This window comes from Columba livia, chromosome 5, assembly GCF_036013475.1.
Source record: "Columba livia isolate bColLiv1 breed racing homer chromosome 5, bColLiv1.pat.W.v2, whole genome shotgun sequence".
In the NCBI taxonomy this organism is placed as follows: domain Eukaryota; kingdom Metazoa; phylum Chordata; class Aves; order Columbiformes; family Columbidae; genus Columba; species Columba livia.
Window position 1 is genome coordinate 58,030,348 of NC_088606.1, and position 288,358 is coordinate 58,318,705.

At 37.8% G+C, this 288,358-nt stretch overlaps 4 protein-coding genes and 1 non-coding gene across 24 annotated transcripts; 1 reads left to right on the forward strand and 4 right to left on the reverse strand.

The window, feature by feature from the left end:
• Positions 1-1,330: 1,330 nt before the first annotated feature.
• Positions 1,331-13,248, reverse strand: LYVE1 (lymphatic vessel endothelial hyaluronan receptor 1). 3 transcript variants are annotated; one of them, XM_021300718.2, is made up of 8 exons: positions 13,022-13,085; positions 11,218-11,250; positions 10,140-10,270; positions 6,898-7,035; positions 6,652-6,791; positions 3,851-4,150; positions 3,013-3,091; positions 1,331-2,274 (listed from the first exon to the last, which is right to left on the reverse strand). In XM_021300718.2, exons 2-8 carry the CDS (start codon positions 11,224-11,226, stop codon positions 2,088-2,090), a joined length of 984 nt encoding a protein of 327 aa, XP_021156393.2. In that variant the 5' UTR covers positions 11,227-11,250; positions 13,022-13,085; the 3' UTR covers positions 1,331-2,087. The 3 variants fall into 3 exon arrangements, with proteins under 3 accessions (XP_021156393.2, XP_013225400.1, XP_005499351.1); XM_013369946.3 differs by lacking the exon at positions 11,218-11,250 and having other exon boundaries at positions 6,898-7,057; positions 10,140-10,265; positions 13,022-13,248; XM_005499294.3 differs by lacking the exon at positions 11,218-11,250 and having other exon boundaries at positions 6,898-7,057; positions 13,022-13,248.
• Positions 13,249-13,395: 147 nt separating this feature from the next.
• Positions 13,396-125,946, reverse strand: IRAG1 (inositol 1,4,5-triphosphate receptor associated 1). 18 transcript variants are annotated; one of them, XM_021300630.2, is made up of 24 exons: positions 125,739-125,928; positions 122,626-122,743; positions 75,980-76,100; positions 60,955-61,048; positions 55,678-55,861; positions 49,035-49,135; positions 46,175-46,245; positions 41,340-41,513; positions 40,260-40,337; positions 39,795-39,844; positions 39,351-39,392; positions 37,619-38,212; positions 35,251-35,329; positions 32,692-32,812; positions 29,918-29,948; positions 28,694-28,834; positions 26,279-26,410; positions 25,409-25,550; positions 24,704-24,753; positions 22,741-22,848; positions 21,591-21,658; positions 18,582-18,701; positions 17,557-17,688; positions 13,396-16,431 (listed from the first exon to the last, which is right to left on the reverse strand). In XM_021300630.2, exons 5-24 carry the CDS (start codon positions 55,741-55,743, stop codon positions 16,191-16,193), a joined length of 2,541 nt encoding a protein of 846 aa, XP_021156305.2. In that variant the 5' UTR covers positions 55,744-55,861; positions 60,955-61,048; positions 75,980-76,100; positions 122,626-122,743; positions 125,739-125,928; the 3' UTR covers positions 13,396-16,190. The 18 variants fall into 18 exon arrangements, with proteins under 18 accessions (XP_021156305.2, XP_064922256.1, XP_021156323.2 ...); XM_065066184.1 differs by lacking the exon at positions 75,980-76,100 and having other exon boundaries at positions 40,260-40,334; positions 125,739-125,946; XM_021300648.2 differs by lacking the exon at positions 75,980-76,100.
• A 137-nt stretch (positions 125,947-126,083) lies between these two features.
• CTR9 (CTR9 homolog, Paf1/RNA polymerase II complex component) lies at positions 126,084-147,375 on the forward strand. The gene is made up of 25 exons (XM_065066171.1): positions 126,084-126,267; positions 128,346-128,444; positions 129,029-129,268; positions 129,761-129,878; positions 130,621-130,710; positions 131,977-132,125; positions 134,356-134,463; positions 134,904-135,011; positions 135,128-135,364; positions 136,141-136,230; positions 136,335-136,463; positions 136,558-136,741; positions 137,751-137,839; positions 138,103-138,288; positions 138,448-138,535; positions 138,785-138,933; positions 140,948-141,064; positions 141,241-141,386; positions 142,728-142,799; positions 144,004-144,139; positions 144,657-144,803; positions 145,232-145,389; positions 145,686-145,782; positions 146,132-146,244; positions 146,481-147,375. The coding sequence occupies exons 1-25, from the start codon at positions 126,223-126,225 to the stop codon at positions 146,887-146,889; spliced, it is 3,504 nt and encodes a 1,167-aa protein (XP_064922243.1). The 5' UTR covers positions 126,084-126,222; the 3' UTR covers positions 146,890-147,375.
• A 17,934-nt stretch (positions 147,376-165,309) lies between these two features.
• Positions 165,310-176,301, reverse strand: EIF4G2 (eukaryotic translation initiation factor 4 gamma 2). The gene is made up of 22 exons (XM_065066505.1): positions 176,155-176,301; positions 175,612-175,667; positions 173,972-174,082; positions 173,750-173,815; positions 173,248-173,373; positions 172,579-172,681; positions 171,929-172,060; positions 171,777-171,843; positions 171,540-171,691; positions 170,992-171,102; positions 170,447-170,530; positions 170,265-170,363; positions 169,879-170,020; positions 169,629-169,789; positions 169,083-169,196; positions 168,172-168,297; positions 167,829-167,933; positions 167,530-167,745; positions 167,006-167,264; positions 166,587-166,791; positions 165,907-166,147; positions 165,310-165,375 (listed from the first exon to the last, which is right to left on the reverse strand). Exons 1-22 carry the CDS (start codon positions 176,299-176,301, stop codon positions 165,310-165,312), a joined length of 2,889 nt encoding a protein of 962 aa, XP_064922577.1.
• On the reverse strand, positions 168,881-169,041 carry LOC135579714 (small nucleolar RNA SNORD97). Its single transcript, XR_010473314.1, has one exon. It is a non-coding gene; the product is annotated as a small nucleolar RNA SNORD97 (small nucleolar RNA).
• Positions 176,302-288,358: the final 112,057 nt, after the last annotated feature.

Here is a 288,358-nt window from a genome sequence, read left to right on the forward strand (position 1 = left end):
TGTAACAGGTTCCTTTTAGCCTTTGTAGTGCTGGTATAAATTCTATAATGAAAAGGAGGGGCAGATAAAACTATGTCCATTGGCCAGGTGTCAGTGTGAAGGTCAGGATGAAAGTTATCTGAGGTTTTAAGGTACATAATAAACCAAGGCATTTATGGGTTAAGGCGATATCTTATATAGTATAGATTTTTTAGAAAGTAAACACTTCAGGGGAAAAAAATGCCCTTATTTAGATCTAAACCAGAAGCAACAAACGATCTGAATTTGTTTGGGTGTGAATGAGACAATCTGAGAGAAAAAGAAGTTGATAAGTGTAGAATAGAGGTAATATTAGTAGGAGAGTAAGAGAAGTGATAAATAATTCTCTCTTGGTGGTAGGGAAAAGAATAGAGAAAGCGGTGATTTCTAATCTCTAAAACATGGAAAAGAGAGGTGGAAGGGAAATGGTAATATGTCACAAAAAAGTCCCAAATTACCTGGTATCCATTAGCGTTGCCCACATCCTTAAGCCTGTTTATTATTCTGACACCATCATGACAGCTGTTGGCTGTGGCCTTTCCTGGTGGCCTTACTTCTGCTGTCTACTTGCACTGCTCACAGGGCACAGCGTGCTCTCAGTCAGGTTGCCAGGAGAGATACACGGCATTACTGCAGTATTTTGCAAGGAGAGGAATTATTTAACTGAGTGAGAAGGCTGTTTCTAGTGCTTTCCTCTGCTGCACGTTTTTCTGCTGAAATTCTGTTGATGGACATCTGAAATCAGCAGTTTCTAGAGCTTACCGAATCACAGTCTTTCAGCAGTAGTGTAGCTTTCATGGCAGTGGTGGACTGCATGTCAACACAGTCCAGGCGCTTGGAGCCGTGAAGTATTTCTGAGCTATCAAACAAACAAACACCCCACAACCAAACAACAACACAGGGGATCTTCAAGCACGCTATTAGAAGTACACTCTAACTCACTATCTGGTGGAATAAATAACCACAAGGCGACTTTAAAATTTCCGTGAATCAAAAACCTAAAAGGTCATAACCCAGTGTTCTACTCTGTCGAAAACACAATCTAGGTGAGCAGTTTAGTGCTATTCTGTTTAAGACTATGTTTTTCAAGCTGCTTGATTTAAAAAGAAATTTCCTTTGCCATAATAACCTTCTTCACATATAAAATAAGTTATCCAAAACATTATTCTTGAAAATATTTGATAAATTGCTGGTGTTGTTCTTTTATAACAACTAATTATTCCTCAAACATTAAGGTTATGTGAGCTCTTTTTACTGTGAATCAGCTTTCATGAGAATAAATTGCCCAGACAAACATATCTACCACACTTCATTTCTTTATGAAGTACTGTAAATGTCCCATACCACGAGATCTTTATTATGAAAGCCACATCTAAATATACACAAAAGATCTTAAATATAACTGCTGAGATATAATTCAAAGGTTTTTTTTCCCTGTCAAATATCTGATGCAGAAGAATGACACAAGTTTTAATAAATAAAACAGTGAATTATTCCATGATGAAGATATCTAAGAAAGTTATTAATTGCTGTGTATATATATTTAAACATCAACATCTTTGTACCCTTCCTTGTGTATTTGAATAACAGTGGGTTGGATTATTTGATTTTTTTATTCATGTGTAAACAGGTTTGTTTCTACTGTTTGTAAACAGACTTTTTAAAAACAGTATGTGACTACTTAATGGAAAGAAGCTAATCTACATGAGGAAGAGCTACAGTTTTATCATTTTATTTTAGACATTAAGCTAGCAGACATTCTCCAGCCAGATGAGAAAAACCTTTTCATTATATATTGATCTGAATTCTGTGCAAACAGGTAACACACTGCATGTCATTAATATTGATTAAAGAGGAAAAATGAGCTGTAATTTCAAGTAAATAAGACAGTATGTTCTTCTGCAAGAGCATTTATGAATAAAGATGCAGTTATTAAAAAAACATGTTTTCATGTGTTAAGAAAGATAAAATATTCATTCATGAGTATTTACAGTCACCCATGTTTAAAAGCATTGCTAAGTTCTGTGTGCTTCATTTAATATTTCTACCAAAAGTGCATGTTCTTCCCCTTAAACTTCTGCTTCTAGACATTTTACTGTGGCCTCAGGCTTCGTTGGAGACTCTTCTACCTTTTTTCCATTGTTCGTTGTTTCTTTCTCAGGTGTTTTGTCATTTGACGTGGCCTCCTTGAGAGCAGTAGTTTCAACCATTTCTTTTTGCTGATTCTTGTTTGAAAATGGGAAAGTTTTCTTGTACCTTTAAATAGGAAAAAAAATAGTAAAGCAGAAACATGGATGTTGTTTGGCCAAGAAATAAGGTGAAAAATATCTAGAATTAACTTTCTTTGCCATACTCCAACGAAATTCTCATAGAGAATAGTTGCATGCTGGATCATTGTGCTTTTTCAAAAAGTGTGCTTTTTAAAGAAGTATTTTGTTATTGTTTTAAAGACCAGACAATGTATATTCAGGATTCATGGTACTTCATGCTAAAGCTATCTGGGCTAGGATGTTAGAAATGCACATAACTTTTTGACATGATTTAATGTTGTGCTGTGTTGAAGATCTTTACACGTGGCAAATGAGCTCAGCAATTATTTTTTTCTGAACACAATCCTAGTCCAAGAATAAAAACTTTTACCTTTAGTCTGACACAGAGAGAAACAGGAGTAAAACTGCATAAACAGGGTTATATACAAACACTTCAGTGTTGCTCCTTTGGCACACATGGAAATGTTTCACGTGAGGCATGACTGACTAATCAAAAATAGGCAGTCTTTGTCTTTGGTTCCTTTTCTAAAACAGGGAATGGCAACAGCAACAACAAACTTTATCTGCATAATTACAGGGTTTAAGATTCTTTTTCTTTGTGCTATGCTGTTAGGTCATTATAATTACTTCTCTTGCTCTTTAGCTACATATTTAAAATATTCACTGGTTGTACTCCAGGAGTTTACTCAGTCCAAGAGAGAAAAAAAAATAAGAAGAAACTTACTTTTTGATATAGCAGACTGCTAGAACAACTGAAATAATGAAGAAGAAGACTGCCAGTACAAGAAGTGCAGTGGGGATACCTAGAGATAAAAGTGAGGTAAGCACAGAGCTTTTGTATGCACTTAATTCTGACTTTCTAAAGGCTAATCAGCATAAATTCAGATTCTTCTAAAAACAGCCTAGTGTAAGAAGTTCATACACATCAACTCAAGAATAGAGGTATTAGGAGTCTCAAAAAGGTTAGTACTCCTAATTTTTTCAAGAGAGACTAGAAGAGGTATTTAAGCAGCCCCTGACAGATGCATGTCTAATCTGCTCATTGGAGGATATTTACAGCCTGCCTAGAGAACATATTTTTGTGACTAACTATTCTTACAGTTAGAATGTGTTTCCTCATACTTAGTCTACCTCTTGGTTGCTGTGTATTAGGATTACTTATTCACACCTCATACCTAGAGAACACCTCCATATTTGGAAAACAATTCTCCTTAATTTTTTCTTGACTTCTTTTGTTTTCCATTACTCTGAACACATGGTGTTTGCTCAGACTTTATCAGAAATGTATTTGCCCCAAATCACATTAATCAGAATGAACTTCCACCATTTTATGTTAAAATACAATCAAAAAGTGTAAAATAAAATCTTCTACTTTAAAATTATATAAAATTCCTCTGCCTTATAAGCTTTGCTTTTGCAAAACCATAACCCTCCTGCCTCCGGGTTCAGGTATATCAAAATGGATCCTGGAGTAGCAAACAAACTTAGCAGTGAACACTTTTACTACTGACATCTACATAACTCACTCATCTGACTAAATAGCTGCCCTGTATGGCCTTTACCTCCAAAGACAACGGCATCGTTCTTAAAGGCAGCACGGGAGGTGTAGTTGGGAGAGTCAATCGGTGAGTATTCCTCTGGCATTTCTGTAGTAGTTCCCTCTGTTGGTAATATAGTTTCGGTTATACATATTACGCGAAATTTTCTATTTTTCAGGGATTGTTCTGACTCGGTCACATTGGGCGCTGCTGTGACATTCTCAGTCAATTCAGAGCCTGAATATGCACTTAAGTCTGTTGATGCACTTGATGAAGGTAGCATGGTTGTAGTTGGGTCTGGTTTACATGAATTAATCTGAACATCTGCAGCAGGGAAAGGAAATACATAAAAGTTGTGTTGGATGTTAGTTTTGTTCTTATTGTACAGACATATTTATAGAAATTGTTCCTCAGTCACTCTCTTCTGGAAATCATTATTTGTCTATTCACAAAAGCCTTACTCAAAGCAGGCACGCCTATTTCAAATATATGGCTACAATCCAGATTATGCACCTTTTATCATTGCTCACATAAATAAACACTTTTATGAGCAAGTTGTGATACTCATTTTTTAATTTCATACCAGTTACAAAATTCTTCCTGAAAAGTACTTAGAATAATAATGCATATAAAAACAGTAATGTGACCTCCTACAGAGCAGGACACTTAACTGTGGATCCAAGATTAAAATATTTCTGTTATTTATATGTTCAAAACATATGCATGCACTGTTGATACTTGGAACACCACTTTGATCTCCTGGAAACAGAAGTAGCTCCATAGAACCTTCAGCTAAATCAGACACCAGTGTGAGATGAAAAAGTGACAGGATTCTAATGGGGGCTACAAAGAAACAAACTTCAGGCACACTCAGAAATTAAGTAATTTAAATTATGTGGGAGTTGTCTATATAAAAACATAGTTGCAAGTGGACTTCTACATGTAAATGCAAAAGCTGAGTTCTGAACCAAGCTTATGTGAAAGTGTGAAAATTCTTCTAGTGAATTCTATAAAGCTATAAAAATTTCACTAAAGTAACAAGCAGATTACAATATAAATAACAGGGAAATGACATATGTACTCCAAATGAATCCCTGTGGGAAGTCTAATGACGCAGTTCCATTCACAGAATAAAAAGCTAAATGCTAGGGGCTTTTTACTTTTTCCACTGCAGTTTTCAAGTGATTTTGGCATTTCTTTGGCACAAATAAAATTGACAGATTGAGCTTCTGCCAAATATTTTGGGTAATAGCAGGCAACAGTTTGGTAATTAAGATAAAAAAATGCAGAATCATACCAATGTTAAATATACATTACTTTAAGTTATTTTCTAACCATTCAGCAAAGTTAACTTTCTTCACATACCATAACAGTATCACTTTTTTGAATTAAAGCTAAACAAACCTCCTTAGCATTACCCTACCTAGCCAACATTTCTGATGCAGAACGACACATATTTCATGCACTGAAACAGCATGTTGCATAGGAACAGAATAAATAACAGTACCAACAGGAGCAGCCTCTTTTAGAGCATATTGCCTGAGTTCTAATTCACCTACGCATTCATCAATAAAAGCTACAGAGTGTAGAGCAAAAACTAAGCTGGCCCAATCATGTAGTTTTATCTTTACAGGTTAGGTGGTAAGTCGATTTTTAATGGTGCTTTCTTATCAGCAGATACTTTGTAAGCCAACTACTTCCATCATCTACCCTACTTCACTAAAATGGCCCAGGATCACGAGCAAAGGCCCAGTGGTGAAGGCACAGTCTTCTCCCTCACAGCTTTGTCCTCAGTCTCTGTGTAAACTCCAATGTGCACAGTCACCAGACATGGTCTTAGGTCTTCATAGAATATCCTTGCATGGGCATATCTTATGCATCCATCTTTCTCCTGCTCTTTTCAACCGTTATTCACCTAGCTTTCCTGAAAAAATTCAGGATTTTGTACACAATCTCTTGCTCTTGTTATCTAAAACGCATTGGCAAGGCCAAAGGACTGATTAGAAATAATTTATTGATCCTGTATATGGTCTAATTATTGGGATAGTTGTTACATAATAACCATAAGATCTGAGACACTAGCAAGAACACAATGCATCTAGTTAACTATTTATTTTTAGTTAATGCCACAGAAGTTGTAAATAAACAATACTGATCTGTTGTGCTGAGAAGATCTAACTTTTATCAAGGCCCACGTTCCACTGATATATCTTCTATTTGGGAATGGACAGTCAAGAATGAGGAGAAGAACAGGTCTTTTCACACACAGAAGAATGCACATTAAGGGAAGCTGTTTGATTTTACTGATAATAGATCAGGAATCTAATTAATTTTATGGTGTCTCAGCTGTTCTAGCTTATATTTCAATTTAGTTTAATGGATCCATTATATATATGTATTTTTAAATATCATTTTTTTCTGAAGTACCCCATCCTTGGTCTTTTTGCAAGAAAATACACACCATGCACAGCCACCCTGGTTAAAAATTCAATTCACTGTCCTTCAAATTCATCTGTCGATATAATCAAAACATATTAACAGCCTTGTGTTGACATTACAGAATAGTAAAAACAAGTCTTTTTCAAGAGCTTTTGTGGCAGCACCAAATTACTTATTCAGATTAACTGAATTGATCTTTTGTATTTCTTGGAAGCTTTTTTCCCCCACAGAGCTAAGTACAACTTGACAACATTTAAGACTGGGGGGAAAAGGGCCAACAAATTGTAAGAACTCATGCAATTGTAATGTTTTTTTCATGCAGATATTAAAAAGAAAAAACAACAAAACATCAAAGCACAAAAAATGTAGCTGTCATGGTTACATACCTGAGGAATTGAAGCAGTAAACCTTAAATGTTTTAAAGTGCTCAGCATTCCACGGCACTAGTCCAGTGTTGCCCTTACCACATTTCTTGTTGGATGTTATCCGAGGAATGACAACAAATCCATCTTTCACCCATCCATAGCTACAATAAAAAGCATCAGTCCTTTTAATATTAGATTTACCACCAGTCTCAAATGTGTGTAAAGGATTTCACTAAAGGTAATGAGACACTAACTGAAGTCATATACCTGCATGTTTCAAAGCCGTGTTTCAAAGCCTTTTCAACTTGGTCTTTACTTGCCAATTGTAGATTCAGTTGGTTACATGCATTACTTGCTTCTGAGAAATTCACTTTCTCCTCAAGATAAATTCCTACACCTGTGATCCTGCAAGGTGAAAGAATGGAACCTGTAATTTAGATATAAATATTCAAGGTTAGTATTTGAATATTAACATTTGTTCTTTCTGAAGAATTTAACACCAGATTCAACTGAACTGAATGTTGAAGTTTCTAGTTTGAGGATAGCAGAAAACTAATATTTAGCAAAAAGACAAAAAATAGAACAGATTTTCATAACACAACAGTCTATAATTTCAAGAGGTTTGGTGGTTATTAGCCTAAATGCATGTACAGTTGGCATTTGAGTCATTACCTGGAGTCACTTTTTTACTAAGGGCATTCTTCTTTGTCATACTTATGCAAAATGGGAAGAGTAATCAGACAGGTTCCTCCTCCCCCCTGCTTTTTTTTGTTTGTTTGTTTTTAAATTTAAAATGCTGAAACAGTTGCACTGAGCCACTGATTCTGTCAGTATACCACACTTACAATACGGGTTCTATCTAAGGCATTATACATAATTTTTCATGGAATTAATATAACAATAAGAAAACATGCCTATAAAGATTCTATCATTTCTTATATTCCTTACTCCTCCTAAACTTAACTTTTAATTTTTTATTTTATTTTATTATTTTATTTTTTAACCTAGCTTGGCATGATGCTTCCAGCACTGTCAGGTGTACAATTTACTGAGTACTTGGCAGGCCAAGGACAGAGGGGACAGGCCGGGTGAATTTCTGATGCTTTTCCTCATTCCTCTTCCATAGGCCATTCATCCAGCTTTTTCAGATAGCCACAGCTGGCACACTGTCCATGACACCTGCCCCAGGAAAGGCATAAGCTTAGGTCTGATTACACCTGCTCTACTTTCTTAGCCTGTGTTTGGGACATAGGGCAGAATTTAGGATTTCACACAGACAAGGAGAAAGGATATTATTCTTTTGCCTCCATATTTCACAGGAAGCATATGTAATTGCCATATTAAATGAAATATTTAAACATTTAATTGCAAACATTTCAGATAACCAACAGCCACAGGTGTTACTTCCTTATTCAATATTCTCTTCAGACTGTGAGCCAGCTAGGTATGTACACTAATTAATACATCATAAAAATTGTGCATCAGAATACAGGCAATACACAAATTCTCAAGGCAGGATGAAGTGGTGCTTGCAGATCCACCACATGATGTCTTGGCAACAGAGGTTAAGTTGAATTTTATGAATGAATGAAGTGACAGAGTCACAGCCAAGCCACTCCCATGATAAGAAGAGGATGCAAAGATGACTGAACTTGTGTGGAGTGCTAAATAAAGGCAGGCTTTTCACTCCTGCCCCGCTGGCTGTGATGGAGTTGGAAACAATTTCTGGTAAAAGATGCATCTCTTTTGTCCTTACATGTTTTAGTTTAATTGGACTTAAATGTTTGTTAGAGCAATCATGGATATTGTAGATTTATCCCAGCAGTGATGGAGGCTGTGGCCTTCCATTAACACTTCTTGGCATGGTGTAGACACAGTTGCGGGGCAGGTGAGCCACTGAACACTTGAGCAGTCCCTACAGCCAAATTGTGGCTGCATCCAGCCCTGACTTGAACGTAAGACCAACCCAAACACATTGCATGAGGTTGTAGAGAAGCCCTGTTGCTCAGGGAAGATGTATGTCTAGGTATCAAGGACTTCAAGTCCATCCAAGTAGTCCCGGTGTGAAGATGATTCACACTGTCAAATTTCTGCCTTTCAGCCAGCCTGTCTTCATCAGCGTCCTCTTGTATGTCTTCATTTTGGCCAAAGTACTTTTGTGTCAAAGGAGCGTTCAGTGTTAAGTTGTCTTGATTCCCTCTTGCTAGCAGGCAACTCTCCCAGTCCTCTAGAGAATCTTTTTTGGTTTCCTGGATAACTCCTCATCTCAGCTGCTGCAGCACATCCCACAATTCCTCTTTCTTAGTTTTCAAGACCCCATTCCTCCCCTAGGGTTATTCCTAATTCCTTTCTCTCCTTACTGCCTTTTGCGCTCAAACTTCACTCTTATTGCTTGCTTAGTCAATTATTTTTGCATCTTTAGCTGTGAGCTAATACAACTTCTAAAAACTGAGAATGAAAGTTTCTCTCTGACCAACGTTACAAATTTCAACTAAAGCTCAGCAGCTGACTGAATGGAATTTCTTGAAAACTTAGAAAGTTGCCTAGATACTTGTAAACCCTTAGTCTTTAATAATTCAATTACAGGACAAATACTTTTACATGAGAATTGCATGACAGATATGTAGTGTAATATAAAAATTCAGTATGAGAAAATTAAGTCTTAAGTGATAAGAAAAGTGACTGTAGGACTTAAATCAAAGTTGTACCTTAGAATTCACTAAGCCTTTTAAATCAAAGTGACGAAGTAAAATAAATATTTTGGAAAAGTTATCAGCTTCAATCTAAATTCCAGATGGTTTTACAGTGTGAGGAAAAAATGCAGAATGAGAACAGTAGCTTTTTCAAGTCTTCTCATCACTTCTTAAATCACCTCTGAACTCTGTTCTAAAGATGACTGATTTTGTACAGGAGACAGATCAATCCTTTAGAAGCATGTTATCCTTTTTGGTGTGCAAGCTGCACATGGCTGTACTTTAAGGTTTGCTCAAGTAAACCTGCTAATAACTGGACATTCTTTTCAGTATCTGGGTCTTGTGTGAAAAATCTGTTTTACTGAGGAAGATGGGAAGAGCTAGATAGAAGAATCTCACAACAAGACAAAGTTGTCATTGAACAGGAAGAAAAATGTTCAATTTTTGTAAGCTATGGGTATTGGCTTCGTTGTGCATTAATTCTCTTGCCTTTTGTAGAAAACTGTTTGCGGTGGTATTTTAAATAATACAAAATGAAATCACATTACAATAGCTCTGAACTTAATCCTAAATGCAATACCAAATCTTTAAAATTTCTGTAGCATTTAGACAAAAAACAGACTAACAATGAAAAGGTTCCCCTATACGCTAGAGTAGCCTTCATAGCACTGTATTCTCAAAACGCTGTGGTTTCCTGCATCAGAAACATATTTACACACAGTCCCTTTCCCTCACTTTTGTTTGCAAATCTAGTTACCTTTTTAAAAGTACTTTACTGTTTAACCAGGAGACTTTAAAAAGTGGAACTTTACATACCCGTTATAATGTAATTTTGAGCCATGAATGTCGTAACCCAGATGAAAAACACTGCTGAGGTCACTCCAGAATAAGTTGCCATTGTCACCAACTTGGACAAGTGAAAAATTCAAGATGATTTGTCTCCTGTGCTGAGGAAAGTTAAGGGATTGGATACTGTCAGACCACCTCTGAAAAGCCTTCTCGATAGCAACTTCAGCTGTTACTGCGCTGCTTCATAGAATGACTGTCAGAGCAAAAGTGTTGACTGTCCCACTCAAAGGTGAGGTCACTGACTGGAAATCCCTAATCACCCTCTACACTTTCTTTCATGTAGGGCTTGCTGGAAAATTTAACTACTGCTGACTCAGAAAACACAGCTGAGGAAGGGAGATAAGACTGTTAGACTGCTCAGTCAGTAAATACTTTGAAAGAAGTTTTTCTTTTGCTGTTTTTTCCTGTTTTACTGATTAACAGCTCATTATTCATGTTGTCTATTCATCTGGTAAATAAAGTGAAATCTCTATTGTATCACGGAATGCCAGGCAGGATTTTTCTTTTGGAATTGCAAGGGCATCCATTCCCCATTAAACTATTTGTCTCAAAGCAGAACTTGTACCTTTTTTTGCCTTACAGTTCCAATGAAAAATTGGGTACCAGAGATAACATGATACCTAGTTTTGAATGTATCTGGAGATACTCTACTGTAAATGGGATTCCTTGTGAGACAGCAGGAACAGAGGTGGGAGCCAGTCCCTTCACTGCTGCCTTTTGTGAGGTTCCAACAAATAGTGACTCAAAACACAGATGATCCTCACGGCTGTACTTAGAAAACCTTCAGGAAATCTTCATAAAGAAATGATTCTTTTTTTCTCAGAGATTCCAACAAACATAGAGCAGGAATGGAGTTCAAGAGATCAGCCCGTTCTCTTTACTGCCAGTAGAATCAGCTGTATTTGTGTTATTCCTGACAGATGTTTGTCTAACCTGTTCTTAAAGACTTCCAGTGACAAATTCCTAACATTTCCTCAAATGATCTATTCCAGTCTTTCACTGTCCCTTACTGTTAAAAGGTATTCCCTAGTCTAAACTGACTTACCCATACCATGGTGTAAACTTATCAGTTCTTTTCCTGTTGGAAACAGACATGGAAAATAGTTAATTCCCTTACATTTTGCAACAATCTTGTATATTTAGAGAGTTCTGCCTCTGCTCCCACTTTTCTTTCAGCTAAGAAATCCCAGCTTGCTCATTCTTTCCCTCTAGCTGAGGCCTTGCCAATGCTTGCATTTACTTTACAAATTACCTGCTTATACAGTTCAGAATGGTATGAACCTTTTTTTTTTCTATTCTGTCTCTCTCTCAACAGGATGATTTTGTTACATCACATTCAGTTTGTGATTCAGGAAACTTTTACATGTGCTACATCCCCAGGCTGTTTTCAAGGTCCTGTAAAAACAAGTGTAACAGTAGATACCTCTTTAAATTGCCATTTGCATTGTAGAAAATTCCCATTTAACATATTAAGATAGTATTAAGTTTTATCTGGGCACAAGCCCAGTCTCTTACAGCAGCATGTAATATGGTTATGGGTATACTATAACACAGACAGGGCCACAGAGATTGCTGTGATGTCTCCATCAGCAATAAAGCAATGAAAACTGGGTTTTGTTTGGGCTGTGGTTTGTAACTGAATGTTGATAAAACTCTTTGAGATCTTAAGACAATTTTCTTACTCCGATTTCTATTCACTCCTTTGTTGTGTTATACTTACCTGCCTCTACAAAGTGATGGCAATCTGAAATACTGTAATCAAACGTACTCTCACTGAAGCAAGTTCTAAGTGGATTCACTTACATTTACAAGGTAGGAGTAGAAACTAGTAGTTATTCTGTAGCTCTCATGGACTAGCAGATTGTGGCTGTAAACTACCAAGAACATAAAACAAAATCTTACCATTTCCATGCTTACCTTGACTGCTAAGTATTTCCTGCCATGAAAACTAATAAGAAGCTGGATTTCTGACGTTTTAAAATTGCACGCTAATTGTACTTCCAAGTTTTAATACTTCATGCCTATTATCCTCACTGGGGCAAAACTCCTTTAGTCACACTCTGTCCATGCTATTGATGTTTAGTAGGATTTTTAGTTGGAGAAAAGGAGATAAAAACTTTCGTAACACCAAACAAAAACACAAGCTCCTTCACATGGTTTTGTAAGAGCAAATTATAGGTTAGGAGAGAGAGAAAATAATTTTAGAATGATGAAATGAGACTGAAATAACTTTTTTTTTTTTTTTTCACACCAGGTTCTTCATTTTTATATTTCAGCTGTTCTAAAACTGTGTGGCAGGTCACTTACCTGGACTGTAACAGTACAAAAGGTCTTTAATCTGTTTGTGGGTCTTCATCTTAAATTGTGTGGTGAAAAAAACCCAGCCTTATACTGAATCCTGAATTAGCATTTAACCTAAATACTCACAGTATCGTATAAGGGAAATTCCCAGCATCTCATGACAACGTGTTTTAAAATGCTGCTGAAGCTTGCTAAACAGCAACTTTCTGATATGGGAGAACAGATTTAACTGTTTTCTACAATCATTTCTAATGGAACCTTGAAGCCTGAACAACAGGAGAGGAAACAAGTTTAAAAAGATGTTCATGTGGAAAACACAAATATCAGGGTCTTATCCTGGTGCCAGTCCTTCTTTTCAAGGTTGTTGCTGTCCCAGAGTTTTTCTCCCTGACAGAGAGCATCAGAGATTCAGAAGTGACATTGCTGTTCTTTGTGGAAACTGAGCATTGTCTCCTCCCCGCTGGTCTGGCAGTTCAGCTCTCCACAAAGCCCAGGCTTCCCAGGCCTCCCAAGCCAACAAGAACAGTAATGAAATCAAGAATCCTAACCTTTCACTCAGTCTCCTCGGGTTACAGATCTCCCCCGTTGCTCTCCATGTTCAACCTCCTCAGTGCCAGGAGCCTCCCTTGGAAGCAGGAGTTAAACTCCCTCCAGGATATTCCAGTTTCCTCTCTCATCTTGTTTCTGGGCTATGACAGGGATGACCCTGCTTACTAACACTTTCTGTACTGAAACAGGAGTTTGCTTGCTTCTTCTACAGCACTTCCCTGAAGAACTGAAAGACTAAGAACAAGATCTTTGGTATGTGTAACATGGCACTACATTACGCAGTATAGACAAGGCAGTATGTATTTCTTCAGAAAATAGCCATTAATATGCAGACGGAGCGCATGTAAAAACCAAACCTTTAAGGCAGCAACACTGACTTTGAAACCATACTTTTATTTCAAAACTCAAGTATGTGATACTATACAGTACAATACCAGCACACTTGTGCAAAATCTTACAATATTACAAATTTAAATATGATACACAAAAATAGTGCCCTTTTAAATTTCCTTTTACTAGAAACATCTGTGCTGTGCAGGAAAAATAATAAACGTGTCTTATCAAAGCAGAAAAATAAATATTGCACCTCAAGAAAACTACTTCAGTGTTAATAGCATAAATAATATATATATTTCTTGTTATGTGATCTTTGAACACAAACCAGGTTGTGTTCCCCCTGCCCCCAGATAAAGCAAACTAATATCCAACAGATAAAATTACATTTAGAATAGTTTTTGAGCTCCATCTAGTTTCCTATTAAAAAGGTGTCTTCATCAATTAACTGAAAAACAATCAAAACCATTTAATGTGCTGTTAGTCATTGTGGTTCATCATTTTTAGTGGACAGTTTGCTCAAAGTAGTTATAAAAAGAACAAGTTTTTTTTGTAAATAAACTTTCATAAATTTTCATTCTCGTGAAATATCTTGCCTCTTTCAGTCCATTGCGCACAACAATTAATAACTTTGTGGCTAAATTATACTTGCCTTAGACATGCAAGTAGTTCAGTTCAAATCAGTACAATTACTTACAGAAACTTGCCCTTGTGCACTATGTCCACCAAAAGCCAGTGTGCTGAATGGAGAGGATGGAAACCTCAAGCACACCCTGACCAAAAGAAACTTGGCACACACTTAACATTAAGCAGTTCAAGAGCCCGATTGATATCAATGACTTTCTACATGCACTTAAAATAAAATGTTGGACCCACATCAGTGCAGTTGTAAACAAGAGTGAAATAATTCAATTATAAGCATTGTTCATTATTTTTCCTTGGTGCAGCCCAACATTTCCACAATCACATTATCAAATATGTACCATAATTTTTGGCATTGAGTCCTGAATCTTCAGGACTATTTACCTTCTACTTTTATTGCCTTAAGGTATCAACACTATTTGCAAAGAATATTAAGTTAAAGAAGCTGATTTTAATAAAGAAGTATTCAAAGAGCAACTGGCAAGTTTCTTCAAATACTGAAGTGAAATGTCACAGTAGTTCTTCATAGTCAGATATTCTAACTGAACCAAACAGATACCAAGTAATTCGCAAGCAGCCTTCTTTTGTCTTATGCTTTACCAATTACGAATTTAGACCAAATGACACTTTCCCATTATCCTTTTTGAACCTCCTTAAGCACACCATTCCTCAACAATATATACTTTAAAACAACAACAACCCCTCCCAACTGCTTATAGACTTCCTCCTCAGTCCCACCCCCCACCAAAAAAAAAAAAAGTGGTATGGTTTGCTTTTTAAATTTTTTTCTTTTCTTTTTCAATATTAATGTCTTTTAAGAAACATGTGGCTAAAGATATAACAAAGAAAATTCACCAGCAGGATGTTTGTTACTAGTGCCAGATACATAAATTAACTTTATGACTTAGAGACCTGTTTTCTTTGATAGTTAGCTTGAGGTTCAGTGTTGACACCAAAAGGAAACAAGACAATACTAACTACATCTGAACTGAAATTACAGTACTTCATAACTTACTGACCCTTGAGTTGGTAAACAGACCTGTTAATCAGTCAGAAAATGCCAGAAGAATGCAAGATATGAGTGCAATCAAGTGTCACACTTATTTTGGTATTATGGTTAGATTCAAGCATATAGCTATGGCAAGATACACATAGTTCATCTTCAGTCAGAAGTGACGTTCAGCAGGTACCTACGGCATACCATAAGTGACATGCATTTGGCCTCACCCCTAGGTGGTGTGGTTTTTTTACAGATAATGGCTTTACCATTTTGAAATTGCTTGTCTTAAAATTACAGGCTTTCACATTCTTGTGTGAGAACTCACAACTTCCCAATATTCAGAACTGTTAAAAAAATCTGTGCAAAAGAATACCCTGTCATGACCTGATAGTTTAGCTTTGAAAGCATATCAGAACAGTCATATACTTGGCATCAGATTCTGAAAATGAACTACTGAAGACATGCAGCAACCTCTTAAAAATCCTCACTGCTTGCATGTCCTGATTCACCTGGGCACTGGTAGGGTTTTTGCCACCTAGACATTTTAGGTTTTGTTGTATATCCCAAAAAAAAAGTGGTGGTCCCATTCTTAAAGTATATAATAAAACACATTTATGCACGTACTTAGTATTCCATTTAAATAATCATACAGTTAATTAGTCTTATAAAATTACTTGATCAGCAAGGCATTTGGTCTGATAATCCATAGAAGAGCTTCTATTTCTACTCAATAATCACGAATAAGGAAATCAATTAGACTCTTTAAACCCAAAGGACTGAAATGCCATTAGTACTTCAACAATCACCAGTAAATTCAGAAAATAAAAGGAAAGCACTAACTGCAAATGCAAGTTTTATGATTTTCTTCAGAACCATAGCAGAAATAATATCCTGTGCAAATCATTATTTTAAATGTCTTGCTGGTTGCTGATTACTGCAAAACCTTATCATGATTCGATATTAATTTATTTTTATCAGGCATTTACAATAAGAGGACAGACGGGATTATTTATCAGGTTGTCATTTTAGCAAGGTATGTTCACAATGTATCCCCAAACCTGATGGTGTGGAGTAACTCACTTGTCTAACAGATCATATTTAACAACCATAAGGCTGACTAAGCACTACCTATAACAACTGTGTCCTAATACACATACTTGCTCAGGTACCACAAATACATGGTTGTTCCTCTATTATTCAGTGCGTTGCTCATGTTGAAATCCTGAGTTCCACCAGGAATTTTGATGGGCGGCAGAACAGCTGGCCTTCCCTTCAGGTCCCTCTGATTTTTCATCACAGGAGTTGTATGAATGGTAGATTCCCAACACCACGGCAAAAATGATTATCGCAGCCACTACAAGCCATACCACATTCCAGTGTTTACACAGTTTGGGGTACAATATATGTAAATAATTAATGATGACTTCAAGTCTGCTGTAAAATTAAAAGAAAACTGTTATATATTAATCATATGCAAATTTATTATATTAAGTTTTTCAATTTGAGAAGTTTCATATATGTATGGTGCACCATCTTTCTTCCAAATACAAACAGCTCATCAAAGAAGAATCAGACTGTTCTTTTAGGAAAAGCTGTGCACTCAGATATCGGTGATATTTGCAAGGCAGCTGAAGACCGTAAACTTGACTTCTATTTCTTCTACCTGTCAACTGGCAAATCTCAGAGCCTGATGTGATGTAAAATTCTGCACTGTTCATAGCTTGCTCAGCTAAACATAGAACATGCTGTAAACATTTCTTCCTAAGAGTTTCATGACTAGTGAGTTGGCTGCCCTTCTGAACATGGCTGAAATCTCAAATTAACAGATGTTTATAATCATAATGGTTATGAAATGGAATGGAAATTAATTCTTCTGGATCAGGTAAGGATCCCTACCTTAGCTTGGGACTGGACATATTACTTTGGCCAGCATTCAATTCCTCTCTAATGCAAAAGTCTCTGTGCTTCTAAAATTCAGCAAATTGCAGGTATATTGAATTGGGTGGTAGAACCACTAAGGAAACTCAATAATTCACTCTAAGAAAAGCTGAAAATTTCATAAAGTTTTCCAGTTAAGCATCAAATGCTTCAGGTCCAAATCAGAGCTAGTCCAACATAACTGGAGAGCTTGTCTTAATCTGCATTCATCTTGTAGATGTATGGAAAGATTCACCTGCGAAGACCCTTTGGGAATGACATATGGCACAGATATGGGCATCAGATTCCTCAATTACGATTTGTATGAGACAACCCGTGCCTTCTGGCATCTAAAGAACTTCTGTAGAATGTTTTTTACCTCAAATCAAAACCAAACCCCATCAAGATGAAACAAGTTGATGTCAACATACAATTTGAGTTGAAATATCAAAATAGAAAGTTTTGCATTTTGCAATTATGTTATCTTGTAATATGCCTTTCCGTGAAAATACTGTTGTTTCAAATATGTGTCCTTAGACTGGAAGAAATGATGTCAAGATAACAGTATTAAACACTTGGCTGGGTACCACAAATAGAAAAACGTGGCCACTCTTGTATGGACATATCACACCACTGTCTCACCTGCTTTTCAGGTTTTTTATCTCATCTTCATTTTCACTTTCTTCATGTTCATCATGACTTTCTTTTGGTGTCTCTTCATCTTCTTCCTTCAGTTCCTGAAGTTCTTTGGTTTTCTTCAAGCCTTCCTGATAGCTTTAACACACAAAACATTTTTCTTACTCTAGCATGCTGTATAAACCTGTTCCTATGTAACAAAAAATTAGCTTTGTGTTTTGTTATGTGCAATAAAACACAAATAGCAGTGTTGCAGCACATGGAAAAAAGTAAATCTAGCTAAATAACCTGAGTACAGCACACAGAGCCATGTTTCCTTAACAGAGAATTATATTAGCTCTGTTACCAAATGTATCATCTTAGAAAAGAAAGGTTATAGTCCTCAGCAGAGCACAACTTTTGTCTGTTGTAAAGGAGTTGGTAAGTATTTCTCTATTATTTTTCAACCATTATGAACACCCTCTCTATTTTTCTTTTCTGGAGAAAAAGTGCAAATCAATGCTCAAGAGAGATGGCCTGCTGGATTCTGCAGGAGAGGATCACAATTTTTGTCTCACTCTTCCCATCATACAAAGTTATTTGCTTGACATTCAGAAACAGATCCCAAAGCTGTTAATTTCCTCAAAACTTGCTGTGTAAAGCACTTTGTGATACAAATGACACAAGTTCACTGCAAAAGCTGATACCTACTCTTTACTCATTTTGATATACACTTTTCAGAATAAACATTTTATAAAGTGGTTTTGGATTATCCTATCACAAAGCTGAACACTGTTGACATAAGAACACCAACCTAACCCAGAGTCTCTGATATAGCTGCTCTCCCACAGCCTGGCTAATATTAATTAAGGGTGGAAGTGAACAGCTATGATGCAAATACGAGTGAAGCTCAGTCACATTGTTTCCCACGTTCCTAAAGGAGGTTGTTTTTATTATGTAACTCATTTTGCATTTAAAATTACATTATAAAACGTATGTCCTCATTTGGTAGCACGTATCTGCAGATTTAGTTCACATAAAAATATTCCCACCCTTTGTTATATGCTTCCTCTTCTATCTTGGCTTTAGTTTCAGGACTGATTTCTTCCAACCCACTCTGTGTCAGCACAGAAGTAGAGGTTTCACTGTCAGGCTCTCCATTAGTCTTACCACTGCCAATACAGAAGAAACAGACAAACAGAAAATAATACCACTGGAATGTGTTGTATTTGGATTATACTACTGAACAAGAACAATCACACGCAATTTTGTGACTCCTGATTTTTCTTCTTTAATGTATATCAGAGAAATAATATGTCCTCCAAAAGAAAAAAAATTAAACATTAAGCAAAATTTTATTTTCAAAATGTTGTAATTTAAGAACAGTAATTAATATGTTTCTAAGGTATTAAAACTTGCTTTTTGTTTCTTCTTCTTTAGAAAAGAGAAAAGAGCATTTGTCTCCTGGCTTATCCATGGCATCTATTTGCTATTCTTCTAAACATTTCCCTCAACTTTTAAAAAATCAGCTTAGAAATTGTAGCCTGCTATGTCAGAGGAAAATAATAGAAATAGTATAATTTCACAAATAATTTTTCTTATTTGCCTTTTAGGAACTCCCCTCTGCTGACTTTATAAGTTGAGCTGATGCACAGGTTAAAAAAGTATATACATAGCTTTTGTCATTAAAAACTTTCTTAAGCAAAAGCTTTGGACGTTTAGCCTAAGGATAAGCCATTATATATTGGTCTCTTTCTGCAGTGCTCACCTCTCCTTACTTATTTAAGTCTGGGACAAAGAGTTCAAGTAATTCAGACATGACTTAGCAAATCTATCAGTCAAGGTTTAACATGCTCAACAGTGGATCCCATTGCAACTTCTTGAATCTAACCCTTTTGTATGCATTATTTTTCTGGCACTAAAAACAAGGGCAGAACACTTCATCCAGATTGACACCATCTGTGGGCAATGGATTTTCTCGCAATAAGTCTTGTTAACCCTAGATATTATTTTCACTTGAACTTTAAACACATCATGAATATACGCTTGAAGTGCTCAAATATACAAAACTTGGCTGAACTATGTAATTTTACACTACATACTTATGCTTAAACTTGAATTTCAATTTCTACTTCTGTCATTTGACAACATGATTTGTTTTCTTAAGATGCAGTAAGAAATATTTCCCCCCGCCCCCCCCGAATTTCTGTACCATTTTGAAAGATGGTCTAAATCTTGTAGAGTTCTGTTGAGTTGTAACAACTAGTGCCATAGTTCAGTGGTTTTGTTTTCCCAATTGTTGCATGTTTTCATTCTCAGTAAAGCACAGAGATAAAACAAAGACATAAGATAAACTTTGTCCTGCCTCAGTGCTAATAATAAAATATGCAAGAATCATTATTCCGTACAGATGTGAGATCTGCATATTTTAAAGCTTTTAATTTTCATGTTTAAATCATCCTAACAAATTTTAACTTAAATTAATATTGTATTTTATTGTGACATTGCAAACCATAAAAATGACCATAGTAGTAGTAACAAAACCAACAACAAAAATCAATGTGATGTTTTAGTAAGTTTTCTTCTGAAACATCAGCAAGCAACTTCGTCAGAACGTACAATATCTCTTGAAAGAGACAAGTATTTGGAAATATTTCTGACAATTTTTTATTTTTGCTTTCTAAGCTGATTATACATATGAATAAAATATAGATACACATGGGTTTGCAAGTGCAACAGTCCCTGTGTCCATAATGGCAATTGTTTACAAAGACCTTGTAGAACAGCTTGACTTTGCTATCTGTTCTCAGCCCAGTCTCACATGTTTTCCTGTTGTCCATCTTTGTATTCTAGTGCTGCAGAGGCTTTACATTTCACAAACTTGTATAAAATTAAATTATATGTGCACATGAACTTCAACTGAAAGAACTAACTTAGAAGTTCTTTCCAAAAATGTGTAGATGCAAATGCTTTCCAGGAGAGTAGTTTTCTGCTTTCCTTGTCCATGTAACTATTACTTTGCTCTGAAAGTACTAATAGTACTATTTAAACCCATGGAATCTCTCATAGAACTATTATGGAAAGCAGCACACTTTAATCCATCCAGGACATTTACACTAATCCTAAGTAACATAGAGTCAGAAGGGCAAATGATTTAATGAAAAATATTGTTGTAATTTATATGTACTAGAAAAAAAATACAGATATTGAGGTATTTGCTTGTTACTATGCTAAAAAAAAAACAAACAAAACCCCCTTCTGCTTTGAATCTCTATTTTTTAATTTTAAAATGCAAACTTATCTAGCTGTTAGCTTCTTAGGTTGTTAAAACTAAAACCTCAAACCTAATGCTTTAATTTAGCTGAATGTTCAATTCATTTTATACTAAAAAGATCATTACTACACCATTTAATAATTCTTTTTACCTCTGTAAAATGTTCATTATCTACTATTATAATAAATTATACTTTTGAATTTTGTATATTTATGTTTATTCATGTAAGTTTAAAAACCTACATGATGCTGGATATCATAATATTTCAAAATACCATTCTTAACAGCTGATCACATGTTGAAAAGGCATGGGCAGGACACAATTTTTGCTGGGATAGTCAAGTTCAGGAATATTCATACCCAGGGTTGCTCGTGGCCAGCTTTACATACAGCATTCATTTGTTCCAGGAAATACTTATTTTTTTTAAAAGCCACATTAATTGTATGTAATAGTCTCAGTTTTGTCAAGTTCTGAAGGTAGGTCTATTCAAATGTTTAAATGTATAATGTTCTGCTTCATTTTTTACTTGATCAATTCTAATGATCACAGCAGGCTTGGTGTAGTTCTGAGACACTGCTTGTGAACTCTTTGAACATTAAAAGAACAATATGATGGTGATGCAGTTAAATACAGTTACCACACTATGAATCAACTTAAATCAATATTGTGTCACTGATTTCAATACTGTATGTCTTGGTACAACTTCTCTTAGGAAACATAGAAATGATATCATTTAAATTTAATAGGTGGATTTAATAGGTAATGAGATGACCTGGAGAAAACTCACTTTTCTAAAAGTGCTGGCAGAACGGGAGTAGATGTTAGATTGCTCCTTCCATTGCTAGGCGATTCAGACTGTAAGGGAAAAACAGCAAGAAATCTTACACTTGTGAATTAATATTAAATGAGTCTTTAGTAAAAAGACAATGTGCTATTTCATTTTTCTTCCCACACCCATGAGCAAGATATCTTTAATGTGGAGCTTCTGAATTACTCCTACCAATCGCAGTAAACAATGGACTTGCACAGTAAGAATTTTCTGGGATATTCCCTTCTACCTTGCTTATTTTTTTCCAAGAAAAGTGATCTTTATATATTGATCAGTGAAGAGTGAATTTACTCTGTTGCTCCTCTAGGAACATAAATTTGTTTTCAATTGAAAATTTTAAACAACAAAAAAATCATAATAATTCATGGTTAATTTACACACTTAATTCCTGAAACAATTGAGTCTATGACTAAATTGCACAAAAGATTGTTTCTGTAAAACTAAAATGGATTTATCTTCTCAGCAACACCCCTCATTTAAATAGCGGAAAACTGCATGATTTTCAGGTTATGTGCTACCTTAGCTATCTATGAACAGTTGGTATGCCTTGCAGTTTTCCTCCAAAGCATTTATATAGATTTATTAGGTTCAGATTAGATTCTCATTTAATTTATTAAAATTTTATGACCAAAAAGTCAAGGCAAAGGCTAATAGCTCCACTAATCCCAGATCATCACAGAACTTCTACATTTGTGCCACATACATTTCTGTAAATTCACTGCATGCTTTTCTCTTTAGTAGACTATTTGGCAACAAAGAGAAGCAGAACAATAATCTTCCATGGATTCTAGCTAAAACTTCTTTCCTACAGTGGAGAACTACTTTTACTACAGATGTTACTACAGGTTAAAAGGCAAATTGGCTCAACCAATTTCTAAAGCGTTCGGATCATCAGCTGATTCCAAAGTGATAATCTATGGGTGTAGATTCTGAAAGCATATGTCCCTTACACAGCAGGGATTACCTTAGTACAGCCTTTTCACTAGGATGGGGTCAAAACAAATTAAACCAATGAAAGGGCTTATGTTTTTTTAGTAACTATGGCTTGCCCCTATGCAAAGGTGGTTTAGACAAAAAGTAGTATCTTTCAGTTATGGGTTTTACTTACCAGGGATGGCATTGAAGGTATAGGTGAAGCTGTTGGTGACTGACCAGGAATGTTTAAGGAGTTAAATTTAGGGACAACAGCAACGCTGACTCTCCTCCGAGGCATATTCTGTGACAAATAACATTTTTTTTCTATCATACAACAAGGTAGGCTGAAGAACAATTCTAAAGGTTAATAGGTGTAGCAAAGATGTAGGTTAATATCCCCTAGGGGAAAGGAAAGTTGGGAGCAAAATTACAACAAGTGGCTGTTAGGGCTGTGGTTTTTCCCAAAACCTCCTCTAGCCATGTCTGGTATGGCAAATGCTTGGTGTGAAAAGAGGTGGTGCACAGAGATGCTACTTCTTCCCTCCACACTGAGAGCCCATTAGAGTAAGTCACACAATAGGTGTGTTCTGAGCTGTTACTGTCAGTTCTTATTAGAGGTGATTATCTTTGGTTAAACCAGATGTATAGCTGGGAAAAGTGCCAGTGTCACAATGGCTGGAAAATTATGAAGTTACACATTAAACTCCTCTCTTGCAATGTACCTGTTATGATAGCCTGTATCCACTATGATATATTAATTAATTCTAAACCTACAAATTATAACTTACAGAAACAATAACATCCATTCCCTCTGCAAAAGAACAGAGCCTCCTCCCAGACCCTTGAATTGACAGACATCTACCTAGCACCACACGACACTGCCTACATTGCCCAGAGACGATGGAAATTCTTTATATGATAAACACATGCCAGCTTTACATAATATACTATAGCTCAAGCATACATCATATTGTTGTCATTAGGTAAGCAGCCAAGTGCTTTATCTTGTGACATTTATCTAGTGAAATCTACACTTCCTACTGAGTAAAAAAAATCCAGACACATATAACATCTAACAGCTTCATCTTAGTGCACATCCAAATACTTGTAAGATTCTGCTCTAGATAACTTGACATGAAAGGAGTTAAACAGACTTACAAAATATATAGGAGTCACCTACTCCATGATTCTAGTTCTAGACAAAACCAACTATACTTACTCAGTAATGGCAGAGGTTTATCTAATGTGCTCCTGAAACACTATACTGAAGAGTTCGCAGCCGTTAGGCAGTCCACTCAAGTGTTGGTTTTTTGTTTGTTTGTTTTACCTTTATTATTTGGACTTGTACCTGTCCTTATTAAATTTTACCTTTTTTTAGAACCTCCATTTCAACTTCTCATTCTTATTTTGAAATTCAGTCTTGCCCTCAGCATGCTCTGAGCTCTAATTCTTTCTATTCAGTACTCGGAGGTGGCAGGAATAAACAAAACCTAAAGGAACTACAACCCAAACAAATAAAAATAGGAAAAGAAACAGTAGACACAATTTAATGCCTCTGACCACCAGTTTTCATAATGGTCACATTGGGACTTGGATCTCTCAAATCACTGGTTGTTTTAGGAAGTTTAAACAACTGGAGTTGTTTAAAGTTTTATAACGAACTGGATCTCCGACACCTGGAAGTTTTGCAGAAATGGAACACTGGCCATGTTAAAGTTATTAACTGGTCAAGCCAAAACAGTCTGAGAAAGTCTCTCACTCTGAATGCTTTGTCATACCTAACAAGATATTCAGATGCTAACTAAAAAAAAAAAATGAACCCTACTTAAAATAACTGTTTATATCGAAGTTACTCTGAGCATCACATAAATCTTAAGATAATGAAAATGACAGGATCATGGAATCTCTGATCACATACTAAGTTTTGATCCCATTTTCAGCATCCTCACTGAGGAACTAGAATAAAGCACAGGACCTAAGCCACTCCCTGGAACACAAGTATGTGGCCCAGAATACATTTATTCTTAAATAAATAGGTCCTTTTATTATTTATAGCTTCACAGCAAGCATTATCATTATTGCACAGTCATTCTTAATCACATATCCAAAATTATAAAGCATTTGTTCACTTGATTTTCTTTATACTGTAGAAATACCTTTCCAACAGTAAGAGACATGGATCTAGATGAACGAGGTACTCCATCTTCTGCAAAAGAACAGTAGACAAAGAACAGTCTTAGACTATATGAATTTCGATAAATAATATTACTAGAGCCCTTGCTTGTATTTCTAACTTAGAAATAGTATATTTCTATGAAGTCTGCAGTGACTATGTTTTTATCTGTCATTCAGTTCCAGTCTCAGTTACACCTGAAGAAGAAATTTGAAATAAGTGCAAAAAATTTAACCATTACTATCTTTACTGAGATCAGGCAAAAGCCCCCTATTTGCCTCCATATACAAGTTTTTGCAAAAGAAAATATGAGTATTTCAGTCTCCAGCAAACTAGGAATGCAAAGGTTACAAAAATAAAAACATCATTTTTAATAATGAAATTTTAATAATTAAATTAGTTGCATTAAAATGTGCAAGCTACACTTATGTGCAAGAGGTCAATGAATCTGTCTTAGTATCTTCTCAGACTTTGGTAAATGATAGTGATTTTAAATTACCAAGCTATAGCATTAAGCATGGATTGTATGAAATATTTTAGCTGCTATATCTCTAACTTTTTGAAATCTGCTCCTGTAGATCAGAACTTCATGAACAGCTTTCATAATACTTCACTTTTTATCATAAATAGCACCAACACCTCTCCGTATAGAGGCAAAACAAACCATTTTTTAATTTTATTTTTTTACCAGATGCACCATAGCTTCTGCTAGAATTCTGATTGGCAAGTTTCTTGAACTCCATTAGTTCAGCATGATCTTTTTCATACGTTCTTTTCAGGTTCTCCACATACTGCATCATTACTTCCGTTGCCTTTGACATCCGCTTCTCCTAAGGAAGAAATGAGGGGAATACTCAGGTCACCTCTACACTTCTCAAACAAATAATTCACCTCTGTTTATGCCATGCAATAGTTATTCTTAAAGAAATATTAGTACCTCCATGACTGAAAATTCTGAACCTAATTAGAACACAAATGCACATGCATTCATATATATCCACGAATACTATAATTTGGTTTATCATATATTTATACAGTCTGCCTGTGTGCCTATATTATTAGTTATGTGGTTTACGTATGCTTGTATTCAAACCCTCCAAGGTCTTATTCACTGGCATCAGTCTAGTTAAGTAGGCAGACTCAACAATTTTGAATCTAGGAGGGTATTGCTGTGTTCTCATTTATACTTGCCCTGTTCTTATACTCTTTATAGTTGTCTGACTAAGCTATTGCCAAAGGCAGGTGACTGAACTAGAGGAGCTTTTTGACCCAGAAAGGCTTTCTTATTCATGCTGCACTGATTTTAAATAGGCAGCTATAGGTCTGAATAATATATATGCTCCTATTGTAAAGATGTTAAATAGTTTCATGGGTAATCTGTTTAAGTTCTGTTTCTAGGCTGAAATGGTGCCTTATCTGACACTACAAAAAACATCTTTAATCTGTCAAAATGACAAATAAACTTCAAAGGGCTAATATAACCACCAGCTATGGCTGAAAAAGAGAAAGAGTGAACGTGCACTACCAGGACACATGTCAGACACCAGGATGTTCTTACCTGGCGAACAGCTCCAACCATCTCAGCACGACTAGACAGTCTAGCAGCTAAACGCCGCAGAACAGCGATATCCTCCAATAGCTTCTGGTAAGCTTCTCTGTGTTCATAGTGATGCCACAAGTGAGCTGAAGACTGAAGTGAAAATACATCAGTTTTATCATCATGGCCAGCCACTTCTAGTTCAGATGAAGAGGTGGGGTAGACATGTCCATGCAGAACTACGCATGGACACAGCAGCCCCAGAGGAATGCCATCCCTACCATCAGAGATTACCTAGAAAGTGCTGCTGCTCTGTTTCAGAATGGTGCTTCACTGCATTTGCAGGCACACCTTTCGAGGGGTTAAAAAGGGCTGGGCACACCTGCAATATTTTTCCTTTTGAAATTAACGATTAATTTTACAAATGCAAATCTTATTTGACCTAGTACTTACAAATGATTGCTAAAACACAAAGAACATTTTAATTCACTGGGCACAAGGTTTTAAGAAGGCCATTTATGTCATTTCAGTTCCATGATACTTCACTTATTCAGAAAAATAAGACATTATAGTCTCAAGAATTCCAAATGTAAAAGCGTAATGAAAACCAATATGGCCTGTAAATCAAACAGCAATTACAATTTCTTAACCTTTTTTTTTTTTTTTTCCAATCAATACACACATTTATGCTTTGGATTAGTATTGTCACTTTGATAGCTCCAATTAATACTGAAAAACACTGAAGCATTTAACTTCCTTGGAATTAGTTACCAAAAGCGAGAGTGAATTTACATGTCTTATTAGCCAAAGCCTTAGTGAACACCTCTTCACTGAGTGAGTTTTCTGTTCACAGAAAAGTTTGATACAAGAAAGCCCAATACAATTTAGTTCAGACCTACAGGCAGACTTCGTGATGCTGGATGATTCTTCTATTTTGAAAGTGCATCTTCAGGATGCACCACTTTTGGTATTGAGGTGTCTTGAGTAATTAATCACTGTGTTGCTGTTCACACAGTTCTGCCTCCAACCAGCTGCATTGTGCCCTAGTTCCCTGCAACCCCTCACCTGTAGTACTGCAAGAACAAGTCAAGGCATTGAAATGATCTGCGAGAAAAGAATAACCGCTCCTTCTCTTCTACTTCCTCCCTTCAAAAGAAGGGAGCGGTGTGCAGTAACTGAGTAGAGTCATTTGAGAAATTGCATTTGTAGTGCAAATCTTTGCTGAAGAAACACAGCCAAGATGCTGATGAATTTGGCACAATGGCAACAACTGCAACAATACATTCTTAAACTTATTTATCACTGAAGCTAGTGTGATAATAAATTCCACAAAAAATTTGACTGCAAGACCCAAGAAGGCATAAGGGAATCTGAGAAAAACATGCAAAGAACTTCAGATTTTCAAGTTTTTCTTAGCAACTGTAAATTGTTTATTTTCTCTAGCAAATCTGAAGTCCATATAAATCAGCTTTCTCTTGGAGTTGGGTTTTTGAATAAAACATCAATTATCACAAGATTGACAAAAAAAAATAATGGTAAAGACTGGTAAAACTGTCATTGAGCCATATGACGTGCCTGTCCTATAGAAAGATGTAAATATCACAACCTATTTTTATTGTATCCTTTTGTACATTCTTGATAAATTAAATGGCAGAATCACACGTTCTCCTATTCCTCAAATATATGGCAGCACCTCCTTGTAACACGCAAATTGGATTTATGGGTATTTCGTTTAGCAGCATGGTATCAAAGCATCCCTCCCTTTTTTGCACAGAAACGTGTGCAGCACATAAGTTGCGTGACACAGAGATATATTTGCCATTTCGATTAGAAAATCCAGAGAGAGCTGGCAAAAAGGACTGAAAACTATGGCTGTTACAAAAACATCAGGGACAGCTGGAATAACATTGTGTTCAGACCCATAACCTGATCCTGGGATTACATATATTGCTTAAGTCCTCACTGTTTCCTCTCCTATACCACCTTCTGTTACCTGCAGTTAAGAGGTCTTTCAAGCCACAAATCTCAGGACTCGGGTCATTTCAGTGTCTCACCTAACTGGACACCTCAAATCTACTGCTAGAGAAGGTCTTGCCCAAGAGAGCATGGATCAGTGCTCCAATTGCAGTTCTGAGGGCTCTTAGCTTTGTCACAGGCTTATTCCAAGAACTGAACAGCAAATTAACAATATTTATTCCCAAAGAATGGGGCAACATCCTCTGTTCATTTCTAGCAATGGTGGCCCATCCTAGCAGGAAGAGCCCTCTCTCGTACAGAGTGGCAGGCAGCCGACAGTAAGGAGCTTGTGCAGCAGAAAACGAAGTTTTGGGACCGCATTTAGTATAGGTATGAGCAAGCACAGCCACACATATTTCAAATCCATGTGCACTTTCATGTACACTATAGCTCACAAAAAGAATGATATTTTTTTCTTACCGTAATGGCTGCCTTAAAGTTTTCCAGTTCCTTCTCAGCATTCTCTTCAGTAAGATTTCTTTCTCTCTCTGCTTGGTTAATTCTAGACTCTAAGGTATAACTATCATTTCTAAAGGCCAAGGAAAGTTGTACAAATACATTCTGTTTGGATTAAAAAAAGGCATTTTAAAATAAGTGTCATAGCAATGTAATTTCCAATAACAACTTATGAATAAGGTAGTTTTGACAAACTTTGGTGCTTAAATGAGTATTGAAACAGAAAATCGAAAATATTTTTTACATTAGATTGTTTAAAAAAATCACTCCTCTTTGTTTCCTCTAAAATATGAATAAATGTGTTGCTGCCTCTTTTCCTGCCTGTTTTTCTGGAAGAGCAGTAGAGCAGAGACACAATGAAGGAAGCAGCCTACGAGAAGCATCAGAGTCACAATGGAGCTGTTTTCTAGCTGGACTTCCTCCAAGGGTCCCCAAGGTTTTTCAACAGATAGTGTGTGCAGAGGAAGTCCAGGGATGAGCTCACCATTCGCATTGTTTTACCTAAGGGATAAACACCTTCCACTGAAGCCAGCAAAAGTTTAAGTGCTAACATGTTTATTCCCTGGCACCCTGCTTTTAAAGATTCTTTTTTTCTTTACCAGGTGCATTATTTCTTAGGATTAAAATTTTGCAAAGCATAAGGCACCAGCAGTTCCTTTAGATTGAAGAAAAAAAACCCATATTTACATAGCTGAACTGGTATGTGACAAAAAAGGAGTAACAAAGGCAGCAAGCTAAATAGCAACCTACCAAAAATTATTGTCTTGAACCAAAAAAGTAAAAATTAGGTAAATAAACTGCAAGATATCAAAAACTGCCCCAAAGCTCCTATTGTCCAATACAGAAATGCAATTTAAATAATTTAGTTTCTAGTCTCATTTGATTTCAATTTTTTTACTACCATATTGCAATAACAGCCAAAATGAATGTGTATTTCATTATGAAAAATACACAAACAGCGTTTCACTTGCTCCTACTCTAGGTTTTTTACAGTTCATGCTGTCTGGGACAACTGCCCATAGTTCATAAAACTTATTTTTATTGAGCTCAATAGGTTTCTTTTCTGATAAATATTTTTTTGGAAAAAAAAAATCCAATTACCTGATTCTAATAACTACCCTTAGTCTTACAGTATCCACTTAGAATTGAGGCATATGTCTAAAATAACGAATTTAAGAACATACTCACCTCAACTTCTTTTTCAGTAAGTGGAGGAGAGCTAGAAATAAAAGCAGAAAATTCACATTTTAATTCGTTTTGTCTATAAAAACAAAGCCATTGTAATATTTAATAAAAAAGAACAACAAAAGACATCCTCCCTTTACATATTTTATAGTTTCTTTTGGTGAAACCAATATTTAATTAATTCAGTTGTACTTGTTATGGCTATACCTTTTTTTATTTTTAAAGCAACAGCACTGTATCACCTGAGTATTGGCAACAACATACCAAAGTTTCTGGCAACTGCAAATACTGCTGTCTGCACTACACTGTGATAAACTGCAAGTATAAGAGCAAAACAGAAGTTATCATTCTGGAGTTGTGGGTCACTTAATACACTATACTTCAAATTTTTATCTTTACCCATTTTCCATCTGTTAACAGTTGAAACCTCATAATGATAATCACAAATAAATACAGATGGGCAAAATTCAAACCCCACCTCACTGTATACTGAACTATCCTGTTTTGGCTACTAGCTTTGTTAGAAGTTAGCACACAATGATTCTGACCATGATACTGGCACTGACAAAATATATGTTTGACTTTTACGAGTTTTCCACCAAAAGAATGACTAATAACTACACAAAGCCTAGAAAAAGTTATCAAAATGGAGTTTCGTAGAATACTACAAGATAAAGAAGATAGACAGACAACATTATATTGCAAGATCTCACTTAACGGCAGTCATCCCCTGCGTTTGAATTTACAGGTTCTTATTTCCCATAATTGCTCCAAAACATCAGAGAGCTACTCAGCTTTATGCAAGGAAATACAGATAAAAAGCATCTGAAAGAAATGACACGAGCCATATATACAAATTGTAGTGGATGGCAGTGATAGGATTTGTGGTTGACACACCGATCATGCACTGTGCAGATGTGATACTTTCAGAAAATTAATATATTATTGTAATATTCATTGCACCACTAATCATAAAATACAGAAGTCAACACATCTGGCATAAATGGGCAGTAGATTTTTCGTACTGGGTGGAATAATACTGATACTAGCAGTAACTAGAAGAGGGAGGCCAGTATGTCCCTTGTGTTGGCAAACCATTCTGTGCCTGAAGTGTTAGTGTTCATATTACTTATTGTTATTCTAGGAGGAAGCCTACTAGAAGGAGTAGTGCTTCTAAAGGGAAGTTCAAGCATCTGTATGTGTTGTATAACACAGCAGAGAAATATAAAAATTGTGTTTTTCCTTTGGCTAGGAACGTTCTGAGAAATCGATAGTAGGAATTAAAAGTTATGTGTCTGTTCAATCGATCAAGCCAAGTGATAAAAGAATATTACCTGGAAAGAAGATAAAAGAATATTACCTGGAATATTACCTATACAGAAGATCTGTATATTAACTGATCCTCAAAGCCAGTTCAGCATTTACCTATTTTGTACTTAGCTATGAAATTACTTTTTTTTTCAGTGTTTGATTACGATCAAGCAGTTGTCTCTGAAATTCCTGACCTCATGCATTCATTTATATGAAATGTTGTATATAACAGTTCTTTCACAACAAATGTTAAATATGGATTGCGTCTGCACGGAGAACACGTACTGACTGCTTCAAATGATTGAAGGCCTCTCATATTTATAGTATTAAAATACATGGGTGACTTGAGGAATAGTTTTGGCCAAATGTTTGGAATTGTTTTTAAGTCTCATAAGCATTTTTTATGGTTTTATTTCTCTCAAAGAAAAGGCTTATGCAGAAATATGGAAGAAGCTCAGCTTCATTCTAATGCAATACAAACTAAAATATGCTGAGTCTCTAAAGTTATCAGCAGTGCAAGGTATGCAAGGTATGTGGTGATAAACGCTTAATTTGCGCTTTCTTCCCAAGATTTCTTGGGCTAGAGCAAAATATTTTCTGAAATTATGGACTTTTGTATCATTTTAAATACAAATCTCCCCCCAAAAAATAAAATTCCACTTAAATCCTGTCAAGAAAATGTTAAGTTTGGGTAGTAGTAAACTCAAATCAGACTGAAAATTGGTATTTCTAAAGGTCTCAACAAACACCTGGCAGGTATAGTCTATTATGACTCCACCTCAGAAGGGTATGGACCAGAGGATTCCCTTGCTATAGTTACATTGGACTATGCAACAATAGGTCTAGTTTAAAATGATCTTGTATGGTGCCACCCTACACATCCATAACTTGCAGACACATGGTTTCAGATTGTGTTAACAGGGAAAGGAGAAACTCCCAAGCCATAGCAGGTTGATAAGTGCCGAATTGCACAGGCCAAGACAGGGAATTCACAAGCAAGTCCTTCAAGTACATGTGCAAAATAAACTCCATTTCCATGAAAAGTCTTCACCTGCAGAAAAACTGCAGAATTCTTACATTCCCAAATTTTACCATTGGAAAGTAACATCTGGCCTGATCATTTTTCTAGGGGAAAGAAATACTAACATTTTCAACAAGAATTCATATCTGCAGCAGCAATCCTGAAAACCAGGAGTGGACAGCCCAGTGCAAGAATCTGTAAAAAAGTGTACTTGTAGCACACAAGTTAGGTTTCAGACTTTTAATATCAAACTTACAAACTAATTTTAAAAGCTGGTCAGTTACTGGAAGTCAGTGCTCTCCCTAAAATTTTTCAGAAAATCAGTGTTACACATTTTAAGATGCAGATATTTCTCTACTTCTATGGATCCCCATACAGGGAGTTCACTGGAAACCATTACTGTCTTCCCCCAGATGATGTCTTTCTACTTCTAATGAGCTTTTACCTTCCTGGAAGCGATTTGTGCACTCGTAGTTTTCGCAGCAATACATCAGGAATGCTGGGCATGACATCAGAGCTATTCTTCGTCTCTTCCTCTTCAGTGGGAGAGGGGAGAGGTGAAGGCCCTAAAGACATTTTTCAGATAAAAAAACGTTTTATGTTATTTGAAAAATCCTGCATTAACAGTCAGCATCAGAAAGACTGAAGTGGTAAGTGCCCTGATAGTCTCTAATGCACTGAAAAACAATTACTCTAGTAGTACTTTTCCTAGAATTCAAACCAAACTCACATTCATTACTAGAACATCTAACCTATCATTTATAATGTACTATACTACAGATTGTGTGCACCATTTATGGTGCTGAATCTACAACGTGTACTTGATTGCTCTGTATGTTGAAACAGGACATAAAGGTTATAATTGCACTCTCTACTTTTGTCACTTTCACAAGGACCAAGATATGGCTTAAACTTTTTTAAAAATTCATGTTAGTTAATTTTATTTTCATTTCATTAGATTTCACATATAAAAATTCCCTTATCTTCTCCTATCTTGCCAGAATTTAACGAAGGACACTCCTATAGGAATGTTAGGTTCCCCAGTCTGAACATTAGACATGGGAAGATACCTTTGTGCAGCTCTCCTGTTCACCTGGCACAACAGAAAGTTTCTTAGGCTTGCCAAACAAAAAGTGTGAAAAAGCTCAAATTTTGTAAATGTGGAGAGCACTAACATCCTGTCTTCTGAAAGACAGAACAGAATGGGAGATTCTTTCTAGCTACATTTCAGTTCTGTTCATTTTCTTTATATTTAAAAATCCCAGTATGCACTTAAGTACAGTCATGTGTGTCCTCATCAAATGCCAGCCTGACACCACATCTCCAGATCTAATAAATTCCACTTATCTAAACTACTGTAGATGCAAAGTTGTGTTTACTAAGATGATCACAATAACTTGGCATTGATAGCAAAACATGATGGAGCCAGTATATTTGATTCATTACAGTAAAAATGAAGTAGCTGGCTATTTCCTATTGTTTAAGCAAAATTACTACTCCAGTTAAAAAGCACGAGGTGGCTTTTCTGACAATGTAAGGAAGTAAGTCTCCCTAACAAATGAACTAAGGATTTGACCCTCACTTGTTTTGCCCACTGAGGATAAGGAGTTGACCCTTAATGTTCTGGCTATCATTTAGATAAGTTAATGGGCTCTAAAAAGCTTGTGATGCTCATGTGGTCTTGGCTGAAAAGCTACATCAAGTAATGCTTAGCTTTCCATAATGTTTTCCTCAGAAGTTTCAAATCTACCTACATTATGCGTCAGACTGGCAAAACAGCAACTATTTTACACTTTCAAACAGAGCCTGCTAAATAATTTCTGGGAAATGATATCTTAGCAGAGCGACAGGAATAATATTACCATATCTAAGAATCCAAAGATATAATCACTAAATACAGAAAGAGGACAAGTCGTCTCTTTTTAATCTTGTTCCATTCAGACTGAAGATAAGTCTGTTTCCAGAGATAACATGAAAAGTAATTTCTCAGCCATCTCCCCGTGTAACAGAAACTTTAAGGCCTTACGAAACAGTCCCAATGCAAATCTATGCATTAGCAAAATGAACAGTGTTAGAAAAAATGGAAATTGCCTTTGGATGAAATATTGGATAATTAGTTTCTGCTCCTTTTATATTAACTATCTCCATTTCAGCTAATGTGGCATTAAAAATACTCTGAGCAAGTTCTGACTTGACTACTTCCATACAAACGCACAGTTTTGATTTACATATTTTCAGTTGATTGTTCAGCACTAGTGCTATTTATGTCTTCCAGTTGGTGAACTGTTCTCAGGATTATATCTTTGCCCTTTGTTTCTATTCTGAATCTTTTTAGATGCAGTCTACAGGCATCATATCTCATTTGCCTGTGTTAGATTGGAAAAAAAAAATTAGTGCCAAATTTTAGTTTCCTCATTTACACAGTTTTAAGCCTTTTCATTATTAAAAGTCATGCTAATTGAGCTAAAAGAAAATGAACAAATCCACTTATTATAAGGCATATTTTTCCAATCCTTCAATCACATTTATGTCTCTTCTCTGGCTTTACTCTTATCTATCCACATTGACATAGAGCTGTGGACCAGAACTGAACATGCCATTCCAATATTTGCTACACATATACTAAAATAAAAAAAGCAGAAATAAAGCAATCAATTTCTCATTTATACTTTTAAGGATCAAATTCACCCTTATGGCCACAAAAGAAATTCACTGAAACTTGAGACAGTCCTCTATCTACGCAGTACAAGCTCAACTCTGTTCCAGGCATGCATTTTCTTTTGGTTGTAATTATACCTACAGTATCTTCTTGGCTCAGGTCATCAAGTAATTCAGATACTTCTATTATTGGTCTCTCTTATTTATTATTTGCTACCCTCGTCCATGACTGCTTCATTACAACTACTACTGCAATCGAAGAAAAATACTTTTTCCCTCTCCATATTAGTAAATTATAAAAATCAGTGTATAACAAACACTCCTTCCAGCTTTTATGATACTGCACCTTTTTCCTGTTCAGCTGCTTCACTAAGTTCAGGAAGTTTAAGTCCGACTAAATTTTGATTTCTCATCAAAATGTGCTCCTGTTAAGAAAAACAGTAACATTTCTAAGTAATTGAACTAGACATCTGAATCTAAATAATCCTGCCATGAAAACACCAAATATAACATTTGGTTTAGTTAATAAATAGTGGAGATATTTATATCAAGTTATAGTCAGATGCTATATTCCATGGATACATGTACATCCACACACACACTCTTAAATATTACCATATTTCAAATTTCATACATGCATTATTTAGAAAAATTCCTGGTCAGGCAGACATTTGCAACATGTGCCCCTTACTCAAGCAGAAAAATGGAGTTTTGGTAAAATAGAGTTTTAGTAATTGAGAGTGGGAAAAGCAGTTTTGAATATAGCCATAGTAGTAAGTATCCCACAAAGAAGAAAAATTTCAGAAAATTGGATATATGAGACCTTACCACTTTGACTTAATCAGTAGGATTTATTCACACCAAACCTTGGCATGCTACAGCTGCAAGTTCTTACTTCACTGTTACTGTACTCTGCCCCTTTTCCTTACAGGTAGGGATTAAACCTTGTTATTTTATTTCTCCTCATCTCCTCATTTTCTACTTTCACATTCTCAAATATGTTTAAAATGCACAAACACCCACTTTTGTCTGTAAGTAGACAATTCCTACTGGAGACAGAGTTCAAATCTCACCTAACCGAAATTACATATCATGCTGTATTAACTTTCTGATTGTAACTACTATTTGTGCTTAACAGCTTCTAGGACTTCCAAGATTATATGGCTCAACTGTCTCTACAATCAAAACTTCCAGTACATATATGCTAAGAATATGCATGTTACAGAAACAGGAAAAGATGAATAACTAAGAAGCCATTCCCAAGCAATACAACTTGAATGAAATAACCAAATGGCAGAATTTGAGTTCCTCACGTGGCAGTTCTGTGTGCATCATAAAATATTAACTACTGGAGGTCAAAGAAAATATTCTTACTAGTCTGTTAAGGAAAGTAACTACTTTCTTTGTTTCTTTCAAAGGTCTTTTTGGCTATACACATGTGGTAGTTTCCTTATTATGGTGGTTTATCATTTCATGACATTTCTACTTTTCCATACACTGGTTAATTCTTAGGGTTTAATCCTTAAATTTTACTAATCATTTAGACAATTACTTAACAATGGATTAATTTATAAATTTCATATTCCGAGTCTATCCTTCAAGAAGCTGACACATTTGCACCATGTTAGAATTAGGAACTTTATGTCTGGCTACCCCATATATGCCCCTGCTCCCAGGGACACCCGATTTTAAAATTCTAGACACGTTTTCTGAGAGCATTCAATAAACAAAAAAACCATACAAAACTGATTTCCTGTCCCCTAAGATCTTGCAAATGTAATGTTATTGCACAGGCTAGTAATATTGAATTACAGGACTGCTGCCCTTAGAAGAGAGAATACCAACCAACATGGGACCAAAAACCATTCAGCTAAACAATGTAAAAGTGATTTTTCAAACCAAAGAAAGTTCACAAATGGTATACAATACACAAAGGCTGGTCACCCCTTAAACAATGTGTAGTAACTGTCTCTGAACTTCAGTGAAAGTTTTCCATTTATATGCAGGTCTCAGCCCACTCATACAGAAATCCGTTAATTAGCCAATATATTGTGAGAGCCTGTGGATCTGAAGACAATTCTGAAGGGGTAGAAAAAGCAATGGAATGGAATGGAATGGAATGGAATGGAATGGAATGGAATGGAATGGAATGGGCATAAGTAACCCTTTAAAAGAGAATGTTGTTACATCCTGAGGAATGAAAGATTCTTGAGATTTAAAATTCTCTTTAGAAATCAAAATAGATAATTTTACTCCCGAGTATGTTTTACAAATGGTGTGACTGTTATCAAGTGCTTCCTGTTTATAGGTCACATAAACGATGCAAAAAATGAGATATATTGTGGTTTAGACTCACCTTTCTGTCACAATGAAAGCAATTAATACTTTCTTGACACCAGTATTACAATTTCTTTCTGGGGGCATGTGCCAGAGTATATGCACATCCATATGTGCATCTTGAAGAGACCACAGTGCAGTTGATGCATATTTGAAGAGAACTAAGAATAATCCCATAGAATTTAGTCACAGGATACAATTTTACTACAGTTGCAAATGAAAACCACAGTACAATATTGCATTGATTTTGCTGAAACTGTTTTCCATTATATTGCTGTATGTTTCTTGCAATGATAAAAAAAATGCTAAGCAAGTTGAAATTTTAGCAAGATATGAAAATAACTTCAGAATAAGATACAATTGATGGTAGGACTCACCTCTCTGAGCTTTGTCAATTTTTGCATTCGAACTGGCTGAACTTGGATTTGAAGGTCTTTGAATGATTTTAATTGATTGCTGGATTTATTACCAACAACAAGGCTTTTATCTTCCTCAGATGGTAATTTTAAATGTGTTTTATCTTTCTGTCCAGGCTCCAAGCTATCCCATGACACAGCCCGTAGTAAAGGAGGATGCAGTCCACACACTTTAAATTCTGGTTTACATGAAACTTTATGGTCCCTTATTTCTGGAACAGGAATTTTTAGCTTTGAGTCTATATTTCCTATTCCTGGTCCTGGTAGATGGGTCCTTAAAGGAACATCATTTTCTTTTGCTTTCTTGAGGAATGACTTTCCAAGTTCATTTTCACAAACATTCATGCAAGTGTTAAGAGACATTCTGCCACCATCACCACCTGAAGGGGAACATTTAGGTAAAGTATCCATATGTTTACGTGGATCGAAGTTTTCCTTTTGTTCTGAGAGCTTCTCTTTGGAATTTTCAAAACCAGCAGCGCGAGGAACCAACCTTCCCTGAGAAATCTTTCTTTGATCATTCTGCCTTCGATCAATTAATCCTTTTGCAGCATTCTGAAAGCAGAGGAACACACATAAAATAGAGAAGCAAGTGCAGATTTCTTTCTTTGCTCTGCCCAAGGACAAATTTTCACTGTAAAAAGCCATTTCCTTTTCAGTGACATTTGCTTTTAAATGTGCTGTTGACAAGAGAAATAATTTTTAAAAGGCACTTGAAATGACACTTAATTGGGAATCTCTTATCTGAACTTTTGAGATAACCGCCTCCTGTTCCAGAGTCCATTATAATAATCCACATATAGCAAAATTTCTCACCATCTTAACGTAAGGTTTCTCTGAGTACATACCTTTAACCCTGGATTTTATAGCACTATTATAATACTTTCATTTTATTGTTTTACATTAGTCCCTAGCCTCTCAAGGGAAACAAAAATCATAGGCTTGTACGCAATGTTAAAGCACATATTTTAACTTCTCTTTTCTTACTTTGTGTGCAGTACCATAGATTATAACTTGGCAGCAATCTCTACAGGAGAACTGGCTAAAGAATATGTGCCTATACCTTGGCTACTTCGCTGCAGAATCTGTATTTGTCTAAGGCCACTTGTGTCAGCAATTTAAGGCAACCAACATACAATCTAACTTTGAGCTCTGACTTAAATATGTTACTACTCCTCTCCTTCATATAATAGTTACTGCTCCCAAATTCTGCTGCCATACTGGTTTTTGTAAGTATTGCCTAATCCACTCACAGCAAAATCTCTTTAAAGGGCCATTTGGTATTACCTAAAACAAATTAGGAAGCATTCATATAAACTGCTGTGCCAGTAGTTGTGTGGGGCAGTAACATCCCATCAGGTGCACGGAACACAAGGTATAGGAACTAAAGGAGTCTGGAAGATAATGTCTGTTTAAAACACCAGCATACACCAAAGTAGCTCTAGCAGATATTTTTAATTACAAAGTTATTTAATATGTTGATTTTAAATGAGCTGGAACAGGGTGCATGATAGGATGCAAAGGCCAGCTGTACCTCTACTCCATCTGCAGGTGCTTCACAATTTCTTAGAGCAGTACCATTTTTCTTCTCACTCAGTGAACAGTTTCTTAGCTTTTTAGTCACACAAGTCTGTCACATGAGTGCTAAGACAAACAGGCAGGTTTTGTTCAACAGTTAATGTGAAACACTTACCTCTGCAGTTTGCCTGTCATCTTCTTTCACAGTTCTGTTATTCTAGGAAGAAAAGTTGATTTACAAGTTATCTTTCATATCTATGTTGCAAATGTTAGATACAGATACTAATCAATGAACTTGGAATCTCTTAATTTTTACACTGGTTGTCACATTTATTTATGAAGTAATTTTAGGGATTAGTTTTTTCCATAGATTAGGATTATATTGGCTCTTTTTCCATTTTATGCACTAATCAGATCTCTGTGATCCTTCTGCACTTGTTACCTCATGGATTTTTGTCTTCAGAGTTAACATTTATTAGTCCCTCACTCTGCAGAAAAAGATAGAAATAATCCAATCTTGGTATTCAAAACACCCCATTTTCCTTCAAGACTAATATGACAGCATAATGTAATATAGTGATGTAATAACCAGGTTATATGAAGACTGTTCAGTTCTTACCTGTCCTGGGGATACTGACTCACTGTTAGTGGTTGTGCATACATCAGACCCTAGAAAGACACATGTATAATTATGGCAAATCCTGATGTTTTGCATAATGTACAGCATTAGCAAGCACATATATGCACAGTTCCATGTAATATATTAAAGACAAAATAAAAATGTGGACGATACTATTGAAAAGAGGGAAAAAAATCTAGAATATAGCAAGTGAAAGATCATTAAAGTTCTCAAAATTCCATTATTGAAGAAAAAAATAGAACACGTAATCCAGCAGCACCACAGGAATAAAAATGTAATTAAAAAAACCCACAAAAATTTATTTTGTGGGCATTCATGAGCTTTGTAATATTTAAGAGGAGATGCCTGAATCTATAGATTTTGACTTCTCCTCAAGATATATTAAAAATGACATTTTTTGTTACCTTTATAAGTTAAAGTTTGAGCCTGTATAGATAATTTTACCTGCTGGAACTGGAAGAGTGAGAGAGTTGCTCCGAGATGCTACTGGTGAAACTTTAGGACTAAGTGTAGGGGAAACTGCTTCATTAAAACAAAGACAAAAACAAAAAATAGAGGTAATTTTACTTTCTGGCTTGTAGCTTATGAATTTAAAAAAATTCAGACAGGATTAAAACATGAATCTCATAGTCATCAGTTGCGTTTGTCTAAGACCTGACAAGTCATTTTAATTGTCACAATGTACTTGGCAATTAGGAACTTACAGCACCGTACAACTGCCATGAACTAATACAATTCTGTTGATACACAGAATCCTTATTCTCCTCAGTTTTCTGATACTTTAAGCGCTGCAGAGAAGTAGACACAAGACAAGGTTTCACAAGGAATTTAGAATTGTTTTTGTAAAAGACAATTTAATCTTTGTAATTTTTTTTTCCTCCGGAAAGTGTCAAGCCAATTTTAGGATAGAACTTAGTTTTGAATTGACATTTCAAAGCTAGATGAAAGTCCTATTTAATGATAAAATGGTATTTTGTCCTAGTTTTCAGACACTTCATACAAGGGTGGGAGGGAGGTGGGGGGGGAATCAATTGACATTCTAGAACAAAACATTGTCTTCTGCTGTTTTGATTTGATCCATTTAGCTTAGTTTATTACTATGTTCAGAATAAACGTCTGTGCCATTATCTCCATCAGGTTTGTTTTTTCAGCAGTATGAATCTTGCCATTAAAATTTCATTTTATGTACAACAGGCACTTTAAGAAGAAAATCTTCACAAACAGAAGTTTGTGACCATTTTTTTAGATTCCAATAGAAATACTTCATGAATTCCTGCTTCAGTGTCTGCAGACTGTCATTCAGGCACTTAAAAACATTACACCATCTTCCACTGTTACATCTGAATATAGAGATGGGTCATTTCTGTTTTATATGGAACTTTGAGGGGCAGAAGAATTCTGGCCTTCAAATTAACTAAGCGTATGTATACATTAGCAATGTACGTATTACAGTAGATGCTTACTTACGCCTTTGCAGATGTTTGAAGTAGAATATAAAATCTTGTTTTCAGAATCTGCACCTACCTGTTGGTGACTCCGGAAGGCTGCTTCTTGACTTTCTGCCTCTGCGCATCAGAAACCGCTCACTTACTTTCTTTGCCTCTTCTAGTAATTCAAGGTTTTTCTTTTTGTCTTCCTCTGATATTTTGACATCTGGTAGCTGATCATTTACCAGATCAATCACATGGCCACTGTTGTCTGGGTAAAAACCACCAGAATTAGAGCTGTACTTTGTATTTCTAGATAGGTTGTGGCATTTCAGAGTAAAAAGTACAAAACATATCTATAAATTTAGCTTTGAGCTTGCATTTAACAAAAACTCATGTCTGCTCATTTCTAATGTTGTTATATTCTCAAGTTTAGAGCAAGTTCTCAAAACCACAGATAACCCATTAAGATTAAGTCACTATGATCAAAGATGATCTGATATGTGAAACTGGCTTTTCTGGCTCTGCCTGAAATACGGTTTTTCTAATTTATCAGTAAAAGTGGCATTAGATCCATTTCAACTAGCAGTCACGGCATTTCTATTATAGACTTAGTTTTTCCGTGGATTCTCTATGTTCAGTTTTTCAAGGTTAAGGTCCCAGAAATTTACCTGGCAAAGATTTATGCACACTAGTTTTAACATATAGTTGATTCCACCAAATAATCTACGGAATAAAGCGCACATTTTGGAAGAAGAGCTTTTCCCACCAAGGCAGAAGCAACAGTAAAGCTGCGTCTGGTAAAGCTGCAGGCAGTAGCAAATCAAACTCTACCATGTGGTGGACCCAAAAGGATTTTCCAAAGGAATTGCAAATCCCATTAGAATATTCAATGGTTAGAGACTGCTTTTCCTCACGCCCACTTAACGTTGATATATTAGATATGGACCACAAACTGAAAGACATTGCCCTACACTTAGACCTTTAGATTAATATGTTGTTTTCTAAACTACATTTTATTAGTTGTAGAAACAATTAATTAATGTTTGGCTTCCAAATTGATCAAAACCACTAAATTTTAAGCACCAATTTTTACAGTTCTCCAGGCTATGACTAAGCAAAGAATGTAGCCTGTTGGCAGAAAGGCCCTTTTTCAGTGTGAGTTGGTGTGAATGGCTTCTACAAGCATCTAGGTTTGTGCGGAAAAACAGTTACCTGAAAACAACAAGCCAAAGAAAGGAAACATGTATGCTGACAAGGTAGTGTGTGCAAGTTTTTCATGGGCTGATAAACTCTACAGACCAGAGAGCCTGTTGGATCTGCAGGAACTGATAAACAGATCACCAAGTGACTGCTCCATTTGTACAAGGCCACTGGCACACACTAGCATCAACAATGGACTGCAAGGCAGACAGTTGTTCTCAGGTAACTATAAGAAAATCTGTGACTGCATGAGTTAATTAACTATATGAGTGAATAAGTGATTGTGTTGTGTGAAGAGTTATCTGGTGTTAATAACAACTTGATCACATTAACAACAGCTTAGTGAAAAAAAGGTGGTGTCTACCTCTCTCTCCAGCTTGATGCCTCTGTTAGGGAAGAGGGAATCTATAACATTGCTTTGCAATAAGAAAAACTTATTAAAGAACAGCTTGGGTGGGAGGGAGTGAAGTCATCAGGTAATAAGAGAAAAACATTTTAAATTCGACAAGAGCCATTACGGAAAAATCAGTCTTCAGAAAAGCTAAGGATACAAGCAAGCAGTGAAAACTCAAGGGGGTTTGTTTTGTGGGTGGGGTGGGTTTTTTTGTTTGTTTTTGTTTTTTAATTTCCATTAATTTAGTTCAGTTTCTAGACTGTCAAAAAGCATGTCCACAGACTGGATATTCTTACAGCAATCTATTTTTGATGAAATATCTGTTCCGTTTTACACTAAGATTTGTCTGTTGAAAGTTTGAGAGGACTCCCATGGCACTTCCCTTGGGCCAGCAAAAGAGGAGAACTGCAAGGCACAGTACATTCTATCCTCCTTGAACAGTTCTGTTTTCCTCACTATACTCAACATCTTTGCCTTGCCTTCTGCCTCTTCACCACTCCCATTTGCCTTCCTGTTTGCTGCCATTTTCTCTTTTCCCATAAATTCCCTTTTATTTTCTCCTGCTGTGTCCCATCTCAGCGCCTGCTTACAAGTGACAAATGTTCAAAGAATCACTTCATTATTTCAGGTATACAAGTTTATGATTTTGTACATGGTCATGAAGTTACATTTCTTTCAGCCCAGTCAGACCTCCAACAGTAACAGTTTTACTTAGAAATTGCCTAATTTGGAAAAGCAACATCTTAGAATCGTAGAGCAATTCAAGTTGGATAGGACTGTTGGAGGTCACCTTGTCCAACCTGTTCAAAGCAGAATAAGCGGTGAAAGATCAGATTGCTTGTCTTTCGAGATAATCTGGTCTTGAAAAACCTGTAAGGATGAAGAATTCAAAACCTCTCTGGGCAGATTGCTCTAATGCTTGACTTTACAGCGAGTGAAAAGTTCTTGGTAACCACTTAGAGCTTTCCTTGTTTCAAATTACATCCACTGCCTCTTGCCCTCCTGCTATAAGCCTAGCTCTGTTTTCTTAATCGTCTTCTCACTGCTATTGAAAGGCTGTATTAGGTTTCCCCTAAAGCTATCTCTTCTCCAGGCCACCTCCTTCAGCCTTCCTTCATCAGGCAAGAGTTTCAGCACCTGGTCCGACCTCATGGCCCACCTTTGGATTTGTTCCCATTTATCAACTCACTTTTTTTATTGGATGTCCTAAGACTGGATGCAATTTTCTAGATGCAGTCTAATGAGTGCTGAGTAAAGGGGAATGAGCACTTCCTTGATCTGCTGGGTAAGTTTCTGCTAGTCCAGTCCACGCCATCGTTAGCCCTCTTTGCTGCAAGGGCACACTGCTGGCTCATGTTCAACCTGCTGTCTACCAAGGCCTCCAGGCCTTTGTCAACAGAGCAGCTTTCCAGCCAGCCAAGCCCCAGCCTGTACCTACTGCAAGGGGTTACTCCTTCCCACATGTAGGAAGCTGAATTTGTCTTTGCTGAACTTCACCAAGTTCTTAGTGGCCCATTCCTCCAGCCTGTTTAGGTCTCTCTGAATTGTAGCATTGCCCTCAAGCACATATTAATCTCCCCAATTTGATTTCATTTGCTAATTTTGATCAAAAATTATTACTCTGAGTGCACTCCATAGTCCTCCAGGTCATTGATTAAGATGGAAAGCACAACTGATTTTCTTGAGTGGGTTCCAAGGCACAGCCAAGGGCTGACCAGAGCAGCTGGCACAGGAGCAGGCTGGAAGGAAAGGTCTGGCTTCAGCACAATGACATCTGGAAAAGTTTATTTCTTTCTGAGAACACTCTCCTTTCACTAAAGTCCAGGGAGCATATGATCAACCAACCAGTCACTACCTGCAGAGACAAACTATCCAACCATTATTTTACCTGTCCAGTTGTCCCCCCATCCAGACCATAAAGTCCTAATTTAGACACCACATTTGGGGGGGAGCTGGGGATGGGGGAGCAGATCTTGCTGCTGCCTCTTCAAGTATGGAGGGATAATCATTATTTTGTGTAAGTCTGATTTCTGTAAGTATGGTTCTGTAAATTTGTTTAGTTTCCACAAGTTTAGTTACCTCTAAAATCAACTTCTGGCAAGCAGGGTAGGTTTTTAAGCGTTCCAAGTACCCTTAAGTGGATTTGAGCTGATTTATGTGGATCTTATCTCCATCTTAGTTTTATAGGACGCATAAAGGAAGTTTTCCTTTGAATACAAGCAGCCAAAATCCACATTTTAGTCATTAATTTAAAGGACCAATCACAAAACTGGAGCAGATGCACAAGAAGTCACAACTCTTTGAAGCCTCCTAACAATCTTTCACCGGCCTTTCTCTCAACTACATTGTTATAGGCATACTGATGCAACTGAGTACCCAATTATGAAAGTGACAGAATCACAAGCTAGTAAGGATTAATTCTAGCTGTTACTGATACAAATAGTTAGCACCTTCTCTTTGCATGGCTGAGAAGGTAACTCTAGTACAACAGTGGAAATACTACTTACATAAAATATTTTATTATCTTATTAACAAAAAGGATGTTCTGCTGAATTTAAAAGTCTCCAATTGTGTGAAACTAGCCCAGGATCGCGGGTATATAAAAGTATTATTGCATTTTTGTCATGTCAGAAATCTCAAATTAATTCCAGCAAACTAATTGTCATAAATCCACACAAACAAAAATAAATGACATGTAATAATACGTTAAATTCTATCAGAAAGGGTGCTTGCCTCTCTACTTTGAGAAAGAAAATTAAAAACAGAAATAAAATCAAGTGAATACACTGCTAACAGCAGAGAGACTCTGGGCTACTTTCAGAGGTACTGATTTTATTTTTCTTCATGCAATAGCTCCTATACAAGAGAAAGTAGAAACATACCTATAATTCAGGGAAAGCAGACACTGGAACAGGCTGCCCAGGGGGGTTGTGGAGTCTCCTACTCTGGAGACATTCAAAACCTGCCTGGAAACCTTCCTGTGTAACCTCATCTGGGTGTTTCTGCTCCGGCAGGGGGATTGCACTGGATGATCTTTTGAGGTCCCTTCCAATTCCTAACATTCTGTGATTCTGTAATCTATCAGCTTTATGAAACTACCAATACACATATTTCCCTGGCTCGCTGTGCATGCAATCCACTGAAGATCATAAGTGATCACGAGGATCATGAGTGATCACAACTCAGCACACTGGCAGCAGTCCCTGTGTGTGCATTAGACAGCACACACAGGAAAAAAGCTGCAGTCAAGACAGCCAGACTCTATATTTAGGTCTCTATTGCATGTCACACTTTCTGAGAAAAGATCCTAGTGTAAGTGAATAATCGCTTCTTACCAACAGAAGTCAATGAGTTTGTTGGACTCCTAGTGGCACGGTTAGAATGTCTCCTATGAGGACTACGAGGCCTAGAGAGAAAAATGAACAAACAGAAATGTGGGGGGTATGCCACAAAGAAAAAGAAAAAAGTTCTACTTCTCTATAAAAAGTTGACATACAAAAAAAAAAAAAAAGTGTTTTCTTTGATTAAAAAAATAAAACCAAAAAGCTTTTACTGAAATTCCTCTCATCTCCAAACAACTGATAAATGGAGGAAGACTGTAGAAACAAGGAAAATCACAGAAATCGCTCTCATAAAGTAATTCTGACATTGGCTGATAACCTCATATACTGTGAACTTCTGATTTCTCAGAGAAAACACATTTCTTTAGTTCATTATCATGACTTAAAACTCATGTAAATATCTTACATTGCAGGGGGAAAAGAAAAAAAAAAAAAAAACAAAAATTAGTCTTTGTAAGTTATTAGTGCTTCCTAAACTAAGTTTTAAGATTGAAATAATTTCTTAGGCTCCTATATTGACACAGCAATATGGGAACTTTCTAGATTGAAAATCAGGTGAAAGTCTCAAATGACTGCAGGAAATTAAATTCTGACCCAGCAAATAATGCTGCTTTTAAAGGGCTGCATTATAATCCCGACTCTTAAATAATCTTGAAGTTTGGAGAAGTACACTTTAAAGATATAAGCAAATTATTGTCTACATCTACGATCAATACTTTCTGATCAGTTTTTTCTCACACTTCAAGTCTAATGGCAGGTCAATGCATTAAAAATCCCAGGTCAAGAAGTATGCTTTATTAGAAGACTGAAAATAACCTTATTTCGACTCAAAATTGAATTGAAGTTTTCAATTTACAACAGATTATTTCCATTCAACAGCTTACTTTTACATACACTGAACCTCACGGTGATATTGCCCTGTCTACCTGAACAGGTCCAAACATCTGCTTCAAAACTCACTGTACTATAGTATTCCAGCTAGACATTTAAGTGCTTCCAGCTATCTTAGAATCACTGTCTACTTGAATTTTCAACAGATTCCTATTTAATTTCAGAAGATGAGGAACGCGCTCCTATTGCAGATCCCAGGTGCTGCAGAACTTTGTTTTGCAGCTTCACCTGAACAGTAGGAGGAGTGAACAGATATGAGGGATGAAGGGTAAAGGAAAGAGCTGGAAAAGAAGCCTACACTTGTTGCATCTCTTCTTTAGGTAGAAAAAAAGTCCAGTAACTTTGTTTATAATCCTTTCAACTCAGGACTGTAAAAGAACTGAGCATATCTTAATTAGCTTTAAAAGAAAACGTTAAAGATGCTGACCAATAATATAATGATATTTTAATATCTCAGAATATTATAATATAAACCAGTTAGCCAGCAATGTGAGACTACCAACAATTTTTCTAAGGAAAGAAATGATATACAATAATAGTAGCTTCACTAGCAAAACCTTCAGTTACATAAAACAGTGTGTGTTTTAAGTCAACAGCAAGATAATATGCACAAGACTGGAAGGTAGATTTATTCTGAAAGATATAGGAAATATGGTAAACCTGTCAAAAGAAGTTAAGAAGCATTTTCAGCAGTTCATAAAACTGTCAATCGCTAAACATAAAAGAGAAATAAAATACTTGCAAAAGCTATTAGTAAAAATTGCAACATATTTTTATGATCATAAGTCTTCCTTGGAAATTTTCTGCCCTCACATATAAGCCTTATTATACAATTTGTCATACATGCCAAGTACTTCTTTTGCAAAAACCTTCCTTCATTAAAGCACACTTTAGTAATTTAAGGATCATGCAAACAGATTGTTTTTAAGAACAACATAGTTTGTTGTTGTGTTTTCCTTTCAATAGACAAAACAATTACAACAGATTGCAGATATTGCTACAATGCCTATTTTTCAGCATGATACTAAGGATATTGTAATAAGATGGTAATATAGCTAGTTCTTTAATTCAAGAAGGGAACAGACAACACAGGCTTTGTACATAAGATAAAACCATTCGCAAGAGCATACCTTGTGGAACTCACATCTTTAGTATTTCAAAAAGCAGTAATCTTTTTTTAAATCTTACAAGAATTAATTTCCTAACTCTACATCAGTCCACAAAGTTCTTACTGGTTCAGTGGAAATATTTATGGGAGTAAAGGCAGTACTAGTGGTGTACATATATAATTAGTACACCAGAATTAGGGATTTATCTACTAAAGTGAAAAATTTCCATAGGGGAAAATACTTCAGGAAACATAAAAATGCTTAATTGTCCCATTTTGGTTGCTCATTTACTGGGTCTAAGTAAAGTTCAAGATTTGGGCAGAAAGACAGTATTGCACGTTTCCATGCACAGAACATGAGGAATCCAACTGCAGTTACCCTTGTAGTAGGTGCAGGATTGCAGTGCACATACACACACCACTGTATGTCTACAAAAGGCTTTGACCAAGACATGTTTTCCTCACCAGGCCATATTTTATTTTCTAGGAAAAGGATGGACTACAAAAGTTACAGCTTTTAGCCCAAAGTACGCAAAACTTTACATGAACTTTCTCATATTTCAGAATAGCATAATTTGAAACTAAAAAATGTAAATTAAAGTATATTGAGTCAGGTTGGCAGGCTTAGTACAGCATATGAAACTCTTTTTAGTATCAATTATATACCTGTCCTCCCCCACTTCCCTCCATCCAAAGAATCATCATCAAAATGAAAAGACAATATGATCAAATTACAAATAGAGATACATCAATAATATTTTGTTACAATATACATTTCAATGCAATATTTTAGAAATGCAGCTCCTGGAATTACTGTACAATTTATGCATAGATTGGTAATGTATTATATAGTACCTGTTAACCAGATTTTTATCAATTTCTACATCTGGCGTAACAGCATTCTCTGGAAGAACAATAGAAGGTGTACTGCATGTTGTCCCTTCAACAGTTGTGTCCTGAATGGTTTGTGACAAATATAAAAATGTAGTTAAACAGAAATTCAAAACACTGAATATTGATGCTCTATGTGGAAAATAATGTGTATTGCTCAATTTAGCTAAAAGAGAGACTTATTGAACTAAGCGAGAATTAGCTCTTATTTGATAAAACAAATGTGAATTAGAAGCCTATACATAAATTGCTAAAAAGAGATGATGGAGACCTGGAATATCTGTTTTATTTACAAATTTTCAATGCACACAAGCTAAACCCAGTAAGCATGGAACTAATGAGAAAGCTTTAAAACAGTAGACAAACTGAGTTTTCACAGAGCAAACCATTCCTCTGCTAAAGTACATGTACAGCATTTAGTGAACTCGCAAGCTGAATGCAAGTGTGAAAAGCAGCAATGTATAACAGCGCTAAATTCTGCATATAAAACCTCCAAACAGTACTAGCGTGCAATGAAAGGTTGAATAAATGTAGTATCAAGAGTACACATGATATTAAGAAAAAAAGTTATAATATTATCTTGTCAGTGTTCTATTTCTTTTTCCCTCCCATTAATTGGATTTTTTTTAATATAACTGCAATATTTAATAAAATACAATACATTTTTTAAGCAACAAAAGAAAGTGGCACTGAATATCAAAGTATGCTTGCCTTCCTAAAAAAATATGAGAACTTGTCCTCAGAATTTAATCTCACACCTTCTACCACATTGACCCCAATCAGCTCACGAGAAGGAATCAGTTTTCTGTGAAATATCCCAAATGGAAATGAATCAAGTTGGAACAAAAAACGACAGTGGGTTTCTCATATGTGATAAAAAAATAATTACTTCTACCCCATGTACTACATTTGGATTAACAAAAACCAAAAGAAAAGACAAAACAACTCCTGTACTGTAGAAAGGCTAACTAAGCAATCTTGTGTTCACAGTCATACAAGAAGTTGAAAAAAGTGATTAACATAATATCATGCAGAAGAGGGAAAGTGAAGGCACCTGTTAGAAGTTGCAGTTTTTATTTCAAAGGACAATAATGAGACGAGTAGAGCATATCATAGCAGTGTGAGTATTTATAGCTGGAGGGAAAGCTTCACAAAAGTGGCAGGGAATTGCCATCAATCAGCTTGTAAAATGTAAATATTAATTTCTAAATTCTCAAATCCTAGGTGCTTCTGCTAGGTATTGTGTGTACAAATGTTTAGTTATTTGGAATTTTTTTTCCCCCTGAAACTACGTCCCAGATTTTCAGAAGACATTTTTACTTTATTTGGCATTGGACTAGATAACAGAATATAACTGAATAGTTTAACTTGGAAGGGACCTACAGCGATCATCTAGTCCAACTGCCTGACCACTTCAGGCCTGACCAAAAGTTAAAGCGTGTTCTTAAGGGCATTGTCTAAATGCCACTTAAACACCGACAGGCCTGGGGCATCAACCACCTCCCTAGGAAGCAACACTCCTGGATTTTCTAAAAGAGAATGCTATCCATGGCACAAAGCAAATTATACTCGACTATTATAAACATAATTTTCCTTTAAATGAAAAAGCATTTGTTGTCAATTTTGTTGACTCCTTTTAAGAATGCTTACCTACTAGACATTGACACAGGTGTAATGAATTCAAAGTACCATTTATTTTGGTAATATTCATTAAAAAGGCAGGTAATAAAAAGCTGTAATAAAAGCACTAATTGAGGCATTTACAGAATGAAGCATGTAATAGCTCACAGTTTAACAAGTCAACATTTTAGAACAGAGAAAATAAAGTATTTTCAACTATTTGAAACAAAGGCCATCATTAATAATCGTTTCGGTCATCTACCGTTATGTGGAGAAACTAGTGGTCATAACATTTGTTACCATAAACAAGCAGCCAAGAATATAAATTGAAATGCAATTATATACATCTGGAAAGCTAACAGTTACATGACTGCTAATATCCATCAGATCCAATAGAACTCCTTTCAGCATCTCCCCCAGTGCTGCATTTTACTCTTGTTGAAATGATGTTTTTTCTGATCAATTCAAAGGAATCTAGAAGCCTTTTGAAAATTGTGTAATATTAAAGGACATAGAATAATGCTTCTTCCTCTCAAAGGCAATAAAATATACTTTGGTTTGGACATCTGATCTAGGATTTGTGATTCTGTTGTAAATAGCATTTTTTTTTTAGACTAAAATAAATACGTTCCATGATATTCCACACTTCTATACTCATAATTCTCATTTGACGTTCCTTGGCAAGTTCACATTGTCTGTCACAGGATAGCAGGACAGGAAACATGCCAAGAAAATTATGCAAAGTTTACTAAAAGTTTACAAAAAATATCCTTGTAATGTAGGAAACCTTAGAATGCAAAAGCATGATCTATTATGTGATCCAAGTGCAAGGCTGACATTGTATGATAATAGTTTGAAAGCAATTTTTAGTAGTATGCTCCAAAATGTTACTGAGTAACAATGTATTTTGTGTAACAGTCATAAAAATTCAGGTGACTGCCCTTCTTCCAGGGCAAAGCAGCTGAGTACCCATGCACATTCCTTATACTCATCTCATGACTGCCAAACAGCAAAAGCTTTTGAATGACATTACATCAGTCCTAAAGTCACTCAAGTCCATTTTAGGACTTTAAAAAACCAGCTCATTAAAAAGAAAAAAGGAAAAGAAAAAGGCTGTAGGCAAGGCTAGTTCAGGTCAGGTAGAATATATTAAGTGTGGTCAGCTGCTATAGCAGTTTGACTTGTACCCAGGTGAAAACTCACGACTCTTGTTGTGGTGCATTTGTATAGGAGATGGCAGAGAGAACCTATAGAGCAGGAGTAACTACTTCCACATTTATATAATCCTAAAATTACGTTCGGCCCTTTGAAGCCAATCGCAAAGCTGATGCGGCCCTCAGTGAAAATGAGTTTGACATTCCTGCTATAGAGCATGAAGCTCCCAGAGGGCCAGCTGGCTTGAATCAAGAGAAATCTTTCTACTCTGCAGCGTGCTCGGGCTGCTACAGGCAGTTCTTGGAAGCGAAGCTTTAACAGGAGGTTTGTGCTGTCTCACAGTCAGCACAAAGATGAAACAGAAGTTCTCCCCTGCCCACCTATCAGTGCCCTCTCTGTGTGGGCTTCCAGACAACTCTGCTCTCCAGCTGTTCCCAGCAGCTGCCTCACCTCCCAGCACCAGTGACCTCCTGCTACCAAGTCCTTGTTTACGCTTTCTCCCAAGCTCTCCTCCTCTCACAAAAATATAGGGTAAAACTCACTGCACCTTTATGGCCAGGCTGGGAACTGATCCACCTGCTCTACAAGGATGATCAGGTGCCATCCAGTTTGGTCCGTAAGGGAAGATCCAAGAGGTTCAGGGATACTCAGGGTGGATGGGATCTACAGAGATTCTGGCTGTTAAGCTCTACCAAGCCCTCACTAAGCACACACAAAAAATGTGATTTTCAAAGTTTTATAATCTGGCCAAATTTGGATGGATTTGAAGGGGCCAGGGGAAATAAAAAGAGCTCCCCTGCCAAGACAGTCAGATGATAAAGCTGTACTGTATACCACCTGAATTCTTTAAAGCATTGGGGGGGGGAAAAAAAATCTGCCCTTACTCTTAGAAATTAAATAAAGGTCTGCACTGAATTTCAGAACAAATTTGGCCTGAAATAAACACTTATTTGAAAGGCCTCATGAAATTTACTCATCTCAGAGAGCGGTTTTGTGGGTGAGACAGGGTTTTAAACAGGCATAGTTTCAGTTTCAGATATTTAAGCGAAGCGCTGAGCTGAGAGTTTAGCAAGCAAGGTAATGAAATTCAGTTATAACTGCACTGAGTTGAAACAGATGGGAGATGAGACAAAATAAACATGGAACATGTCCTTCAGAACAGAACAGGTAACATGCAGTGATTTCATAACAGTGCAATACAAATTTAAATTGGAATAATAATAATAAGAAATGCAGAAGCTTGAATGATGGAATAATCAGTGTATGAGAAACATCATGAACATCTGAAACAGACTCTTTCTCAGCAGTTGGAAGAGCCAGTAATACAGTGTTTGGGATACAAAGAAAGGAGAAAGCTGGAAATAGAAATAAGGATTTTTAATTTAAAAAGAGAGAAAGATGGCAACTCACAACTGTCCCTGAAATTGTAGGGAGATTGATAGGCCACCATAAATCTTTTAACATAGCTGTTAAGGATCTAATTTTCTTGCTGCAGGTACGCATCACATGTATAGAAATTATATTTTAATACTAAAAACCTTAAATCAGTTTTTAAGTATATTGGTGAAAGCCTATTATTATATTACTCTACGTGAACTAAATCTAATTAAATTAAAATATAGAAATGGCTAAAAATGACACATAACTATGAAGTTCTATGATTTATGCTGGGAGAAATTATTCTGTATAAAACATTTCTAAAGTGTTCAATGCTTACTGTAACAAGACAGCACAAAAACTAAGAGTTTGACTATATACTCTTAATACAGACAACATTTCAAACAAGATGCTAAAGTTCTTTGGATTACGCTAACTGCCCTCATGCCAGAGTTAATGGGAATTTCACATCTACTCTCCCCAGGAACACAGAGCTAATGGATAATTTGATGAAAGTTTTTTAGAATGGTGAACACAAGCTGCTGTAAGAAATACTGAAATGGAAAATTGTATTTATTTTCTCAAAATGACTTTGAGAAACACAAGCCAGGTCTTCCCATCATGTAAAAGATACCTGAAGTAAGCAAGAAACTACACGTGATGTAAGGTTCATTTTCTTTTTCTCAGAACTGTTTTGTGAATGTGTGTGCATTTGTGCATGCAGGGAAAAGGTGAGGAAGCATCTCCTGAAATAGAATGAGGAAACTGTTAAGACACCAGACAGCACTCAAGATTCCAGACTTGCAAAGCTTTGTTAAATGGCAGAAAACAAGTCCACTAGTTGTTAATTCCTTCTGATGCCCTCTCCTTGCTTGCAAATCCTTCTCTCACAATGATAAGTTACTTATTACATAGTTGTGCTGTAGAATTGGACTGCAACAAGACCCAATAGTGGTAACAGGTATGAGAAAGATGGAATTCTCACAACAGGGGCTAGCTGCAATCCTTAAGTAGGCTCATGAGCAGTCTGTTGGCTAAAATCCTTCCACTGCTACTTTGTGCCTAAAAAATAACAATTTATCTACAACAAAGCGTTTTGCACAGTTAAATGATTCATGACGTATCACATTATCATAGTTTATTTATGACCGGTAGGTCATACAGGTCTAAAAGGCCTGTATAATGTAATCAAAACTATTATAATTTTTTTTTTGTTTAAGATTAGGTGACTGGAATTCTTCATTTCTCCCATTTGACAAGCACACTCAGGATTATCTTCATTGATGCCTGCTGGCTTTTAGTATTTTTTCTCTTTGGGTATATTTAACCAGCAAGCATTTTGTACTAAAATACTCTTCACATGGGTGAGTTAAAAAAAAAATTAAATCTTCTTGACCTAATATATGTTCTCAGTTAATGGTCTGATGAACTTGCATCCATCTGGGGTGTTTATCTTAAGCCAGGAAACCAGCACTCAGCACAAAGTGCAATTTAGATGGAATGCATGACAAATCAGTGCAGGGCTCACTGCTGACAGTATTTTCCAACAATGTTAAAGTAGCGGATGTTTTCACCTAAAGTGTAGAATACAGTGTTCTCAAATCCAGTGACAGTGATACATTTTTAATTGAGGATGTGCCAGATTATAAATCCTCTCTTTCTTTACACCAGGTTGCATAAAACAGGATGATCTGGATAACCTGTGATTTTGTAATCACAGTAAGATTATGTATTTCAGCTAAGCTAACAATTAGAAAAACCCAGCCACTTTATTAGAACATAAAATTGCTTTTTATCAGTGGCATAAATTATTCAAAAGGGAGAATTATCATCTCTTATTGATTAAAAAAAATTATCTGCAAATCAAACATACAAAACCAAATATGTGCCACACTGTTGAGCAACAAAATGATGAGTATGTCTGGGAAACACCCACCTGCTCTCTGTATAGTTCCAGTATAAGTTCAGCTACTACTGTGGCAAATAAAGCACTGAGAAAGACTACAAACCAAAAGGCAGATTTTCATCTTTCACACGCACATGAATTGCATAGCATCTCCCATATATGTAAAGGCAACATTAGCTGTTTCAAGACTAGTGTGAAGTACAAGCCTAAGGTATTTTCTCAAAGGTTAAAGTTAACTGTAAAAACAAAGGATATTTTTGGACAGCTTTGATATAAATGGTTCAGAACGGACAGACATATAAGCCTCCAGATAAAACTGATAAACAAGCACTCGAGCAACTTGAGTTCTCATTCCTTAGTCTAGAAAGTATTTGAAGAATTCTAAGAACATCAACTGAAACATCAATCATAGCTTCATCACTTAATCAAAACACACTAATACAAAGCAATGATTAGATCTTATTTTATAAATGCCTAAATATATACAAACTGGTTACAGGCTTCAGGTTTCTAACAAGTGTCAGAAAACTCCTTTGTAAGAGTGCTTACTTTGGTTGGAGAACTGCTGTGCTGTGCCTCTTTTGATTGTCCCTTGTCTTCAGGTAAGGTTGGCATGGTGGACAGTGTGAAGCCCGTGGAACTGCAATGTGGACTAACAGGACCATGCACCGCTGAGAAGCTGTTTCAAGTTAGCCTGAAGGCATAAGTGCTGAGAGGCCTTGTGATCCGTAGGCTGTGTTAGATGCCAAAAATACAAATCAAGTCAAGTTCATTTAAAACTCTGTGCTCTAACAACGAGATCACTTTACAACAACAAACAGTATTAAGGTTTAAAATTAAAAATGCTATCTCGTGTTTTATTAACTAAAGCTTTCAAGGTCAAGTATAACTTAGTACATGCACTCAAAATGGACAATGTTCTGTTCTTGTTGCTATTTCCATCTCATCCCTCCATTTTGCAGGTTTTTTTATTTTTTCATTACTATGACTGTTTTGGCTGTGACCAAACTACTGTTTCTAAAAATCCTATAAGAAGAAAACCACATCCTGGATATCTGCAATATGTCTTTCAGAAACTAACAAAGTCCTAATGCTACAAAGCATGATCTCAGATTTCAAAGAAAGGAGTAAAACTGGAAACCCAGATGGTGGCACTCTTCCTTTGAGCAAGAGCAAGGCCTGGGTGAATTGTGCAAAAGACTTGGTATGCATCTGCACAAGACAATGCTGTGCAGGACACTTCTGAAGCAAAACAGCAGTAATGCCCAAATGGGGGATAAAAATAAATCACTGCCTATTAGCTGAGAAAATTCTCGTTATTAGTATCAATGGGAGCTACTGCCTTCACAAGGGTATTATTAGTACTAAAACTTGTCCAGTAGTCTGAAGGTGAGAAACGTCAGGTACTAATCCTCATAGCTACAGTGTATGTATTACAAGACTTACTCTGACACCTACCGGATAGTTAAGGAATGGTCCTCATAAAGAAATTCGACTACTTGGTGGTGCCTACAGATGAGAGACAATCCAGTTGTCAGAGACAGCCTGGTACACAGCTTCTGCCTGGACTCAGTAAAAGCTATCTATATTCCCTTTACAGATAATTCACAGCTCTGTACAGAATGGAGCTGTGCCTTCAAGCAGTAATAGAACAACTTCAGTAGTGTGCCAAGGAGATAAATATACCCAATAAGCATAGATTCAACCTCCAAAACATGTTATCTTCTCCCCAGACAGAATCACTAATCTCATCTCTAGTCTTTTACTCTTCTGGAAATCAAGACAGGTGGAACAAAGAGGTTGAGGTGAGGCGATGACTTGAAGTTCAAGGAACTTAGCACTGTAAGATTAACCTACAGTTTTCCCTTCCATTACAGGGAAGGGCAAAAAAACGTATTCAGGAACATGTCAGTTCATTGTGGCTGAGAATTGAAATAGACAAAATAGTTGCACTGATTAAAAAACAAAACAAAACAAACATTCAGAGGAAATACTGGAGCAGCCTCAGTAGTGGCAAGTTCCTCACCTCAGCTTTCACAGAAAAAAATCTGTGTTTAAAGCCTATAGAATGTGTGAAATCCAAATTTGAACTATAGAAGCAGGTAAACTCTGTGCTTTTATTAGAAATTTAATTTTCTTTTGCTAGAAGAGGAAGACAAGGTGACCTCACATTAAATTTAATGCAGAACTAACAGATTGTAAAAATGATCTCCACACGAGTGTGTTCTGAAAAAAACACAACTATTTCATTTAAGTTCCTTGATAGAGACAGTAGAAAAGATGCAGCATATATGACAATTATGAAGACTAAGATAATGACTTTTTTTGAATAGTGAGTATAATTTTTCCAGAGCAGTATATGCTATAGGAATGGCATGTTTGAAGCTTTTGCAGACATTTTGAACCTGTTATGGGTGAATTTCTAGTTCTACTGCAATAAGTGGAAGCTCATGTTTTTATCATTATTTTAGCCACCTCTGACATTAAATAAAAGTAGAGGAAGCTTTCTATGAATAAGAGGAAGATTTAAAATGTTTAATAAGGCAAAATATGTCTAAAGTGCCTAATATGGTGGAAAACACACACATTTTAATAAACCCACAGAGATTAGGCACATAGCAATAGCATTAAACATCTCTGTGTTTCAACAGTTAAGTATTTTTGTATGAAAAAACAGTCAGCAACTATTAACAACACATGAAGATGAGATAGAAGCTAGCTAACTAAAAAAAAGTGATATGGACTTGCTTTTCATCTCTGTAACAAATTCCTGGCATCCTACACAATTTCTGAGTTTTCAAGAACTCAAATTCAAACAAAAACAAAAAGAGAAGATATAAATTTGGCTGTTTATCTAATCCCTCTTAGTGTTTGCCTTATGAATGGTTCTGATAGGCTCGACTCAACAGAATGCTGGGCCTGAAAAACCAGGAATGTTTCAAGTCATGGCCAAAGTGTATTTGCAGTCCTACATGGAGTTGTATAAGGTATTGCATCAAAGTGGTTTATTCTCAGTCCTAGCTGAGGTACATACTAAACTTTAAAAAGTAATGCAAGTCATATTGAAAAAGAAAGAACTATTCACATCAAGTTTCAGTTCATTTTTCAGATTTAAAAAGCAAAAAAACTTTGAAAGAAAAAAAATAAATCAGCAGACTTGTCTAAGAATAGAAAGGGACAAATCGCGAGCTGTGTTGTCTTAGAGATGCAGCACAGAAAGTACAGCCAAGGGAGAATGGAGGGGAGAAAGACGACTTGATGCCACCTTAACAACCCCCAGATTTGGAGTGGACTGAGTTCAGTCCATCTCTGACACAATTAGAACCTTACCCTGACTTCCTTACAGGGCTATCTCTGCAAATAGGAAAAAACTCCAAATCTTTGTGGTGCTTATCAGTAGGAAAATTTCTTCTTCTGACTTTCCATTTTTTCCTAACATCTCTCCAGAAAATGCCAGTGCTGAGGACTGTATTGGAGCTGTGTAAGCTTGTCTATGATTATTCATATTCTCAGGCCTCTTAAAACTAATGCAGTTTTTGCACATCTTGACTGCACTGCTACAGTCCTCTAAGGGCTACAATTTACCAGTATTTCAACAAAATATATAAGGACATAGTTCAATTCATAAGCTATATATATGATTTGGAACTCTTGAATGTTTGGGTTTTTATTTTTCAACCTAAACGCTTATTTTAAATCTGTACAGTGTTCTTAAAATCAGCAGTCCAGATCCTTTAAAGACTTTATGATGCTAAACCAGCACAAACATAACATCTTGTAAATCAAATCGATACAACCAATGGAGCCATCTTCTTGCTCCATGCTGTGCAATGAGTTCTGCCATTTTCTGTATAAATTACTGCCTTCTGATACTAGTAGGTTTAGAAGTGATGGAACCTTAAGATACTAAGTGAATAAATGTTCTTCTTCCATCACCGCTGAAGTGACCTTATGCCTATTGGATTGGGCAATGAAAATAGCCACAGTAAATGTCAATGAGAGTAAAAATATACAGAAAAAGGTTTTATGAGAACACTCTAACAAGAATTAGAGGGGCTTATCTTTATCTCATAAACGTAAATAAGAAAGGAAGGGAAGAAAGAAATGTCCTTGGAAAATGTATTTCCCTGGAAGATACATTTTTTTTCTTCAGTAGAGCCTTAGAACCCACAGAAATACTCACCTCTATCTACAAAGCCAGATTACAGCCTTACTGAACCCTAAGCCAAAGTACAGAATGCATGACTACCCTGGTTCTAAGCCTGGCTCATCTGCCAGCTGAACAGCCCTTGGAATCATGTTGCCGTTAGCTTTGCCAGCTTTCTCTCCTTTCTACAAGCACAAACATGTTTCAGTCAAAGAAGGAAATTATATGTTAACAATACATGCAATACAGCGAGATACCAACTGAAACAACTGTAAATATTGTCCCTGAAGATACTGAGAGGATAGATTAAAAAATACATTTACACCTTAAAAACAGTCAAGGTGCACAAATTCATAGAATCATAGAATCATTTTGGTTGGAAGAGACCCTCAGGATCATTGACTTCAACCATAACCTAACCTAACTCTAGCACTAAACCATGTCCCTAAGAACATCGTCTAAATGCTTTTTAAACACCTCCAGGGATGGTGACTCCACCACTTCCCTGGGCAGCCTGTTCCAATGCCTGACAACCCTTTCCATGAAGAATTTTTTCCTAATATCCAATCTGAACCTCCCCCGGTGCAATTTGAGGCCATTTCCTCTTGTCCTATCACTTGCTACTTGGGAGAAGAGACCAATACCCTCCATGCTACAACCTCCTTTCAGGTAGTTGCAGACAGCGATAAGATCTCCCCTCAGCCTCCTTTTCTCCAGGCTGAACAGCCCCAGTTCCCTCAGCTGCTCCTCATCACACTTGTGCTCCAGACCCCCTACCAGCTTTGTTCCCTTCTCTGAACTCTCTCTAGTATTTCAATGTCCTTCTTTTGATGAGAGGCCCACAACTGAACACAGGATTCAAGGTGAGGCCTCAGCAGTGCTGAGTACAGTGGCACAATCACTTCACTAGTCCTGATGGCAACACTATTCCTGATACAAGCCAGGATTCTGTTGGCCTTTTTGGCATCCTAGTCACTAAGACAATTTTGAGATTATTTTGTTAGGCATTGATCAAACTCTGCCTGGCTTACCTTTATCCTATCAAGGGAAGTCATGAGATTATTGTAGTGTTTTATCAGAGTAAAAGATCTATCCAAAAATTCCAGTCTTTTAGAAACTGCAAGAGCTTCAAAATTACTTTTTAAAATTAAATACTTGTAGAGATTAACTCACATGTCACAAGAAGAGTGGATGTGGGCAAATATGCTAGTCTGCATGAGCTTTTTGCACCTACAAAATGGGTGACAAAAAAAAACCCAAACAAAACAAAAAACCCACAACCAAAAACCAAACCAAATTACCTATCCTATTCACCAAATTCTGCTTATTCGCACATTGAAACGAAACAATATAAAAAAAAAAGTTAAGAAAAAGAAAGGAAGAAGAGAGGATGGAATGCTTTTTAGCATTTTGGCCTGTTATTGTAAACTTGCTGCTTAAAATAGTTAGGAAAAAAATGATCCTCTAAGCTCGAATTTGTAGTCAGATATAGATCAGTGAATGCAGAGAACTTTCTTTTACCACTGTGTAGGCTTAGAGTACAATCTCCAGGAAATGGTGATCTGGGAGCTCTATTCCATAAAAGGGAAAAGTATTTAGAGGCCCTTGGCTTTCAGTGTGTTCTCTGTGCAACTCATTTTACCATAGTAGAGAAAGCTAAGTATAATCAGTTCACTTACCCTCTCCAAGTCACGGCTGAGTGCTGTATTAGTGAAGGCTTAAAGGTGCTTTATTCCATCTCCACTGAGAGCTTGACAGTTGACCTCAAATGCTCTGTCACATCACAACAAGGATATATAAAAAAGAGTAGAAATAAACAGTTAAGCAAGCATTTTATTAATATTTCTTGACCTCATACTGCCTGCAGTCAAGTCAAGCAACTCTCATTTGTCAACAATGGGAGTTGCATACTGTTGAATGCAGCTGAACTGCACAATTCCGACCTGCTTTTTGTAACACTTTCTTTGTTGTCCTGCAAAGTGGTTGTAACACACTACCATATTAGAAAGGTATCTTTTTGCACTATTTTATATAGCTGTAAAAGTATACAGAATTCTTTTAGCATTTTCAATTGGGTTTTTCAGATTGAAGTACTTAAAACCGACTAAACTTATTTCATTCAAAACAAGCATGAGCAATACAGAGTGTTTTTCTTATGTCTGTACTACAGTATACATTTTCTAACATAAAGCATGGTTATAATAGTTAAGATACACAGAGTCCATTGGCATACATTCACTACCTCAAAAAAATCTAAAAAGCAACATAACAAAACACAAAGCCTATAAAACCATATCCAGAACATCTTAATAGGAAACCTTTAATATTCTCCACTAAAACTTCAAAAATTTTGTATAATAGAAATATTCACTGGAAAACATAAAAATCAAACCCACAACTAAAGCGGACTCATTTACATTCTTATCCTATGTGTCAAGACATACTACATGGAAATTGAAAGACACTTTATTTTCTGCCACACAGAAAAAATTGACTGTTTCCTACTGCATTTAATTTTTATGACAAGAGATACGTTTCTTACATTAAATACTTAAGCTTGCAAGATATTGAGATGCTGCTTCGGTCCATTTACCAAAACACATAGTCATTGCCCTGGGGACTAATATAAGGCATCTCTGTGATAACAGTAATGATCTGAGTTCTACCCACATTAATATCCATACAACTGTACAAGATAAAATCTGGAAGACAAAGTGGTGTATCTGTTCATAAGATACACAACAATACCACTGGGGCATGCGAAGCGTACACAACCACTACGTGAATTCAAAGCATTTGTTTTCATTCTGAGAAGTATTGAGATGAATTCTTGAGTGACTTAAATAATACTTCTTGACAATCAGAATACCTCCAGGTTGCAACTTCAGAGACAAGGGACAAATGTGGATAATGACAGGACTTGCTTTACAGAGCAGCATGGCAGGAAAGAATCCCCTCTTCTGCTTCCTGTTTTCCTCATAGCTCAGGAACACATAAAACTTTATGGTTTTCAATAATGTGCTTGAATGAAAGGAAAAGTTAGGTCAGGCAGAAAGTGAAATGTTCTTCTGGTGCATGTCCAGCCTGATCTGACTGGGTGCACTCAAGAGAATCTCTCTAGTAGTGGGTAGTTATGACACTTCACTGAGACCAAAAAACAAATCTTTGGGGGTTGAGCGGTGATGCTGGTCCATTACCAATAAGACCAACTCCTACAGCAAGGCATTTGGTTACGTACCTAAAATTTTCTATCAGAGTATTAAAAAAACTGATAACCAACCAATAATAACCAATGGATAATGTTTTTTTCAGAGTTATGTACTTAACTCCAGTAGGATCCACACTGGTCCCAGCTTTAGGCTTTTCCCTGATACACCAAGAGAAAAATCAATGTGACTTTATTTCACTCATAGATATTTTTATTAACATACTTAAATGGAAATTTAAGACTAACTAAAAGATCGCAACTGTATCTGAAAACAGCATTTTTTGCTGTGAAAAGCTATCAGCCAGCTTCATTTGTTTTCACAGTCCTTACAAGTTTTGTTTTGTTAGTGGTCAGAGTTTAGTGTTAATTCTCTTACAGCAAGCAATCAGAGGAGTGGATTACAATCTCTTTTTTGCAAGACTTCAAGGCTGAATTTTATGCTGCTTAGCAAGTAACTAAAAAATGTACATATTTTAGCAGCATTTCACCATGTTTTCAGACTACTAGACACAAATTTAAAAAAAAGGGGGAGGGAGGGGTTTAATATTTTAATTTAAGCAAAGTGTATTTTAGACAACCTGAAAGTTTCCTGACTCTACTATTTTTCAGGGCCAACCAGGAGTTAATATTACATTAATCAAACTTTTATAAATTACTCTGTTTTGGATGCAAAGTCTTTGTTTTCAGTTTTTGTTTTTATTTAGTGCTAAAAATAATTTAAGGAAATAAGGTTATAAGTAGCATTGCCTCCCTGTGAAAACAAATGATTTTAAGAATTCTATACAAGTTCACAAAAATATGTTCTGGTTCATTTTTAGTTTTTATTCATTCTGAGGTTTTCTTTGAACCAATCAGCTTAAGACAAAACTGCAGTGATGTATTTTTATGTGGTTAAGTATGTGCCCAAGACACTTTCTCCCCAGTCACACCACTGCAAGAACCTTCCCACATCCCGTGCTGGAGGTGACAGGACGGCTGTGGCAGGAGAACCAAAGGGAGGTGGCACTTTCTCAGTGATTCTGGACCTGAAAGCTTCAACCCATCTGTTCCCCCTCATTCAATGGCTTGCACCCTGCACAGACTACAGTTATATTAATTTAACTGGCAGCTGTTTCCAGGGTCACCTTTAAGACGTTCTCTCCAGAGAAGAGAACGAATATGGCCAAGGACTCCATAGCAAAAGAGAAAACAATGCATATATCTCTCTCCTTTCCTTTTTTTTTTTTTTTTTGTTTGCTATCTACACCCTGTTTTGTTCTTTTATTGCTCTCCAAGTACTCGTGTATTTCTTAGACCAAAGCAAGATGCTTTTTCAGAAAGTAAAAGAAATTGAAATGAATATGAAGCCATATGTTTATCTTTCAAAACATAATAGTGAAAGCCAGATATCTATCACACTGAGCTTACTAAAGGTTTATGCTCAAATCCTTATCCAGAGGAAGCTCAACAATGAATCAGTTAGAGATTTAAAATTTTTAATTATGGTAGATTCTTTGCCTCACAGGAAATTGTCTTCCAAAGTCACATAACAAACCTTCGCTACACACAAAGAACATGAAGAACAAAGCATGCTAGACTAGGTCATGAAATAGTCAAAGCTGCCTAACAGACCTTACCATCCAGAAGTTTTTAGATATGCCTCCTTCACTTTACATTTCAACTAATCACTTCTAAACAAATTTGCTGATATAATTTCAACAATTCTTTCCCTTGTTTTGTGGGGAGAAAAAGACATACAAAACCAACCAAACAAAAAACCCACAAAAACCACCACCCACCACACACATAAACCACCTCACGAATGAACAAAAAAAAAGCCCCACAATGCGAAAAACCTCTAACACTCCATAATTCATAGATAGCTGTTTCCAGAAGTTCTGTTAACTTGCAAACAAAATTTTTACCTCATCCTACTTCTTACTGACCTCAATTTTTCCATCAGTGGGCTTTCAGCTGGAATGACAAGAATAAGACAACATGCAGCAGAGCTTGGCCAGATACCCTCTAGGAAACCAGCTGGGCTAAACTTTGGGGCACTTTAAACTATATGTATATTTGGTTAAAAAGATAGTGCATGTCATATAAAGGAAAAAATAGGTCCTGATTTATCCAGTATTCTGCACAAGTTAAAGAATTCAGCCTGCACTAGAAAATCTGATGATAAGAAGACTGTCAGCTCTGAAGGCAAGGCTGATATGTTTCTTAACTTGCAGATTACTTTGGACAGACTTTAAGGAAATGCAGTTTAAAGGACGAATGTGAACATGGAGTGGGTGGATATTTGGCTTGGAGAACAAGGATTTCTAAGCATAAGGAACAGCATATAAGAAGGTGTGAAGTTAAGAGTGGGAGAACAGCACATTAAGTGTCATTCAGGAGGGTTGTTCAAAAGGAAACTAGAGCTAGGAAATATCTTGAGGAAAACCTATTGTCTTACAGCATAAAAGCAGTGACCTTAAAATACAAGAAAATGAAAAAAAAAATCAAAATGATATGTGAGAAAAAATGTTGCTCACTTCCTCCTCCATAAACAACTCATTATTTGAAAGAAACATGCACATTTGTTTAGGAAGCAGCATCAATCTTTGTTCCAGGGTCCTGAAAGACCCCTCATCTGGTGGAGGACCTATGCATTGATAAATTGCTCAACAGAAATTGCTAATGATGGTAGTATTAATAAAACTAACAGTTAATATTGCCATCAAACATGCTTTTGCCTAAATAAGCACCATGTACTCCATAACAGAGTCATTTGGGTTTGTTGGTTTTTTTTCTTCTGCTCCTTCTCACATATTTGGAGAAACCTAGATATCTTTCTACTGTCTGGACTGCATGTATTATACATCACATTCTAGTTACGCATTTATTTTTGACTATGATGTAGGCAGAGTTAGGAACCTGAGATAATATTTTCCTCAAGCGTGCCACTTGACTATATTCTTAGTCAATGTAAAAAAAGAACAAATTTTATTTTAGTGAGGGGAGACAGACAAGATCAGGAGAAAAACATAGCATTTTCTTGTCCTTTGATACAGATTCATTCTTGTTTAAGAAAAACCTTAAGGTTGTTAAATGAAGTAATATTTTCAAATGCAATTTTTACACATAAGCACTCTATAAACTATTCTGTTTTCTAGGATAGCTGGATATCAACTTTATATAATTTGGGAAAAAAAAAAAAGACTACCAGAGGACTAACTTAGAAATATAAATAAGTTGAAGGCAATTAGGGCAGAACACGATTGCTTAGTGACCCAGGAGTCTTGTTGTTAGTCAAGCAAAGAATTTTCCAGATTAAGAAATTAAACAAAATTCTTTCTTTCCCAATTACAAAGGGTAATCCCAGAGGGCACACTTTGTTGAACAAACTCACAATAAATAGCTTTCTTTGGGATCCTAAAACGCTGTTGTGGTCTTTCAAGCAGGGAGATTACACTCAGCTCTCCATCTTGCATAGACAAATGGCAAAGCAGCTAAATTAGTATTGTGTTCTCATTTTATTCTTCCTGGACAAAATCAGAATCACAGTTGCTTACTTCAGTGGCATAAGTATATGGGGTTTTTTTGCATTGTAAAAGTAAACACACCCAAATAGCATGAATGTGTCTCACTCCCTGTTTATGAGAAAATAATTATGAATCCAGCTCCACTGAGTTTTTTTGGTATTGCTGTACAGCAGGAAAAGAATAACTATAGTATTCAAGTAATCAGCCATTGTGGGGACTCTGCCGGCTGCTTATTTAACTACAGTTAACTTATGTTACTGGATAATAGCCAGACTGGAGGATCAATTCCCAGGACCAAGGAATTCTGCAGGTTGGAAGGTCATTTGGACCAATCTCCTCCCTGAAGCAGGGTCAGCACTGAAGTAACTAGACTAAGTTGCTTTGGACTTTGTCCAGTTGGAACTTGAAAACTCTCAAGGACAAAAATTGCAGAATTTCTGGCAGAACTGATCCAATGCTTAATTACTCCCCTCCCTGCCTTCACATCCAGTCAGAACATCCCTTGTTGTACTTTATGATCATATTGTCTCTCATTCTCCTGCCATGCACCTCTGTAAAGTGCCTGAGTTCATCTTTTTAGTAACATCTGAAGTACTGCAAGACTGCAACTCATTTCTTCGCCAGGCTCGGCAGCACCAGCGTGTTCCCTCAGCATCCCCTCACAGCGTGTGTGCCTCCTGACTGCCATAGCGGCTCTCCCTGGATTTGCTCAAGTTTATCAAAATCCTGGGGGCCCAAAACCAGATGTGGTAAGCCACATCTGACGAAAATGTATTCCTGCTCATCCTCCTCATCTAATAAATGGATAGACCCTCAAGGAACTTCACCAGGTGACATGTAATATCAGTAGTATGAACTAACTGCATTATTTGAATCTAATTTTTCAGCTGCTTTTTCCACTGATCTGGAAGTTCACTCATCTAGACTGTAATGTCCCAATTTGGATACGAGGAGGTTGTATATTAGATCACAAGGACTGTTGTTTTTGCTAGAACCAGTCCAATTTTATCCCTAGATTAGATATTGATTCTGCAGGCCTAGCTGTCTGTGAAGGAAAAAACCCAACATACAGACCTCTTCCCTCCTGCTAACATATGATCTAGAACTGTGAATAAGCAATAACATTTTGTAATGCCATCTTTTAAGCTGTTTTGCTGGAAATAGAAACAACATGAAAGCCAGTCAATACACCAGTTTCTCTTATCAATATCTTGCTTCAGAAACAGGTCATAACAATAATTCAAAAAAAAGATTAATCATACAAAGAACAAGTGTTCATTTCAGTATTATCCAAAGACAAGTGGGGAAAGAAGTTCTCAGTGTCATTCAGTCGTGATGTCAATGCAGAATCAGGGCCAAAAGCTCTGTTCTTGCTCAAAAGATCTATTAAAGCAATACAGGATTATGCAAACATAGTTTGCAGAAGGTCTTTTGCCTGCACTGCTGAGTTATCTGCTGTTTTCTGTGGGCTGCATTATTCTTTGCTACTGTAAGTATGCTTCTGGGACCATATTAAAAATACTCTGAAGAGTACTTTGCAGATGTAGTCACACAGAATTCTTTTCACATTATGAAGTTCTTACAGTAAGCACTTCCAAACTGATTTGTTTTTTTCATTTGAATTTAATTTTTAAAAGGTGTGATGGGAAGAGGCAGCCTATTTACTGGACAGTTCCATTTCTGTATTATAAAGTCAGACTTTCAGAGGCTTGTAGGAAGCTTCTTTTTAAAAAGTTTTTTCACTGAGATTTTAAAATAAAGACCCACAATATCTGAAGACAGAAAGACCAGCCTGTTACTGCAAAATTTAGCAAAGAAATTCACTTAGTATTTTGCTATCCAAGTTAGCAATGGACTGGATGACTCTCTAAAGAGATACATATATTAGCTGAAACAGCAACAAATTCCTCAAAGTTATGTTTCTTCTTTAACTAATTGTGCTAATTGAGACAGTTAGCAGTTTCAAGGTGAAACCAAAGAGTATTTGATTCAATAAGTTAAGCGCTGCATAGGTATTCTATCAGACAGAATGATGTAGTAATTAAGACTGAGGTAAAATACTGCAGACTCCACACATCATGCAGAAACAGCATGTTGGCACAGAAACTGCTCCATTAGGCGTGCTCATGACACAGCTGTTTGTATACAATAAAGTATTCACTTGCATTCTTTAGAAGGGTATTTCAAAATGCAGTCACAGCCCTGATTTAAACCTCAGTCATAAATAACATTTGGTGAGCTTTGTGAGATGAACCCTTTTGCAAGGAGCCCATATTATGACCTTCCATACTTCATTTCGATTTCCGATCTGAATTGGTGCATGTTCCAAACTCCCAATGAAAACAAGTCCTTGAAATAAAAAGATAAAGAGCAGCTGAGTTCTGACTGAAACTTTTAATAGAGCACTGCTTCATATTAGCATTACAACTAATTAACTACACACGTACTTCAACTGATTAATTAAAAGTAAGGTTCTGCCTACTGTCCCTAGTTTGAAAATCTCAGTATCCCAGGAGGAAGACTTAATCTCAGGTAGCACTTGCAAGTCTTTCTCAAGTAATGTCTGTGTTTCTGACCCAAGGAGTTAAGTGTCATGACTCTCTCCTGCTCTTAGATGCCAAACTCAGCTATTTGGCCTGAACTATATGTGGCCCAATCAAGGAACAGAAAGTCGATCAGAAGGAGATTTCCTAGCGGCTGCAGTCTAGCACTTACAGCCAAAATTACACGAGAAATAATTTACCCTTGTTTTATCCTCATTTGACATGCAGATGAGGTAGCGTCAGCAAAACCAAACCTGAGCTCTTTATCATAATGTGGGGAAAACGGAGAAAGTATACAGCTTATCATTTCAGAAAGATTTGCTGACTTGCAGAAAAGATGGTCAGAAAAATGACAGTAAACAGTTGTTCGTAAGAAAAGAAAAGAAAAGCCAGTTCCCATTTCCTGAGTTCTCAAAGCTCTGGCCTTAGGTAGACTTCATGGGAATGCAGAATGAGGGACAAGAGATTACCACTAGTACACACACACACACAAAGAGATTTTCCAGAGCTGCCTTTCCATTATGTTTATCATACAAAGTCTTTACCTACAGAATCACAGTAATGGGAAAAAATGGTAATGCAAAAAAAGTGAGAACTCAACATTTCATTTTGCAGGTGTCCTTAAAAGAGCAGAGCTCTCTTAGACCATCCACTCCAATAGCAGCTCAATCTTCTACACCGCTTGACCTTCAACATAGTAACAGAGGACCCAAAGAAGAATTTAACCACCTAACTGCTGGTTTCATCACTTTGAGGAAACACAGACATATACTGAACATGAACTACATTGAAGTCAGCATTTTCAAATGTGTAACATCAAAGCTAAACTCCTGAAAGCAGATTTAAGTGAATGAAGTATGTAATTTCTCTTAGTTTTAAATTCTTCTCAGCAGGATTTACAGGTATTCATATGGAAGAAAATGAGGCCCATTTTCGTTACTGGCTAGAGTTCTAGGAGCTTTACAGTTGCACTCTAATTTGGAAACAATCCTCATTGGTTTGCGTCTGCTAGAAAGCACAGTAAGAAAAACAATAACTTTTCATTTTGTTTAGAAAGCTAACTGATACAAAACTCTTAGTCTTTAAGAACAGATGGTTCGCTAATCTTATTTTTGTGGTTTTCAACTATTGTTCTCCAAAACCAAGAACTAGGAAAGTTAATAACAAAGATCAAAGCTATCAGAACAAGAAAAGAATTTTTATGGATTGACTGGCATGTACTGTACCAAAAAGCCACATTTTTCTGGGTAATTAGACAGTTCAGAACAAAGCTTTGAGGCAAACAACAGCTTTGCTCTTCTGGAATAGCACAAGCCAAATGTAGCAAAATGTTCCTTATGTTCAGTTTCTCAAAATCTTTCCCTGATAACATTATTTGGCCAACACCATTCCATCACTGATTATATCCAGGAGTTGATCCAAAAACAATGTACCAGCTTTATGCAGAACCTCATCTCATCAACATCTAAAAGAACCCTCACTCTTTCATTACGTTTTTATCAGTGTTGTGCACAGGGAGCCCCTCACCAAGAGTGAGCTTAAACCAGAGTTACTTCTGCAGGGAAAGAGAATTATAAGCGTTGGGGTTTACATTTCATATATAGGTTTTTAAATTTTGGCCTCAAAACCTGAAACAAAAATAGCAGAGGTGAGGAATGGGTAAAAGGAGCCAATTTATCTATGAAAGAGACTAAAACAAAAGCAGGACACATCACGGGTCAAGATTTGCAACAGAAATGGAAGATCTCAATCCAGTTGGTCTCTGCATCTCCTTCCATGGTGCACCATCCCTACAGTGAGAGGAAGTGAATACGGTACACGCTTGCCTTTCAGTCCTCTCAGTTTACAACCAGTAGGTTAGCAAAGCTGCTAATGACTGAGGTTGTATTACATGTCCTGTTCTGTTGCAGCTGCCAAACCTTTGGTAACTTCTGGCAGAGGAGCAAGGTGACAATCACATCTTGATACTCAACTAAATCAACTAGAAGTTGTCTTTCTAGGTTCTCATTTTAAAGCTTTATATATAAATCAGACAAAATGCTATTCTGTATTTGCCTACTCATAAACAGTTTGTATACAATAAGTATATAATCTTTATGCATAAAGATTTAATTTCTTACCATTTTTTAATTCTTTCCTTCTATTGAATAAAGTAAACAAAGTTTTATTAAAGTAATGGATTCTGGTTACTTTATTTTATATTTAAAACAGTTGTAGAAAGTTATGGAATGAAAAGGATTCAATTATTCTAATATATGATGAAATAAAAATACAAAACAAGTTAAAATATTTAGAAAATATGCTTTAAAAGAAGATACAGTAAGTCATTGTTATTTTAACAATAACTTTGTTAAAATAGAACTACACTGTTAAGACTAATCTAAAATAGAACACATGCTGAAGTACCAATGCTTCAAAAGATTCATTGTTAAACAAAGTTTTGGGGTTTAAAATGCCTCTGAACAACATTCTGGCAAATGCAGAGACAAAATGCTGCACATTACCTACCTGAAGTGGTGAAGGGCAAATAAAAAGAACACAAACTTCAAAGAGACTGAGATAAAGGTAAACATTATAAGCAATGAATAATGTTCATTCTTTCCAAACACCTCCCTCAATATTTTGATGTTGACATTGAAGTGCTTTGCTATTATGCCAAAACAAAACAAATCTGTTCTTTGAGGACTGATTGCTTTATAATTTTATTATCATTTAAGGCTTTCATCCAAGGTCCTAACTTCAGGACAATAACTGTCCTACATAACAAATAAATGTAATTTTTTTACTAAATAGATGCAGATAGGAGAATGATAAATTAACACAGGGCTGTACAGCATTCCAAACTTTGCTATTTCTTTAATTTTCTTTACATAAGTCAATAAGCACGTTAATGCAAGTAACACATATTTTCAAAGAGAGGTTTAGACACAGCTGTCTACCAAACCGCTTAAGGAAACACTGCTCTCACAGAGGGAAGGGCCTCTTGTAATTTAAGGAAGAAAACAAAGGGCAGGAGTTACAGATCTGCCTTTCTGCTGCAGTGGTTACTCAGTCATGAAGAATCTGGAAAAGAGGGTGTGTAGAGCTGATTAAAGCTGAGATGGGAAAATCAGATCTAAAGCCAGTCAAGGCGGTCTATGGGATACTAGGCACCTGAATGATAAAATGACAGGTGAAATACACTGCCAATGCACATAGGGAAAAATAATAATAAAGTATACTTAGCTAAATTGGAGCCCGTTATTATGTTATACCAGTCAGGAAAAAGATCTGTGTAATTTTAATTAGTCCTCCGAAAATAGCATCCAGCAGCACCCAAAAGGCAAAAATCTTAATAATTAGTATGAAATAATTAGAAACAACATAGATTAAGAGCATCTTATGTTCACATCATTTCTAGTCACATCTCAAAAAAAAAAAAAAAGGCAAACACAAAGGGTACTTAGAAGAAAGAATGGTCAGAAATTGTAAATGGTTTCCATGCAAAAAAGACTAGAGCACTTCAACACGAAGAAGGCATACTTCTGGATAGAAACAGGTTAGAAATTAAAAGAAGAAATCATGAACAGACTGGAGAGGGTGGCCTGTTATTTGCTCACAATTCCTCACAATACACAAAGATGAGGATGACAAAAGCAGTTGTTAGACAATAGTTTAAGTACAAAAGAAGCTCCTTCACACAGTATATAATTACTTAAGTGAATTTGTTATAACAAGAAGTAGAAAAATAATTGGAGCATATAACTGAGTTCAAAAGGGGATTAAATGCATTCAGAGGAGAGAGGTACAGCCTCTGGATCTGGAAAAGCCTAACCTGGAGATGGCTGAAAAGAGTGAGGTTAAAGAATGTTCCTGCTTTTGGTGTAATGTAAACATGATCATCATCTGGGGTTTGGTGAACAGTTTGCGTGACCTGGATATGCAGTTCTAATGTTCACTGGTAGAACTAGATTCAATTTATGAAAGAAAATTATGTCAAGAAAGTGAACAAAGGAAAATTGCCTTTATGACCATTATATGCAATTAGCAATGCTGAAGAAAGGAACAGACAGAACATCAGAGAGAAGAAAGTAATGGGAAAAAAAGACTTTTCTTACATTTTTCTAGTCGATACAGCCTCAGACCACAGCCAGGGCTAATATGCTGCTGCCATAGGATGGTACTGTGCAGGATTCCTAAGAAACCTTCTTGAAGAAGTAAACACATCTCAGACTGAAGAATGTCTGGCATCTCCCTGCTTTGTCACATTTTAGATTCTTGCATATGAACAAATTTGAGATGTGTTTAAGAGGCTATTTGGGTGGCAGGCCACTCAAAGTACTTTCAGTTCTTGAAGATTCATCATAGAAGTACTGGATTTCACAGGAACAAAGACAGTGAGCCAGCACTTTTCAGACTTTGCAGTCTTACATATACATACGCACTTTTGCTCGTACAGACACACACACACAATGACATTCCCAACTTTACAGCTGTATGAAGACACAGGTGAAAACCAGTATAGAATCTTCTTCCCTTCTTTGCCTGGAAGACTGAGAAACTGATTTACAAACCCCTTGATAACAAAGGATTATTGCCATTCTCCATCTTTTTTCCTTCTTTTTATCTTAGCCTACCAGTTTCTTCTTTTGCCACCCCTTTACCTATCACATCTATTCAGTTGCGCGGTGTGGCCTACACCCCTGCTCCCAGCACCTCACGTGTGGCTGAGTCAGAAAAAACAGGAAAATAATCTCTTCTCAAATCCGTGGTACAAACTGGGGGGATGTTTTAAGATGCTCTCGCAACTCCCACTGTTTTTCTCCCACAGGTTCTATACCAGTAGAGTGCAAAGGAATACATCAAACTTCCTGAGATAGAGGCTGAAAGTACCTTTTCTCTTTCTCTAATTAGTATTTCTTTCTAGTTCAGCCAGTATAAGAATTAGGTCTCAGTAGGCAAGAAAATACTGGGGAAAAAAAAGAAGTTTCAGATACAATGGATGGCCTTCCCACCTAGAGGCATCCAATTAAAACAAAAAACAAAACCAAAACACTAACAAACAAAAAACCACCAAAAATACTATATATCAGCCACACAATTTGGTTGGGTTTTTTGTTTGCTTTAAGTTAAGTTCCTGCTCTAAAATCAGGAACTTGATTTACTCTCTCCGAATTACACTCTGGAGGAACCTCTCTCTTCTCAGCTGCCTACAGGGAAAGCCCAGGTAAACAAATTTAATTAGGCTAAAATTAACCTTTATTAATATATGTCCCTTTACTTCAGATTTCCTTCCAAATAAACTGCTTGGGGCAGACAAAGGAATAGTGGGCTAAAGAGAGGTAGCTTCCATCCTTCTCTTAATTCTTAAATTTATTGGCTAAGAAATGAAATTCTTAAGAATTAAAATCTTAATTCTCTTTTACTATCCAAATCCCAGGCTGCAGTCATTAGGAAACCATCTGCCCAGTAGTTTTGCCTCACAAATTGAAAGAAATAAGAAAGCTAGAACTAGAGTTACTAGGTTTTCTAGAAATACTTAATGTATGTTCCACTAATCTTTTTTTCACATCCTTCCTTTATTTCATCTTTATAATATATAACAACTGACCACAAACAAATAACACTTGCCAAGTTAGCATAACAAACAAGATACAGAATGTCTAGATCAATTAAAAAAAAAATAAAATCTAATGATAAATCAATGCAATTATACTGTTCGATCTGTGTAAATAAGATGATGTCAAATTGTGTTAATGTGTTTCTAAGGCATGTAAAGATTTTTTCCAACACAAGCTTTTGTTATTGTTAATGTTTCTTAGTTAGAACAATGTTTATGTTAATTGCCATGGTGCTTAATGGCAACTCACAAATTCATTTTCTAAGCGCTCCCTCCAAGTGTTTTGTTTTTAACCCTCTTAAAGAAAAAAAAAAGTATATTTTTACGGAAGAAAGAGGATGAAGTTACTAACTGAACCTACCTTTTTTCTGGTTTTGTTAAAGGAAATACTTAAAGTCAGAGCTAGCTATGACTTTTTTTTTCCAAAATTCTCATTATCTAGTTAACTCAGAAATTATTTTCTGAAAGAATCAACAGAATCTAGAAGATAAACAGGGTAACTACAATACTTTCCATAACCAACCATTTGGCAACCTGAGTGAATGATACCCCACTTTTCTGTCACCCACGTGAAAGAAAAAACACCTCAATTCTAAGTGCACGTTAAGCTGAATTAAGTTGAAGCAAAAAGCGGGTTTTAATCACATAGCTTGTTTGAATTACAGCCAGTAGCTTAACTGAACATTGTGCTGCAGAGCTTCACAAATATTCAATGTCGGAGTAACCAATTACACAATATTCATGCTTTTGGTATTAAAAATTATGTTTTCTTCTTCTATTTTTGCAGCAGAGTTGACTAATGGGATTTTGCTTAGTTTACTCATCAGGTTCACACTCTGTCTTCATTTGTATTTCTGCAACTATATGAAGCCAAAAATCAGGCATGTGCAAGTCACATAACTTTTCAAGTCAATTTACTCTGCAAAAGCATGCAGAAGTTCTTTGCACAAAGCTGCACAGTTGTAACCCTTACTATGATGGTTATTGTTCCCTGACACATTTCAGTGAAACCGGCCACTGTATCCTACTTTGTCACCTGAACTGTTTGTCAGACATTGGTATTGCATAATACAACATCAGGATAGGTCCTAATTATTAAATTCACTATTGTAAACCTCGTAGTGCTATCAAATAGTAGCTGTCTGGTCTTCTGCCTTTCTGATCTAAATCTCACTTTTGTCATGTACCCAAACCACCCTGCACTTCCAGTTGACAAAAATGCAGTTACATCCTGAATTTTATGATGTAACTTCCATTCCTGCAAATCCATCTAGGTGGAGCATTGAACTCTGTGGGTATTACGTCTGATAGTTATGGACAAAAATATAGGTCTGGATATTAGTTAGGAAATCCAACAATCATTTTTATCTTCTCGTTCACTAACCTTATTTTCTGATCTGGACTGCGAATGATTAACATTTTCACAGACAGCAAGATGTCAGTGTTGGCCTCAGTAGAAGAATGTACAAACACAGAAATTGGTGTTATAGAAACATTTTCTTAGCATTCCATATCTTCTCATCTGTAACTGTTACACTATTTTTTAAATGAACAATTTAATTAAAATTGGTTTATGAAGCAGCACTTACTTAAAAAAAAAAACCAACTAGGAAATTGTAAACATACATGTTAATCAACCAAAAAACACGACCAAATTTTTTAAAAATACTTTAAATATTTTTAAAATATTTAAAACTGTCAGAATAACAAGTAGGTGACCTATATAACTCTTACATACACAAGATGCCTATTAACTTCACTGGATGAGACTTGCAAATGAGAAATTAGCACAAATGTTTCAAGTAACAGAAGTAAAATTTAAAATACAACCATAAAGCTAGAGATTACCTATCAAAGGAATTTAAGGTCTGGAACTGTCATGGTCAGCATAGTGCCATGTAGCATAGGTGAAGAAAGGACAGTGAAAATTCAGCAGGCTGATGGTTTGAATGCTGCAGGCAAGAGCTTCCTGTTTTAAACATAAAAGGAAAGAAATTTAATGTTATCTAGACAGAAAAGGGTTTTTTTTCATTTGTTTAAGCAAAACAAACAACTCCTTCCTAACAGATGATCAAGCAAAGAAAGAAAACAGGATGCTACCACAGGTTAATTTCTTTCAAATAATCACAGAATAACTAATCAGTGACAAACAGAAATAAAGTATCTACTCAGTTTGCTTAAGAACAAATGAGATGTTACTTTGCCATTTCTCACGTTACGTTTCTTACGCCTCTAGAAATTGCTAAAGTGAGCAGGAAGCCAAAGGGGAAGTTCTTCAATGGGATCACAAATGTCTCTTTGTTTTTGTGAGCACCTGTTTAGCGTGGTTTTCCCAATGTTTTTGAAAACCCATGAAATCAAGATGGGGGGTAGGGGAAATAAAGTACATATGATCTGATCCATAAAACTGGTATTTGCATACTCTGAGTAATTGTCAGAGAAAGAGTCCAGTATTTTGCTGTACATTTTCAAGAAAAACCTAACTCTAGGAGAGGTGATTAAAAGGGTACCTAAAGGAGCAGGTGCAAGTCAACAATGTCCATGATGTGGAACTCCTGGAGTTTCATCAACCTTAGAGCTTACACACTGACCTCATATATGCACAAATGAACACACATCATTAGTGGAGAAGCCACTTCAGATACCAGGACATTTTCAGAGAAGAGATTCTCGATCCTCAGCTGCCCTTCTTCAGATGACCAGAAAGCAGACGAGGGCTGCTGTCTCTGGATATTACTTTACTCTCCCTGGCTGAGCTTCAAAACATCTGTTATATAAGGGAAATCTAATTAGAATGGCTGCCTCTACCCAGCTGGCTGACATTTATTCACCATGGGAAGAACCTGTCCACTAACAACATTCCCATGAGCCTGACTGACACGCCTGAAGAGCAGACTGAGTAGAGTCTATAGCTTGTTTGCAATGAATTAGAAACATCAGATCTTTTCCCTTTAGGCATTGCAGCCTTGATGAAAATATCTGCAAAATAGATGAGTGTCTGTTTCACAATCCAACAGTGTTCTGTCAGGCCTTGGAAAGATGACAAACATATGGACCGCCACCAACTATTAGAACCTTGTGTGAAATCACAGGAGTTATCAGCATGTAGATTTCATGATCCATTTCACACACATTTGCAAAAAGTTTTCCAAAAGAGTTATCAGTGCACAGTTAGTTTTGTAGTATGTCTCTCTACATTAAGAAACAAGTTGTTTCTAAGTTGATGAGCAAAAAAATCCCTGTTCTTCAGGTATTTAATTTTAATGATTTTGCATCTTGTCTCTCTCGTCATAATAAACCTACTTGTCTCCTAGTCTCCTGCCAGTCTGGAGGGACAAGAGACACCATTTGCTGTGCCTGGTTTTGAGCTTCGCACATGCCAGCTTGTCAGCTGGCAGATCGAAGAGAATCAGTAACGATTTCAGCTCACAGTAGAGCCTTTCCCCCATAGCAGCACTAAGCTGGGTCCCTCCTCTCCTACCACACCACTGATTTTCACTTGGAGGAATTTAATACTTCTGAGATCCTCTCTTGCCAAGTTCAACAAGTTGGATAAGTTCAAAGGCTACTGGGAGGGAACGAGAGAGGGCAGGGAAAAAAGGAGAAGGATAGTTGGCTGACAATCAGAATAACAGCACAATCTTTATTCCAAGGAAAACAAAACCAAAAATAGATTTTGGAAAGAATAACCACATACCTAACACTTAAACAAGACTAGTGAACAATATATGAGAAGTGTCTCTCTAACCAATAGCCATATAATTTTTTTGCCCTCAAAAAAACCTTAAGCAGCCATGTTGTCTGTTCTACTCTCCCTCTTTGCCCCTGCACTGCAATAACTTTTTGCAGCTGGTGAACAGTTCCAGCCAAAGGGAATGGCAGCTATCAGGCAGTGTGCACTTGCATGGCAAATGCAAGTTCAGGTGTGTAGCATCCAAAACAGAGACTATACAGAATAGCTTTGAAATACAGAATAAACTGACATTGCAACAATCATGATGAGGGTGCTACACGCATAGGACATACTTCTAAGGAAAATCATGTTTCTGTATTTCAAGTATTTGACTGCTTCGTGAAACATAAAAACTACACAAAAAGTTTCACACATCTCCTATTGTCTTCTCCTTCCCAATTAGGTTATTTGTATAACCACATATCACCAACAGTAAAAGTTACACTATTGTAAATGAAACATAGATATGCTAATTTTACAGGCACACTATGTGTAACCACAGAAGCATCTCCCAAGCTTGACACAAAAGATAGTAACTGGAATTCTATGAAAAATGTAATAAGTATCAAATATTTATAGATCTAACATTTGGACTCTGCTGTGACAACTGTTAAAAACCAAAACAAAGCCACAACCAATGTTGACATTTTTGGGTAAGAATTAACCCATTTGGAAGGTGATTGTCTAGTGCCCCATGCAAAACAGTTGAGAAGGAAAGTAAACAAGCGACATAGAGGCTGAGAAAGACACACACTTCCATGTGTGTGGAAGTTTGTGCAGCTATAATGCTACACAATGTCAAATTTCTCAACAGTTAAAACCAAAATTGAAATATTAGAATTAAATTGTAATATGGTCAAAATTCATTACAGAAAAATACTATAATGTGGTTGCAAATACAAGCTATTCTGTCGTAGAAATATGAGAGGTGCTGCTATCTATGTAACATTGCAACTCTTATTTTGTGAAAAACTATACACCATGTACGGGGTAGCAGTTTATTCAGACTTTTTACAAAAACAAAGTAGCCCAAATGTACTTAGAAGCATTAAAGGATTTAGGTGTGCCTTCAAACCACAGAGTACCATAGTGCCTCAAAGAATCCCTTCACCAGCACAAGAGACCCTTGAACAAAAACATTAACCATCAGCTAACAGCTGAAACAAAAACTTAAACTATGTATTTCTACCACTGATATATTCTTGATATCAGACCTCTCAATTGCACTTCAAAGCATACATTAAGGAAAACACTTGAAATAATTATGTGACTGTTGTGGATTACTATATCCAAACTAAACAGCACACTCATATGCACTTCAAGCCAAGCCCATTGGAACCTTGACGTTTCTTCAAGCAGTTAGAAATAAAAGGAAAAGAACTGTCATAATGCTTTCAAACAAGGTTCCAACTTTTCCAAGTCTTCCCTAACTTGTTTCTCAGTAAAAGGGTAAACAAGGCACAGAAATGCCTAAAGTAGCAATTCAATTCCGTAACTGAGCTTACAGTTGCCAAAACAGCATGTCTTCCTTCACTTGCTATGTTTGATGAAGGAAGTTGAATTTCCTGCTCTGTTCAAGAAGCAACTGAATGTTCAAGGCTTTGAGCCCTCGAGAGATGCTAAGGATTCCATTAGCTACTATTTCATTTCTTTTCCTTTTGATAGCAGGGTTCCCATAGCTGCCTCAGGAACAAGGGCATTTCAGACCAACTATTGTAATGCTACAGGGAGGAAATCTACGCAGTCCAATGCACTCTGTATTTTGATTTTCACACTTGATATCATGGGACCAGAGGAATTTAGGGAAAGGTCAACATTTTCAGCAACTTCTCTGGCAAAGAAACGGGAACTTGCTCAAAGCATTGAACTCTGTGTCACACAAGTCATGAAGAAGCAACTGAATTAACCAGGGATCCAACTGTCGCTTTTCACACAGCTACTTGGGGATTTGTACAGTTAGGCGACACTTTGCTCACAGATTTGCTCACAGGGCACCTGAAACTATGTGGCAACTCCACCCTCTAATATATTGAGCATCTTTATCATGTTCTCAGTCCCACAATCTCCCTATTCCAGAAAGGGCTGGTAATGCACTATGGTAATTTGCACATCATTTTTGAGATTTTTATTGCTATGGCAACTGAGTGTTGGCATTTAAACATAGCAACAGACTTTTTATAGCACTTTCTTGGATGTCAAAATGGCATGCTGTTTTATTTTCTAAGCAGATGCTCAGAAGATAAGTACACAAGATGAATGTACAGTGCCCACCTTCAAAAGGAAGAAGAAACCTCCCAATTTCAGTCTCTGAATCATATAAACAGACAGATAAATGTAACACATATTGTGAGTTTAAAGGAGTTTGTTCTGAGAAAGTGTATCACTAACTACTACCTGAAAACAAGATTAGGTGAAAAACTGGATTTGTGCCCAATATTGTAAAAGATATGCAAGAAATTTTCAAAGTCCTACTTTGAAGGGAAATAACTTTTCATCAACTCTCATCTTTACCTGTGAAGCAACAGAAAAAGGGAAATTGTCTTTGTATTAAATGGAAGAGAATTTTTAGGAGTGATCAAAATCCACTGATACAAACCCTTAGTTCACGCGCATGGGCAACGCTCTGCACATTCCAAACACAACAACAGTGATTTACAATAAACGAGTTTGACCTGCTATGTTGTTTAAGAAAATACATTAAGAAATACATTCATCATTTTTGTAATATAGTACAGTATTTTTTTCTCAGTCCTTTGAGTTCTGTGTCATTTCTACAAGTGATCAGTGAAAAACACCACTTGGTGTTTAATGTAATTTCTGAGTACATTCCTAGACAAGGAAATACCAAGAAGCAACAGGACAGATTTCCTGGGGGATCTTTAGGTATTATTCACCTTTCTGTTATGGTTATATGTCAGCTTTGTATAGAGTAGGATGGTTGATGTTTGCCATTTTACCAAAAAAACCCATTTAAAATCTGTTAAACAGGAAATGTCAAAGATTTTTAAAAATTAATCCAACAGGAAATGTCAAGAGCTTCTTATAAGCGTACAAGGTTGTTAATATTCCAGTGAGTCTGTTCCATTAGCACACAATATATGACTTTTGGAAGGGACGTTTTAATGCTGTGTTTCATGCAGGAGAGATTTCAAACAGGTCCCAAAAGCTCAGCGCACAGATTAATTAAAAAAAAAAAAAAAAAAAGAGTTTTACATGCTGAAGTTTTAGAATATATCCCCAAAATTCTTTCTCCCTGTCCCTCACAGATATTTTTACTTAGTCCAGTGAATAAACACAGCTCAGTTTAAGTCTTCCAATCTTGCTTGAAGTATTGAAGGTACTTGAGAATGCTGATACAACTCAGTTTTCTACAGACTGCTCCCCTAGCTACTGCACTTACTAAAAACAGCTTTTAGAGTGATGCTGATAATTACACCTATAAAAAAATAGGAATGATAAGTTCATTAACTGCAAAAGCCTTCAGGGAAGTCAAGATGATAGGCACAACTATACTTGCATAGGGAACTAAGCACAATATTTAGGTTTGCTTACAAGACATTTCCAGTCTGAGATGATGTGCAGAACATCAACCTGACTTGGCACTTCCCCCTGGGACAAACTCCACCCTCTGTTGCAACTAGGCCCCTAATGATATTGTGCTATTTCCATGAGCCCAGAGCTCAGTCATGTTCATTCACTACTGGAAAATAAAAATATGAGAAATGCAGTGGCTGAAATAGTGGAGCGTGTGTGCATTTTTATACATTATTAGATTACCTCCCTTCCTCTCTACAAACCCTCCTTCAGCTTCTGGTTGAAGACTTTGTTTTTCATTTTTCTGTTTAGCAGTTAGGGCACAGTTCAACACAACTTCAGGAGTTTTAATGTGAAATATTAACCCACATTTCACATTTCAATATATTCTACTACCTGCACACGTACACCCCCTTCTAAAAAGGTCTTTGCAGAGGCACTTCAGGGAATCTGGTGGAACATTTGAAAATGAAATAGTGAGTTTTTCTTTTCCAATATTTCAGAAACAGGTTTCATCCTACAGATCCTACCATTTGTTAGTGCATCTCTCTAATTCCAAAATAAGATGGGCAAAAACAGACCTATTGCTCCTAGTCAAATTCTCCTAGATTTCAGGCTAATTTTCTGCTAACTAATGTAGCCTTTACCTTTGTGATATTCACTAACAGCCTCAACTGGCACCACTGAAGTCAATGGAAACTTTGCTGATGACTTCAATAGCAAAGGCTCAGAGCCAAATTCCCCATGTATAACTTCAGCGTTACAAAACACCCTGCAGAATTATATAAACAGCAATAATTTTAGTCTGAAGGCAAGCCCCTAGCCCAAAGCAATTGCTCTACTTGACGCAGCAGCACAGAATTTCTACCACGTATCCATTCCCAGGATGATAAACCTGGTGCGACTCCGACACAAAATGCTTCCCCCTTGTTGCCCCCTCCCCCATTTATTATATCAATTTTCAACTCCTTTGCTCTTCAGAAATTGCAGGAACTAGCCCAGCAGAGCCCATTACATAGCCGTGAGTCAGCAGTGTTGTTTGGACAATCACCAAGCTAAGTGTATTTGCATGTAAATTAGGGGACAGCACAGAGGTTCTAAAGTATAACTTTGTATCATGACAAAACACAACAGAATATGCTCTAGAATTAGCTGAGGAAAGAAACTTTCAGGTTTGCATACACACTTGACATACATTAGCTGTCAAGTTTGCGTGTTTCCCTTCTTGCCCCTCTCATCCCCTCCCCTCCAAGCAACGCATGCTTTAAAACCATAATCATATTCTACTGGCCTTACTTGTCCAAACCCACAGGTGATCATATCTACAATTTTACAGGTCCCTGATGACTTTTGATACCTAAAGACTTTGGGTTTTGTACATTTTAAGGGCAAGTAAGAGTTCTAGCGGGTGGTACGCTATTCTTGATTTCAGCTATTAGTTGAGGAGGGGTGGTGGTTGTTGTTGGTTTTGTTTTTTTTTCTTTCAGATACTTAATACATTTGGTAATTCCCAAGTAAAACCAAACTTCTCAAATTATTTTTCAGACTGTAAAATTAATGATAGACGCATTGAAATAAACAAAAGTAAAGAAAAATACAGAAAAAGGCCATTATGTCTACCTACTGAAGAGAATTCAAACCAGGGATGCTGTTAGAGCCCAAGCTCTCCAACAAAACCTGAGGCTACAAGTCCACTTGCTGTAAGTATCAAATCCCTCTCTCCTCTTCCCAGTTCCTAGGACCTACTTTCCAGGGAGGGAAACTGAGTTACTATTTCAAAGGGTTACCATAACAGTCACAGTCTTAGTCCTCCATAATGTAGCACTACCTAAGCAATAATTCATGTCTTAGTCACTGGTTTATAAGCTTACAAAGATCCACCACCCACTCAGATTTCCTTCCCGTCAGTGATACTGAGATCCAAAACATCTCTTTGACCCACTTTTCAAAAGAAGTACAAGTGAAGGACACATCACAAGGAAATTCTTCGGCTTAGTTTACAGGAGGCTGCAAGTTAGGACAGAAAAAAGATCCCTTTCTGCCCACAAATCCCTCAGATCTTTAAATAGCCCACAAACCTTGAGATAGCAAGGATTTTCCTTCCCCTTCCACTCACAAGCCATTTGATGCTTCCTTTTCCTGGATTTATACACTTCTTTAAGAACAACAAATAGATGAGGCAAGAGAATCTATGACATGTAAGGAACATACACATACGACTATTGAAATAAGAAGCTTTCACATCTGCCTCTTTTTGGTACCAACCCCCTATACCTCACTTGCATACTCCATCTTATCCAGCTTTTCAAAAAGTGATTTGACTCCGTACTGTCACTAAAAGCTGTCAGAACACAGACTGATCCAAAGGAGGATGGAAGAAGCTGGTACTAAAGACTGGATCTGGCTGGTATATTATTCTTCCACTGCTTGGGTCCCAGATAAATAGAACTATAATTATTAAAACTGACTCAAACATATAAAAACAAAGGAGGTAGGTAGGTATACAGATTTCATGTCTGCAGCCAATTTAGAGCTTAATCCAGGGCGATGTAAAGCAGATGAATTAATATAAGTCAAACACATTGGTAATCCTAGGTACTTTATCATAGTACCAATGTTAACATACAGTTTTCGCTACATACAAATAGCAACCCATACGTCTTGTATTAAATTACAATTGTTGTAATCTTTACATCTTTACTGAAGATGAATTTACACTTAAGTGCTACATTATATATTCTCAGTTACAAAATAAAAAGGATTGTATGGAATAAGAACAATAGTTTATGATATCTTGTAGCATTTCAGCTATTATAAATATATACTTAGTTCAGACATGGAGGAGTTAGACACAGATTAGATACTCCAGTCCATACACAAATTTAAAAACTACTTATTAAAACTTAAACACTTAAATATAAAGTTGCACATCCTTGCACAAGTTGAAGGGGAGCATGTAACATTACAAGTACAGTAACACACACAAGAGCAGCAAATCAGAACTAGGACCTTTGGAGGCTAGAAAATACAAGAATATTAAAAGAGCAAGGACTCCGTAGTATTCAGCATTTAACATATTAGAATATTAATTTCCACTATTAACTCTAATAAACTTAGATTTCTGTGGATTGTATCGTTAGATTAAGCTCCAAATTTGGCATAATTGTTGATTTGGGATGTGGTTGTTGATTTAAAAATAAAGGTCAGCTGGGAGATGAACCTAAAAGTACTAAACTGTTCACTAATGATAGTCCAGAGAAAAATAAAAGGAAAATTAATTACAAGTTTTGCAACCAGATCTGAAATGTTTTAACAAGGAATATTCATTTGTCACACTCTCTTGAAGCTGGATGAAGTGACCTTTTGTTAAAGTATACACAACGCCTACCATATCAAATATAAATGTAGTAACTGTTAGCACTTGCAGGAACACTGTCTATGCTCAGAACTCTGAATTCAGCCAATCTTTGCACAGCATAAGCTAAAAACTACTGTCTAATCACTCTGTAAAGATGGAAATCTGCTGCTAATTGCAGACAATTTTTCATGAGATGAAGCCATGCTATATACCATTTGAAAAGATCAACTCACTGAGACAAGTTGTTACTAATATGAGTTAGTAATAGAAACCTGAGTCTTCAATTTCAGCTATAATTTCCTAGTGCTGACCTCATTCTTTCATGTTGTTTACATACTGCTCTCTGAAAAAAAAGAGCTTAACATACACATTAGCAAGACAAAAAAAAAAGTGTTTTAATTTGCCAAGAAAATAAAATGCACTTCAATGCAGAGTACCTATGAAATACCGCAGATAAAACTGAAGACTGAAATATCTGGAAATGTAAATACTGTGATTTTTCCATACTGAAGCAAACATGCTTTAACACTTGAAGGTTTGCTGTTTGTTCGTGTGTTTTTTCTTCCTGTACAGCATTCCAGTTAGACACAACTTTATGGTATTAATTTACATCTAATAGGATTAAAACCAAACACATACTGTATAAATAAATGGTTCCAGAAATGCTTTTTTAAAAGATAGTTTCCAGGCACAAGTAGGTAATCCGTCAAAATTAACAACTCCGGCACTGTTAAAAGCAAGGATGAGGGAAGGAAAGTCACACAATTAAAAGAACAAAGAAAGATGATATCTCTCTATAACACATCTCACTGCTAACTAAGACTCTCTAATGGTTAGCACAATACAGATAACGGTATCTGTGAATCGGGCTGCCTTGAATTACTGACTACGTACCTTTATTAATCAAGTCTCAGTATAATTAACAAAGCTTTTTCTTTTTTTCATTCTTGCATATACCCAAACAGCACATAAGAACTAGGTTTCAACAACTACATCCACTTTTTAAGCAGCTAAAATCTGAAGATGAGGCAGAATTTGAAGGGGTTAGAGGGAAGAGGTGGAAAGAACCAACTACCCAGTATCACAACAACAAGGTACTGTACCTTTAAGGAGGAAATATGGTTCCGTTCTGCTTCACAGCTGAAAAAGAGCTTATATTCGGTTATAGAGATTACTTACCTAAAACTTCGGTTATTCCTCTTTTTCCCCTCAGGCCAGCCTCTCTTTCACTCTTGGGAGCTTTTACCATTTAAGGTCAATGTTACATCTGGCTCTAGTAACTAAAGCTGAAGCAATTTTTAACTCAGAGATCCAACAGGCTGTCTAACATTAGAATGAGAGTTTAAATATAAAGTAACTCTTCAGAAAGCCTCTTTCTTGCCTCAGAGAATTACAGAATTACAGGCTTTCCTATTCTGGCATAAGTACTCCGAGTACAACATGATGCAGACATCCCATTAGCATTCTTCAAGTTCACTGCATATAAGGCTCCTCTTACTCATTTCAGATTAAAATGGGCAAGTAGGAAGAACAGATGAAATAGTTTACATCGTGTTATGTTAACCCTTAGAATTTTTTACCGAAACAGCTGCTACTATTTTTCATTCCCTCCCCCCCACACTTTACTTGGTCAGAAGGAGTCTAAATTAGAAAGCCAATACAAGGCATGTGAACTTGTAAAGAACATTGGCTTCAGTCCAGTCATGGCTCTGCTCTCCACTTGCAGAGTATGAATAATTTCCATTGAAGTCCACAGAAGTTGCTTGTATCCCATGAGAGAATGTGGCTACAAACAGGACATGAAGAGAGAAAAGAAACACAAAACATTTACCACACTAGAGTCATGTACCTGGAGAAGAATCACATGCATGTGACTCAGAGCTGCCAGCTCTGAAACACAGATCTTACTCCAGTCCTTTAGCCAATTCAGATTATTTATAAGTAGTATAATTACATCCACAGATCCTAACTAAGAATTCTGCTTAGGTGTTGTAAAGTTATTACATATAAACAAGCCAAAACCCCGTTCAAAAAACCTTTCACAATTCAAGTAGAGATAAGAGAGCTGAGGGTGGGAAGCATCAAAAAATTGCACCAGAATGGATGTAAAATTACTAGGGAGTGAGTTAGGAGAGGACATATTAGGGCTGCTTTAAGAGAATGGAGCAAACAATGATACTAAATTAAATTCCTTTTGATAATGGCTAATAAGAGCAGCAAGGCAGGAATGGATCAGACAAATGAAAGCAAGGATTTGATTATTTGACTTGTCAAGCACACTCCATAGGGCAGTGATGCATGGAAACATGAAGATGCTTGTAGGAGAAGTGGGCAAAGATGAGTTGATTGCAACATAGCACAGTCCCTATGAAATATGGAAATAAGAGGCTGGGCACCTCATTTGTGCCATATCAGGCTTGAGCTGCCCTTAGGAAGTCTATTATTCTACATTTAAGATGTTCTTCATCCCCAAAATCAACATAGTACAAAAAGTTCTGGAAAGCTTCTCTAGCATCGGCATTTAACCTTGATCCCAAGATCATGGGAGTAGCTAGGTGTCTCAAAAAACATTTCAGGTCTTAATGTCTTGTCCACTTACAGTCCTTTGCACCATTACTGGCTCTCTGACAAGACATTTTAACATATCTCCTCTCATCTTCTTGAATTACTGTTTTATTACCCACAAACTCAATTTCAAAGTATTCTCTTGTGGCTCAGCATAGTTACAGTCTTTCCATCCAGTTATCTGCAACTACAGAAGTCTTACCATTTTTAAATTTTATTTTCTCAGAATTTCTAGGCCACAAGTGTCAAACATTTCATTTATATGTAATAGAAGTGTTTCTCTTAAATCTGTGTGCACCACTTGCATGGTAATGACTGCTTTGAACCCAATCTGGGACAGAACAATTTGCCCACTGCCTTTTAGCACTACCATCCTCTGGGAAATAAAACTTTTTGATTAAGTTGTTTGTTTATTACTCAAGCATTCCATAACAACTGTTGGCCAAATTTATCCAAAATTTGTTTAAGTAGTAGAGGTCTCAAAATATTCTCAAGTTCCTAGAAACTTCATGAAGTCAGTCGCTTGTAAAGAAGATTTAAGCTACTGCTCCTGCTGTGGGAGAAATCTATAGCGACAGTTTCAATTTCATGTTGTTTGGCCCATCCACTTGCTTCAAACAAACATGACCCCTGCTCTTTAGGCAGTATTTGGGGGACACAGAAGGACCCTGGAGGTACTCATAAGAAGTAGAAAATGATGCTTTCATCAGTCTTCAGCTCCTGAAACTGCTTGTATATTTTTGTATCCTATACCACGCTCAATGCTTTGGCAGATGCTTTGCCCAGGGATTTATTTAATATGAACAATCTCTGGCCAAACACAGGTGAAACCTGATAACTAAAAACCTAAGGTTTTCAATGAGGGAATCTCAGCATCTAAAAATCAATTATTTAACTAGATTGTTAAAACTGTATGAAAAAGGCATAGTAACACGTATCACATAAGAAATACTTTTCATAGGGCTTTTTGTTTGTTATGGTTTTGTTCTTCAGATCTGGTGATACCAGCTTCTTTTAAAACGTTCTAATACAGCTCACTGGCCACATACAGTAGAAGCTCATACCACCCTTCTACTTTTGCCTTTGAAGAGCTGAACACAAGCATTAGAAACCTGGTCATACTGAAATAATTGAGAGTTCTGCCTCAGGGCTGAAGTACAAATAAGATTTCATGCACAAACTTCATTTTTGGGGCACAACCATTTTCAAATGCAAGCTTGGAGCAACAGCAGACAAGTGATCTTGCTACACGCACTTTTTGTCTTTAATTGGGTGTTCTGGGAGATAAGAATTTGCACCCTAAAGGCTTATTGGGGTAGAAAGAGTTGTAGGTGTTTTCGTTTGAGCTTTTGATGGTCTCAAGATAAAGCTGTAAAACCTCCACCATATGTATAGAGCAATGTCTAGAAAAGAATTATATAAAAGAGAATTCCCATATTATTTTGAAGAATTTATGCTTCATGACTTTAAAATACATTGTATTAAAAAATGTTGCTTACTATCCTTTCTGCCCATACATAATTGCCATCCATGGGACAAAAAAGAAGCATGCCATAGCTGACAAAATGTAAATGGCAAGATACTATTATATGCTGTCTTCTTTATACAGTGACTAAAGTATAAAGATTATTCATCAGATAGGCTAAAATTTGCAGCAGAAATCATAATATCTGCACTTAAAACTGCAGTTCTATTACATGATTTTTCATATTTCATTTTAAAAACTTCCCAAAAGTATTTTTATCAGCTAAGACTTCTGTCCTACCACATCTAGAATTCATTTCTGTCAGTCTCAGGTCCACCTCACAAATGCCAACAAGCACTGTCAATTTTGTTCACTGAATCAATTGTATTAGCCACCCTCACCATCTAATTTCTCCTCAGCTGTATGGAAAAACTATTTAACTGATTTCAAGTTTATGCCCAAGATTTCCTGTGTGTCTTCATTTTCTTGCACGGAATTTTTTTGCTGATTTAAATATTTAATCTTGCATCAGATTTGTGTTTTCTGTGGGTTTTCTGGCTTGTATGTTGCTACTGCTACAGTGCAAGAAGTGCACAGGAGTGAAGTTGTCTTCTCGCACATGTTGGCATCCATCATGCAGATCTCATGCATCTCTAACACTGTGTGGTAATATTATCTGCCAGCTTCATCCGGACAGGAGAAACAAACAAACAATACCAAAACAAAACCAAAACCAAACAAGTACAGCTGTGATAAGTAAATACAAAAATTATACAAGCCAGGACATGCAATAAACTCTCCACATCTGGGACTCGCTCATCCTGCTGAATATTAAATCCCCATTGGAATCTAGAATACTTGAACTAAAACGGATGCTGGTTCAACAGGATGGAATTAGTCAACATTTACTCTGCTAGTCAGCTGAGCAGCTATGCTAGATTATTTATGCAAAATGTAAGAAAACTTTGTGGTACTTTTAATAATGTTTATGCAGCAACTTTTCTAGATGAGTCTTCTGAAAGGCTGGAGTTTTACTTCCAATTTCTACAGAAAAAGTGAAGCACTTCACATAAATCAGAAATGTCAAGTTAAAAGAATACGCAATTGCAGAACAAAAAAGGGCCTGCAGAACAAGTTAAGGGGATATATGCTAGAGCCCAGTCATCTTAAAGAAAAATTTATATTGACAATACAGATAATATTTGCTTTGACGTCATACAGATGATCCTGTAAAGTAGTTCATGTTATGTGGAAAGATTTGAGACTTTAGAAAGAAGTACTCAAAGTGCTTGCAAAAAAACCTACCAGTTAAGCCATAACAAGTCTTTTTATTTATAAAGCTAACATTTTTCTCAGTCTCAAAATAGTCAGCTAATAACCTCTATATGAGAAACAGACTCTAAGAAACAAAATGTCAACCTATTTACTAGCATTCATTGCCAGACAACCAATAAAATCATTCAAACTGACAAACAGTTTAAATGGCCAAGTCTTTCTGGATATGTTACATACAGCATTTACAGAAACCATTATATTTTCAGTTCCCATATTCATGTCTTTTTTTTTTCCTCCTCCCTTTAAGAAAGTGGTTTTTAAAAGTGAAGTTCCAATAAAAGCACTATATTAAGATGTTTATAATAGTTTAAAGGGTAAGCAAAACAGTATTGGAAATTTAAACCTTTGTGAGCAAAGAAGTTGTTCTGCTTCTATGCCCTTAAAATCTGCCCTGCCAAAAAGGTGAATGTATTGAATATGTTTTAGCATACACAGAGACTTCTGAGATTAGTGACACATTTAACTTAGTCTAATTAACTGTTTTCTGAGGTTCAGCTTTGATTTCTGCTAAGAGTAATCAAAACCTTAGCATGTATACAAGTAACGTGTTCAATACATTGTTAAAATGATTGTCCTGTGTTCTACGGAAAAACCTTTTGGGAAGATGATCTAAATGAAGAAAACTGCTCTCACACTATTGATATTTAAAACAAAAAAAGTTTTTCAGTCGAAGAAAATATTCCAGAAGACTTGACACAATCATGACCACAGGGTGAATAATTATCCACAGAGAACACCTCCCATCGGAGCCCATTTTCTGTTTTGATTTTGGGGGTGGGGAGGTGGGAGGTTGAGAAGGAATCTACAATAGAAAGATTCCAGGAGAAGAGGAGGGATTAAGTTTTACAATTAAGTTTCTGGGTATCTTTTTAGAAGCCTGAAGAGGTTAATACTCACTGTGACTAAGCTCCATCTTACCTCGTCTGTGAGAAGTCAGGCAGAAGAATTAGAAGAAAAAAATTCCAAAGGATGACAGGCTTCTCCTTCCATGTGGATGTACGTACATATAACACCCTACTACTGAACTCTCAAGTACAATTGAAGGAGACTAGCACTGCACACTAATGGAGGCCAAAATCGTAAAGTTATGCTTCTTCCTGAATTTATTATTCATATTGAAGTTTGGACTTCCTGTCACGGAATTATTTTGGTTGGAAGAGGCCCTCAGAATCACCAAATCCAACAGCTAACCTAACTCTGCCACTAAACCATGTCCCAAGAACCTCATCTACACGTCTTTTAAACCCCTCCACGGATGGTGACTCCACCACTTCCTGACAACCCTTTCTGTGAAGAGATTTTTCCTAATATCCAATCTAAACCTCCCCTGGTGCAACTTGAGGATGTTTTCTCTTGTCCTATCACTTGCTACTTGGGAGAAGAGATCAATACCCTCCATCATACAACCTCGTTTCAGGTAGTCGTAGGCAGTGATAAGGTCTCCCCTCAGCCTCCTTTTCTCCAGGCTAAACAGCCCCAGTTCCCTCAGCCGCTCCTCATCACACTTGTGCTCCAGACCCTTCACCAGCTCTGTTCCCTTCTCTGAACTCTCTCCAGCACCTCAATGTCTTTCCTGCAGTGAGGGGCCCAAAACTGAACACAGGATTCGAGGTGCAGCCTCACCAGTGCTGAGTACAGGGGGACAATCACTGCCCTCACCCCTGCTGGCCACACTATTCCCGATACAAGCCAGGATGCTGTTGGCCCTCTTGGCCACCTGGGCGCACTGCTGGCTCATGTTCAGCTGGCTATCAACCAACACCCCTAGACTCTTTTCTACCAGGCAGCTTTCCAGCCACTCTTCCCCAAGCCCGTAGTGTTCATGGGGTTGTTGTGACCCAAGGGCAGGACCTGGCACTTGGCCTTGTTGAACCTCATACAATTGGCCTCATCCCTCTATATGGCCTTCCTGCCCTCCAGCAGATCAACACTCCCATCTAACTTGGTGTCATCTGCAAACTTACTGTGGGTGCAACTGATTCCCTTGCCCAGATCACTGATAAATATATTAAACCTATTCCAGTCCGCATTCCCGTCTAAGAAAAAGGAAAGTAAAATATTGCAAGAAGATGCTTTAATCAATAGAAATAAAAGCATAACTTTTGAGTTTTCTTAGAAAAAGTAGATAAGACAGCCATTTTTTAAGCTTTAAGCTGAAATTTTCTTGCAGAATTAATCCTAAATAATAATTCTTAATCACACATGAAACTTCATATCAGCATATATCCTACTTATATTTATCCAAAATGCTTACAGACTCAATTAACAGCCTTAGGTTTTAAGAATTAGTTGCAGGGTGAAGAGTACATTTACCACATGGTAAAAATAAACTTATCAGGAAGTAATGTGGGAAGCTTTTATCAGGGACACAGTAAGTGATCTCCTTTCCTACAGCAGAAAGTAAAAATAAGCACAAACCATGAGCAGAGACTGAGTTTGGTTAATACGTGTGTTAAGGGCTGGAATTTTACTCTGTCGTTTATTCTAAAGTTGTCAAGCAGCACTTTGGCAGTTTCAGAATACAACATTAATTGGTTGTGCATAGTCAGTATCACCATCTACATGTACATAGCTAAATGTTTGCCTTAAAGAAGCACTGCAAGGAGAAAGCTGGGATTAACAGAATCATTTATTCTATTTTTTCCTAGCTTTATACAGAAGGAGCTGTTGGGCACAGGACTGGTGCCTCATGCTTTGCCAATATTTAAAAGGATGCATTTCCATTGAGAATTTCTGCCAGATCACCCTTAAAGCACATTGCATTTCCATCGTGCCTCTAGAACTGCCTGAGTGACAGTTTTATGACTTGTTGCAAAGATATACCAGTATCAACATGAGACTCTAAAGTATCTTTTTTATGCCTGTTTCTTTCCACATTCCCCTTTTCATCCTTCCACCTGATCTGTATCTTTTTCATCTCAAATCTAAACCATAATACCACCTCTCTACATTTCCTCCCGTACTTCATTCTGATAATAATTTCCTGCTGGGTGCTTCCTAATGAGCAACTAGGTGACCTGGTTTTCTGTACATTCTCTTCCTATGACTCTCTTCTGGGTGAATGTTCTAGTTTTAAAAGACAAGTGTTGTTGTTCAAAAACACTAACAGAATCAGCATGGGGGTTTTTGTTTTAGTTATGAGCAATATTTTCTGTTTTTCATAGACATACTCATCATACATAGAACTATAAAAAATAATGTTTATCTATTATTTTAAAAGAAATGTTAAACCTCTAACAGCAAGAAACCAAAAAACAAAAAATCTGATAAGTAGACACCCTAACCTATATTTAAATACATATATATAATAATCAATGATAGCTTATGATATACTGAACTTCCACAGAACAAGAGACTGACATGCTTTTACTAGGAAATGCACATTCAGAGTTGGATCATCTCAGACTGCAACAAGGCAATGAAACATTTCATCACTGTCAGGTTTTCGTCACCAGAGCAAGTGGTTCTGCTTTTTGAGGTAGCATTTGCTTTATTTGAAACATACCTTTCTTTTACCTACTATCCCCATAACAGAAAAACAAACAAACAAACAAATTCAATGCAAAACCAAAACAACTCTGATATTACTTAGAGGTACCTACCTGAAGAAAGGGAACAGACAAATAATAAGGGATAGTAAGAATCCAGTAACTTTGATAAGATATGGTGATCTAGAACTGAAAGAGTTTACCTAATATTAAGCATATTAATTAGCTTTGAGTCCAGCCATTTTATATTCTGATGCTGCAACTGTAGTAGAAGTTTAGTAAGCAAAAAATTTACCAGTGTGATATATAACTGTGCCAACAAGTGCACCCATGTATATAAATTGAAGACTGGTGTTGTATCTGAGAGTGCCAAAGTACCATGCTTTGAAGTGGATGTTGTAGCATAAGGTACCAATATTAAGAGATGCACAGTACTCCTGCAGGTCCCAGGCTGGTAACAAGCTCACATTACTTCCTTCTCCCTCCAGTAGGGTTGGAACAGATCAATAACAGAGATGAAACAGGCAGGCTGAAAGCCACTGCACTTTGTACCTCCTATCCCACAGATGTTCACAAGAACATCTGGGCTTTTACTAGAAGGACAAGAAAAGATGGCAGCAGCGTGGTGTATGATGATGGTGGTGTAGGCTTTGACAGATTAATGTTTTCTCTAGAACAAGCTGCATAGCTTTTACTAGGGGAGGAAAGAAAACTATCCAGTATTGCTCCATTATTTTCTCTTGACTGACAGCATTAGTTGCATTTGCAGAGGATTGCTTCTGTTAGGAAAAATAACTATCAGCATTCCTTTTCCCTGGAAATGCTCCCACTGTTTCCCAAGTTGAACAAAGAGCTTCACAGTGTTTTAGGTGCTGTCTTTATTTTCCAGAAAAGCCACACACCTGTCCTAGGTGCCTGTCTCATTCTGAAAAGCAGCTTGTCAGTCAAAGCTTACGGACTCAACTTTCTTCCTGTGAGCTGCAAAGCGTTTCTGTTTTCCCTTCCCTTGGAAGTCTGGCTGCTGTACAATACAATTCAATTACACGTTCTTTGTGGGAAGAGCTGGAGAATAAAAGGCAGCTGCAGGCAGAGAAATAAGCCAAGGAGGGGGATCAGTTGTAAAGTAGCTAATTCCACAGCAAAAGTGCTGAGTTGTATGACATTATGAGCAAGACAAATTACATAGCTAGAGAATTATAGCATTCCAAGCAGCCTGAGATTTAAATACAATTCACCCTTCTCCAAGCTATTGCTGCAGGCTATGGACATGTACTTACAATTTCACTTACTTGACATACCCTTTTTTTTCCCCCTCTCAATTCTAAGTTAAGATAACATTTGTTTTTTGAAACAATACAGCATTCTCCTCGAGGAGAAATACCCTCCTTGAGGAGAATACTCTTCTTGACAATTTTTATCCCTCTTTGTGCACTGAAACCCATATTTCTTTTTAACGGTTTTATTAATACTAGAAGGTTTTTAACTGTGTGGGATAAAGGAACTTGCTCAAGGCACCAAGGAAAATATTTTTTTCTTGGTTGATTCCTCAGTATAAATACAACAAAACAGATCTAATTCTTGTCCTCATCCTCAGAACCCACATGGAGGGCTTTCACACCACAATCAGTTATGCTACAAACTGAAAGTTTCTGCACTTCAGAATTTTTTTAATTGCTTTAACAGTATGATGACACTTTCTTGGTATTGCATTTTTTTTAATTAATGCCATTAAAATATTCACACAATACGACCTACATTTATGCAGCTGTATACTGCAATTTCCATATGATTACTTAGATGGACAACTATGTCTTTAAAAATGTACGTAAAGCACTTCTTTTACACTTAGTTACCAGCATGAAATACCACAGGCTGAAGTCACTTACCTAAAAATATGCTCTTCTATAAATGTCACTTTAAACAATTAAGTGCAGTGACCCATAAAGAAAGCATAGTATAACCTTTAATATTTTCAGACAGGTTGCTGAGAAAAGGTAGTAAATCAGAGGAGTGATACTAAACCATAAAGTTGAAAAATAAAAATAAAGAAACCCCCCCAAGCCCTTTATTTACCTGATTCACAAACATGAATCCTAACTTCTTATTGAAAAAAACAAAATAACTAACGCACAGAGGTATACCATGCAGTTGCAGTTCTGGTAGGAAGCAATTATCCTTTTAGAAGAATAAAGAGAGAATTAAATCAAGGCTATTATGAAGCACAAAAGTCTTCCCTCTTCCCACCTCCCAACCAAACAGGGCTTGGGTGAAAAAAGCACATGTTTTACCCATCTACTTTTTTGACTAGTCCTGAACTACTGATTTCTGCAAGGCACTGTTTAACCCAAAACAACAAAAACATGCTGAACAAGCACATTAAAATATTGGGCTTTAAAGTGCTGTTGTATTTGATCCTTCTTTGGAGAAATGCACAGTTGGCTAATACTTTCCAATAAGCTTTTAAAAACTAGCTTTCTGTCCTGCTTTGATGCCTCTTCAGAAAAAAACACACTGTGCTTGCTCTGTTTTATGCAAAGACTTACAGGTTTTTTACATTTACATTTCTTAGACTTATTTGACACTTTTCAGGTTTTAGTCTTGAGTGTCTGCCAGTCCTTGTATTCTTGAATCTACACTAGATTCTTGTATTTTCTTAAATTCTCAAACTCTGATCATGTCAAAATGTGTATTGTTATTTGCTTACAGAAGAAAAATAGGATGCTGTATCAGGCAAATATGTTTCTTCCAACTGATCAACTCTATTTCTGTTTTGACAAAATTGTATAGTCCACTATATATATATATATATATATGAAAATAATCTTTAAACTCAGATTTTCACATGCAGTTTCCTACAGCCTTACAGCCAACTGAAATAAAGCTCTGAAAACCCTTCATAAAAAGCAAACAATTGAGAAAGAACAGCATGGATGGGAGCAATTCAACTGATAGGACAGTGAAGTGCAGAAAAGTTATTTCAGTACAGAAGAGAATATGTAGAATTATTTGAGAACAGGCAATTATACATATAAAAAGTGAATATCTAAAATCTCATATAATCAGCTTTCCATCTTAAAAATAATAAGTGAAATCTTAAATGAGCATGTGCAAACACCATGCAACTTTAGAAGCTAGAGAAATCAGAATAACATGTAACTAAGTCAATGCTGTGCATAGCTCCATTCTTTTCCTTTGGTAAGGATACATTAGATAGAGCCAGATATAGCTAAATAAATAGAGTCTAAAACTACATTTGACTTCTGTAGAAGCTTCAGCAGAATTTGATCAGCTTAAATTTCATAGAGATTCATTCAAATCAGGAACAACAACAACTAAAAATCTTTTTTGTTCTGAAATGAAAACCAAAATACCCAGTTAAAACTCTGTTATACAGGTAACAGAACAAAATCGAAGGGGCTGGAATTCAGACCTTACCTGGGCTCTGCCCTTCTGCAGTTACACATAGTCATCCTAGATTTAGAAGTGAAGGGAAAAGCAACCACAACCAGCAATAACAACCAAAACTAACTAAAAACTCAAAACACACCTACCAGCTTTTCCCCCATCAAAACAATAAAATTTAAGTACAACAACTGAACAACAGGTTCTTATCTCTACACTCCAGAGAAAATGACTCTCAAATCCAAATTTGGCAGCCAGCAAAACTAAGAGTGACCATGACTAATAATCTATTCCAATTAAAATCCATTCTATCACTAGATGACCAAATTATCCCTCCCATACTTTTTATTTTAAGTGATGTATCCAAAGCCTGCAGGAACTTCCAGGGAGAAAAAAGCTCACCATCAAATAGAGACAACAAACAGCAGATGTTTACACAAGTAGTTTGGTGATTAATCTGTTAAACAACCTGGCATCAGGAAGGAGCAACAAGAAGTGTGCAAAAGTCACACACACACCCTTAGTGATTTGAATTTTACATATAAAATTCTATTATGAATCCTTTGATTTGTGGCGATAAGCCTTCTTACACATCACACTAATTGTGTTCCTATTGGTAACTGGAAAACAAGTAATAAATTAATCACAAGCAAGAAAGGCTGCTTAGAAAATCTTTTTAAGCTTTTCTGCTGATTTTTTTACCACAGATATATGCATATTAAGTGGAAGTCAATGGAATGTATATAATGATTTGGGGAACTGTTATATGTATCAATGAGGAATAAGAGATCATACAATATTATCACTATGAAAATTGCTTTATCCATAGAAAATGTTTATTTCTGCTAGTAGAATACCAAGCTAGGAACAACAGAAAAAGCTGAAATTTCTCCATTGCTCTGACTAAAGTAGTAGAATGTTAATGATTATTGGCTAGAGTTAGAGAGCTGCTACTTTTATCCTTCCCAGGGATGGGGTCTGAGAGCCAGCTGTGCTTAAACCAGGGAGAGAGAAAGAGGGAAAATAAAAAGGGAGTTGTCTCTTGGGAAGAAGTCATGCACTAAGTCCACAGCAATAAGGAGACTGGAATAATCTTCACAAAGCTACGAAAAGGAAAGAAAATGAGAAACCGGCATGTCTAGTAACAAAAACCTAGTCAGGATAAAATGTACTAAGTTGAATGAACTTAATGGTTTAGAAGATAATAATGATGATAGATCCTGGACATCCTTCATTCCCCAAACTGTTTCAGGCAGATGAGAGAAGACAAAAGCAACAGAAGATATATTTATTTTCATTGAAATTGGGTATTTTTCACACCATGAAGTAAAATGTCATGTTGTTTTAGGACTCCCTCAAAACTGTTGTGTCTTGTATTGCTTCTACCATTTTTGGAAAACTTGAACTATAACCCTTAGACAACATATCTGTAGAGTAATGTGAAGAATCTGTTAGTCAATTACTTGCCCTCAGAGACAAACAAGACAGAAAACCAAACATTCAGGATGTTTCCAAAACAGCTGAGATTTTGACTCCTACTACTGTGAAGCAGCAGCAGAGGAAAAATACCAGAGCCAAAGGAGGAAAACTTAGCAGTGCATAGCAAGATCCGTGAAAGCTCACAGCATGCAGGCCCTGGGGGCTCAATACAGAAGTCTAACAAATGCCTGAACAAGAACTGTATGACCACATTTGCAGCACAATTTGAGAGCAGATCGTATTTTTAAAGCCTTATAAGCAATAACTCATGAGGAACCTCATCCAACTATCTATTGTTTGCTAAAACATGCAGTGAATTCCAGTTTATTTCTCAGGTTTTACTAGAATAAAAATGACATAAGTTTCAGCACAATTAAGACCAAACTATGCTTGCACTAGAGAAAACCAAAATGATTCACTTATCAAAGCAGTGCCACGCAAACAGAAGAAAATTTCATAAAATAGAAGTGCTATTTGAAGAGTTCCAGCATTTCCTCAAATAATGCTTAGGATTATTTCCTTTCTAAGAGTGACTTAACAGTTACTTGCCATTTTACTATGCACTTTTTAAACACTTAGGTCAGAAGTCTAAAGATGCCTTTGGACAAAATATAATTCTTCTATGTCAGGTCTGGTGACCAGAGACCACCTCGTGTCCCTTTTTGGTATGGTAATATTGCCTTGCCTTTTGTATATACCTTGATTTGCTGATACAATTTGGTAACACATTATGAAAGGTAAATTTTGTTATGTAATTGGTGACTGGATCTTCACCCACCTGCAGAGAAAACAGTTGTAAGAACTTATACTTTTCATGTTCTGTCCCCCTACTCAGCTAGATCAACCTCCAATCCACTGGATTTCACGTGCTGTGCTCTTAAGAGGAAGTATTCTAACCTTTTTTCCATTGACACTGTTCTTATAAATTAACAAAGTTGTAGTACAGCAGGTACTTTTTAAAAAACATTTCTTTGCTAAACAGCTTCTTGAAAGTGGGTGCCTAAAACCTTCTTCAGCAAAACTTAATCAAAACCACTCAGAAAACTGGGAGCTGTCACCCCACGTTGTCTCTAGGGCAGGAGGTGGCTACAAGGACAGTGGCCATTTCTTCACTCCCCATACAGTAGAGTGGTCTTAATGAAAAGCCTCATCCCATCTTGCTGCAATCGGGAATGACAAAACGTATCTTTCAGCACATGGATGTCCCAGTGTTGTTGGAGAGAGGTCAGCATGAGATAGGAAAAAAACTACCCATTTACAAATTGCAGAGACAAATGTGAAATATTAACATACATCTGTACACAAGTACACAGGAGAAATTAACCTGCTTGTAGAGTGCTGTAGATGGGGTGAAAAAAGAAAGACAAGAAAGCACAAGATTGGAAGACTGAAATATATAAAGGATCTGAGCTGTCAAGCAGTAATTTCAGAGGATGCAAAGTTTGTGTGTGTTTGCAGCAGGAGAATGGCTGTCCCTTCATACAGCCAAGAGTAAAATGTCCATTTATTTTTGCATTTACATTTGATTTTTGAGTTTGAGTTTAAGTAAGCTTGAATAGGTTCTCCCCAAAGTCCAAAGTAACGTGGGGTTTTTTGGTTGGTTTGGTTTTGAGGTGGAGTTTTTGTGTTTGCTTTTGTTTCATGTTTTCAAAGTCAGTTCCCCTCCTCTTCCCCTTCTTTCTTTAATTGTTTTTTAAATTAATAAATTTAATTTTCTCTGCTACATTTAGTAACCTTCTGAATGAAAAACTTAGTCTGTCTTAACATGTCTTAAAACCCCCCACCCTGCTTCTCGACACTATCTCTGGTCCAGATTGCAAGACTCCTCTTCATTTTCATGCAACTTCAGACTTGGAACAGGACTTTTTGGTGTGCTAAAGACGTAGCAAACTATACAGTCCCCTGACATCACTCTGAAATCCCAGGCTTTCAATAGGAAGCTGCAAATCCCTCGCCAGTATACAGGCACATCAACAGAAAGCCTCCAAAAGAAAATCCCTCTGTTTTCTAGCTACTGCATGAGATAGTTTTTGGTGTTGCTAAAATACACACTTTAACTATAGAATCAGATATTTAACTTCATAATTTGTTAAAATATTATTCTAAACAAACAAACAAACACCAAAAAACCCACAAAAAACCCACAACCAATCAAACAAAAAACCCCCACCACTTCTTTTAACCTGACCATGAGAAAAGCCTTATGCTAATAAGATGTTACTTCTTAACCAATTCACAGGACATTTAGAACAATTATTCTTTTAGAAGAATTTAGCTCCTGCAAGGAACAGGAACAAAGAGTGGGGAAGAAGGGTTGTTTGCAGACGCATGGCAGAATTTAGATACAGTATTGCAAAGCAGCGAGGAAAGGACCTGAAGTTATCTGAATCAGCAGCCTGAATTATCCTGCTTCAATTTAGCCCTTGTATAATCCTGTTTTAGTCTATAAAACTCTGAGATTTGGTGGTGCAGTATGCTCAGTTAATGATCTGAACACATTGATTTATACAAGTATGAAACAAGAAATGAAATTAAAATATCTGTCTCAAATTTAATCTCTTACCTTGCTGAGGTCTCTCTTGTTTATTTCATCTTGGATGGATTCTTCACATACAGAGTAACTTCTCTGTTCACATTAAGAAGCAGAGACAACACAACACTTCAAGTATACAGGTATGACTACTAAACAGTATTTTTAAACTGCATGAAAAATGCTCAAATGGGAAAACTTGGCAAAAATGTTGTAATCCTTATTCTCTGTACAAGCAAGAATATAGCATCTGCATTTGTCTTCTATATAACTCAGGCAACAATATCCTGGCAACCACATTTCAATGGAACAAATCCAGGTAATTAAAATTACTAGATCTAGCATCCATCCCTTTTTACCATCCCACTTGATAGGCCAGATGTACTCATTTGGGAAGTGATGGTAGAAAATCTGCTGTATTCAGTTAAGTAAGATGTTATCTGTCTCTAAGCTAAAGGGCCTTTAATTTTGTTTACAGTTCCATCTAACTGTCTCTTTCATAGCACTATCTTTAAGACAACTACAGAAACTAACTTTACCGTTTCATACATGTTGTACCTTATAGCCATATGCTTAGTTTGGTGGATTTCATTAATACTTTACTAATAATCCTGTCAAGCTTTGTATTTTATGTATAAAGGCTAACACGATTAAATTCACTGCACCAATAAACCACTTGATGTGTTAACATTCTGCATCGCGTCTGCTCACTCAAACATTTTACTAGATTCCTGATACCATTAGTCAAAACTTTGGCTTCCACACCCCTGCAACTGCACAGCTAAATTCCACTTTGGAAGCCAAACTCCTACCAAATTAAACTGTGGAACATGAGTTCAATAAGAAAGAGCTTTTGGATTCATTGTATTTCAGTAGTTATGTGAGCAACTGCTATGGCCTGTGTGTTGACATCTGGAGATTTCAGCAGTCACATCATTCCTCTGAAAAGGAAAATGAGATGAGAAGCAACTCTGCAACAGAATACAAATAAATGACTGTTGATCAAAACAGACCTCAAACTAATAGTGCTGAACAAAGTAAAAAAGCAATCTTGCATTTGGGGGTTTGAATGCATAAATTTAACTGTAGGTATGTATTTTATCTGGATATCTACATTCAAACTTATTATACGCTGTGACCTCACTGCCCTGAAAGAAACACTAGAAGAGATGTTAAGAGAGTCGTTACAGTGACAACACCCTCATAAGCAGGCACAACAGAGCTGGTAACCTACATAAATACTTTTTGTTTCCTTGCACCGTATCACCACACGCTTACCTCCAATTCCTGTAGTCTAACCTGTTACAACTACCTCATTTCTCTCTACTTCATGAAAAAAAAAAAGGGGGTCTCAGAGAAAACACAAACCTTTGTAAACTGCTAGCAGTAGTTCCCACAGGATAAAACAGAGTCTTCTACTGCTAGAGCACTCTACCAAACCCTCACTTTGATGCGAGCTGCACATCTAAAACCACCAGCAACAACTAAACAGTGTACAGTTTAAATAGAGGCACATTTGTTTCCACGTGTGGTTCTGTACGAAGCACTTCCAAAAGCAAGCCTAAGAAAAGACCGAACATACAGCTGAGTCTTTAGGAGAGAAGTCACTGCTTTATCACCTCCTTGTAGTACTTGCATTTCTCACAGCAAGTCTGACATTCTTTTGAGACTATAAAAGGCAACAACAGATAAATTAATGCGATTTTCAGAACAGAGCAATAAAATGCTTTGAAGCAGCAAGCAACTAAAAAAGGAAATCAAACCGTCATTACATCAGATGAATTACAAAGCCATCTAAGAATGGGTTCAAAATTTAGCCTGCTACATTCTTATACAAGAACACCATTCAGATACACATTTAGTAAAAAGTTTTGATTCCGACATTTTAAACTTCTCCTAAAGCCTCAGTTCACAGGAGAAATTATTATACATGAGTTGTACTATACCTTAATGAATAATCGAATATAAGCTATACCTCACTGAGGTTTAAGCAAAGTCTTTTTACTTCACATGGTAGAAATTTGTTTTGATATTTGATTAGCTTCAGTTGAGCACATAGTTCATTACTTTTAGCAGCTGACATGTGACAACTGCTACGTGTTTGAACCTTGAGAGTTGCCCCCACATGCTTTTCAGTCTTCCTACCCACTCTTCAGACCTTTCTGACCATACAAGATGACTTCATGGATGACTTCATGTGTAGCCTAGTGGGTCAGGAGCCAGAAACAAAGAGTGTAAATCCTACAATACCAAATATCTCAACTTGCTGGCCTGGATTTTTAGGTTCCGTTATCCATACCACATCACATATTCCTGCAATAAAGACATATCTTCAAACCAGCAGTATATTAAAAACCCCTAAGGAAAGGGCCATCTACAATGTCACCGCACTAATTACTTCAGATTTCTTCAAAGACATACCTTTCTCCTCAACAAGAGCATATCACTCATAAATTTAGCTCAGAAAACCATTATTTGAAACTACAGCCTTCAATTGTTTATAGTATTACTTGCCATCCCCAAGAGTGCTCCATCTCCTGGTTTACATAACTCTTCGTTATTTCATCTATCTTTATTTCTCTTTCCTCATCTTCCTAACTATTTTCCTCAGATTAAATAACTTTTTTGCACCTTCCAGACAACAAGGTTTTCAACTTTTTATTAAATAGCTGTTTTTTCCAATTCAAAATCTAGAGCTTACTGTTAAACTCAGAACAGTGACTCAGTGACTTCTCTCAGAAAATGTGAAAATTTGTTTTGACACTTTGCAATCTATCCCTGGGGGGCTAAAATTTTGCTATAAGCAAAAGAAGTACTTACTGAAGTAAATGTGAACCAACAGAGCTTGCCTGTTTCTTACACAGTACTCTTCAATAGTCAAACCATTTAACATGTTAATATATAGGTTTCTCCCACAGATAGAAAGCCAGTGAGTGTACTGGGTATACAGTGTGTTTCAAAAAGACGGACCTAATTTCAAAGCAGGATATATTTCAAACTGGGTCTGTCTTTTTGAAACACCCTGTATTTACTATGAACGACACTATACACATGGAAGTGCCATAGTAAGATAGGGAGAAACTGAATACCTGAGTATAAGATTAAAAGATTACCTCACAAATATAAAGTGTTTGCTAAATTGCACTGTATTACTTTGCTTCACAAATTAAAACCACACTATATCGCTAAAATTGCTTTTGCAAGGCAGAGATTATAAAACTCACATTTGTTGCAAAAGGATTTACCTAAATGATATTTAGAAAAATAATGAGTCATACGAAATTTACTTCACACCACATTCATGCCTCCCTCAGCACAATCACTTAATACTAGATCTTTCAAAGTGAGCACAGTTTTACATTAGTGCTTCGAAAATTCTGCCTGAAATACGTAAGGCTAATAAACATGCTCTTTGCTTACAGCATGAAACCAAGAACTGGTCAGATTTAACTTTGTTTTACAGAATGCCTTTAAACTCAAGTAAAAGTCCTGGTAAAGAAAGTTTTATTTAGCAACCGCAAGCATAATTTCTGAAAATACGCCTATTGAGAATAGAATTATGAGACCTGTCTAGCAGTTTGGTGGTTTTTGTTTGTTTGTTTTCTCAAAAATCTCTCATCTTTTTACTGCATTCTGTTGATTTTATGTTCCAGGTTTAATCATGTTTGATAGTACAACAATCCCGATGTAATACAAGCAGTTCTTTAAATACTCAGGTTTTGTGCCAGATCCTCAAGTACGGATTTTCTTTTAAAAGTTGTGAAGGTCAGCTGTGTAAATCCTCTTCAGCTAAAAGCTGAAGGATGAGAAACATCAGGCTGAGATGTTTTGAAATACAAGATGTGATTAAGAGAGCTTCTCTTTTGGCATTATGCAAGAAAAACTATGCAAAACCAAAACCATAGATTCACATGTGATTATTCCATTTATTTCCTAGAAAACTTCAGAATTTGATTGTTTAGGAAGGTTCTCAAGGCCAGATAGGGCTGGGAAAGACTGGGAGCAGAACGGGGGTACAGGCCCAGAAACTGCCATAAGAGACAGTAACAAAGATTTTTGAAGATTTATAGAAGTTAAACACTCCTTCCTTTTACATAGTGATAATATTAACTACTCCAAAACCACTGAGAATAAATACCTGTTTGACAACAGGTGACAGTATGACACCAGAAGAATGTTTTCTAATTGTAATTGTTTACAAAATTCAGGGCACTGAAATAAACTATACAATCCATACATAAACACAAGTTTGTAACTGCACTAGTTAATGTCTGCTTAAGAGGCTTTAAGCACAAAAAGCCTTCTAAATATCACTTCCTAATGGAGGAGCTACTTTTACAGTCTTTGAATTCTTTAAAAATAGGTTTTGTTTGCAATATCTGTGAAGCCCCTTTTGCATGCTTTGAAGGAACTACCTCCAAAGGAAAAATCACTGTAGCATTTGTCACCTGAAAAATACAGGTTTCATAATAATTTAAGCCTCACATGTCATTATATAGTTAAGAAGTAATACTTTTTTCATGCTAAGACAGGAAAAAAAGTATTACCACTAACAGAATCTTTTCCTCTATTTGCAAAGTTTTATATAAAAGTCTTTCTACAGATTTCAAATTATTTAAGTTTGATGACTATTCTACTTGAAACTTCTGAGTACATTAGTAGATTTATTCATTAAGTTGTTTGCTTCCTTAAGATTTTATGGCTTAGATGAAATCAATTAAACATCTATTGCCCATTCCACTGGATGCATAAATTTAAATTATTATAGCTAAAGTCATACAAATTTATATTTTTATCAAGTAATGCTTTTGTGAAAGACTTATTGCTACCTTATTTCTACATTCTACCTGCTGAACACCTGTTCTCCTTCCTCATTATTTTGGAAAGGGTTTAGGCCTTTATTGGCTCTGGTGGAAACCTTTACATTTTCCACTGTCAGAAAGCCACACCTGAGCTGCTTGAACCATTTGCATCCTAGTCTACAATTTTGCTCCCACTGCTCTAAATACCTCTCCTACATGTTTCTACCTGGTATGATACAGATATGACACTTGATCTTCAACTTTGGCTTTAGTTTGAAAACTAAAGTTCACATGGCCTTGGCAGATACCAGAAATAAATTCTTCTTATCACAGTTTCAGCAATGTTTGGATTTTCTGTTTTTCTTCTACCTGGTTCTGACAACTCCTTTGTTCACTGGAATCTTCCAAGAGCAGAGGCTCTATTTTGAGATCTTTGCTGCTGCATAAGTAGAACAACATTATTTATAAATATTTACTTTCATTAAATATTCTTTAATAAAATATTTTTTTTCTCTTTAAAATATAAGGCAGAGCCCTCTGAGCACAGAAGCTTAGTTTCCATCTAGAATGCCATCTTTGCTAGTTTACAGGACTTTTACAATGGCTTATTTGGTACATTGTAGTTGATTAGACTTAACCCAATGATATTGTAGTCTTTACTTATATAAACTCTACGTATTTGTGCAATCTCCACTGAGTCTGTGCATGAGAGTCTGTTGGATTCTGAAGCAAGTAAGTGTCATCTATGTCCCCTTGATAACGGATCTTCATACTTTTAAATATTTAGAAGAGGTTTACTTGGCAGAGCTATCTGCTTGCTAAAATTATTTAAGTCAGTTTCTCTCAGCTTATTCTTATTGACTAAATATATCAAGAGGGAGCATGTTTAGACTGCAAGCTCTTCAGGACAGCGACAGTGTTATTTTTACAATGTCAGGAACAACAGCGCTCTACTGTTAATTAAATAAGGAACTCTGTTGAAGAAGATGGATGGGTAAGTATGATCAAAAGTTAGCACTCTGCCTGTTTCTCCTTCTCCCTTCATTATTTATTGAAGTTGTTTGGATTTGTTTTTAAAAAGCAATAACAAAAATGTTCTAAATATATATTTTTCCTGAAAATGACTGAAGAACAAGTTTGCGTAACTTGCCTTTACCTTAAATAGAACCAAAGCTGATGAGAACAAAAAGCCATTTCCATTAAAATTCAGACCACATAATTTATCATTTATGTATAGCTGTCCTAGCAACGGTCTTTAATCAAAAGTATATTTACGATTATCTTATATGCCAAAACAGTAAAGACAGAAAAGACTGAGTAAATAAGAATTTCGCTTTTGCTTCTGCCCTTTGAAAGTAAATACCAGTTTTCACTGCTAAACACTAACTTGCAATTTCTACAAAATCAAGGTAATAAGAAATTCATATTTAGAGAAATTCAAATTTTATAATATGTGCTTACACATTATGGTGGTAATCCTACATTTAAATAAAATGAATGCGAATTCATGCCAGGAATATAGAGAGATACATACGGATATACTGGCTGGATGAAGGCCTTTTGCATCTGAAGCAGCAGAAAAACAATAATGGTTCTTAGGACTTAAAAATTTCACAATTTTTGTTTCACACATAATACTACTCAGACTTTACAGGGAAACAGAAAGCAAGCACTACCCCTGGTTACAGAGAAAATCCATACATCTGAGGTCCCAGCCAGTCAGTGAAGTCAGCAAGAACTTTGCCATTGATTTTAGTGAGAGCTGGATAGAGTCTCAAGCGACTGACTGCATAAAAATTACTGTCCTGTTCGCAGCTTTATTCACAGTACACTGAAAAGAAGAGGACTTTCAATATACTTGTTATTAGAAGGAATGCTTGCATTCCATATTAAATATTTTGACACTTATTCTCACAAATTTACCAAGGAACGTTGCTATTAAATGTATTATTCTCAACAGCAAGATCCCAAGACCAGCATGGTACTTTCTGTAATTATTATTAACTATTGCGAGCAGCTTTTATTTATCTTATTCCTTCCCTGCTTTAGTTATGACTCATTTTCTCCCCTCATAAAAAAATAAAAAAAAACGTAGTTAAACAGTGGATCAAATTTCTCCCTTTTCTGCGTGAGATGGTTACTGTCTACCAAACAGCTTCCTTTAGAGATACATGCACATTACACAAGTGTAAAAGTGTGTTTTATCATCTTACAATCTACAAATAAACTGTCTGTAACACCAATTAGCATTGTCTACCCTGGGTTTTTTGTTACACTTGCTGTAACACAACTGTATTGCTATTAAAAAAAATAAAATTAAAAAAATTGCATGTTAGTTATGAACAGAAGAAGTATTATTCTGCTAAATAGCAAGAAGATACAGGTATCATTTCCTCCTGGGAAAACAACAAAAAATACCTATGAAACAACAAAACCCAAACCAAACAAAACCAAACTAAACAAAAAACCTTCTTTGCTATAAATGAACTATACCCTATTTCTAAAATCCTACTTAATTATAATTTCTGTCTTTCTCTACTAGTTTGATACACAGATAAATTCTTAACACTGCTGTTTTACCTTCAGTTACAAGAGGTCAAGTTTGAATGTGTTACAGATTTTGCAGTTCAGCCTCAGGCTAAAAAACAGACCAATAAAAAAGAAAAAAACCACCAACCACACAACCTCCCTCCCCCACAAACAACTTCTCAGAAAGGGACTGTCTTACGAAAAATGACTTCACTGTAGTGGGATTCCTTATACATCTGATGCAGCACTGTGCTATTAGCAGACTGTTGAACTCTTTTGGTTCTGGTTCATCTCTGGGTTACATCATTGAAACCCAGATGAAGCCAACAGAAGTGTGCCAAGGCAAAGCTTTTTTGGCTCATTTACTTGTATCCAGCTGAGTGGTAATGTCAGGAAGACTATGCAGAGCGGGGTGGCAGATGTGGCAGGGAAGGTAGCCAAGCATTAAATTATTAAAATATGCTTATTTATCCCATCATGATAGGCTCCATTTACAAAAGCATAGTTTACTGAAACTTAGTTACAACTCTGAACCACTGAATTTCATGTGAAAGCTTTAAAAACTGTCTGCACAAAAAGAGTAGGCAAAAAACTGGAATTTAATTTTATTGCAATATGTTTTCAAATTTTTCTATGTTCCATTTTGAGGTTTTTGCTTTGGCTTTTTTTTAAATACAAAAAATTGAGAATTAAACCACTCATGAATGCCCAGCAAAAGGAAGAGGGCAATCAATACAGCAATCAAACTTGCCTCTCAATTACGACTTTATAAGTGATGGCTTTTTAATTGAATATTACAGTGACTAGGTCATAGAAGGTAAAGAGATGGTCACAAAAGATTATAATTCAGTAAAGCCTTTGACACAGTCTCCCACAGCATCCTCACAGCTAAGTTGAGGAGGTGTGGTCTAGACAATAGACTAGTGAGGTGGGTTGCAAACTGGCTTAAGGAGAGAAGCCAGAGTGGTAGTCAATGGTGCGGAGTCTAGTTGGAGGCCAGTATCTAGTGGAGTGCCTCAGGGGTCAGTACTGGGGCCAATATTATTCAATATATTCATTAACGATTTAGATGAGGGAATAGAGTGTACTATCAGCAAGTTTGCTGATGACACTAAGCTGGGAGGAGTGGCTGACACGCCAGAAGGCTGTGCTGCCATCCAGCGGGACCTGGACAGGCTGGAGAGTTGGGCGGGGAATAACCTAGTGAAATTTAACAAGGGAAAGTGTAGAGTCCTGCATCTGGGCAGGAACAACCCCAGGTTCCAGTATAGGTTGGGAAATTACATATTAGAGAGCAGTGTATGGGAAAGGGACCTGGGGGTCCTGGTGGACAACAGGATGACCATGAGCCAGCACTTTGCCCTTGTGGCCAGGAAGGCCAATGGCATCCTGGGGTGTATTACAAGGGGAGTGGTTAGTAGATCGAGAGAGAGGTTCTCCTTCCCCTCTACTCTGCCCTGGTGAGACCACACCTGGAATATTGTGTCTAGTTCTGGGCCCCTCAGTTCCAGAAGGACAGGGAACCGCTGGAGAGGGTCCAGCGCAGGGCAACAAAGATGATTAAGGGAGTGGAGCCACCTCCCTTATGAAGAAAGGCTGAGGGAGCTGGGTCTCTTTAGTTTGGAGAAGAGGAGACTGAGGGGTGACCTTATTAATGTTTATAAATATATAAAGGGTGAGTGCCACGAGGATGGAGCCAGGCTCTTCTCGGTGGCAAACAATGATAGGACAAGGGGTAATGGGATCAAGCTGGAACACAAGAGGTTCCACTTAAATTTGAGAAAAAACTTCTTCTCAGTGAGGGTGACAGACACTGGAACAGGCTGCCCCGGAGGTTGTGGAGTCTCCTTCCCTGGAGACATTCAAAACCCACCTGGACATGTTCCTGTGCGACCTCACCTAGGTGTTCCTGCTCCAGCAGGGGGATTGGACTAGATGATCCCAAACACACTGTGATACTGTGATAATTGGATAGTCTGATGTCTCTTTCATTTGATACTCTGAAAGTAACAACTGTCATAAGTTCTTAGTTGTAGTTCTACTGTTCACTTCTCTACATATTTCACTTCATCATATAAGTTGCTATTGTCATAAATTGCTTGCCATCTGAGCACCTGCTTCTTCATCCACACCAAATGCCTGCAGATATTGTTATATTTATGCTGCAAGATATTTGACCATTCTGACTCGTCATCTTAAAATCGTCTGACAAATATCACTCCTGATGAGAAGTTTGAACTTTTTACCCTATAGAGAATACAGTCAGCTTTACTAGCCCTGCTTGTATTTCGCACTTGTAACTGCTTCAGTTACTAACTCAATTTCCTATATAGAAGATCTCTTATTACACTACCAGATAAGTTAGAAGAACACAGATAAGCCTTCAGGCATACAAGCACTTCTCTTGGTCTCTGAAAGCTTCTCTTTTTACATGTATCAGTGTTAATAAGAAATAATTGCTGTAAACTTTTTTATGAAGTTAGAATAAATTTGCCTGACCTTAAGCTTTTACAAACGCATTACCGTTTTTCACTGTGTTGTTGTCATAGCCTTTTGGTGTTAAAAGTCACACCCCAATATGTTTGAAAACAATTTCATTTATATGTAAACACCTTTAAAATGCCTTTCACTGTATATTATGAAACTGTGGTCAATATCTTTAAGCATTAAGTTATCCACAACTGATTTTGCCTTGCTTTTTCTTTTTCATAGGTGCTACCTAAGAAAGGATATAATTTACTACATTATCACTCTCCCTTCTTTCCCCATTTCCCATCCCTGTACCCTCAAATCCTCTATATACCTTCAAAGATCTTACTGATAATAGAATCCCTCCACAGCATCCCCACCAGGCCTAGTCCTCTTTCTCCTCTAGTCTCGGAGAAGAGGAGAATATACAAATGTACAGTTAAACAATGAGTGCTTCTGAAGCTTATCAGTATTTTTTCAGGTCTTTGATCCTAGAAGACAGCCTCCACAAAATTTATCTACTATGCATTCTGTTTGGTTAATGAAATTAAACAGCTCTGCAAACACTGCTTTCATACATATCTCTATAAATGTACATGTGCTACCTTCATGGCCTTAGGAGACTTCACTCTGTAGCCCAGAAGTGTCTACTTCTTGTTTCTCCATTCAGCCATCACCATTTAGTACTAAGTAGCCTACCCCAATATATTTAGAAAAAAATCAGTTTGCTTAAAAAGATTCTATAATGATTCATGCTCCTTTGTTATAAATTTAAAGTTACTAGATGTTTGCAACGACAATTAAAACCTACATTTTTAATTAAAAATATAAATGTCTTGTAGTCCTTCCAGGTGTGACCTTAGAGTTGTATCACATGTTATTTTTAGGCAACTATGCTTACGAATGAGAAGAATGCTGTACAAAAATAATGAAAATTTACAACACACAGCTTTGTTAGGCAGGACTAACATACAGAGTCTACAAGAACATAGTTCTGAAAATCTGTCTTTTAATATTAACTCTGTTATTTCATGTTCTTCGCAATCATTTAGAAATTCAAAATGCCAGCTCTCACCTGTTTTCTAGAACTGGAACTCACAGGCATGGCTACAGATGACAACTACAGATGACAAAATGAACACATAAAAAGGACAAACACAGATAAGACAAAAAATAGTGAGGAAAAAATGACACAAGTTTCTACAGACATCAGATGAGGAAGATCAGCTCCTTCAGAGGGAAGTTATGAGAGGAAGAAGGGATCAGAAATCCTAAAGGTGCTTGTTTACATTTCAGCTGGGATTCACAGGGCCCCAGAGGTGCCTCCAGTGTCCTGTGTGGCCTACAACAATTGCAAATTCACGATTCTATAGTGCAATACAAGTGTCTCTGCCAGCACTTAATTCATAACTGCTCCACCTTTCTACCTTTCCAGAATGCCAAAATCTGCAATAGCTGATAATTCTCTGGAGGACAACAGCTCAAAAACAAACCTGTTCAACATCCCAGCTCCTTCTGTATATTCAATATGACAAAAGGAGGAAAAATAAAGTTTAGAGGAGTTGGGAGAACATCAGATAGCAACCCTCAAAGCCACCTGCACACTTCCTCTCCTAAATTTGGGCAAGTATTATTGAATTTTCCATATTGTTAAGAACAATGCACTCACGTGAAGCAAATATCTGACCCATTGTATGTTTAATAAAATTCCATGCTTCTGCTAAGCACTTGTCATCTGCTTAACCACAGTACTTAAGGAAACAAGCAGCCACTGCTACAGTAACAGTTTTCCAAAAAAAAAAGGAGTGGGGATAGGGAGGAAAGCAAACTACTTCCATAAACCAATAAATTACATCCCCCAAACTGGGAAGCATACATTTTCATTTCAATTGCACTAGTTGGCAGAGAATTGAACGTTTGTAATATGCAGTCCTTCAGATTTACAAGGCATGTAATACCCCTAATTTGTACACTTTTTGTTGTTCTTTGGCTAGAGCCTTACCCAGAAACTTTAGGCAAGTAATAAAAAAACACACACAAAACCCACCAACAACACACCAAAACCAAACCAACCAATACACGGACAAGAGGTTAGCAAACATGTCACAGGGTATTTCACAGGGTATTTTGTAAGCCATGAGGCAGCACATGTATCAGCTGACACTTACACACTAGTGCCTAACAGTCACATGGCAGCATCAGAAGAGAGGCTAAGGCTATGCCATGCTGTCAATGGTTTCACAGGTGCTCTGTAACATAAATGAAAATTCAGTTTCCAATGTTCTTTCTGGCTGGGGGGTAGGAGGTGGGAAAGCCTCCAAACATACTCCTGTTCACTTTGAAGATCTAACATGGGACAAGGCACAGTCTGCCACAAGCATCCATATAACATTTGCATCCAATTATTTTAACAAAAACACTAACAAGAACAAAATTTGTATGGCAAGTCCTGTCTTAGAACATACCTACATTTCTAGGCCTAAGATTCTAAAATATCAAGCCCTCAGCTTCCCAAACACATAACACACACACACACACGCACACACACAGACACACAGCAAGGAGCCAATCTCTGAGAAAAACAAAATAATCTCCACCACTCTTCACCACTTCCCTGCACAATGCTTTCTGTCTTCAGGAGACTTTTCCTCCCCATCACTTATATAAATTACATGGTATTTCTCCTCTTTTGCCTGCCCACAAGAAATGAGACTCACCCTCCCATCCCTCTTCAGAAAAGTCTGTCTATGCTACTGCTTTGTTGTCACCTTCTTTCAAGCTTTCTGTATCTGGGAAACAAAGCCATTTTAAGAAGTAATATTTCTTAAACCACAGTTAGTCTCATTCCTCAGAGATGATCTAATACAAGGGAGTAAACATGGTCCAGACAAACAATACAACAGATGCTGCTGCTCTGTATATTCCACAGTGCTGGCTCCAGCTTCTTGCCCTTAAAAGCAGCTGGCTGTCACCTCCCACCCTCCAGCATGGGCACTGGCTTAAAGCCACCTTCATGTAAGAAGTTTTGCATTTAGAAGACAGATTTAACAAAGTAGCTAGCATTTTGTAAGCATAACAAGAAGGTGTGACATTTAAACATTCAGCATAGATTTTCATCCATTTCCAGGTGCTTTTTTGCCCCCCTTAATCTGCCTAGTAGTAGGTTTATATTTTTCAAACAAATACAGTTTGTTTGCAGCACTGCCTCTAACATGGTATGCAATAACTCTACAATGTTTACAAAAGTTTGTGAATACGTTAACAAAAGCATTATTTTTGCAGTCATAGCAAGATAACATTGACACTGTTGTTCATGAGGCAGCCAACTTAGTTCATGTATCCATTTAGTTTTTAGGAGCTGCAGTAAGTTGCTGTACAGTCCACTGCACTTAAACCCCATGCAAGCCCTTTTCTCACTCAGACTATAAAGCATTTTGTATTCCTAATCTTGCCTCCAAATTAGTGATTCTTCCAATTACAAAGAATGTTTTGTTTGTTCTGATGTCACACAGAACAATTGTATAGAATGTAATAAGTGTGTCAGCAGAAAATATATACTAAAAGAATTAGCAGGCTTAAGTACTACCCGAACATGGTCTTATCTTCTTCACAAGCATGCAGGATTAGCATTGGCCGCTGAGGTTTATGGTTTTGAACTGTCAAGATATAGCATACTTGCTGGAGGGTCCTTGAATTGGTGTTCTCTCTGATTTTTCAAACAGAGACATGAGAAAACACTAGAAAACATATAAGAACTGGTTTGGCTATCAACAGTCCATAAAGGTCAAGCTTACTGCTACACAGGAAGGTAAAGTAGTCATTGTCCATTGCTCTAGTTACGTATAAACTACCCAGACATTCAACCACTACAGAATTTCAAATGTATTTTTTTACTTTTTTACAGAATCTCAGGAATAAGAAAAGTCATACAACTTTAAAAATAGATTACTTAAGTAATTATCAACTTGCCAATTATTTTTCAGTGCTGTACCATCTGCTCAGTATTAAACCTCCATTCCTACTTGCAGTGTTGCAAAAAATGTCATCTGTAAGCTGAGCTACTTGTTAAGAACGTGACACCTTCTCACTTTTGAAAATATAGCTATTAAAGAATTTCACTATTTCTTAAAAAAAACCCACAGAATGAATGAAAAACAGACAAAATGCTTGCTTCCTTCATTTATACGGTTGCTCTGTCTGCATTTCACCAGCAAAAGAACCTACAGATAATCCATCATTACCAGTGACAGTCTTTCCAAAATAAATAGAAAATTCCTACCAATATTATTTCCAGATTAGAGGTAGAGTACTTGCATAAAACTTTGCTTATGAGATGTACTGATTTGGCCTGTTTGCTTTTAGAAAGTTTGTTGTAGATAATTAGCTGCATGGATTTGGGAAGACTACATTATACAGAGTTGTTTCCAGTTCCAGGAATCAAAGAAACATAAGTTTGTAAGTGCCTCTACACATGTTTATAAGAAATTCCCCTCCCCTACAATTTTTTTTCAGCTTCAGAATAAATTTGGGGAAAGGAAGGATTTAAAAATCAGTAACTTTTTCCACAATACAAGCAGCATTTAAACATCCTTGACGGTAAATCCCACTGGTCTTATGTTTAAACAAAATTTTTTGAACAAAATTCAAGTTGCCAAAATAAGAGAAGCACCTTGGATATAATCCTTTTCTGTATAATAATGAACTTAACTCTCCTTGAAAACTGCTAAGGAAACATATGGATAATTTCATAGAGAAGAGTTGCAAACTAAAGCCCTACAGAGGAAAGTAACAATAAACAATATCCTCTTTTCTTCACTCAACCCATTAGAATAGCAACAGAATATAAACTAAGGAAGAGAGCAATTGGTCATCCTCGTGGAAAAGTCACCAAAAGAGTCACAAGTAAACTTCAAAATATTAAAGTAACACAAAAGATGACAGAACTGTCTCTATAATTTGCTACAAGGCTGAAGAAAAGCTTGTCATGTAAAACTCTACAATGATGTGCACATTTTTTAAGCGTATATACAACAGAATCTCAATATGCATGTACAAAACTGCTTGGCAGTCATTTGAGAGCAATGTGCTAGGGTTTGGGGTGGGGAGAGAGGAAGGGGAACAGTAAAACACAGGATGTTACATGAAGGATCTGCAGTGCTATGTGCTTGAGTCTAATCAGTCCGAATACTTTGGATCTCAGAAGGTCATGACTAAAATCATTACTTGCTTTTTATAGATTCAGTACCTACCTCTGAAAGCAGAAGGCATACATTCCTTTTGCAGTCCACTAGGTATAATTCAGCCATTTTGTCACATAATTTAACATATGTCAACTCTTTTCAGTTACTGAATGATACAATACAGGACCTTGCATTCCTTTTCACCAAGAACACTCCACAAACACTCACTGCAAGAAGGACTGTCAGCAGGAGTGCTAAATGTGCTATTGTTTACAATGGGGTTCACCACTGTACCTTGGGAGTTAAGAGCAATAATTTAAACCAAGGCCAGTTAAACAAAGATCAGCTATTACACAGTCTACCTTGACTTAACTGTAGTTAAGGTTTGGTCAGTCCCTCGTTGTTGTTCCAGATACCCCTTTTGAACTACATCTTGTGCAGGAGAGATATCAATTTAGAGGAGGGACCCCTCCCACATTTGCACTTACAGGGACTGCCACACTGTGAAGTTTGTGTTGCTAAGAGCTCAGCTATTATATCGTCTCAGTCAGTACTCAGAAAGACAATATTTGTCACTAGCAGCTGTCCTAAACTGATTTTTCCTTTTCTGTCACACTGTACAACATTTAAAAGTCACCACACAAGTACTTTCTCACCTCCTTGCCATCATTTTCCACCAGACTCAGCTATCACATTACCTTTGCAGATGTTTACGCCTACCTCTGTTCCACAGCTAATATTACTCATTTGCATATTTAATGTAAAATCAAATAGAAAAATAATTCTCTGCTGAAGTTATCTAAACAAAAAAAAAAATAAAGATATCTTCAGCATTTTGAAACAAAGAATATTTCAAAATCTAAAAAAATATTTTTTTAAAAAATAGCATGCTAACTGGCAGTACATTTTCTGACTTTTTATTATTCCTATGTGACAAATATTCCCATCCATCAAAGACGAAGATTCTTACCAGTGATCAAAGTACATTGTCTACCCTGGATCTCTCTCCAGCTTTTAACAGGCATTTAACAGTGGCACAAAGAGCAGTCTCGTGCTGCCTCGGGAACCAGAGATACTGGAAGCACAGTGCTGATATGCAAACAGAGCCCACCCAAGTTTTATAGGCCTCGAAGCCATGTAACTACACTTATAAAACATAATTTAATCCGTACCAAAGTTCAGATCACAAATGAAATACATTCCATACCCAAACTCTGCTGGGTACCGATAACAGAACAGTTCTGACCCAGTCTGCATCCACCTAAGGTCCCAGCAGCACTTGTTAGCCTTCACTGAATTCCACATCAACTGGTATTTTATCTTGCAAAGATATACTCACAGCAACACTCAAAAATGGACATGGCTCATGTGATCACTTGCCTGAGCTAGTTTAAACTAATTTGTTGGGATAGTTGCCAGAAATCTAAACTGCAGATTTAACTAAAACCCACTGCTTAGTTAAAGGGGTAGCAAACCATCTGAGAAGTGCTAGAATTCTAGCCAAATGGCTTTCACACCTAGTTGATCCAACTGAGAGGGAAAAGTGCATTTAAGATGCCAACAATCTCTTAAAGAGTTGTTCCTGTTTACCATTATCAGCAGTAGGCAAACATTTGTGTTACATGTAAGAGTGACTTAACAATACTTATTATTCACTTTTCTAGTAGCAAAAAGAGAATAAAAAAACCACACATGCTCTCCATTACAGCAGTTCTATTTAATATGCAGAATCACAGATATTTTGGCCGAATAAATATTGTAGCTAACAATTTGTCAAAAAAAGACTGAAACTAGACACTGAGATGAAACAACATTGCTTCCCAGACTGGAAACAGGAGTAAAACATTTGCCTTAAAGCAAATTATATAAATTATTAGTGCATCTAAAGAGTTTAAGTAAATGCCAGAAGTGCTTTTATGTGACATGAGTGTCAGTAAACTCCCTAACATAGAATTGTGTTTAGTATTTTTCATATACATTTTTTCCACAGCTTGAAAGTCTGCAATTTTGTCTCAAATATACTCTTGAAAAAGCACTGCAGAATTGGCTAAGCTAAAGGAAAATATTCCACAAAATTCAACAGTTTATCATTTTAGCCAATAAAATTTCAGCTAAGATGAGAAAGCATATTGAAAAAAGGAAGTAGAAAAAATCCTAATAAAACTTACTGATTTGGAGAAGACACTGATTTCTATAATCTGTCCACAAATTCAATACAGCATATCTTCGAAAAAGTTTTTAAACACAAAAGCAATATGCATTCTTTAAATTCTTCCTGACACTATCTATCTTAGCTCTCCAGTAAAGGTGCAGAAAAAAATACACCCCTGCTATTGAGTAGCAAATACTATAGAAACTATACTTAAAACCAAGACCAAACAAACAAAAAAACCCCCACACAAACAAGAACAAAAATCACAAGACGACATTTTTTCAACAGAAGCTACATAGAGATAACCATGTTTGTCAATCTTGCCTTGCAGAAGTAACAGGCAAGATTCTTGTAGGGCTATTTTTTTTTTTCTCAGATGTTTGCCTATTATTATTAAAGTTGATGAGAACAACTGTTAAAAAATTCTATTTCCTGATCTTGTAAACAAAAATGTCAGAAGATTTTTTTTTTCTAGTATTATTCAGACAAAATATCTATGCTTCAGCACTGGGCATGTTTTGAATCCAGTCTCACAACTGAATATAAAAGTGGTTTAACGAGAAAACTAATCTGATTGCAGGTTGTTATGGAATGACCAACAACTCAGACACATTACCATGACCAAATTGATTGTAGCTAACTTTGAATTTGGCTCTCAGAGACAGGAATTGACCCGATGACATTCAGGCATCCCTTTCATCATAAATTATTCTGTGATTCGATGAAGAAAAACTGAAAACATACAGAAACTTTTTTTTTTTTTTAAGGTCAATTTACTATCATTCTATTTCTGCCTCAATACTGCCCCCTGCTGATGTTTATACCATCTGACTGTTTGCATGGGAAAACTGTGAGGCTATGTCATGTGAATGTTTTAACATTTCTGCAAATGAAGAAAGGAAACAATTGAAGAACGTTCTTTTTCACTAATATTCAAATCAGTACAGCAGGCTGGATCTCTAGGTTTAGGCCAGAGAACATAAATGATCAACACTTTTCCCAGATCAGTTTGGAAAGTGTATATCTTTTCCCTTATGCCATAAAAGCTTAGGATATTTCACAGCAGCCTTCAGAGCTACAGACCAAGCCCATCCAGAGCATGTTTAAAGCTCTAAAGAGAAACATCAGTCTTCCCTGCTACAACAATAGCAAGTCTATGCAGATAACTGAAAGGAGGAGATTGAAAAAAATATGATGTAGAAACCATCAGAGTGATCAGAATAATTGGCAGCCATTCATTTCCAGCCACCCAAGCTATAATTTTACACACACAAAACCATGCAAGTGATAGAGAACTTAGTAAACATACTACAATCTTCAGTAAAGAAAGGATTTTGATGTAATTTACTGTAATTAACTCTTGGCGGGATCCACTTAAGAGGGCAACATCAAAAATGCTTTTACAACACAGTTAAAATGGACACATGCAAAAAACAAAACAATGCACCACACAACAGAAAGCCAGCTTCTCCAAACGCTTGCCAGGGTTATAACTGGCTGTTTTAGAAGTTTCTTGCTTGTATGAGAGCTACATTTTATTAAATCTGCTATAAAGCTTTGCAAAAGGAAGCCAAATTTTTCCCTTCAAAATTTCCAGTCTACTTACATTAATTTCTAAGCAAAATTATTCTTTTCTCTAATGCTTACGCAAGCCCAAGATAAAATACAAACTACTCTGAAGAAAGGTAAAAAGAAATATTTTTCTATGTACTTCTGAATGGGACATAACAGCATTAAACATCAGCAAGGGAAACTCAAGCCAAACTTTCAGAAAAGCTTCAACAGCAAAGCTGAACAATGAAACTGATCACCACAGCTATTGAAGAGTTTCCATCACCACAGTTTCAGACATTAATATCTGTATTGTGTTCCTTGTGCACAACTTCTGCACAAAATGCAGCATATATTTTTTAGATTACATTATAAAACACAACCATCCTTGGCACCATTAAAAAAGAACATGATACTACAAGTACATCTGACTAAAATGATGGGAATCTGAGGCAAATATGCTTGTTCTTAAAGACTGGAGTCACATAGCTGTCAAATGTATTATGCTTACCAATTTTGCCTATGTGAGTTGCCTCATTTGCTCCCTGAGTTGTGTTGCATTTGATTAACACAAAGGACTAATGCCTTCACGTTATTTAGTTATTAAGTAGTTAAAAGTGTTTCTCTTAGAAGTTTTGTGTTTCCAGCACATTACAAATTACCACACATACACCTTGAAATTCCCAAGTAACCTGCTGAGGTGGCAAATGGGAGCCCCTGTTTACCCAGTGGGAAAATAACCACAAGGAGTAACTTGTGAAAGTTTGCATCTTCCTTCATTTAAGTGATCTGATCTCTATGCATGCGTAGTCACTTGACTGGCATAAATAAGCTTTTACTCATACTTGCAGAGGCAACACAGTTCTGGGAGTTTCTTTACTGGCTTCCAAATAAACAGAATTCTTGACTAAGTTCCAGCAGCAACCCTATTGGTGGTTACGTGCAAGCCAGAAAGAACAGGACTTTACATCCCAAGATGTGCTTGCAGATATAAACATAGTTTTATTTATAAACATACTGCATCATGCATGGCAACTCCAGCAGCAGAGGACTACAAGCCACTAACAGTAACACTACTGCCCTTTGGCAAATGAAATCAGCTCTGAACTCCAGGCAGACATCCATATGCATGAGATAGGCAAATTTCATTCCTTACATTATTCAGTCTTACTCACTTTGAGGATAATAAATATTGTTCTATTAATATGCAAAGCCAAGAATTTCCAGGCAGTTTGCAATACAGTATTTCTAGCCTGGCAGCATGCTACTGCTGTGAATTGTAGCCTATCTCCCTGTATAACCACTCTGGCATATGAGGGAATGCTGATTTTAAAAGATGCCTTGAGAAGGTGGAAAGGAATGCTTGAAAACTTACAACTGTACATTATTTTTCTTTCTACATGCTGTTACCTGGGGAGGTTAACAGGTACTTTTTCAGTTTAAAATGGATATTCATCGCTGCTCACACACCGACATTATCCACTTGCCACATGGCTTTAGAAGTTGAGCAAGAAAGTGTACTCAGAGCAATACACAGAAATAGGTTCCAAATTATCTAGTGAACCAGTGCCTAGAACACCTCCTCACATCTTAAAATAAGATTTGCTTCTGTTTGATAACAGTTACTGGTTCTCTTCCAATCTGAGGCCTTAATTCAAGAAGATAGCTAGACATGTGCTTAGTCAGGTTAAGAATCAATGGCTCTACTTGCATGGATCAAGTTAATTGTAAACTTAAGTTACATGTTGATAGGAGGTATGAAAATAGTCTTCAAGTGTGGCATGCATCCATGTTACTTCTCAAATAACTGAACAAAATGTCCCCAGCCTTCTAAGAAAAATATAGAAATAAACACATCAAGTGCTAGACAGAAATACAGAACAGACATTTCTTAAATAAAGAGCTAGATACACATTGTCCTGTTACGCTGGAGTATTAAAGTAATCAGATATGTTTTTCATCCACAGTATAAGGTGATAAAAAATTAAGCATTCTCCACTACTAATGGTAAGATGTATGTTAAGACATTATATAGAATCACTGTCATAAGGTCAAGTTTGAAATGTCCGCTTTTTTGTCTTGAGATGAAATAAATTACAGAAAACATACATACTTCAGAACTAGTAATTAGTTCCAGTACAATAATAGTTTCCATCTTGAGGTGGAAAAAAAAAATTCTTAAAATTACTTCCCCCCCCCCCCATACAAAGCTTCCCCCACCCCAGACCTGAAGTTATTAGAGTACCCAATAAAAATTAATGACATATTTAAAAAGCAAGAAAGAGATGCTAAAGAAACATTAGAGATGCAGGGGGGATGGAGGTATGAAATTATATGAAAATACACTAGTGAAAACAAAGTAAACCTTAATAAAGTCTCAGCATCTCTGACAATTAATACGGTGAACAGTAAATACTGTTCAACCCATAGCTATGACCTTGATAAGAAACACTGCTAGAATACAATGGAAACCTCCATAAAATCTAAGTTCATGAATAGACAAAAGAGCTAGGTTACTTACAGTTTAAAATTTTAAATAATATATTATACATTAATGTACATGCAAGGGAGGGGAAAACATATATCACTGTGCATGTCCATGTACTTTATTTCAAAATACAATTTCAAAACGGCGTTTCTCATTAAAAACAAATAAACAAAACCACCAAAACCACCAACCAGCCAACAACAAAACAACAATAACCAAAAAACCCCCACCCAAATTTAAAAGGTTGTGGAATAAGCTTTTAATAGCTTTAAATGTTTACTCAGAAAAATATTTAAAAGACAGGTTTCAAAAGTCAACGCATGACCCAAACTTCCAAGCTTGGGTCTCTTGTTTACATCTTACACTTTATATATTCAGAACATCTATACAGGAAGGAACTCCAAAGCATTTATGAATTAAAATATAAATCATACCCAGTTTCTGCAACATCCATGAAATTCAACCTTCTCCTCATGCAGACTTGGTATTTTGGTCTCTATGTTCTCAAGCACATTAGAAATAGGCTTTCAGTTTTCAGAATAATCCTGTGTGCTGCAAAAGAGATTCAGATCAACTTTTTTTTTAAAACTAAATCAGGGTATATTTGCAGTAACAGGCTATTGAACAGATCTTTCTTATCTCATTTGGCAGGATAGAGCTCTGCCCACAAAAAGTAAGGGCATTGATCTGTTTAAACATTGTCACTTTAAGTGCTTAAAAAAAAAAAAAAATGTGGAAAGAGTTCTGTAGAAGAAAAAAGAAGGCAGACATGAAGAAAAGTACATCATCAGAGAAGATAATATGGATGTTAGAGACATAAAAATCTATTGCTTTTTCTATTTAATTTCTACGTACAGAAGTCAGTATATAGTTTATATTATAAATCACATTAACGAAAAAGACACTGAAAACAACCACCCACCCCCAGGAAACAGAGAAAGATTTGTTGACATATTCCCAAACGCTTTCTTCATCTTCAGGCTGATTCTCAGGCTTCATCCTTCCTGAGAATCTCAGCACAAGTGCTCATTGTTATTCTTGGAACTGACTTCCATGTTCAAGTACTTGCTTTTATAATGTGTTTTCCTTTCCTCAAACTTTCTGTTAAAAACTTGTTTTTCAGAGAGCATGCATAGATTTCAGAGTGAAAATACTTGTTTTAAAAAGTCATACAAAGCAAGGAGGAGATATTTTAAGTAAGATGTGGTCCCTCCACTAGTTTCACAACATTTTCAAAAGTGCAATTAGAGCAGAAGACATTGATTTCTGTACCTATTTTGTAGTCTTTTCTTACATTCAATTTTCAGTACACAAATAACATTCAATTGAATATGGATAACATATTTTATTTTAATAATTTAATAAAAACCCCCTGTCATTATTAATGCCATTATTTTATGTAAAAGTACCTGTAAAATAAGTTTTAACATAAGTAATTTAATCAAAAATCTAGAGGATGTTAGATCTCAATATTCGTGGGTTTGCTGCTAATATCTCTGCTGACACACTAGGTAATTTTGTTCTATGTGTTGAGCAGTATCATTTCAAAGAACTTGCCATCAGAACTCAGGAGTCCTTCTGGAAGAACACTTTAGCAAAGAGTAATTACTGTAGTCTCCATCTCAAGCTTTTTCCTTTTAAAAACTTTTGCTCTATGCAAGTGCAAGGTTTTATAAAACTAAGCATTGTAAAAAGAAATAGAGTAGAGAATGGCAACATTCCCCAAGTTCATCGTAAGTTAAGAAAAATTCACTTCTCTGTCTTGGTGCAAATCTGATTAAAATCTTAGAGACCACCCAGCTGTTCAAAATGGAGGACTATTTATTTCAGCATACACAACTCAAAGAGAAATGGTAATTTGTTTGCAAAGAGTAGTGGTCAGGTAGCTGGAGGCCTTTTTGTTATGTTAGTAAAGTAGCTTAGTTAAGCTCAATTTTCATTCCTGAAAAAAGGCTTATAATTATATGTGGTAATGACATTTTAAAACATTTTTCACTGTTTATGTCATGTATTACAAGAATAACTTCAATTTACTATAGATTACTTTCTATTTATATAAGAACTTTTGATACTGATAACAATCCAAGGTTAAAAGTAGTAATTTAAATTTTCATAATTAAAAATTCCAATGAAATAGCAAGAAGAAATAAGTATCTTCTTTAAATGTTCCTATGTGCTGAAAGTAAAAAACCCAAAAAATAAAAACCAACTCTTTTCACTAGAACAACATATTATACATTAAAGAAGTTCCACATACCTTTATTTTTATCAGTATATGTGGAAAACAGGAGTCTTGCTCCTTTAAACAATCTAAAAAATAGTTTGCAGTATTGCCTTTTCAGTCCAAATTGCTTCACCAGAGATTAAAACAGCTAAAAATCAGTTTATTTGTATAAAATCAGTCTATAAAGCAGAAAAGTAGGCTTAGGAACTCTATTAATTAGCATCTTGCTCTGCATAATGTTGGCTTTGGCATGTTTTTAAAGAAAAAAGCACACACATCTATTAATTTCAATGTTACTCTGCTTCACTGTCACATGCAAAAGTTTCTCTACAAAAGTTATTTATGGCACATACCTCCTGAAAGACCTAGGAGAAATGCTAGTTATACTTTATTGGACCAGGTAACTCAGTTCAGAATAATGAGTGCGTAAGTAAAAACCAGAAGCTGAGATTCAAAATGGTAAGTAATTAAAAATACTACTTGCTTTGGCTTCAGAGAACAAGTGACACTCCAAGTAAACTAGTAGTTACTACTATAATATGTACTATTACAGTAACTCACAATACATTTTAAAAATAAAATTTAGTAATTTAATGTGTTAATAGTTGTGACTATCAGTTCAGTGGATAGTTAGCTATAGGACAAAATCAAGTTTGCTTTAGGGTTTAATAGGCTCTGTAAGTAATGTGTCACAGGTTTTTTTATTTTTTTTTTTAATCCTAGCAGAAATATGCCAGAGGATCTTTTAGTCTTTTTTCCCCCCTTAGTACAAATGCAAAAATATGGAAGATTGATCATACATTACTATGCATGCTATGTTTTGTTCAAATATGTCAGTGCATCTGCCATCATAATTAGAAAGAACAATTTAGGAAGCCAACTTTGTAATTTTTTACTCATGCACCTCCAAGTGGCTGAACACCTCATGCAAAACAAGTTCCAGGATCAGGGCCTAGCTTCAGGATTGAAAAATAGTTGGCCGAGCTGCGGCTAAAAAATTTTACATATGTATTAATATCACACCACTAAGCTAGTCAGATAATGTGTATTTGGATTTACACACTGTTTTTCCACAAAAATACGGAAAATTCACGCATTTTGATGCATTTGGTTGAAAGTTTTCAGTGATTTTGAAATAATAGGAGGAGAGGCATAGCCTGAGGGAGTCATGATCTCAAGACCACAGAGCAACTAAGTGCAAACCCTTTCAATTTGTCAGTGCGTGCGTGTATAAATACACAGCAACATCTCTTGCTATCACAAATATACATATTTCTATAGGTATATATATGATATACATGTATAAATTAGCAGAACTAATACCTGTCCGTGAGCCCTCACCCTGTCCTCAAGAGACTGCTCACGTTTTAAAGCGCCACCTCACGGAAGACCGCTGTGAGCAGCCGCACGGGAGGCCACACAGCGCAACACGTAGTGCTCCAGCCCGGGGCGGGGACAGGGCTGGCGGGGACGGGGACCGGGACCGGGACCGGGACGGGGCCAGAGCCGGCGGCTCCCGCCGGTCCCTCTCCTCTCGCTGAGGGGCGCCCGCGAGGCCGCCGTTACCTCAGCAACAGCGCCGCGCGCCCGCCCTCGAAGCCCTCCCGCTCCCTCACGCGCGGGCGCCAGGCGGCCCGCGAGGCTCGTGCGTCGCTGCGATTGGCTCGTTGCGCCTGAGGGGCGGAGCCTCCCCACCTCCCGCCTCCCTTTGCCCGAGCACGTCCGGGTCAGTCGGTGTTTGTGAGGGGAAGTGCGCGCGCGGCGGCCGTTGCGTGCTCGCGGCTCGGCGGACAGCGGTGTCGCCATCATGTCGCGGGGGTCCATCGAGATCCCGCTCCGGGACACCGATGAGGCGAGTCGGGGGCTGGGAGCGGGCGGCGCGGCCTGGTCCCGGGGAGGGGGAAGGAAGGGGTCCGCTTTATGATGCGCGACGGGGCGACGTTTGTCCCTTCCTCTCGCAGTTTGGTCCCGGGCTCGGGGGGGAGTGTCGCTCTCTTCCGTGAGCGGAGTGAGCTGTTGGGCTTACAGGTGTATCGCTTTGCGAAAAGAAACCCAAACCTGCGTTCTCCGGTGCCCCATGGTGAACGGCGTCTGCTCTCTGGTAGCTGTAACCTCCCTGTCCTTGCCGAGTGTCTTGAGGGGACAGCCGGGCCGGTGTCCTGCGGCTCCACACGGCTGTGAAGAAGGGGCAGCTATTCGCCCACTGTGTGTGCTTCAGGCAAATGCAAGATTGATGAGTGAAGACCCCCTTGGGAACAGTATCTCATCTTTAGTTTGTGCCTTGTCCAGCTAAATTCTCTCCTCAGTTCGTTAGATGCAGATTTTTCTGACCACACTGACTTGTAAAAAGCATGAACGTTCCTGTATCAGCATAGAGACACAGACAGGCTGTCACTTGGTCCAGTCTGCACATTATTTCAGTGTGGGTTTAGAAATGTATTTAACTTTATTTGACGTAAACTGTGACAGGCCAAGATTAAAAAGTTTTAAGAGAAGTATTTGAAAATCTACAGGGTATTATAAAGCTTGAAGTCAAATCATACCATAGCAGATACTAAATTAACATCTTAGTTAAATAAGGTATTGAAACATACTGCATATAGCTTTAAAAATGCTTTTCATGAGTGTATGTGTCCATACTCTGGCAAACTTCCATATAACTGCCATTGTGTTTTTAAGTTTCACAAAGGTACTTTGCTCTCTGTAGGTTACATGTTGGAGGATTTTTTTCTTTGTGACAAAAATGAGTATTGACACAAGCTATACTGGTTCTGCTTTTGAAGTTATGGCTAGGCTTACTTGAATCCTGAGGTTCTGAATTAATCACTAAGGATTGCTATCAAATACATTATTTTCTTTCACTGGCTTTTTTAACTTTCATATTTATTTGCTGTTTAATATATATTTGTCATTAACAACTATTATAGTTTGTAGATGAGGGCTGCCCAAATTTTAAAACATCATTGTCTGTCAAACAGGTGGTACTGTGCAAGACAAACTCAGAACTAAAAACATCAGTGGTAGCAGAAATATTTCTGCTGATGCCCCCCTAAGTTTTGCATAACCAAAACTGTAAGTCTTTATAAACTGGATTGCTCTAATCCAGTCTCTGGAGAAAGAGTTCCTGCATTGATAGTCGGGGTACAAGCCTGGGTGCAACTACAGCTCTTCCTTGCTGTAAAATTAAATTGTAACGTAGATGACTGATGTTAAAGACAGCATGACTGAGTAGCAAGTGAACTAACAGGCAGTTAAACTGTGTTCCCAAACATCCCATCATGGAAATATCTGTTCCTTTTTCTGCATTTTTTGTATTGGAAGAGTAGATCAACATGGCAAACACTGCTTGCATAGTGAAAAGTTGTTGATGTCATTTGCTCATTATGACTGTTGTTAATATCCTGAAATTTAGTCTATTCTTTATAGTGTTTGCCACTTCAATAATTTCTTTATTCTTTTGGGCATAAAGATGACATTAGAAAATTTCAGGGCTCCGAAATGCATCTGAGGTATTGATTCTCTAACACCTGATTACTTGGAGGATTTTGACTATATCCTAGATCTTTGTATTAACTGTAGGAAAAGTTTTAGAAATTCAGCAGTTTACAGTCAAGTTGATTTTCAGCTGAACTCTGAAAATTCTGAGCCTGAAGTCTATGGTGAAAGAAGTTGAATTAGCATATCTGTTTATTCTCCTTGCCTAGTATCCCAAACATTAGGCTGTCTGTACTCTGCTGTTTATGAGAGACCATCGCTTTTGTCTCATACAGATTAAAATACATCATCACTTTTTTCTTTGTTCATAACCTTGTTTAAACATGTAAAATTATTTACGTTTTGTGCTCTGAAATGTCTACCTTGCTTTGAGTTCAGTGATAGATAACATTGTTAATGCTTTGTGAAAACAAAATCTGTATTGTTTGTTTCTAGGTTATTGAGCTTGACTTCGATCAGTTACCTGAGGGTGATGAAGTTATAAGTATACTGAAACAGGAACATACTCAACTGCACATATGGATTGCCTTAGCGGTTCGTATATATACAAGCTAAATATTTTATTCAGATAATCATATAGTAATTTCCTTTTCCTTACTTACATGACTTGTAATAACTGAATTCTGATTAGGAACTTAAATGGGTTATTCAGTCACTGATTCTAGGCCATATATTTCTGGTTTGACATATGCATATTAAGATTTTAAATTAAACTTTTTTTGTAAAACAATGCTGCTTGATGCCTGCTTTCTAAGTTGTTGGGGTTTTTTTCTTCATCCATAGTTTTTGTTTAGTGCCTTTGATTATGGCGCTTCATAAAATGGAGGGGGCAATATCTATGCTGTGGAAAGTATGGTGAAATGTGTGAAAAAGATTAAGTTCAGATGAGAAACAGTTGATTCTTATAAATAGCTGTAAGACTTGTGTTCTAATGTAAAAATAGTAGATGGGGATGGTGACAGAAAAACATTTGGCACTATCGGAATGCCTTTGTCTGATTATCTCTACATTGATCCCTATGTTCTGCAAAAAGAATCTGTGTGACACCTGAAGTACCAGCTTGATGTACTACTTTCTCACTGGGGTATTATTGTCTGTTAAAACTGTATGTTTTATAGCTGGAATACTACAAACAAGGAAAAACAGAAGACTTTGTGAAGCTGTTGGAAGCTGCACGCATAGATGGTAACTTGGACTACAGAGACCATGAAAAAGATCAAATGACATGTCTGGATACGCTGGCAGCATACTATGTACAGCAGGCTCGGAAGGAGAAGAACAAAGACAACAAGAAGGAGCTCATTACACAAGCTACCTTGTTGTATACTATGGCTGACAAAATTATCATGTATGATCAGGTAAAACCAAAATATTTGTAAAAATCCGTATTTGTCAATTATTTAAGGATTCTTATTTTTTAGTATACTTTCAGCATGTTTTCTGTGTGAATTTAAAAATGATTCTAAGGAAAACAAATGTTGACTCACTAAAGGGAAGACAGAAACTTCTCAGGCTTTAAAGTCTGTTATTAGTGTTGTAAGCAAAACTTTTAAGTATCTGAAATGTGAGCAGTGCCATCAGGAATAATTATCTCTAGCTTGGGACAGCTGATAGTTCTATGTCAGTCAACATTTGGGTGTTGGGAAGGACTGATTGGTTGTTACTGTCTTGCTCGGTAATATGTGAACTTCAGATATGGATGATAAAGACCCTTTTTTATTTTTTGTCCTGATATAAGAGAAATATATTAATCATAGAAAGCATTATAGCGTAGCCAGTTAATTTTTCGCATAGTCTAATCTTCATATTTTACAAAGATAAACATAGCAGAAATTTTTTTCCTTCTCTAGAATCACTTGTTGGGAAGAGCCTGCTTTTGTCTGCTTGAAGGTGATAAGATGGACCAAGCTGATGCACAATTCCATTTTGTGCTCAACCAGTCTCCAAATAACATTCCTGCCCTTCTTGGTATGAGTTTATGGGTATTTGTGTGCAAAAACAAACAACAAACCCAAAACAAAACAAAAAACAATCAAACAAAATCCCTCAAACAAACAAACAAAAACGCAAACAAACAAACCAACCCCAAACCCACACCCTGGTCTCTCCAGTTGAGTTTTGGAATGAGTTATGTGCTTAAGAAGAGGGTGCATATGTGAGTAGAGAGAATGAATGGGATAAAGAAGTGTGCACTTCTGACCAGAAACACATGACAGAGTTTACTCTAAACTTAGCAAGTGTATGTGGGTGGAAAAGCTAAGAAAAAGTATAATGCTAACTAGCGCCTTCTGAGACCTGTGGGCATACATCCAGTCCAACTACTTATATTTCCCTGGTGATGCCAATGAAGCTGTATAATATTTCAAAGGTGAAGATACTAGTAGTGAGGAGTCAGTGGGCTGTAACACTTGCATTTTAATTTGTTTACTAATTAGTCTTAGCAAAGGTCATTCTTCTGGACCAGGAAAGAATTAAATTTCTGCAGAAGCCCATGAAAACATAAATTTAATGTGTTCTCATGTTGGATTTCTTTCATATACTTGACACCATCAAAGATAATAAAAGTTGTAGTTATCTCAGTTTTCTGTTTTTAATCATAATTTTCAAAAATCAGCACACCACAAGTTTACCAAATAATACTTTTGAGCTTCTGACTTATAATTACTTCATTTATATGTCTAATTTATTTGTAACCAATATGTTATAACAGGTAAAGCTTGCATTTCTTTCAACAAGAAAGATTATAGAGGAGCCCTTGCCTACTACAAGAAAGCGTTGCGTACCAATCCAGGTTGCCCAGGTAAGACAAAGTTTTTGCTGTGCTGGCAAATTAACTCAAATTTTCCTAATTCAATCACGTAAGGGCTTTTTTGTGATCTATATCTGTCAAAAAAACTCCATCCCTTACTATAGAGTAGTTCAGGTGTTTGCTGACTTGAAGTGTTCCTTAGTTGTAGAGAAGGAAATCATGTTTAGGAAAATACTTTTCATTTTTTCTAATTACTACCTTTTAAAGAGCTACTAAAAAAACGAGGGGTTGCATGTAATAGAACTTATAATTCTATGGGATACAGGAAACTGTTCAAGACTGTTGCAGAACCTATCCATGAGGTTTTGAAAGAATGGTTAAGAAAACTATGTATTAGTATTAATAATGAAACCAGACATGAAAAAAAAATTCTGCCTATAATGCATGATGTGAGTTTTCATGGTGTCGTATGATTTTCTTAATGCCAAAATCTGGGAAAGCTATCACAGCCGTAAAAGCAGTGCATGTGATTTAGAGATATTACTTCAGGGTATTCGCATTAGGATCATAAATTCTCTGAAGTCTCTTGAGAGATGTGATATACTTTGTCATAACCTATCTGAAAAAGAGCTTATTACAAAGTTGATGCGTCTTTAACATAAGAATCATTGCTGCAAAAGTGGATTTAGAAATACAAACCTTTTAAACAAACATCTTTCATTCACTCCCCTTTTTCACACACACACAAAGATTTGAAATTGCTGTGTATAAATGTCTCCATATTCCTAGTTCACAGGCAATCTAAAAGGGCAATATGATGTGGATTCTCTGTGTTAGCTCATTTGTACAGAATCATGAAAGTTAGGGGATGATAAACAACATTTTCTTAGTAATGAATCAGTTGAGATGTCAAGCTAACTTGCTTATTAGCCTGTGTTTTCTGAAAGCCTGTGGGTCTCCAGGGAACTTACTCTGCCTAAGAAATTTCCAGCCCTCTCATCTCGCAATTTTTAATGCCTTTCTCTATATTTTTAATACATTCCCATAAAAGTAATTTTTAATTTGTTTAGTATCAAGTCTTTTGGAGGTATAGATCAATATTCTGGGTTGTATGAAGAAATTAAGTCTTACTAATCTGTTAATGTTAGTTCTGCTGCCAAATGTGGGAGGCTGCCTTTAAAAACAGAAAATTGTTACATGGCTTGGAGGTTTTAAAGAAATATTAAAAATACTTCTTTCATGTTCATTGATGTCCAGAATGTAAAAGTCATAAAATTGAAATTTTGGGATTTTGCATGATGTCACCTTGTTCTCTAGCTGAGGTTCGGTTGGGTATGGGCCACTGCTTCGTGAAACTGAACAAGTTGGAAAAAGCTCGCTTGGCATTCAGCAGGGCTCTCGAGCTAAATTCCAAATGCGTGGGGGCTTTGGTTGGACTGGCTGTTCTGGAGCTCAATAATAAAGAGGTGAGTGTAACTTAACAAGGATCCATATGCAGTTTACTTGTCTGAAAAAGTGAACATTTTATCCTTTGAAATGTAGTCCAGTTCTTAAAAGGGGTAATAGCTTCTGTGGTTAAATAATTTTAAGTCTGTGTCGCTATTGAATGAAGTTATGGCTACGTACTTGAGCAGCACATTCTGAATAACTTGTTTCTATTGCTAAAACTCTGCAACTCTGCTTATAAAAGTCTGAGATGTGCAAATGCATATCCAATGGCTTAAAAAACTGTAAAGTGCTGATTTCAAAATCTTACTTTAATGAACGAGAGTTATAATAGCCAGCCTTACTTAATTGATTATTTGTGACTCCGTGAAGGTTAACTAAATCAGTTCATACTCAGGATGCTCTGAAAATCCTCAAATGCTTGGAGGTCTCACTGCAATGGCAGCTCAATTCCAGAGCATCAGGAATTTTTGTTTTGGAAGAGCATAATTCTAACAGTAAAGTCAAGGTAAAAGGCATAGCCTGAGGAGATTAGTTCTGGGTTTTAAGGAACATAAAATATCAAACTAGTGTTGAAGTTGCAGTCGGGCTACCTCAGCATGCATGCCACATGGTAAAGCAAAGAGTAAGCAAGATCAAATCGTAACTGAGTTGTTCCTGCCCAGATGCAGGACTCTACACTTTCCCTTGTTAAATTTCATTAGGTTATTCCCCGCCCAACTCTCCAGCCTGTCCAGGTCCCGTTGGATGGCAGCACAGCCTTCTGGCGTGTCAGCCACTCCTCCCAGCTTGGTGTCATCAGCAAACTTGCTGATAGTACGCTCAATTCCCTCATCCAAGTAGTTAATTGAATATATTGAATAATATTGGCCCCAGTACTGACCCCTGAGGCACTCCACTAGATACTGGCCTCCAACTAGACTCCGCACCATTGACTACCACTCTGGCTTCTCTCCTTAAGCCAGTTTGCAACCCACCTCACTAGTCTATTGTCTAGACCACACCTCCTCAACTTAGCTGTGAGGATGCTGTGGGAGACTGTGTCAAAGGCTTTACTGAAGTCAAGGTAGACCACATCCACCGCTCTGCCATCATCCATCCACCTTGTTACATTCTCATAAAAGGCTATGAGGTTTACTTCAGTTTACTTCAAACTGTTTCTACAACTTGCTCTGCAAAGTTAGTATAACATCGAAGAGTTGACATAGGGGAGGGAAAACACTTTCTCTGGGGAAAGGAATCTCTGGTTTTCTTCATCATAGTGCTTTGGAGCTTTGAGACCTCTAACCATCAGTCATTGGATTTGACTGAAATTGGACATGAGAGTCACATTATTAGAGAACTCAGACATACACATAGTCTGATTATAAAACATTTTTACTTTTGAAAATTAAGCCAAGAATTATTTGATACCTCTTAATCAAGGTATATTGTTATACTAGGTTAGTAAATGTAGAGCCTTTTCAAACTGAAATTGTTTTTTAGCTGCCTGTTGGACTTCATCTCATCTCAACTCATAAAACCTAATATTTTCAATAAGATAATATTCTACTGATGATAATTGCAAAGTAAAGCAGAGATGTTACATGATGACATTTTTGGTGTTTCTGTTCAGAAATAAATACAAATCTCATGGGTGTCCTAAATAAATAGCCGTTATTTTGTCAGTGACGGATTTGAACTTGTATGTAAGTCAAATTGTACCCATGGAAAGCTTTCTTTAAAACTGTAATGTTTCTTTTAAAAAAGAGTAAGTTGATATCATGATATCCTGTGTAAACACAGCAAACTTCTACAATTTTTTTTTAAATTAGAACTGAAATTCCAGTAGCTTTTAATTCAATATCTGAAGTTCTGGTTTGGAATTTGAACATGAGAATATTTTAATTTTACTGTTGAAGAAGTTTTGTGAAAGATTGAAACATAAACCAAACAGGAGCTGAGAACATTGAACAGTAGAAGGAAGGCTATCAGGGTGTGAGTGTGAGAAGGACACCAACACTAAGTTGTGGTTTTTTTTCCTATCAAGTCCTGCTCTTCTTTTTTTTCTGTGCCTTTGTGGTGGCTTTGTTTCCCTTTTTCCACCTGTATGTTGCAGGGAGAAAAAGTTAGTAGCTGAAATTGCTTTTTTCTGTGAGCCCAGCAAGGTTTTGTCGGAGTTCCTGCAGCAGTCTAGACTGAAGAAAGTTGAAGATGTTAATAAGATACAGTTACTGAGATGTTGCTGACACCTGTCAATGTCTCATTTAGGCTGATTCCATCAAGAATGGTGTTCAGCTCCTCTCTAGGGCTTACACCATTGATCCCAGTAATCCAATGGTCTTGAATCACTTGGCTAATCACTTCTTCTTCAAGAAGGTAAGGGGTCTATGGAATTTTACTGTAAAATACTTAATAACCTCTGAACAGCAAGGATTTCAGTGTTAGATTCAGTCTCATTTCATCATACCCACTGGTGCCTAGTATGGAGCTAATAATCTAGATAGACGAGTGTAAAGTTTTTGACTTAAATTTTGTATAAACTTTTCTTAAGAAAGTTAAGAAAAGGTGTTCTTATTCCTTAAGTCAAAGTCATCTTTGTGTCCTGAAGGTGTTGGGGGTTTTTTCCCCTCTCTCCCCCTTCCAAGCTTTAAAATATGAAACAGAGAAAATAACAGTAACACTAAAACTGAATCTGTTGTTATTAATTTAGTCAGTGCTATGGCTTAAGCTTTCTTGTATTTGCCAGCTATCCTTGTTTAAATAATAATCCCTTGATTGAAGACTTTCAAATTTCATTTAACTTCTCTTTTTTTCAGGACTATGGTAAAGTACAACATTTGGCTCTTCATGCTTTCCATAATACAGAAGTTGAAGCAATGCAGGCAGAGAGTTGTTATCAGCTGGCTAGGTCTTTTCATGTACAGGTAGGACAGTTTTTAAAAGCCTCCTTTGAGATTACACTTAATCTGTGTTGTAAAAGTTCATACAAAGCTTACTTGTGGAAACTTTACTTGCTCTTTATTTGCTTATTTTTAATTAGGAAGATTATGATCAAGCTTTCCAGTATTATTACCAGGCCACTCAGTTTGCTTCATCTTCCTTTGTACTTCCGTTTTTTGGATTGGGTCAAATGTACATTTATCGAGGGGACAAAGAGAATGCATCACAATGCTTTGAAAAAGTTTTGAAAGCTTATCCTAACAATTACGAGACTATGAAAATCCTTGGATCTCTTTATGCGGCCTCAGAAGACCAGGAGAAACGGGACATTGCAAAGGTGAGTTTGCAGTAGTTTTACATACAAGAGCGGAACTTGAGAATCAGATTTGAAATTAGACTGTACCCTAAGGTGCATAAATCTTGGGGTTACTTGGCTGTAGGTATAGAATATTTAATATTGGCTGTCATGAGAGATCCTTCTAACTGTTTAGAGCCATGAGTCATGGACAGAACTGAGACTCCTACTGGGCTCTGGCTAAAGCAAGTCCAGGAATTTGGAGGAGCTCCAGCCTCACATTTGTATTTGGTACTATGAAAAATGTGGAATTCTTCCCATTTATGTTAAAATTCTCTAAACATGGCAAGTTAGCAAGTGGTTTACTGAAGACAGCAAATTAGTTAATAATTTCCAGAAAGCACTTGTCTTGGCTCATCTGAAAGGATGATGTGGTGGCTTTTTTATTTTGGTTTGGGGTGGGTTTTTTGTGGTTTGCTTTGTGGTTTTATTTCTTTGTTTTAATGAAAGGCTTTTTAAACCTAATGTTGGGCAAAGAAATGCAAGAAATGTTTGACATCACTTTTCTAGCTTCTCATTTTGGTTTAATAGTTTTTACTTTTCCAAGACTGGTGTTGTATTCTATTAATACAGAAAAAATAATGAAAGAAGGAAGGAAACTAAGTTGTGCAGATGTTGAAGATGTTTTCTTTTGCGTTATGGTGTATCTTTCTAGTGTTAAGGTTAATACCTTCACTCTTTCTTTTGATTTGTTTGTATTTTTTTAGAGCAGTTTGTGTGTCCACAGAGAGGTATAATTATTTTGTGCTGTTTTTCAGGGACATCTAAAGAAAGTCACAGAACAATATCCTGATGATGTAGAGGCATGGATTGAGCTAGCCCAAATTTTGGAACAGACTGACATACAGGTATTGTTAGTATACAGTTGGTGAATTAACGTGCGCTCTTTTCACAAGATCATGTAGAGCTCATTCTGTTATTTCATTCATGCACATTTTCTTTTTTTGTAAAGGGTGCATTGTCAGCTTATGGTACAGCCACACGAATTCTGCAAGAGAAAGTACAGGCTGATGTCCCACCAGAGATTTTGAATAATGTGGGTGCTCTGCACTTCAGACTGGGAAACCTAGGAGAAGCGAAGGTATGTAATTACTCCAAGTCTGAATTGAATTTCTTGATCACTCTGTAAGAATATTCTGGAGTGCCTCATTCCTTTTTTTCTTTTTGTACTTCAGAAATATTTTTTGGCATCACTGGATCGTGCAAAAGCAGAAGCTGAACATGATGAGCATTATTACAATGCTATCTCTGTAACAACGTCCTATAACCTTGCCAGACTATATGAGGCGATGTGTGAATTTCATGAAGCGGAAAAGCTGTATAAAAACATTTTAAGAGAACATCCTAATTATGTTGATTGTAAGAAACATTTGGTATTTTAGTTCCATGGTCCTCCTTATAATACCAAAAATCTTCCCATTATAGTGTCTTCTGGTCTCCTTATGTCTGTCTTGACTTCTTTTCTTTTAGATTTGGGGCCTGCTTTCCTACCCACTATTTTCCCTATCTTTTTTTTTTTTTTTTTTTTAAGGCCTGCATCATCATTATAGTCCAGTTTTCAGGTTTAAGCCATCTAATTATTGGTATAATCATACTGTACTCAAAAAATCTAGTGAAATTAGCTTATCTAGACATGCATGTGTTTACTCACTTGTTCCCCACTCCCACCAAAGCCTTAGCAGCTTGGCTCTCACATGCATTCAAGGCCATCCACCTGATGTGCCCAGGCCGTGCAATTCTGTGTATGAGGTGGAAACAGAGACCTTTTGGGAGAAGCACTTTGGCCTTTCTCCAGGGAAGAAAGGCTGATGAGGGTGTCAGCACAACTTCTATGGCACATGCTGTTTTTTCTTCTCACTCTGCTCATCTCTTGTCCCCAGGTAGCTGACTTGTGTTTGCTGCAGAGGCGAGGTGGTAGCCCTTGCTCAGCAAGCTGCAGCACACAGCATGCCCCAGCCTTGTCTATAGCCTTTTCCCTGCTTGTTTTCCACTGTCACCTGCTAACTGATACTCTTCCCAAAGCTTGTGGAGGTGGGAGGGGTGTTTAAAGCAGAGGGAGGAGAATTATGTACCTCATGTATCCTTTTTTCTTTGAGGTTTCTCAATTATCTTTAACTTATGAAACCAATTATAAACATTTTTATTACTTTCACTGTATCTGCAATTTCTGTGTCACCATTGTGGATGGATGTTCTTCTTCCCATGGTGTGTCTCATTGTGAATAGAATGTGAAAGACGTCTTAATGTTTGCTGTCCTTAACAGATCAAGAGAAAGATTGCTTTTGAAATTCATGCATGGATAATGTTTTCTTTGTTTGAGATGACTTTAACCTGTTTCCTGATTTTTATTTTCTGTTTTCATTTTTAGGCTACTTGCGCTTGGGAGCTATGGCTAGGGATAAAGGAAATTTTTATGAGGCTTCTGATTGGTTTAAAGAAGCGCTTCAGATAAATCAGGTTTGTAAACCTTTAAGTATTCAAAGTTAAAACATGTAACTTAAAACTTTATTTTCATTTTGTTTCATTTTTATTTTGTTTGTTCACATAAACTAAAGGAAGAAGAGTGCACTACTGTAATTTACTCTCCATGTATGGTGGTTTTGTTGTTTGTTTTTTTTTACTATGGAATTCTATTTAAGAAAAATAGCGTTTTATACTTGAAAAAGTAACTATGCAAGGGAAGATGATGCTTTTGCAACTTATAGTGAATTTTTATTTAGGATCATCCAGATGCTTGGTCTCTGATTGGCAATCTTCATTTGGCTAAACAAGAGTGGGGTCCAGGACAGAAGAAATTCGAAAGAATATTGAAACAGCCCTCCACACAAAATGATACTTACTCTATGCTAGCTCTTGGCAATGTCTGGTTGCAGACTCTACATCAACCCACAAGAGACAGAGAAAAGGTAATGGATGTCTGTCTTCCCTGTGTGTGGTTTTATTTGTTTAATTTTTGTATGCTCTTAGCTACTCAGAGCCCTTTCTTGATGCCAATTTGGCATTTTAAAGTCCATAAAACTGCTGGGTAGAGAATGAGTGATGAATTGGGATACTTCTTTCTGCAGGAGAAGCGTCATCAAGACCGTGCGTTAGCAATCTACAAGCAAGTACTCAGAAATGATCCTAAAAACTTGTATGCTGCTAATGGCATAGGTAAATATGGGACTCTAAGTTTCCTTCGGAGCTGATGATATTCTTATATTTCATGCTTTAATATAGAATTGTTTTTGCAGGGCCCGAACACTATGTAGTGGAGCACAGGAAAGAATAGATTTCACATGACAGCTATGTCACTTAGTTTTTAATGGGGAACTTTGTTCAGGCAATATTTTGTTTTCTTTGGTAGGAATACATAGCACATGAACCTGGAAGCTTACACTGTACATATTACTTTCCCCTTAGGAGCTGTCTTGGCACATAAAGGATATTTCCGTGAAGCTCGTGATGTTTTTGCCCAAGTGAGAGAGGCAACAGCAGATATCAGTGATGTGTGGCTGAATTTGGCACATATCTACGTAGAACAGAAACAATACATCAGTGCTGTGCAGATGGTAACATCTCTAAATTGAACTACATAATATGTTGGGTTAGATGATTTCTGGATGTTTCTCAACTGTCATAGGAGCTCTGCTAGTTTCTGATTAATGTTTTAACAAGTTATAGGACTATTTCTAGCATGCTGTTGGCTGTCACATCTAGATTTAAAAACAAACTGCCAAATAAAAGTAAGGTGTAACAGAGCACCTACCAACATGTACACCTTTTTTTGTAGTAGAGTTAAAACATGATTTGGTTAGAATTTTGGTCTCAGAATTAATCTTTAGTCAGAGAGGTTTCAGTCAGTGTACTTACTGTATATGGTTTACATTCAGATGTTACCAAAGTAAGTAAATGCAATTTGCTGCTGCAATTTTTTTAATAGCAACGCTTCCTGTATTTGTTCTTGCAAGTGATTGCATGAATAACAATTGGGGTGGTCTGAAGAGCTGACTGTGCCATAATTTCTTTTACCACAGTTAACGTTGTAAGCTAATTCATGTTGGAATAAATCTGTTGAGGTCATCTAGTTCAACCTGCTTACACAAACTGTCTTCAAGTATCAACCTATTCCAACTAAATTGACTCAATTAGCTGATCAAGAGCATACAAGTAAGCTTAAAATAAAGTATGTTTGACAGGACAGAAGCTCAGAACAAACTTGTTTTGTTAAGATTGAGTCCACGTAGAGGCTCAAAAATAATTAAATCAGAGCTATTCTGAAGCTTTTTGAATGGTTTTAAGGAAGAGGTAGTAGGCCTTTCTTGCCTCATCAAGACCTCAGTAGTTGCCATTTTCCAGTGAACTGCTGTGAAAAAGCTTTAGTAACACTATCAGATTAACTCTGTTGTGTTTGAATGGGGTCTGTTGTCTTTTTAACATCTTATTTGTTTATATTGACAAAAAAGCCTAATGAAAATCTAATTTGAGCAATATTTGAAGCAGTGAATTACGAGTGGGAAACTGGGTGTCACTTTTTACCTACTGATTCGTAAGAAAAATATTGTACTCATTTGCTAATATATTTAAGCAAGGCTGTTAGTAGAAATGTGTCTATTTACTGAGGTGTTTTGTTATTCCCTGGGTTCTACTATGCAGTTCGTACAAGTCACAGTCTGAAAAATGCTATATTGGACTCAAAGGGTACAGATTGAATGTAATGGCATAGCTTAGTGCAGCCACAACAATTATTCTATTGAGTTCTTTACCTTAAAGCATACAAATCCGAAGCAGACTTAAGCTAAGTACAAAATCTTTGACTGTAAAGGTGAGTGAAAATTGAGTGCTCACAACACAGCGCAATGCAAGAGTAGTAATTTTAGGCATTAAAGTTCAGGGCAGTTTCTGTATTTGAGCTGGAAGTAAAAGTTACTTTGTATTATTATTTTGGGGATGTAGAAAGGGTGAATGATTCCTTGAGAAAAAGAGTATGTGAAACAAAAGGCACTAGTTACTGAAAAGGATAAGTTTCATAACTGTTTGAAGCTTTAATTCTAGAAGCACAGAACCCATTGTAACAAATTGTCTTTTGTGTTTTACAACAACTGGGTGTTCTTTGGCATACCAAGTTATTCAGCTAGGTGGACAGAACATAGTTGATGTTGAGTTATCTGAAAGGTGTGGATTTTTTTTAACTAATTGCATCAAATGGATAGAATGACTACAAGAAATATATTTCAATTTGTAAAATATCTTGTATGAATAAATATTTTTTTTTTCCTCCATACTGTGGAGAAGAATTCAGTGCTCTTAAAATGAGTCATATTTATTGGAGTTTGTTACAATAGGTGGTACTTGCAAAGTGCTCTGTTGGATTTTAAGACCTACAGAGCCTCCTGAACTGCTGCCAGTTTCCAGAAAAATCTGGTTCTTGCTATGGAATAGCAGAAAGAGTTTTCTGATCAGTGACGAGGATGTGAGATGTGGCATGACACACTTTAGAAAACAAAAGGCATTGGCTAGAGTTAGTTAAACAAAATAACTAACCATTGTCTTAATTTGTTGCTTGTTTTTTTTTTTCTCTCCCAGTATGAAAACTGCCTCAGAAAGTTCTATAAGCATCAAAATACTGAAGTATTGTTATATTTGGCCCGGGCACTGTTCAAATGTGGCAAACTACAGGAATGCAAACAAACGTTGTTAAAGGTATGCAAATAAAACATCTTATATCACAGAATAAAATTAATGTAAGTTGATGCATGTTTGTATCTCTTGAAATTCAATAGGCTGGGATTGAAATAATGGTGCATTTTTTCTATATGTTGCTTCAGTATACTTTTTTATCGTGTAGCATATCTTAAAAACATGCTTTTTATTTACAGGCCCGGCATGTAGCACCAAGTGATACAGTCCTTATGTTTAATGTGGCTTTAGTGCTACAAAGACTTGCTACCTCTGTGCTGAAAGATGAAAAAAGCAATCTAAAGGAGGTGCTTAATGCTGTGAAAGAACTGGAGCTAGCCCACAGGTAAAGATGATTTCTTTCTAATCATTATAATCCATTTAGTTGTTCCTTTACAGTAAATTTGCAGTATAGGTCACAAATCCAGCTAGAAGAGCAATCATCTCCTATGAAACACTGTATGTGATTCTAGAGTTTCTAGTAGGAAAACAAAATTGGGCCTGACTAAACTACTTATTCAGATATTGTTCCAGAGCCAGTTTTGTTTGGCCAGGTGGCCAATCTGTATTTCTCAAAGGGTTTTGTGTTACTGTGACCAAGATGCACTTTTTCCTGGAAGACCATAGTTGAAAAATATGTTGAAATTTATTCTACAATTTAATACTCTTTTTGATTATTTATTTCAAAACAACGTATAAGGCTCAAAAGCAAATCTATTTATATTAGTCTAGCTAATGACCGGTAGTCCTTGAAAACTCATTTTGCCCTCCTATTGGCAAGTAAAGCCTAACTACTCTCATGGCTTAAGAACAGAAGCAGTTTCTTAAGTGCATTTCAGATCTTTTCATTCTCTTAAAAAAACAAACAAACAAAAAACAAGTCTAGGGGTTTACATAATGTAAACTAAACATTTGAACACAAACTCTAACCTAAATTCAGTTAGAAGCTTTTTATTTATTGTCTTGAGAAAGCTGCATGAAAGCCTTTAGTTTGTATCTATTAACTGAAAATTCAGATGTGTGGTGAATTTTTGAAAAATATTATATGTAGTATAAAACTTGAGCAAGGAGTTACTTTCTTCATGTGCACAAGAATTTGAGTTCAAGCTAGCACAAGCCTACCTCGTTTAAAGTGCCTCTGGAATATGAGAAGAAACTGGCTACCTTGGAAGTTAGAAAGTCATTTTAGTTTAAATGAGTTGGAGAAACTGCTTTCAAAACACTGATCATCATAGCTTACCCATTCACTCAAAGGTATGTTGTATTCACAAGGACCTGTTGACCAAGTTCAAGGAGGCTGTTCTGGAAGGACTTTTAAAAAAGTTTTCCTTCCTTATGTTGGTTCCAAGCACTTAAGCTGTGACAGATAAGGAATTAATCTACTGGGCTCAACAATGTCCTCATTCCTAGGAGCAAGTAAATGAAATCTGAGAACTCTCTTCAGAATTTTTCTGGGTTTTTGTTCTGCTCTAGAGTCGTTTTAGAATGTTTTAAATCTGGAGAACTCTGAATGTACTTTAATACTGTTGTATTAGAAAGGGCTGCACATAGAGAAAATCGGTGAGGTTTCCTCATCTGTTGAGTTTTATAGGATTGGAATTCAGGAATAAATGCTTTGTTTTAAATTACAATAAATATATAAGCAATGCTGTATTTGCTTAGTTTGGTTTGTTGTTTTTTCCTTCAGGTACTTCAGTTACTTGAGTAAAGTAGGTGATAAGATGAGATTTGACTTGGCACTTGCTGCTACGGAAGCGAGGTAAAAAAAAATAATAATTAAAAAAAGATATAACAAATCATTCAGCCAGATACCAAGTAGAATATTTTTGTCTTTTTTTTTTTTTCATACTAAAACTTGATTCTAAAATTTCAACTGACTGAGAAGAGTAAAAATACAACTGCAGGGTTACTCCCTACCACTGTTTCATTATTTCCCCGTCTTTGCTTTGTAATGTTTTTGTGTAGTCTAAAGCTCTCAACATGTGGTGTCTGCCATTAGTGGGAGCCTGCAAAACTTAAGATATTTTAATGGTAAAATTTTCATCAATGAGAGTGCAGTGATGTTTATTTAAACATCTCTAGCTCTCATTGGTTTGGCTTTAAACATAATAATCTAACAACAGCTTTGCCTTCATGGAGAAGTTTGAAGGTAGTTCCTGGGTGAATAACTTGGGTAAGTTGTTGAAACATGAAAAACTTTTGTTTTGCAAAGTCTAGTCTGCTTTAATTTTTGTTCAGGTTAATGAATTTGTACACAAGCCTATTCAAGTCCATATCCTTGTAAGCTTATGTCTTGGTTTTTCACTCAATATGGCCTGTGTTTCTTTTATTGCACATTCTTCTAAGATTTTCATAGCCGTGTACATGTAACATTTGTTGACCATCATGCACTGTACATCTTAAATGGGTATCATTAAAACACTTTGTAAATAGAAGAAAATTTTAGTATTACAAGAAATACCATTGTAACATTAGATAGGAGGATATTGAAAGTGCCTTGTTTTAATATTTCATGAGACCTGAACACTTTATGCAACCTTAATTCTTACACAATAGGATTTTTTTAAGACAGAATTTCTACCTGCCTTTCTGATTACGTTTGCTAGTATAGTGTTATTAAATATGAGTTCTTATTAACCAAACTTCTGAAGCTGACCAAATTAGTCAGGATGCTTCCTTTTATGTTCATACGGGATTTTTTGCTATATGAATTGGCTAAGTTTTAAGTGTGAAGCAATATGTTCTGAAATTGTATGTTACAATTTAAAGATAAATTAGCTTACTGGAAAGTGCTTAGGGTTTATTCAAATATCTGTACTACTCTACTATTCGAATTTGCTATTTCAAGTAGCTTTTTTTCTCTCTGGTGATATGAACATAGTGTTGTGATGCATGTCCTCTATGAAACTGTTTCTTGCGTGTGCCTGCCACCTTCCTTTACTTGAAAATGTTGCACGTTACAGACAGTGCTCCGACTTGCTCAGTCAAGCCCAGTATCATGTGGCTCGGGCACGCAAGCAGGATGAAGAAGAGAGGGAGCTGCGTGCGAAGCAAGAGCAAGAAAAGGAGCTGCTTCGCCAAAAACTACTTAAAGAACAGGTTTTGTTCTGTTACATTCTGTGTACTATGTTTAAGTAAAAGCATATTTTATTTTTAAAAAGTATACCTATCAACAATATATATATGGCCCTATTGCTCTGTGGTGGTACCTGATGTTACTGATAAAATGTCTAGTAGTTTTTCCTACTTATAGTAAGTGCTAGCAGCAAATGTTATAGCTAACAGGTTATGCTCACTCTTTCTTCCCCATAGCCTCAGAAATAGGTTTTATTTTTATAGTGAAATGAAAGGATGCCCCAGAAGGTCTGCTGTCAAGTGTCTGTGCTGACAGGCTGGATGAGGAAGCACTTGGTGCAACAGTTCTTTTGGACTTCTGCCTGCTCTAGCATAGGCTTGTAGAAAACTTATTTTTTGCCATGTAGACCTTCTGCTATGACATAGACTGTCAAAAGTCAATTCTCCAGTTTTGCGTTAGCAAATAATTTCTACACCTGTGATTGTAATCACTGCAATGCTGCAAATACAACAGTGATGGTTAGTTTTCTTTCTGTTTCAGGAAGAGAAGCGCCTAAGAGAAAAAGAAGAACAGAAGAAACTTCTGGAACAAAGAGCTCAATATGTGGAGAAAACCAAGAATATTCTGATGTTCACTGGTGAAGTAGAAGGATCAAAGGAGAAAAAACGTGGTGGCGGTGGAGGCAGGGTAGAACAGAATATATATATATTTTTAAGTCTCCTTTATTTGCCCGTTCGATTTATGGTCTCTTGCAGTAGCACAGGTTTTTAATTCCAAGCTGCTAGATTCCACTGAGTGAAATTGCACAGGTTTAATACTCAAATTTAATAATTGGAAGCTAATGCTTTGAAGTTCCAAGCACTGTGGCATCACTAAAATCTATTCTATTCAGTTGTAAAAATAACAGAAGAAGGTTGTTTTATTATATGCAAATTTGGAACCAGTTCCATAATGACATAAATCCAGAGATTATGGGAAAGTTGGCACAAGAATGTCTGAATATTTATATTTTGAAAACGTGTTCAGATAAAGTTTCGACTATGAATGGTTTTCTGGTAGCTTTTTAACTGGAAGGTGAATAATAAGCTGTATTGTGGGACTTTTATTTATTATAGCGTTCCAAAAAAGGAGCAGGGGAATTTGATGAATTTGTCAACGATGACAGTGATGAAGATCTGCCTGTGTCTAGAAAGAAAAAGAAGAGGAAGGGCAGTGGCAGTGAACAAGATGGGGAAGAAGAGGAGGGTGAGAGAAAGAAGAAGAAGAGGAGGAGGTAACTGGAACTTTAATGTTAGACTGTTAGACTTCCTTGAGAAATGGTATGGCTTTTGTATTTATTCTTATGCAGTCTTTCATAATGATTTAAAAAATTAACTGTTATTAAGAGGTCACTTGATTATTTTTTATTTACACATGTACATTATAAGACTTAAACAGCCAATCTGCAAAAGAAGTAATGCTTGATCAACCAGACATTTCTTGAGACTGATTTTTTTTTTTGCGTGTGGAGAGATTTTTCTTTTTGGTGATGATATGCTTTACATCATATAAAATTTGTTTCTGTTCAAGACCCCAGAAGGCGGATGAGGGAAGTGATGATGAAGAACATGAGAATGGTCCAAGACCTAAAAAACGACGTCCACCCAAAGCAGAGAAAAAGAAGGCTGTAAGTTGAACCCTGAATAACTGCATCACTTTCTAAGTATGCATTTGGACTTCAGTGTTAACCTGGTCAAGTGAGATTTATTAATGTTGAAAATTACAAAAAAAGGCCATGTAGCAGACTGCCTTTGAGCTTATTTTTGTCCTCCTCTGTTGCTATAGCTCCTTCAAGGATGCAAAGCATATTTCTGAAGCCATCTAGAAATAAGTGGTATTAAATGGAAAAATTTGATATAATGACTTAAGAACAACTGTTAAAAGCACATCTGTTTTTCTGAGTATTTTTCTACATTTGGGCACTATGCTTTAACCAGCCACATGAACAAGCAACCCTTTGTTTTTTCCCTGTTCAGCCCAAACCAGAACGTCTGCCTCCTTCAATGAAAGGAAAGATCAAATCGAAAGCCATCATTTCATCAAGTGATGATTCTTCTGATGAGGATAAACTCAAAATTGCTGATGATGGGTAAGAACTTTCATTAACTTTGTATATACTGAAGTTTCAACACGTGCTTTCAAGAGAAACTGCGATGTTGATAATAATGAAATAATAATAAGAAGCCTTTCAGTGTAGGCACAACATTGCTTTCCACTGCAAATTAATTGCATTCATTCTGATAACACTGGCATTACTCAAGTCATATTTTTAAGCTAAAGATAGCATCCTTTAATACTGGATTTTTTTTTTTTTTTTCCCTACAGACATGCTAGGAATAGCAACAGTGATTCAGATGATGGGGAACAGCAACACAGTAAACGCATTGTTTCTGATAGTGATTCTGATAACAGAAACAAATCTGGTAGTGAGGCCGGCAGTCCCAGGAGGTCCAGTGTCCACCAATCTGAGGAAGATTCTGACAGTGACAGATCGGCCAGAAAAAGGAGGCGCTCAGATTCAGAGCAGTCTGACAATGAGTCTGTACAGTCGGGGAGAAGCCGTTCCGGTGGTTCAGAAAATGAATCTCGCCCAGCGTCTCGCAGTGCTGACTCAGACAGAGATTCCGAGAGAGGATCTGACAATGAGGGTTCTGGCAGAGGATCTGGTAATGAATCTGAACCAGAAGGATCCAATGATGAGGGGTCCGAAGGTGGTTCAGATGACAGCGATTAGATCTAAGTTATAGACCATCTTTTTAAAATGTTCATGTAAATATATTTCAGTTATAGGGAAAATTCAATTTTTATATCTGAGAACTGTGATTAAAAAAACCAAACCTTAATGTTTTAGTAAACCCTTGTGAGACCTTCCTGTGATTCTTTCTATTAGCAACTAATGGATGTCTCTCTATATTGGCTTATGGTGTATTCTTAAACTGAAACTGCTGTAGATGAAGAACAGAATCCCTGTACTATAATAAGCACACCAAGGATGTGGAATGCATGTAAAAACTGTGGAACATAAAATCTCTGTTTAGGTGGTTCCAGTGTGGCTAAAACTGTGTGCTCTGTGCTTACACATGCATAGATGGATCTTAAAATCCTACCAAATGAAATGAAGAGCTGTGGATATTTATCTTTTTCCTCATTCTGAAAAAAAAGGTCAGTAGGGGGAGGTTTTTCTTACTTTCTATTAAAGAATACATTTGCCATGATAAAACTCCTTATGTTTCTGAGAGTTTGTTCTTTTGCTTCGCTTTTTGTGTTAAATCAAGTGAAAAGATGCAGATACCAAGAAACTTTATAAAGTTATGAAATAGTTGAAATATTTAAATTGGCAGGTAAAAAAAAATAGAGAGCTCCATATTACATGAGAAAGGTAAAGGTGCCAGTGTCATAATAAACTGTTCCTGCTTATTTGCTTGGAGTGATTAATTTTGCCCCTTAAAAGGTAGAAGCAGAAAATCTGAAAATGTCAAATTTTAAAAGGGAATGTATTTTAAAGGAGTAGTCTTTATTTTAGCTTAAGTACATGACTTCTGGAATTAATGCCATTTATATAATGTATTCAGGAACAACAATGACAAATTGCTGTGTTATAGACTAAAGTGAATCTGATTTCTCCCTGCAGTTCTGAAAAAAATGTGTCCTTTGCAGCAGTCCAAAAATTATCTTTTTTCTAACTTTTTTTGTTGTTCATCAAGTCCTATTTTAAGCATTTGCGAAGATGATGTAGATCTGGATAGTGTATTGCTACTGTTTTTAATAGACTGTATAGCCTAAAGTATGTTGCTTTGCTTTTAGAAGGTCTGGGTTGTCACTACTGATAGTTCACTTCAAGTGCTAACTGAAGTTAAGTTTCCCATGCTGCTATTTCTGGTTTGCTGCAAGCATTAGCTGTTCTCATTGTGTATGTTTTTTTCATGTGTTTATGGGCTGTTGGTAACCATAGCAGACAAAGCAGAATGTAGAACGGTTGAGACGTCTCTTCTCAAGGCTCAGTTTGGTATCAGGTTTCTATATGTGGCCTTACCTAAAATTTGCATACTTGGTAACATTCAGAATAGAAGAACAGCTATCATGCTTGTTGGATTAGAGCAAAACCAAATCGTAACTCACTCTTCTTGTTGATGTAGTCACTTAGGTGGAAGATTTGCGACAGTCCAAGACTAGCTAGATAGCTTTGAGAACATGCACTTGAGGAAGACTTGTGGCCATCGTAGGAAATGGTGTTCCTATCAAGAGAGTCATGACCAGGGAAGCAGTGGATAGATGGGCTATTTACGCTTGATGTCACACCGCTTCGCTTATGAAGCTACGAAGTACGAAGTGTGAGGAAATTAACGCAGCCAGGGAGAACTAATACAAGAAAGGTGGAACAACTGGAGCACTGGCAGCAATGGCAAGTATGAGAATAACCAACTGTTAACAATAGGGAGGAAAAAGAAAACACACAGCACTTACTATGAGATCTTAGACACTTTTTTCTGCCTTAAATACATTTCCACTATCATAGCCTTCTGTATCATGTGATTAGTTGTATATGTCTTATAAAAGGACTCCAGGTTTTGGTTTGGTGCTGTAGGTAGCGAAATGTATTTTCTGTAGTTAAAAGGTAGCCCTTTATCTAAGGTGCTGAGGAGTCTTTAGATCTAACATCCAGTTGGAGAGAAATTTTTCAGTAAGTGTAAAATAAAAAAGGTTTCCATACGTCTCTTATCTGAGGAGTAAGTGCATTTTTTGAGCTTTCCAGAGTCAGAGAGGAGGCTTATATGACTTCAAAGGGCTTGAAATGCATGATATGTAAGAGGCCAATCAGCAGGGAAAGGAAGGTGACGGGAGGCTTTTGCTTCTCTATTTTCCTGCTTTTACTGAGCAAAAGGGAGGGGAAAAAACCCAAGAGTCAACTTTTTTTTTTTTCCTTCCCTTTGATTAGGAGGGTTAATGGAACAATTAACGTTATATAAAAAGTCACATGCTGCTGTAATTGGAGAGAAAGCTGTGTGTTTAATTTATATTTTCTAATGCTTGTTTTTTGAAAGTGCAGTGGTGGAGTAATGTTGCCGTCATTCTCTCTTGGCAGCATTCCTTGCCTTCTGAAATAGGTGGTTGGCTTGCAGCTATTAAATGCCTTTATTTATAGCATTAATCTATTCCAGAATAAAATACAGGGAGTTAGAAGTATAATACAGCATTACTACAGGACTGTTTTATTCCTGGTTTCTATTATGCATCCACTAACAAGTTACATGACTGTATGAAAAGCGTTTCCTATTGAGCTTTGTTGTAGCTTAGCATTTTGCTCTCATGTGAGCACATCTTCTCTAGAATACAGTAGAAAAGGATTGTGTAGAGTTTGCTGTTAGCAAGCAGTTGATTTAAAAAAATAAATCCTGAAATTTGTAGACTAGGCCCTTCACAGAACAAATGATTCAAATATAATTTGAAAAAAGTGTCTGAGTAGTTGTGTGGTTTGGGTTTGGTTTTTTTTGTGTTGTTTTGTGTTTGTGTGTGTTTGTTTGTTTTTAACCCACCTGCTCAAGATTTTCTCTCTCAGGAAGTTTTCCAGGCCAGTACTTGGTGGGAAGGAGTAGCTGTCTCTGCTGAATAACAAGGCATCTGTGTATAAGTTGATTCATTCTCTTTCTGAATGTCGGCTTCTGCTGATGTTACTCTGAAAACAGGAGTAGTCTGTCCACATAGAAGCAAGATGCAGGAATATATTTGGGAACGTGCTGCCACGGAACGCTTTCCACAAGGCAAGACTGTGATAGGAGAGCTACAGCTAACATTGTAGCAGTTCTTCTTAAACCGAAAGGCCTCTTAGAATAAGCTGCTTTCTGTGTTAAATATTTTACTGCTGTTTGTTGTAGCAAGGTCTTTTCCTCTGGCACAAATTGAAACTGTTACATTAGGAGTTGATTAAAACTGTGGACCTCTTGTATCAACACTTCCAAGCTTTCTGAAACAAGTTTCCTCCCTAGTTGGTTTTGTGCAGTTTCTTTTCTCCTACAATACAGTGGTCTACTTGGTGCATAGTAGCAGCTAGCTTAGAGGAAATGAGTCTTGAATTCAGAAGTTACCTGGAAAAATTACTGGAGTGGCAGTATTCTTCTCAGCTAGTAGTACTTACTGCTCTCCTGATGAGTCTTTTATTATTTAGCTAAACACTGTAGTTTTTCTACAGAAGAGAATTTGAATTGCAGACAGAATCTAAGGGAATAGCAAATATGGGAATACTTAGGAGAGAAATTCAAAGTAAGTACACCGAAAATGTGTAGTATTTCTATACCATCTGTGAATTTTAGTTCCACACATCCACTTAAACTTTGTGCAGTGTGTACTAGAAATACCTGAAAAAGGTTGTTTGTGGTTTGGTTTTTTTGTTTTCAGTCTTAGCAGAAGCTACAGCAGGTACAGTTATACACTCATGCAGCGCATAATATTTTTTTCCTTTGGTCCTTAACCTAGAGCCGTTAAGAATGCTCATCATAGTCATGTTCTTTGAATTTTTATTGTATTGTCAGGGCAGACCTGCCCCTGTGGGTTGTTATCTTCTCCTTTTTAATTCTTCCTTTATCTTTTGACAAAAACTCCTCCTTTCTCTGCAACCTCCAGAGCTTGGACTGGCTGAGTAGTTGGCCTGCAGATGATGTCATATTGCCACGCTTGATCAAGTTTACCTTTTTCTTATAGTTCCATTTGAAATGATGCATGCTTAAGAGTCCATATTGCTGCTTCTAAATAATGTTCATCTTTATCTTACGCATGTCCGTGTATTTGACTGTTTGGAGATGTCCCCAACGTTGTTATGGTGTCACTTGAACTCCTGATGTTGTGTTTAGCTCATGAACATACAAGAGTGTCGTACCTTCCCGCTCATTCCTTGTTGGTTAAAATACAAATACCCTGCTTTAGCTGAAGAAACAGTTTCTGTTTAGCACCGTAAAGTGAGTGTCACATGGCAGTGACTTCAGTGGTGGTTTCTGCTGCCTTAAAAGGGTCCAAAGATCCAAACAATGCTCTGGCTCTTCAAAAGTTTTTGAAGTTGATGAAACTGCTCTCTTGCCTCTCTTTAAGGCTGCGCAAATACCATATGCTGATTGCAACAGCTAAGTGTTCTCAGACATGTCGAGGAATGGGTCCACTCTGGTTTTTAGGGCTCAGATCATTGGCGTCCTGTCAGAGGTGCAGTTTACTGGTCACACGATACCTTCAGTGACACATACAGTCTGGAACATTCTGGCTTAGACCTATTTTCAAATGCACAAGTGACTTTCACTTTCACAGAGCTAGTAGTAGAGAACTTAATCTTTGCTAGCTGCTCATTCTGTAACAATAGGACAGACGAGGTTGTAGTTTAAGGATCTCTTTTAATGCTGTATTCCCTCTGTCTGTTTCCGCAAATCTATTCAAATAAAATCATCTTTGTTGTCTTCTCACCTTTGCATCCAGAGGTTCTGGCCATACAGGCAAGAGGCTGCTTTTAGCAGAACTCTGTCAAGCAGAAGCAAGATACAGTAATAAATACCAGTCTTGACCTTCCTTGCCTTGGTGACAGGTTACTACCAGTTTTGAAAATGCAGCAGAGAATATGAAACATCTCTTCATCCATCTCCACTCTTTGAAGACATAACTCTGTTTTGTTCCAGCTTTCAATAGAGTTCAAACTGCTTTGAACTAGCTGTGCTGTCTGTGTCTGCCATGCTGTACTAAATTGTCTAGTACATGTCCCATTCTCATGGGAGTCTGTCTAAGTGAAAGGTAACATTCTTTTGTCTTGTGGAGAGCTGTCCTAGACCAGCTGGGGAGGAAGAATTATTGTCAGCAGCCTGAAAAGGAAAGAGGAATTATGTCTCTTTTGGGTTTGCAGGACGTAAGCATATCCATGCACAACTTCAAGTTGGTGATTTTAGTTCACATAAGCTTGACTTTCCAGAGACACGTTTTTAACCTCCAGTGTACCCATTTCTAACTTTCAGCAAGGACATACTTGCTAAGAGTACTTGCACATAACAGTGAGTACAGACTGCTTCTGGGGTGTGTTTGTGTGCTTTTGATGATGCCCTAACAGAGGTACTCAACTTGTTCACACTCCTGATGAGCTCCAAGAAGTTGGAATTTAACTCCCAGTGTCAGAGCTTACTTCTGGTCAGATCTTCTCTCTTTCAGATTATTATCACTTAGCTAAGTTTCTATTAAATGCTCCTTGTAGATGAAGACTGTGCTGGTTACACAGTAAAAAGCATTTCCCTAGATGTATATACGTGGAAGTCCTGGGTTTTCCTCTTCGTATTCATTCAGACTGGTCCCTCACATCTCCCTGCATCTGTTGTGTTTTGTGGTCACTGTATCAGGGGAATCAATGTGTACTTGTAGGCACCTTGACCCCTAACTCTTTCTTAGTGTGTTCACTGTTTCTTTCTTCAGTCTGTCTGCTGGTCACGGTTTGTGCAAGACAAGAGCCTAACAGGATATAAGGTAATTAGGTGTTGCCATATAACAAAATGATGTTACTGGAAGGGACAGGGAAATAAACAAAAAGAAGCAATGGATCAGATTAGTGCTTAAAATAGATACATTGTTTATGGTCTTGCTACTTAATTACTTACATCTCCAATGAAAATGCCCTTTAATGTGTTCATATTTCTGACTTGGTCTTCTGGTTTGGCTTTTTTTGCTCTCTACTCACTTGTTCATAATTAATGCCCAGAGATATTTACTTTGCCCATGAGTGTTTCAATTTCTTTTGTCTTTAAACAGTGCAGGAAAAAGAACATTTTTTCAGTGCCTATGCAAGAGCTATTGATCTATTCAGCTGTAAATCCAGATAATGGAAATTGTAACAGTAAAATCAAGCAAAATATACATTAAAAACCAGGAAAAAAAATCGCAAAAGACATCACCTAGAGACAAAAAAATCATTCATGTGCCTAAGAACAGCACTCCTTGGTTGCAGTTGCAGAGGTACTTTCTTGTATAAGCAGCAGCATTATCAGTGGAGTTACATGCATTCCAAATGGAAAGTTTGAATGGACTGGGTGGCAAAAACCATGCCTTAACCACCTCTCTCAGCTGCCATTGTGTATTTACTCTGTGGGTCTAAGCTGATTTGTCCAGTTTAGTCAAATAGTGCTGTGATCCCAGAAGAACCCAAGGCTCACATCGGCTGCTGCAGTGCAAGCTTGTACGTAAGAGAAAGGTTAGTAACATCTATAGTATTTATACAGAAAACATTATCAGTACAAATTAACTGCAAATTTTCAATTGCCAACTGTCTTGGTCTAAATTGCCTGCAAACAGCAGTTACCTTAAATTGTACTTCTGCAGAATGTCCCATTTCCTTGTTCCAGCTGAAGTGATATAGTGTTTCCTATTGTTTTCATACATTTGTCATTTAAGAGATGTATCAGAAAGCATAGTGGACAAGGAGGTGGGCAAAAAGGTGGGCTACAAATTGTGTGTCGGGAGAACTGAATGTTCTCACCAATACCTATATACAGATGAACAATCACTCAGTCATTTTACCCCTTTCACAAATTGTGTGACTTTAATAGAATTCAAGCTGCTTTGGACCAGTATGATTTCTTACCAAGTTGTACAGTACCTAAAATACTGCAACCCAAACTTGTCCAGGTCTCCATCTGTATTTTAAAATAATATTTATTTTTTTATTGTGGTTGTTTTTAATAATAATTCAGTAACACATTTTGAACTGTTGTACTATTTGTAACAATTTTGTTTTCTTACAATTAATTAGATTATTGAAAGCATGTGTAGTTGTTACTGTGGAAAAAATCTACAAAAATAGAGTAATACAGATTGGGTCGCTGGTTTTCATGCAAATTCTGGATGACTTGCCCTTTTTTAGCTGTTAACTCACAACAGGAGAATACAGTCTTCTATAATTCTTGTCAGACCCTTTGTGTCTGATCTGCAAGGTCCCTAGAGGATAAATTGGATCTTGATTATAAAATGCTAAGCATTGTTGCTTGATTAATAATAGAACAGAATAATAATCTCCAATGTATACAACAGCCTCTTTCTCCTCCTTTGTAGTAGAAAGGCCAGTGAGAATGATCCGGTTTTGGTTTTGAATGGTTTGATTTAAAACCAGAAGAATATAAACACATAATGTTACTATTAGAAAGGCTGAAGGTCCTTGTCAAGAGTATGACTTGCAAACAAATTAGGGCCAGAATTGTCTTACAAAATTAAACCTTTATTGCTATTAAGAAAAGCTAATCTTCATTGCTGATCTCCACATCGAAGGGTTGGGGTTTGTGCCAGACAGGCCTTGATTCAGTTCCTGGCTTAAGTCAACTGCTACAGAGCTGCTTTGCTTTTGCAGAGTCCTTTCTGTAGCAATTAATCAATATCTTCTGGAAAGCTTCAGCGTAGGCTGGGGTCATAGTTGCACAATCACTGAAGTTGCCAAATAATCACATGTGTTTGTTTGTAGAAACTTCCCACGATGATTTGTTTAAGAAAAACAAAACAAACACCACAGACCAAAACCCAACCCTTGAGGGGCAAGGGGAGGAGGAGGCTAGAGGAAGAGGTGGCTGGTTAAGCTGTTTCCCTTTCACGTGAACCGGTGTGTGTGCTGCCTCGTGAGGCAGCGTGCTGTAGCCCCTGCTAGGAAATAACAGTAAATCCATGCTTTATCTTGGGAATGATGTTTAGAAACTTGTTACTTGGCTTTTGTTTTGTTTTGTTTTTTAATAAAAGCAGTCAGTAGCAGTAATTTGACAACTAAATCGCTACTATAAAACTTCACAATAACCTATGAAGTTCAAAGGTGAAAAAGGGAATGCTCTTGTCACTTTATTGAAAGGAATTACATCCATATTAATGTCAAGTGCAAAATAATTATTTTGAAAGCAAGTTGGGAATTGCACAGAATAACCATGAAAAAAGCTATCTTGGAGAACAGTCTTGTAGAGCGTGAAAAGAATAAGCTAAAAAAACAGCTAAGAGAATCAAGTGAGGACAAGCCTAAATTTAAAGAAAAGTAAGTTTCTTAATTGAAAAGTATTGAGAAAGATATGGTGCTTTTTTCAGACTGAAAGACTTCTTTACCTGCTGTCTGCTTCCCAGGAGTTACTTTTGGTTAAAACAATTGTACCTCAGAATCAGAGTATTAAGCTTCTGTATTCGGTGTTGCCAGCTTGTTTGATTTTGATTCTTGTTTTACCCTGGTGCTTTCTGTAAACCCCACCTGCAAGGATGATATAAAACTACACATTCTCTTTGTTTTGGGGTTGGCTTTGGTGTTGTTTTCTTTTAAAGCATTTAGCCCTTGCGGCTGCAGTGTCAAGTTCTAATGTCTGAAGTGAGGTCCTACAGAGAAGCAAAACTGGAAAAGCAAATAAAACCAAACCAGTAATTACTATATGTGTCAAAATTTCTAGTTCAAAGCTTCTAGATTTAGATTTTTATGGACCCATCTCACATTTTTGTTGGGATCGAAAATGAGAGGAGAATGGAAATCGCACATGTAGAGGGTGAAGCATGGAGAGTGTGCATGGATTTCCTTTCCTTTCCTTTATGGCGATTCTGAATTTCATAATAATTGTCTCTCTTGGACTTGGAAACCTGTGTCTGCTGAAGAGGCTGTAGAGAAGGCCAGGGGGCTGACAGGTGAGGCTGAAAGGCTGAAACACTTAGTTCAATCCGGCAAAGAGGAGAAGGGGAAAGAATGTGTGTTATATACTTAGAAATACAGTGTTTTTTGAGAAACTCCTGAAGTGTCCAGTGAATAAAAAAATAAATTAAAAAAAATACAAACTCTCTATATAATTATTGCCAATCTGATATAGTGAGCATTTGAAAAGAGATATTTAAAAATCTTAATTTTAGAGACCTTAAGAGACATGGCTGACATTTTCTTTATGTGTATTGCTATTCTGCTTTTTTGTGTGTGTGTAGATGTATGTATTTCCTGCATCACGTCTCATTTTTCTTACGGGTTACATATCTAAATTTAAAATGCTAATTAAATAGGTTACTGCAAGTGTTGTATAGAGAAAATTCTCATGTTGCTTTCTACATTTCTGTTCCAAAGACAAATCAATCTGACTGTCATCAGAAGAAAGAAGAGAAATTTAGGGTTGGATCAATCAGATGATTAAGTTTTCCTCTACCAACAAAAGCAAGACACGATTCAGTGACTAAACGTTGAAGATAACTTCATTTAAACAGGAAATAAGCTGTAAATTTTTAATTATTAAAGTAACTGAAAATTGGTGGAGATTGCAGGAATATGAAAGTCTTGGTGTTCTCAGCTGGTTCCAAGTGGGGCTGAGGTTTTCCAGGGCACAAACTTTAAAGCAAATGATAACTCCTGTATATTGGCCAAATGGACTAACCCAAACAACTTGAACTTCTATAATAGCAGTTCTAGAAATCTGGACACTTGCCTTTCTAGAACACTGCTCGAAACAGGAGTTTTAGCTGGTTCCGCCAATACCGTTTGAAACTGGGTTTCAATGTGTATTATTCCCTGTTATGTTCTCACATTTCATTTTGCCACCAGGCACCTATTAAGGCTCATGTTGCTCAGGGATGATGCTGCTGCCTTTCAGCAGGCGTCAGAACACGGATGTGCCTCATCGCAGCAGAGCACTGGGACAGCACACAATTGGCGTACGGTGCAATTATGTCTCTACAGAATTATGGCAAAGTTTATTTCAGTGTTACATGGCCAGATGATTTGGATGAATTTCATTTATCTTCAGCCATCTGAAAATTAGCAGTCTAGACGCCTTGCCCAGGCCTCTGGACATCTGCCCAAAGGGAAAATCATCCTGTCCTAAGATAATTATCTAGGGTAGGTGGCATGAACTGCCTGTGGAACCTGTTTCTGTCTGTTGCCTGAGGAGTGCATAGATGTCTAGACGCTCAATTGGATAGTTAAATGTAAGAGGAATCCCAGCCAGCAAAACAGTAGCCCAGACATTATCTTGTTTATTCACTTGAATTAGTTTTTTGTTTTACATGTTGTTTACCCCACTCCTTCCCTCCAAAAACAATTGGGTAGGATCAAGTTTACCAAAGCCTTGATCACACTCCAAAAGTTAAAGGGAGTTTTCCAAGAACAGGCTTACATATAGTTAGTACCAATTCCCTTCATATTTTGGTTTTTTATGGGATTTTTTTTTTTTGTTACATTGAGGGTTTTTATCAAATTGTGTTCTAGCTCTGCTGTGCCAGCAAATGTCAACACTGAGCTTTCTTTCATAGGGTCAGCTAAAATTAAGAATTCGTTCTAGTGCATCTGTGAAGGAATCCAGCCAACTGCTGTCCGAGAAATCAAGATGGAACTCCCTGAAGTTCTGTGATAAGTAGGTAAGGACAGTGCGGTGTGTAACTGTAACTCTCACTCTCTTACCCAGCCTCATAGTGTAGCAGTGAGCAGGGACTCCTCCTCTCTGGGCGTACGTGCTGGTAGCACAGAGGTCTCGGGCTGGCGTTTGTGCAAGATTGAGCTGTTCTAATGCACACGGTAGGTTGTACAGAAAAGCTTGTGCTTCGAGTAAGTGTTTCTAGGGTATGGTGTCCAGTTTCTCAGCTGCTGGTTATGTGTTTTACTGCATGGGTGACAGGTGGATTACCAGAATTCAACTCAATCTTTGTTATTATCTCGAATGTTTCCTATTTAAAGATGAAATCCAAAGCTTGTATGTTAGAAATAACAGTATTACCTGCATTTATAGGAGCAGTCTGTTTATAAAAGTGAGAGGGAAAGAGGAAATTTCATTGATTCAAATTCTTCCTTATAAACCAGATGAAGCATGCAGAGTCTTCTAGAAGAGTATGTAAAATATGGAATTATTTGCATGTTGGCCTACTTCCTGAATTGAGCTCTTTTTCAGTCCTTTCTGACTACTATGGAATTTGCACTGGCAAGAATTCGGTAAGGATAGTGGATAGAATAACATACTTTCATATGGCCTGTACTACTGCTGTATCTTCTCAGAGATACTCCAGCCAGCACACTGCCACAACCAGCACCCTCCCTTCATTTCAGTGGGTCTCCACAGGTTTAACCTCTTGAAGATAGTGCCAAAGTGCACAGATAGGGGTGAGGTTTTTTGGCTTTTATTGCACTAGGATCCCTACCAACATTATAAATCTACTGAGCTATTTATTTAATTGAATTTATGAATTGCCTTTCATAATATTTAAATACTTCATTCATGGTCTTGAAAGTTGATCAAGTTACAGTAGTACTGATTTTACATCAATTCTATAGATGGAAAACTGTGGGAAATTGTAGGTCACCATGGAAATGTTCACTGGAGCAGGAGCTGGAACTGTTTTGATCCAGTGAATAATCAGTTCTCCATGTCCTCCTGAAAGCCGACACACCTCTGATCAAGCTTTTACAAAGCTGGAAGTGAAAAATAGAAGCACAGTATGTCTACCCTGGCTTGTTGCTTGGCATTTCCTCCAGAAGTCTGGCTTGGGCTCTACTTCTAATCTGTCTTCTTTGGATGAAGTGGAGAGAGTCCTGTGTTTCTCAGACTGGCTCACTGTAGTGCATGTTTTGAGATTATTTAAGGTCAGAGTGTCAGCTGTACTTGAGTGCAGTTCCTGTTTTATTGTGTCGATACCAGGAAGGGGGATAAGTATTCATGCTTCTACTGTTAATCAGAATCTGCAATATTAACTCTGCAAGCAATGCAAGCTTAGAATAACGGAGTAACCCAATGGCATGTCTAAGAGGAACAAAAGGAATACAAATAAATCAGGAGATATATATATATATATAAAAGGTGTATATAATGTACATGCACATATATATAAAATGTGTGTATATATATACACACAGAAAAAAACAAGACCTTAAGTACTTCCTTCCCCTGCTTTGTGCATCTGGCTCAGCAGGAAGGCAGCGCTGGCCCAACACGCATGCTTGGTGCCTTGTTTATGACTTTGCTGCAGGGAGCAACTGTTTTCTAAAGGAGCAGCTGCAAACTGATTCTCCAGCCTTGTGTTCGTATGATGTCACCTTATCGCTGAATCATAATGGCAGTGTGCTATCGCAGGAATCTGCAAAGCTCATTTCCTCAGAGGGCAAATTCCCAACACAACAGTCTGCTAGAATTTGGACTTGTAATTTGACTAATATATAGGAAAAATGCTAAGAGACCAAGTCCAATTAGATGTATTTTCAAGTACATGATCATCCTGTGGGTCCCTGAGCTGATGCAGATGACAGTACTAGCCCTGGCTAACAGCAGAAACAAAGCGAGCTGCTACCACAGTGAACCCTAACTTTAGTGTCATTTAGTATTATTTTGAATATTTAATCCAGATCTGCAAGATTCCTCTCGAGAAAGGCCAGTCACCCAGTATTCTACACAGTGCAGTGATTAAATCTTCAACTAGGAAGTCTGAAGGAACACGCAATCATTCCTTAGAGGGTTAAACAAGATCACCATAGAAATGCAAACCAAACCTTCACCTGCATTTCAACACTGATGTTCTTGCTAACTTATCCTTAATTTCTCAAATTTCACTTTGTTCTACCAAAAACATCTATTTTATAACAATGAATTCATCATCCTCCACATACGTGATCAAAGCAGTCAAAGATCCCCTTTCCTTGTACAAACAAGTGTTTTGCATAGCTTCCTACATGATAAAATACTGTGAATACTTCACACATCAGCTCATTCAGGCACTTTCACTGCTAACATCAACAACTACATGTTTTTATGATCTTCAAAATATTTGAAGATAATAACTCTACTCAGATAGTTGCTTTCCTCACTCCAGCTGTGTATTTATGCCAAGTGTAACTCTGTTGTCATGGCTGCTTAGTCAACTCATTAAAAATAACACTTCACTAGTCTCCAGCCACCAGCTGTATGGAATCAGTTAGAGGAAATGGATGTGGGCTCTATAAATGAATCCAGATGAGCCTGTATCACTTTGACATCACCACATTAAAAGCCAACTCGTTCAAGGAACTCTTACCTAAAGAATCGTGTTTGGTCCCTGAACCCCAGAGGTAAAAGCCTGATTTTGTTCCAGGGAATTCTTGGTCATTTGGAACTGAAACTTATTCTGCAGTACCTGGATGGGAGTGGATCCAGGGAGATACTGTACCTGCTTTGTGTCTTTTGACTTGACAGCAAAGGTTTTCCATACAGCTGTCTTTAAAGCAAAGGTGAGCTTGCTTTGGAGGTCTTGTGGTTGTTCTGGAAGCAGATGCAAAAGAATGCTACAAAAATCTCAGCACCCTATTGATATGGTCTCCTTTAAATTACTAGTTCTATTAATTAAACCCTAATATCTGCAGCTATAGTTCTGCTGATCAGTTTCCTGTTAAAGTGAGCAGCTTAAGTCTCAGCTGCATATGGTTATTTCTGTTTTGCTTTCGTAGATGCAACATACAAGTAACCGCACCAATTTATAGATGTGCCTGCGAGCAGACTTTGCCCCCCCAGACTGAGACTATATCTGCCCGTAGAGGCAAGACAACAACCACGGAGTACCTCTAGTCTCTGGCCAGCATGATTTAAAATAAAAAGCAGCAATCATACAGCATGATTCAAGATAAAAAGTTACAAGAGAGAACAGGGCAATTTATGTGAGGTGACGAGAAAAGTAGCTTTACACAAGTGCAACTGAGGATCTTTGTGTGACATCTTGACATGATCTACTACTAATCTCACACTGTAATTTCCATTTTTATGCAAATGATAATTGCATGAAGTCACTGGCTTCAAAACTGGTTTGTATCTGATGCAAATAATTACTTAAGCAACTCTTCAAAATTAACATACAGGTCTCATAGGGTGAGAACATTCCAAAAATACTTGAGCCCAGACCCCATTTTAACCACAGTGTACTTCTGCCTCAGTAATTTGGTGTTATTTCAACATATGGTGGCATACATCACCACCCTCCTTTCTTTCTATAGCCTACCCCTTCCTTCCACCCAAAGGGGAGTGAGGTGGCACAGGGAGAACACAGGAAAGTGTAGGAGTTGCACTCTTGCATCAACTTTCAAAGGATCAGCCTCCTCCTCCTGATTTGTTCTAGGCAGGGGAACACTTGTGACAGCGCTGGTGACACATGCTCCAACCTCCCTGCACATAGGACAAGGACACACCAACATACTTCTATTTCAAGGCCTTAGATAAGCAGTATTTAAAGTCCTGGGGAAAGGAAAAGTTAATGAATGCAGGTTTCTCCAGGTACATGTAAGAGTAAGCTCTCCCTGTTGGTTTGCTGCACCAGCTCTCTGGTAACTGATTTTAGAGAATAAGGGTGAACATGCAATAAACGCATCTTCCATCAGCACTGTAGCCACCAGCCTGGATTGCAACATAGGCTACAGTAACTGAGATGTATTCAAAGAATTCACAGCAACTCTGACCGGAGGCTGTGGTGATCTGCTTCACAGCTCCAGAGAAAAGCTTCTAAATCCAGATAGCATTCAGGTGGAAGCTTTCATCTGCTAAAATGTCAGCCAGGTCACACAAAAATTCTGGTTCTGTACCAACCTTCTCTCCCCTCAACCCATGTAAGGCTTCTTCCTGCTATTTTCCCAGAAAAGTGATGCTTGTGCAGTTAGGAAGATATTTTGACTCAGAGATGTTGAACAGAACACATTCCTGAAATATCTAAATTTAACATATCTACACAACAGACACAGTTGGAGCTTGAAGAAGAGATGTGGTCTTCTACTGGTATAAATGCTGACAACAAACAGCTTAACTATTACGCTTTTTATTTCTTGGAAAAGGTGAGAATTCACAGCAACTGCTCCTTTTCAATAACCAACCCCTAACTTCTCTTGCTACCTTTGAATCTGCTCTGGCTTGTCCCATTTAATGGCCGTGCCAAGCACACCAGGCAGCGCTGACCCCAGGGAGTGAAGTTCCCTGAACAGTAACCGCAGCCCCGTTCCACAGTTCAGAAGGTAAACTTCAGGACTCCAACAGGTATGTGTTTAATATGCATTTTTTCTCCAGTCCTCCTGTATTTATATACCTAACATTTAACAAAATTAAGACTAATAAAAGCCATTATCATTGAGCAGTTACATTGGTTTAATATTGACTGACTTTACTCTTTAGATGGAGTACATTCTATTTACATTTAAAGTACAATGCAACTCATAGTTAAAAGCCACACAGAAGTTAGACCAACTGAACACCTACCCCTTTTTCCAGATTGACTTAGTTACAGGTACTGCAGTCAAACACTGAAACACCACAAGTTGCTGAAGATCAAGATTATCCCTTTCCTCACCTTTCTAAGGTTTACACTGCAGTTCTAAGAGCCATTTTTATACCAGTTTCAAGAAACCAGACCAGTTCATACTAATGTAAATTTTGCAAGCATCTGATAACAGAGAGTAATTCTACAATTCAGTAGCATTTTCTGCTGCCTATGTTCCATTGTTGTCCATGTTTCTTAGCATTTTGCTCTTCCCTAACAGAGTTCCTAACTCAGCAACTGGTTACAAACAAGCCAAGCAGCAAAGCCTCCCCACACAAGTATGTAATATCGTAATATTTAGATTTTAGACTGGGCAAGAATACAAGGCTTAGTTATGCTATTAAAACAATCTACAGGTGCCAGCTTAACCTTCTCCAAAACTCTGGCATAAGAGGTTAGTTGCAGGCTCTGGTACTATTTTCCTGAAGTTTTGACTGGGAATTGTTTCTACTTGCTCTTCCTTCTACTCTCACTTTTTCCCCTCACCTCTACAGTAAATGGAGTTGGAAGCTAATGGACTGGGTGTTTTTTTGTAGTTCCCCCATCTTCAGCTTTGCAGTACTGGGGAATTAAGTGCATCAGGCATCTATCTAGTAACCTGCAATTAAATACACAAAAAGTAGCACTGTAATGGCATGCAACACTAGAGGGGTCAGCTCTAACAGCAAAGTTTAAACACAACTGAAACTAAAACCAGTGAGAAACACAACCAAAACCATGCTGAATTTCACTACTCTAGACCATCTTACTACACTTTAAGTGAAACTGCAGAATTTAGAATCAGGAACCTTGAAACTGTACTCATGTTCTTCTATCCCAATAAAGGGTATTTAACTGCAGAACCTTAATTACTATGTAGGACATACACTTGAGAAGCATCTTTATCTACATGAGGACATGAACTGAAGGGTAAACCCTCCAGTCCCTGTAGATCTAGCATCAGCTGTTATTTGTCTACAGACATCAAGTGTTTCCTAAACCAAAGATTACTCTTCATCATGACTGCAGCAACGTGAAGACCTTCTTTAGAGGTCCCACAATGTCACTGCTCACCACTGTTACACAATTACATCAGCTACATCAAAAGCAGCCAGCTCCAAACCTCAAACCCCCCTTCAGTGTAGTTAGGTGTCTTCCTTTTTCTTTTAGGATCAACTGAAATATCCTGCTCTGTTTACTGCCAAATATGCCACATTTCTGAAATGTACAGATGGTGTTTTAAATGTCATGTAATTTGTTAGCAATTCAAGATAAATGCCCTTTATGATGGTCATAAAGGTCATTCAGTTACAGAACCACAGTACACTTTGATTTACTGGGCTACACGTTGCACAGCAAGTTACTGCAGCATCTGAAGAGACCCACTGAATGAAGCCAAGTTTCAAGTCCACAAGAGGCCACACCAGTGTATCAGTGGGTCAGAAAGCCAGCTGCAAGCAAAACCAGAGAACCAGACCCACTCCTCTACTCACAGCACTTTAAAGGTGCATAAATGCAAACTATCCCTCCCCTGCAAGCAAGCCCTTTTATGATGTCTAGTACTTCCCTCATGCTCCTTTTTAATCTCCCACAATGCAGAAGCATAGCCTAAAGCACTTCCAGCACTGGCAAAACCAAGTTTCGGTCAAGGAGACACTACTGTTTTGCCATTACAAATACATCACCTTTTAACCATTTGAGTATCAACAAGGTTAAAAAAATTTCACTAGGTACAAGTTCTAGAAGTCAGGCATTTTGAGTATTTAATAGATGACATTTCAAGCCTGTACAATGCAACATAATTTAACTTTTGTAAGGATTTTTTGCCAATTTGAGAAACAGGCAGCTAGTCAGTGCTACTTTATTAAAAAACATGCATGTGACCTGAGGAAAGTTAAAAGCACATACTCACTGATAAAGCACACACTGGACCACAACGCAACTCCTACCATTTCTTCAGCAGAATTTTTAGATTCTTCCTCCTGTCACAGCAAATCTGTAGTGTCTAATCTCCTCTGTGACCTTATTTAGAATTCATTTGCATGTCAAGACAATTACTATGAAAAGAATCTGAAGATGGTCCCAGTCTAAGTCAACTCCCACTAGTGTTTCTTTCTGTAAGTCAACTAGTTGTCAGTCAAAGCTTTTCTACTGGGAGACATTCAAAAACAAGTCAAGTATCACAATGTTTATTGATAGATACAAGTATATAAAATCAGGGCATGAACATGTCTTGATAAATTAAGTAGACTTAATTTCAGTACTATAATAGAGGGACCAATTCAAATTTCTCACCATGTCATGTTTCACACCCACAAAAACCTCTTCCAAAGGGCATTAAACCACCTCTTCAACTGGTCAGTTTCTGTGCAAGTAAACTGTTTGTTTTAAAAAGACTTGTGCACTTGCCCAGGCTCAAGGATATTAAAACCTAGCACATAAAGCCCATAACTAGAGGTAGAAATACAGGCAATATACTATTACGGCAACAACCATCAATTACAGTTAAGGATTCTCTGTAACAACCAAATGGATAATCAAATATTGCAACAACTCAAGTATTACACTGAGCAAAGTGCATTTCTACAGTATTCAGTGTTGCTATTCAGTTTTCTAACTTAAAAACAGCCTATGATAACTGGCAGCAAAGAAGACCCTTGCAACAGACTGCTTCTGCTCAAGAACTTATAATGTAATTATTGCATGCTGCTAATACACTGTTATCTAAACATTAAAGATACTCTAAAATATTTTTATTGTAGACTATTAAGACATACTACAAAAACCTTTTGCAGAGGATATCCTACTGACATACTTCTGCTTTAAATATTGTGAAACATTACAGCGGAATGAATTTTCGCAGTGGTTAGGTCAAATGCAGTTACATAATAGCAACAGTATGTTTGCACAATTTAAGGCTTTGGCTGGTTCTTTAGTCAGCTTCTTCTTCAGATTCTTCTTCTTCAGCAGTTTCCAGCCAGGTCAGCCATTGGTTTACCTGCAGTTACATAAAACTGGTTTAAGGCAGCAGGAATTATTTCCCCACTCTGTACTTCTGCAGAACACTGCTTTGCCCTGCCCTGCCTCCCCAACTCATTTTAAAAGACTTCCAGCCACACTTAACACTAGATGTAGGTCTCCAGTCAAGAAAAAATATTTAGTTCATCTTGCTTCACCCCTTCCTAGTAGGATACTCCACTAATTTTCTAGATACCAGTAAGTCTTCGTCACTATTTCAAAGTGGTCTGAAACACTTCAGTGCAGCAGTGATCACAGAACATAAGTCTAAGGTTATCAAATTTACCTGGAATAAAGCCTTGCCTTTCCCTGGAAACTCTTGAGTAATATCTTCTTTCCATGCCAAGAAGGCTTCTTCTTCAATGATCTCCATGTCATAGAAATGAACAAAGAAGCGCAGTAACATGCCTGTTAAAGTAGATTAAAACTTTGTTAGCTTTATAACCTTCCGAGTAGTTTACTTCCCTCTAAGTCACTACAAGCCTGAAAACCATACAAAGACAACAAGTACAATTCTGGGCAAGGTCCTGATGCACATACCTTTTGGAAAGTTATTGTTGTAGCAGTGCACCTGGAGTGCATATAGAGCACTCACTTGCAGATCAACATGGTCATGGAGGAACTTCTGCATTACCGGCTTGAAGGAAAGAAGCAGCTGTTTTTCCTGCTCGAGCTGCTCTTTAGATGGCGCAGATGAAGAATCCGATTCGTCACTGGGTGGGTTTACCTCACTAGAAATATACTGCAAGAAACTGGACCAAAAAAATAAAGGTTAGGTTCTGTCAAAGATACAGCAGCTACCTTCAAGTTCAGTTCACTAGCTGTTACTAAAAATATCCTCCTGCCTGTATCAGGAGTTGTGTGCATGCACAGTGGATTAGTATTGTGGTTGACTGTGCACCACAAGAATCCTAGTTTTGCTTGTTAGGGCTCTGAAATATTCTAGAGAAAGAACACACACACCTAGAGTTCTTCCCAAGCAAAAGCAACACATCACACTGACGCAAGCCTGGAGACTCACTTTCTCTGGTACTAAGAGTGTTTAATACAGGGAAGGTCTGCTCAGAACAATTTCTACCCGCACACCACATTCTTTCTCTGCACAGGCTAGATGCTGGCCTTTACAAAATCAGTGACCTACTGGTATCTTAACAAAATACATACATAAACTACATCAAGACAGCATCTCACCTGGTCATCAATATATTCACAAATCCCTTATCTACATGAAGTTTGGGTGAAATGTTATCTTTAATCCACTTGTAGATGGCTTGAGGGGATGGATCTGATTTTATTTGCTTTAGCAGTTCCTTCTCCAGTTTCAGAAGCGGGAACAAGAAGCTAAGCCCCTTCCCTTCTAAGATCTCCAGCATGCGGTCCTTGTTCTGGTCAATTTCTGACAAACAGATAAGAGAGACACACTTAAGTGCTGGTGCCAACCAAAACCTACCAGGTCCAACCACCTTTTAACAAACACCATTCTTAAGATTCATGACAGTTGATTGCATCAAAATAACTGTTATTTACTCTGGTGTAAAGACTAAAGGAAAAAAAACCATCTTGCATACACTAAGGTGAAGTGTCAATAAGAGCTACGTGGTAACTCTTACCTGGTAACATTTTCTGCATATTCACTTTGCTTTGTTGGAACAATTCCGTTAGCCATTCACGATCTTGTAACTTAGCTAACTGCTGAAGGCAAAGCAGGAAGAGAGGGAAATGGGTGCCACTTTCCAGTGGTTGAGCCAGTTCAGAAATGCTCACCAGTTCTGAAATAATGGCACGGGCTGCAAACTGTGCTAAGTAGGATTTCACCAATGGGATGTCCACCTCCAGTTTGGGGCACTGGTCCAATACATTCAGGAATGCCTAAGAAACAGTAAACACACAAGCTGAACTTCTGAAGTAGTTTTGTTTTTGTGCACAGTAATACTCTTACTAGGTAGAAGCCTCAAGTTTCTCTTTCGCACTGAATCACTCCCCAAGAGGTTCTCTATTTCCAGTTCCTGAAATTCCATACCCACACCTCCTCATCACTTACACCCATCACTGGTTTATACATTTTTACGTCCTCAGATCAACAGAACTTAGACAATAGCCAAGCAAAGACTGTGAGCCTATTAGATTGCAGTACCTGCATGAAATTGTCACTTGTGGCTATTCCCTCCTGCTTGAGCAAGCTGATCAAAGTACTTGCTTTCTCTTTGTCTTCATCTGATCTATCTAGAGACTGAAGGATTACTTTGCTCAGCATCTCAGGAATGAAGTGTTTTGGAGCTCTCATTTCTCTCACAGTATTGACAGCATCATTAGCATTTCCATTGTTCAGATATTCAGTCACAACAGCTTCCTAGAGAGAAAAACAATTGTTAAACATTTGTTTTTAAGAGCACACACAAGGCTTCAAGAAGCAGTATTACATATTCAACTTACAGTTTGCTTAAGTAGCTCTTCTTTAGAAGGAGGTGGTTTCTTGGTGGTCTTTGCAGGCTTTTCTTGTATAAGTGGTGGATTTGTTTTAAGACCAAGTTGAGGAGGCTGAAAAAGACAGTATCCAGAATTTGTTTCTTTGCAGTACCATCTACAGACATTTAAAACAAGAACACTATGTACAAAGGCAGCTGGAAGTCAGATCAGGCTCAGATATTCTTTTTCTACGTCTTACTCTCTGCAATGAACAACTTCTCTCTGCCTTGCCATATTAGAAACAGGTCTAAATTCAATATGCATAAACACTTAAATAAAGCAAACAATGAACCATAACTTTTATATTTACCTGTCCCAAAGGTGGTGTCTGAGTGCGTGGTGGTTGAGCACTGGGTGGAATCATAGTTATCTGGGGCTGAAGCTTTGGCACTTGGTTTTTATTCATTAGAAAAGACTGAGCAGGTCTCAGGCTAATCTGTAAACAGATAAGTCAGAAAAAAACCAAACCCTCAAACTGTTTCAAGATTCTGACCAATAATACACAGGCATGGACTCATGCAACTGGTCCCACTGAAGCATGACTTTTGTTAACACTCAAATATACGTTAAGCCACATGTACTGAAATTTCCCCAAAAGCACAACTCAATGAATCACAGCTTGCTACAAGTTATTGGTATTTAGTTTCATTGGTATCAAGATCTGGAATTGCTCCTTTTAGATGCAGTATGTTAGAGACCCAAGAAGATACTTTGCATGTTTGCTGATGTGTTTTACAGCCAAGATAAAACTCTACCAATTGCTCAGAAATCAGGATACAAGTCTGGTTAACACTCAAAATAACAATGCAGTTTACTCTGCAATTGACATTTTGCCTTTCAGCCAGTTTGTCAAAAAAAAAATTAGCCTGGTCCAGCACTTCAGGGTTTCTAAAGTTTCTAAAGTTCAGAATTTTCTTAAGTTTTAGTCACATGTACTGTTATCAGTATGATGCATGGGAACTGATGTCAGAGTAGTGTTCTTGGGGAGGTGTGGGGGAAGGAAGGGACACCCCAAGAAATTGCCCTCATATCTCAGTCTTGCTCATAGGACGCTGGATACCCTGAGGAAAGTGAGGGGGGGTAAGGTCAAAGTGGAAGGGACAAAGAAGGAGGAGGAGAAGGAGGAAGAGTTCCAGCATTAGTCCTCATAATAACGCGTCTTGCTATAATCATTGGGCAATATTTCGAATAGGCTTTAAGTAATGTAGGCATGTAATGTACCTCATCTGCATTAAGCTGTCCTTTCTTAGAAAACCGAGGTGGCATATCCTTCGACTGTCCTTGTTGCTGGGATAAGAGTCCCTGATTCTGGTTATGGTAGAGCTGGCTTTGCCCCTATTTCAGAAAGGGAGATATAGAGAAAGAAGTGCAGATGATGGAGTGGTGTACATCATATGGTAAGTAGTTACCAGAGGGACCAGAGGAACAAAGATTCTATTTGCCAGGAAGGGAGAAAGAAGGAGCAGGGGTGGTGGGAGAGTAGCATCTATCCCTAAAAACAGGGCTATCTTTTAAATAACACACACCATTCTGACCCACCAAAGCCACATGCACCTTTTTTTGCAGTTAAAAAAAAGTGTATTCCTTGCATCTCTTGCACAATTTAAAAGGTGGATTAGGATTTTTGTATCAGCTGAGCATCAGTTCTTATCAGAATCAAATCTGAGGAAGTGTTGAAACATAAGCAGACTATAATCCATAACATACGCATCTGCAGAAGAGCTTATAAACATGCTGAAGTCACCTTGTGAACATCATCTTCCTTACCTGACTTTTCAGAAAAGATTTGCCTAGGTCTCCAAACTGGGCTTGCGCAGAAGGCATGAGGTGACCCCCATGGCCATTGAAAAGTTGGTTTGAACGATGACGTCCCATGGTGGGTGAAAATCTATCCTGAATAACCCCTGGACCAGTACCAATTCCACTACCTGTATTAAGGAGAAAAAAATACAATTTTAGTTCTTGTTCAACGCAGTCCAGCTACAGTCATCACATCGGCCCTGCAATTTCAGTGTACCTGGCATTTGTCCAAACATATCAGCAAGCCCTCCGAGTGGGTCCCTGTCAAGTTTCATCCTGGGTGGCATAAAGGGTCCCTCCAGAAAGAAGTCGCTTCTCATCCCTTGAGACATAGGAGCAGGAATAAACACTCCCAGATCCTTTAAAACAGGAATTGTAGTTTTGGTCAGTTTGGAGTTAACAGTCTCTGAAAAAGTTAACTTCTTAGCCCAGAACTATACAAGTCCATCTGATTTTAACCCTTAACCCCTTACTGGCATATTCCTCTGTGAAAACTACTCATAAGCACAAAGCATACATTTTGTGACATGGACTCAACAGCATAAGGATTCACTTTAACACTTGAGCAAAAGCCCAGCAAAAGACTTTAGTTGTAACACTTACTTTTACTGCATCTTGACGGATTTGATTGATAGTCTTTGGTCCATTGTCAAGAAAAGCTTTGCGAGGAACCCAGCTGTGTTCTCTCAACTCCACAGTATCCTTGGAACATAATGAATTATTAAGAAAAGATTCAAGACAACTTCACAAGAAAAAGGAAGTAGTAAGCTATTTTATCATCATACCTGCAGCAGGAAACGAATCCTTGCTGGCAATTCCTTACTTGACATCAAGGAGCGCATACGGGCAAAGTACTGATCCATTAAGGACTGGGGGGAACAAAAACAATATTATAAGCGAAGACTAATTCTATCAGTGTCTTAAGTATTTTAAGGAAAGGTAACCACATTAAAAGACACCTAAAAATCCAATAATAGAACAGACTTCCCTTTCCTGCCACCTCAATCTCCCACATAGCAGTAGAGCTTAAGGAAGGCTAATACATCATGACTTCTTTTCAAATAGAATTTAGAGAAACAAGACTCCTGCTTTTACAACTTCCTAACGACCTGAACTGCATTCTGGAAAGAGATTTAAAACCATTTCAAAGACTGACTCCTTTTACTACAAAGAGATTTGGTGCAGGAGAAATAGCTGGCACTCAGCTCTCTGAAGGTCACACCTCAGCTTTGTACTTATAAATAGAGCACTGAATACAAAAGGTTCAGGCAGTTAAAGTCTTAGCCACGGAATTTAACTAGTTTAATGACTGCAGTGGATACGCACATACCTTGGCTTTTGCATGGTCTAATCTAGGTCCCACTGTCCTCATTATCTGACAGAGGCACTCCAAATCCTCCCCCATATCTTTGAGTTGGACTCTCTTCTTCTTTTCCAAAAGCTGAAACAGCAAAGAGGAATCAGGTACTTCAACGTACTAAATGACTATTTCCAGCAAGTGTCAACTTTGTCCACAGGGACATGCAAACACATTTAATCTTGTTCTGAAGACAAATGGACTTGAAAATTAGTTTAAGATTTGCTCACTGAAGTACTTATTACTTGTAAGTCTATGTACTTTGAAGTACGTGTAGTACTTTTGTCTAGGCCAAACTGCATCTTCACTTGGAGAAAACTCCCATGGCTTTGAACAAAATCAGTTTTACCCTTTAATCACACCAAAAGACTGTTCATTTCAAACAGCAGGGGGCAGATAGTTGACAGGAAACATTTTTGTCCTATTTCATGCTTCAAGATTCCCAGAGCACCATAAATATTTACACTTTTTTTACTTCAGAAGCCTTATTTTCTCTTAGCCCACACAATCTGAATACTCACTGTTTTGATGCACTTATGAAGGATAGATTCATGAATAAGATCAAGCTTGCCAAGTTCTCCAATGAATTTGATGTTCCCCAGCATCTTGATCTTGGCAATGGCTCTCTGTTCCTCCTCCTCAGGGAGGAGGGGACCATCATGCTTATCATAGACTGGAAAACAAAGAAGCCTGTTTAATATGGCTGCAGAGAGAGAAAATAAATAAAATTCATTATTAAAAACGATTTTAAAGCTTACTATCAACATTTCTGGTTCGGTTTTCAAATTCATCTTGAAGTTTAGATATTAGGAGGCGTCTGAATGTCTAAGAAAGAAAAAACAATTAAGCTAATCAGTGGAACTATGCACACTAGCAAAATCTATCATTCCAGATTGGGAAAGGCACTCACTGTGCTTTGCTTCTGTCCTGGATGACTCTCTGCTGATGGGCCATCAAAGTTGGGTGCATCTTCTGCCAGTCGCAGACATAGTTGAGCATACAGTGAGCTATACTTGGGCTCTTCAAGGGCTTTGTCTACGATCTAAATAAAAGCAGGATGCAAACATCATCGGAAAAGCAAATTGCAAAACACATAATTGAATATTACCATCTCGTGTGATCTAAAACATCTAACTATGTTTGCTATTTCGTCAAACATTTAGAAATAATGTTTAACACTAGCAGTAATGCTGAAGCAAAGGAAAAAAGCTACTGTTAAGCTACCAAAGAATTTTTTAACACCTAGCCAACAAATGGGACAAATTTAAACTCATCATAGGAACACTGAAGTAAGTGAGTGTTGCCAGATAACAAAGCAACATGATCATTAACCCAGTTTACTAAGATACCACACGTGGTAGCTTTTCAAGACTTTTAGATTTGTCAGAAGAGGAAAAACAGGGGGCCAGAGAAGATTGCTAATGTATACCCCTATGATATTTCTGTAAGTTCAGACTATCAACCTCCCCATTAGCCACATTACTTCTGTATTCCATCAAAACCAGCCAACCTCTTTAGCATGCAAGAAACCCATAGTTAAAAGAAATGCAGTCAACTTACCAGCAGTATGACCCCTTTTAGGATGAGCTTAGATTCTACACCCACATTGAGGAGCTCAAGGCATAGCTTGTCGAACTTTTCAGGAGTAAGCTTATTTAGTATGCTAAAAAGAAAATACGAAAAATCCAGATTACAGATCTTGTAACCAAGCTAGAAGTGACTTCAGACCCAAGTTCACCTTTATTAAAGAAAAATTGAAAACCGCAACTTTCCATTCAACCATTTTTTTCAAATGTGAAGTACTGAAAAGAGTCATTCTCTCACAAGAACTACTTCAAGTGTTTGCTGCTGTTGGCCTACCATTTCTGCCTCATCCCCTCCAAAGGGCACCGCTCTCCCAAGCCCCTCTCTCAAACTCAAGACCCACACGTCTTGCTTTCCTCCAGCCCATTTATTGGAGTTATACAGAATCACACAATAGTTTGGGTTGGAAAGAACCTCAAGGGTCATCTAGTCCAACCCCCCTGCAACGAGCAGGGACATCTTCAACTAGATCAGGTGGGTCAGAGCCCCATCGAGCCTGGCCTTGAAGGTTGCCAGGGATGGAGCATCAACCACCTCTCTGGGCAACCTGGGCCAGTGTTTTAACACCCTCATTGTAAAAAATTTCTTCCTCATGTCCAGCTTAAAGAAACAGTAAGAAAAAAAATAATCTTAGAAAGAACTTACCCTCTTACTTTCCTGAAGATTGCATCATGTCGTTCTTTGTCATTTGCGGAGTCGTCATCTCGTCTAGTGCTTCGTGAAGGAATCCATTTCTGAGCGTTTTGCCCTGGGGTTTTCCCCAGGAACTCGCTGTGATTGTTAAACAGAAATGAACAATTTCAAGAACTGACCTTTTAACCTTTCAGTATTGCCTTACTTAAGCTAATTCTGTTACCAGCTCTCCTAAGAGCATGCACTGCCCTCTACCAACACCACCACATCTGTTGCACAGTGTTCGTGCAACAGAAATGTAAAGAAATAGGCAACCAAGAAAACCTTTCCTCTAAACTTTTAAAGTGAAATGCATGGAAAGAGTCTCTGCACCTCGCATCACTATATCATCACACATACTTTCAACAGATTGTATGCTATCTTGCCACAGACTGGAGAACATTCACCAACTCAGTAGGTATCCCTTGTTGTCTGCCTTCAAAGTCACGCCAAATTGAAGAGCAAGATGACATACCTGTTGCTGGCAGTCTTGGGATAGTGCTGAGGTGCACCCCTACCACCTCCTCCGCCTGAAGAAGCACTGTTAAAAGCAACCACGTAATCTTGTGTAAGTTCAAAACCCAAATACTTTTAATTATATGTCAGTTTTGGTATAAACACAAGGCAAATTTAAACCCTCCCCAAAGGACAGTTTCCACTGCCAAGTGTACATCAAACAAACAAAAAGCATCAGTACCTGAAACGAGAAGCACCCCCTTCTGCAATCGCACTCTCCACTTTGGCGGCTTGACAACGAAGAATCTTCAAAAGAATAAAATTAAATTGACGGGGTGGGGAAAAACAAAACCTAGAAAGACAAATCAAGTGTTCATATTACGATTGTTTTACTAGCAGCCACAATACCTAACTTAAAACAACAAAAGTACAAATGAGGAAAGCATACACCCAAACATTAAACTTCAGAAAAGGCAAGAAAACCTCTTATTTGTGCAATACTTGGGAAACCAACAGAAAGGCCAATTTCATCATCATAGTGATGTTTTCCAGTGGGGGCGAGAAGAGAAATAAAGGAATCACAGACTGGGAATGTAAGAGCCTCAAAATTACCCTGTCGCCCCCTAAGAGCACTTGCAGGAAAAAAAGCCATTTTTTCCCCGGTATTACAGCACAATTAGATGATTCCTCTACTGATACGCTTCACGAACCATGATTAATTATGGCAAGACAAAGCAGTCGAATTTTAAAGTGCGAAGTACCAGATCACAAAATGCACACTTAACACAGTAAAAGCGATCTGTTCTGCATCCACGTCCAAATGGCCAATTAAGCTATAAATAATGAAAAGGGGAAAAAAAGGGATATCGCCTCTCCCCACCTCAAGTTTTAGCTTAAGACAGCAGTAGGAAAAAAATAAAAAAGCAAAACCAAAATAATTGTACTGCTCATGTAGCAGAAAGCTAATCACAGGGACAGAAACGCCTGGGCAACACACAAAAAAACCCCTAGAGGCATTTTAAGACTCCATTACAGATCCGCTCCGAGACGTTACGAGTTGCGAGCACGCAGCCACCTCCTCGGCGCGCCCGCCCGAGAGCCGCCCCCGAGAGCCGCCCCCGAGAGCGCCGCTCTCCGCGCCGCGGCCGCTACCGCTACCGCCGCGCCCCCCGGCCTCCGCCGCACCGGCCGCTGCCTGCGGCGCGGGCACGAGGAACGGCTCCCAACATGGCGGCCGCCGAACAAAAGGCTGCGGAGCGGGAGGGGCGCCCCCCGCAGGAGGCAGGCGCGGCCCTGCCGCATGGAGCTGGCGGCTCCGGAGAACGGACCCGCCTCCCCTTCCCCCTACCGGGCGCCGCCCGTTTCCAGGCTCTGGCGCCGCCGGGAGCCCGGCCGGCTCTTTGTTCTCCGCGAGGGCGGCGAGAAGGCCCCGTTTCTTCGCCGCCGGCGGAAAACGGCGCCCGCCACTCGCAGCACCCTCCCCGCTCCGCCCGGGGAGAAGGGGGAAGCGGTCGGTGTCCCGCTGCACCGCCACCCCCGCACAACCAGCGCCTCCGCTTCACTGCCACCCTGAATCAACACGGGCGAGGCGAGGCCGCTGCCGACACACCCGGCTTCTCGGTACTCCGCTCTCCCACGACAAGAGTAAACGAACGGGGGAAAAAGACAAGCGTCTCGTCACTGTTGTTTGAGAACAACTTCACCCCCATCACCTCCCAACAATGCGGATCCTTAACCGCAGCCCGCTACGTGTACTGAGGCTGCTCCCCCCAAGGACAAACCGCCCAGAGCCCCCAGAGAGTCGGATCCCGCAGCCCTGGGAAAGCTACGAACCGACACTACCCGCCCCCGTCTCCCTCGCTGCACACATGCAGCTCTAACCTCGAGCGCTTCTGCTCAGCTTCCCCTCCGCGCCTGGCGGCGGCTGCCGAGCTCCTCTACCCCTTTGCTTAGCGCCCGCGGTAACCCGACAGCAGGCAGCAGGAGCGGCCACCGACCCGAGCCGCCATCTTGTGCGGAAGAAAGCGAGAAGAAGCTGACGAGAAAATGGCGGCCACTTCGGGCAGCCGCCATTTTAAGCGGCGGCTGCAGCAGTACCCGTTCTCTCCCGGCCTCAGACCATTCTCCCGCCACTCCCGCGTTTCTCACCTTCCCTAAGGCCTTGTCAGCTTCCCCGGGTCCCGGCGGCTACCAAGGGCAGGGGAAAAGGCAAGAGAAGGGGGGGGAGGGGAAGGGAGCCGGGGAGCGGGGCTGGGGAGGGGAAGGGGGGAGCGCGCGGGACAGGGCGAGTCTCCGAGTCACCACAGCAGGAGCAGCAACGGCCCGACACTTCCCTCTGCCACCTCCATAGAGAGCCGACCCGCCGCCGCGTCTAAAGCGCACCCGGCCAGCCCCACTAACTTTATTACCCTTCACGCAACCTACCCCACCTCCCTCCGGCAGCCGCCAATCGCCGTGAAGGGCTCCGCCCGTCTTGCCAATCACAACCAAGCAAGGGGGTGGCCTTAACGTCGGAGTGGGAGGCGGAGGGAGGAAGTTTGGTTGAACTGTGCCATCGCCGCAGTGCAGCATCCGTATTCACGAAAGCCGTTACGCCACAGGGTTGGCGGTAGGGCCCGGGAGGGAAGGCAAATTTGCGCAAGTGGCGTACCCCTTCAATGGCGGCAACTTGGCTGCCTCTTCACTGTGTTCTCCTGTGCTTCAACCGTCACACAGCCCCAGTTCTAAAGGCCTAGAGTGTGAGGTACAGTTGATTCTATCACGTTCATAGACGGATAGTTTAATATATACGGATTCTCATAAGGTTTGGTTTTTTTTTTGTTTTGGTTTGGCTTTTTATTTAATAAATTAATTTAAGCTTTGGTTTCCCCTCAGTCAGACCATGTTTCAAATTTGGTTAAGGTAAAGAACTGAGCTGATGGTACACTGTGGTCCTGAAGTTGCAATCAGATCCGAAGGAGAACACTCGCCATTTGAGCTCCAGGAGCCTGCCCGTGTGGATCCTGTTTCATGTTTGCTTTCCGAGTTTGGAAACTATTTCTATCTCTGCACGTGCTTTTAGCTATTAACTGGCCTGGCCGTGACAGGGCAACCTGCAGGGAACCCATGGACAACCAGGATTCCTGAGAGACATTTTAATATATGTATCATGCTAAGCACACTGTGGGGTTTTCTTGCTCCTGCTCAGTTAAACAGAGCAAAGATGGCCAGGGTTTTAGCTGTGGGTGGAAGCTGGAGTCACGGGAGACTTCCAGACACTTACCAGGGTGAAGGTTTTGTCCTTTAACAGTCGTGTCTCAGGCCCAGGTTGTTGCTGAGGTAGCAGCTACCTGGACTCACCAAAAATTCAAATCTATTTGCCCAGATGGGGCAGGAAAGAAAATGAGAGCTACGAAAATGTGACAACGAACTCCACAAACATGCACATCTGCTTTGTTCACCAATATGCCTTCCACTTTTGTTTTGATTGACTCATAATTCAGATGACTGGGAGAAAGTGATACGTGTGACAACTCTTAACTGTATAGATGGCAAGTCCAAACAAATGATACTGCAGAACTTCCAGTTCCCCAGAGCCAACGTCATTCCTAATGCTTTCAACACAGTGTGCCACAGTGTCCCAAGGGTTATGTAAGGCCTAAAGGGTACTGTCATACAGGAGTCCTTGTGTCACATCTTATCTGGGATGAAGTGAACACTTTGTTCACGATAGGTTTCCTCATCTCAAAACCATAAGCAGTAAAGACAGTTTACCTATCAGATTGTGTTACGGAAAATCTTGAACATACTACCTGAAAGTAAGTTTTGAGCGCATATGTGTTGCATAAGTGTGAACGTAACTGTGACAGATACTTGTCATACCAGAATTTTTACACAATGACACTTTCCTGCATTTAACAATATTCATATTACTGCAAAAGCTTGCACCTTGTGTGTCAATCTGCAAGAACAGAACTCCACTGGAATCAGGGGAATCCAGGTTGAAAGAAGGGGTTAATGGGCACAGAGGCACCAGCAAAGCTAACAGGAATTAAACCAACATTAAAACCAGTTAATATTATTGAAATAAACATTCAGAGTAAAAAGGGTAACAAAAATACTTGCAAATCTTAAAAACTGAAGTGAAATCAAGGATTTTGTTTTGCATTGAATGACAGAATATTCTCATGCGGTGTTTCCAGCATAAGCATTCCAACACTGTTTAGGGCAGAGACCCCACAAGTTAAAATTAAGGAGAATTTATCTATCCTTATCTAACCTTTTTTTGTGTGTGTGTGGTAGGAAGAGGAGAATACACAGTGCAAAACACAGTAGGTACATATTGACAGACTATCACCTTTTTTGTTTATTTTAAAACATAACAACAGAAAAAAACCCCAACATTTGGTCAGTAAGAGAACAGCAGCAAATGATCATTGTTTTTTTAAAACCCTGATTTTTTTTTTTATTGTGACTCAATCCTGCATTGTGTTAAGACCAGCAGGATATATGCTATTCCATAGCTCACACTGACTTTGGGAGATGGGAACCTAAGGAGTTTCTGCGCTTGGCTGCTCACAGCTTTCCTTCACGTCTCTGCCACACTTTGTCAGCCTCACAGACCAGCTGCACTAGTACAATTGATGAAGGCAATGAACTGTAGTACAGAGGACAAAAAAAGACTGTGAAATGCTTTCTCTTTTATAGATCTCACCTACTTCGTAAATTCCATAAACCAATGTGGAAGACACCATGATTCATGTCTGAGAATGTAGCAGCCCAATTGTTTATATGATTATTCAGTAACAAATTTACCTAAAGAATTTTTTTCAATTTGTCCCCTTGACTCCACAAAAAAAAGAAAAATTATCAGCAAATGGAATTTAATAGCTATCAGTTTCATTATCACCTTGCACCTATCAGTCACCTCAGTGCATTGCACAAGTTCCCCCCTACTTTGTATTTTCCGCCTTTCTCTTCCACTTGCCCTGAACACCAGTGATGCTTTAATTCAAATAAGCGGTTCTACACTTGACACAGTGGTGCTTCTGGATTTGTTTCTGCAAGTCTGAACCTGCAGGATCTATGCATAATTCCAAGTTGAGTGCACTGCTACGGGTTATTTGGAGGAGAAGACTTGTCTGTAAAGTGTCCTGAGGAGCCTACTGTGTTGCAGACTGTGCGGCACAGAAACAGGAGTAGCTGCCACAAAGGCAGCATCTGGCTGAGAGGAAGAGGAATGGCTCTTGCTGTGCATGTGGCACAGCTCAGAGCCTGGACTGGCTACCATCATCTACCAAAATAACCCACAAAATGAGGGAAAGGAGTTTTACACAATTAGGAGTTTCTCCTTACTATTGCCAAGCTGGAATCACCCAGACTTACCCTGTGTAGTGGAGTAGATTGCAGTGATTACAGAGCCGAGCCCTGCTGGGTGGAGATGCCAGACGGAGTCCTGATGACAGAGTAGCTGTGGCAGTGTGGTGCTGAACCACCTCCAGTAAATACTGCATCTCATCACTGTACTGGTTGTGGATCTGGCTAGGCTGGGGTTTATGCAGTGACCCATTAATGTAGTTTAGACATGCATATAATATGAACCAAAGCATCCATGTAGAGAATTACTGCAGAGTAATTCACTGAAAATTCTCTCTCGTTTACTCCATGCTAATTTCTCCAACATAATCACCTTCTGCACCTTCTTACTTTCCAAACAGTTTTTCTGCCTGCCTTTTCCCATAAGCCTCATTTATCTCTAATGCCATGGATATGTAGTTCCTCACCCACCCCATGAGTGGAGCAGCTGGAACGAACATTTAGCCAAATGTACTCATATAGTTTTTCCTGTGATAGAGGTCTGCCTCAAGAAGAGCTGTAATGTAGAAAAAAGACCTGGGAGAAGAAACACAAAGCAAAAACCAAACCCAAACTGAAGAACACATCTATATTTTTCATTTAAACAATTTTTTGTCACTTCTGCTGAAGCTGCATGCTCCTAACAGCAAACCCATTTATACTATCCAGCTGCACTAGTTCAAGAATTGTGTGCATTGTCTTTTGGAAAAGGCAATAATATATTGGTTATATGCCTGATTTGTACAATATAACATGGATGGTGTGAAAGTGTTGCAGAAAGCTTTGTGGTTGTTCTCTACAATATTTTAATTTGCAGAGTATTTATTATTCTGGATATCTGTAGACATGACCTTCATTGAGGTTGATCTAACAATACTCACTTGGGGCAAGATCATTCCAACCCTTCTAAACAGTGGTGCACTTCCAGCCTCCTGGGAGGTCACTTCGCCCTTTCTTTGGAAAATCCTTTGCAGAAGATTTCAGTGAGTCTTTAATAACACCAATGATTTTGTTTTAATGCTACTCCCTGTACCTTAACTCAGCACCTGGATTTTCTGCTGCTCAGGACTGGTCCTTTATACTCTATCAGATATAGTGACAGAGGATGAGGAAAGGCTGAGGTACTAAATGCCTTCTTTGCCTCAGTTGTTAATAGTAAGAACAGTTGTGCACCAGGTACCCAGCCCCCTGAGCTGGAAGACAGGGATGGGGAGCAGAACAAAACCCAAATAATGCAAGGGGACATTGCTCACCGAGCCACTGTCCATCATTTATCAGCAGTCCTGGCTAACCAGGGAGGCCCCGGTTGACTGGAAGCTGGCAGATGTGATGCCCATCTACAAGAAGGGCCAGAAGAAGGATCCAGGGAATTACAGGCCTGTCAGCCTGACCTTGGTGATGGGAAAGGTCATAGAGCAGATCATCCTGAGTAACATCACATGGCACATACAAGACAACCAAGCGATCAGGCCCAGCCAGCATGGGTTTATGAAAGGTAGGTCTTGCTTGACCAAGCTCATCTCCTTCTGTGACAAGATGACCAACTTAGTGGATGTGGGAAAGGCTGTGGATGTTGTGTACCTAGACTTTACTAAAGACTTTCACATCGTTTCCCACAGCATTCTGCTGGAGAAGCTGGCAGGTTGTGGCTTAGATGGTTGTGCTCTTTGGTGGGTAAAGAACTGTCTGGATGGCTGGGCCCAAAGAGTTGTGGTGAACAGAGCCAAATCCAGTTGGCGGCCAGTCACAAATGGTGTTCCCTTGGTAAGTTTGCAGAGGACACCAAGTTGGGTGTGACTGTTGATCTGCTGGAGGGCAGGAAAGCTCTGCTGAGGGATCTGGACCAGCTGTGTCAATGGGCTGAGGCCAGTTGTATGAGGTTCAACAAGGCCAAGTGCTGGGTTCTGCCCTTGGGTCACAACAACCCCAGGCAGTGCTGCAGGCTCAGGGAAGAGTGGCTGAAAAGCTGCCCAGCAGAAAAGAACCTGGGGATGTTGCTTGACAGCCAGCTGAACAGGAGCCAGCAGTGTGCCCAGGTGGCCAAGAGAGCCAACAGCATCCTGGCTTGTATCAGGAATAGTGTGGCCAGCAGGACCAGGGCAGTGATTGCATCCCTTTATTCAGCACTGCTGAGACCGCACCTCAAATCCTGTGTTCAGTTTTGGGCCCCTCACTACAGGAAAGACATTGAGGTGCTGGAGAGAGTTCAGAGAAGGGAACGGAGCTGGTGAAGGGTCTGGAGCACAAGTGTGATGAGGAGCGGCTGAGGGAACTGGGGCTGTTCAGCCTGGAGAAAAGGAGGCTGAGGGGAGACCTTATCGCTGCCTGCAACTACCTGAAAGGAGGTTGTAGCATGGAGGGGGTTGGTCTCTTCTCCCAAGTAGCAAGCGATAGGACTAGAGAAAACGGTCTCAAGTTGCAACAGGAGAGGTTTAGGTTGGGTATTAGGAAAAATCTCTTCATAGAAGGGGTTGTCAGGCATTGGAACAGGCTGCCCAGGGAAGTGGTGGAGTCACCATCCCTGGAGGTATTTGAAAGATGTATAGATGAGGTTCTTAAGGATGTGCTTTATTGGCAGAGTTAGGTTAATGGTTGGACTCAATGATCTTGAGGGTCTCTTCCAAGCAAAATGATTCTGTCATTCTGTAGATTAAAAAAAAAAAAAAATCCTTATTCTCTATTTACAGACTCTGAAGACTTGCTAGATTTCTTAAGTATAACAATTAGTCTGGCAGTTACAATTGCACAGGACTCTTAGGGTGGTTCTTTGTCAGATATTTGGAAAGATCTGTCGGGTGTGACTCTATAGTTAGCCAGTGAAAACTACCTAGAGTACTCAACTTTCAGAGGTATTGATGTTTCATCAGTGAAGGTTTGTACAGGCAACAAAGAAAAGTGAGGCAAAGCCCTTAACAGTACAGCTTTTTTTGCTTTCAGTCCCACTTAGAACAGTGAATATTTTTAGTCAATATAATTGTACTAGTGCATAATCATCGTAACTTTCAGTGAGGAAGATTGCTTATGTATTCCCATAATCGTTTGGGTAAAAAACAAACAAGCAAACAACAAACCCAACAGTGACTGTCTCCTCAGCAGATCTAGATCTATATAACATGTAAGCTGCAAAATTTTTATGTTCTCTGGTCTTCTAAAATGACAAATTTGTTAATGTTCTTTAGCATCAGCAGAGTGAGTGTGCTGTACTGCAGTGTTTTGTTTCTGTTATTGATCAGCACCAGCTTTAAAGTACGGTAAGAAAGTGTTAAAATTTATCATTTTCATTATTTGCCAAGAGAAGAGATTTTCTTTCTCCTAACCACTGCCAATTCATGTTTGCATTAACTTAAAGCATGTCTATAATTTGTGATTTTTATAGTTATTAGTATTTCAATTTTCTATGTTACTAATTTTGACAACTTTTAGGCCCCTCCAATATCATGTCTTAGTGAGTTCTATGGTTTAATTGTACAGTATTTAAGAAGTAATAATCCTTGTTTCAGTTTTAAAATGTATTGGCTTGATTCCATTGTAATTTTCCTGCTGTAATGGTTTTGTGGCAGTCATCTTCTATATTAAATACTTATTCATAAACACCTTCTGGATCTGAACACAACTTACACTTGATTGAGGTGGAAGAGCATCAGTGTCCTATAGCTGCGTTGCATTACTCTTATCTTTATAAAAATATATTATTGATGAACTCAAAAGCATGGGTAGGAAATTACTTACTATTATTAAAATGCTGCAGTTAGTATTATCAAAATAATTTTGTTTTATCATTTTTGTTGCAGAAAATGCTGTCTCATGGTTTGTGTGTGTAGGAAACACTAGGAATGCACCACAGAACATGTATATGCTTTTAGTTGCTTGTAGAAAAGGGATTTTGTTAGATGTAGTGAGCTACTTCTTGCTGTTTGCCTTACTTTTCCATAGGCAGAAATATAATGTGTCTTCTTACAATTTAAGGTAATATGGTTTCAGCATTGTTCAGATACTGTGAGAACTGAGCCTGCTGGGATTGAAGTATTTAAAAGAACGACATAAAAACCACACCTGAGTTAATCAAAAGTCTTTATTCCTTTTATAGAGTCTTAGTACTGTATTTTTAGCAAGTGGAACTCCGTTTAAGCCATAAACAAACACAAAAGGACATAGCCATGTAACTACTGAGTTAAATGTTAGCTTTATCAGGGATTAATTTGACTCTGAATTTTATTCATATTGTATACGTTATTGACTCATTTGTTGAATGCAGCAGCTTTCAGAGAATTAGCTGAGAGCAGAGCTATAGGGTCTACTTCAAATATACTGACTCTGATTTTCATCTAGCTTCATCAGAAAATAACAAGTTTATTACTGTTGTTTCCTGAATAACACTGGTGGAAAAGCTTAAGAAAAATAGGAATCAGTAATTTAAGTTTAAAGCCTGTTCTGATTAAAGGAGACAGTTTTCTTTGTCTACCTTTGCACATTAGAAGCTACGGTAGAAAACTTGACTAAGAGCTCAGCTTTTTACTCCTCTAAGGGGCTAAAGAACCTAGAGAAGCCAAAGCATACAGAAATTATGTCAAAACTATCCCTGACAAATAGTATTTCCATCCTCAGTTACCTTGGTAAGAGTTTTCTGGTATTCCTTACACCTATCTTTCTCTTCCTTGGTCCTGATTTTCTTAAGTAATAAACATATTCTTAGCCAGCTCCCCATTCATGTCGCTTCCAGCAATCACATTACAAACATACTCACATTATGTGTTTTAGCCAAACAGATACAGAGTCATGATAGCACTCTGACAAATAGAGAAAGTACAAGGCTGAGGATGTGTCAGCAGAAGAATACCCTGGAAGATGAGTCCAAATGCACAGAGCTTATAGATTAATTGCAATTAGAATTTGCATACTTTCAGCCAATTGTCTTAAATTATTAAAGCATATTCTAAGTAAATTTTAAAAACGGTTAAATCAAATTAATTTTGAGCAATAAGAATGTCTGATTAGAAATATAGCACAGTTTACCCAGTAATTTACAAAGATAACTAAGATTACTTTTCCTGTGTGTACCTACATAGAAGCTGCAGAGAAAAGTCCAAGGACTTAAGCAAAGCAGTTCACCTCTTCTATGTAAATAAGGACTAAAGCTGTCTGCCTTTAAAGAGGAGTAAAACAATAGCTATAGTCTGTGAGTCCTTATAAAACTCTTTTATTTTTCAGTACTCTAAGCTACATTTCCCAGTTTCACTTTTCATGGCAATCAGAACCCATAAAGGACTGATTTTGAGCAGAATATGTATGGGGAAAAACACGCTTATTTTGGTAACACAAAAATTTGCAAAAGGGACAACAAATGGTACATTGCTCCTGTAGAAATATTAGTGACATAGGCTATGGTGCTTGGGTGTACTAAAAACTGAAAAAAAAAGATGATCTGTACTTTACTTAGCATGAACTTCATTTTTGTTCTGTCTTTTTTGTCCTTTCCTGACTTCCATTTTCCTCATAAACGAAAGATACAGCTTCCTCAGTTTCATATTTGTGTCCTTCAGTTAACAGTAAAAATACAGTGCACATTTGTTTCTTTAACAACAGATTTGGATGACATTCTTAACCTCTGTATTTTCCTAGCAAGGACCATGGATACCCTTAATTTCTTCAGTGTAAGCATTATTTTCCAAGAAATAGATAATGAAGTCTGGTGGGCAACAGGTGTAGCCACATCAGTTGACTGCAATGAGGAAGAAATAGTACAAAGCTGGATTATATTGTGGATAGGAGATTATCCTCCCACCTGCAATCAACCAACATTATACTCTTCCTGTCTAACAGGCAACTGTATTTACAGATAATGCATTGCCAAGAAGCTCACTCACTGAAAAGATGTTATATTTAAGAAAACTACACTTCAAGGGACTGATGATTGCTTTGCACTCTGAATTCTTAGCAGCAGTACAACATGAAGAGACAAGGCAAAGAAAGATGCCAAGAACAGTTGTACTCCATTTGCATTGACTGGAGGTGAACTTTGGGTGCAGAGTGCTCCCCTCTAACTGTTTGGTTTTGGGGTTTTTTTTCTTTATTTTTTTAGCAAAAGTTGCAAAGCAGTAGGAGCCAGATTACAGAAGACAGATTTTATCTGTAACAAGCTTCATCCTGCCCAAATTGTATCAAAATTGCTATAGAAACATTAGAATATAGGCAACCCCCACACACACACCTGGCCATGTATTCTGCCTTCTAGCAGGTATGTTTTTGATGCTTCTGAAGTCCTTTCTTTCCTCTTATCAATGTCGCATGGACTCTCTAAACATTTGAATGTAATATTATCTAGTGCCTCTTTGCCCTACCTTGAGCACCTGTGTGAAAGCGGAACAGGAAATTTAACTCTATACTTGCTAGAGCTTGTTGTCACTTCCCAATGGAAATAACAAAAAGTTTTCTAAAAGAAATTGTAATTCATGTTCAGGTCCAGTGACTGCCCAGATCTGGAGAAATTCTGAGTAAGAGCATCTGAAGATCTGATATTTGTGCCACTGATATATTAAACTCGTTAGTGACTTCCTCTGTTCTGGTGGTGATCTCTTTCCATGAATCTTTGCAGGACGTATGGGTTTCAGAAGTTACAAGTCTTTATCAAGATCAAGGATATTTCAACAGAAAGCACATACTGTTTGATATGGCAAAATTTGATCAGTCAATTATTGTTCCTTTATTCAAGCTGCTGTTTCATTGAATTAGATGTTTTGGGCAGAAAAAAATCTAAAAGAAATATTCAGGCTTCTTTAAAAAAGTGCAGAGCATCACCATGGCATTTATGTTTTCAGATGTGAAGTCATCTCAATAATATTATCTATTTATTATATCTGATGAAATTTACTATATGTTTTTTTCCCATTCTTGTAAATATTACTAAGAAACGTTGATTATTTTCTTTGGGGTTTAGCCAGCTATCAAGAAAAAGAGGAAAAAAAAACCGCTCTAGGCCAGCAAGGTTTCAAAATCAGTGAGCCTCAGGATTCAAAATAAGCTATTCCAGATAGAAACTTTACTGGAAAGTAAACAAAAGTGATGTCAGAAATCTTGCTCAGTCTTGCTAGAGCTGATCTTAAAAGGGTTGGCACTGAAAGTTCAAACCCTTTGTTCTTTTATAAGAAGCAAAGTTGTCACTTCTGTTGTCCTCTCAAAGTTGCTGTCACTCAGCTCTTGAAGGGAAATCACTACTAATGGAACCAGGGCTGCCTGGAAAGAAAAGAAAAGAACCGAGAACACTGTTGGCCTCCTTTTGATGTCAATTGATGGCTCGTATGATGCCATCTCCTCTGTATGGGGTTATAACCTATTACAGATAACAACTGTAGTTAACGCCTGCTAAAAAAATATGGTCAGACTACTATAATATTGATTCTTGCTTTCATGGACTGGTTTTTAAGAGGGAGAATTTAGTGGAGTTCACTTGAAGGAAAACATCTTGTCTCACAGGCGGGATATGCCCGAGGAGTACCTGGTTAAGAGGACGACAAACACAGAGGGTGGGATGGATATTTCCTACTTACATAGGAAGAGTACAATACTTGCTTTACCTCAGTTTTAAGTACAGTTACTTAGACAGTGGGCACAAATCTCCAGATCTGTAGGTAAAAGTATACAAAATATGCTTGCACCAAGGTGTCTTTTTCATTATTTAGTTGCAGGGATTATGCAGGTCTTATAATTACTAATTTTTGAAAGGAATTTTAGAAATAGGTGGTGAAAGCAAGGTTTGTAGTTTGAGTGGTAAAAAATGAAGAGAATAAGACTCCCTAAAGCAGTGTACACCATACTGACATCTACTTGAAGAAAGAGTGACATTACTACCTTGCTTATGATACTGTGAGTAGAATTTATGGTGCATTTAGCTTGATAACCTTTGCTACTAGGCCGGTTTTGGGCTACGTATATGTGTAACATATGTTTATTGTAACATTTAATTGCTAAGACAGTTTCTTGGCTATTTGCTGGTGTATAATTTAGATAAAAAGATAAAAAAGAGTAGTCGCAATTCATACAGGGGTTGTATAAGTACTCACCAGAGCATCTTGCTTTCATATTCTCCACACTGGTGTAACCAAGAGTAACCAGAGTTACTGGATCTTTGTTAGGATCATGAAGTATTTTGCTTTCTTGTGCAGTGTGAAGTGTTAGGAAATGTCAAATGCAGAATAACCTGTTATTGTGATAATACACCGAGTAACATACATTGTCTTGTATATTGGCAACATGGATTTATTTGCAAGCAGTGAGCATTCTCAGTAAATATCTTCAGAAGTGCCTGTTCCGTTCACTTCATCTTACAAATTAGACATGGGCTTTGCTATGTAATTGGCAGCAGATCTTTGAATATTGCTTAAGCCAATAGTAACATGGAAATAAGAAAAGGGGTTAGACAGTGTACTAATTTCACAATGAATTAAGAGTTCTAACTTTATAAGTTACATTTCTTGTGACTTGTCAAAGCAAATCAAAATAAAAACATGGTGTGAAGAGCAGAGCTCAAATTACAGGTGCATGTGACAGTGAAATTGATAGCTCAAGGTACTGATTCATATGACATAGGAAAAAAGTACAAGCTGGATTCTGTACTTACGATATCAGAATAGATGCAAAGATTACCATGTTGCCCCAAATGAAGATAGTAATTACTTCTGCCTTGGACAATTCTATCCAATTTGTTCTTTTCCATAAACTCTCTGAAATCGCTGATAATACCACAGAATGTATGTGAAACTTGTGAGAATGAACAAGAGGTAAGAGCCAACTCTGTGTCCCTACTCCCTCTACAATTTTTTTCCAGTAAGATGATGATTTTTATATTGACCACATGGATTTACTTAGTGCCAGATTGTTGTGAGGGTCTGTGAGAGAGATGGGTAGAGAGGGTTAACTGCACGTATTTGTACGGTCTTAAAATTGCGGATGTGTGTAGAAAGACAATGTTTTTCATCCCAGACCAGCTATTCTTTATTGACAGATCTCTGTAAACAGCAAATGCCTTCTAAGGGTTGTGTGCAAATAGGTACTGTTGTCTCCTAACTTTTTTAACCTACAGGTGGTAGGAACATAGGTGATTCAATTATTAGAAATCTGTAAATTACTATTGTACCAAAAGTACAACAGCCAATCAATTTCCATCTCATTAAATTAACTCATGAAACAGATCATCCTGAGTGCCTTCACACAGCACATACAAGACAACCAAGCGATCAGGCCCAGTCAACATGGGTTTATGAAAGGCAGGTCCTGCTTGACCAGCCTCATCTTCTATGACAAGGTGACCAACTTAGTGGATGTGGGAAAGGCTGTGGATGTTGAGTACCTAGACTTTGGTAAAGCCTTTGACACCATTTCCCACAGCATTCTGCTGGAGAAACTGGCGGGTTGTGGCTTGGATGGGTGTGCTCTTGGGTGGGTAAAGAACTGTCTGGATGGCTGGGCCCAAAGAGTTGTGGTGAACGGAGTCAAATCCGGTTGGCGGCCGGTCATGAGTGGTGTTCTCCAGGGCTCAGTATTGGGGGCAGATCTGTTTAATCTCTTCATCAATGATCTGGACAAGGGGATTGAGTGCATCTTGAGTAGGTTTGCAGACAACGCCAAGTTGAGTGGGAGTGTTGATCTGATGGAGAGATCTGCTCTTTGCATGAAGAAGCTCTGTTGTAGCATGGAGGGTGTTGATCTCTTTTCCCCAGTAGCAAGTGAGAGGACAAGAGGAAATGGCCTCAAGTTGCACCAGGGGAGGTTTAGATTGGATATTAGGACAAATTTCTTCGCAAAAAGGGTTGTCAGGCATTGGAACAGGCTGCCCAGGGAAGTGGTTGAGTCACCATCCCTAGAGGGGTTAAGAAGTTTAGACAAGGTTCCACATTTAGGTTATGGTTGGATTCCATGATCGTGAGTGTCTCTTCCAACCCAAAGGGTTCTATCATTCTATGATTACCATGATTTGTATGTCAAAGTCTTCACTTGTGTGTCCTTCCTTTTTGTCTGCTTTTGCTTTTCTAGATATTTGTGTAGTTTCTATCACTCTAGTGTCTCAACAACATAGAAAAATAAGTAATATAAATTCCTGGTTTATTAAGAGCTTTCATGTAGTAAATATAGTTTATGTCTCATTTAAGGGTGTTTCACAACACCTTGCTGCAACAAGGACAAAGGAGCCACAGTAAAAGACCAAATGAAGATGTAGTTAATTAGTCTATGTAGTGGTCTCTCCAACTAGGGGAGGAAGATTAAGAAATAAAAGCATTGTCTTCATGGAAGGATTAGTGCCTTTAAATACAAAGTTATGTGCTATTCTGTACAACTGTACATTATGGACAGTCAAAGGGTATTTTCATGCCAAAATGCAAAGCTGTGTACAGGGTCTAAAACTGCCCCTAACTTAGTAGGGAATGTTTGATAAGCAGGATATATATGACTAGATAGAAGACAGGCAGCTTCTAATACTGAAAGTTGTTCCATTTGGTTTTGTAAAGCACTGTGTTGTAGAATGTGATTACACCTTTGGATTTGATTAGGAGAGTCTGTTCAAAGTAGTTTAATCTGTATTTAGAGTGGGAAAAGCTTTCTTTGCTTTCTTTGTGGCAAGAATGTTTATACTGGGAGTTAGTTCAGAGTGGTGCTGTGCTCTGACTTGAGGCTAGTTTTCCTTTATGTTTACTTCCTTGTGTAGACAAACCCCAAGTAAGTGCGTCACACAGGACATCTGTGGAGTTCCTTTTGATTAATGCTGGTGTAACAGGACACGTGAGGGAAATTTTATGACTGCTTCTGCCCTAAGCGGACAGAATACTGTTAAGTGACAGCTCAAACAGGAGCAGATCTTTGGAAGTGCTGTTTTAAAGTCTTTGTGAAAGAATAATGTTTTAAAGAAAGGTTGGAAATATCAGAAAGAGGACTCGCATGTCTTATTTCAAGTTTAAATAATGGATAGATAGTTCATCACAAGTCCACACAGCTTATAATGCTGCAATACCCAGTGGCCTCTGTTTTCCCAGTTTAAGTGTAAGCTAATCTATTTATATTTAGATTATAAGAGAAAAAGATCGACGTTACTACTGTTCCATGAAGTAAGTACTTCCAAGCTGTGCTGGACTTGTAGTATGCTACCTGTCCTTGGCTTGTGACCTTCCTGTTCTACCTCTGACATACTGTGAGCAAAACATTTGTGCTATTGAAAAAGCTGAGAGAAGAGACATTATAAATGTGCTAAAAGGCATAAGTTTTAATGTTCTTCATAACAAATAAAACAAAAGTGTGGACTTTTGCCTCTCCGCTAGTGTAGTAAATGTCATCAGACTTTCTATTAGTATCATACTGTGTTTTCCGAGAAGAGAAATGCCATCATGTTCATCCAGTTCAAGCTCTTTCCAGCTTGCAAACACTTGGAGGGGCTGGACAAAGTTAAACAGAGCAATTCAAAAGCTGGATCCATTAGCCAAGATGGAATTAGACTTTCTGCTAAAAGAAGAATGATGAAAAATATTGACAGAGTGGACAGACAGAGGCTTTCTTTAATGTAGATATTGTAGTTTTGTCGTATTACAAATTTCCTGAATAGATTTCACTGAATAGAGTTTTTTTGCAGGCTAGCATTTCTCTTTCTTCTGTAGCCTTACGTTCCTTTTCGTGTGATACATTAGATACATTAAATAATTCTATTCCATTCTCTAATCAGCATTTGTTAGCTTCGAGGAGTCAGATCTTATTGCTAGGCAACTAAACAAGAAATCTCCATCTTTGTATTAAGCAGTTTGCTGTATCCATACCTGACCCTATGCTTATCTATACATGCGTCTATAAAATTAACTGAGTCAGGTGTTAACACTGAATGTAAATGTGTTGCATATATTACGCATATCGAATTTATCTTGAAACTGAGTTGTTAGTAGTTGAAACAGCTTGGAAAAAGACACAGATTTTTCCCTCCCCCTTTTTAGAAGTATTTCCCTCACATGCAACTAGCTTTAAGGGCAGCCTTGCTGCTGAAAATCACTTTTGTCTTTTGGACTATTAAAAGAAGAGCTATTTATATATCCACTGCAATCTATATATTTTTAAATCAGGATACCTCTGAATTTTTATTGGTGTCTTTGTAGGATATTGATGACTGTAATTCTCTCTTTGCAAGTTTTCAAAAGGAATCATGAGATAGATGCATTAGTTTGAAAAACCAGCAGCAGGGCTCTCGCAGACTGTACAGACAGCAGCCTTCCTGCAGTTTTAATAAAGCTTATACATTTAGTATTTTAATGAGTTCATATCTGCCATCTTGGTGCTTGATTGCATTTCCAGTGCCATCCAGCTTATTTTGTTGATCTTCTAATAATAGATGTCCTCAATAAGATCATAGGCTTATTACCAAGAATTTATTCCTTTCTTTAGTGTCATTTTTGTAACTGGAGTATCACGACTCTGCCATGCAGAAAAAGGCTTCTGATGCCACACATTGGCATGACTTTTTTTTTTTAACTATTTTGTATTGATTTTTAACCATTTAATGTCATGCTTTTAACATGTATATTGGTATGTGTGACGTGTGAGTCTCAGTTTCAGAATTGTAGAATTAAGGTCAGACGGGAGGTGTGGAGTCCATCCAGCTGACAGTCCTGCTCGAGTCCTGCTCGTCTCAGAGCTTCAGGGCCTTGGCCTGTTCGGGTTTGTAAATCTCCACAGATGGATTTCATGCAGCCTCTTCAGGGCCTGGCTGGTTCAGCCACTCTTGTGGTGAAGATTTCTTTCCTTGTGCACAGTCAGAATTGCCTTTTGTTCTTTCCCTGCGCACCTCTGGAATGACTCTGCTTTTGTCTTCTCTGTACCTAACCTCTAGGTGGTAGAAAACCACATTCGGGACCCTTGCAGCCTTTTTTTTGTTTACTTGCTAAACAAACCCAGTTCTTTTAGTCTCAGCCTCTGTAATGCGCTGCAGTCCCCTGGCCATTGGGGAAGTCTGCCTCTGGACTCCTTCCAGTTTGTCTTTTTCTCTCCTATACTGAATGCCAAAACTGGATAGTCTTCCAGTAAAGGGTGTTCTGGATATGGCCTCACAAGTGCTGAGCAAAGGGGAATAAGGGGAATAACAGCTTTCCCCACCGTGCCAGCTCTGCAGGTGCTAATGCAGTCGGGTGTGTGGTTTGCCTTCATCACCGCAGAAGTGCGTTGCTGGCTCCCGTTCCGCCTGCTGCCCTGCTCTGTACCCATGCTGAGCAGCTCCTGTCTCTGCCAGGGCCTCAGTGTCCTGGGATCCGCAGAAACACCACAGCGAAACCAGAGTGACCGAGAGGTGAACCTTACAGGCACTGCTTAGGCATGCGACTGTCACCACCCCTTGGTAACCACTTCATTAGCTGGCTGAATTACTTAGCCAGTTTTCTAAGTAAAATCTCCAGAGAGAGCTGGCCCTTTCCAATTCCCAATTCTGTGTTTTGAATTACATTTTAAACCAGCTTCTGGTCCTCTCCATCTGCAGAAGAAGCTTATGGATAGTCTTTTATTTATTTATTTTTTTAATTCTGACTAGTTCGTATAGGTACACCTAAAGTTGGTTAGTATAAATAAAGGAACTGAACTGATCCATTTTCTGTTCTAATTTTGGTTCAGCTATGATTAAAGTTGTCCTTCCTGTTCAGATCAGAAATAGATTGGTAACTGACTCATGTTAGAAAATATAACATTTAAAAATAGAAATGATCGCATGCTGTGAGCGATGCCATGGAATGGGGCTTCAGGTGGAGGTAGGGTTTAAAACCTTTTTCTGCTTTGCTGTCATAGTCCTGCTATTATTTGCGTTTCCCACACATCACCGCTGCTTTTCTCACCTCTTCAGCCTCATTTGCCGTATTCAGGAACCGAGGCAATCTGGCAAGTGGAGGAGATGGAGAAAAGCCGTAGGACTGCACTATTCGTAGTACGTTAGTGGTGCTGTCAGCTGTGCCAGGGATGTGGGAGACTGGAAGGATGATGCCAGAGCCCTCTCAGTCTCGCCCTCATGGAATTACGCACAGACAGGTGTTGGTGCTGTAAGAGAGGTGATTACTTTTCTGGAGCGGAGGGAAACACGGTGGTGGGCGAGCGGGCACTCGCTGTGCTGGGGGCACTGGTGGCCAGGATTGCTCAGGCTCGCCCACGGGCCGGCTCGTGGTCCTGAGCTGTCAGTTGTCTGTGTGCGCAGGGAATGCAGACTGCGCAGCAGAGAACACAGGACACGTGGTCATAGCACAGCCCTCCATTTCTGCCAATTTAAATTGAAGAGAGCACTTTTAAAGAGGAAATATAATAATATCTCCCTGTTACATGCTTAGGCAGCAATTAGCCACTCCTTGAGCTACAACAATAGGTAACAGATAGTGCTGGTTGTGGTGATGTACATCTCTGATGTAAATGAAACTAGCCACACAGTTATATTCCATATAAGCCACCAAATAGCTTTCAGATTGAAGAGAAGCTTGCACACTCACATTAGGAATCCACTGAGCTGTCCAATATCCACAAAATGATATTATTACATTTCATATTGTTTGTTCAGTTATAAATTTCAGTTTAAATCCCAAGTTGTTACATCTGACCAAGCTGTATTTACTATAAAAATTATTCTTAATATAATATTACAGTATACTTATCCACTGGCTATTTTCTCTTATTGATTCTAGCCAGTCTTTTTTTTTTTTCTTTTTCTTTTAATATGACATTTCAGTTGCAGAGTAGCTAATTCTAAGATGTTACAGATGAAAGCATGAAAACTGTAAGTTATTACAAAATTACAAATATCACCTGCAATGCTAGTAGTATTTTTGTATTTTATGCCATAAAAAAAACCTGTATTTTTGTGAATTTAGCTTGGTTTCATGAAAAAAACACCCTGTTGGTTTTGCTTTCTTGTAGGACAATTTTCTTAACTTACATCACCCAATCTCTAGATTATAAAAATTTGTATCTATGGACTAAGATTATGTGAAGATATAGTTGGAACAGACTTCCTAGAGATGTGATCAGTGCCCCAGGTATTTAAGAGACATTTAGACAATTCCCTTAAGAACATACTTTACATTGGTCAGCACTGAAGTGGTCAGACTAGATGATCATTGTAGATCACTCACAAGTGAAATTATTCTATTCTATTCTATTCTATTCTATTCTATTCTATTCTATTCTATTCTATTCTATTCTATTCTATTCTATTCTAAATTTATCTTTCGTTTGACAGAAAAATTTGGGTTATTTTTAAAAACAGTTTAGTCCTCTGGTTCATTCGTCCTCTTAAGCCTTTCCATGATGGTGCTTCAAAACCAGCAAAACTCATCTCAGTGGTGAGTTCATATCCAGACTTATTTATAAGTTCATATCCAGACTTATTTATAAGTGCGTTTTATTAATCTATCACACTTCTTAGTTCTCTCTCACTTATTTAGCTGTGATTTCTAAAGTTGCATTTTTCTACAGTGCTTCAATGGAGACGTAAAGGTGTTTGTCACAAAACATTCTGAAATAAGTACATGTTTTTAAACTTCAGGTAAAGTGTGTTGGAGTCACAGGATAGGCATGGCAGCAGATTCTAAACATGATAAAAATAACTATGTAAAGCACACGTTCAGTATATTCAGCTTTGTCCATGTAGATAACACGCACATACATGCATGTAACATGCTAGACTGTGATTGCTAGAACTTGGGGTTTTCATCTTGGCCTTCCTGACATATATGAACCTTTTATCCATTTCTCCTATGCAAACAAAAAGATCCAATTGAAAAATATAAGGTGTTTCAAAAAGATAGGTGCAATTTGAAATCACTATGCTTTGAAATTGGGTCTGCCTTTTTGAAAGACCCTGTAATTTAATCAAAGAAAATTTTAGTACGAGGAGAGCTGAGATGGAAGAAGGAAATACAACCTGCCAGGCAAAATTTGGCTCCAGTCCCCACCTCATCCCAAGCTACTGTTGTGCATGTCTACGTTAGCAAGTAGGGTCGTGCAGTAAGAACCAATCTATAGCTGGTGCGGATAACACAACGTCCACATTTTGTGTGGGTGAGGGGAGAGGTGGGAATCTGCTTTGAACTAGCTCCAGTTTGCTCTTGTGAACTGAAAGTCCATTAATAGTTTGAGCAGATCAGATGCTGTGTAGAGTGCATTTTTCAGCTTTGTTTCATTTGAGGGACATCTAGCTGTGCACTCTGATCTGTGCTGCCTGAAACAAAGTAAGGGAGGAGGGAATGAGCAGTCCATTGATTGGATGGTTTGAAAACAGATTCAGACAGACCTTAGGGAATTAGTGCCTTCTCCCCTTTGAAAAGAAATTATACTAACTGATGCTTAAAGAAATTACACCAGTGTATATTCTCTGTGCTAGGGTGAGAGAGAGGGAAAATGTGATAGAATGTGGGGGTGTTCACAATGGAAGGTACTTTTTAGGTTAATAACAAAGGGCTAACCTGGTAAGTGATGACATTCTGTTTCAGAACTAAAATGGAGGGTACATGGACAGAAATGTATCTTATATGTATTTGATTTTACTATTTGAAAGCATTCAATATTTACCTTTTATAAAGCTACAACTAAGAGAACTTTCCCTGATTTCAGATTTTTTGTTCTCCATAATCTGAAACCTGATAAATTTAAGACCTTGCATGAAATCCAGTTCACCACTTAATTCTATAGCATTAGTTGCAGACAATACAGTGAGACTGTTGCTACCTTTATTCTTCTGAGTCATTACTGTAGGATACTACAGCAGTGAATACAGAGAAATATGCAAATTCTATAATAATGATGGAACTGAAGAAGGTTATGTAATTCAAATGCTTGTGAAATTAGTAGAATTATGGATTTCTTGCCAAGGCTTGTCTTCTGAGACTGCGGTTGTTTACAGGAGCTCTAGCGCAGAAGCCCATGAGGAAAGATGATATGAGGAGGCTGATTCTGCAGTCTTACTCAGATGAAGCAGGACTTGCTCTGAGCAATAAATGCATTCATTTTCATGAGGTAGCCTAATACTGGAATATTAAAGCACAATGGAACAGGAACCTACATCTTAGTGTTCAAACTCTGCTTTATTGCACCTCTGTTTGGTATGGTTTGCAATGGAAACCAGTAACCTAGTACATATCACATAGATAAAAACAAAAAGAGGCCATTTCATTTTTTTACACAGACTTTGCTAAAAATAGATAATCGACCAAGTAAGCAGAGGTAATGACCAAAGCTTTTACAAACCTCAGCACAATAGCTGCAGCATTTAAATAGCTTTAAACATGAGTGCTATTGGCTTTCTATAAAGGAAATCAATCCATTACTAAAAAATTGTATATTGAAAAATATGTGTAAAATGAGCATTTTTTAAACGCAAACTTTCTCTCTCCTTTTCTGAACCACTATATCTTGGTGTTCCACATGTGGTGATTCCTTCAGCAGTATGTCAGCATTTTTGCTGCTGCGTGGCAGTTTCACCAGAGTGCAGCCTGCAGCAGGTTTTGGTGGCCCCTGATTGCGGATTATGAAAGGCTGGCAGCTGAGTTAGCATATGGGTTTAGGAGCCACAGCGTACTGAGGGAGCTGGCTAAGAGAACCAGTATCTCCTTCAGAACCCAGCAGAAATCCCGGAGCTGGGAAGTCCTTTACGAGATTTTAGGACCAGCTGGTGAGCAACGTTTCCTTTGTCTGAATTTGTTTAAATTCTGCTAGGTTTCTGTGAGCATCCTCAGCCTCTCATTTGGGAAAGAAGAGTATAGTCTAGCACAACACATTTGAAAAGTCTCTGACCCCTGAGCATTTGAGCTTTGATATCTTACTGGTAACATCTACTTTTAAATCATATTTAGGGCCTGAGTAATTCTAACAATTTCTTGATTTTTAAGTGCTACTTGGTTCCACAGGCTTGTTTTTTTTTTTTTTTTGAAAAAAGGCTGTGACATGTATAAGCATTAATTAATTCCCTGAAGGTCTTTGTGTTCTCTTTAACTCCCGGTCTCATTTTCTGGATCTTTCTTCATGTTCATCCGTATTCAGCAGCTAAGCATCTACGGTCAAAAAAGAAACAAACCAAAAAGGCCACTGTAAAATACCAAAATAGCATTTCTCTCCTGCAGCCTTTCATAGGGTAACTGCAACAGAGAGGGTCAGGAATTTTACTGCCAGCTGATTTGAGACCTAGGAGAACAAATCACTACAGAACATTTTTTTCCCCTGTTATCTCTGTTTGTTATTATTGATTGAAATGAAGCTTAGAAGTATATTTCTTATGAAGCCATTTGAGAAATGGTGGCTCTCAATACACATTTCAGGCTGCAACCTCCATCAGCAGCACTGTGAAGATGGTGAATTACTTCTGCTGAAGTATGTGTGACACTTGTGAGAGCTCCTCAGTTTGTCTGATGGTGAATTAGAGGTTACTTTAACATTTCGGATATAGATGGAGGAGAAGAAGAAAAATTTCTGTCTGATGTGACAGTTTATGAGCAATGAGTAAGTGTAATATGCAGGTTAAAAGCACCTTATTTAAGAAAGCAGCAAAGAAGAAAGTGTAACATTATGTTGTAAGGTTTGACCCCACAAATACTCCTCTTTATGGAAATCATTCACTGAGCACTCCTGTAGAACACAGAGAGACTTTCTGGGAAAAATTATTTGGACTTGAGTATAACTTCACTGGTTCCACAGAGTTGTGATCTGATTATTTAGTTCCATGAATCTTATTCAGCTTCAAATACAATTGACGTTAAGTTCCAATTGTAATTGGATAATTACAAGTAAAAGCAGAAATCATCAGAAAAGGTATACTTATATGTAAGAAAAAATAAACATATTAATCTGCAAACTAAGGCATTTAAAGAATAGGAAATGACCTCAGAATTTAAATTGCATGGGCTGGATTGTTTGATCTGAAAAGTAGGCAATATCAGTAAGTGAGATCTAGAAAAAAATTTCAATGCAAAAGATTTCTGTGTATTGAAATTTGTGCGCGTGTGAAAGCACATCAGTGGCTGCATCCTGGACAAGTGAAGTCTCACGACAGATGTGACGATTGTATCCAAGCAAAGTCAGAGTACAGTTTTTGCAAACCAGAACACATGTGCTAATTGTTCTACTGTGTACATTTGAACACGTGAAAAAAAACCCCATGAACCTTTGGAAGTAATTACTAATTTGCGGGGGTCTAAGACAAATGTCATTGAAGTTTTGAGAAATACTGAACAGACAAGATCACTTTTTTTTCTTCACGGTGCCCTGTACAAGAGTGCAAGTTATTTTACCAAAAATCAAGTGTTACAGAAATAATTTCTTTCCAAGGTCACAATCATGTTTATGAAGTCTTGAGAAGAACATTTTCCTAAATTTCTATGCCAGAAGGCAACAGTACATAATTACATCTTAAAAAGAAGCGTGACGAATAAAGACAGGTATATTCTGGTAGTGTATACAGATTATACTTATTGATTGGGTTAATATACTATGTACAGGTAATCTGTTAACTCCCTTGAAGGAGAACATAAACTTTAAAGATACTCTTTCAATCTCATTTATTATATCCATAAATGTTATCACTGAGGAAGTAGAGAGCAATTTTTCCTGAACTTTACCTCCATAAATAATGGTTAACAGGCGGCTTTTCAGGATGAAATGTCACACCTTTCTTTTTCCTGTGGCTTATGATAAGTCATACGATCAAAATGTTAGGGTGACTAATTTTTTGTTAGGAAAGAGTTTATTAGGTTTACATGCCCAGAAGGTTTTTCAGTTCTCTGCAACTCCAAGGCCACAATACGCAATGGAAGTAAAGGAATTCGAGGTGTTATAGTATTTGTACCTGCAAACACAGCTGTACCACCTCTTACTAGTTAGTTAAAAATTCTGTCTGCAAAGTTCAGATCTGGAACTAAATATTGAAGATGACCAATGTTAAATTTGTTGTTTAATTTAGGTCCAGTGTTTAGTTGCTTTCCTACTATAGTTTTCTGTGCTTACATTGGCTGTCCTCACTTGCATAAAACAACTTAAACAGATAACTCTTTGCCTCTCCACCTTAATAAAATAAAGCCAATAGCAGTTTTCTTTTCTCAGATACAATTATGTCTTTATGGAGTGCGTTGCTGCATACAAGTACTGACTAAAGTTGTGATTTTTTTTGGTCATCACTTTAGCCAACCTCACTAGGGTGGCAAAAGCTTCTAATTGTAGATTAGGCCTTACTGAGGATTTTTGTGAAGATTGGATTAATTTCTTACACTATGTAGGGCAAAGTCAATTTGGACTCAATAGCTGTTGTAAGGTATTAGATTTTTCTCAGTTACTCAGGTTACTTATATGTTTCTGAAGTGATAAACACTTTTTTTTTTCTGATAAAGGACAAGGAGGATTGATTCTGACATTTTCTCGGTTGTGTGCGATGACACTTTTGAAATAATAGCAGTCTACTGCCAACTATGAGTGTTGACTCAGGCATGAGATTCTCAAAAGGCGTGCTTACTTTAGAGACTACTTTGTCATGTTTCCATCTGTTGGATAAATATTTTTTTGACTAAATGTAAAACCCCGAATACATATCATCCCAGATACTCAGGAAATTTTTCATCTGACTGCTGAAAGGCAACAAGATGAGATGGAAAATCCTTTGAAAACACCTGCCAAGCAAGACTGTACAATCCTCTCTCGGGCAACTAGAATCGCCTTCAGATTACATTTGGAACTGTATCAGAGGATAGTCACCTGAGATTTTGGACTTCAGTAATCCAGAGATTAAAAACAGCAGTCTATGAGACAGTGTGAACAAATCTTACTGATAAATAGCATATGATTACCCAGCAGGTGGGAGATGTAAATCAGTAGCCTGGAGAGAATCAGGAGATCTGAGAATGGCAGGGGGGTGTAGGCTCAAGTGCCTGGCCTCTGCAGCAGAGTTCCAGGAAACCTGACCTTGGGTTATTTTGGATGCTGGCTGACAGAAGCCTTCTCTCCGCTGGCTGAGCACTGTGGCTGAAGAAATTTGCATTCCTACTTTTTGCATTTTATCCTACTGGCTTTATTAGACAGGATTGATGAGAGCAGGTGAGACTGAAATCCCATTGTGTAAGCTCCCTTGCTGACATGCAGAGATTTCTCGATCCCTCACAAGAAGTATTTGGTAGATAGACCTTGGGAAGTATTCCTTCAGGGTTCTAAAAACAGTTTGTTCTTTTGCAAATACACCTCTTTTTTCCTTCCCCCCTTCCCTGAGATAAAATAATGCTCTGATTGTACATTCTCTCAAATCCTTCTGTGACTTCACTTGTATAGATCTGGAGGGATCTGTAGCTCAAATAGAAGCATCCTCTGCAACACCAATGTGCTTTTGTTGATACTGATTTTTTTTTTCTTTTGCCTAGGAAAAAGCAAAAGCACATAAAGTAGAAGAGATTAAGTGAGCACGACAGAAGAACAACTTTATGCTGTTGACTACTTAACAGCAGGTTTGATGAGAGCAGGTAAGGATGATTTTTTTTGAGTCAGTTATGAGTTTTACTTAATGTAGCCACTAGAAGACTTGATGACTCTATAACTCTTTTTATATAGTGTGATTTTAGCTGTGCAGTTTTCCTTTCTTCTGTGAGGGTAACCAGGAAAGCAGGTTTCTTTTCTTTTGTCTTTAAGTTTGATTCTGAATAAGGCAGTGAACGACTGTGGTCTTGGTGTAATTTCCTGCTGTCACTTTCCCAATACTATCTTCATCTCAGCCTGCAGAATAGGAATGTGAAACTGGAAGTGACTCTTTGGATCACAGAATCCCCCTCTGTGCTGTAGCAGGCATTACATCTTATAAATCCCATGAAACCCAACCATACTCAGTCTTGGAACTACTTCTTCATCCACCCACCTGCACTGAGATATCCTATTTTAAAAATGGTGTTCATGAACTTCAAAGGCCTCAGCTCTGCTCTCTGCCAGCAGAGAAGGCCACTCTTTCCCATCTCTAACAGCACTACTGCTAAGTAACTTTTTTTTTTTTTGACTGATAAAATGTGTGATATACACATGAAAATGTGGTATGTAGGTATTTGTTTCTTTCCAGTTACTCCTGCAAGAATGCTGTTCTGGGAACCCACAGATCAGAAACCCAAATTCTTTGTCCAGTCTTCCTTGCAAGGTAGTTATCCAGTTTGCAGACTTGATCATGCGGTTTCTCGGGTTGGCAAAACCCTTCTGGGGAGGTTTGTTTAAAGCTTTATTTAAGCTATGTCTAAGATTGCTCTCTTAGCTGAGTTATGGGAAGGTAGAGGCAATTATTTTGTCGATATGTATTCCGTAAACGATGTAAGAATAGGGTGGAAGATCCCGATTGCTGAATGATACTATAGTAGGTGAAGAAATGCTTGTCTTTCCTGAGTATTACAGGCTGAGACTGATAACAAAAGCCTTGTAAAGAGAGACATTTAGGACATCTCAGTTGTGTGTTTAAAGTCAGCATTACAGAATTCTTCTCATCCATAGGGAGGATTTAGAATGCATTGAAAAGTAGTATTAATGTCTCTGTGATAGCTTTTCTAATTTAGTGGGAAAATAAACCAAAACCAAAACAAAATTTCAAGAATGATTCTATGATTTTGTTAAAGGAAACAGCACGAGCCGAACCTATGTCTTCTGGCCAGAAACAGGAAAGAGAAAAATCTCCTTAGAATTTCTGTTTTCCAGCTGTTTTCTGTTTCAGATAGTCTTCAGCGTTTATCCGAAATGAAATTCTAAACATGTAGAGGTTTGTCCATCCTTAGCCATGTTATTAAATTGTTCTCGGTTCTATCTGATTTCCTGGACGAATATAACAATCTGAATTGATTCCATAATTTGTGACTAATATTATAACCAAAGCGGATTGCTTTCTTTTTAATTTTTAACATTAAGGTTTAAATAGATTCCATCTTCATCTGATATTCTAAGGATTTATTATGGGCCTCTGACAAGGGAAACAATATGGATGTTTTAGAGAAATGCAACATAAACCACGTAGTTTCAGAAATACCTGTCTAGGACTATATTGTTTTGATTCATGTGCTCATAATGATGGAGTTGCTCAGGGGGGATGTTACTGATGAGGTAGGATGGAGCCCTTTCACATATTTCTTGGAGTTGCTTACTGGTGCTTTCAGGTCACAGATGCAGAAATTACTGCTTTTGGTAGGGCTCTGGCAAAGACAGTTTGGTCTAAGTGCATAGAAGGGTGATGTTTAATCCTGTAAATGGGACTGTGTGCTTCAAAAATTATAAAATGGCTGCTTAGGTCTTAGGGACTGAGGAGGCCTCCTCTGAGTCCAACCGTTCATCTACACCTTTGTAACAGAATTGCAGATCATCTTAATAATCCTCTCTTTTATCCTAATATCAAATATTGGACATTGCTTCTACATTCACAGAGCCTGTCAGCAGTATTTAATATTTTTGCCTGCAAGGGGTAGCAGCTGTAGACGGGGTTTTTTGAGTGTGGGTTACAGAGTCTGTTCCTGCGTTATTCCACCACATGATGTCCTCCTAACCTAGGTTAGGATCATCAAATGCATGCACTCCAATTTCAACCATAAATTCTGTAACATTCAGACATCTATTTTTATACAATGTCTCAACCTTGTAACAGACTATTACTCTAATCAGAAGGATCTGTGCTTTTTTTTTTTTTGGTTGCTTTATATGAATTGTGAACAGTTCTTCTGAGTCTGAGCGTTATAAATACAGTCTTACAAATACCTGAAGCATTTTCATTTTCTTCTACTGTAATGAACGCAGTCCAGTTTATTGTTATTGGTACTGCTGACTACTTTGTACAAATATTTTGTGCTAGTTGTGTATTTCTTGCACCAAGGCACGATTTGAATTTTGCACACATTATGTGAGAGTTGTAATTAATCTTTTCATGAATAAATGGCTTTGAATAAAATTCCTAGTACTTGTATTTGAGGTATGGCACAAATACAGACTTCAAATTTAGATACAGCATAGTACTTGTCTTTTAATTTGTGCCATGTTGTTTTTTGCTGTAAGGAGTTTTTTTGTTAAAACTGACTCTGCTTTGTAATGCTAATGTAGCTTATTTTTTTGTACATAGGACTTCATGAATGCTACTTTTCTGCTGGTTCATAAAAGTAGAGGGATAACCACCTCTGATTCCAAATGAAGGAAAATATTTGAACTAAAGAAGAATCTCAGCAGCCTTAGGAATGCTGGTGATGGTGCGGACACCTGCGTGCACTGGGGGTCTGTGGTGCACTTGGTGCAGCGCACAGCTGAGCGTTGACTCCCCCAGCTGTGTCACAGGGCTCCAGTCTAGTGCTTCAGAATATCAACCAAAAAAAGGTTTTTTAAAACCAACAACCTGCTTTGTTTGCAGCAGTCTTGGCAGATCTATTTTTCCTCCATACTTTATCGGTGTGTACCTGTGTGTATGCGTCGGTTTGACTGAAAATGAGTTAATTTTCTTCATACTGTTAGAAACCTTTCTTTTTTGTAGCTAGCACCATCAGTGTTTGAATTTAGTTTGAGAACAAGAAGGTAACAGCCCAGACAGAGTTAATATTTTCAGTTGTTGTTGTCAGCCAAGGACTTTTTCTGAGCGCTCTGCCCACAGGTGTGAGGCAGCTGGAAAGGGGAGCAGGGATGGGGCAGAGCTTGACTCACATCCCGACTGATAAGAATATTCCATCCCATTAGCATCACGCTTCGTATTTAAGAAGAGTCGGGATCTTCCAGTTAGCTCTTGGAGCCAGGATGGAGACCTGTTTGGAACACTTCTGTTCGGGACTTTCTTTAGTTTGGCCTTTTTTGCCATCCTGCTGTTTTGCAGAGGCCTCTGGTCCTTTCCGCCCTTTTTTTTGCCTCTTTTCTCTCTCTGGAATCAGGTGTTTGGGACCAGGAGCTGCTTCCTGGGGCTGCGTGTTCGGTGTGGACAGAGTTGATGAGGAATTACATTGAGTATCTTTTATTTTATATTCTGTTTCTATTTTATATATATTTATTCTTAGTAGTATATTAGTGTTATTTTTTATTTTATTAAACTGTGTTTATCTCAATCCACAAGTTTCTCCCTTCCCTTTCGAATCTCTCCCCTATTTGGGGGTGGGAGGGAGGAGTGAGTGAGTGGCTATCATGGTTTTATTGCTAGCTCAGGTTAAACCACGACAGTATATTAATGTATGTGCATAGATACGTATTTCTCACCATATAGAAACCAACAGAGATACAAGGAAAACTTTACCTCTTCTTGCTCCTCTGATCTTTTACTATGGTATGGATTTGCATTGAGCGTAAACAATTCATAATAACACGTTTTACAAGGTGCTGGGTAGTAGCAAAAGGAAAATTTTCAATACAAATATCTAAATTTTTGTAACTTTACTATGTCCACTAAATAAGACACTGAGACATATGTGACATTGCAGGGCTTTCTTGAGATATGGAACTTAAGTTTGACCCAAACTTCAATTTAGAATTTTTAAATGAACCCATTCTTGAGTTAAAAAAGGAGGAAAATGGTTATACAGAATATTATTAGGGGAAAAAAAGGAACTGTTTTCCATGGAATACTCAGTAATTGGTCCATCCCACTCTCCTAAATGCACCCAGTACTATTTAAAGTAATTATACTAATCACCACAGTATTTAGGCACAGATTACATTAATGAAGTAAAATGAAAATGCTGTTTTAGCATGCCAGTGAAATCTGCTTTGACAAGTTAATCCAGTATTTATTTAATTAAACAATGGCAATAAAATATTTAATTGCACTTTAAGGTTTCTATTTCTGTCATCCAACTAGTCAAGAAATTCACAACTCCATGTATGTCAAGCAATGGAAATGCCTCAAGCACATCCAGTATCACTGTGTTTTATTAATTAATGAAAGAAACTGAGCTGCAATGTGCACAGGTATAAATAGTTAATTATTTAATTCCCTTTCTGCTATATGAGGCTGAAGCAAAAGGAAAATATCCCTCTCCTTCTCTAACATGGCCATGTTTGTTTCTGAGGAATGTTAATCAGCTTCCTAGTGCCAGTAGGCTACAATCACCACCTACTAATTAGTTTTAGATAATGATATTGGTAATGAGCCTCCAGTTCCTCAGAGGCAGTAAACTGAGCTTGACTCAGATTTATTCAGTTATTTATTGAGAACGTTACTGTGACAAGCAACCTGAACAGTTTGAGCATGTTTAACACCAAATATTTTCCTTAAATTGAATGGTATCAGCATAGCATTTTTTAGAGGTTATGCTGAAATAACAGCTGGTTTAAATTAGCTTTCCATTAAAAATGATAGTATTTATCTCCTTGTTAGTCCAGTTGTTTGATTATTCTCTTGGACATCGTTAGTACTCAGGCAGTTATCTAATCCCCTGAGGTAAGAACACTTAATTGGGGAAGATTTTAAAATGAGCTTCCTGTTGCTTTAGATGAGACACATACCTCCTAGAGAGATAGTGTAAAAAAAATGATCTTACACTGTTATTTTTACAGGACATAAAATTATCTGGTTTGTAATCAGGTAGGTACTCCATGAACAAGGTTGGAATGCGTTGGAGTTGCCAGCTGTGAGGTGTAGAGAGAGTAATTTGGTGTTCACTCCATGTAGAGCTGTCATTACAATTGTTAGATGTGGGGTTATTTTGTATGTTGCAAAAAGTTATCCTCAAAATACTTTTCCTCGTTATGGCATAGAGAGAATATCATTATCCAGCAGATGATAACAGGTGTTGTGGAATGATTTGAAGCCTGGAGCTGCAGTAGGGAAGCAGAAGTGAGACATTTTTGCACTAGAGGATCTCAGTTTGGTGCCACCTTTCTCCCTGGTAAGTTTACCTTGGAGGAGAATTGTTTTTGATATGCTTAATTTAAATCGAAATTTTAAAAAATTGCACTTGATTATTTTGAATTTCTAACTTCTTGATGAGGAGGAGATTTAAATGAAGATTTCATAAATTAAGCATGAAAATGGAAGTGGTATTAACAGCACTCGGTACTGCTACTCACTGTATGGGAATTCTGTGGTAAGTGGCAGTGATACAGCTCTGCAAATGTTGGTACAGAAGAATTACAGCTTTTTCTGAGTATATGAAGTATCCAGCTTTTAAATTTCAGATTATACTATATCCTCTGTTTGGAAGAATTGCAGATGGAAAAAGCTTAGATTTTTTTCTGTCCCTTTACTGAAAAGGAAAGTAGATGACCTAGTCAGCTGTCTGTATTGTTATTAATGTCAGGCTACATACTACTGTACTCTCTGGCATGCTGGCAAATACATGTTTGTCTAAAGAACAGCTCTACTTCCAAATTAAAAAAATATACATTCTGAATGCTACAGCATCATAATTGGCCCTGCTGAAGACTAAGGCTATCAGGATATATCAGTTACAAAGAAAACACAGGTTCTATGTAAATGTCAGCCCAGGTTCTCATAGCACTTAGGTTAGCTATGTCCTCCTCTGCTCAGGAGCTGTACGCTGCTTGAAATTTGTTTTAAAATATTATTTCCTTCTATTAGGATTGTAGAAAGCTTTTATATTTTATTTAACGTAGTGGGGGACAAATCTATTAAAATAATTATGTTTTATAAAACCAAAGCTGTCTACAGTAGGTGAAATTGTATTTGAGGAATAACCTTCTCCATAATTTTACCAGGCACTGAAGTGAGACTGACAGGGCGGTAATTACCGGGGTCTTTCTTCTTACCCTTCTTGAAAATCTGGACAACATTTGCCAGTTCCCAGTTGACTGGGACCTCTCCGGACTCCCAAGACCCTTGAAAAATAATGGAGAGAGGTCCTGCAATAATCAGCCAGCTCTTTTGGTACCCTGGGATGAATCCAATTGGGACCAGTAGACTTATGTGCATCCAGCTGGAGCAGCAAGTCTCAAACGAGTTCCCACTTGGCTGGGAGTTTATTATCCCTCCAGTCACAGTCTTCCAACACAAGGCTCTGAAGGTCCCAGGGCCCATCATCAGTGTTAAAGAGAAAGGCAAAAAAGGCTTTACATGTCTCTGCTTTGTCTACATCTCTATTTGTGAGGGGACTGACCTCATCAAGGAACAGACTAATGTTATCTCTGATCCTCCTTTTGAGGAAAGAAAGTAAATGCGTAATATTGGGAAGTCCAAGTATGGGGGTAAAATGAGAAGACAAAAGATGAGATCAAAATAAAGCAGTTTGATTCTACTCCCAAGGGTCCGCTAACTCTCTCTTTTTCGTTTATAAGCACATAAGGCACATGGACATTTTTTCTCTTTATGTCACACCAATTTTCTGCTTCTTTTTATCACAGAAATGTGAAGTGATTGCAGCTTACCAAGGTCGCAATAAGTGTGTACTTGTTTGGTGAAAAGCTGATGCTTTATCATTTAGGCATGCTGTATCGTTGTGTGTCACACAACATCACCCACAAGGAGGTTATGATGTGCTTAAGTGACAAATGCATCACTCTTTGCCAAACCCCTCACGACTTGAATTTCTATATTTGTTTGGCAAAACCCCTTAATGATGGTTATTTATATTTCAAGTCTTCTGTCATATTCAGTTCTTTTCAGCCTGTCTGCTGTATGACAAATATAGATCACAAACTTATCAGTCAGGCAAAGAAAAGAATGTTTTACAGCCCTTTAATTATTTGGAAAGAAGAAAAATGTTACTTTGTACACATTTGTCAGTGAACTTCTCAAGATAAAGTTGTCTTTGAAGTCTGAGAAGTATGATAGACCAATGTAGTAGCAAGTGCTGCTACTTGGAGGAATTCTGTTGGCATTTCTTGTAAAGAACCTATTTGACTCATAAATTTGCTTTGCTTTTTTTATTAGCTACCTAAAGGTATGAGGCATTCCTTTGTTAAACCTTCTTGTTCTAGAGAACTGAATGAACCAGATTTACAAAGCTTGCAATCATTTGTCTTGTTCTTTTGTTATTTCAGTCAGTGCATGAATTTTAGTAGAACTACTGAAGTCAGAGCTCTGCTTATGACATCTGTGTTTGTTTCAGAGGGAAATTTAAAAAAGTTAGTGTAGCCAGGAGCACGTTTTATAAATATGAAAAGACAAAGGAGTTAATAGATAGCTTGTCACATGAACAAACCCTTCATCTTTGTATCTAAAGAACATTATGTAACATACAGAAAAGTAAGATTTCCATTAGAAGATTTTCTAATGATAAGAAGTGAAACTGTTATTGAGATTTTAAAATTGTTCATATGAATAAGCGTGAGTATCACGAGGATGGAGCCAGGCTCTTCTCGGTTACAGCCAATGATAGGACAAGGGGTAATGGGTTCAAACTGGAACACAAGAGGTTCCACTTAAATTTGAGAAAAAAATTCTTCTCAGTGAGGGTGACAGACACTGGAACAGGCTGCCCAGGGGGGTTGTGGAGTCTCCTTCTCTGGAGACATTCAAAACCCGCCTGGACACCTTCCTGTGTAACCTCATCTGGGTGTTCCTGCTCCGGCAGGGGGGTTGGACTGGATGATCTTTCGAGGTCCCTTCCAATCCCTGACATTCATTAGGTAAAGCTGGCACTCATGCTGAAATTGCTGAAATGTCTTCAGTGACTTTAGCAAGACAAAAGGGAGCACTTCGGTTTTGGAAACTGAAGGCTGGGATTTTAATAACAATTTTCCTCTAAAGATTTTCAGTTTCACTATTGTTGGGAGGAGCAGATCTTTAGCTACCATTGGATTGAACTCTGAATTTTATTTGAAAAATTTCCATGCAGATCTAAGTTTTGATACATCAATCGAAGCAACCGTTTTGCCAGAAGACTTGTTGTTTAGCCCTAGATTCCCAAATTTGATACCTATTTTCTGCAATCCTGTAACATAACCTTTTTATTTTTTATTTTAGTTTGTTGCGTCTATCTTACTGATAAAGAAGTAACTTCGCTATTTACTACTGCTCCTAAATGTGGCTTTAAAACTTCTTTTAATTTATTTTGGTGTCTAAGAACAATTATTTTATCTTATAGGAAAAAAATGGAAAAAAAATCACTTTCTCATACGTATTTTGAGTAAATTTCAGGTCTCTTAGTCTTTCTATGTGAACATCCCGAATGGCAGATGTCATACAACATGAGATATTACACTTGTTTAAATGAGAAAGGCACAATAAAAATGAATGAGTTAATCCAATTTAAGGCCAAGAGAGTAGAACTCAATGATTATCTGTAATTTTTTGTAATATGTCCCCAAGTGCTGTGATAGCTACGTGACATACTCTCAGTTAAGGGCAGTTTTCTGCAACCTGATTTAAAACATTTTGAAATAAAGTTTTAGAGTAGCTGAAATGTAGACGGGTAAATTTCATTTGACAGTTCGGTCTGGAAGATATATAAATGTTCAAGCTCAAACTCAAGTGTACTTGTACTTTTGTCCAAGTTTATGCCATAGCATGTATCTGAGTTTTTTATGGACCTGTGAAGGAAACTGATTTGTCAAAGCATCCGCTGTTCTTCAGCTCCTTCCCAGGCTTGTGAGGCAACTTTTCTTCTTTCTTTCCTCTGTCTTTTGTAAATGTTATTAGTAGTATTCTTTTGCCTCAATCTTTATACCCTAGGAGTTGCAGAGATGGGAATTAAGAGTTGTAAAAATAGCTTTGCTTGACTACCACTTAAAAAAACAAACCAAAAAACCAACAAAACCACATTAAAAGAAAAGAAAAAAATACGTATTTTCACCTTAGCAGTTAACTGAGTGGCTAACTAAATTGGGACTTTGGAAAATAAGGCTTGCTTACCTCCTTTCTCAAGAACATAAAATTAGTTTTTTCAGAGTACGGCCCTTGTACAAATTTCCACTTCATACACCCATTATCCTTTATTTCAGGAACTCCTGATATTTCAAGTTGTTTTTCATGCCAGAAATGTTCTGAAATGTTCTGAAATCTTCTGACCGTTTTCCTGAAATTAGTTTGTCGAAGTCAGAATTTGAGCTTTTTGATTTTGGGAAGTATGTGGGTGTCTGTCACCAATATGCGTATCATGCATAGAGCACTAGCATGAAATGTGGGAGATCTAGGTTTAAATCTCTGTTCTTCTTGGTTCAGAGCAGTTTAATCTGCATTACCTGGAGTCAGGCAGAGCATGGACTTGAATATGAATCACCTGTTTCAAACCATACCATTAGACAGGTTTATCAAGCTGGAGCACAAGTGTATGTGAATATAGACATATGTATGCCTCTCCTATAGGATATCCCTGTGCAAAGAATGCAGTTCAAAACAACATCTTGGGCTAAAATTTAATTTAATCAAAAATGCTCTGTCCATGTCTATGCATATAAATAGCAAATAATTAGTTATACTCAGAATAACTCATTAAAATTCCATTTAAAGCCATTAAGGGTAATCTGGGTATTTAAAAGGTCATTATCAAGCAATTAGTTTGCTTTCTATTGAATATTGGATTTAAAAAAAAATGCATCTAGAAGGGAAAATTGCAGTGGAAAAAACTTTCAGATCAAGCAACAAAAATAAATAAATACATAGACTTGATGTCTAGTGAAAGAACCCTCCAGAAAAGCAGATAGTAATTTCTAAAAGTAGGCTTTCTTGCTAATAGTCTCTTCTTCCCCCCCAACTTAGCTCTGCATGAAAGTTGGATTTCTGTCGCTTTTACCACTTCCACTGTGGTTGCATCACAGAAGACCAAATTATTTCCTGAGTGATGAAACGGAGTGGAAATTACTAATTACTTGAAAGATAAACTCTGTATTCAAATGCCAATTACCAATTGCAGCATTCTTTGCTGGAATGAAGGATTATGTCTGGAACTCCCTATTTCTCACCGTCATAATCCTGCAGAGTAGTGTGTGCTTTGCAACGTCTGCACAGTAAAAGCCTCCCAAACAGTGGCTGATTTCCTTTACTTGATTTTTTTTTAGTAAAATAATTAGCAGGAAATATATTGATCTTTTAATTGTATGAACCTTAGAATTATGGCAGTCAAATGTCTGAGGGAGTAGAATGTCAGAGGGATCAGCCATTTCAGTGTCTCTGGAGACTCACTTCATATATCCCAGGAGTTACTTTTTCATGCTTGGGGATAATAGAAAAAATAAACCAATTCAGGAACACATTTTGATGGTAATTTGAGTAACAATACGATGTTATTTAGCAAATATTATAATGTGGCTTGGGTACTAAATGTGGTAAGAAAAGAAATAGAAATTAAACAGTTAAATACTGATAGTGCTTTCATCTCGCCTTACTATTTTAAAGATGAGTTTAATCTTGTGCTGAAATCCTGGTCTAATTCTTCTCCAATCTTCAATTCTCTAAATGTTACTGCCTTGTAGTCTTCAGTTATATATGAATATTTTCACTGGTGTGTTCATAGAATAGCATAGTAATCTATTCCATTAAAATTTCTAAGAGTTTCAGTCTGTAGAAATTGCTGGAAGTCCTTGTTGTGAGATAAAGAACACTCTACCTGACACTTGGACTGAATTCAACTAATCATTTGGATTTTCAGTCTTATCGTTTGTCATTAAATCATTAAAACATCAACATCTTTCCCAGGTATTTTACTCTTCTTTAATTAGTCTTGTGCTGCCATGATGGCTGTGAGTGAAGGCCAGTGCTCCCTCTTGATGACATCTCATCATTGCCATGGCCAGCAGACACACTCCAGTTTTCACCCTTGAGAACTGGCTGCCTGGCTCCGTGTTGTCTCTGGCAGCCCTTGGTCACTGATTGCATTTTTTGCTTTTATTCCAGTTATTTCCAACTTGCCTTTAATGTTTAATCCTCAGGGAGGATGAGAGAATGAGCTGGCAAGTTATTTGGAAGGGGGAGACAGCCGCTTAAATTTTTTATTCTTGGGAAAGGGAATTGCTGTAGCTGTGAAGTAGGGAATCCTGTTAATAGCTTTTACTTGGCCACTGAGATCAAATAGATGAGTAGTATAATACTTTTCCCTCTTCAGCGTTCCCAAGGAGGCAAGTTATGTTTCAGTGAACCTGTATCTGGGAGCAGGGAAGTGTGGGCTGTCCCATGAAGGAGGATGAGCCAGGAGCCAAGAGCAACCACAGCACAGCAGGACAGTGTCCTTATCAACCAAGGCACAGCACAGTCCCATGGCGAGGTCCCTGAGCGCCTTGGGCAGCAGGTGTGGGGGTGCAGGTTGCAGGTCATGCTTGTCAGGGCACCGAAGGGCTGTTGGTGCACTTGGGGCCCTGATGGAAGGTTTGTAGAGAACAGATGTCATTGGCGAGCTGGCAATTTTATAAAAGATTTTGTGCAGCCGGCCTCTGGCGCAATTCAGAAAAAGCTAAATGGTTTAAATTCCCTCTAAGATAGGAGAACTATTACATGCAGATTAATGGAATACACTTTTGCCATTTTCTGATACAACATAATGTATATTCTCTCCAGTAGGCAATGGCTGAGTTAATAGACTGAATATAAAGAATTTAATCTCACTATCAATATTCCTCAATATTATGTAAGTTGGTTCTATTCCCCTGAGCACTATGTTAATACAGTCAGATGAAAAAAACAGGCATACTGTTTAGTCTTTGGAGCTTTTGACCTGAGATTTTTTTGAATCACAAAACTTTTGATTGCAGTCTGGACCTTCCTTTTAAAAAATTTAGAATATTTTATACACTCATTTCAATGGTCAAATACAATAGAGTATTTCAATTCCTTACCATATAGGTTTCTCAAAAGCTTGTAAGAAAAGAGTAATTAACATTTAGACTTTTAGTTGCTTTCTCTAAAATCTTCAGGTCTGAATAAAGTTTTGGATCTAGATGTGATGTTCAGCCTCTGTTTTAGTAATGTGTGTCCTGTTGTACAAATCCACAATTATTACTATGTTTGATTAGTTAGCTTGAGTAAAAGATTGAAGAATTGGGTTTCAAGTTAGAAATACACAGTCTTTGAGAGACTGTAAACTGGCAGTTTAAGGGAAACCTAAGATGTAACGAGGTACAGATAGAAATATAAATGCCCCAAAAGATGATTAAATACCAACTTAATTGGTACTTTCAGTGGTTATGCTGTCAATTTCTGTGTGCCTCCCTAGTGTTTGTTCCATTTGCTGATTATGTCTTGTGTTAAATGAGAGTGAATTTTTTGAGTAGTAATTAAGTGTGGACCTTAAAAAAAGAGAAGTATTTTCAGCATAATTAAAGTGTTTTGCAGAAGTCTGTTCTGTCATGTGTTTAGGCCAAAAATGGAACCTCTGATTTTTAAATGAAGATCTGAAATCTTTTGAAGACAAATTGTGAATATTTTTTGGGAATGGCTTTTATGACATTTTTCACAGGAGTTATCTCCACCCCTCCATTTAAATCAGCTCTGCATGGAACTATTTCTTTTAGAATGCTTTGCTCTGACAGCCTAATGGAGCTATAAGCTGTAATGATGCTTTGTTGTCATAGGAGACTTGGAGCAGATCATCCTGAGTACCATCATGCGGTACATACAAGACAACCAAGCGATCAGGCCCAGTCAGCATGGGTTTATGAAAAGCAGGTTGGGCTTGACCAACCTCATCTACTTCTATGACAAGGTGACCAACTTAGTGGATGCTGGAAAGGCTGTGGATGTTGAGTACCTAGACTTTGGTAAAGCCTTTGACACCATTTCCCACAGCATTCTGCTGGAGAAGCTGGCAGGTTGTGGCTTGGATGGGTGTGCTCTTTGGTGGGTAAAGAACTGGCTAGATGGCCAGGCCCAAAGAGTTGTGGTGAACGGAGTCAAATGCAGTTGGCGGCCGGTCATGAGTGGTGTTCTCCAGGGCTCAGTATTGGGGTCAGTTCTGTTTAATCTCTTTATCAGTGATCTGGATGAGGGGATTGAGTGCACTCTTAGTAAGTTTGGGTGGGAGTGTTGATCTGCTGGAGGGCAGGAAGGCTCTACAAAGGGATCTGGACCAGCTGCATCAATGGGCTGAGGCTGATTGTATGAGGTTCAACGAGGCCAAGTGCTGGGTCCTGTATTTGGGTCACAAAAACCCCAGGCAGCGCTACAGGCTTGGGGAGGAGTGACTGGAAAACTGCCCAGCAGAAAAGGACCTGGGGATGTTAGTCAATAGGTGGCTGAACATGAGCCAGCAGTGTGCCCACTTTTTTGTCTGTAAGGCAAACATGGCAGATCAAGGCTGTTATTGCTGTTTGAAATAATTCAGGGTTTTTTCAGCACAAGCAATCTGCAATGACTATTTCTGTAATGGTATTTTCCAGAGTGGCTCGGAGGTGCTCACTTCGATTGGCACTGCCATAGTACTGGGCACTTCTGGAGAATTTATGCCCGCTATAGCAACCGCTCAGTGCTGTTACTTCGTGTGCAGTATTCTATCAGGGCTATAATTTCCAGCAAATTGAACACATTTCCCACTCAATTTAAAGAGTCTTCCATTGTTAGAAGGCTCATGTCCTCTTTTATGTGTTGTTATTATTTTTGTGATGTTTTTTGAGCTTTTCCTGGTCCCAGTAGCAGATTTATCTTGCTTCTTCTGTTTTTAATTATAGTTCCAGTAGAATTCTTGCTATAAAAGAGGATGTCTGATTTGCATTCCCTCTGAAGCTGTTTTGACAAGTAAAACACAATGGTTTTCTCCATAGTGCTATTCACAGTGTTTCAGGCCACATTCCTGACACAGAGGAAATAATTAAGAGAAAGGATGGATACTTTAGAAGTTTTCCTTCCTCCTGTGTTTGTGGTATTTATAGGGTCCCTGTACAGATTTGTGTCTCATACTGTGTGAGGTGCTGTGAAAACCTAGAGCTCTAAAGACTTCTTGTCCCTCAAAGCTTCAAAAGCTTGAGTAAGAATCTGCAGATCATACTTAGAATTTGTTTTATCAATAACATAAACCTGCCTTGAGAGTTGCATCATATTTTGTGACTTTTTCTGTGCGGGCAATGAATCTTTGTACCCATTTTTTCTTCTCATATTGTCAGTGTGAGCTGGTAACTTCACAGAATTGCCTTCAGGGAGCCTCATTTGTTCTTTTTACCAACTTTGCAGTACAGTTGTCTTATTTAATATATAGTTCCTTCTTTTGTTTTGTCGCTTGCTAGTGTACTTTGCACTGTGAAATTAAATTACCTTTGTCTTTTAACATCACATTTTTTACATCAGGTTACATAGCTCTTTACTTTTACCTTGCTGCCTTCTGCTCGTATAGTTACTCTTTCAAATTTTTGTCAGCTTTTATTGACAAACGACTGGGCATATAAAAGCTCAGCCCAGGCTGATGAAGTTTGGTGCAGACACAGTGACCTTTGCTCATTGCAGAATTTGGGCCAGAGGGAATCTTTTTATTCTTCTGTTGTAAAGAGAGAGATTCAAGGACCAGAAACATCCTTTTCTACACCTTCACCTCTCTGATCTTATTCTTCAGTTAGAAGCAGAATCTAGTCCCTTGCTCTATGCTGCCTATGCAAGTCATTCCTAATGTCTTGTTGCTCTGGTCCTCCGTTTCATTCACAACGTTGTGTTCATAGGGATGGCTGCTGACTCAGCATCGTAAATTCAAGAACTGTTTGTTGTTGTTTGTAGTGTGAAGCCTATTTAATCTGATACGGCTACTCAGGTGGCATCAGCACGCCGTGTAATTTTTGTCAGTGTGGTGAGGTAACACGTGCAAGCAGTAGTTTTGTAACCAACTGATGCACTATTCACAGTTTTACGAATTGAAACAGAACTATACTGCTTTAAACCAATGAAAGAACTGTCCTGTGTTTTTAATATGCTTTTGTGATTCTTAAACTGTACTTGCTATGCTGTAGCAACTGATGTAGTGACTCAAGAATGACTGGGGCTATAGGTAGTGCCTGCAATTTAACATGTGCTCAATGTTTTCAGTAGTAGGTTCATGATCTCTTTTTACTTTTCTGTAACAGCTGTTTGTGAGAAGTAGGACTACCTTTTCAGTTTGCAGGCTGCTTTTAATGGCAGTGAGAAAACAATAGGCTTTTTAAAAAGTCTATCAAAAAAGCAGCCTTACGATTCTGTCCTTAAAGAGAATATTTCTTGAGCTGTTGTTTAAATGTGCTAGATATTAAGTTTGATATATTTTCTACTGAAATGAAATCTCCCATTAAAATAAAGGTGTAATACAAAAAGAATAAATGGCTCTTCATGCAGCTGCAGCTGCAGGACTGAGGTATAAATGGATGGAGGAAAAAAGTGACAATTTGCTTTCAAAGGATTCAGTAATCGAGAATTGTTATTTTCTCTACTGAGGAAAATTCCACCCATAATTACAGCACACCCAGTGCATCAAGGCATGCCGTTCTATTTTTGTCTAAGTTCTCATCCATGTTTCCCATCCAAAATGTCCTCATAATAATTCTTGATTATTATAGCTACTATTTCTGTCTCTGAAGTATCTTTCTGATATTTCTCATTTCCAGTCATGTTTCTGGTTTAACCAGTTCCATCTTCTCCAATGCAATAATTGGAAGATGTACATGCTTTCTTTTTGTTTCAGGTGGTATTTCGGTGTTTAGTTGATTTCTCATGTATTTTTAAATACCCTCTATTGTGCAATATTACTCAACAAATATGGTGTCTGCACTGTTCATTTTCATCCTTGCTTATCACAAAACTTAGGTGCGCTGTGGTAATTTTCCATTTACAACAGCCAATTACTTAGCTGCCTGCTTTAGGGAAATACACCCTTCTTCCTACTGTACACTGTTATGATGATGTAGAACTTTCCAAACTGGTTCACTATTCATCTGCCATTGGTATTTTACTAAATGATGTGAAAGATTTCAGTACGGTGTTTGACATAGTCTCCCACAGCATCCTCGCAGCTAAACTGAGAAAGTGTGGACTGGATGATCAGGTAGTGAGGTGGACTGTGAACTGGCTGAAGGGAAGAAGCCAGAGAGTCGTGGTCAATGGGGCAGAGTCCAGTTGGAGGCCTGTATCTAGTGGAGTGCCTCAAGGGTCAGTACTGGGGCCGGTATTATTCAATACACTCATCAGTGATTTGCATGAGGGAGTAGAGTGCACAGTCAGCAAGTTTTCTGATGACATGAAGCTGGGAGGAGTGGCTGACACGCCACAAGGCTGTGCTGCCATCCAGAGAGACCTGGACAGGCTGGAGAGTTGGGCGGGGAATAACCTGATGAAATTTAACAAGGGAAAGTGTAGAGTCTTGCATCTGGGCAGGAACAACCCCAGGTTCCAGTATAGGTTGGGGAATGACCTGTTGAAAAGCAGTGTGGGGGAAAGGGACCTGGGGGTCCTGGTGGACAGCAGGATGACCATGAGCCAGCACTGTGCCCGTGTGGCCAGGAAAGCCAATGGCATCCTGGGGTGTATTAGAAGGGGGGTGGTTAGTAGGCTGAGAGAGGTTCTCCTTCCCCTCTACTCCACCCTGGTGAGACCACACCTGGAATATTGTGTCCAGTTCTGAGCCCCTCAGTTCAAGAAGGACAGGGAACTGCTGGAGAGAGTCCAGCACAGAGCCACGATGTTGATGGAGTAGAGCATCTCACTTATGAGGAAAGGCTGAGGGAGCTGGGTCTCTTTAGCCTGGAGAAGAGGACACTGAGGGGTGACCTCATTAATATTTATTGATATGTAAAGGCTGAGTGTCATGAGGGTGGAGCCAGGCTCTTCTTGGTGACAACCAATTATAAGACAAGGGGCAATGGGTACAAACTGGAACACAGGAGGTTCCACTTAAATATGAGAAGAAACTTCTTCACAGTGAGGGTGACAGACACTGGAACAGGCTGCCCAGGGAGGTCGTGGAGTCTCCTTCTCTGGAGACATTCAAACCCACCTGGACACCTTCCTGTGTAACCTCATCTGGGTGTTCCTGCGCCAGTGGGGTGATTGGACTGGATGATCTTTTGAGGTCCCTTCCGATCCCTGACATTCTGTGATTCTGTGTGTGAAAGGCCCTGTTATTCTTCACCAAGAGCCTGAATCATGTGTTGTGACGGGTGTGCTTGACCTTGACCAGACTGGCGGTGGTTTGGTACAGGCTCCAAAGGAGGCAAAGGCCTAAGCCATAGCTGGGCTGTGAACTCCTCTAGTTCACCCACAAAGGAGCAGAGTGATACAGTGAGCATGGGTGCTTATGAGCTTGGAACATCTATTATGCAAAGTCATATGAGTAATGGGTGGCTTTACCAAGTCTCATTTGTCAAAGAACAAAGAAAGTTGGGGATACAAGGAGTCTCATGCATACCTTTCCTGCCATATATGACTATGAGTCCACCACTTTATTCCATAAATTTGAAAGCCTAGGTGAGCCTTCTTTGAGCTCTTCCTGCTGGGCAGTGTGGCTGCATGGTGGTGATCTCCCCTTGAGCTGGGACACCCCTCAAGGTTGCTTCTCATGGCAGAGAGACCTTTTACCAACAACAGATGCTGCGCACAGCTTTGTAGTGTGGTAACTTTGATTTTTGCCTTGATAACTTTCATTGCATGCCGAATGGATACTAGTGAAACGTTACCAATCCATGTGGGTATTCAATATTAATCATTATAGCCTTTGTGTTCCTTACCCTTGCTCTGTGTATTTCTTCTCTACCTTTAGATGTAAACCATTGACCAAATCTGGGACTAAGATTGGATCTAGGCACACTTAGGCTCTGTAAGGAGTTTAGAAAGCAAGGGGGTCCATTCTGAATCTTGTGACTCAATAGGAGGGTTTTCCTTAACCTTGGCATCTCTGATCTCTCTGTGAAACATTCTAACTAGAGGTTAACTCAATTTTCCTCTATATGTTTCCTCCATGCAGTAATTAATAAGGTGAACCTTGCCATGAAACTCGTTGAACCTTGTGTTGTGGTTTATCTCCAGCTGACGATCAAACACCAGACAGCTACTCACTCACTTGACAGGGGCTGCAAGACTCTCCCACGCCTACCAGGCTTTGCAGCAGATACTGCCTGTTTAACAAAGAGATTTCGACTGATTTAAGTTTGAGTTTGCAGAGGTGAGACCTGATGTGATAAGAACCAGTAGCTGAAGGGATATGGTGGAAAGGAAGATTACTATTTTCTCCCAGACCTTTCTCTCAAGCCATATTGAATTTAAGATCAAGCAATAGGAGGCACAGAGAGTGAAAATGGAGCCAGAGTAGCAGCACGCTTTCTTCCCTGTCTGGTCAGGCAATAGTGGAATGAGAACCAGTATGTTGGAACCATTTGGAACTCCAGAGAGAAAGGGGGAGAATGGAAGAACAGGCATCGTGAATGCCTGTTCTTCCTTCAATGTGTATAGGAAAGAAAGTATGGAAAAGGATGCTGCGGACATGGATTCATGGAACACATCTCCCTTTGCTTAAGTATTCACATCTCCCTCAGCTCATAGGTGCACAGAAATGCACCTGGGATTCTCTGGAGTGTAATTAGGGAATCAGGGAGACAGTCTTTTTCACATGAAAGAGATTTGCTTCCATCTTGTGCTTTAAAATTTCATCTCATCAGCCTTTGCCTAGCGTTTTCACAGTTCAGCTCCATTAGATCAAAACATAACAGCTTCCATGTTTATTGTGTCTTTTTCCTCATAAAATTAATTGCCGTTAGGACATTGGATAGAATATTACCAAAGATAACATAGTTATTTATGGCAATAAATACCTGTGCAAATGTGTTATCAGAAACATGTTACTTTTTAATGCAGATAATTTGTTGCAGTGAAATGACAGGAAATCTGTCTCTTAGGCCACATGAATCAAGGTGTGGTACATCTTTCAGGTCTGTGGAAATCCAGTGTTATTTCTTGTTCTCACACACCTCTGCTTTCCCAGTGACATGTATAATACAGGACAGACATGTCTTTCTGAATATTCATAACATAAATGTGTTATGATAGGTTTTATCTGAGGTAAAGCAGCCTCCACAATAGCATGAAGAAAGAAGAGGATATGGACCATCTTTCCACTGGATGGCACTCTTAGATTACATCCATGGTAGTTTAAGACATAAACCTGATACCTGTTTGGTTTTTTATTTTAAGATGAAATTTTAAAGAGGTTTATTTAACCTCATGGCTTTAATTTTTTTCTTTTTTTTTTAAAAGGAAAAGTACTTAAAATGTTAATGATGATCTGTGGAGTTAGTTTTTACTTGTGTTATTTTAGTATATTTTTGAATAGTGGATGCATTTGTGAAACTCAGTTATAGAGAAGCACTTGGATAAGATTCTCAGGTACTAAGAGAATGTATTAATGTCTGTCGGTTGCAATTTGCCTGTGCTTGGTAGACCTGATACTCCATAACAAATTTTCTTTTTCATCCGATATTTAGCCTCTCCTTATGTAGTCTCTTTCCTTAAAACTGTATTTTTTCAATAGAGGTAGTGAATAAAGGATTCTGCTAAAAAAGATGTATGCTAAAACATCGTAATTTAGGTATACAAATGTGGATATCAATGGAAAACTTTATGTTGTCTTAAAGCTTTGTAACGCTCATTTCTGTTCTCACGAATTCCATGTCCTTTAAGCCTCTAAAGGTAGATTATGTGCTGCATTCATTAGTATTCATTCCTTTTTGTTTTTAGCAGTGGATAAAATAATGTGTGAGAGAGAAAAATGTTACTTGCCAGACATGCCTTTCAGAAGAAAAATCCAAATCCACTGAAGTTAAAGAAATTAAAGAATTACTTACCCCTGCTTCCCGCCTCCCAAAATTGAGGCAAGAAGTCCAGGAGTTAGCTGGGTATCTACTTCTTGCTGCCCTTGGATCAGTAGGACCCCTGTGGGTCGTGGTGGGATGCTGTGGGACTTAGAGGATGCAAATGCAGTATTTGCATCTCCTAATCCTCAGCAGAGCCTCTGCACACACAAGTATGTGTTTGTCTGTTTTGTTTGGAGCACGTGCAGATCAGCCTTTCCTTTCTCCAGTGTTGAAGTGACTTGTGGGAGATGGAGCTTTTCTACAGTCCTGAGACAGAAGTGGCTGGCATGGAGAGGACAAAATTGCGTCCCTTTCCATCATTTGCTGGCCATTGCATACATTCAGATTGCGAGGGAGATTTGACCCTAGACAGTATGATCCTGGAAGTCATTTTAGGTTATGCCAATGAGCAAAACCGCTCATTAATTGATATTCTGTAATGCTCCATTAAAAGCAGGAGTTTAAAACACATCACGCATAGGTTTTGTTTGCCTGTGTGCCATTAAGTGGTCACAGGATGCTTCTGCTTTTGTGTTGTTTTATTTTGCAGCGCTCCTCAGGGTCACACAGAACTGCATGCAGCTGTCCCTCTATAATTACATTTCAATGGCACAACTCAGATGTTTGGCTCTTTGGCTCGACACTAACCATGTCAGCATATATTGGCCACAAATTAAATTAGAAATTAACATTCCTTTAAGGTGATTTGTGAAATTTGTATCTTTGATACTTAAATCTCACATTATTTCCATTCAAAGTCAGAGCAGAGGGGACAAAATTTATATGGCTGCAAGAACCTGCCCTCCCTTCCCTGTGGGTGCATGTTACGGTAAACACTTACGTGGGCTGAAGGTGGAGCACCAAGGCTGAGTTTGGCATTTCAGGGCTTTTGCTCCCACAGAGCTGGTTTAATCAGCTGATGCAAGTGTAAACAGCTAGGAACAATCCAGGGATTAAGTATGCCAATCTGTTTTAATTTACAAAGTTTTTCAGTTGTTGGCAACATTTACTCCATGTGTGTCCCATAAATGCCAAATCAGTGTGTTTGTATTCCAGTCTCATCTGTGAGTTATTGTCTGAACATGAGCAGGTCTAAACTATTGCAGTTTGCACATGGCCCTTGGCTGTCTTCCTTGCTGTGGTCTCTCAGGCACCGACAAGGCTGATTTCTTCAGTGTCTGCTGGAGAGATGGACGACAGCTTGTGCGTGGTGACCTGACCCACACACAGCCTCTGCAGTGGGGACAAATGAAAGGATCATTGGAGAGCAAATGGGATCTAGAACCTGTGCTTGTAGAACATCTGCATGAACACCAAGAAACATCCCACACAGAGAGCAGCAACTTTGGTTATTTGTTGCAGTATCTGCTCTAGTAAATGCAGTGAGTGATCTAGCATTTTTTTGTTCATGCCCAGTGAAGTGATTTGGTACTATGCTACTTTGGTTTCATGCTACTCCTACACAGGCTTTTTGTTCCTGTTTGGAAGAATATAGTTTAATTGCTTTTTGTTTTGTTTTGTTGTTTGCTTGTTTGTTTTTATCAGATGAGCTGACTACAGATTATTTAGGAAGCAAGTTTAACTCTCTAATTCCTGCTTGTATTTTGAAATACAAAATAAAAGAAGTTATCTTGAAATAGTTGTATTCTGAGCAGCTTAAGCCTTCAGAGTTGTGCTCAGAATATGCATTTGGGTCATTCACTAAAAATGAGAAGCCTACATATGACCTCATCAAACAGGCATTTGCTGATGAGAAGAGGCATTTTTAATATTTAGGCCTTTATGTGCAACTGGTAAAATTACCCTGTTTTGGTTTTTTTTTTCCATCAGACATTTGATATGTATAACAGTATAAACCCCTTCTCTCTATCCATCCATAATTGCATAATTTTCAGGACATATGGTTATTTCATCTTATCCCAAACATATGTTTGCATTAGGCATTGAAATGCAAATTGTTAATGGGCTTGATTGTATGATTATCTCATAATATCAGTTGTCATGGTTTTCCTGTTGAAAGGCAGAAGTTTGTAAGCACGATCTTCCCTCCTTTTCTCACCTTCCCTCTGGCAAAATAGAGAGACATGAACTGAACAGCATATTATAGCTATACAGAACAGTTTTTGTGTCAGATTTTGTAATGGGAAGCTCTTGAGGGGCTATTTCTGTATTCACAGCCTTTGCTACATTAATTTATATGTTTATTCAGACTTAAAAAAATATTGTCAATTTATTTCTTTGCATTTCTAATATTGAAGACAGAACTGCACACAAGTGAGGGTAGAGAAAAATGGCATGATTTGAGGATAATAGCACAGATTGTGCTTGGTACCTTACTTTTGTGCTGAAATAGCATCCCCTAATGTGCAAATATTGTCTGAACTTTGCCTGGGGGAAGCCTGAGGAGCTGACGGAGCCATGCAGGCCTGGAGCCCAGCTGGAGATACAGTGATGCTTTCCAATGCCATCATATAGATCACTTGTTCCATAAAATACTGCTCGTTTGTCTAGTCTGATTATTCTTCAGTAACAAAGTATTTAATATAAGTGGGGGTATTCTTCAGTAACAGAGTATTGAGAATTTTATTATTATTTTAAACTGAAAGAAGTTGCACTCTGCGTTCTTACATTAGGGAATATGTCTTGCGGTATTTTTGTGAGTGTGAATTCAGATATAGTAGTAGCAACAGTGGACTGTGTCTAGGTATTGGAAAAAAGATATGCTTATTAATATTTATCTGATAGAGGTTCTGGAGAGTAGCTGCTTCATCTGAAACAACCAGATAAACTAAGTTCTGGAAGGGAGAGAGGGCTTAAATACAGGCTTTAAAAGGTTTACAGATAGATGTTTTAAGGAAGGGAAAACAATATCTGTGAAGGACTATGTCTTACCCGTCACTCCTATTGAAATTGATGGCAAGAATCTCCCTGAGCAGCTGTGGAAACTAGATATTTTCCTGAATCACATAACAATTCATAATGAAATACTGGAATGGCATTTAGATATTTTTACACACTGGCAACATGTGAGTTTTCCTCCCACAGGTAGTGATCCAAACACACGGATCAGTAGCACAATGAATCTCTCTGCTACTATAGGAGTTCGTTGCTTGGAGTCAGATTGGAAGGAACTGACCAGCATCCTGTCCCAATTCACTGTGGGAATCATTTTTAGAATGAAATATACCAGTCTATGAGAAATGATTTACTTGCTCTCAGAAGAAAATATTCATATGAGAAAATGCAGCCCAATGTTGATAACCACATCTCTACTTTCTACAACATAAAAAGAAAGAAGACTGCTGCAGTGGTAACTGAAATATCAGATGATTTCCCGAATTGTACGTAGGAATAGATTAATAGTTAAACTATGTTCATGGTGCAGTGAATGGGAGCTCTGGGAAATGTGAAAGGTGCAAGAAGTGTGTGCGTTTGACACCACATTTAGGGTATTTAGACACTGAATGTATTTGCAGGCACCTGTAATCCTCCTCTGACTAGCACTTAATGACTTCAAAACTTAAGCTATTAAAATTAAACTGGGTATAGATGTCAACTTGGAAATGCTCTCACTGGGCCAGGATTAAGATACATGGATTAGATTAAATTGCTGCTATTTAGCAGGTGCTTATTGTATGAAGAAAAGGAGAATTTTCATCTCCACATTGGCAAATCTAGTATGATTCACAGGAATCAAGTTTGCATTGTCTAGAATTGAAACAGAAAATATAGCAACAGAAATCAATGTATTTCTGGTTTCATTGGAATTATCTGTGATATTAAATATAGGTAAGAATCCAGGTATATATTACTTCTAAATAATGCAAGCCCTTAGACACTTAAAGGAGGAAAAGGTGGCAAAAACAAAGGAAGAAGAACGACGCCCAGTTCTGCTTGGGGGTTCCTGAAGAGGTGGAAGGATAGGACATGTTGCATTTAAAATGGCATCTTCAGCACCTTGATGTGTTTCCCTCCTGTGTGTAAAATCAGAGTCCATTCCATCTTATGTACCTTAGAAAGAGTCTGTTACTATTCCAACTTACCTGGGTTCTCCTTTGGCTGTTTTGTCATATCAGGATTGCTGCTGATCACAGACTCCATCTTTTTACTTGTTCTTGCATTGATAGCTGACATTTGGATTGCTTTTGCACGCATTCTTTTAGAACGAGTCCCTCTTGATGTTTCGATAGCAACAGGTATAGTGTGTGTGGTGTTTTGTTTTGGTTTGACCATTATTTGTGTGAGTTACAGCTACAATTTTGGGTTATGATTTCTGTCTTGGAAATGCCCTAGATATAGTACTGACTTATTTTTGCATTTTTTGCTTCATTAATTCACCTCTTAAGGTACTTTCAATGTCTTCTTCAAAGTCTTGAAAGTTTTCTTTTATAAGGTGTCATGATGGAAATAGTTGACAACCTTCTAATCATTTCATGCTCTGGGGATGTTGGCAGTGGAAAGAAGAGGAAACAGTTTCTCTGTTTTCAAGTGGACTACAGAAAAAAAACCAATGACCCTACTCTACCCATATTATTATTTTTCTGAAGATAAGGACTTTTTTTCCCCTTAGGCCTCCAATGGGTGTGGAATTAAATTAATAGTGTAGAAAGAAAATGGCTGAAGGAATGCTACTGAGTCAAGCTTTGTAAAATCAGTTTGCCTAATTTTCTGTCTATGTTGCGTGTCTGTTGTTTTCTTCCTAAGGAGCAGTTAGCACTTTCGTTGTTACTTATTAAGTTGTCTGTGTTGTTACTTTGTATTATATGGATACGGTCTGCAGCAAGTACTTTTGAACTTCTCTCTGTGGCTTTTCTCATTAAACAGTGATCATCAAAGCAGGGCTGAGGAATTAGGGTGTAACTTCAGAGTCTTCTCTGTTTGGTCTTTTAGAAATGCAGAAATACCAACTGACATAAATTCAGAAGTTTCATAATCCCTTTTGGGAAAGCTATCAACTTTTGACATTTCTAGTCACTTTTTTACAGCTCAAAGAGAGATTGAACTGCTCTTTTTGCAGCTCTCCTGTCAGGGTTCTTACCATGTTCTCTTCATAGAGTTCTGGGGTATGACAATCTTGATTTGTTTGCTTTTACTTTTTTTTTTGTTCGTTTACATAAAATTGTAGGAATTTTCTCTTTCTAACTGACTTTGTGTGTAAAAAGAGATTGCCACGGTTCCTAGGCAAAGTCTGTACCACCCATCCAGTCTTCCTGGTAGAAGGATCTGTCAGTTCTCAAAGCAACTTTCATGTGACCTATAATTTATGTTTTGCTGGTCAGGCACAGGTGAAAACCTAAGTTCCTGTCTTGTGACATTTTTAAAGAACATTTGTTTCCTTATTCATATACTGTTTGTCAACAGCTATTGTCATGTCCCTCCATCCTCCTCCCCTGAGTTTTTACAAATCAATCTGGAAATTCCCTGGAAAAAATCAATCACTGGTTGATATATGATGCACAGCGGGAGAGAATGTTTGAGCATAAATCCTGTTTGACATTTCTCTACATTCTGGGGAGGTGATTTAACCACTGAGCTCTTCTTTTCATACCTTTGGTTGCCTGGTTTGTAAAGTGACTTCCCACTTAATGACATCAACAGAGTGGAGGCCGGAGCGGGTGTGGGTCAAAGGTTGATGCAGAGAGATAGGGTGAAATTTCTAAATGGTGGAGAGGAGAAGCCACAACCTATGTCCTCACATATATATGGGACCAAAATCCTTATACACAAGGAAGTTCTTTTTTCACAGAAGGTATATTAAAAGCATGAAAAAATATGTGTTTTTCCTGTTCACACTGCCCTCTCTATTTGATAGTGCGTGGGGAAATAATGCAGGATATATTGCCTAATTTCCACTGATGGGCAGCAGGAACACAAAGTTTCTACAGTGCTGTGGTCCTAATCTGTAACTCTGGTTGTAGAGTAGCATTTGTCAACAAGGTGTTTACAAAATGGACAGAACCTAATAGGATGTATAGGACTCCCTATGTATAGAGAGGAGGATATATACTAGCCTCCCTCTAGAAAAAGTGAGAAAGGGCCTCTTCACTTGGCAAAGCTCACACTTGCTTCAGTGAACATGTGAAACTGGAATTATTGAAAAAATAGACTGTAAAAAGCCGGACCTTGATGCTGAAGTTGTGTTGGTTTTTGCACAGATAGGGAAGTTGAATAACCCAAAAGGTCTGCAAGGAGCTTCAAGAGAAACTTGCTGTCATGAAGGTTTTGAGGATCTTCTTGTGTGCAGTGATGCATGTCAGGATTACTGCTAATGCTGTAAGAAGCACAATTGAGTCAACTTAAATTTTCCTAGCGCGTTGAACCAAGGGATGTTAGCCAAGCTTGCCTGCTGACAATAGCATTACAAGCTCATTTTTCTAGTTAAGATTTAACAGTATTTGTGTTTTTCTTGGCACTATATTAGTTAGACAACTGTGATGCTATTCAAGCTGCAGATCAAGTCCAGCAAACGGGAAAGTAAGTGAAACATAACTAGGCTATTAACCAAAATGAGAGTAATAAGACATTTTAAGCCTATTTCAAATTTGAGTTCTGGGCTTTGAAATTCTTGTTGAATCAGAACAAGACTGAACTATAATCACTGGTCTGTTTCAGGTAATTCTGATTCCAGTATAGGAGGTCCTAAATCAATCAATGTTAAGAGAGGTAGCTAAACCAGCCAGCTTGGATTATATTCTCCTTACATTTTCAGACATCGCTGAAGCTGTATTTAGAAACTGAAGAATTGCTTGGGCCATAGTGACTCAGAAATTGCAGGTGCTCAAGAAACTGCTCATGACATTTTAATCAGGTTGAAAGAGTGAGCACACAGCCAGGGAATTGTGAAAACCTTCCTTAAACTTGTGAGGTTCGTTAACTTCAACGCTGCTCCGTGTGCTGCCGCTGACAGGAATGACACTGCTCAGATCACTTAATTTACCTTTATAAGAGATACTTCGCTGTACAGTTGCAAAGAGTTGTTAAAAGATCTTGGTCTCCTACTGGTTTGTAGTGTACATAGGTATTAAAAAAGGTAAGCTAAACTCTTATTTTTATAGTGCTTTATATGGGAGACCCTTGTGCTACTTTAGTGGATGTGCCTATGAACATAAATCCTGGAGTGATCTGTTTCCACACATTTAGACCTGAAATACTTAAAAAGAAAAACAAAATGTGGTAGTTGGTGTCATCTAAGGCACTAGGTATATTTGAAATAATGAACCCCAAATTCAGTTATTTTTTGATACTTTTATACACATACATTTAACTGTCATTTTTTGTTCTGCTATTGAGCAGTGTCTCTAGTCCTGTTTTTTCCACGATGCCCTTACTAGAGAATGAAGTCTGTATGGGGAGTGTGTAGTAGCTCATTTTGCGTTCAGTCAGGTGTTCTCAATGTGACCAAGAAATGAAGGAAACACAGTGGAAGGAGAGAATGGGCCCTGACACATTCAAGTATATATATTTGAGATAAAGATTTGGGGTTTTAAATGTGGTAATTAAAACTAAATAACCTTTAGACCATACTTGAATCCAGTGAGATTTTATTTCAAAGTTACTTTAAAGGAAGTTCTGTAACTTCAAATATGTGTTCTGTTAATTTAATGGTTTAATACATTTCAATTAACTGAGTAATTTGAAAGAAAATTACTTTGCATTCTCTTTGAAACTTGTTTCCATTGGTTTCTAATGGGACTTGAATTCTTTTCTAGATATAATCTGTTTCAAGAGGGAGGCTTCATGTTGCAATAATCCTTCTCATTACATTTCAAGGACTTAACTCCTTTTTTCCTTAATAACACAGTGTTGGCAGGCAGTACATAGCAGTTTCCTATTTCAATAGTACACTGCTTTTAAAGATAAGACTGAAGCTCTGAAGTTTGCCTAAGGGCATCTCTTGATGACTAAACTGAGGATTATCGAATATCTGCAATGCTTCCAACATGTAAAAGGGATCTCAAAATCTCTGGGTTTATTTGCATTTCCTGGACTGAAGAAAAATGTCTAGGGGGTGGAGATCAAGGATGAGAAAACAGATTATGATTTTTATTTTTTTTAGCAGCAGTTGTTGCACAAAGCGTTTAAGAAAAGGCTGAGTGAGGCTGTAGCGCTGCTCACTTTGTCAAGAAGTCTCTATGCAGTATTTCCACACTGATGGTTGAAAACCCTGCTCTACACCCTGAGAGAAATCCTGATGGTTTCTTGCTATGTGAAAAGATTGTTTCCAGTGCCTGATGCTGGTGCATAAATGTCTGTTTTATGGTGTATTTAGAATGACTCCTGCTCCTCAGACAGAGTGGAGATGGTATACCTTAGTGCTTTTCTATTTCAGTGCTATTTTAAAAATTGCATTTAAGTAGATGTAACTGATTCTGCAGTGTCTGAAAGGATTAAGCCTGCAGGGTGTCTCATTACACTGCTTATGTGTTTTTTTGTCTGGCTTGGAAAAGGAGTACAGGGAAAGGGAATATGACAAACTTGCTGCCTTTTGTATAATGACTGGAAAGGCTGCCGATAAAATGACCATCCCACTTCAACTAAGCACTGTCAGAAAACAGTCTTGTCACATCAACCTTGAAATATTAATATTATTATGTTGCCTTTATTGATTTGGTCTGTGTTTTTATATATTGATTCATTTAAAGAACAAAGAATGACAGCCATGTATGACAGGAAAAATGACTGCACAAGTTCTGAAGACAGTTACCATTCTTTGGTAACTTTGGTAACATTCTTCTTTAGCTCATCATTCTTAGATGAACATAAAGAGAAGTATTTTTTTCAGTATACAGCTTTTTGATGAGTTGCTCTGTATATTCCTGCATTAATTTAGGAATTTGCTTTACCTATATTTTCTTCCTTCCCAGGTTTTCTCATATTTCCTCCATCCCCACCTCCCTGCCCCCCAGCATGGGCTGGGATGCCAGGCCATGAAGCTGAAGTATGATTCAGGCTTTTAATGTCTCCCTGTTTAGCTCAGGTCCAGCTGCTCAGCCAGGGCTGGATCCTCGGTGGAGGCTGTGATTGCTTTGATAGCTGTGTGCACTGATTAGAGGAGAAGCAGCTGCATTTTGTGTGCTCTCTTCTGGTGGTGCTTTACAGATTGGCCCTGTGTCAGAGCCTATTTGCATGTCATTGCTTAGGTAGCCTAAAATAGTTAGGTGTGCGCAAGATCCTGGCACACTCAGTGGTTTACAGTCTCCTTTATGTATTCATATATAAAAAAATCTCTTCTTCCATTAACCCTATGTGCCTGCATGACAGATCTCTGTTGCTTATATTGCTGCATTGCATATGGTGTGAAAAGAGGCTATTGGACAATAACAGTCTGCATTATGGGAAGTGATCCTTTCTGAGCAGAGTGTAGAAATGTATCTTCCAAGTTGAAAGATATTTTCCCTGTTAGAATCTAATAGTTCTACAGTTATAACGGCCTCTAATGCTGATGCTCACCCAGGTATTTATACAATCTCCATAAAGCAGGATGCTCGGAAATGTAAGGCAAGATGTGAAAGAACTATGAATACGCACAGATGGCCACTGGCAGTTCTTACTGCTTCTGAGAGTGAGAAGCAAAAGATGTTCTTACTAAAAGTCCAAATCAAGGAGTGTTGAAATTGGCATTTATATACAGCCAACAACCATATGTCAGGTAGAACTGGATGGTAGAACTCTAAATTGAGCTGGTAGTTAAGCTCAGTGCTGTGATGAATAGAACATATTGAGTTAGTTTTGTGCTTTGTCCATTGAGGCAAAATGCTAATCTTTAATCTCAATTGGTTCTAAGTGTCTCAAAGTAGCTTTAGACTGCTTTGCAAATTGTGCTGTAAGGACCTGGAGTGGTTCTCATCCTGGTTACAAGTAGGTCTTTATATGAATGGCATGCTCTTGACAGTAAGTGATGGTGGAACTCTCCTCTAGTTGCAGTGCAGGAAATTCCAAACTATGGATCACATCTATAGTGAAATTTGTACAAAGAAAGACTTTTTCTTCTTAAAATATGGGTATATACTTGCATCTCTTAGGTGGCATTTCAGACATACTGATCCAAAACCGAAACAAAAACAAACCCCAACATTAGTTGTTCTGGAAGGAGTTTTGAGTTCTAAATCTGGTAAATGCATTTTGCTGTCCTCCGTGGTTTTGCTCATTTCGTTTTGAGTAATAAGCTTTCACAGACTTCTGTTCATCTGATAAGTCAGGCACTGGATAAAAGCATATTTTAGCTAGTTTCCGTGCTGTAGAGTTGGATTTGGCAACATTAGAATAATTACCACTGTAGTGTTTAGTTAACTGAGAGTGTCAGGACTCAAGACACTCAGTGGTGTTTTGGAGAAGTGACACAGTGAGGAGGCGGTGGGCAGCACGGTTGCTGAACAGCCCCTGTCACAGCAATCCTGGCACACCTGATCTGCCCACACCTGTTCCCTTGCTTGCCAGGGCAAGTGCTCCTTTCCTCTTGTGCCTCTAACCCTGGCAGTTGGTTTGGGTTGTGTGGCATGGCCAGAACAACAGGTTTAGTTCGATTGTCTTGGTTTAGGCTGAGAAGATCAAACACAATGCTTCCCAGGAAGCACCCCAAAGCAGTGTGATTTTCATACCTTATTATTCCTTTTCCCATTTCCTAGCCCTTCTTTTTGCTGCCCATGTACCTCCCTTTCTCCACTCCAGTTTTTTTTCCTTCCCTACCCCTTCCTACTTTTCCCTTGTTGGTCCCAGTTTTGCTGCATCTATACCTAGATTTGGCATTTCTGCTACCATTACTTAGATAATCTCAGTTTTTTGTGGTGTTACTGATAGCTCAGTGCTGCTGGCCTAGCACAACTCTGCCATCCAGAAAGTCCTCAGAGCTCTCCTTCAGTTATTGATGGAATTAATTTATTTTTGCTGTAACTTCCACCTTACCACCTATGAAGCCCAGTCACCAGGGTGCTGTCTGTAACTGTCACCTTCTCACCTTTGGCATTTCTGTGAGCCACATTCAGCCGCTTTCTGTATCCTCTGCAGTTGGCTTAAGCTCAAACCAGGGCCTAGTCAGTGGCCTAGTCGTGTGCCTGCAGCCCTAGTGGATATATAGGATGAACTCTGTGCTTGTGCCATGCCTTCTGCCAGCTCCCAGGGCTTCTCTGGGAAAAAGCTTATTTTTTGATCATGCAAGAGTCTACAAAAGGCTTTCTGTTTGCCAAATAACCTGGAAAAGTGAACTGAAACTGTCATGGCATGCCACTGAGCACAGAAACTCAGTGCAAACATCCAGTTTGATCTGTTCTACGGCAACTTGGAGTAGAAATATTGGTCCGTTCTTTTGAACCTGCTGGGCATTTTATGGGAAAATCAGCATGAGTATTTGTCTAATACTGCTTCACATTTCTATTCTTGCTTCTCCTAAAAAAAAATTGTAGGATCTCTGAGCACCTTTGTAAATCAGTTCTTTTAAGAATATAAGGGGTTTACATTACCAAACAGGAACAGCTAACATTTGAAAAAATTACAATTTATATGCCTTTTCTTAAGGTCAGTGTGTCAGCAGTGGCCTCTATTTGAGAGCAGTAAATACGAAATCTGATTCTTTAATGGGAATAAATGTTCCATAGATGGCTAAAACTGGCTGAAAACTATGCTAGTACTTCATCACTGCAGTTTATTTATTTTTAAAGAAAAGCTTAAACATTTTGTGGCTCATGGGCTTCCTGTTGTTTGAAAAGTCATGCTATCATTTCTACAGAGACAGCAGTACTTGTTGAAAGATAGCATCAGTGTTCCAAAGGTTTGACAGGCTAACATAACGATTCTGTTGGGTAAGATCAAGATCAAGAGAGGTCTTTCAGAACAATAGGCAAGAGCAGGATCAGTTATATTACTGATAAGATGATCTGGGTAGAATAAAGATACATTAATATTCATAAGAGTAGAAAATAAGTATTTTAAATAATTGTAATAGTTTTACTCAGACAGAACAGTGGGAAAAGACATTGTACAGTAGTATTTAGAAGATTTAAACATTCCAAAGTCCCTACGCATTGGTGATGGTATATGGCCTTCTGCTTAGACAGTAAAACCACTAGAAGATCCTTTGAGAATAGAGCATACATTTTCGCATGGTTTTATTACGTTTTGCGCCCTTTCCTGTATCAAAGGACATGATGAAGAAGGAACCTTCTTAGAAAATATATTTGCTTTAAATGGCTTAGCTTGCATATCAGCAAGGAGAATGCATGCTTTTTGGCATTTATTTCCTAATTATTTTTTAATTATTAGGACGAGCTCTAGAAGTTTACTGCCTAGATACATAAAGAATACATGACTTGTAATGCATTCTGGTAGCACTCAGCAAGCCCTGTAAGAGCCAGGGTCCTTCTCTGTGTGGCTTTGTACATCTGGACTGATGGTGAGACTGTACCTGAAAGAGCATAAAGTCTAACTAGTCAGAACGGCTGAAAGAAAAAGATTCTTCTTGCACAAATGGAGAGAACAGAGTCACGGGGGGACTTGGTGGCAAAGCTGGATTTTGGATTAATATGTTTATAGTGTTAATTTTAGTACCTTTTCCGTCAGAACACTTTTCTACTGAAATTCATTTTAGCCAACTGTACGTCTTAACTAGTTCTGTGACTATCATTCCCTGATTTTTTTCTTTTTTAAATAATAGGGTATAAAATGTACTTTTAAAAACAGCTATAACTACTGAATATGTTGCAGTTACTAAGAATTAGAATTGGTTTGCGGCAAAAGAGCCAATTAGAGTTGGTTGCATTGATATATGTTTTAATTTGTAAAAATTCTTCATTTCAAGCTGAATAATCAGGTTTCCCAAGATGTTTATTCTTATGTGGTGTCTTTTTTCTCTTAGAATTTACTACAGTCAATAAAGTATTTTACTTTTAATGGGCTGTGCACTCAACTTCTAAGGCTAGATACATAAAATAACTTAAGCCACAAATGGTTTCACACTCATTAATGAGGGATTTGTGCACTGCTAGATCGCTTAACCACAAATTTGATCCAGATCAGGCATGAGGAGAGCATCTCATTTATGTTTAATTATTCAGAGCAGAAGACAGGTTATCTGCATCCACAGAAGTGTTTGGCACGTTGTCTCCTGTAATGCATAAGTGTCCTGTTTGCTTTTCTCTCAGGTGTGTTATGCTTTCCCTCTTTTCCTGGAAGAATATTTTGAGGTTAGTCTTGGGCGAAAGACCCAGATGGAGATCCTGAACTATTTCATGCTGAGGCTAAAATTCAGGAATTTGACTTGGTTAGGCAAAAAATGTAAAAACCAAACAAGTTGCATACTTAGTCCATGGCAGATTGCAAGATGAAAGAGAACTGTGTCAGGAGACAGAAGTAGAATTGATATATTCTGTAACAGGCACAGAAAGGACCAGAAGATGTCTATTCCATTCATCCTGAAATACAATGGAAAAGCCCCTGTCTTTGCACCTGCCAATCTTCTGTATGTAGAGCCTAATTTTTTTTTTCGTTAACCTCAAGCCTTGATGAATTTCAGATATGTTTCTCAAGTTTCCAGAAAAGTCTTCTTACCAGGTAGTATGCCCTCCATGGGTGGGATTGGTATTTAGAGGGGAGGTAAGACTCGCTGATCCTGTTAAAGCTGTGTCTCTGTGCAGAATAAAGAGCAGAATTGTGTGGGCTGGAGGCGAAGGATACCTGAGCCCGTGTCCCAGGGATGAAAGCTCTTACTGGGAAGAGAACAGGCCTGGTTTCTAGTCCTTTCCCCAGAACTTGTTTACATATTTTACATTGAATATTCACTGAGTAAAATGCTTAGATATAGATATCAGTTTGTGATTCTGATGGAGTACCAGAGATCAAACAGAGTGCAGCTGAAAAGTTCAGAGCCTGAGGAGGAGGCTGCTCTTCCTTGGTGCATCTGTAGAAGATCAGACAGTTTGGGTACTCTACTTGAAAAAAATCTACCGAAAAAAAAAAGCATTTTCAATAGCCATGAAGGGTTTTAAAAGGATTGTAATTGTGCTTCCAGTGAGGATTATTAAGGATGTTTTATTTTAGATGGGTTCTTACATTGTAGTAATGATTTACATTTTGCAAGAGGGACAATTAACTACCTATATATAATGACTTCGAGGGAGATTTTCCAAGACATATAGATGCCCTTCTCGTAATAGTCATTTTAGGACATAACATTAACCTCTCTTACAGTAAACAGAATCTTGTAACCTCAGAGCTTAAGGCTGCTTGAAGTGCAAAGCAGCTGCTATAGTACAGGATGTCATGTGCAAATCTGCTGGGCACAGATGAGCAGCAGTGAGAACTGCATTTCTTTTGTAAAGGTGTTCCTAGGAAGGCACTTCTCTTTTTCTCTCAGGCTACGAGGTTTATACAGGCATTTCAACACAGTAAGTAGTTTTCAAAATAAGATCTGAGAGAGATATGGGAGGGCACCCAAATCTCTCCCTTTCAGGATGCTGCAAGAATTCCAGTCATGCTAAATGCAAGAAGATCGGGTCATAGGTCTGCCATTGATGTATTAGATTGCTGCACGCCAGAGTGTACAGGGTGTGTGCAACCAAATCATGGCAGAAAAAAATACAAAGTTCAGTGCACTTGGGAGATGAGGAGAATCTTCCTGAGGAAGGACCATTATGCTTTATTTCTTAAATTATTCTAAGTTAGTTCAGGCCTTCAGTTTGTTTAACACTAATGCACAAGGCATACTTGAGATAATCATACCTCTTTTTTCAGGGCAATGGAAGTTCGCTCAGGTTTTCCAGTCAATTTCAGATCACTTCAAGTCTGTCATCAAACTGGATTCATTACTGAAAGAGTTTTTCAGCAGGGGATTGTAGAAATCGAATAGAAAATCAATGGGCCGGTTCATATAAGAGCACAGAGAAAGCTGGTGTTCTGTAAGCTTTCAGGGGCTGCGGGAAGAGTTGAGAATATGGTGATTTTCTGGAAATAAGTTTGGCAAACAACTTATGAGTGTGTTCCTGTGCAATTCTTCTCACTGTGGTAGCTAGCCTGTTGCCATGCTTTAGTTTGACTTTTATAACCTGCATGTAAACATAGACTTGCGTGTAATTCTACATGCAAGTTCTTGGACTGCCAAAATGCTTCTTGCCCTTTAAAACTGCAGTTCTGTCAGGTGGCTGCTTTTCAAGAGTTCCTTTTTGGAAAGGAGAATTTGGGGGCTTAGGATTCCACTTGGAATCATCTTTGTACCTGTTATACTATTCTTGTAGAAGAAAATAGAAAACAGAACATGAAAGGCCCTGACCTTCTCACTGACCTCCTTTAGAACTGACAGAAAAGATAATGCCTACGCCCAGATTGTTCCTACACTGGCTGATGTTTTGTACCATTGAAGGCATCAGATCATGGAGAAAAGTTTGTACAACAGGTCTGTATTTACATTCCTTTTTCAAAGCCTTTGTGATGGTTTCCTTGGGGACAAATTCCATAAACAGCTACATTGTCTTGGCCTTAGGAGGTTTGGTGCAGGTGGCTTACTTGGAATGTTCTTGTGTATTCCTGGAGGCTGTCTGAACACCCTGGCCTCAGATTCACTCTTTGAGAGTTATTGTAGTTTATCAGGAAAGGTGATGTGGACTATGCTTCTGTGACCTTGCATGCCATAATCCAATTATCTCAAGTACATCCTAATTGCTAAAAAATTCTGTGGTGCAGGCAGGGCTTCCAGCCTTCTCTGATAAACTGATCTGGCTGCTGCATCATCACCAGACTGCTGGGATAGTCATCATTAATAGAGCTGGGAAATGTCAGATGAGACTCTTGGGATCTTTTATGTGCCGAGATCTGCCTGAATAATGGACCAACAGTACAGCTTAGTCCCCAACACTGTGTTCTCCCCACTAACATAAGCAGTTCATACAGAGCTATTTCCCACTTGTATCAGCTGCTGAGTGGTGTCTTCTGTGCTGCATTGCTGAGGATGTGCCTTTTCCCTTTTGTAATCATACCTAAATGCTGTTCTGCTGAGGCTCAGCCGAGCCTTTCTATTTATGCCCAGATGGACAGTTCAGGGGCAGTGATGTTATGCAAACAGGTTGTACCTTGGTTTTCCAGTTTTTCCACTTCTGTGCGTTGTTTTCTGCAAAATGCTCTTACAGCACCTTCTCTGGACTACCTCTGATGTTCTGGGGAAGGATGAAATTTGGCAGAGCCTTTGAAGCGCGCTTGGTCTTTCCAGTACTGAGTTAGCATAGGGCATGTAGGAAATCCAGCATCAGTGTTGATGCTCTTTGCCACGCTTTGCATTATCACAGTATCACAGTATCACAGTATCACAGTATGTTTGGGATTGGAAGGGACCTCAAAAGATCATCTAGTCCAATCCCCCTGCTGGAGCAGGAACGCCTAGGTGAGGTCGCACAGGAACATGTCCAGGCGGGTTTTGAATGTCTCCTATCAAGGTATGTCTCTGATAATACTGCAAAGTAAAATAAAGGGAAGAAAGTGTTTCTCACAGAGCCAGTATTTTTCTAGCAGAAAACTTGGCATTTTTAGGGTTTCCATCATCTTCTGCTGTTTTAAAGGTAGCAGTTTCCATGCCCAAACCTGTTTGCCATGGGACTTTTAAGAGTCTGTCATTGCTGTGCTCCAGTAAAGGAAAGAGATTGTTCTTGTCAAGACCTTACAAATAACTGCTTTTAGTGATCAGTTCATGGCTCTTCAGATAGAGGATGGATCTGCGATTTCCCTTTTCCTGAAAGCAGGATGTGAAGGATCTGGAGATAGAAAGCTATAATTTGGTTCTGTGGAGTATGAATGCAAAGAGTCACTGCAGTTCTGAAGCTACGTTACTGGTACAGATTGTCAGGGCCGTTCTAACAAAGACATGTACTTTTCTACATGTGAGCCTAGAATGTTTTCTAACATAAAAAACCTGTCAGATTATGGTTCTGGCTGGACTTTGATACAGCTTTGACACTAAGATAACTTTTAATGCAGATAAACTGTACATACAAAGAAAGTATTTGAACAGTGCCTTGTAATGGAATGTATGTCTAAAGGGCTCAGCTTTTATTCCAAAATTCCAGCTTTAACTACAGATACTCTTCCTTGCAAGACACTACAGTGCAGTGGTGCATACTTGCAAAGAGATACATGAAGCAAAATGTTTTATATGGATTAAGCCTGGCTTCACACTAAGTACCATCAATGCCTTATGATTAAACTGGCAGAGAGAAAACATACTTGATTTGCTTTATACTTCTTAAATGATTTTTAGAAAGTATGTTTTGCTTTATCAAAAGTTGCATTGTGTAGACAGGTAATATTTTCAAAGCTAATTGTTCAGGAACTTGAGTTTTCAGAGACATATTGGCAAGAACATGTTTATGCTGCGAAGAAGGAGACGTTAACCAGCCAGTTTGCCCTGACAGTGACACTAAGAGGCTTGGAGTCCCCTTTCCTTGGGCTGCTGAGATACTCACCTAATTGAAGCCTGACTCTGTTTTGGCTCCCTTACGTTCTCCCTTGTGTTTAGCTTACACTTTCATTTTGTAGTGCTGGTTAGACATTGTGCTTTTGACCTTGTTTGCTTTGTTTCAGTGTAAACTAAAGTCATCATAAGAACAAAGTGCTGCAGCAGTTACAACACTAATTAGCTAGACAGGGTGGGAAAAGACTTGCTGTGTTGAGATCTAGAGTTGTTTAACTGTGAATGACTTCTGGATTCCTTTATAAGTGAACTATCTCATAGATACTAACATGTGTTACTATCATACGACAGAGACACATGAATATTCAGTATAGTTTTCATCTTCAGTCCCTTGCTGCTGAAAACTATATTTGCCTACTCCTCCAAAATTCAGACTTACATTGTATAACATCCTTGATGAGTGTTTTGGATGCCTGTATGTTTTGGGATATATAAACTAATATTGGGACTTCGGTTTTTCCATCTTTGTAATAACACATTGTTAGTCTTGGAAAGTCATTAACATTAGAGTTTTGGATTGGAAGCACTAGCAGTAAACCTGTAAGCTACGTGAAAATCTTTATTTGGGTGCTCTTATTAACTACGAGCATATTTCTTGAAAGGTGTTGCTGCTGAGAGTTGCAATGGTTTACAGCAGAGCTTTGCACTGAAATAGTGGAGAAAAAAAAAAGAGAAGCCAACCAACCAAAAAAAACCCTGGTTGAATGCTTTTAGCAGTGTAAGATATGTGGTGAAACTGGTCTGTATGACAGGGAATATCCTATTCCCAGCAGATGCACATGGGAGAAATCCAAAATATAACAGTGAATGTATTGTAGGTGGTATGACCTAATAAAATACAGCTGAATACCACAGAGCAGCCAGATGTCGTGCTGTTGCTAATAGTAGTGGAGTGAGGGCAGAGGGTCATATACTGTGAGTGACAGAAAAGGTGGCCTGGAGATTCAGACAGCAGAGTCAAGGGAGCAGAGCGAAAAATAACCAAAAAGTCCATTTAGCAGCTGTTCATCATTACACCCATTGTGGCTTATTTTGGAAGAGGAGATGGGATGATATGTCTCCCCTTGTATCTGTTTTTGGGATGGCTGTCACCTGCCACAGCTCTGGATGCTTTTTATCCTAAAGGTTAGAAAGTGCAAAAATGGGGGTGTCACTTCCTCTGTCTTGGTACAGATTTTATCTTAAATTGCCCCTTTTTCTAGAAATCTCAATGCATCAGGTTCTATGAAAAATTATATACTCTGTGTTGTAACAGTTTCAGGTATATGCTCTGATACATGTAAATAGTAAATAGCATAACTCCTTTGTGTGCTGTAACATTAGATCTACTGCCTACCAGTTTGTAGTCAGTAGAATCCAACTATTTGAACAAAACTACTGATGGGAACTGCCCTGAAGAATGAAAATGTTTGCATACAGCCTATTCCAAAATATTAAATAGACTGTAATTCCTTCTTTTAAGATTTCATCTTACATTGGATTTTTAATCTTGCTGTACTTTCTTTTTACATATATATGTAATGATAGAATAAGTGGGTTTATCTTTTGGATAGTATACTAGGAGCGCAATTGAAAATGTGATACAATGTCATTCATCACAAATGCTTTTACACATTGATGTGTCGCTGGGCCTGAGTAAAAATTTTCTTCTGTTGATTAGCTATTAAGTGAAGTCACATGTGTTTATGTGCTGGTTTTGGCTGGGATAGAGTTTATTTCCTTCACAGTAGATAATATGGGGCTACATTTTGGTTTTGTGCTGAAAACAGTGTTGATAACACAGGGATGTTTTGGTTATCACTGAGCAGTGCTCACACAGAGTCAAGGTCTTTTCTGCTTCTCACACCTCCCCACCAGTGAGTGGGCTGGGGGTGCTCAAGAATTTTGGAGAGGACAGAGCCAGGACAGCTGATCCCAGCTGACCAAAGGGATATTATAATATATACCATATGATATCATACTCAGCATATAAAGCTGGGGGACGAAGGGAGGGAGGGACGTTTGCAGTGATGGTGTTTGTCTTCCCAAGTCACCATTACACATGATGGAGCCTGGTTTTCCTGGAGATGGCTGAACACCTGCCTGACAATGGGAATTGGTGAATGAATCCCTTGCTTTGCTTTGCTTGGGTGTGCTGCTTTTGCTTCACCTGTTGAACTGTCTTTATCTCAACCCATGAGTTTTCTCACTCTTACCCTCTGATTCTCTCCCTATTCTCTCTCCCTGTTGGGGAGTGAATGAGGGGCTGCGTGCGGCTTAGCTGCTGACTGGGCTTAGACTGTGACAGTTTATTGTCCTCATCTAGAAAAAAATTATCTTAACCCATAAATTCATGTAATTTCCTTTTTTTTTTTCTTCTTTTTAAAATATACTGGGAGTTGCTTTTTATTGCTAGTATTTCCTATATAATTTTGAACCAACCAACATGTCCTAATTGGGAAATCTGTCTTTTATTTCTGTCTTGCAAGATCAATATGAGCTTGTACTCAATCTTTAAACTGTTGGATATAGTAAGAGGCCAATCATTTGTGACTTTCGGCGTGTAGAAAGACAACACTAGGGTCTGTATGAGACTGTGTGATAAGCTATTATATTAATAAAATAACAGATTTGCTTTTAGAAGATGTTTCTCAGGACATTGCCATTAGCAGGGAGTATAACTTCCCTACTACACCTTGTGTACCACAGTGGCTATTACAGGGCTTGCCATCTTATTTCTTAAATTTAAACTAGTATAGAAAACCAACTTGAAAACTGATTGATACAAGGGCAAGTTGAAGGGGAACGTATCTGTTCTCCTAATGTTTTAGTCTTCTGATTTGATTTCTGTAAGAACACTCTCCGCTAGTTGCAGGTATATCCCCAAACTAATTTACTTACTTTGTCTTCAGCTGCTTCACTTAAAACTAATCTTGTTTGGGTTTCTATTTTTTGTTTGGTTTTCCCCCCTGAAGGAACTTGCACACACATAAAAATCATCCTGACCCTTTGTAATATGATGCAAGAGAACAGTTTCTTAACAAAAAAAATATTCCTTATGGCAATTCTACAGGCAAAATGCCTCATTTTACACATTGACAACTCAGTTGCTAAAAAAGAAAAAAGATATTTGTATTAATTGTGCTTTGGCTTTTTAACTAAACCAATATATAGTCTCTGCTTGCAGAGTACTGCTGAAGGGCAAAGATACAAAAACATTTTGTGAAAGAGTGTAACTTCTGAATTGATTAAACTCTAGAGAAGGAGATAGCAATCAATCCTGAATATTTTAGGAAGTTTGCTTAACCGATAGGTGTGTTTTGAAAGTGGAGATTATTCTTTCCCTTTTATTTCTGTGCAGCTTCTCTTCCACAAAGGAAGAATTGAACTCAGGTTCAGCATGTTTTTATGGTAAGTGTTTGGCTGTTTTAGACAAAGAGACATTGGATAAAATTTGTCTCAGCATCTGAACTTGTAGCTGCTTTATTTGAACCTAGCTTAAGACTGTTTGAAAATCGGCTGCTAGTTCACAAATGCTTCCCTCTGAAGTCCTGGCTGTCAAATTCCTACCCATATTCTTATCTGTATTTATAAACTAGATCTAGTTGTGCACAAAGAGTCCATTGGCATGAGACATCTATGATCGTATGTTTACACTGAGATATGATATGCGTACATATTTCATGTTAAATACATTGATGCTGAGGACTAGTAGAAGAACAGAACATTTCCTTCAAGTCACATCTGTATGTATAGGCCTGTTTAGTATTCTAAAAGCTCCTTTGAAGAAATTTAAAAATTTCTCCTTGAGTAGATTTTAAAATTAGTTTTTCTTTTATAGGCTACAGATGCACAAATAAAAGGACATGCTGGGTGCAGAGGCAAAGCACTGATGGCATTTTAGGACTGTTATCAATTTGAGAACAACTATTAATTCTGCCCTCTTTTGTCTTCTAAAGCTATTCCATGCATGTATTATACAGAGCTTGCAATGTATTCATGCGTTTATATCTGTTTCTGGACATAAGAGTTACTTAAACCCTGAAATTTTAATTAGTTGTGGGAAAAGAAAAAACCACTTGTGTATCAGTTATCTCAGTTTCAGCAGTGCAATCTCATTGAGATGCATCGTTTGCATCAGTGTCATCTGTGTCACAATTCAGAAAGGGTGGTAATGTGTCACAATGTTGTACATAACAGGATAAGGGGGAAAAGGCACTAACCATGTGTATGGGAACATTAATAAAATTAGATAATCACTTATCTATGAAGCAGTTTTTGAATTAAAAATGTCTCCCTCTGCTCTGGCTTCTATTATCCTGGAAGGCCCTAAGTGATTTGACTTGTCTTTGGAGCACGGCGTGCGTGACGCTAGCTCGTCTCTTGGCATTAGCATCCAGCTGTTTCTTGGGAAAACAGGTGACCTAAGCAGCAACAAGACTAGAAGCCTCTGGCAGCAGTTCAGATAGTCTGCAGCTGAGCCACAAGACCTAGGATCAATATTAGATATTAAAGGGGAAATTATTCTGTACTCAAGGCACATCTTTCAGTATACAGGTCTGTACACTGTGAACTATTGTATCTTAAAATGCAAAGGTAAACTTTGGACTGAGGTGAATTATTTAAAACCATATATTTAAGATGGAGGCTGGAAGGGCAGGACTGAACACACACAAATAGAAATAAGAGCAGTTCTGCCTGCTCATGAGGTTCTCCAGGAGGAAGGCATTGGAGCAGGCTACCTACAGAGGTGGTGTGGTCTCCACCATTGAAGTTTCTCAAGGCCTGACTGGACAAAGCCCTGAACAAGCTGGTCTGATCTCACAGCTGACCCTTCTGTGAGCTGTAGGCTGGGCTGTGAGACCTCCTGAGGTCCCTTCCACCCTGAGTTGTTCTGTAATTCTGTCAGAGCACCCCAAAGTGCACATAGCCTGACTCAGTGCATCAGTGTGAAGTCTTCACTTCAAAAGGTGGGGACAGACTTTTTAGCAGGGCCTGTTACGGTAGGACATGGGGCGATGGTTTTAAACTAAAGGAGGGGAGATTCAGGCTGGACGTGAGGAAGAAATTTTGTACAATGAGGGTGGCAAAACACTGGCCCAGGTTGCCCAAGAAGTGGTCGATGCCCCATCCCTGGAGATATTTAAGGCCAGGCTGGATGGGGCTCTGAGCAACCTGATCTGGGTGAAGATGTCCCTGCTCATTGCAGGGGGTTGGACTAGACGACCTTTGAGAGTCCATTCCAATCCAATCTATTCTATGATTCTGTGAAATTCTGCAATGTTTTTGACGTGTCTAATTCCCTTGGGATATATTAGTATCTTTAATACTTCATTGCTGTAACTATCTGTGCATTATGCTTATGGGAAATCAACCCAATCTCTGAGGAACATACAGAGTTCCAAGCTGAATATGTGGATTTTAGATGGTTGATAACTGAGTCTTTCTGGGTTTTCAGCTTGGCTGTGAATGTCACATCAAAGGCTGCAAAAACACCAGAACAGAATTATTTCTAGGTTTCTCAGTCCACAACCATTGATCTGACAAAATCTATAGGCAGGTTGCTGGAAGTTCTGAAGTGTGTGTTAGTCTCTTGCAGGAGGTGTTTTCCCAGAGACAGCTTTCCCACAAAAGACTTGCTTCATTGATCTTCCAACCTATGCTCCAGATTTTGAATTTAAACCATTGGAGATTGTAAAATTGCATTCTTTTTTTCTTTTTTCTTTTTTTTTTTTTCCATTTTATGTCAATAAAAGCTTTTTACCTTTTGAGAAGATCCTCAGTCTTTATCTCAAATTATTTTATTATTTTCTTCTTCAATACTGTTTTCATTATATGATATGACTTTAACTTTGTCAGTATTATTTTATTAGTACTAAGTGTCTGTACTACTGCGTTTCAGATAAATATATTACAGCCCATGATCGTGCATCGAAGAACTCACAGAATATGTCAAGGATAGATAAAAGAGGAAGCTTTCAAATACTGTATTGGCTCAGCTTGATCTTTCCAAGTATTCCTGAGCATATTTGTATTTCTGTATGCAGGTATACTTGAAACAAGGAGGCATGAAAATAGAATTAAAAGCAGTGAGAATGACAAGTTTAAGTAAAAATACTTAACAGGTGGTAACTTTTTCTTAAGAGTGTCCACTGAGTGGTAGATCTAGAGAACTAAAACATCTTAGAAACCTGGAAACCTTCATTTCTGTACTCCCAGTTCAAGAATGTTATGTAAAGAAAGTGCTTCTGTATTAGAAGCTAGTATCAATTTACCATGTACAGAGCAACTTTAATGTGTTGGTCTCTTATAACTTAAATACATTTCTTATCTATTACAGGCAGCTTTGATCACTTCCATGTGTGTTTTTGAAGGTGCTGCTTATAAAGTCAATATGTCTTCCATGAATAAAAGGTTGGGCAGTCTTGTTTTGCTTGATTTAATATTTTTTTTTAACAGTACCTTTTTTTCATTGCATTTCATACAAGAAAGATCTCGCTCCTGCTTACTGCTGTCACACTATTGCACATTTAAAAACCACCGCCAACTCCCTAACTCTGTTTAGTACCCGTAGGTGATGGAATTATTTTGTTTGCCTTTGTTAATCTGGAAACCTTATATGTGCACAGCTACCAGAGGGATTACTTTCCTGCTCTTTTTGGTCCTCCTTCTTCTCTGGTGGGATTGGTGTCACTGGATGTCATGCACATAGACTGTGCATCACTGCACAGACCCTGGCTACATAGATTTTTCCCCCACTAGCTGCCAAGCGTCACCTTAATTGTAGTGTAGGCATTACTGTTGCAGGTTGCTTTGGGTTTCATTGTGTCTGTAGCTCATGTACTTGCTACCCATAATCATTACAGTGAAAACAATATGCAAAGTGGCTAAAATAAAAAGCTCGCCAAGCTAAAAAGGAGGAGGAACAAAAGAGGCATAATGAAAAAATAGATATGTACCAAATAGATACATGAATATATCTGCCTTGTTTATTCAGGAATATTAATAAAATAATAGGACTTTAAGGTGTCTCTTGCTAAAAGGCTTGGTAGTTTGAGGTTTTTCTGTTGTTCTGTTTTTTAAATCAAAGTTGTCTTGTGCAAAAAATGCCTGTATAGGGATGCGGTCAATTTAATGGTACAAGCAGCTGGTAAGAATTATTCACAAAAGATATTGTAGGTGAGTTACATTGTGTTTTAATTAGTTTCTTTACAATTAGTTTCAAGTTAGCAAGAGAAGAACTGTGCCTGTATGCACAAGTCTGGAATATTAGCAGTGGTTATGGTACTAATAAAGCTTTACAAGCTTGGAGTCCTTCTGTACTACTACCCAAAACTGTACAACCGCAGAGCTATGAAAACCTGTTGAGGCAGATAGGAAATTTTTTATCAGATTTTCTTATTGGAGAGGGCAGGGAATGAGCAGAACCCTGGTAACACGGTGCTGCCTGCTTCACCCTGTTGTTCCAGCAGCAGGTCAGACACCGCACACCCGGGGAAGGGCCGCGACAGGACGCTTTGCTTTTTCACTGAGGAGGAAGAAGGTAACCTCAAATCATAATCTCCTCCCTAGTTGCTCCATGGGCAACAATAAAATGATTTTTGCTTTGGACCAGGTTATATACAGGCTTTTTAGCCCTTACTAAGTGGTGTTAATTTATGTGATGGCTTTGTAGTTTTTGTAAATAAATGCTGCATTTTATTGTAGTTTTTTTTGTGCAACTCTTGGTGCATTCAAGTGCTTTCAAATCGCCTCTAACTTATGCAGTTATCAAACAAACAGAGCAGAAGTGTGTAGGTTCTCCCTGTGGCATATCAGGAGCTTATAGAGCAGTTACATATTGAAGAGCTTTCATTTCTGTTTTCCATAAGTGTTTTCACACTGGAGAAAAGTATCCTAGAGCCTGTGTGCTGCTTTCAGGATGGAATTTTGGACAAGTTATATGCTGGAATAAGTTATTCTAGATCTTCCACATCAAAGGTCATTATAACTTTTCTCTCATTTCACTTGTACTTGCCATCTGGAGAGAGCAATACCATTTTCTTGTCTAGTACATGTGAAAAGCAAAATTTCTGCTACATAACATGCAGTACAATGCACAGCAAATATGCAGTCAGGGAGCTGGAAACCTCAGCTATTGCTGTTCCTCATAAACTGTTTCATCTTTATTTCACTGCAATAATTATTTTCTTATTATGATAGGATACCATTGTCAAATGTGTCATAGAATATATTATATGTCAGATATCCTTTGGAAAACCAACTTTGCTCATACAACAGGATGCTTCATTTTGATGTGAAAAATAGACACTAACTTTTCCTCTGCTGTTGTGGATCAGCAGAGGTCTCTAGCAGGTGAATTTTCTGGGGATTGATGAAGTGCAATGGAAAAATGTCTTGAGCGCCATCGTATTTCTGTAGCCTTTCCCAGCCTTGGCTAGAGGAGAAAGCTCTTCATTTCCTTCCTCACTGAAGTTCCTTGAGAGAGGAAAGTGGCCCTAAGTCTGGCTGTGTGGCTTTGGGGCTGGTATTTAGAAATAAGTCAGGACAGGCCTGGGGTGGCGTGACATGTTTTTCTCAGAATATGGATGACTGTGTCCAAAACTTAAACAAGATTTCAGAAAATCTGTGTCTGTTTATTTTCAAACTCTGTTAAAGGCGACAGAGTGAGTGTAATGGGAGGAAGCTGAGGAGGAGAGATTGTATTAAATGTCAGAAATAAACCTCTCTACTCTTTTGGAGTAGTTTCCCAAGGGAAGTGTGGGATGCTTCATATCTTGAAGTAGTGTTTAAAATGAGACAGGGCTAGAAAACATAGTACAGCACAGTAAATGAGTAATGCATCCCACCCTAGGTGAGAAAAGGGAAATGGGCCTGCTTGGTGCTTTCCAAACCTGATTTCTCAGGCTTTATAAAATGAATTCAATAATTTGGGGGGGTGGAGGGGGAATAAAAATGCTTTATCTGAAAACATGTTTTGCATCCATTCACTGAATATATTTCAAAGTTCTCTTCTATGTACTTGTAATTAGTTAATCAGCCATTCTGTAAAAGCCAAATGTCATTAAATGTTGTTATAGTGTCACTTGGGAGACTATCTGGCAAACAAGACTGTGTCTGTGACAAATCTGATCTTCAGTTTTCAGAAGAAATGGAACAAAATTTCATCAGATGTTCCTCTTGTTGGTACTCCCAGATGAGTCAACAGGTGTTGGCAGTTGCTGCCACCGGGATGTTGGCTCACACGGATGAACAGGCTGGGCACTTACGGCCAATCTTCTCTGCCTGTGTGAAAGCCCTGGGCCCCCACTTTGCATTTGTCCGTGGTTGTGTTTCTGCACTTACACTAACCCTTGACCATTTCAGCATAGCTTTGTGACTACCCACCTTCATCTTACAGCTTTGGCTAGGATTAGAGCTTTTGGAATTGCTGCATTGCTTAAAAACCCTTCAAACCACAGTTTAAAATATTGTCTTAATGGTATAAACTTTGCTATCTACATTAGGCAGGGCTTTATTTATGGGAATCCTTTCAATTCTGTCCAGACCTTGAAGATACCATGCTACTTCACAGCGCTCTATAGAATCTTTGTTTTTTATGCCCTAAGATGTCTACTGGTTTCCTTGTAATTCACTGTCCTTTAACTCAAGGACAGGTATATTTTCAAGTATATTCAGTTTGTAAAGGTCATTCACATGTCTACATGCAAACATAAAATGTTATTTGCACTTCATGCTTTTATTAGACTTCCTAATTACATAAGACAATCAAAACGACTGGAAGCAGAGGCTTTAATCGATACTTATCTTGGCAATAAAAATGTATTGCATCAAACCTATTGAAAATAAATAGTAAAAGATAGCTGGTTGAGTTTGGTATTGATAAAATTAACTTAATCTAAACCAAGACTGCAATCAGTAGATGAATAACTCTTCACAAAAATTGAGATCGGAATGGGCAACAGAATTAAGAGCAAGTGTAATTTGGCACCTGACTGAGTGTCACATCCTGCCCAGAGGAATGAGTGGGGGGAGAGGTGACTCAGGTTCCTGGGTCACCTTGGTTGGAAAACAGTACTCACAATACTTAGGGTCCTAAACAAGAAAAGCAACACCTTCTATTTTGCAGTGTGGCGCAATTAGCAGATGATTCAGCAGCAGAAAGAGTTACATTACTTAAGCCTAACTGGTGAACAGTGTAAGAGCAGCGAGTCTCCTGCCACTAGGCCACAATGCTTGAGGCTGATTCTTTTCAGTCTCTGACAATGTCCCATCTCCTGTGGTTGGAGGAACTGGTTTTGCCACAGTGTTTGAGACATAATTCTTTTCAGTCTCTAACATGGACCTGGATTCCTGTTATGCTCCTGGGTTTACTTTAGCCTTATTTTCATAGTTTCTATCCAGAACTTTTGTTGTTTGTTTTGCTGGGTGAATGCGAATGCAGTTGTGGCTCAGTGAGTCTTCTCAAAGATTCCATGAAATCAACCTTTTCAGCTTTTGTCTGCTTTCCAAACATCCAAAATAGAACAGCTTTGTGAATACACCATGATTTTGTGGTGATACGAATTGATATATTGGAAGCTTTACAACGAATGCCTTGCATTGCTTTTGTTTGTTTGGTTTGGCACTTCTCACTGACATGGAACAACAGGTGACTTTGAGGTTGATAGAACTTGTATAGCAAACACCCCAGCACCCTGTGCTTCTGGAGTAATAGAAAGCCTAGTTCCTTTAGGAAAAAACATGCTTGTGGATGTTCCACCCTACATTTGATCATAAAAAAACCCCCATATATATATATATATATGTATATATATATATATGTATATATATATTAAAAATCAATCTTCTTTTTCTTACACCCTCTCTCTTGGACACTCAGGCATTTGACTCTCACACCCAAACATGTCCCACCCTAACAGGTCCCACCACAGGGTGCTTGATGCTGATGATGGTGCAGAGAACAGCTGGAATGAATGGAGAGCAGAGGTGTCAGACTGGTAAATGGGCAGTTTGCTGTAGTAAGTTACTTTATTTATAGCTGTGATAGCCTGCCATAAAAAGCAGTAAGGTTTCTGAGGGGAAGTTTGTTTTGTTTGCAAGGTAATATCTTTTGTCCAATCAAATGACACATGTTAAAATGTTCACATTTCACAAAACAGTAGTTAATGTTAGTGCCAAGGACTGAGAGTATACAAATATATTGGCCTTTGTTATATGTTATATTATATAAATAGACTTTGTGTTATGTGCTAACAATATCTGTTTGTGTATCACTGAATATAAAAAAGATGTCTTAATTAATGTGCAAAATCTCTGTTTCATAGATCACTGCACATATTGTGACTGTTGCTTGGAGGGTAAATTTATATACACTGTACAAAATCTAGCAATCAATAAACATATTTTAAACTTTTAGTCAGAATTAATTCAAGATTCAGAGACATCTCTGGCTTCTGTTGACACAGGTAGTAGCTGAAGATTCTGTGAATTCTTTGAATCAAAAAGCTATTTTCTTAATTGCTAAAGTTAAACTATGCAAGAGGGAGAACTTGTGAATTCTCTGTAGCCAATATAAAGTCTTGGAATTAGTTTTCATAGCTTCAGTGTGCTAAATGTTACAACGCTGTATACCATTCTTCACAAAATCACAGTCACTTTGGTTTTGTATTTTTGCCTTGGGTCATAGACGTTTGGAACATATTATTTTCAGAATAAAAAAATTATCTCCTTTATTATGTTATGAAAGTTCCCCTGTGTATCTGAAAATATGATTAAACATCTTCTGAGCCACTGACATCCTAAAATCTTGATGTTCTTTGAGTCAGTCTAACTGTTCTTTTCCTCGAGTGAGGACCATACTTTCAGGCAATGTTCAGGCAAAACCCTCTGAACTTAATAGTATTAGAATTAGATACATCAGTGGGATACTGTCTTTGCTGTTCTCTGAAGGCTCACAATTTGTCTTTCTGAACTGTGTCCTGTTTCTTTATGAACCCATGCTGTGATACTGAATAGATGGAAGACTCATTAATTTGTTTCATTAAAGAAATTAAAATTCATAAAAGAAGTTAAAATTGAAGAAATTAGTGAAAATTCTTTAGTATGTTTCACTAAAGAAGACACTGCATAAAATCTGTTTATATATAGAATGGAAGGAGAGGGAGTTAGTTTTGCAAACGCATAGCTTAATGTGGAATTTACTATTAAATTTTATTTGGTGTTCTATTTTAAGACAGTTTTCTGTGACCTTCCAGGAAAAATTTCTTCCTGGCAGAAATATCTGGCCAAACCTTGAGCTGTTCCAATATTAACCTGCTTATCCAACACTGCTGTCTTGTTCAGCAACTAATGGAAGAGCTCTTGTGGAAAGATTTTGGTCAGCTAAACAGCAAATATAAACAATGCAGTTTATCATGAGGGACAGAGGGCTTGAATATTGCTTTATAATTACTGAATGCACTCAAGTATGTATGGTGTTTTAGATGAAAATAGATTCTATTGAGATTTATGTTAAATCTACCACTGGCCTAGCAGGGGCAGTTCAGGAGCTAATCTATTATTCTGCGTGAAAACTTTTACCAAATGATGATACTTTTGAATACTGGCTCTTTGTTACAGCGTAAATCTTATGAGAAAATGCTAAAATCAAAAATCAAAGACTATCTGATATTTTTCTTATGATTGATGTGGGGCTGATACAAGGGCTTGTTATGAGCTACAAAGATCTTTTTTGGTCCAGGATTAGGATTTGGTAAAGCTTGGTCATGCATTTTGAGTAATATCTGTGAAATGAATTTATTTCCTTGGTTGAAATTCTACTGACCCAATAATTATGCTGATGCTTATTATGGAGATAATTATGGAGATGCTTACCAACTGTGCTAACGTTGGTTCTTAACCATCGCGGTTACCGGTTGTGTTTTAAGATGGAAGGCTATTATGGAAGACTGGACTTTGATAGGGTTAGCATGTGTCTGTTCACTGTGCTGTTTTTTCTTAAGGGTAACAATAATTCTCAGGTTAAAACACAGAATAGCCTCAGGGCTATATAGATAGATATATAGTATAGAGATATACAGCCTCAGGAGCTGTATAGATAGAATCAAGACTGGGAAAAGATCATAGGAACTAGATGAAGACAGGCACTGCTATATTTTTTTTTAATTAACATGCTTTACAGTGAATATTTTGTGAGTATCAAGTGAGACAAAATATCTCACTTCTGAGGGTAGTTTGGCAAACAGGAAAAAAATGTTCAGTTGAAGTTGCCTTTATAGCAAAAGGAATAATTTATGGTAACATTTTATGAAATGGTGAACTGACACAGTGGCCAATCCTGAGATGAAGAATTTATCCCTCTATTTGAGGTCGTTTTGAGCTGTGGGAGCTCATCAAGTGTTTTGAGCCAGTCTGGACTGGGCGTTTGAAAAGCAGTGCCAATGTAAGGCCTTAATGGACTAATCAATAGTCTGTTTGTATGGCAGGTACGTCAGAAGGGGACAGAATTTTATTACATTCATGTACTAGCAAGTCATTCCCTTTGAGAGTCACATAATTTGATTGCAGAGCTCATAAACATTAGGAATATTTCTTAGAATAGTTTGAAGGCAAGAAGTCCCTCTATTGTTACTCTAGAACAGTTATACCTACAGATTTTACCTAGTATAATTCATATTTATTGCATACCATTTAACTTGATCATTGACCAACGAAATGAAATTGTAGGGGAAAGTTTGTGAGGCAATGAACCACTCATTGTGAACAATTCTGACAACATTAGGGCCTTGGATAAGTGATCTATACCTAATGTAACTGTCAGCTTTCTCATGTCTTTATATGGCTATACCATTTTTTAAATGGTTTGTGCTTCTTGCACATTGGGGTGTGTTGGTTCATCAATCAATCCGCTTGAGTTTTATCACTTATTTTAGTTACAGTCCTGATTGTCCAGGCAGAGATCAGACTTCAGAGAGCTCAGTGTGGCTGTGCAAATTTTTGTGTCTCAAATCTTTTAAATCATTTGCCTTGGTTCTGTGAACAGATCCATCCAGAAACAGTTTGAGATCCGTGCTGTTCTACTGCGGTTCTCAGCACACTGAGAAAGAGGAAAGTAGCACAGGGCTGGCTGGGGGACGCTGCTCCTCCCGTCAAACAAAACACAATAAATACAGGTAGTGAATATGTGAAACCGGTGAGCCTTGTAAGTGATGGGATTATTTGGTAGCTTGATATCGGATTTAGGGGATGAGAAGGTATTTGTATACTTGCATAAATACAAGCATTAGATGATCGGGGAAAAGTCACCCTAACACAAAACTAGAGGACAAGAGCACAGTGTTAGACAGCTCAGTTGCAGGAATGTAACAGATCAGAAGCATTAAGAGTGACAAAAATCAAAATGTCTTTCTATACATTAGTGTGCCGAATACTTGGTGTTTGAATTCAGGCCATTTTTGACAAAAAGTACCTATATGTGGGATTTAAACAGAAGCAAATATGAAGTCAGCAAGTGACAACTGGATTTGGTTACAAAAGTGATGTAGTTGTTGGCAGAGGGGAGGGGACTGCATCAACCCACTTTGGTCAACCTGAGGACCATGAAAGACATCAGCAGTGACTTTTCTTGCCCTATCCCCACCCTCACTGAAAGGATTATTTTGTCCTAATGGAGCTTTTCATTCCTACAGGTAAAAAGCATTCCTACCATCCTGTGTGCAGTATTGCTATTGAGCTGTAAACTTCTAATTCCTGTCCAGGATACTTATCTATCATCTCCAATAATATGGTATTTGTACATCCCAACAAATGTTATAGTGCACAGTTCTTGTTATACTCAAATGAAGTAGCATATTGTTTTACAGACAATTGTTTATGGCAGTTGTGACTCAAAATATTGGAAACTCAGCATTTGTTACATTGTCAGAATGTGTGTCTGATAAACAATAACTTCTGCTTCCTTTTGAATGGGAAATAATTGCCACGCTCTTGCACAATTTAATGAATGCATCTCTGTATTAAACATGCATGATGGGAGGGGGGCAAATGTACGTTGTCATAAGCTTCTTGTCCTGCTAACTTTACCCTGTCATCTAAAGCTTTTGCTAGGCTGGTTGTTTCCTCGTGATCAGCATGGCTTTGTCTTTTCCTACAATCAGTCACTCACAAAGAAGGGTCTGAGCTTTGACAGTCTTATTTGTGTCTGAATTCTGTAAATTTTCCAAGTTTAGGGAAATTATGATTTCATTTTTTCAATTTAACTTGAACAAAAATAGTATCTTGATTTTTAAAATAATGATATAATCTGTAGCCTACATACCTGATCCAAAATAAGAAATCATTGTTCAATAGAATATTTGATCTCATATTATAATGAGTCTTGCAGAGTTATTTATCTCAAGTGATGGTTACTAATGCTGTGAGAATAGCCAAAACCACTGTATGATTCCTCTTTAGGTTTATAATTATGATAAAAAATGTATAGTAAATTTCACAGCCACATAGTTTGCTGAATTTGAGTAGACTTTGAGCACAGAAAGGGCAAGCATTTGTAGTTTCCTTGTAAAGTAAAACTCATGTAAGTAGCACTGACAAAGTAATGCAAATTCTTTTTTTCACCCCTCTGCATTACAGGATGATATTTTGTGCTGAAGTGTAAGAAATACATTGATTAAAACCAGCCTGGACATTTCAGTTCTAGTCCCTCTAGGTAGTTATTATTGCATTTTTTCATACTCACACCTTTAGTTACTGGAGTTTAAAATGCAGCACAAGTTTTTGGAAGAGAAGAAAGTACTGAGGGCTTACCCTTGCAAGAGGTTAATTTATCCATTTTTAATTCAGGGAGCTATTTCCCAATGTAGCTAAATAATGTTAGCCGACCTGGAAAAATGGTTGTTTGTGGATATACAAATAGGTAAAGTAAAAAGGGACAACTATTTTAAATCAGAGTATCTCAAGTGAAGAGGGGAATAATTTTTTTCCTTAAAACTTGGCTTTTAGGTGATGAGATGTGAGTTTATCTGTAGTGCAAACTACGTTGGGTCTGGAAAAGGCCACATAGCATCTCATGGAGCCACTTATGGACCAATTTTCCTATTCCCTTCCCTACAGTGTAACTGGAAGGTGTCCCACAACTAAAATACAGTTGTTCTTTGTGTCCTCTTCAGAGCTGCAGACCACATGGAGGATGTCTGCCCTTTGGATGGGCAAACTGCTGTCCTCTGGTTGGTGAGAGACTGAAGGGGCCTCAAAGAAAAAAGCTGAAAAGAGGCTGGACACAAGATTTAGTATTCCAAGGGGCTGTGACTGGCCCATAGCACGCAGGTTTGACACCTTTTGTACAAAGCAAACAATCTCGAAAGCTGTGGATTCCACTGATAAATGAGATTCAACTACAAGAAACTAGAGGATAAATAGAGGGAAATCTACATAAGCATAATGACAATAATATCCAAACCAAGTTTAGTTCAGATGTAAAAGCAGAAATTAGGTACATAGTTTGTCATGAGAACAAAGACTAATTAACCAAGACTGACATCTTATTTATAAAATAGTATATTGTCAGAAGAAGAAGACAACACAAGACCATCGTAAACTTTAAGTTATGTATTCCCAGACCATGAAAGACTTCTATCTGTTTGGAACCTATTCCCTGCTCCTTGGCAGGTTTCTAAACCTGTACTGAAAAAACCCTGTGGAGCTAAAGATATCTATAATATTGCAAACTGCTTTTAATTCAATGAAAACTCTGGAGCCTAAAATCTGGATTGTAGATCTAGGTAGATGAGCTGCCGTACTCAGATAGGAGGCCATACTTCTTGGAATTTGAAAATAGTTTCCCCCTAGGACAATGAAATTGGATATTAAGAAGAATTTACAGGATCCAGTGCAATGCATAGTTACAGTTTTAAGAAAGGCAATTCTGATGGCTGTGTTAAGCCTGATGAACTTTAATGGTCTACTATAGTAACAAGATAGAGCATATGTAAAGGAATAAAATCTGTAATTTTTTTTTTATTAAGCAGTATTCAGTCTACTAGCAGTTGGTTGCTTAGCCTGCTTGTATTCTTCATTGTAAGAGGGACATTTGAACTTCTACAGCTTTAGAGATTTGTTTTTTTTCCCTGCAGATCTCTATACTCAGATGCTGAATGTATTCCACAGGAAAAAAAAAAGAATTTTTAAAAGATATTTAATTAGTAAAGAGTACTCGTTACAAAAGGAAAACTTCAGAATTTGGGCTATTTCATTTTGGCCTGGACAGTAACCACGGGAAACTGAAAGAGCAATATCTACACTAAAATAAGTCAATTAAAAGCATTATTAAGTGATCCGCTAGGTACCTATACCTCTTGTCTGCTTAAAGTGTACATTGATGACTGACTATTGGTTTTCTTTCTCTTGATATTCTGAGATATTTACATTTGAAGAAGAAGTTAAGTGATTGATTATGGAGGTAGGACAATGAAACCAAGTGCACGTTAAGTGTACAAAACAACGTGCAAGAATGTGTATTGTAGGGAGAGAGAAAAAGCAGGGACCATATATTTCATTGATTTTAGTGATGATATTGCTAAGACATACCTGTTGTTCAAGTGCTGATAGTATTTTGTAATGCAGATATAACCTTCTGTTGATAGTGCTACATTTGGCTCTCAGTTTTTATATCCACTCCACACAAACACTACAAACACCAAGGCGTCTCATTTATTTCAAATGGCTTGTTGGAAAATGAGCCTCAACTGCCCTCCATTTGAAGTGCCAGATGACTTTGGTAGCATCCATCTCAGAGTGACACTTTATTCGGTCTCGAACAAGTTAATCTGTCTGTGTAGAATTTTAGTGCAATGTTGTCTTTTGTCTAGTTTGACTAATGCTTTCAGACAGGCACAAAAGTATTGAGCAGAAGGAGCCCTCAAGGGAGGAAGATAGAGATAAGGTGATGAAATCCAATGGGCATTGATATGCAAGGAGGAGGAGAGATAGTGGAGTCAAAAGAAAAAGAAGGAACACCTGAACTCGAGGGGAATTCTGAAAATCCTTCAGCGTATGCACCAAAATGGATTTATCTTCTTAACTGGCATGAATGCACAATAGATCTTTCCCAAGAGAGGAAAGCAGCATCATTTCCTTCTGTAGCATTCAGAATAGTCATAGTTAAACTCTTATAAAGCAAGTTCAACATGGAATTATATTGATATTAAGGAATCCCTGTCACCTGCTCATCATGCTGAAGGTGGACTTGGACTACATTTAGCTGCTGAAGACTAAGCCAAGGGCAAGACACAAGTTCACCATTGGATTCTGTCACATTTAATCGTGATGTCGTCATTGACTTGGCAAAATTTAAATAATTCTAAAACTTTTATATGGAGAAGAGTAGCAGTCTGAACCACAGAAGTTACAGAGAAGTGAAAGAATGAGAAAATAGAATAACTGATATTACAAAGTAGATGGTGGAGTTGAGTGCCCATCTCTTACTGGCACCTGTACTGATATGGCAAAACCAGTAACCTGTGGACTGAACAAAGGAAACTCTTATCTGACTGTACATGCATGGAATGGATAGTTGAGTGAATCCATCCTGATTAGAAGGGGGCATTTCTGAGATCTGATTTCTATTATATTACAAAATTCCCCTTTCACTTTAAAGAGGAAGAGGAAATACAATGTATCACGGAAAGTAACTAAAACCCATTACTTTAGAATAGCTAGAAACGTTAGTTTAATTCCAGTAGCATCTCTTATCTCTGAAATAGTATCTACTCATAATAACTGATGCAGTTCCTATCCAGCTTTTGGCCTGAGGAGTTCACAAGAAAAAAAATGAATTGAAATTATTTTAGCAATTCTGAGAAAACTGGATTCAGAAACTCTGGGAAACTTTAGTAATATGTACACTGAAAGACATCATGCTGTACCTGGTTTAGCATTCAAGGTAAGCAGTATGAGGGAAATGTTCTTCACAACCCAAATCACAGTGATTAAATAGTGTCATGTTTTCCGGTAGTTAAATGGACTTGACCTTGCCTGATGATAATTAGCCATTTACATCTTATCTATATAACAATGTAAATTGGCAAGATATGGTGATCAGAGGGCCAAAATATTGTAATGGTAATGCTTCATAGTGTCCTTGTTAGAACCATTTAGAATGTTACTTTATGTTTTAGTTAACTAATTGATTTTAAAATTTTGATGTCTGGTTTTCAATCTGTTTATAAATGTTTTCCACTTCTTTAATTACAGAAAAGCTTTGGTGGGTAATAGAGTATTTGTAATAGGTTCTGAAGTTCTAGGTTAAATTTCTCTTACTACCAGGTACACTTTTATGTAAGAAATTTTAAATTTTCACATCAGGACTCATGATAATGAAGAGTGAATTAGGCACTGTTTACATACAGGAGAGGAAAGGGTGAAGAAATAGCTCCTTAAAAGCTATAGTTTCCCTGTTGGTGATGCATTCCAAAAACTTTTATCTAGTCAAATAAGGAAATTTCATACGTGACATAAGAAAATTTTGTTGAGAAGACTATTTTCTCTACAAATAATGCTTGTTTCTAGTGGCTGAACTTGTCTTGGATGGAAATAAAATTTAACAGTTGATAACATGATCACATTGATTTCATAGAAGCTCTGTTAGCTTTCAAAATAGAAAAACCTGTAGATTTCTATGTGCTGTTTCCTGAAAAGCCCATCTTTAATTTTGGAAAACTACATTACCATTTGAAACATGTCTGCTGAAGGGGAGCTTGTGGTGAATCCATTGTGCTGTGCTAGTGAGTTTCCTGATGCCTGTATAATACAACGAGCAACGTATTCAGAGAAAAAAGGAGGTTGTTATGATTTAAGAGCTGGGCTCTGAGACGAGCCTTCCTTAATTGTTAAACACAGTCATGTTTCTCCCCCAGCCTCTGTGCTTTATGAAATTTCCTGCCACCTCCGCATTGACAGTGTCATTAAAGTGATCTCTACAATGAAGCCTCTTGCATGTGCACTGCTCCGTACCCAACCAGACGCCCTAATGATGCATGATCTATGCTCTTCAATGAGAGAAGCTGTTCATCATTCCTGAAAAGTCGTTCTCTTCTTCTTTGATTAATTCTCCTACTGAGCTTCAAACTTTGGCTTACTTCAGTGTGTCATATATTCCAAAAATAGTGTAGGCATTGAAACAACTCTCATAATAAAGTATTTGCAAGTCCCTAAGAAAAGGTGGAGAGAAGAATTCCACTGCACTAAGCCTATGGTGAGTGCACCATTGAGGCTGGAAAAAACAACAGCGTTAGGGCAGCAGCTGAACTTACAGGGCAAGTTCATTAGTATACAATTAGTATACAAGTTCATTAGTATACAATTAACTGTATGAAGATGCAAGAGTCAGTGGAACTAATTCAAAGAAATACATTAGAAGAAACTTTTTTAAAGCCTTCCACGCTCATTATGTAAAGTTGGTATAGATGGTTCCCTCTTTGATCAATGACATTTGCCAAAGTGGGAATGGGGTATGGGGCAGTAAAGGGGACAGATACTGCTCTTGAGATGAAGAGATAATTATTAATTAGTTAGAAATCTTAAGGATTTTTAAAGTGATATGAAGACTATTAGAGATTTTAAATGGATTTTCAAGTGATGTGGTGAGCAATAAGTCAATTAAAGCCTAGTGACAGATGTGACAGACTGACCAAAAAAACCATCATGAAAGCTTTATTTTATTTTTTTTCATTTTGTCTGGAAACTAAAAATTAATGATCAGAAAAGTGAGAAGCTGGTAAAACAATAGAAGGAAATGTATTGCAATACAGTGTGACATAGTACAGACATAGGGATTGCCTCAGGCTAATCTCTCTGTCAAACTAAATGCACAAAAACCTTCCACAAACCACCAAAACCACAAACATCATTCCCCTCCACACACCCTTCCCTGCCCCACTCTGGATTCCTAAAACACTTTTATGTGTTGTTCTCTGGTATTCTTCACATAACAATTTTGGGGAATACATGTAGCCTTGAGACGTGGTGGGACTATGGAGGCTTGAGTAACCAGATCTGTAATGATCATTGACAGTCAAAATTATTAGTATCCATTGCAGGACTATAACGCTGTGGAATTGTCTTTTCAGACAATGGTCCCAGTAGGTCCTAAAGATAGGAAAATATTTTGATCTGAAGCAATATTTAGTTATTCAGTGGGGAGGTTTGCTTGACTTGTAATGAAAGTATTATTTTTATTTAATAAGTGACAACCTTGATTCACTTTATGCAGAACCTTCCTAAAAAGTGATTGCTACATTTAGTACTGGTGATTTAAGACTATACTCACCATATTTCATAAATATGTCTTGAACATTGAAGAGACTATAATCAGAAAGATGGTGTTTCATTCATATTTTGCAGACAAGTAAACAAAGCAGTCCTGATTTAATTTTCATAGAAAAGTAATGCAAAACATAAATGACATTGTACCAATGAAACACCAGCCATAGCCTTGGAAGACTGGTCTGGACTTTAACTGGACATTTGATCCCACGGATAAATCTTTGCTGCATGTTAGGAATGGATACAAGTGGAGTGAATGAAAAATCATGTGATATGACTTGTAATTTGCATGAATGGGTTGTTGTTTCATCTTCTGAAGACAAATGTAGTGGGCAAGCAGCCAACACTGAAGTATATTTATATGTATCTTAGAAAATTTTGTGTCCTGTTTTACATTATGTGTTTTTTGTCACTGAGGCACAGCCAATATAATGAACTTCTGCTATTGATGGAGCTTAAGCTCAGGGTCTAGAAGTTTGATCTTTGGTACTTGAAACCTTGGTGAGCCTGCTCGATGGACTCTCTCAGCTGCTTGTAAAACATTTGTTGAAAAAGCAAACAGTAACAAATAGGAGACTCTTTCTTGACAGCAACCAGGGATTACTAGGTCATCTTCGGAGAAAACATTGGAAAAAAGGTTTCTGGTTTGAGTGGTATACACTTCATTAGGCTGTTTTCAGGCTCATGAAGCAAGACTTGTTATAATTTACATCATCAGTGTACTTCTCTGAAGTTTCTTAGACTGCTGTGCTTGCTACTTCATAAGAAGTATATTCCTGATATGCATAGTTTCATACTTTCTGTGACAAGAAAGAAGCCAAATGAATAAGCATTGGTTTTCCTCCCTAGTGACTGAAAAAAGGCAGGTAGACTCTGTTAGTATCTTGTACTCCCATCTTGGTTTCTGTGCTTGATCTCTTTCAATTTTTTTTTAATTCTTCATAGCCATGTGAAGAGCTTACAGGTTTACATGTGTATATCTGTTTGTACCGCTGTACCATTTCATCTTCTGTGAGCAGAAAGACCAAATCCTTTCTTTACCAAATTTCTTTTTTTTTTTTACGCATCAAATCATATAAATATGACCAACATGCAGACACCTTGTGGGAATTTCAGGGTAGATTCCAGACTGACTTGTTGCTGCTGTTGCGGTTTAAGGCAAGGCAGCAATAAACCGTGGCAGATGCTCTCTGTTATCCCCTTTACCTCCCGCCACCCCTTCCTTTAGTCAACCTGCTGTCCCCCGGCTCCCCGGGGGACATTCAGCATATGTGCTGAAACTATGTCATTATCTATTCCCTTCAAAAAGATCTTGCTTGCACAGTGGGTTTTTTGTTTATTTTCCATGGGAAAAATCCTGACCTTTCTTATAGGAAGGATTTTCAAATGCTTTAGGAAAACATGGAAATGTTCCAGAGAAGTATGAAACAGGCTTGAAAATGTTCTATATGTGCTATTCTTCTAAGAAATGAACTGTCTAAAGAATGAAATTTATAGATGTATAATTTTTTTTTAATATACTGAAATAAAAACCGTAAAAAAAAAAAATTCTGGTATTCCCTTAGGATCCAGAAGATGGTTGCCCCAATGTGAATACTATTTATACCAAAATTCATCAAAACTGTAAATCTTCTAATTTTCAAAAGAGATGAAACTTTAACGTCTGTTAAGAGTGAAAGAAATTGAGAAGATTCTTCACTTCTCTAAGAAAATATGTTCAGATTTTTCCCCTATGGTATCCTAATGCCATTGTTTTGCACCACTTGGAAGTGCTATTTTGGCAACAGTCATTGCCTTTGATCAATAATACATTGTTTTATACAACTAAGGAATCTGATAGGAACTTTTTGACATATAGGAGCAGTCTAATCATTGTTGCAGAGGACAAGAGAAGCTTGATGAGGACCAGATGCCACTGGCCAGTGTTATTAGGATTTAATGTAAAGTTCCCATAAATCTTTCATGTTGTTCTACAGTTTGCTGTGTCACCCAGTTCCTACTCAGGAGACTGTTCCATTTGTGTTACAGAAACCGTAATGTTGTCATAGAAACTGAGGTCTCAGTCATCACCTGAAAAGTTGTGAGTAGTTTTATTTTACGTTAGCGTTAAAAAAAATGAGGAAATAAATTATCTGACTCTTCCATTAATTTCTTACAAATGGTGTTTGCATTTGTTTTAATGACGCCAAAATACATTAAGTTTACTCTCAGGTTGACTAGTAACCATTATTCGATATTGTGTATTTCCCACTTGAGGAAGGAGGAAATGAGGGAAAGATGTTGCACAACAGAAGAAATTTAAAATAAATTAAGCTAGAACTACAGTGAACTGATTTGCCGTGAGTCTCATTTCTATCATACAAGAGGACTGGCAGTTTGCTGGTGCACTTGCTGGTATCACTTAAGTGTGAGCAGTCTAAGGTGATGATCAGTTTAAAGTTCAGACTATTTTCTGTGTGTTGCGGACCTCTAAAACCTGTCTGCGGTATCTGCGTGGACAGTGGCACAGAACTGAGGCTCACACAGCTGGGCTGGGTATTATCTCATGATAAGGAACTTAATCTGGACTTGCTCTGTCATTTATGGTGTTTTGCAGTTTGGATTTTGCACACCCGATCTTTATCTCACATAGACAGCATGGAACCTCTGCAAACCTTGATACTTTATCATTTTGGATCTACCTAGGACATCTAACGTTTTGTCTTAGAGTTCGTGATCTTAATTTGACTAATATGCTTGTAAACGCTCATGCAGTTTCCACAAACTTTTGTTTGAGGACTTGAGTGTTTATAATTTGCCATAAAGTTCCAGGACAATGCTTGGAAACGGTTCAGGCCACTCTGAAAACCAGTTAGCTGAGTTAGTTACTAAATGAATTAAAATGGGACCTAACTAAAATACTAAAATAAACATTCACTGTGAGGATCAATAAATAATTTCGAGGACTTGCACTTTAGTTATTCAGGTAAGAAAAAAATCGTCTGCTTGCTTTAAGGAGTCAAATCTTGAAATGTTTGGCTAAGATAAAACATTATGTGCTGATGGCACAGTTGAGACAAAGCCAAATTTCTGAAATTGTTGTAAATGTTTATTGAACACTTTTATCCCATCATATACTTTTACTATGGAAGGACTCCTAAATATACTAGTGTAAATAAATCTTTGTTTTCTGTACCTCAGAGTGATTGCTGTGCCTTGTGTTCTAGCAGAAGGAATTTTGGAGACTTGCATCCTTTTATCAAAGAGAAACTGTGCTGTCCTGCCAGCCTTGAAACAGAAATACTGTCCATGTTATTCCTGAGTTCCTCTAGGACTGGTGACCATATGCTTATTAAGATACCAGTGCTGTTTGTACTACCGTTGTCAATCACACAGGTCATTTTTCTTATGAGAGTCTGTTATAAGTCAATCTTTTAAACATATTAACTGGTAGAGGCAATATGGGATCATTAATTTTCTGGATAGATTTAGCTTAGTTCCCCAGCCGGACCCTGTGTTTCAGCATCAAAAATGCATGACAAATTTTATCAAAAAGATGCATTTCCTCTAAGCTGTTTCTCTGTTTACAGATATTTTTAATATAATTAACTCAGATTCATAATGCCTGTCACAAATGACAAAAATAATTAATTCTGAAATCTGGACTATGGGGCTTTATGTGGAATACTTACCTTCAGGAGATTATATCTCAAAAACATTTTGGGTCATCATTTATCATGTCTGAGTCTAATAGTATGCCAGGTTTTGTAAGGTTTCAATTATGATGTTGAATAATATAGAAAGCAAAGAAAAAGTAACAGCTCCATGTTTGTCGTATTCATTTCAGTCAACAGAGAAGGAACATTTTGCACTGGGGGCCACAAACATGTTCCCTGCAATATTCCATGAAGTCTGCAAATAAAAGTAGGTTACATTTTCAAAACTGGGTGAAAGTTGCTCATGCAAACAGGCATTAAGGGAAACCAATATGACTTGCACGCTGAAACACGATAAATGCACCACCTACAAGTTGGGTTTTTTGCCCTCTAATTCTTTCAGAATGTTTCCAAGACCATTTGTGCATCCAGTAAGTGGGTTTTTCAGGTACTAAATTAACAATAATGCTTGAAATACGTGGCCAAAAGGATGAAGCCCTTCTTAAGGAAAAATGTGAAGCTCTAGTTTAAATTTCTCGCTTCAGAGCCTGCTCTCTGCTCTGAGCACATCTCAGGACAAAACAGAAAGCCCATGCTGGCGTTCAGTAATTTTCCCTCTCGCACTCCAGGTTCCCAAGTTTAGAAGTGGAACTGATGTTTTCTCCCTGTTTATGCTATAATCTGGTGTTCAACTTACCTTGTCCAGTGATAGTGTGCTAGTGGTTTAGGACACTTCATTCTTTTCATTGGAACACAAGTGTCGTTTGGGTGGGCTGCAGAGTGGCTGCAGCGCTGCTGTGCCGTGGAGAGAGCAGCAGATGCTCCAGTCTGCTCTCACAAGCCTGGCTTAACAAGCAGCTTGATATTTAATCTTTTCTAAACAAATTTTCTTAGAAGCAGCTGATGTATTTTTTTCAGTCACCAAAGTGGTAAACTATACATATATATGTGTGTGTCTGTGAGTGTTTCTTCCTGTTGCTGAAGATGTTGAATAAAGTATGTCTGTATTTTCTGTCTATATTATGATGTATAATGTTGGAGATCTGGATGTTAGTCATCTCGGGAGGTTCTTGTAACTCTGCTTAAGAGCTTTGCTACTAGAATGGCAGGGAACTTTTCAAAAGCCTGGGGATAGTATCTCCTCACTTAATAGCTAGTGGAAAAGATTTTATAATTTAAGTTAGGAAGGCTTAGTCTAATATGACCAATTCATAGTCTGAGTATTTGTGAGTTTGAATAATTCAGTATTATGTGCTTTTCTTATGCTTTTTCTTTCCTTTTTATTCTAGACCTTCTGCATATTACCAATTTCTGTGCTTTTTCTTTATTAATAACAGTTGATTTTAAATTCTGATGGATCATAAAACCTGATTTATCATCTTCATGCAACAATAATTTAACATATATGCTCCTAAAAGTTACACCAAGTCTTTAGATTTCAGGTATGGCTGCTTAAGGGTAGAAACTTTGAGCTATGTTCTACTGCCTGAAGAGACGACTTTAACCTGCTAATGACACCTTTTCTATTTTTACCACTTTTTGTACCATTATTAGTAACAGTTGTCATCATTCTACTGGGTTAATTGCTGGCTGTAGGTGACTAAGAAGCCATAGTTTTCAGTTTATGAACCGGTGATCACTTGTGAAGTAAACGGCCAGTGTGCAGCTTCTAAATCTTTCAGAACAACCACGTGTGAAAACGTCTGGCTTTGGGTACCGCCTTTAGACTCTTAACTCTTGCTTGTCTGCAACATTTGGTGTTTAGGAAAACACTTCTTAATGAAGGTGACAGAAAAACTCCACCTTAATATTTTGAAAATGGTTATTAAAAAATAAACAAGTAACTTTGGGGTGAATTTGTTCGGTAATATGCTTGAACAAGTAAGAATGGGATTGCTTGTCTTTCTCAAAAGAACGCACCAAAGTACCATTTATTGTATCAAACTGCAGCCTGGTTCATGAGCTCCAGATCACAAATACTCTCATGTGAGAAACATGCAAGTGACTTGGTGCAGCTTCCACTGTAGTATTGAAGTCAGAATATACTTTACAATCAGAAAGTAAAGGAACTTTATTTAAATGATTATAAAGATAACATAGTAAATGAAGGACAAGTTTGCAGACACTAAGAAATGGTTTCTAGCTCTGCAGTAAATTAAGTGGACAAAGAGGAATTGATCATGGGTGCTTTGATGAGATGCTTTCTCTCGGGAAAGAAAAAAAATCAATGAAAAGACATTAGAGACCATGCAACAACCACCCTATTGTCTAAGGACATAAGCTGTATGACCCAGAGAGCCCTTTCTTTTCCTTAAATGTATGATTCTGTCTTTCAGTGACTAAACCTATTTTCCTTATGTTTCTCTAACTCTATCCTGATGTTTTCTTTCCTGACACAGGAGTTTCGCAACTATTTCAGTTAAAAGCAAGCAGAGTTAGTGAGAGAAATTGTAATGATTTATTTATTTATTTCAGATGGACAGATGATACTTTTTTTTTGTTGTGAGTTTCATAGTAAATGCTTAGTTTAATAATAATAATAATAAAAAAGAACAGCTGAAGAGCAAGCCCTAGCTGTGGAACTTTACTGTTAAATCCTGACAGCTTCATAAGAGGGATCCCACAAAATAATTGTATGCTGCTGATCACTGGGGGACTTTGCATTGTTAAGTGCTTTCCTTGGATCAAAAACTGGCTCCAGGCAAACCTACCTGAAGTTCCTTTTTTCTGAAGAAGGTTATGCCCAGGATACGTACCTTAAGATAAGTAACTTTGGTCTGGGATGAGCAAGTGAGGGGCTAAGACAAGAAAAGACTGACAATGGCAGCGTATTGAACTTCTCAATGGGCTGACAGCGTAACTGCAGCCTCTGCGAGGAATTGTCCACATGCTGCTTCTAAATCTTTCTGCACAGGGTAAATAAAAACACAATGCTAGCAAATATCTTGACCCTGTATCACTGTTTTCCTTTCAGTTAACAACTGAGCTAATGCAAGGCCTTGAACCACAGTGAAGGTGCAACTGCACCAGCTGCCACCATCCTCAGCACTTTGTGAAGTTGAAACACCTTTTACAAAGATTAAAGAGAATCATGAGCTTATGCCTGAAGGCAAGTAGCAACTCACGCTTTGGAGTATGTAAGAACATACCTAAGTATAAATTAGGTATTTTACCTTCCTTGGGGGTGTATGAATTGATTGTGGCTCTGTAAATTGGGTTTTCTTTTTTTGCTTTGGGTGAGGTGGTGTGCCTACGGTAACTGCCTCACTTCGTTTAGGAACTCTCCTGCTATCCTAACAGGTGGCCGTTTGAATGGAGGGATGCTTTCTAATGGAGTGACAGGAAAAGCAAAATTTGCCATGCCATTCCCTTGCCTACTATATATATATATATATGTATATATATACTTAGCCATGCTGAGCTAAGCACAGTCTATACCATGGAATCATTTGGTAAACTGAAAAATGACAGGAAGAAATCATTACTATGACAACCCCACAGTGAGCGCAGGGAACATATGACTCACTGCAGCTTTTTGAGTTCAGTGAGTCAAATCCATAAGCGGCTGGCCTTTTTGTTTAGCTCTATGGGTGAAATGCGGCAACTGTCCATTTATGCTCTGGAGACTGCCTGGTGTTTTTATGGGAAAAAATATCTACCATCTGTGCCTCTACATGACTTTTTCTTCTTTCAAGCATGTACAAGGAAAAGTGACAGAAACGAGTGATAGAATTTGTATATATTTTTTCGTTTTCTCCCCCCAAATGGTCCTTTTCTGTATTTTAGGACATCCAAAACTCTTTCTTTCTGTTGATGTGCCTATAATTTTTGGTTGTCCTATTTTATCCATAGCTCAAGTGATGAAGGCCATTAGCATTTGACAGTGAGTTGCAGATGATGCATACAGGGGCATCTGCAGATAGTTTACTATGGGAAGCTTTCCTCAGCTGCCACCATTTCTTTGTTGTCTGTATGGCAGAATTTTGAAGCAGTCCATGATGCAGATAAAATACCGACTGTGAATTGGGTTGTGTACTGCCTGCCTTCTCCTGCCTGAAGAAGGTGCCACTTGATACACAAGTGCTGGAAGCCTCTGTCATTCTTTCCTGCCTGCAACACTTTTGCATGGAAGAACATTAAGGGGATAAGAGCCCTTAATCTTCATTCATTATTCTTTGACTTTCTTTCAGGTGCCCTTATCTTCAGCCAAAAGTCAGTTTTTCTTCTGTTTGATTTTAAAACACAAATAGAAAGGTTAAAAGTGCTGTTGATTACAATTAGGGACTTGCTATTCACCTGACTTAACTCTTTGTCATAATGGTCATTGTGGTCAATTTGCAACTAGCAAAATACTGACTTTGAGACAGTACCTGCAGATTTACATTCCCGAGTAGAATGTCTTTGTTCTGAATAAAGAAGCCCATGAATAGATTTTAGGTTTTGTTCCTTCTCAGCTGGAGGCCTGTGTTAAAAATACATTGATGAGATGCTTTCTCAGATGCACTCCTGTGAATTAAGTTTGTATATGACTTTTGTCTCCAGATGGGGATGATAACACTTATATCAAGCAGTCCTATAATTGGAAACTATTTCAGCTGTTTAATGACTCTTTATGTTCACACGAGCACAGATATTTGCAAAACAGATTAAAATCGTGATTGTGAAAACTTGAGTTTCGTCCAAAATCCAGATATTTTTAAGTGCTGTAAATAAGGAATTAAACTGCAGTGACTGCAACCAAAGGAAGTAAAAATATGGCTTAACTAATGCCTCACACCACTGCTAAAATATATGCTATGTTGGATCCTGCGTGCATTCCAATGCTACAGCAACAGACATGAGGTTGTATGATGATTGGTAGGATGTTAAGAAAAGTTTAGGTTTCAGAGTTTTTAAGACCGATTCAGACTATTTGCAGACAGGATAATACTCCTGAATACACTTAGAATTAACAGAAGTGACAAGACTCATCCTTTTGGAAGGAAGACTCTTTTTAGGGACAGAAATAAGGGCTGTTGTGCATGGCTAGAATCACCTGGTGTTGTAGACACGGAGAAGGTACATCTCCATTGTGACTAAAAGAAGGATGTGGGCTTAATCCTGAAGAAAACCTGAAAGGCTTTCTGTGGTGAGATCAGGATTAACTCCTTGGGACCACACCGGTGGCATGTGGTGTTCTGCAGCCTTCTGTACTGCTAGTTGCATCCACCTTTGCATAGCAGTTTGAGAGTTAAGGCTCATCACAGGATGCCTGTTTTCAATGTAGAATCCTGCAGAGATGTGAACTGAAGAATTCATCAGTGAAAACCCTGTATCCTGACCGGGCAGGCACCTGTGCTTGCCTCTGATGTCCCTGGCCAGACCTGCTGTCAGAGACAGAGTGTAAAGTAGGTCATTCTCAAACCTGGTCCAGTTTGGTCACTGCTGTAAAAGGACACTAGGATGTGGTAGCAAGTTCTATGCTGCTTTCCTTGGTGTATGCTGTAAAGCTCTATTTCAGGACAATTTTAGAACTATGGTAATCATGTGGGATGCTCTTCCATTCTACTTTTTAGTAGCTGTTTGACAGTGAGTAAATGATTTAATAGAATTAGATTCAGGGAAAAAGGCATCAAAGACCTCATCACTCTATTCCTTTCTTCTCACTGGAGTTATATAAAGTGGTATTCAAATGTGAGCTAATTATCCTGGTTTATTGTTTAATTTGTTCTGCTCTCTAATTTTTTACAGTCTTGTCTATGCAAGTACACTTGATAAAAAAAGCAAAATCAGAGATGAAGAAGGCGCTTAGTGCTGTTCACACCTTTGGGGTCAGGGGCTGAGATGTTTATGTCAGTTAATCCTTCACTGAGTGTTCAACAGGATGCAAAACAGGCGCATGGTGCGGTAGTCTAAAAGGAAATTATTTTCTCCATTTACTATTCTGAAAGCAGATGAGTTGATTTTTCAGTGAACGTGGGATTCATCTGCAATTTACATGCGGAGCCCTTTTTTATAGAAAGCAAGTTAAAACCTGAATTATTAATGGTTTTCTCATTTCTATCAGTGGTTGCTTATCCTGGAAGGAAGAAAACCAGAGTTTATTCTACAGGCACTCTCTCTTTATTGCTGTAATGGGAACATTGCACTGGTAATTATAGTTTTTCTAATTATACTTACTCATTTGTTTAATCCTCATAAGAAGAATATTATTTAAGTCTGGTTTGCTATTTGGCATTGTAACTAAATTATGAATTGTAAGCAGAAAAGAGGTCAAGTCTGTTTGTGTGATCTTGTCCCCAATTCTCTATTAGGTTCTTGGGGCGTTCCTTCCCAAAGAAGGCTCAGTCAATTTTGAATAATTCAAACAGTCTACAGACCTTACACGTGTACAGTGCAGATACATACGCTACAGGAAAAAAATGCCAAAGGATTTCTAGCCCTATTACTGGTTGGATCTTGCTATCACTGTTGTTTTGTTTTATTGGTTTGTTAATAAAATCATTAATGTCTTCCTGTTGGGTTCATTTTCACCGGTACATGTAGAGGACTGCTCTATCTTGTTCTGCTGAGAGACAGTGTTTTCTTTTTTAATGTAAGAAATGGGCTTGTTCTTTCTTCATGGAGAATATAGAGCCAGAACCAAAATGCTTCTAAAGGAAGAAGGCATTCTCTTCCTTGGTTAAGCTGACCTTGGATCAGGCTTGTTACTAACAAACCTCAGAATCTGAACACATCAGCAAAGTACTAATCCTAGTTCCAGATTGTTATCTGCCTCCTGTGGTTTTCCCAGGTGAGCTAACTTGTTTTACTCACAAAGTACTGAAGGTTGAACAAAATACCTTTTGTTTTATGTATACACTTGCAATTTATTTGAATGTTTTAATGTGTGCAAATTCAGAATGGCTGACAGTGGGTAAAACAGAGGGCAAATAATTATACAGTGTCATGACTAATTGTGTAAAGTTAATCAAATTTTAATAATTCTTAAACATGCAGACCTAGACATATCCAACAAAGAATTTGTTTCATAAAAATCACCATTTACCACATATGTAAATGCAGGAAGGGTTCCATTCCTTTAACATTGTCTGTTGAGATCAGATGACTGTTACTACATACGGCCGATGTTATTGTGTCTTTCATTAGTTGTGACAGAAACTGATGCCGAGGCTGCAAATAATTAACTTCTGAATATCCGCTGAGCATCATTTTCAAAGACGGTAACTACACATCAGTTTTTGTGCTAACTTTATAACCTCAAAAGCTTCATTTTGGGCTTCAATAGGATGAGACTTCTATGATGCTGTCATTACTCTGTTTACTCCCTGTGGAAAAACAATGCTGTATTGGTAAAGGAAATTCTGATGAGAAAAATAACAAGCCATGTCTCTTGATTGCTATGACTGGACAGTGTCAGTGGATGAACATCAGTTTACTCATTTGATGAAAGAAGACAAGTACACGGTTTGTTATTTAATAAAGCACAGTACTCTTTGTCAACAAGTTTTGAGGCTGTTTTCTCAAGGAGCTTAATTCATGCACTGAGGTGTACCATGTTAGATACATAGACTCCTGTTTTATCACTGATAAATTGGCCTCTTAAGGAAGCTGGCTGAATGACCACTGGATTGCTTGCTTTCTGCCAGCCATAGTTTACATCTTCCCACTGTAGTGCATGCTTGGCTATGGCAGTTATCTAATTGTTTGTTTTAAAACAGAGTGTATTTATTGAGCTTTATACCTCAGTGGAAATGCTTCTTGCCCTGGCATTTGGGAATGTTCTCCCTTTACTTTTTTTCATAAATTATTTATCAACTCTGTTATTGCTTGCATGGTCTTTATTATGCCTCCCACAAGATTTTTCCAGACCCCTCTTTTTGCGTAAGGACCAGGAATTAACTTTAATTCTTTTAAGCAGCATTTTGTAGCCACAGACATATCTTTAATAGTCCCACAGGGAAAACAAATCAGGTAGCTGATCTAAGTTGGATATGCATTTAGTATTTTGTAATATGCACTGAGAAGTAGAGACTCAGTAAACCCGGCAAATACTTTTCCTAGGAAATCTTCAGAATAGGTGACAGCAGGGCTAAGACTTGACAGTACTTTGCTCAACTTTGAGATTCACATGACCCTCAGAAGCTTCTAACTCTCACTGGCTTCTGTGTCTTTGGGTCCTAATTTGTTACAACTTCCCTTTTGTATCTCACTTTAATGCCTTCACGGTTGCTGTACATGTGTGTTTGCCACTACAAGAAAACACTGCAAGCAGTGATGCCCCTGGGTCCTTCTGCATGCAGAGACTTCTGAATGTGTGAAGTATTATAAAAGTGCTCAGAAGAGAGTCAGTCACCATTTTCTCAAGATCAATCAAGTAACACAGTTAGTCCTGCATGTACTTCCTACTGCATGTACTCTCCTACTGGACAATGCTGAAGCAGTTTTTTGTGAAACCTCATAGAAGGGATTGGTGTCAGAACAATGCTTAAAATTTTGGAAGGCTTGTCACTCAGATTGACAGGTGCCACCTCCTCACAGAAATCAGACTGGACGTTTTGCTGAGCGTGCTGTCAAAATGGTACAGCCTCTATCTTTGATGGCACTGTCTGTGATGATGAGAGCTGGGATGAGACCTGTAGGTCTCTAGGGATGAGTGATGTGAGCTAGAGGGGTTCTTTTGGGTGCGAATTCGTGTTGTGTCTGTACAGGACTTGCTGTATGCACCGTAATGCATCATGCTTTCCCTTCTGTTAGAACCAAGTCTCAATACTTTAAATGCACCCAATATCCTGAAATTTCTAGAAGGTGCTAATTTCAGATTATGCATATGTGAACAAAAGTGTATTTGAAAATGAATTCTCACTTTTTGAAAAGTTCTTTCATTCAAATTACATAGATATTTTGTTCTGTATTTCATGTTGCAACTGAATTACTTTAAGACTTTGAATTCTGTAAGTTTATGCAATTTCTTCAAGAACCTGAAGTGGAAGTAACTGAGACTGAGTTTTGAAATAACTCTGATCAAATATGCACAGTAATACTCTTTGGGACAAATTAGGAAGAGAATCTCTTAGCTTTTCAACACTGTGGTAACAGTACTAATCAATACAACATGTATTGAGACATTCCACAGGACAATCTTTGCTTTCCTAGATTAATGTACAGGGCTTTATTTCTCAGGTATGCCAATGTATATGCATCTAGTCCCAGACCACAGGACACAGATATGCATCTTTCCTCCATTCATTTTGATTTAAATACCCTTAATCTGTATTTTTATCTGTTCCATGCAATATTTAATAGACAACAGAAAATTTTAAAAACATCTGCAGCAGGATGAACAGATATTTGCTTGCAGGCTTTGTAGCTTTTCTTACATCAGATCCATCTAAGAGTGACCCGTTATCTCTTGTTCAGTTCGTGCCTCTGCGTGACCATCACAAAGGGAAACAGTACTGCTCAGTATCAGGCACGTTTGTCTAAATTGCCATGTGGTGATTTGCCAGAGCATTTTCTTGTTCCAGGGCACTCAGCACAGCTTTGAGAACTATGAGAAAGGGAAGTGGCTTCAGAGAACTGAGATGTGACGTGGTGTGGGGAGGGTAACAGAATCTAATGGGAACATTCCACTGTACAGTAGATGTGGTTTCTGAAGGACAAGTGAGGAATGGCCCTAACTCCATCCTGCTTATAGAGTATCAATCAATCAGTCAAAAAGCCACTGCTTGCAACCAATCAGCAATGTGAGGAAATATTGTTTAGCACTGTCTTGTGTTTCCACACTCCAATTTTTTCCTGATTTTTGTTTTTTTTTAATCTTCAATGTCTTCCACAATCCTGCTGCATTACATTACATTTTATTCTCATCATCTGTTCTCAGCTGATCTCCATTCAACTTGCTATTTAGTCTTGTATGCTCCCTCCTCCTTGGTACTCTGCCTCTGATTTCTTCTGTTATCATTCATTTTTAGTCTTCTACTTCTGGTTTTTGTATTCTTTAAGAAGAGAGAAACTTGCACTTCCTGGATGTGGCTCAGTATGAATTTTAAGTTGATAGCATCATTTTGGACACCGTTTTAGATCTAGATGTGCTGGCTTTTTTTCTTGTGGTAGGGATTGTGAGAGCTGCAGAAGCCTTAGAAGAAATTTCACACCTGAGCATTTGATGGCAGCAGCATTATTAAAAGTAACTCACCCAATGGATCACCTCTTAGGTGTGATGAGACTGAAAGTAATGCAGGAAGTAGTCTGTGCAAGAAAGGTAAAGGATCCAAGAGAATGAAATTAATAGCATCATTTAAAAAAAATCTGCTTCAGTGCCTTTAGAATTAATTTGTAAACAAAGCAGGTTAATGGTAATGTAGACAAAGAGTGAGATGATACTGGTTTCTCTAATTAAAGTCCTTGCAGTGTGTACAAAGCCATAGAAGTGTGCCAGATCAGAAAACCTCAGAATCTTCATTCTTTTTTTACTCAAAGAACAAGAGCATCATGACAGAGCAGAAAACTGCTTCTTATCTCCTAGGTATTCCTTGACATAAGGCTAAAAAGCCAGCTTGTTCCCCATGTTTGCCCATGAATGAATTCTATCTATGAAAGAAGAGGGTGGAGAAGAGTAGTATTTCCAACCTATCTGCTTAGACTGCTAGCAAGGCTGCTGATTTAGTTCTGGTGGGCAGGAATTACAACTCTCTCCTGGTCCCTAAGCCTGTGGGCTGTGCTGTAGTGGGCCAGGATTATTGAGAGATTGGAGACTTTGGGGTATCAAGTATCTTGAGCATAATTTCTGAGAGCCCTGTAGAGGTCTAATTCTTAGAAAATACTGGATTGCTGCCTTTTCATGGCATCCTGTTCTGTGTACTTCAGCACATTTCTGGTGGCTTCACTGCTGGTGAATTCACCTTATACCTGGCTATCAGGCAGAGCTGGTCAGCAAAAGTAATGACAGGAGAACCTAGTGATGGTTCATCTTTAAATCTCTTCATACAAATCTACACAATTTGAGAATTGCTGTGTTAAAGGATGATTTAGAAAAATCAAATAAACTCTACCTTGAATTTTTATAGTACCCTCAAATAACAGCACATACTTTGACATATCAGAGATTTGGGATCTATTCAAAATAACAACTTGATAAGTTTACACACTTGCAAGAAAAAAAAATGCAAAGTGTTTGTGTTCTAGGAGACAGAACTTGTGTTTTAGTAGCATTTTAGAGCTCTCATGGCCTTGCTTGTCTGCTGAGGTACATCCGGGAAAGAGAAACAAACAGTACCTAGTCTAGAAAGCCTATTGTGTGAACAAATAGAAGAAGAAGAGATTAAGTCTGCTTCTAATCTTTTACATTGATGATGTTCTCTATCAAAGCTGTTGTAAGAGGCAATTCCTGATGATACTGGTTTGGTTATCAGATACATAACTAGGATTAAATATGGTTCTCTGAGAGTCATCTGCGGCTACAGCAAGCTCAGTAGATGACTTGGCCTTTATAAAACATAAATGTTTGTGCCTGGGTGCAGGCACATGGGTGGATATATCAGAAAAAATACTCTTTCAAGTAAACACATTTCAAGTCTACTCTGGTAATGCTGTCTTACCAAATATGTTTTTAATCCACAAGACTGAAACCAATACATTTTAATAATTAATTCTCCTGTAAATCTCTCATTTCAGGAATGGACATTGAGACTATCAAGAAGGTCAAATGTGTACAGTGAAACCCTATTGCAGCATCTGCTGTACTTCAAAAAAAAAGCTATTCTAAAATTGAATAACATTCTAAAAATTTTGTTTCACTTGACTACATGTAAAAATTGCTGCAGAAGGATTCATATTATTGTTTTCAGTATTTTGGAGAGGCTTTTAGGCATTTAGGTGTGTATCTTCTGCTTTTAGTTATATTTAGGGACTGACGAATATAAATGTGTATTTGTGAAGTTTGCTGTGGTACCAATGAACTGGGATTTCAGGTTTGAGCACTTTGCTGAAACAAATCTTTTAAAATAGTTTATCTTTTCTAAAATATTAGCCAATGCTAGCTTTATGCTAATGAAAGCTAGACGTGTGATTAACAGCTTTGCAATAAAGTGTTTCTATGGCTTTATTCAGACATAAAGTCAGATATAACATATTACAAGCATAAGATCAGAAAAAATATTTTTAGCTGCATTAGTTTTTTAGGTATTCTGATGATGGTCTCTATCCAATAAAACTGGCTAGTATTGGGGAGGGAAAATAAATATCTGTAAGTATTTAGGCATATATGAGTGAGATTAATTATAGATTTTTAGATGCAGAGCCACTGGTCTGAGTCCTCTTGTGCTTCACTTGTCTTTAAAATGGCTTTTCCCACACTGACAGAGCATCAGCATCTCCGATATCCAGTTAGTGTTCTCCATCTCCTCTGCTTCTTTTTCTAGGCACTTGGCTACATTTAAATATGATTTAGTTAACTGCATTTTTTAATGAGACTGCTAGGAGGCAGACCTGAGAAGTGGAACTGTTATACAGATGTCTATTTCAGAAACTCCTGGGAACTGAGTCTATTCTAAAAGCTTTTGTTATTGACATGGTTTAGTGTTGCATTTGAATATTTTAAGAAGTATTCTCTGCATTAGAGGTGTACTAGAGTAACACTGAAAAGATTTTATAGTAGCAATCATCTATAGAATATGTTCTAATTCTTAGTAAATACTCAGATTTTATTGCAGAATAAAAATGTCTTAATGGTGTAGATTGTCTGTACCTACTGTATCTGTGACAAAATCTGAAAAACCTTAAAAGGTTGTTTAGATCAGCATATTCTCCTAGCTTATAAAGGAACTGCCTGTACTGAAAGCTAAGCAGATTCCTATTGTTTGAAATATCTTTTTTTTTTCCTACTCTGCAGAACTTCAAAGGTTGTTTATGCAGACAGAGCCGTCATTTTGGGATGAGGCTGTCTCATGAAATTCCTGATACCTTTCCCTGTCCTACCAAAAAGCAAGTTTTCTCCTCTTTCACGTCAGCCTGCAGGCTGACGTGTTTCTCACGCAGTGTAGTCAATGTTGCCTGTCCCGAAGGGCCTGTGAGGAGAGAGCGGTGAGGGCAGCGTAAAACTAGTGGAGAGGCAGGAAAAAGAGGGCAACAATTTTTGTAGATCTCTTCCTCTCCATCCCGCCTTCCTCTGCCTCCACAGAGCACACAGGGACACTTCACCATTAAGAAATGTTGACTGCTGAAAGCTGTATTTCCTAGTACACCAGGGCTATTTTATTTTCCCCAGAACACACAGTGATTTTAGGACCTTGCTGTGCTTTTCAGGTAGGCAGTTAGGAACTGAGGTCTCAGTGGCATTCAGGCTTTTTAGTGCCCTGTCCTGAAAAGGCACCAGGGTTAGCTCAGAGCTGCCTTTTGTGCTGGTACCCATCAGTGCTTGAGCTGATGACTCCAAAGAGAAGATCTGGACTAGTGTTTTGGAGACATACCAGGTAATTTGGGGACTTCGACAGATGGACTTGGGTGATTTAGTGGGAAGCAGTTAGGAATTCTGCTGTCGCCCTTCTGCATTCCGGTCCTTGCCAGAAGTTCCTGCCTCAGAAGAGTGAGCTGTGTGCCAGCGCTTCGGCCACGCTTGCTCCCAGCTTAGTGTTTCAGTTCATGCTAAGCTGGTGCTAAAATGCCAGTTTCCTCCAAAGGGGTGAACTTGATGTCTCCTGGGAACCTAATGTCTTTGAAAGTGGTACTTACTTCAGTTGCGTAGCTGGAAAGCTCTTTGCAAAGTATTTATCCAAGTGACAATATATCATAATGTTTCTTATGGATTCACTATTGCTGGTTTGCAGGTTAATACGGAATAAGAGACAGAAAGTAGGAGCAGGGGGAAAGGATTGAGCAGGACAGAAAATTGAATGCTGATAAGGACAAAAGCTGATGTTGGCAAAGAGACGGTGTAGTTGCACTTTGATAAGTGACATTTATGAGTTATGAAATATCTGCAGAAAATCTCAAAGAAATAATTGAACCAGACATCTTTCAGTTCTGGTGATCTGTGAGCAAAAGATCCAATACTCTGTGGTTTATACAAAAATCAGTTTATGCTTCATTGCGTAATACAGATCTAATGATGAGCTTACTTTCAAATTATACAACATGCACTTTTGATATATAGCTATACAGACGGAGAGATTTTTATTCTGAATTTCAAATTTCTAGTAGCTTTAGATTTCTTCCTCTCCTTTTCTGTGTCTGATTCAGTGTTGTTTCTTTCCCCCATGGAGACTTATTCGTTATTAAAGAAGATACAAGACCCAGTAAGATTCACATGTACCTACCTCCTTGGAGAGGATGAAATAAGAACAAGATAAGTGGAAAGACTTTTTTTTTTATCAAACTAAGTAACAGTCAGAGTCAAATAAAGAATTGGATATTATTTTCTAGAAGCTTGCCTCTGTGAGCTGTTGACAGTCTGGACCCACCAGCTCCCTGCTCATGGCCGGTAATGACAGCAGAAATTTTAAAATAATTGGCATGAATGAAATTAAGAAAGTTCTCAACCAATTACTGGAGAAAAATGTAAAAGCACACCTGCCTGTTCTATTTACTTTATTTCAGACTTATTTATTGGTTTAACATTTCCATTTCATTTAATGGTAACATGAATTCTCCTTTCCTTCTCTCCTTACAATTTATAGTTAATCTCAAAGTTATAATTACACTTCTCTTAAATGCCTCTGGACAAATCTTCTAGATTTGGATGAGAATCAGATACAATTATTATTGAATTCAGTCTGTGGCACAGATAACCTAAGGTTTTCTAACACATACTTTACTGATGGCACAAACTTGATTTTTTTCAGTACGTATTGTAGTTGACCACAGCTAGTTGGTCAAAAGGAGTACTATTTCTCACTATTTTCAACAATTGGAATCTATTCCTTATTTGCGAAGGGACAAAGATTACAACAAAGTGATAAGTGTGGGTTACTGTCCTATGTGCAGTAAATTTGTACCAGGGAACTATAGAGCTATGGAAAAGCTTTTATGAAAGCCCTGAATTTAGTTTCTGTATTCTCAGCCACTCCAGGTGTGGCAGATGCACACCCCCCCCCTTTCCCCCTCCATTCCTTCGATATGGAAGGTGCAGACACATCCTCCTCCCTCCCCCCCCGCCCCCCGGCCCCCGCCGCCTCCTGCAATGGGGTCAACAGCTTCTTTTGTTTTAACCCCGGAACCCGTTGATCTGGGTCGTTAAGACAGAAAAGGGATGGGGGGTAGAGGCTCCACGGAGCCGCTGGGCGCACACAGCCAGAGTGGGGGTGCTTAGAAGTTTCAGTACACCCCACAGCCACACTGGCGTGCAGGGAAGCTTCTGGAATGCCCACAGTCAGAGCTGATCAGGCTATATAAAACGGGATTCTTGTCGAGGCTCCGCCCCTTGCGTGGACTTCTTGGAGCACGAGCCAGATGCTGCGGCCCAGAGCCCTCCCCCTTAGGCAGGACGGCTGGCTAAGGTGATCTCCTGGGTCCGGGATTCCCGCCCACCGAGCCACGTGGGTGAGCGATAACATTGTCTTTAATTCCTCGAAGATCGCGAGTGCTGACTCCGTGCTTCAGTATAAGCACGTGTCTTTTCTTTAATTCCTCGCAGGATTGCGAGTGTTTACTCTGCGCTTCAATATAAGTACGTGTATTTTCTTTAATAACTCCTTGCCAGATTGAGGCAAGTGTATACTTTGCCCGAAGTCAGGAACAGCTCTGGCATTGTTTTTGGTGAGCCACGTGTATGCACACCATGGATCCCCATTGTTATTATTTGCTGCACCTTTAATAATTACATTGACTGATACTCGAACCTGTATTTAAGTCACTGTTGGAGAGCTAAAACCCCATCTTCCACTGGTTAATCTGCTGCACTTTCTTTACTGAATAAAACTTTGTTTTGGACCCTGTTGTCCGTCTAAATTAAGTTTGGGGTGCCTCCGTGACGCCAGGTTTCTGAAATGCACGTAAAATCAGTGTATATCTTCACCCAATAGAAAGCCAATAGAAATTGGCTTAAGAAATCTGCTCTAAGGCCTGTATGTAACATGGAAAGCATGCCTTTCCTTCACAGCTGTAACAGCAGGAAGTAATTTACGTGGTTGTTCCTGCTGGGATGTTCAGCACTATCTTGGAAAAGTAGAGGAGTCATCTGGTTACGTGCGATTTTGTTGATACTGGTAGAACATGCCCTTGACTGAGATAGATTATATCTTCTTCCTTGTACACCGGTGAATGGCCCCTTGGTCTTCCCTTGGTCTAGTTTCACTGTATTATGCTGATGAGGAGCCTTTCATTTTGCTCCTGGCAGTGCTGAGAAATGCAAATATTCAAATTTGATGTGATAGCTTAGTTACCTGCATGTTGCTATTATAACATGTCAGGATATAGCCCGAAGGCCTGCCTGAACACGGAGGATAATACAGGGCAGAAAACATAGGGGTGCAGAGTGCACATCTGGAGAGTTCTGGAAGTGTAAGCACTATTTTTTGCCACTGCTTGCTGTAACTCAGTGTATCATTCGAAGGAATATTATTTATGTTTAAACTTTGCTAAAGCCAGAAATGGGTTTGCTGTTTTACCCAAGAAAGAGGTTTAGCCATATACTGTGCTGACACTTTTCTTCTTCACAAACTGAAATTCCTAATAATTCTAAGATTTTTTTATGCTTTTCCCTAAGCTCTTTAGAATTGATTCACTTCCACTCTGTGATCAGATCCATAGAATGGCATATAGCTGTTCAAAACTGAACCATTTTATACATTTTTTAAAGATGTGTATATATTCCACCTTCTTTTGACTTGTGAACCGTTGGTACTGACACACTTCCAAGAAGATTAACATCAGCTTCTTATTTCATACATATATCACTCTAGATCAATCTATATCTGCTTATTTGTAGACAAAACCATGGGGTTTTAATTTAGTTCTGTGTTCGGTTTTCTTGAGTTACAATTTTAGAGGTACGTGGGACTGAGCAAACAAGCTCTGTTTCCAAATATGTTAGAAATTTACCAATGTGGGGAAAAATAAAGGACAAAGAACATGATCTTTGTAACAATGGAAAATATAATTTATTTGAATGTCACCAGATAGTAAGATACAAAACAAAGTGAATGCAAGGAGTTGTAATTCATTATATAATGATTGCACCAAGGTCACAATGGTAGAGGAACGATAAGGATTGAGGTAAATCATATCATTCATTTATTTATGTTCCTAGCGCATGTTCCAAAATACACCACCTTTGCTGTCCCATTGATGTGGCTGATCTGCACTGGAAAGCTGTGCTGCTGTTGAGCTGAATGTCAGCTCATGTGGATGTTGCAGGGCAGTGGTACAGCAAAACAGGTTAGATAGTGTTTCTGCTGTTGATTTGCTTCAAAATAATATTCTGTATTTTGAGTGGCTGTTTTGAATTTCTTTGGCTCACATGCCCGTGTGCTGATTACCAACACTGTAAATGGGAAAACCAGGAAATGACGAGCAATTCAAGTTAAGGAACATACAAAAGGTTAAGTAATAAAGTTTGCTGCCATCTTTCAGAGGCAAACGAGGCACTAAAATGCTGACTCCTCTTTCTTGTGGCAAAGACAGAAACTAGGATGTGTCCTTTCTTGTTCTCATTTGTTTGACGTGAACAACACAAGCTGATTTCATTCTCACCTTCTAAACATGCACTTATTGGTGGCTATTTTTAAAATAAAAAAAATAGTTTTAAAATATTCAGCTGTCTGTCCTTCAGACTACTAAACTGCTAAGTATAGGCAAGAAAGACAAGGGAAATCTGCTTAGAATTAAATATATTCATGAAGGAAAAGCTAAGGAAGTCTGGGACTAGGAAGCTGACTAAAGGAGAATAGTGCTTAGTTAAATACTCATATGGTTCCCACAGATAATTAAAAAGCACAGGGCTTTGTGAGCCAACAGGCTGAGTCCTGTGGGTTTGTGCTATTAAGCCAAAGTATCCTGGGAAAGAGAAGGGAAAATGGAGACTCTTTTCCCCAGACTGCAACTGCATGCCACTGAGCCAGGCTTGATTTTATTCAATCTGAGTATTGGCTTGGATTTCTGAATGAGAAATTCTGGAAGCCTCCCTCAGTCATCAAAAATAATTTAAGGTGCAACCACAGAGGCAAGAGGGCTTGTCATTATTGTTTCCTGTATTTTGTGATATTAGCACTCATCCTGAAATAATTTGAGAATTGCAGATATAATAATGTTTTGGATTGTAAAAAAACAGATCTCAACAATCAAATTAATATTTACTGTTATCTAGGTTTTGGTAATGTGCCTCTTCCTCAGTAAATACAACTTTTTCTGGAAATAAAGTTCTTACTCTGAGGAAGAGCATCATCCTGCCAAGCACTTCTGCACAAAAGTGAAGTATAGCAAATAATATGAAGAAAATAACGTGAAAGCTCTTATAAACTTCTGTGAACTATCAGCAAAGGACTTTAGAAGCACAGACTACTAAATGTGGAGTCCTAAAATAAGCAACTTGAACATTTCTGTGTGACAAAAAGCATTTTCTGTTCTCTGCAGACATTTTCCAATTGATCTCACGAGTAAGAGCTAAAGGAAATATTTAAGAGACAGGCAGATGTAGAATTGTAGAACCAATGAATCATTTTGGCTGGAAAAGACCTTTAAGATCACTGTAAATCTAATGCTGCCAAGTCCACCACCAAACCATGTCCCTAAGTGCCACATCCACATGTCTTCTAAACCCCTCCAGGGATCGTGACTCCACGGTTTCCCTGGGCGGCCTGTTCCAGTGCCTGACAACCCTTTCTGTGCAGTCTTTGCGAGTGTTTCCTTTTCTGATTCTACAAATGTGACTCATGCTAAGAAACTTAATTAGAAATAAAGAATAAATCTTGCTGCATACTTTGCACCTGCCAGCAGTCTGAGGGTAAAGCTATTTCATTTAATCAGAACAGGCCTGAATAGTTTCATTACAAGCAGTCACCAGCTGAAAATAAAGCATGGAAAACATCAAGAAGGCCAGCTTTAAATACTTTCAGCTTAAATGGTAAAATTGTTTAGAATTTCTTTTCTCCTGCCCGAGAGTGTCAATATTTTAAAAATTGAACTGAAACCAGAATTTTGGGAGATCTGGGAGTAAGACACTGAAGATTACTGGATCAGAAATTCGGTGAGGACTCCTGGAGTGGTAAAAGGGAACAATGTTTTCATTCCTACATTTCAATTCCTTCTCCTGTCGTTTAAGAAAATAGGAATGACTCTATTGTGCCAGGCTGAAAGTTCACATACATGAGCATCTGCGGCCAAAAGTGAAGGCTGGAAGAATAAGCAAAAGCTATAGTAAAACCTCCTCGGAGTCCTTTCCCTGTCTTCAGCAATTTGCCTGATTTATGTAATTTCAGTAACTTTCAGTGGCCTTACATTTCATTAATTTGTCCAATCTCGTGCAGACCTGGTTGTGAGCCTGTAATATGCAGTATGATTGCTAAAATTAACAACTTGCTAATTAGGTGGCCATTGAGACGGGTGGTGAAAATGAAAAAGATTCAGTTGACATTTGGTTCTGTGCCCACTTACATAAATGGAGAGATTTCCTTGGTGTTCTTAAAAAAGAGTAGGTAGAAACAGAGATCATTCAAAATACTTTTGAGATGAGGAGACCACTTCTGGTGTGTGAATCGTATGATCTTTCTATCAATTACATAACCTGGACCTGGTATGTTGACAAGTATGATGGAACTCCTTTAATGATTAATAGTAGAGCATATAAAACAAAGTAAACTTCAGAAATTCCCCTGAGAGTAAAAATAATTGTCAAGGAATTGTGACAAACATCTGGTTTAGATCCATGAAGTTCTACTCTATATTTAAGCACCACTTTTATTGAGAATGCTGATATGTTTTAAGTAACCCCTGGAAGTCCTCAGTTAATCACATCATTGTCATCTAGGATCCAAAGTGCTCCACAGCAGAAGCTGAATTTAAGGGAACACTAAGAAATGCCTGTAAAAGATGGGTAGTGGCTCAGCACTGAATGACAACAAGGAATATTTAAAATAACAGAGATTCAGCATCTCTTATTCCTTTGTTCAGTTTAACCAGCTTAGTATATATATAAATTAACTAAACAGAAATGGTTTTCGGTGTTAAACCTACCTGATTATGCCTAGTTACATGTGGTCCACATGAGGGAAATTCTCTGGGAGCCCAGAAAATACAAATTACTGTGTTCTTGCTGCATTTCTTACAGATGAACCATAGGATTTTGGACAAAACCAGAAAGAAAACTCATGTACATTCTCAACTTAGGAAGAGCGGTGCATTTTAAAATACGCTTATTCATGACAGAAGAAGGCATAAGATATTTAATTTGGCCCCATAGTTCTTATGGTTAGATGTTGATTTGTGGAGTGTTTTGTGATTTGCAATAAGAAATCTTTCAAAACCTTACAGATGTATCAATCATATCCTGATGAAGAGAATCTTTGGGTAGGACTGAAATTTTCTTGGTTACTTAAAAAGAGAGATTTATTGGCCATTCATTTTTATTGATAAATTTAGTGTATAATGATACCAGCAAAGAAACCTGGGCAGGTGCTTGTGGGTTCCTTCAGTTCAAGAATTTATCATTCAGACTTTGTCTCGAGCTCACCCTGTGTGTTTTATGATTACAACACTCCGCTGCTTTTTGCTTGTTGTTTATGTTGTAGAACAGACTCCTGGAAAGAGAAGCTACAAGTTAAGTCTCATTAAAACAGCTCTTTGGCCAATCAGTCCCCCAAAAAACAAAAGAAGAAAGGAGGGGAAAAGTAGAAAAGACACATTCAGGACCAGTAATATAATCATAGTGTGAAATGGAAATGAAATTGAAATCTAGCATTTTAACCAAAGTTGTATTTTGTTTTCTGTTTTCCTACCTGCGGTTTTCATCTTTATCATCAAAGCATCACACGTGCTGTACTTCAGTCACTTTGTGACGGCTGAGGGAGGGTGTCTTTTAAACCAAAAATAGCAAACAGATTGATTTGTATATCACTGGAGCTAAAATAATTCATTAAAGAGTGAACCTGTTGGCCTCAGACACTAAGTATATATGTGTGATTTGGTGACCATTCTATTCCATACCTCATGACAGTCAATAATACTGTATCATTTGCCTCTGAAAACATGTAAAGGACACAGAGTTCAGTGTATAGACAATAGTACAAGCAGCAAGCATAATCTTAGCATTAAAATGAACAGCATTAAAAGCTTGTAAGAGATTGTAACATAACTGCTGAAACATCAGCAATGACTTGCAAGAAACCTTCTTGTGCCTAGGTGTACTAAGTATGCAGAATTTGGGAGATTACAGAAATCAGGTCAGATGTAGTAGCTGTAAAGTCTTGTGACTTTTAGGTTTTGAAAGAGCCACCTTCTTGTGTGTCCTAAATGGACTAACAATAATTATTCTCCACTGAAGTTGGGTAAATTTATGGATTCTCCCACCCAGTAATTCAAACCAGCATAATCCCACGACCATCCATCATTCATCAGTTACTTTTGCGCACTGAACTATTCAGACACAGTAGATGACAACCTCTCTGCACTGATGAAATGCACTGTCATGTGGGAATGGGCCCTGTCAATACATCCTGTCGATTTCTGAATTTGCTGCACAGGATTAGAATACATATTTTGGGTTTTCAAGGCCTTTCTGCTCTCTGTACTGCTTTATCCTGGCAGTTCCCTTAACCAGACATTCCTTTGCTCATTTTCAAAGCAATATTTCAGCAGGACTAGATAAGCTGGATGGATTTGTCTGGAGCCATATTTGGTGATGACACTCTGGGTAATATTGTTTTCATCCAGTTTTTCTTTGCCAAGACATTTTTAAGTGAATGTATTAAAACAGACTTTCTCTGTGAGAAAAGAATAATAAAATTAGAAGGCTGTAATTCTGAGGATGCTTTATGATTTCCTCTTTATCCCTTATATCCCATTATCCTTCACTGAGACTCAGAACTCATCTGTAGCTGTGTACATGGTGGCATAATGGCTAATTTACAAAGCTGTATGTGGTACAGCATCTGCTTTTCAGAAAACCTACAAGTCACACTGCAGTGTGGGGCTCTGTTACATCCCCTTGTTGGTGCCTCTGTCAGAGAAGTGGGCCAAGAGGTGACAGAAGGAAGAATCCTGCATAATTGCAGGATGCCAAGGTCTTGGGGTGCAATTGTTTCTGGTACCCACCTCACAGCGTATTGCAGGAAAAGTTGCATAATGCACATGTTTCAGCAGCAGTAGGAGTAGGGAGCACGGGATACTCACCCACGCTGCTGTGCTTTAGGTGAAGTTCTGCCATGTGGAAACAAAGATTCAAAGGAAACATCTAATGCTCTTGAAATATATTTAGAATGATGCTTGTGACAAGTGAAGCAATCTGCTGCTTTGAGTCCACACTGAGCAAAATTGTTTAACCTAACATAAATAGTTTCACTGATTAATTTCACAGCTGCTTCTACTGTTTCTTTCTTTGCATTTTGTTTCTTTGCCTCTCCTGGACAATCACAAGTTTCCCTGCCTATGAAATTCTGATATTACCATTTTTTTTTTTAGTGAAATGGGGAGAATTTTAAGGTTTTTGAGAGCAAAGCTTAACATATCCTTAAATAGATGCATCTCAAAAGCAAATTACATGGTTATTTTTAACTGTAATTAAGGACATGTACTTTTCACATTAGCTTACTATTTAAATTTTTAAGTTTTATTTTTTGACTCCTGAGGGAGGGACTTTGCTGTGTAAAAACTGTTAATAGCTGTTACACAAACAAACCGCATGACATGCTTACAATATGCCATTATTGTCTGATGAGTTCTTGTAGTTCGTATCTGTCAAGATTCCCACCTTCCTTTTCAGTTGGCAGCTTGTGGTACAGTTGCAATGCTTAACAAAAGCTCTTCCATTTCTAGCCTAGAGCCATAATTAGATGTAGGCCTTGAGCCAGAGAGATGCCTGAGCTAGCAAAATGCTTGTGTGCATCTTAGAAACATAATATCAGAAAGGTGTTAAGTGGGTTAATGTATTACATGTGATACAGACAAACCCAGCAGCCTCATTTCTTCCCCAGACCAAGTGGTTATCTTCATCTGATTCATTCTCCAAAGAATTGCTGGATTAAAGAGCTGTTTGATGACCAGGGACAGGGATATTGATGACAAAAGTAATTTACAAGTCCAAGTTTCCAATCCAACAAAAGATGTTTAGCATATACAACTATAAAATAAATGGACAATCCCTGTGTTGTAAACATGTGTTTGCTGCTTTGAGGCTCAAAAGCTTAAGCTAAATATTTTGAAAAGTGTGGATTTTACTCTGATTTGTATGAATTATAGGAGGAAAAATATTAATATTAAAGTTTTCATGACCATATTAACTTGGTCATTGTGTGTGGATATTAAACTTACATATTTTGATTGTTCTTGATAGCAGCATAACAATGTATTGCTACTTAATCTGTAAAAAAAGGGAAATTTTATTGCTTAAGCTTTTCTTTCTGTTTCTTGTTAAAAAAAATACTTCAGTGTTTGTAGAGGTTGTGGTGAACTACACTGTGGTTACAAATGTCAATTATAGAGTTTATTTTCTGAGGGCTTACAGAAGTGGTAAGGTAGTATATGGACAATTCTTACCAAATATTGCTTTTCCATCTTAGTTGGAATAAGTCTGATGAATGGATGTTATGAAGTGAACACTGATTTTTCCCATGCACTCACCAGGTTTTCTGTCCATCAGAGCAGACAGAGAAAAAAGTAGTTCAGGTGATGTTATCTCATCATCCCCCAAGTGCAAGGTGGCAAATGAGAGAAAAAGATGGACCACATTCATAAATCCTGCTTAGGTTTCTGGATAGTAAATGATGGGAGATGAGAGAGGTAGAAGAATAGAAGGCACAGGAATTTATTTTTATCCTATGGAAAATAGATCAAATTTAGGCTCTTTGGTCTGTACTGTTTTCCATTAATACAGATGAAAGGCATAGGACTGGATGGGTATCACAGCATTCAGCTAGGAATTATGTGAAATATCTTATAGCATATTAAATTTTGTAGGCTAAGAGTAACCTAGTGATCTAACTTACACATATAAGTGCTTGTAAAAATGTGGGGTCTCCCTCTCTTTTTTTCCTAACTAATGTGATGATTGTAATCTGTTCTTAAAATGTATTAAATCTTTTGGTTTGCTTTTAGTGTTCCTGCTCCTGTGGTGTTTTCAGAACAACTGACTGAACCTGACGTGTTCCATTCTGTTGAGCAGTGGGTCTTACTGTGGGATGACTGTGTTTTCTTGAGATGATTTGCCTTCATGTTTCTCTTCCTCAGGACAACCAAAAGGTAAGAAAGACCATCTCCACATACCTACCCAATGGATGCATGACATTGATAGTTTAGGGGTTGATAAAGAATAAAATATCTTTCAATGTTAGCCAGGAAAGCTGCGGAAAGTCTTAAGATATATGTGGAAGTACATGGTCAGACGCAGAGGACTGCAGAATGATGTTTAATGTAGGGTGTTCACTGGAAGAAATGAAAACTCGGGAACATTCCTCCACTGTACCCTGGTAGATGTGTTTTGTATTTCCTGTTCCCTCTGAAGGGCGTTTTAAAGAGAAGTAGTAATTTGACACAAAGAAAAATGAGGATGAGACAATTACTATAGGAGAAAAGAAAGGATTCACTGATGTTTTAATTTACATCTCGAAATTAAATCCTAACTTATTTTCTAGTACTTAATTTTAAATCCAGTCATGATTTTTCTGGCAGAACAGCGGCGCCTTGAAAAATGTTGATTTAACAGACACGTATTTTATGTCAATCCATCAATATTTGAAGGCAAACTGGACAAGTGAGCCAGCTGGCATGAAACAAGGATGTCAGGCTAGTTGGCTGGGAAGCTCAGTGGTTTTCCAGAACCCAGAGTTCCCTCCCTAGCAGCTGTGTGGGCTGTTCAGTGCTGCAGGTTGCCTGTTGTGGCTGGTCGGGGCTGTGTGGCTGCCCAGTTGCACAGCACTGAGGCTGATCAAAGGGATAACTTTTTGTATCTAAAATTTTATTTGTCTGAGGGATTCTTTTGACTATGAAACCAGTAGGTGCATGCTTAAAGTGCAGTAAAATTAAATGTATTTTTAAAAGCTGATAGATTAAAGCCAAGTAAAGATATAGGAATAGCATAAAAAAAAACCCTGGTTTCTTCAACTAGAAATACCTTCAGTAGGTATGATGAATTTTGCTTATTCTGGCACTGTGCTTTTTTGCTGTCATTGGACTTCTTGTGGCTAAA

What these genes read in the sequence shown, in the direction of transcription:
- CTR9 (XM_065066171.1), top strand. Translation starts at nt 126,223, where the DNA reads ATGTCGCGGGGGTCCATCGAGATCCCGCTCCGGGACACCGATGAG. An exon ending in GAAACCTAGGAGAAGCGAAG is followed by an intron (nt 136,464 to 136,557) that starts GTATGTAATTAC and finishes TTTGTACTTCAG; the next exon opens with AAATATTTTTTGGCATCACT. An exon ending in GAACTGGAGCTAGCCCACAG is followed by an intron (nt 141,387 to 142,727) that starts GTAAAGATGATT and finishes TTTTTCCTTCAG; the next exon opens with GTACTTCAGTTACTTGAGTA.
- LYVE1 (XM_021300718.2), bottom strand. An exon ending in TCAAAATTACATTATAACGG is followed by an intron (nt 7,036 to 10,139) that starts GTATGTAAAGTT and finishes TTCACCTTGCAG; the next exon opens with GATCACAGGTGTAGGAATTT. An exon ending in CACGGCTTTGAAACATGCAG is followed by an intron (nt 6,792 to 6,897) that starts GTATATGACTTC and finishes TTTTTATTGTAG; the next exon opens with CTATGGATGGGTGAAAGATG.
- IRAG1 (XM_021300648.2), bottom strand. Translation starts at nt 55,743, where the DNA reads ATGCCAACCTTACCTGAAGACAAGGGACAATCAAAAGAGGCACAGCAC. An exon ending in GATAAAAATCTGGTTAACAG is followed by an intron (nt 46,246 to 49,034) that starts GTACTATATAAT and finishes TTTTCTCTCTAG; the next exon opens with GCCTCGTAGTCCTCATAGGA. An exon ending in TACCTTCAATGCCATCCCTG is followed by an intron (nt 21,659 to 22,740) that starts GTAAGTAAAACC and finishes TTTCCCTTACAG; the next exon opens with TCTGAATCGCCTAGCAATGG.
- EIF4G2 (XM_065066505.1), bottom strand. Translation starts at nt 176,301, where the DNA reads ATGCTGCACTGCGGCGATGGCACAGTTCAACCAAACTTCCTCCCTCCG. An exon ending in TAAAAGGGGTCATACTGCTG is followed by an intron (nt 172,061 to 172,578) that starts GTAAGTTGACTG and finishes GCTTTTATTTAG; the next exon opens with ATCGTAGACAAAGCCCTTGA. An exon ending in CAAGTGACAATTTCATGCAG is followed by an intron (nt 167,265 to 167,529) that starts GTACTGCAATCT and finishes ACTGTTTCTTAG; the next exon opens with GCATTCCTGAATGTATTGGA.